General features: G+C 38.6%; 3 protein-coding genes across 5 annotated transcripts; 1 reads left to right on the forward strand and 2 right to left on the reverse strand.

Moving 5' to 3' along the window:
* Positions 1–22,777: 22,777 nt before the first annotated feature.
* On the reverse strand, positions 22,778–29,111 carry ddx1 (DEAD (Asp-Glu-Ala-Asp) box helicase 1). The gene is made up of 26 exons (XM_079475563.1): positions 28,792–29,111; positions 28,633–28,684; positions 28,444–28,507; positions 28,301–28,330; positions 28,081–28,177; positions 27,909–27,956; positions 27,673–27,756; positions 27,504–27,587; positions 27,313–27,389; positions 27,157–27,229; positions 26,881–26,957; positions 26,659–26,773; positions 26,432–26,570; positions 26,288–26,348; positions 26,116–26,214; positions 25,939–26,028; positions 25,666–25,854; positions 25,470–25,521; positions 25,228–25,374; positions 25,035–25,126; positions 24,869–24,941; positions 24,617–24,689; positions 24,459–24,501; positions 24,278–24,373; positions 24,022–24,142; positions 22,778–23,926 (listed from the first exon to the last, which is right to left on the reverse strand). The coding sequence occupies exons 1-26, from the start codon at positions 28,805–28,807 to the stop codon at positions 23,796–23,798; spliced, it is 2,223 nt and encodes a 740-aa protein (XP_079331689.1). The 5' UTR covers positions 28,808–29,111; the 3' UTR covers positions 22,778–23,795.
* nbas (NBAS subunit of NRZ tethering complex) lies at positions 29,090–178,398 on the forward strand. 3 transcript variants are annotated; one of them, XM_079475560.1, is made up of 52 exons: positions 29,090–29,213; positions 29,514–29,565; positions 29,867–29,903; positions 30,431–30,508; positions 31,387–31,434; positions 31,899–31,942; positions 35,451–35,584; positions 37,114–37,247; positions 39,431–39,529; positions 39,914–40,052; positions 41,338–41,403; positions 41,557–41,685; positions 42,831–42,894; positions 43,253–43,446; positions 45,653–45,913; positions 46,169–46,294; positions 46,918–47,069; positions 47,150–47,287; positions 50,365–50,443; positions 51,536–51,640; positions 51,986–52,122; positions 58,644–58,730; positions 58,817–58,970; positions 60,800–60,985; positions 61,428–61,601; positions 62,989–63,122; positions 64,887–64,949; positions 66,415–66,537; positions 66,615–66,717; positions 70,069–70,298; positions 74,109–74,221; positions 77,771–77,884; positions 79,783–79,896; positions 82,681–82,838; positions 84,081–84,152; positions 87,127–87,309; positions 87,850–87,963; positions 88,399–88,522; positions 92,585–92,661; positions 93,531–93,668; positions 99,793–100,025; positions 101,438–101,548; positions 106,879–107,132; positions 110,035–110,369; positions 111,484–111,690; positions 113,319–113,521; positions 116,591–116,680; positions 117,333–117,528; positions 136,253–136,392; positions 137,839–137,983; positions 138,184–138,312; positions 149,554–150,394. In XM_079475560.1, the coding sequence occupies exons 1-52, from the start codon at positions 29,121–29,123 to the stop codon at positions 149,818–149,820; spliced, it is 7,080 nt and encodes a 2,359-aa protein (XP_079331686.1). In that variant the 5' UTR covers positions 29,090–29,120; the 3' UTR covers positions 149,821–150,394. The 3 variants fall into 3 exon arrangements, with proteins under 3 accessions (XP_079331686.1, XP_079331687.1, XP_079331688.1); XM_079475561.1 differs by lacking the exon at positions 149,554–150,394 and adding an exon at positions 178,322–178,398 and having other exon boundaries at positions 29,093–29,213; XM_079475562.1 differs by lacking the exons at positions 137,839–137,983; positions 138,184–138,312; positions 149,554–150,394 and adding an exon at positions 136,735–136,771 and having other exon boundaries at positions 29,093–29,213.
* Positions 171,541–173,591, reverse strand: lratd1 (LRAT domain containing 1). The gene is made up of 2 exons (XM_079475044.1): positions 173,446–173,591; positions 171,541–172,965 (listed from the first exon to the last, which is right to left on the reverse strand). Exon 2 carries the CDS (start codon positions 172,926–172,928, stop codon positions 172,146–172,148), a length of 783 nt encoding a protein of 260 aa, XP_079331170.1. The 5' UTR covers positions 172,929–172,965; positions 173,446–173,591; the 3' UTR covers positions 171,541–172,145.
* Positions 178,399–249,565: the final 71,167 nt, after the last annotated feature.

The following is a 249,565-nucleotide window of genomic DNA, read 5'->3' on the forward strand; positions in this document are numbered from 1 at the left end:
TTTTGAGAAGTTTACCACCATTACATTTCCAGCTGAAGTCATCCCATGCACACCCCCGTGGTTGTTGGCTTGTTTGTGAAACATTTGTGATATTTTACTCCCTTTTTGCCAAATGTGAGCAATGCTATGTCTTTTCATCAGATTCTCAGACACCGTACAAAGAGACACATTCAAATGAGCTAGTGGCATAGGACGGTTAATGGTGTTTCTTGTAGTTAGGAACCGATTAAAGCTTTCAAGATCAAATAATTGTGAACTGACTCTATATAAAGTATACACACTCAGTCATCTCCGAATCTGATATCCCATGGCTGTAGCTGCTCTGTAAACGGCTTTCACCAGCCACCATGTTTGTCTCTTCCCACCAGACTTCTGTTCCATTCTGTCAGCAGTCCGGATCATGTAATGGCGAATAAGTACAAGCCTGATAGCAGCCCTGTCTGTTTCTAAGAGCCGAATTACAGAAGAGCTCATTTGCTCAAGCTTCTAATTATGCCGTCGCACCAAACCGCACAGAGCCGAAGAGATTTTTCTACCAAAGCCGGTAGTGCCATGACTCACTCTCATTGAGTAACACAGTGCTTCTATGTGTGTTTCTGTATGTTTGTGCATATTGTGTTTGTTTGCCAGAATGTAAACTGTGATGCATATCTTCTCGTCTAAGGCTGCCAGATGAAAGGTCTGAATGGTCTGATGAAGGATTTACTCAGTGGGACGTAATGGAGATATGTTTCACACTTGGTAAACATTATGACAACTTACAAAGAACAGGTTTGGGATCTGAGTGTTTTGAAGAACTGTTGTATTGATGACAAAGTGGTATGTTAACAGGCTGATTGATTTCTACCAGGAGATAAATGGCATATACATGCTCTTGATCAATACTCATCATGATCAAGTAATATTGACCTCTGCATGCAGAACCAGCTGATGGTGCTTTTAAAATCAAACCAGTTGTCAGAATGTCCAATTCACTATTTAGGATTGATTGCAACAGCTGTATAACAACTAAATGTATAGTACTGCAATGCACGAAGTGAGCAAACACTGACATACATTTAATATGAATACTTGTTCTACACTGTAAAAAAAAGGTTCATTGAGGAACCATTTGCGGTTCTTCACATTGCCACACAGGTGGAACCCTCATGGGAAATTCAAGGCACCAATTTACAAAGGCTGCTTGAGGAACCCTTTTTGTAAAATTGTCTGGAACCCAATTGGGTGCTTAAAGACACAATTTTATTTTATCCTATTTTTGTTTTGTTTACCCCTGTAGTGTATTGTTTTGCTGTATTGCCATTCACAATATTTTAAAAAGCAGAAATACTAAAACCAAGCAAAAGAGTTTATTGATAAACAACAACAATTTACATTGAATTCATATTCACTGAATAGTCAATATTGCACATTGCGATTCTAAATTCACGAAATCACATGTATAATTAATATTGTGTAGGTAATATTGTTATAAAGTAAACGTTTTTATCTTATCAAAACTGTAAAAAATTGCTTGTTTTAACTTTAAATACAAGTATAGAAACATTTCAGGTACTTTGAAAATGTCCAATTGTAAAAAAGTGGAATTCAAATTTACCACAATATACAATGCAATCAGAAACATTTTCACTTGGACATTGATAATATTTACATGGGAGTCATGGGACTTTTGACATAATATAGAAGATATTATTAGGCAAGGCCTACGGTCCATGGTAACGTTGTAATATGCCAGCAAGAATGTTCATGTACTCAAAGTAAAAAAATATATATAGCACATTTCACAATTTTGCACTGTTGCAATAAATTATTTTCAGATGTATGCCACGGTCACACTAGACTTTTCCCTCCATTGACTTCCATTTATTTAAACTGAAGCGTGATTTGAAACCGTTGCGTTGACATAGTTTGCTCACCTGCAATACGTCTCCGAGACGTCTGAACGTCTATAATACATCTGCTAAAGATCTGCGTTTTGCTGCGTCCAACATCGAGAAGCTGTCTATCTTCACTGAACGCGGCAAAACGCAACGTCCCCTGATAGCACACATACATCTGGCTTACGTCTATTTGACGTCTGCATTTACATCTGCAAGACATCTACAATACATAGTTTGCTCATCTGCAATACGTCTTGGAGATGTCTGCTGTGAGACGTCATATAGACATCTAGAAGATGTCTGTAAGATGTTTATGATTTAGAATGGATGAACAACAGCTCTTTCCAAGATGTTTAGGAGATGTTTTTACTCAGCAGATGTTTCCAGATCTTCAGATCTTTAGCAGACGTATTATAGACGTTCAGACGTCTCTGAGACGTATTGCAGATGAGCAAACTATGTATTGCAGATATCTTGCAGATGTAAATGCAGACGTCAAATAGACATAAACCAGATGGATTGTGCTATCTGGGTGTCTGGTGTGTAACTTACATTCGCGGTCTAAAGGCTGTGCACAAGTATTAAGTTCTCCTTCGTGCATAAACAAGATTATGAAAGAAAGCACGTTTTGTAGAGCATTTTCGTTAGCACAGACTTCAACGTGTTAAATAAAACCTTAAATGAATGCAAAGAGTGGCAAAAAGGGGAGTGGCGTCATCTGCGTAAAGGGACAGCTCTTAAAGGGTCGGCGTTTGACTGCTGTGACTCATGTCAATAATGATAATCAAGAGAACAAAAGAACAGAGGAATTCAATGTGTTTTGCAGCTTTAATGAGTATTTTTCTGTATTTAATTCACAATTTAGCATTAAAGACTGTATTTTTTCAATTTCTGTATATTTCCTACCTGTTAGACATGATAGCACTAAATTATACTTTTGAATGGCTATAATTAATGTTAAAATAGATCAAATAATACATTTAATAGAGACACTAGTTACAATACTAATATAATGATGCTGTTAAAGAAATCTGTTGTTTCTACATTAATTTGAAGATTAAATGTGAAATTATTAGAATGTCAAAGTACATTTTAAAACATTGTTACGTGTGACCAATCACAGAAATGTTTTTGTGATTAATCATGTTAATTTTTTTAATCGATTGACAGCACTAATATATATATATATATATATATATATATATTAAAGCTACAAAACACATTGAATATATATATATATATATACATATAAAATAGATATGTGTGTATGACAAAAAGAAAACTGGAGCTGCGCCTGTTAGCTTTAAGGCCAATATATGGTCCCTCAGTCCGTGTTTGGACGCCGTCTGCATGACGCAATTTTTGTCATCGGAAGGGTCCGCAGTCGTCCGGACACCCTCTCCGTGTAAAGCCCACTTTTGAGACCGCAGGGACGTGACTCGTACAACCGAGTGTGAGCGAAAAAGTGCACTAGTCCACTAGGGGTGAATAAACACTCGAAAAGTGTGCCGCTCAAACCAAGAACAGTAAGCTAAGAAGCATATCCTTCTCTATACTGTTTGGTTGTGGTTCGATGGGCTCGATTCGGAAGGCTGTGTACTCCGGAGGTCTCATTTGAAGCCTGCTACGTCATCGAGCCGGTCTCGCTTCATAAAAGCAGGTAGGACACTCTCTATGCACCCTTCCAATGCGACCTACTTTCATGAGAATTCAGAGGACACATAAGGTGTATCCTGCGTTGTTAGAGATAACCCACAATTCTTTGCGTCGGTCAACGCCTGTTATTTGAAAAAACGGCAGCAGCTGCACCTTCTCTCAATTATGTGTTGTTTAAATGTTAACAGTTTACATATTTGTGTCTCGTTTTTTTTATCTTAGCAGGCAGATGTAGTAAATAGGTTTACAAGTGTTTAGTGATTTTTTCCCTCTGACGGTCTTGTTAGAGGACACATAGTTATTTGCACTTCGCATGTGTCGAAAACGTCTGGGTCTGTTGGCCTTGGGTGTTCCCGGAAATAAGACATGGATCCAAAAAAGAGGGATGACTTAGTTTGTCTTTCTCAGCTCGGAAATATGTAAATGAGAGCCGCTTTTTGCATTTAGATGCATACAAATGCAGCACTTTATGTAACAGTTAAGACAGTAAACGCAAGTACGATTAAGTACGATAACGCAAGCCTCGATGACTGAGTTATCTGTTTTTCCAAATAAACTCTTCATAAAGAGTTGATTTGTTTTTAAAATGTATTTAATGTTGTTTTAAATGTTTATTACAAGCAAGTTTTGTAATAACAATTGAACCGGACCTTGTGACGTTGACAAGAATTCAGATTCAGATAACCTTTGAATGTTAACCTTGAAGAACCCCTGCTCTAGATGCTGTCTTTTACAAGAGAGATTCTCCAGGAACCACTTACATGTTTACGGATCTTACAATAACCATTTATTTTATTTGAGTTCCTTCAATAACCCGCAAAGCACTTTGAGGTCCAAGTGTAGTGAAAAGGTGACCCCAGAACATGGATATCTGGTTATTCAAGAATGTTTTACGTTCCTGGAAGAACCACCAAGACTATAGATGGTTCCAACAATCACCCTATTATGAGAAAAAGAGCTTTTAAGCACATAAAATACAGTTTAAGGTTCTTTGAGTACACAACAGTATTTATATCAACCTATATATTTGTTTTTACAGTAAAGACATCCTTGCAGTTTCGTGCATATAAGTTTACCGTATTCGCCCCTAAAGCCACAACTGAGGCTGTGTGTATATTTATAGTGTGTGTTTGTGTGTACTTGTGTTTGGGAAGACAGTCCATCTGTGTTTTTCTGAACATATAATAAATATCAAACCATTTCTGCAATGTCCCGACACAATTACATCCTAACCACGACCTTCACTGCAATGACATAAGCTCAGATTTGTTGGACTGCCATTCCGATCTTGATCTTTGTCTCTCTCTTACACACACACAAACTTGTGTTTTGGTCTCCCACACAGAGTGAAGTTCTGAGGAATTGGTACGGTCCGGTACAAAACAGCGATTCAGTCCAGAACACATGAGCATTCAGCATTCAGACGCACTATCACTCACAATCTGCGTTGCTAAAGTATTTCATAACCTACATGTCAACCCTGCATCTCATGAATGTGAGAGCTCGCTTCTGTTCGTCTTCTCTTGAGAATTTTTATTCTGAGTTGGCAAAAAAAGTTCAAAAGTGTGGAACTTCTAAGCTCTTGCTACATCAAATCTATACACGCATACAAACAGACCAACCACAAGATTTAAATCTTCACATCATGTCTAGTCGTAGTTCCTCGTCGGGTTTGTCTTCTTCCGCCCAGTAACCTGCAACTCATCATATCCTTCGAAAGAAAGCAGTCCCCATAGGCACAGGAAATGACCTAACGGGTCACAGGAGGTCAGCCAAGGTCAGGCAGCACTGATAGAAGGTTTATGGCAGGTTATTAGACGTTCTAATGATCACTAAACACAGTGTGGCGCCTTTCACAGGGTAGATGAGGACAAATTAACGTTTGCATTTTAGGGCTGGATGGTAGAGCTATCTACTGAGGCAACATTTAAACATATCATAATATTGTTATTTTAAAGATATGTAGTACACTGGTCAAAAGTTTAGGATCATTTATTCATTCATAATTCTTTTTGTCACATTTAATAATGATAGCAAACTCTTCAGAGGAATTATGCTGTGACAACATTGTTAAGTAAAAATTAAAAACTGTTCTCACCCTTTGTGTAAAAAAATAATTTTTGTCATTTTATCAGCCAGCTTCTTGAGGTTTATCTTGAGGATGCCGTTTAACAGTTCCCATCTATTCTTAAGTTACTGTCATTTTTATTTGAATAAATAAAAGAAAATTGGTAATAAAAGAAAATTTAATATTTTTCTCTACAAACATATTTTCAATAATTTAAGCATACGCCTTCACATTTAAACCTTTTTTAAGATAATCAAGCAACCTTTTGACCGGTTATGAAAGTTGTGAAAGTTCATAGACCCAACTCACTTGGTTTTGTAACTATTGATACAGATATGCAAAATTAAGTTACGATTTGTATCTTACTAATGTCTGTGTCAATGGTACTCCCAGTAGCTCATGTCTACGTGAACAACACCTGAAGGTTTAATTTCAATGCAGAGAATGTGATAAGACAAATTTAATGATATTATTTTCAAAATGAGAACAGATGAGAAATGGTCAAATAACCGGAGCTTGTTATAGCAAAAAACCTTTATTAAGACCTTATTTTATTTTTTATTTCTTTTGCTCACCAGGTGATATTTTTGAACATTTCATTGGAATAATGCAAATTGTTAGAAGACAATGCCTTAGAAATAAGAAAAGCAATGCAAGAAATAAGATTGATTTGTGATTGAAAAATGCATATCTAAATACACAAAGATGAATTGAGCACGCTTCTCGACCAAAATGACCTCTCGGTTTTCCTGCACTCGCTAATGCGTTTCTGCACTTTGAAATTACTTTTAGAAACAGCTAAAGCAATTACATAACTGTCCCTTCATAGCACACTGTAGCATTCTGTTATAAAGCAGAAAGCTTCTCTGGAAACGACTCTCGGCTCTGCCACAGATACCGTCTGCCAGCGTACACCTGCAAATAATTTTACTCCGGCTTGTTTATTTAACTTCTGAGCGCTACCAGTGTTTCCTCTGTGCTTGGGTCGTACTGAACTCAGTTCTCCCCAGAGGAGACTAGCTGCAATTAATGTAAACCACAAACAAAAAGCTAACAAATTACACAAGAACACACACACACACACACACATACTTCCAACAGATCAGGGGAAAAAGGTGCATTCTCATTGGTATAATGGAAGAACAATTTGGAAAGGGGGAAATGTGCAGTTATTCGTTGTTTGATGTTCGAGCATTTCAAGAGGATGTTGTTTCCTTCTCTTACAATCTGGTCTTTGTTACAATTTGCCAATACATCACAAACAGATTTTGTCAATTATTCTGCAACTGGAAAAACATTGGTATATTTCGGGATCTATTCTGTGTCTCAGATAAGTTTTCCCTCTGGACCTGATTAATTCTCTGCTACAGTGGATGCACAAATGCCTGCGTTTACCTCCGTGTTTCAAAGCACCCACAGCTAAAACGATTAAACTCTCTAATTTCAGATAAAAGACCTCATTAGCGTGGGCAAAATCATACACACATGCACGCCAATTATCGAACACTCCACCCCGGTCTATCCTAACTGCTTTTTAGGTAAAGAACGCAGTTATAGAGCCATCCTATTAAAATCATTAGACAAACTCCTATTTAAATGATCTTTTCACAGCATATCATTATGTAATGTTATTTACACATAAGTGCTGGTGCATCAGAGAGCAGAAGTACAAAAATCTAAAAGTTCTATCAACATGATTGGATATGTGAAGCAGGATAGTTTTGGTGTGTGCATAACCAGACTGATGGTTAACTGCTCTTCCAGTTCTTGTAAGTTTCCGGTCAAGGTTAAGCTGGTTTGTTTTGCTGGTTTTAGTGAATTTAAAGGGATAGTTCAACCCCCAAATAAAAAGATGTCATACCAAAGACGATATTTTTAAGAATGTTGGTGACCGAACAACATTTGGCATCACCATTGATGAGTAAGTAAATGATGTCAGTACATTTTTGGGTGAACCTTCCCTTTAAAAGCCCTTTCAGATGGACAGGTGAGATGGCTGACCAACTAAAATCCATTGGATCTGCTCGAAAAAAAGAACTAGAATTTTTGTTAAGATTTTAGTATCTTTTTAATTGAGCTGGATGTGAATATTATACATCACATTAGATCATGATGATAGTAACGTGTTTTCTAGTACAGTTCCGGGCAAGATTCAGACGTCTTAAATTTGCATGTCCTCTGAACCGACAGACACCTCCGCATAGTTCCCAGACAAGGTGTAACCTGAGCTTCTGTTCTACCTTACTGCTTTCCAACCGCACACTTACACAGCCACGACCCCCTCTTTTGGAATTTTGATTAGTATAATACCTACGGGACACGGGATTGAGGACAGAAACGGGATCAAGGAGACAAGAGATGAGCGACCAGTGGCCCCTTTTCCACCCAAATCCTGCCTTTCGGAAAAGCCTCCGAATACACAGAGGAAATGAGGCGGAGCGCCACCTCTCACCTCTGAGGTTTTGATGTGGCAAGCTGTTTGGATACTGTGGGCATTTATTTATTTTATAACTGATCCTGGTTCAGCTCCAGCTGGAGAGAATAAAGCAGATGGAATGTTTTCGAGTGTAAACACACTGACACGAAGACTTACACCGGAGGGCGATTTCTACCTCAACATGTCCTGACTGTTAGAGCGATCTGTGATCTGTGGTGAAAGGGGTCAGTGTGGGAAGTGACCCTGTTTCTTTTAAATAAATAACGAGAGAGATGAACTCTGTCAGGGTGAAAAAATGAGGTTTATCATAAGATCAAAAGATTGGATCATAAAGCATCAGTTGTGGAGTCGGTGTATGTTCATGATCTTGGTACATGTTAATTTAGTGTAGCGCTTTGCTTTTAGAGAAGGAGGTGGCGGAACAGACACACATCCCTCTTTGTGTTGTGGTGCTGTTTGTTTATTTAAACATTGTTTTCTAAACAAAGAGAATTAATGAGACGTCCAACTGTGCTCGTGTATATGTGTATTTAAGAGTCATTGGGCTCTGGCACCAAACAGCAATGACTCAAATCTGTTTATTTTTCTGTAGTCTGAATGGCAGAACAAATTATACGTTGTTTGGGAGGAAACATTACATGACAACTCGCGTAAAAAAATGAGACGTTCACTTTGCGGTGAACACTAAACGGCAAGTTTGAAGCATATGAATATTTATGTTAAAGTAGTGCGTTTGTTGCTTCTCTTATGCAACAAACATAAATGTAACATGCCAAAGATGCCAAACTGGCAGCTATTCTCAGTTGTATAAGAAAGTATTTTGGCATCGTGCACCAGATAAATATTACTACACAGACTGAACGAATGGTTCGGATTTGATCAGGTTTGAAAACCAAATCAGATTTGTGTGCAGTGTGAACAAAGCCATAGACTCTTCAAAGCTACAATTAGACTTTTCTTTAGACAAGCAGGAAAATCTAATTTGGAGGCATAACAGACTGACATCCATTTAGTTTTTATAGTATAAACAGCAGAAAGCCTTATGTTTAAAATATGGATGAAATCAGATTTTTGTTTCAGTCTACATGGTCGGATCAGATTTCTTTCGTCATGCAAACTTTGCAATATTGTCTGAAACTTAGAATACACTCTTCTCTCTAAACTGAGACATTCTACTACACAAGTAACAGAGAATGAGTACATACGCAGCAGCAGGACTTCTGTACATTTACATTATTAAACAAAGATTTGCATCCAACGTGACTTCCAGTGCATTCATGGTGTACATATATGTGCATTTTCCTTTTTGGGTGAACTATCACATTAAGAGTTTCGTAAAGATTGAGAAGTCTTAAAGATTGGAATGGAAAACTAAATCAGATCTGCGCACAAAGCGTTGAGATCCTCAATGCTGCAGTTAAAGGCTATAGCTTGTACCAGATATTTAAACTCACTCTGAAATAGTCAAAGTGCTTTTCCACCCAAACACACATACAGTACATGCCAAAAGACGTGCAACAAGAACGTGTGTGCACAGGAGAAAAAAGGTCACTGACAATTTTCCAGTTCCTAACCCTCATTTAAATCAGTAAAATAGCCAGACTCCCATGAGGTGTAAGCGAACAGGAAAGCTAGCATCCTCCTGCTATTGTATGTGTGTGTGTGCTGTAGTTTTTTATATAATTTTACAGTTTGACTTATTTTTTCCTGTTCACATCATCAGCAGAAGTGAGTTAAAGATGCGTTGGACATGAAAACGAGGTGATAAAGGGAGGCGGCGGTCGTGAGTGTGTGTATGTGTGTGAAAGGATGTTGGTTTAAAACTGATATTCCCTCTGAGATTCCTTTACCTTCATAACAATGAGAGGAGTTTCTGACCGCTTCCTTTGAGCTTTTATTGGGCATGAAACATACACACATACACACGCACACAGTGCGACAGGAACAAACTAGAACAGAGAGCCACGCGCTGAAAGACAACATCCACATCTCCATTGAAAAAAAAGAGCGGATACTCTTTTAGGGCTAATTTTGGCCGTGCGCTGCACACACACATCTTGTGAACAATGCTAAATGTTTTATCTGCATTTAAATTCATGTGAGAGAAATTAAGGAAGAAGATACTTCGTGGTTTATCTTCTAAATGTTTGTAGATCCACTGGACATGCAAATTAATTTCGGTTACACTTTATTTTACAGTGTCCATGTTACAGTTTAATTTTGACATTTATATTTAAGTACTGAGAAATAAAAATGAACTACATGTACTTCATATAGTGCAGGTTTTCTGAACTTTATTTTAACCAAAGAGCCATTTTTCCAGTTTTGGCAATTCATTTTTGCAAAGGAGTCATTGCAAAAACGACTATTTGATATTCTATATATAACAGTATACTGCAATACTAATAACTAGATTTTTGTCCACAGACCACAGTCTCACTTATGGTCCCTGTGGGGATCTTTTCCTTCCATAAGTTAACATGTCCAAAACAACTAAAAAGCAGTGAAACAAACGATTTCCATCCCTTAAAATAAATAACTTACAGGTTAACATTAGGCCTCCATTCATAAACTTGCACGTTCATGTACTAGTACTGATACTCACAAAATACTCCATAAGGGTGTGAATTTGCATTAGGTATATTCGACTTCTTGAAATGCTGCAGAGAGATCAGCGAATGTCTGAAATGAGTACCACGAGAACTGTTCGAAAGCACAATGAGCTCCTCTCTCGCGCCACTTTGATGTCATACGCTGACTGGACTGCGCAACTTGCACAACACCTCATGAAAGCGAACATGTAGCTTAGTCGGTACGTGGTCAAAACATTTATATGGCGGCATTGAAACTCAACCTTGATGGATATATGTATGGAAAGACTGCTCACACAGATATGGGGAGTTAAAGGGATACTTCACCCCAAAATTGTAATTCTGTCATGAACTACTCATCTTCTAGTTGTTCCCAACATGTATACATTTCTTTGTTAGGTTGAACACAAAGAGAGATATTTTGAAATAATGTTAGCAACCGAAAGTTCTGAAGCACCGACTGCCATAGTAGGAAAAATGTAAATGGTTGTCAAAAGTTCCCCATAACTGTTTGTTTTTCCCACATTCCCCGAAATATCTTCTTTTGTGTTTAAATGTTCCATTTAAAAGTTTCAGTCATGCAGCACTAAAAGTATTTTTTTGCACAAATCTGTTGAGCAAACAGTACGTAACATAAAATGGAATGATCACAGTTGATTTTTACAGAATTCGGCATTCGCAGTTGAAATGGGAACATTGGACGGACAGTCTCTAAACGTATGCCAGCTTCCTGTCAGAGTAGCTGGACATTTGAAATGTATGAAAGTCGAGTTCTAAATTCACTTTCTCACGCTGAGTCTCTGTGAATGTTACCTTTAACAGTATGGAAACCCCCTTTTCCCTGAGTCTGAGTGTGTGCGTGTGCATTTTTCCGTCCTGCACACACACAATCGTCAAAAAGGCGGAACTAAAGGGCTGGCTCCACCGGACACATGATCAGCAGACAGCGTCATCCATCTACAATGTGTGTGTTTGAATTATATACAGGGAAAAATCCCATCTATACGATGACTTGAAGTGATGCATTGAAAACCTGTTTTTAATGTGAGCGTGTGCATGCACGCGAGTGTGTTGGAATGCCGTGTCTGTCTCCCCAATGCAAACATCATTTCCTTTTAACACATGACCTCTTATTCATCACTTTGCCATAGCTTTCAATGCAGAGCTATGCGCCCAGAAGCTAATTGTATTGTTGTTTATTTAAAGGTTGTTTATTCATAAACCTCAACATTTAGCTGATTGATTTTAACCTCTAATTCTTTTTTTTCTTCTTATTAAAAAATGGTACTAACCTCACTATTCTTAGCTTTGTATACTGTGCTAGGCTTTAATGGACTAGTTTTGATGCACTTATGCACTTTGTTACCAATGTTGTTATATTTGCTTTCAATGTTTCCTCATCTGTAAGTCGCTTAGGATAAAAGCGTCTGCTTAATGACTAAAAGTAAATGTAAATGTAAGTCAGAGTCTTTTCTCAGATTTTGTCAAAATCTTGATCAGTATTAAAACGAATAGACAGGGGTCTCATTTTTCAACAGTGCATAGAAAAGGTTCTATATTTCGTCTTATTAAACGAAATTTAGTACAAAAATATCTGTATTTATCAAACGTACGTACACGGGTTTTACGCACACCACTGAGTAATCATTGTTGATAAATCCCACATGTTCTTAAGCACCGTGCTCGTTCACGTTCATGGTCATTTGCATTTGGAAACCTCCCCAATGAACTATATATGGTGGCGAGACCTCCCTTTATAAACCACGTGAATGTCATCGGCGCTCTCATCATTTTGCTCAATTTGTTTTTTATGGTTCATTTCATAATTATTTATAGGAGATTTATTTTGCATAAATTAAAATGTTCAGAAAAAAAACCCCGAATTTGCAGCTCTTCTTTGGTGAAATTGCTATTTTATTATGATTCGGTAAAGCGATGTAGTAATAGAAAAGCAATAAGACGTTAACATTATTAATTTTTATTTATAAGAAAAACTATTTTCGTCCAATTCAAGTTCCTTTGATTGTTTTTAATTGTATTTTTTTCATATATTGTTCCGTTAAGTGTGTCTTTAACATTTTCAATAAAAGGTTTGCCCAATCATCCAGCAAAGTGAGATCAGCCATGACACTATAACTACATTTCAAATGATTTCCCATCGGTAGCTTCTCACACCAATTATGCAAATGTCTTGAACTATGAATTTACTGAGACTGCAGTTAAAGTACACAGGTTGCACTTTCTTTTTGTAGTACCGCTGTTCTACCACTAGATTATCTGCGTAAGAATGCTCAGATGTGCGTGTTTATTTACGCACATTTCTACATATAGGTACAAATTGGTAAATCACACACTTTGCAACTGTGAAACTGTTCTTACGCACTGACTACAGACACATTTGTGCGTACGCACTGTTTATAAATAATGCCCCAGATTATTTCTTTAAAATGTATTTGATATCTTGGCAAATCTGAGCACAACGTGAGACAATATTTTTTTATTAAAAAAAGCAAACGTCTCTAATACTCTCTTTTGAATCTCATGCTGTCGAGCAGAAACAAATGAGACGTCAAGGAGATCGCGTTCGTGATTTGTCTTTCCTGGGTGTGTCTGTGTGCGTTCACCCACCGTGCTTCTTGAACGGTAGTTTTGTTAGATGTCAGCTTTTCATTCATCACATCAGCGTGTGTGTGTTTGTGTATGATGATGATCTTGCCTGCGCAGAGAACCTCTCAGTGTCTGTGAGAAATGACTGATATGTTGGTCTGATTGTCTTCATGGTTCAGAGAAGGTGTTTTGTGCTTGCACTCTTCCCTAAATCAACAAGTTCTTACAACACTTACGGGGTCTGAACCTCACACACAGTCTGAGACGAACAAACAGCTGTCTTTCTAGCACCCCCAGTGATACATAATCTGGGGCTGCTTTGAGGAACGGTGACATTTTCATGGATGTTAAAATGGCATTCCAGTAATTTCCATGGATCATAAAGACCTACAGCTAGCAGCATGAGGCATGAACCACCATATGATCTAAGGCACAGATGTGAGGATGTAACACAAATACACACACTCTGTCACACACACAAATGAAGCGGCAGTCTGTTAGAATGGAGGGGGCAGATAAAAAGGAGAAAGAGACAGATGCCGATTGGCAGGAAAGAGGGAGGAAAACAGCTGAGACGGTTTTTTTAGATGCAAGTATTTTTTGTCTGTGGAGTCTCTCTCTCTATTTCTCTCTCTCTTCCTTTCCGCCAACAGCCTTGTTAAATGTGATGATGAAAACATTTCCACATGTGCTACTGGTTTGGCCTGCTCCTAACGCACACAAAAGCCTTGTTTCTCTATTACAACATACCCTGATAAAGCACGCTTGACTTTTAAAACGTTGTTCTCTGTTTGACGCACTTGATTTAAAGTGAGATGTAGCCTGATATTGTTTCATTATTCGGAGTAATAGGAAAGTATATCGGGAGATCTCCAAGTCTGTCAGGACACTTACAGACTGTGTTTAATAATGTTTATTGTGTAAAGTTTTTAAGAAATGACTCTCTGTAAAGGCACAACTATTAATCACATTGATATGATGTATATGGTAATGAAGACCTTTGGAGACAGGTAAACTCTTCAACTCCAGAATGCGCTGGTTCATCTAAAAGAACACATAATATAGACGTACATTGTTTTAATACAAAGATAATTATACAAACCCACCCATCTCAAAATGGATTTAGTCAGGTTCAGCTTAATTTTAAGGTCTATTTTGTCCTCAGAAAAGAGGTGCACTCTCTAAAATAAGGGTGCTTCACGAAGCCATAGAAGAACCTTTTTTTGTTTATCTGGTTCCAGGAAGAACCTTTCAAAGAATCCAAAGAAACTTCTTTGTGGCAAAAAAAGGTTCTAAATTATAAATAGGTAAGAAAGAGAAGAGAATCTTTGACTGAATGGTTCTATGTGGAAACAAAAATGGTTCTTATATGGCATCACTGTGAAGAACCCTTCAAGCACCCTTATATTTAAGAGTGTAAGTGCGTTTACTACGCACACCGTGTCCTGTATTTTTTCCCCGAGAGTGTTGAAATATTTCAGACAGCGACAGAATGTCGTCATGCCACTGAAGTTCATTCTTATTGTGTACTATACAATGAATCTGTGCAGTACCAAGCCCATTATAGAGTAATTAAGTAATTACTTCTTCTGTCATTACAGCTGAGAACCTCTGAACCAATCAGCACAGGGGATGGTGCCCCTGGATTGACCCTCAAGACAATGATTCCCTCTTTCTATCATCCGCTCCAACTTTCCTCTTTCTTCCCGCATACCTCCCCTCTCTCTCAATGTCTCTCTTTCTCTTCATCCCTGTATTGGGCTACCACATATACAGCCGGGGGGGAAATAATAGACGATTTTCAGTTTTGCTGAATTTACTATTCAACTACTAACCACATCTCTCTCGAATTTCAAATAAAGATATTGTTTTATTTGCAACTATTTGTAGAACAAAAAAAAAAGATGCTCTGTAAAGAAAACAAGTTCATGTTCACCTTTAAGCAATACAAAAGTAAATCAGTGGTGCATTATTTAAAATACATATGTGTTAATCTTCATTTTTGTCATGCTGTCAGACTTCATGTCACACTGAAGTTTGAATTTGTTGAAATTGAACAGACACTGGACTGGAATGACCACAACACATCTAGAATGATTACATGAACATTTGGATTGGTCTATCATTGTTTCCATGGCTGTATATACAGTATATATACTGATTTGTATATGTTGATATACAGCTGTCAAAAAATAGGAAACCACTCCAGTTTTGCCTTTAATCAGTATTTCTGCATGTGTTCTGGCAATTGCAGTCCAGTGTCTGTTGAACTTAAATAGAAACAAACCTCAAAAATAACTTTAAAACAGGTCGGTCCATCATATATTTATTTTTGACTGTTCCAAAATACATGTAGCACCCATATATAGTAAATTCAAACAACTGAAAATAGTTGTCTCTTTTTCCACGGCTGTGTATTGATTTCTTAGATTTGATAGCTATGCACAATTTATAATGTAGGCTATATATGTATTTAAATAAAAATATACAAACACGCTCTTACATATATGCATACAAATGCATTATATTTATGTTGAATCACGACCCACCAGATGAGAACGCCTGTTCTCAAAATCTTTAATCAGAATACTGTCTCTCTTATTCTAGAGAGCCATATAAACAAGTTTTGTTTCTCTCTTATGTTACAGGCGGTGATAGACTGGATCAATACACAGAAGAATGCCTTTGAACACTGATCTGTTGGTTTGTTTATTGTGTGATTGAGTGTGTGAGTGTCTTTTGGAACACTGTCTGCTGTTTGATAAGGGTGTGATAGTGTTAAAGTGTTATTCTGCCACGCAATACCACACAAACCACAGGATGCCAGAAGTCAAACATCATCCTTCAAATGTTTGGTTTATTCAAAGATCTAAAGCTCTCTTCAGTCAGGGTGGCAGGTAAGCTCTCCTGAGATTGTGTGCTGGGCTGCACAGTGTACTGTGTTTGCACTAAGGAACGAAATGGTTTGAGGCAACAAAAAACCCTTTTGTAACTAAAAGAACTGGAGTCTCTGATGCACGCACAAATGATGATACTGTGTTAGTGAGGACATCTCTTGGACTTTCATGAAATATTGTGTCCGACTGGATCAAAAATGTTCTGATATTGAAGTTTTAACATATTTCATTATATAGTGTTTGTGAATACATTTTGTTGGCCTTTAGAAGTACAGCCAACCTGTATACACGCACACCTACACACACACATTGTCTCTCTTTCTCTTTCTTTGTTTCGCTCTGCATGAATGAGGCCTGTACTGGCGGCATCAACTAATCCTGATGGAATGCACCAGGAATGTGAAAGATGAGTCAGGGATTGAAAAATAGGGATTATACAGGTAGCATATCAGGAATTATCTAATGGCCCTTTCTCTTGGAGACGTACATGACCACCATGTAGAAAATGTAGTGTTTTTGTGTTGTAGGTGAATCTTTTTTTGTCATAGGTGTGGCATCAAACAAACGTTTTAAGGCTTTTTGAATTGATTGTGTACTTGGGGGTTTCTGCAACTATGGGCACTTTTGACTCTCCAAAATAAAATAAAAAACCCATGTGAATTTAAATTCAGATTTATGGTCTGTAATACATAAACAGTCAACAAAATACCATGGAGTCATTAAGATTTTAATATTTGTAATTGAATATACTGTAAACATCGAAAACGTTCTGCGGAAATGTTTGCTAAAATCACAGCTAACTGACAGCTAGCAAGGTCTACTACATCGGTTTTGACTCTTAGCATTTATCATGAGTTAAACAGTAATATACATTTATTTGGAAAATGTAGTTCAAAGTACAGAATTACTAAACTGTATGGTAAGGACACACAATAAATACTGACACAGATAAGATGATATTTTGGGAGTGACGTTGTGAGGCGGCCTTAGCCGTCAGCAATGTGCTTATGGTGTAATTTCTGATTCTATAGAAACTAGACTTGTTTTTCTTTGAGAAATATCATAATAAAAGCCATTTTTACTGTTGCGGTACATGTGTGGGACGGGCATATTTTCTTGAAAAAAATCATAACAATGATCAGTAAATAATCCAAAGAAATATATAAATAATGTCAAATTGCAATTCAATTAACTTATTTTAAGTATTTTAACATTGTGACCAGAGTTGTGGGACATGAACAAAAATGATGTTTGGACCTATAAATGCTTTATAATTTTATATTAAATCACATTAATCATTAATTCTATTTTTCTTGTGACTATATTTATAAAGCATCATGACACATATTGACATAAATCTAAAATGTCACTGCTGGGACTCAAAAGCATGGCCTTAGTTGCAGAAACACCCATTTATGGTTTAAGTAAGTCTGAGACCTCTGCTCTTGGTTCAGTAAATCTACACTCCAGTCACAACGGTTCGCTGTGTCAGTCAACGACCGAGGAGAGCTTATGTTGTCTGCAACTTCCAACGGCTTTTCCCACGAGTTTGGGTCTGTCTCCACACCTGGGTGGTTCGTTTCATTCCTTTTCCTCATGAAACCCCGTCTCTGTGGGATATGAGACGTGTTTTATCAGGACCCGTTTTCATTGACGGTTGGAATATTTCGTACGGTTTTAGTCCCAGCAAACCTGCTTGTCTGCACTTGTCTTTGGATTGTATTGGATTTTTTTCATCTTGAAATCAGGACTAACCAGACGATGTGCGTGATTTACTGTAACTGCCCGGAGGGCCTCTTTTTTTCCTTATGAGCTCTTGGGCCTGGATGTCTGTCTGAATGCTCGGGTATATATTGATATAATGCATTATAAACTTGTAACTTTTTTAGATACTTGTAATATGTAATATTCAATATGTAATGTAATCTTCAATGATATACTTTCTTTGATGTCACTATAGAGGGGTGTCACCACCAGTGTCAGTTTGGGGCTTTGGGTAGTGGGTTGGACATCAATTAGGTCCTACACGCACACATATACACATACAATGTGTCTAATGTCTGATGGCCCCCTGAAGGATGATAAAAACGACAAATCGCTGTAGGGGGAACTTCCGTCAATTCAGCTACCCCCCTTAACACACACGTAAATCAAAGGACGGACATACGTGTAGATTCAAGCATGTGTCAGTGTTTTATAATGTGTGTGTGTCTGACTGGTAGTGACAGTAATGGCTTTGTAGAGCTGATGAGGGAGATCATTTTCAGTTTCTTTTGTTGCGCTGTGGAGTTTGAATTAATATACAGTAGAAAGTGTAATGAAATGACCATTCAAAGTCTTATTCACAAGTGGTAAATTCAGCGTTGCCCATGTTTTGAAGTTGTGACATTTGTAAAAGGGCATATCCATTTGAAAAGTGGCATAATGCGACGGTGCATTTGATGGTGGAGAAGGATTCTGAAATCTTTTTATAATTGAAAATGAGTACTTAATACATTAATGTAGAGTTAATGACTCATCTGTTGAGAATTGCTTTATGCAGAACTATGATTTATTTTGTTTGGTATCATGCATTAATCATAAAGGTAGAGTAAACGGGATGCAGGTGTACTTCTTTATGCACACGTACTTATACAATACACAAAAATGCTGTTCATTCGCATATTAAGCAAACTATTTTATCCCCAAAATCTTTGAATGCATTCAGACCATGTTTGATCAGTACGACATTTCCATGGAAATCAAATCCATCACCTTTATAGCACAATTCTCTACTTGAGCTACAATCAGGCTCATCATTTACTTGTACGTTCATTGTTCAAGTCATATAATGACAGCTTAGCCCGGAAGTGGGGGATTCTCAGGTTCACTCAAAGGCAAGGTACCATCTCCCCATCTGTATCACCCCCCAAAACGAAGTGCCCGAGAGTATCAGTTAACCCCAGTGGGCGTTAGGGGGATCTTATCGTTAGCGCTAACGGCTAGCTGCAGTGAGTGAGATATAGGGGCTGTCGCACAGGTCCAGCTCCTGCGGTTAATGAGCACGGGGGCCGTTAGCTGCAGACACAGCTGCTCTGATTTAGGCGCCAGCCCTCTCTCTTTCCCACTACTGACAGATGCAGTGGTGGAGCAATATGTTATGGGTGAAATCAGAGACAAGGTATTGAGTTGTCTAGGTGTGTATGTGGGTGGGTTGTGCAACGTGCTTTAACAGACATTTTGTGTTTCATTTGCCGTTGTATGGTATCATATGGGTGCTACACACGTGACAAGAATGGCACTATATCGCACTTAATAATAGTAATTCTTTGCTCGTAATCATAGGGGAACTTTGTGCTATATAGCACCCTATCTTGGGGATTCAGTGGTTCCTCAGAGGTATTTGTGGGGTGACTGAGGTGCTATATAGAACCTGTTAAGCCCCTGTATGGTTTCTATATAGCACCTCAGTCATCCCAAAGAACCACGGAAGCACCAAAATATGGTTCCTGTTATGATTACCACTTTTAGTGTGATATAGCACTATTTTATTTTAGAGTGCAGAATAAATAAAATGGACGGGTTGCAACGGAAACACAAAATAAAAACTGAAAAAAATAAGTATGTAATACATGAATATAAATATATGCCAAATCTGTTTATATCATATAGAATTACATATTTTGTACAGTTTATATTTTATATAATTTAATAATTTGCCTAATCTTTTTTTAACCATCAACACACAAAATATATTATGCAAAGAAATCAAATTACCACTACATACCCCATTTAAGTTTAATTTATAGAAATTATCTAAGTATCTTTTATCGATAAATTTTGGCTGAATGGGCGGCATACACTACAAAACACATAATGTTTTTGTCTTGTTTTCCAGTAAAAATGTCTACAAATTCTTAAATCAGGATACATTTAGATATTTAGTCCTATATATAAAAGTTAAATAAGTTTATTCTTAAAACAAGCACTCTGACGATGGGATAAAAATATAAACAAGTTTATTTTCTCAACTAACAAAGTTTTAAACTTTTTTTGGATGAATGGTTCCACAAAGAACCTAAAGAATGACATCACAGCACCTTTTATTTTCAGAGTGTACTAATAAACGGTTTCTGATCCTTTCTAAAGGTTCTGATCCAAACAGAACCGAACAAAATAGTCGTGAAAAATTACCACAGGCCGGATACTTTTTTACCAAACTATAAATCATAAAGTCATAAGCCAACTAGCTACCCAAACAAGCAGAGTGAAATAAGAGGCATAGATTGAGTCAGAGGATGCAAACAAAAGAAAGAACAAATGAATGAGACGGGAGGTCAATGAAAGAGTGAGTGCAGCATTGACAGAGTGTCACAGAGAAGGAATCCATAGGCTGATGGATGAGAACTGGCCTGTGAGAAGAGACAGAACAACAGAGAGTTGAGCGGAGAAATAGACATGGGTGCAGCAACAGACAGATCTCTAGACGGATGAGCGTGAGGTCTCTCTAATGACCGGTCGCAGTCCTAAGCGGGTCGCCCCGGGTCAGAGTTCATGCTGGGTTTAGGGTCATCTTCACCGATATAGAGTGATGAGTCAGGATAGAGAGCAATGTTCTTCATGTACTACATCAACATTTTCACAAACTTTCACAAACGTTGTCAACCTAGACAGGTAATATAAATGGGTCGATAATATTGGTTACCTGTTCTACTCTGTTCTGGTGTTAATCGACAAGTTGAAACCGGTCTGGTCTATTGATCGTAATACATGATACACTGATGGACACTGATTTAGATTTTTCAATATTGCATGATTCATATTCAGATAGTCAAGTATATTTAAAGTATCACCTGTCTGTCTGTCAGGTGGTTTTATGGTTCTGATGCAGTTTACCGAGACCCCTGAGGGATCTGGAGTTTAAAAGGCTTACAGTAACTGAAATCCATCTACTCCTCCCCCTCATCATTCACTCTCTTTCCCTTCTGCTTCTTCCCAGTGTGTGCTTTGTGCTGTCTGGCAACAGATCAAAGCACGTTTGTGAATTTCACCCATGGGTATGGAAAAGAGAGAAGATATAAAGTGAAGTGAGATAAACCGTTCATTAGTGACTAACTAAACTCCGACCATTTTGTTTAATGTGGGCACGGTTGAAGATTTGGGCATTTACGAGTATTCCCGCCCCTTCTCCTCCCGCTTCCTTCCTCCTCTGTCATCAAGTGATGCTAAATCAAAAGAAATGCTATTTTTTGGAGTGTGATTATGTAATTCATTAATCCATCTGATTTTTATTGGTGCATATATTAATCCCTGGGGTTAAAGTGATAGTTCACCCGAAACACAAAAGAAGATATTTTGAATATTTGGTACTCTTGCTAACATTTTGTATGATATCTGTATGATGCCGTGCACCTTTGTTTTATCCTATGTGGCTCTCAAACTGGTGGGCCCCAAGATGGATCCAGGGGGACACAGATTTTGTGGCATTTTATGAAATATATACAATATGAAATTTATCATGGATTTTATGTAACCAAACATCAGAATAAAAGACCATCAACCAAAAGAACGGATGTTCCAGCAATGTATATAACTGAATACGTTTTTGTTTCAATTAAAATTCTAAATTTAAGATTATTAGTCTTTTTTTGGGGTGCTGGAAAGCAATGCACTCTATAGGGGTCTTACAACGAAAAAGTTTAAGAACCACTGTCATTGTACACGCACACACCTTTTGCAGTTAAGGCTCGTAGTTTAAGATTATAGACGTAAAATCATGATAATTCCCTTTAGATTACAGAACTTCCTCTTTGCAGTAGCCCAATGTGTCCTTTATCTGCTCTACCTGTATCTCTTTTCTCCAGAACTTCATTTATGTGTGAAAAAACAGCTCTGATTGGTTAAGACACATTTACATCATCAAGGCATGTTGTAACTCAGATACATTACAGTGAAAATGGGCAGGATTATCATAACCAAAACATGAATCACATTGTGTCTATATGCAGCAAGTGTTTGCTCTAAAAGCTAAAGTGGAAGTGGGGGAATTAGTAGATTTATACCCCACAAATCCAATTTGATTTTCTGTTGAAGATCTTCATACCAGACCCTGTAACCTGACAGAGGCATTGTAGTAACAGCACTCGCTCTTCCTCTCAACTCTGTGTTACCTGCCACAGGGACATTTCTCATTACCAGGTGCAGAGTAAATGCCCTGGGCCTGGTGGGCAGGACTTCCTGTCCCTTATTTTCAAACCGTAATCCGTCGCTCATACATAAATCCCTCACAACAGTCAAATCTGTGAGGAAAAGGAAGGTGGAGGCTTTACAGGTACCTGTAAGAGCTTCCTGGAATGTGACTGAACTTACATACCCCCTGTTTGACTCAGTACTTTAACCCACATCTTGTCGCGGGCCCCTGGTTAAAATGTTACTCCGTCTAATCTTTGTTCTGTCCGCACCTTTTAGCATTTATGTGATGATAATTGTGCTCAGACATAAGAAAATATTCAGAAATGTGTCATTAGTCTGTCGAGTAGCATGTTGAACGGGTTAAAATTGAGACAGCAAGGCTTAGGAAAAGAGCAAAAGGCCAATGTGTGTGTGAAGGCATTTAAATGTATGTAGTGTCATTGTTAGCGCTGGAAATAAAGACACACTTGGACAGCTGGAAATCATTTAGTCTCAAAGATGCTTAGAAGTGTGCATGGAAACACACATGCACACAAACGGAGCTACTGCAGTTACATAACATGAAAAGAAAGCTGGAAACGTGAAGAAAAAAGAAATCCCTCAAATATGTTAGTGTATTGATTATTTTAACAGCTACCTGTAAAAGTGTAGCAGCCCGATATAAAATTCCAAGAGAATTTTGCAGATTTTCCAAACAAATGTGAGCAGAAACTGAGAAAGTTCACAGATTCAGTCTGGGCCCAATTATGACTCAGGAAACTCAGGATTTGTTTAGATTGTACATTGGCAAGCTCCATTATGTCTCATCTTTTGTGTGGATCTACGTATATTCTGTTATATAATCAGATTAAGGGCAAGAATCCAAGAAAAGGTACGTGTGGTCTCGTGTGTGGATTAGTTTAAAACGCAAGCGGTGCTGTTAGTTTGGGTGTAATTACAGAGAGACGTCCTGTGTGTGATCTGAGTTTAAACGGTAGTCTCTAAAAGCACAGGCTTGCCGGGTGACTATATACAGTTGTCCTTTTTGGATTATTAAGGACTTTTAACTTAATTGCTCTCTTCTAGACTGATCTCTGCTGTAATAAAGAGAAAAACTCTCCAGACACAAATCATAAAAGGTGCGTTACGTAGGCCTCCTGGCGGTCAGTCTCTCTCCATCAAGACAAGTGCGCCTCCTAGTGTCAATAACGGTCGAGTATTTAAACTCAAAGGAATTCATTTTCAAAAAAAACTAGTACTTAGTCGGATTGGTGTTAGTCATCTGAATACACTCAATTAAAATAGTCAAAATTCTATATTTTGAGATATAAAAAGAAATTGAATAAAATACTCAAAATGTTATGCCCTTTCAATGTATTTAATCAAATAAAAATTTCTTTGCATGTCAAACCATGCGAAAACAACAAAATGAAATGCTTTTTTGTAAGGTTAGTGATACATGTTTTTACATTTACATGTCTTTGAGTGCTAGTTTGCGTGCCGGTAGCTTCAGAAGGCTTTGAAGAGCTGGTTGGGTAGATAGCAGAGATGAAGGAAGGACGTCTGTGCCTCTCTCTCCAGGTTGGCTAGTTCCCGTACAGTTGGGGCCAATATATCCACATGGCCCTTATAAAGACCACCTGGTGTGCGTGAGGGAAATAGGTAATAGAAACAGGCAATAAATAGAGTGAAGAGAGGCATACAGGACACAAGGAAGACATATTAACACACTCACCCCCTGTGGCCCTGCGCTGCCCGTAAGTCACTTTTCCATCAAACTCATCGACAGGTACTTTGATGTCAGGTTCACATTGAGTGATAGTGCATTTTAGATGTTCCTCTATTTCAGACAACAACTATACAAAATAATTGAAATAAACATGACTGTCAGAGTTGCTTGGATTTGCATTTAGTTCAAAGTTTACAATTGTGTCCCTTGTGTTCTCTTTTGCTGCAAAAAAATACAGAATGTCGCAACAGAGTGTTCTCACCTCTTTTTCATTATACCAGATAGTGCATCCTCCGTTTTCCTTGAGTCTGGTATTATTGCAGCTTTTTCCTCTGCTGGGACAACTGTGATACCACACCTGTGTGTAATCCCCCCACACAAACACTGCATTAGCACACACACACACACACAAATTCTTATTAAAAAAATTCCTTCCTACTTGCCTTCTCCTTCTCCATAGCAACCAGTGATATAGCCAGACCCATCCTGTGGTGACATCACACACATCCATGAATGACTCAATGTAATCGTAAATGCACAGGCATGCTTATCTTCGCATAACCAAGAAAGAGTGTCGGTATGAAAGCATGTTAGACGTCACCTGTCTGCTCTGCCGACTCTTCCAATGCGATGAACGTAGTTCTGCTTTTCATCTGGTAGAGTCACATTTATCACTGCAGAAGAGAAGAGAATATTGCAATTGTGAGCAGAGTTAGAAAAGCAATGAGGTATTTTTCACCAGCCTATGATATCACAGAATCCTGTGCATGTGGTTCAGCAAACACTTGACACTTAGGTTTTTGGTCATTTCAGACATATAAGAAACATAGAAATACCGGCCCTTCATTCTTACCGTAAGGGACACCGCGGATATCTATTCCTCTAGCAGCCACATCAGTACAAATCAGAAACTTCACTTCCTGTTTCTAAAGCATAGACGACAGAAAAATGCATGTGACTCTGATTATTAGGCAAGCTATTCAACGCTTCAACTTACTTTATATTTTCCACTTTTTTACCTTGAATCTCTCCAAGTTATATTTGCGCTCATTTGGTTTCCGGTCACCGTGAAGACAAACACAAGATAACTGGTGTCCTTTCTTGTCTGGGCCTGTAGGAAACAATTTGACAAATCGTCACACAATTCAAATGTTTGCATGCAGACCTGATGGCACATAATGGCTGTTAGATAAGAGTGTTTAATGGGCTAACCTCCTCCTTGTCTGATAAAATACTCCTCCAAATTGTCACAGTCAATCTTTGTTCTGCAAAAGATGATGGCCTGATCCATTTTATGCTCTTTTATGGCTCTCACTGTATATTCTCCTTTCAGAATCTTGATGGCCTCTGACCACATCTCTGATATAAAACCGTATAAGTGGATTTAGCTACAAGCACATTTTATATCAGATCCTTTTAAAGGTTTATAACTGATCATGAAAGATGATTTTCACCTGGGCTGTTGGCTCCAGGTCGTGTGTCATCTTTGGCATGAACTTCATCAGTCTGTAAAGCACAACAGGGTTTTAGCTCCAACAGGGTTAACACACAGCTTCAAACATTCGATGCGGAGGAAATACAGGACTGATATGCCAATAAACATCTAGCTATGTTTTTTGTAACTTGGACTGAGATCTTAAAATTGTGTACCCTGATGTGGTTCTTGCCCGGCATCTCCCACAACTTGTCGGTTTTGGGTTTAACTGGCACCACCACGTGATGGACGGTTTCCGGCACAGAATCTTCTCCTTTCAGATCCACCCAAGTGGGGAAATGCATGATCTTCTCTGAGAGCTTCTTTACATCGAACGAGTGCAGCGTGGCAGAGCAAACTATCACCTGCAACATAAGAGGTCCTCCAATGAAGAACTGTACCCAACACACTCAGGTAAAGTAAATCTAAGTACATAAAGCTTCAATCACCTGTAGTCTCTTGCCATCTGAGGTGACTTGGGGGATCTGATTGTAGATCCTCATAATGAAGTCAGTGTAACCAGCTGTGAGAAGTCCATCCTGGAAACAAATTAAGGTAGGTTTGTTTATAAAATCTACTTTTCACATCCAACAGATAAACAAGTATGCTAAAGGTGTTTTACATACACACTCATCCAGCACCAGGAAGCGGACTTGGGATAAATCCAGTTTCTTTGTGGATATGAGATCATCCAGTCTGCCAGGGGTCCCAACTACAATATCAACCTTAAAGAACACATTTTGTTTTTAAAAAATCCTGTTTTAAATTTCTAAGAGTCTAAGAGATTTGGGCACTTACCCCACTTTCCAAAACGGAGAGCTGTTCTTTAGCAGCCACTCCTCCGATAATGAGAAGATCCCTGTGGTGTTGACATATTTAGATCCGAACACTTCACTACACACCAAATTAACAAAACTGAAACTCTTCAGTCACTCATCTCACCTTAGTTTGGGGTTCTCAACATATTTCTTGAAATGGTTGACATTGTTGAGAGTTTGTTCAGCTAGCTCTTTAGACGGTTCAATGATTAGGGCTCTAGGGGCATTGGAACCGGATTTGACCTCGGTCACTTTAGCACTCCCTGAGGACGAAAGCAAATGACCGGTGGAAACATAAATCAAATACATTCGCTGCAGGCATAAATCAATCAAATCTGATTTGAAGCTCACCTGTCTGGGCGGATTTGACCACATGGCCATCTGGAGCCTGGCTCAGGGCAGAATAGCCATCTTTAGGTTGGTTTTTGAATGGTTCATCACCGAAGTTGAATTTCAGTTCAGCGTTCTTTTAAGGGCACAAATATGCATGTTAAAAGAAGGTGGCATATATGAGAATGTTCAAAATTTTTGCAAAAAGTGTGAACTGGAAGCAAAAACTTTGTTGTTGTATACCTTTAAAACACAGGAAGCATAGAAGGGCTGGGTTTTTAACTGTGTAGGGATCTCAAATGCCAGACCCAGATCATTACCTGTGATAGCCAATCAGGAATCAGTTACAGCAACTTCCGTGTGTATTCAACGTATCATTTGAAAGTACTATTTATGTCTTCAGAAATATTTTTAAATCTGAATAATAATTTTAGTGCCTTATGTGAAATACAGTCACAATACCTAAAAAAACATCTCTAAGAACAGAAAAAAAAATAATAATAATTAAAAACATCTTACCATTTTTGGAAAATGACATATGACCTTTGTCCATATCTAGGTAGCAACCGATGACATCATGCATAGTGAACTCCTGGAAAACACAAACAGTAAATAACATCTACCGCTTCTTAAGGTTGAAACAGCATCAGATCCAAAACTCCCATCACGCCGTACCTCTCCATAACTATCAAACTGCTTATTGTGAGATTTCTTCCCAGTTCCCCCAAAGCCAAATCCATCCTTGTCCGTCCCTAAAAAAAGTGAAACCGTAAAACAAACATCGCTTTGAAACCGTAAAACAAACATCATATTATGACATCGCTAGATCAGTAACAAAGTCAGACCGGAAGGCATAACAAACATACCCAAGTCTAGTGATGCCTGGCTAGTGGACCAGCCCACCCTGCACAACCCTTGATCGTGACAGGACACCTCATAATAATGTTTCCCTAGACAAAAAGGAGGTGAATGTATCTTCCAGGGATCCTTCTGGTTTTGAAAACAAACTAAAACACAATAAGGACGTTCTCTAACCTTTTGTGACCGCTTTGGTGGAACGGCAGCCATGCCACTCTTTAAATTCTCTGCTCTGGCAACACATGCCATCAGGACCAATAGCTGGAGAAACAAAAGGTGTGCGCTATAAAAATAACTACTTGCTGAATCACAATCTTCTAAAGAGAGAAGAGAAGAATGGAGTACTGGATGTTTTCTAATGAGCCTATTTACATGTAACACATATGATGTATTAAATGATGGAACACACTTACCAAATGCAGGACTTCGGTCATAGGGGTTCATCTGCCATCTATTGAAAACTGAGGAGGGCAATGACAAACCAAACAACAACAACAACAACATTTAACCAAACAATGGAGACCATCGAGATCTACTTTATTTGCAATAGGATCATCCAGGTCATTTATGGAAGGTGTATAATACCTGCTCCTCCTGTCTTTACAGCACTGCGTCCCTTCTTTCCCTCCTGCAGGTCTTTAATGGTCTCATAGACTATTTGGATGACTGGAATACTAAAGGCCTAAAACCACATTGACTTCATTTTTGCATTTCATCATTACCATTTTCTTTTTTTATATTTATTAACATAGAAACTGTTGTGTTAATTATAAACATTTACGAACGCAAAATGTTTAAACCTTACTCCAGTTTTTCCACTTCCAGTCTCAGCTGCCTGTAAACAAAACAGAGGCAATGCTATAACACTCATACACTTGAGAAGCTATATATTTGTGAGGACTCCCATAGAGGCACAGATTCTGCACTGGAAGTCGATTAGCATCTCACCATGAGCACGTCTCCTCCACCCAGAATCAGTGGGATAGATTCGGCCTGAATGTCTGTTGGCAACCTTAGGGGATCAAATCAACATTCACCTCATCAAATGGATAATCGGGTCATTTATTTATAAACAAATAACGTATGTGAGACGTGAGACGTTAGCGTAAGAGAACCAAATAAGATCGTGTAACTCACAGCCAGTCCATTTCTTCCACTGCCTGAGCAATTTCAGCCATCACTCCCATTTCTGGAAGATAAAACGAACAGATTTACACATTGTAACGTTAAACACACGAATCGTAGTTAAACACGTTTTAAGATACTACTCCTGTCATAATGACAAGTCAATATTACCAGAGAACGCAGCCATACTGTCAAGCTCCTGCGATGATCTCTACCGGAAGTAACGTGGAATAGCGTTTGACAGAGTGTTACATGGAAAACCTTCCCGGTATGTCTTGCTTACTTTTTGTTCCTCTGTTTTTATTTAAAAAATATACACAAAGGCTAATTTACTCTCTTCAACTAATTACTATTAGCAATTAAACGTTTCTGTAATATCCACGTTTTGGAAATCATTTTTAATTGTCAGTCACGGTATTTACAAGATAAAGCTAATACCTATAAGTGTACTTCGCAGGCTGCCGTAGTGTGACGTTGGCGCTGGACAATTCATTGAAAACATGGCAGGTGATATTAAACTAGAAGACGAAGAGGAGAATATTTTATACGACTTACTTATTAACACCGAATGGCCACCCGAAACAGACACTCAGGTTTGTCAGTATTCGTTCGCTTATTCTGAAACCAATGCACGTTTACTTGACTTTGAGATATATATGGAGATTTAATGACAACTGTGCAAGTTGGGTTAAGCCACGTATCCAAGTTCATAATCATGGCAGTGTTTATAAGTTTCAATGACTGCGCTTTATCATGATGAAGATTGACAGTGCTTGTGTTGTAATGCGGTGGTAAAAGTACAAACTGTATTCATACAGGGGGCTGTAGACATACGCTAAACTCATTGATTCAATATTGTCAGAATTGCACATGTTGTCTTGTTTTATTTTCAGCTGCGTGGACTTAAAGAACGCAACTCCTCACTCGTTGGCAAGGCAGTTACAGGTAACTAGAATTGAATGAATGAGTACAGGTCTGTTCTTCAGTTATGTATATACAGTCATTTAAAATGAATTAAAGAGGGCTGCATTTAGACAGTGCGTTTGGACGTGACTACAATACACATAAGTGCTGTCTAGGTAGGCAGGTCACTTTAGGGTTGGAGACACAGCCCGTATGTATTGTTTTAGTGACATCTGGTTTTTCTATTATTTACCTTTTGTCATTGAAATATGTATCATTACAGTTACACCGAACATATTCCACATTCACTGGATAATTATTTGACAAATATTTTGTCTTACAGGGCCTTTCAGGTTTATTCTTCATTATCTTTGGTACAGGTGAGATATTGTGCTTTATACCCTTGTTAAAGGAAAGCCCCCCCTTTGTATTTAGCGCCGATAACAGTAGAACGTTTATACTACATTAGATGGTTATTTAAATGCTGAAAGATTTGGATATTGCTAGCACATGTAGTTTTATACAATTTCATACGAGTAGTTCACAAATAAATGTGTAGATGTGTCCTGTGAGCCTTTGTTTTAAAAAACGAAATAATAATAAATAACTAACAACTAAATAACAATAAAGAATACTACTAATTATTGAATAATAAAAATACTTACAGTTTTACATGTAGGGTATATTTTTGTATATATTACTACCCATATTTACTTAAGTGTTCAGTAGCTCATTACAGCACAAGGTCAAGTATTTATTTTTAATTATTTTAATTGGCATCTGGACATTTTTGAAGTGGCCCAAGCCTCTCCCCAACACCCGGCCCTGATTCTAAGCATCCGTTTGTTTGGGTGACACTTCAATGCTATTTGGCTCCTCACACTAAAAGCTTGTTTCTGTGTTTTAGCCCATCCAGCTCAACTCTGCCACCCGGGCTGGTGCGCCTAGCAACCAAACAAGTGAACTGGCAACTGGTGCTGGCAAGGTGATGTCACCCGCTTTTCAGAGAATCTGACCAGTTTAGATTTTGTTGGGTCTGGTGTTGATTTAGGTTCATCATTCTTTTTGTAGTTGTCAGTAAATCATTACTTTGTTCTTAAGTTTTTTAAGCATTTAAAGGGATAGTTCATCCAAAGATGAAAAGTCTGTCATCATTTATTTCCCCTCAGGTTCTTTTAAACCTGTACAAATGTATTTGTTCCAATTATCACAGAGAAAGATATTTGTAAGAATGTTAGCAATTTTCAGTTATGGGACATTATCCACTACCATAGTACGAAGAAAATATTGTATTTATTGGTTATGTTGAACACATAATTGGATATTTAAAGAATTAGGAAAACAAAGAGTTCTCGGGCACCTTTGACTATCATAGTAGGAAGAATGGTTAAATGGTAGTCAATGAAGTCCCAGAACTGGATATGACTAACCTTCTTCCAAATATCTTTCTTTGTGTTCATCGGAACGAAGTCATTTAAACAGGTATGAAATTACATCAGCGTGAGCAAATGATGACAGAATTTTCATTTTTGGACGAACTATCCCTTTAATGATGTGTTGTTCACACAACAGCTTATTTAGCTTCTTATGATGTGTCTTTATTTTAATTAAACTTCTCTTTGTGGTTGCAAACCATGTAATCTCAGTCCATGTAATCTCTGCTGTTTTCCTTCCTCCTGCCAGTTATCTAGTAATGCAAAACAGGGAAATATCGGCTAAGGCTGCCAGCTTTAATTAGCTATTGATCTGCAGATAGAAGACAAGGTTCTTTGTGATAGAAATGTTTAATTTTTGTGTGTTTTATGTCCTGTGTTTGCTTACCCATTCTGTTGCTTTTTTCTCATTTTGTTATTTTCCATGCAGTAATGGGAAACTTCTGGCTGTGGTTCAAGACCAATGTGTGGAAATTAGGTAATTCTGCACATTTATTGGAAATGTTGGCTCTTTCTATAATTGGTTAATTTTTCACCCTCTTGTCTCACGTTTTGTACGGTTAAGCAGTGGTACTTCTGAGATTGATTATGTTGCGCACATGATGTATTTTCAAATATACAGTATATGTGTATGTGTGTTCTCATGTAGAGTTTGGTTTCAGAAGGTGTGATTTATTACGTTTAGCATTAGCTAATCCACACTCGAAAATGAAAGTCACGCTTGAGGGCACGAGGGAGCTTTTTCTTGTAATTTGGAGCCTGGTGTTTGAAAAAAGCATCAAATTGCTTCGCCATAAGATGTATAGTTCCACTATGTGAATACATTCTCCTTTGTTTACCTTGTATAGTTATTGTAAACTCGAAACTCTTAACTACTTATTGTTGTAATTGCTGTAATTGCTGTTATCAACACACTTCTAATGGGCTTTTACTTTCTTTCAGGTCAGCTAGAGATGATTTTGGATCAGTCATAGGGAAATGCCAAGGTATAGTGAAAGTTTTTACTTTTTTACTATTTTGCAGCTAGTTCTCCAAAAATAAGAATTAAAATTGGCATTATATTTACTCACCTTTGTGTTCAAACGTTCTATGGCTTTCTTGGATCTTTGGAAACATTGTGCCTTTGTTTTTAAAGTGTTGCATTGGGTTGTCTGGGTACAATCTAAAGCTTCAAGAGAACAGAAAAACTTAAAATAAAATAACTCCAGACGACTCGTGTGTATATTTTAAGTGTCGTGAAAGCATAATCATAGGTTTGGTGGTGAAAAATAAAATACAATTCTTCAATTAAATAAGTTTTAAGCTCTGTTTGTTCATTGCATCCACACACGTGGATGTCTATGGCAGCATAGCAATGGACCATGTCAACACGACACAGTGAGCGTCCACTGTGGACGAAATTTTAATTTAAATGCACTGTTATCCGTCTCTAATGTCTTTTGTAGCACCGGTCGCATCCGTTGTAGACAGGGTGAGAGACATTAAGATAAAAAAAACCTTCATAAAATAATGCATTATGTTTAATTTCATTTTTCTACACCAAACCAATGTGTTTGCTTTCAGGACACTTGAAATCTACAGGACGAGTTATGGAGTTATCGTTATAATTTTTTTGTGTCCTCTAGAAGCTTATGAACAGGCCCCCATTCACTCCCATTGAAACTTCAAAACCTCAACACACTTTTTATTGAAAAATCTGTACTTTGATCCAAAGACAGCCATATAGGATCTGAACGACATGAGAGTGAGTAAACAATAACAAAATGTAAAATTTTTTTTGGTGAACTACCCCTTTAACCTTATTCAACCTTAGTTTTTGGTCATCAACATCAGTGGCCATTAAAGGCTCTATTTGTAGTTCTCTTCCCTGCTCTACAGCCTAAAGAGCATTCCATTTCCATTGAATATTTTATGAGCAATATCATTCAGAGTGTGCTTTCAATTCACTTTTATTCCTCAACTGTCTTAGTTCATTTCATTTAATTTCATGGATATATGCTTTCAGCCAATATCTTTGGTAAAGGCAGAATTTGCAGAAGTGTGAACTATGTAATGAAGGTGCTGGATTAATTCTGCTTAGTCTCATGCGCTCTGCTATACAACCAGGTTTTTACTCGCTGTACGGAATGCAACGTTTTTTTTTCCGGATAAATGCGTGTTCTGTGCCGCAACCCTGATGGGCTTGTCTTTCCCTCTGTGACAGAACGTAAGATATTTAACACATGTAACCTTCTTTCATTTAAAATGAATCCATGTGTAAATAAAACTCTTCTATCTGTGAAGAAAATGCAGTGTGAATCCTGAAGGAGATAAATGTAATAAGCTGTATTTTTATGTCACATAGGGTGTATGCAAGAGGTCTCGGAAGTGCTGAGGTGCAGTAAATGAAATATGATTTACTACAAGTGCGTCTTCAAAGTTTAATATCTGTTAAAACCATATGAAATCCCATCACGTGCAAAGTTTTATCCTTTTTGGATTCGGGTGACTTTCAAGTGGTATTATTATAGGAGCGAACTGTACACAATATTTTGGTCAGAAGAGACAACATGATACAATTTAAATTTGTCTGTTTGTTCATGCTTAATTTATGTCTATGTTTAGAAGTACATACATCACCTCAAAGCGATCCCATACTGAAAGTCCCAATTTGATTACAATGAATAGCTATTCTATGTTGCGTTTAAATGCATTAATTCTTGTTTGTGAGTCCCTTAGGTTGTTTTTATTTACAGGGAGCCCAAAATGACTCAGCAGTCTTTGCGCTTTCATTCTGAGGATGATGTTTTTATAGCGTGTCCACACTCAAGCAGTTGACATCGCTGACTGTGCATTTTTCCTTCGTAAAACACCCTCAATTTTTTTCCGTGGTACACTGCACACATGGAGTTTTATTTAAATTAGATTTACGATGTGCGAATCTTGCCATATACGGTGCGCTCATCTCACAAATTCAGGCATATTGGCCCTAGCGTTCATCTTCGATTAATTAGCTTTTAACAGCTGAGGGGTGATTTATGGACCCTGCTTAAGCGTTTCCCCTACCGATCTTTATCTTGCTAAGTGCCATCATTCATTGTAAAATACTGCCCCCCAACCAATATTTCTGAAATTTTTTTACTTTAATAGAAATCGCCAGCTTGCGTTTCTAACAACACAGGGGTCGGATTGATACGATTGTTGCTATGGTAACATTCGGCTTTGATGCACAGTGCTGCTATCGCTTGTGTCTGATCTCGGTGGTACCACTCAGACCAAAGGCAAACATTTTTAAGTGAATATCTGTTTGATTAACCCTGTCTTGTCTTATGAATTTCCAAAGCACAGGCTTTGAAGCATACCGTCTGCGCGGCGCTGCGGCTTATTGAGATGAGCTGTGATTAAACAGTTTTTGGATCAGATTTTTACACCGCGGATGTTGGACTGAAGTTTAAGTGATATAACTGTACTGCTATTATCAAGCTGTGTTTTGAAGCTTGAAAATTGAGAAAGCCTTGAGCCTTTTCACACAACGAATCAGATATGTGCTCAGTGTGGTTGCACTTCAGTACCTTTTGATATTTGATTGTTCTTTTTGTCACCGTCGACCGCAGCGGTCGTCACGAGAGAATGGATCTCGATCGCACAGGTGATGCTACATTGACAGTGCTCTTTAAAATGGGCCCATATTTGTATTGATTGTTTGGCAGACAGGCAGGATGAATCAGAAAATTGGATTGGAGAATGTCACAGTAAAAGTGAAATGATTACGTTTTGATCAATTGCGAACAGATGTGGATTTATGGTTGTTTAAAGTCCCCTTGGCTTTGGGGGTTGATAGTTTTAATTGTTATTGACAACCCTTAAAAAAGCAATGTAATTAAAGCTAAAGCGTGTATTTTTAGTGCCATTGACACAATAGAATAATTATAATGCTTGTTTTCAAACAGGTTTCCAAGCCAAGCTATTTCTGTACTTGTACATACGTCTTGCAATATGAATGAAGGATTATCAGCGCAATTCCAGCGATTTCAAAAACTATAAATTCTTAGAATTTGTGTTTATTGCCATTTATATTAAACCATCTGATATATGTAATAAGACCAGATATAATGTATGCGTTATGATTGTGACACAAAATCTGCAAACCAGAAGCAGTAATGGAGAAATGGCTCTTCTAGGCCACAAAATAGTCATTTTTTTCCAGATACAATTTTCATGTGGCCATTTATGAGGAATATGGAATGTTATGGATACGACATACTTGACTAGGGAAAACTAATCTTTAAAAAACAAAAATGCTTTAAATTCTAATACAGACTTTAAAACCACCAATATAAACATTTGATGATAACTTTTTTCATCTCCAGGTTGACTTTTTTATGGAATTGCCCATCTCTGAATGCTATATTGGGATAGTAAAACATATTTTAACATCAGAAAAAATGAAACGCTTCAGCTTTAAAGTATAATGCACTTATACGTATTTGTCTTTTGTCGTCTGCCCTCCTGCAGTGCCCAAGGACCCGAACTCTCACTGGCGTAAGGTTGCATGGAGTCATGATTGTGCCCTGCTGGCGTATGCTGACAGCACCGGCACGGTCCGAGTCTTCGACCTGATGGGCAGCGAGCTCTTCATTATACCTCCTGTACGTCAACCTTCCACTCCACTCGTCTGTCTATATTTCTCACCTCCTGTCAATTCATTCTCATTTCGTTTTAGCTTTTTCGCAGTACGCCACCCTGCCTCCTCCCTCTGTTGACGTCTCGCTTAAGGTGCACAGCATCAGTTCTGTTTCATCTGCTGAACTGTCCTCTTGCTCTCTACGTGTGATGGTTATAATGACTGCACCCTAATGAGTGGGTGTAGTTTGCCCTCTGGCTCATTGCTCAGCATCACATATGACCAACATAGTTGTTGAAACATTTATGAAGATCGACTAACATACACTTAAGTGTAGGGATGAGTCTTGTGGGTATACGATTTGGTAGACGATCATCCGATAACTAACAAATGTTTATCATTTATTTTTAGGCGAGATATTTTTAGCAGCAGTGAATTAAAGGTCCAATGTATGTGCAATTCTTTGGAGGATCTATTGACAGAAATGCAATATAATGTACATAACTATATCTTCAGAGGTGTTATGAAAGACCTCACGCAAGGAAGCGTTATGTTTTTAGGACCTTAGAATGAGCTATTTCTATCTACACACTCCGCGGGTCCGCTTGCATGGAATTCACCATGTTGTTTCTACAGTAGCCCTAAACTGACAAACTGCTCTACAGAGCGCGGTTCGTAAATATGTTATCTCCTTCAGGAAAGAAGCGAAAACATGACGACATTGTTGTCCTGTGTCAGCCACAGCAGTGCTTCAACTGAATGGGTGCAATTCACAACCTCACCTCTAAATGCAGCAAGATTTCATACACTGAACCTTTCATTTTTCATGCCATGCATTAGCTGTTGTGTAAAACCCTTTGAGAAAAGAGAGGTACTATCATATAACTTCAGACCAACTGGTAATTAAAAAACACTTAAGGCTCATATCCAATTCAAGGATTAAGATATTCAAATACACACATTGTTTTTTTGTACTTTGGTGAACTTTATAATCGGGGTAATTTTGTGTGGTTTTAGCTTTTGATTTATTAAAGTGCTTTTAAAAGTAAAGTTTCTTTCTTCCACTCTCTCTACATTCAATATATTACAGTATATTACTTTTGACCGGCTGCTTTGACTGGCTAGGCCCTCCCGCCTGCCTCTCTCAAGAGAGGGCTTTTCCCCACTCCGTTGCCCATGCAAAGAACACATTTTCTGGCTCCCTTCAGCTATAAGCCCCCTGATGCCCCCGACGGACATTTTCAGAGTTTTTATATCATAAAGAGCACGGTCTTGACCGCTTTTGCCACTTTCAAATCCCCACATTTCTCCCTCTGCGAACCTTTTGATCGCTCCGATCGCCCCCTCTCTCTCTCTTTCCCTGGTCCTCTCCTGCATTGCTCCACAGACTTCCATCTTTCTGTTGGAGACTATTAGTTTAGTCTCTCTCTCCATTGCGGAGTCTTCGTGCGTAATGACCTGTACAACTCTATATAGTTTTGTCACTTTGTAACTCAACTTCTGTCTCTCTACCACGCTTGTTTGATGTCTTTCTTGTTGTCCTAATCTCTCTAGGCTGTGAGCTTCCCTGGAGATTTTAGTTATGCAGCAGCCGGTCTGATGTTTTTGGAGTACACCGCTGGTGCCCAGTGGTCAGCCGAGCTGCTGGTTATCACCTACAGTGGGCAGCTCAAGAGTTTTCTGGTTAGGTAAGCAGAAAGGAGCCTCAGGTGGAGATAGAAGTTTCATAGAAAATGATGTCACCTAGAGACGCTAATGTTCACAAAAACACAAATAAGCTGTATAAAGATGTATTATCATTTAAATAATAGATCCCTGAGCACATTATGCTTTGTGTTTTAAGTTATGTTTACTTTCAGAGTGTCCGGCACTTAAACCATAAAGTTGATGTTCTCCTTGCAGAATCTAAAATATTTAATATTTACAAAAAGACCATCTTAAAAATAAGACCATCAAAATGGTTATTAATACCCCGAAGAGGATGCAAAATCAGCTTTTCAACATTAATAACTACACCCAAATCATCCTGTTTAAAGGTTCAATGTGTAATTTTTTGGAGGATCTATTGAAACAATATTATATACATTACTGCTGTTTTCTGAGGTGTATAAAGACCTTACATAATGAAGCTTTATGTTTTTATTTCCTAAGAATAAAATATTCTTGGTTCCCCTGCATGGAACTTGCCATGTTGTTTCTAAAGTATCCCTAAACGGACAAACTGCTCTACATGCTGCGGTTTGTAAATGCGGGAAAGAAGCAAAAGGGACTTCTTTGTTCTGTGTCAGCCACCATAGTGCTTCGAAAGGGTGGGGGGACAAAGTCGCAATTCGCAACCTGACCACTAAATGCCGCTGAATTTAATACACATAACCTTTAAAAGATTATAGTCGTAGCTATAGTGTGTTGCTTCTCTAACCTTGAATGAAGCCTTTGTGTTGGATGTCAACATCATATTGTCACTGTGGGTGGAATGAAAATGTGTAGAGCATGCTGGGGATCAAAGAATACACAGTCCCTGAAGTATATTTGTCAAGAACAGTGGGTTGCTTTTCAGCTCCGAACAAACCAGGGACTCGCATCTCAAAAGACTACATTGTCATTCATGCTTGAAAAGACAACACCCAATATTATAAACCAAGGGTACGCAAAAAAGGATAGTGAATATTCAGTTAACAAAAGAGTGCTGTGTTGCTTTTTTTTTGGAAGAGACACAAAAAAATCTGTGGTTATTGGACATAAACTTTGACTCATCAGTGGCTATCATAATCTAAAAAAAGCAATGTTTCCAGTTGGAACAGATCCCGCTTAACATGAGGCAATACATGAATCATACATCAAGGAGGATTATAGAACAGGTTTACTAGGGATGATTCTGATTCTGCTTCCTGCTGGCAAATGTTAAACGTCTGGAACCAGCGCCAGATGTTCCACATCTACATCCAAAATCCAGTGTGTTGTTTTTTATCTCAGTAGTACTATGAGGGGGGGATTTTTAGCTCTTGAGTATTAATGAAATTCCCTGCAGTTCCTAATTTATAATTCTTTATATAATCAGCTCAAAGTTCTTCAAACCATCATTAAACTGTTTTCAGTAATGGCAGATAAATATAGAAAATTGTTTAGTCTTCTCCGTAACTTTTTTTGAGCTTTAAAAACCTACAGCAAAGTATTTTCACATTTCATTATTTTTTTATTATGTTTCTTATAGGAAAGTATTCGTGATTGTATTACTTTAAGGACATTTTGGAAAGGGATGAAATGTTGTTGAAAGAACCACTCTCACTTTCTCCTAATCTCTTTCCTCTCACTCTTAGAAATTGTTGAAACTTGAAAATTTTCTTTAAGTAACAGCGTAAAGGACTTGCAAATACCAAGCTATAAATGTCTGTTCTGAGTGAATTGTGTACATTAATACGTAATTGTTGTTTATGGTGTGAAACAGTGGCTAAACAAAATTATTATATTTATCGAGCATCCTGCAAAGTTTAGGGACCAGTTCACCCCAAAATGAAAATTCTGTCTTTATTTACTCCACTTAAAGGCGGGGTGTCCGATTTGTCTTAGCCGTTGTTGATATTCAAATCAAACACACCCCATCTTTCGCTTTCTTCAGCGCTTGGCTCGACTAATGTGCACTGTGCACCTTACTGCTGATTGGCTACAAGGTTGTTTTGGTAATCGGCCCGACTTTGTCTAAACAAGTGTAATTCTGAAATCGGACACACCACCTTAAGTTGTTCCTAATCAGTATTTATTTCTTTTTTATGATGAACACCGAGAAAGATATTTGGAAAAGGGACAGGTCACCAAAAACTGAAAATTCTGTCATAATGTAATGTTAATAATTGATTTTCTGTTTCTCCCCTAGTGTTGGAACCAATCAGGGCTTTCAGGAGAATCACAGCTTTAGTTTCTCCACCCACTATTCCAATGGGATCACCACAGCTATATATCATCCAAGCCACAGGTGGGTCCCATCCTGAAGTCGCTGTATATTTGTTTGTGAAACAGAATCACCCTTAGGATGAGAATCCCAAATGTCTTTACTGCTTGAATTGGCAGTTCAATTGTATTTGCAATTTTGTTACATTCAGAGTTCTTTTATGAGAAAGGACATTAGCTGCCACATGGGGGCACTGTTAATGTATTGTGTAAAAGCGTGCAAGTTTGTGGGTGTGTTTGTATGTGAATTTGAATGTGCTGTTCACATTTGTTAGATGTCTAAATCAGATCCTATTCATCTGCCCCTCACGGACCACTTCACTCTGATATAACCAGGTTAAGGTGCTCCGTGTGTTTGGCTGTCTCTTTCCTCTGTCTCGCGCAATTGATGTGTTTGTCTGTTTCTCAGGTTGCTGCTGGTGGGTGGGTGTGAGTCCCATGACAGTGATGCTTCCCGGGCGAGCCGTTTTGGGATCACAGCGTGGAGGGTGTTATCAGGATTACCACACTATAAACAGGTCACCAGCTATGAAGATGACATTAGTGCGGTGAGTCTGTCCACACATGTGTGGAAATGTTTATGGAACGGTACTGCATTCATGATTTGCACAAATTGATTTTTGGGTGTCTTAGAATTTATTTATTTTTTATTGCTCGAACCAACAATCTTCTTTTTGAAGTTCTTGTCTGTGTAAAAATGCGATATTGCAATTCTGGTTGCCATGGGGTGTCTTAGTAGCCTGTTGCTAGGGTGTTGCTTGGGCGTCGTTTTACTGGCCCAAATCAAAAGCGCATAACTTCCAGTCTGATATCAGTTAAAGATACTATGGATTTCTTCTTTATTGTACATCTGTGGAATATTTCTTTTTTTTGATGCAGGAATGATAATAGCACACCTCCCTTAAAGGAACAGTTCACCCAAAAAGGACTCGCCCTCAAGTACAATCAAATTCAGTTTGATACATTATTTATTCCCAAAGGGCAATTCACAACATCACACAGAGTTACATTAACACTATATATCAAGCATCACACATAAATAGCACAAAATGCTATATAATAAAATAACAACAAAGAGTTGCTCCAAATCTTTGTTCTTGTGAACACAGAAAAATGTATTTGGAAGAATAATTGTAACCAAACCAGAACTGTGTGAGCTTAACAAGAGCTTTAGTTCTCAAGATTCCTTCTTCCAACTTTGTGGCTTTAAATACATGTTGTTTGGAGAAGATTCTCGGATGTTCTGATTGAAATTCTTCACGTTTTTATTATTCATTTAATATTCAATGATTTATTTATGGATTTGGCTTTTGGCTTGACATAGTGTAATGTTATTGAATGCGAGTGTGAACAATGTGTTTTCAAAACGAAAACTCTGCAAGCACAGTTTCATTGCCAGGAGGTCTGTGAAAGGAGCATGGCATTCTATTTTGAAAGTGCATGTTTGTATGTAAACATCTAATAAATAACATCTAATGAAGAGCGCAGATTCACATACATGCGTGATTGGGGTACATTTAAATTTATGCATTTGGCAGACGCTTTTATCTAAAGTGACATACACAGCATTGTGCTTTACATTTTGTTTGTGCAATCCCTGAGATCAAACCCACAACCTTGGCATTGCTAGTGCCATGCTCTTACCACTGAGCTACAGGAAAGCTGGGTTTCATCTCATTGCTGTGCCATTCGAAACTCGCCCACTGATAATAGCTGTTTAAAGGCATACATCTGTGAGAATATTGCAATGGGTGTAATGATGGGTGTAAATGCACCCGTGGTATTCATAAGATGTTAAGAAGTTATTACTCATCATTTCTTCTTCCTGTTTAGTCTCAGAGGCGTGGATTCCTCAGGATGCCCAGCTTTCTGCTTTTCTCCAAGCGTAACAAGGAACAGGTGACTCACCTTGGTTAGCTTCTTCTAGCTTAATGTTCTGTTTTGCTGTCTCTCCGGGGTAGTGAGACAGCATATAAAAAGCTCAAGCTCATTCTGCTAAGGACTCGAAATGAAAAGTGTAATGCCTAATTGAATGTGTGTGTTTTAACTCAGGACGGCGTGTTCAGAATGAGTTTGTCTCCTGATGGCACTGTTTTGGCTGTGATCCACTTCTCTGGAAGTCTGAGTCTCTGGGATATTCCATCATTCAAACTGAGAGGCAGCTGGAAACAAGAGGAACAAGTAAGATAATCATTGTGTGTGTGTGAGGAGATTTAAAGGCACAGTGAGTCATTTCTGCCATTTGTGTTTTCAAATGAAATTGTAAAAATTTGCTCACATTTAAAACAAATATCCGTCACGATGAACACATTATATAGTTAAGTTCTTTATCTGGCAAGCTCTAATCTGATAGGGTTGGTTTTACGCAACATTGGGGAGGAAGCGCGCACTGAATTTTTTATTGATTGATAGATACAATAATCACCTTAACATGACATAATCAACAGATTCGCCAACGTTTGCCAGCTTAAAGGTGTCAAATCCTTTATATTCCTGACAGTTTTGTTTGAGATACTTTAAAGGTCCAGTACAATTAAATTTAGCGTCATCCAGTGGTGAAGTTGCGGATTGCAACCAACTGCTTACTTCACCCCTCGCTCCCTTTTAAAGCACTACGGTGGCTGACACAGGACTAAGATGTCATCACTTTTTCCCTTCTTTGCCGTAGGGGATTTCTGTAAAAATAATATCTCCTAAGGCAGTTTGTCCATTTAGGGCTACTGTAGAAACAACATGCTGGAATTCCATGCAAGGGGAGCCACCGTGTATGTAGATAGAAATAGCTCATTCTAAGGTAATAAAAACAATGCTTCATTATGTAAGGTCTTCAAACACCTCTGAAGACGTATAGTAGTTATGTTTATTATATTGCATTTCTGTCCAAAGATCCTACGAAAAATTACAAGTAAGTAAGCTCAATATCCATGAGCAGAACTGTACAATCCGAGCACATTTTGGTTTTCGAGATATATCTGTGAAATATAGTACTTATTACTTTTGCACGAGCAGAAATTCTGATCGCAGAACACTGTGTAAAAGAAGCTGGAATGGGAAAAGGTTTTTTAATATCACTTCAGCTTTAATATCCCTCGCTGGGGCACAGTTAGACACGATCACGCATTTCCCAATATGTTGTAGGAGTATTTGTTTGTTGTTTGCCTGCCTGCATGTTTGTTTGTCTTTTGCTTCGTGCGCCAGACGAAGTTCAGACTCCAGATGTCACGCTGTTCTGCCTGACTGATTTGCCCACCGTGATTTTTGCCTCTCTTCAGAAACCCCCCCAGCAATCCTCTTTTACACTCTCTGACTCTCTCTCTTTCGTTTAGCCTGGATTTGACGAGATCAACCCGGAGTGGAAGACCTCACTGGAGAAAAGGAAAAAGATAAGAGGTAGACGGTCCTTTAACCTCAGGTGTTTGTCCACTTATCTTGTGCTATTAATTATATAGTGAGTGCAGACCCTGTCGGGGAGAGCGAGAAGAATGCTTTAATGAAGCCCGGTTTGTTGTGCCTTCACTCTGAGGCGTTAAATTCACACAATGATGTTTTGATTGTGGGTTTAGATAACTCGATTTCATAAAGCTTGTCTGTTCACGTGTCCTTTGTTCAAACTTTTTTTTCTATTTCTAATTTGAAAATAAGTTTCTGAATATGTTTCTCGTTTAGGCACGGAACGCTGACTTTGAAAGTCTGTGAAATGTTTATTTATGATATTAAGATCTCTGCTGTGCTTCTCTCTCTTGTTAAGATAAGGAGCAGTATCAGTGTCTGCTAGATGTGAGCTGGTGGAGTGAGACGGCACTGATTTTAGCTCGCTGTTCTGGGGCCCTCACGGTGTCCTCTGTGCAGACCCTTAAAAATCTGCTGGGCAAATCCTGCGAGTGGTTTGAACCCTCACCACGAGTCACCTCGGCCCATGATACCGGGTTCCTTAGTCTGGAGGTGTGTGTGCACGAGTTTAATGTGTTGCTAATGTATATACAGCTGAAGAAATAATTATGTTTTTTATATATATATATATATATATATAAATAAAATCCAGACACATTGTTTCTACAGGCCTATTATCATAAAAGTGGTTTAAAGGAAATGTTCACATTCAACATACATTTTCATGATAATTTGCTCAGCCCTGTTGTCATCCAAGATGTATATGTTTTTTTTCTTTAGTCGAAAAGAAATTAAGGTTTTTGATGAAAACATTCCAGGATTATTCTCTATATAGTTGGCTTCAATGGACTCCAAACGGTTGAAGGTAAAAATTACAGTTTCACTGCAGCTTCAAAGGGCTTTAAACGATACCAGACGATGAATAAGGGTCCTATCTAGCAAAACGATTGGTCATTTTACAGTTACTTCGGTGGAAGTACCGAGTCAGTGTTTGCAAATGTGGAGAGGGAGGACTGTTAAAAAAAATTTATATCAATGACGCATATTCAATTGTCTTTTGTGTCAGTTTTTTGTTTAAAATTTTCATTTTGTGTGCGTATCCTGGATTCCGCCTACGTCAACCTTTTCAATGTAATCACGTAATACGTGAAGTCGTGAACGCGCTTCGCAGAACAGAGCAATGCAAGCATTTGTGTTTTTAAAGCAAATTATTGATCGTTTCGCTAGATAGGACCCTTATTCATTGTCCGGTATTGTTTAAAACCCTTTGAAGCTGCACTGAAACTGTAATGTTGACCTTCAACAGTTTGGAGTCCATTGAAGTCCACTATATGGAGTATAATCCTGGAATGTTTTCATCAAAGACCTTAATTTTTTTTCGACTAAAGAAAAAATACATAAACATCTTGGACGACTACAGGGTGAGTAAATATCATGAAAATGTATGTTGAAAGTGAACAATTCCTTTAAAGTTCCTCATTCCCAGATAAGATAAAACCTCATCTAATCCATCTCCAATACATTGTTCCTTTGGCTTTTTTCCACCGATGTTGAATAGAAATGTGAACCTCGAGGGAAGTAAAAAGGAATGAAACGCAAGAAGAAGAGAAAATGATGTGGCTTTTTATTCTAGTTGTATGGTTGACGTGCTGCCGGGTCGAGTGTGTGAAGTTTATTTGATCGATTTTTCATTATGTGTGAGAATGAAGTGGCACGTCAGGTATTGCCAGGAAAAAGAAAATGTGATGTGTGTTTGAGTTCAGTGGAAACGGAAGATTCTGGCTGTCAGTAATCAGTCAATAATCAAAACAATCTAAACATACGTTTACAAAATAGTCCAAATATGTCTGCCTTGATTTTTGATTGTACTGTAGTCAGATGACAAATACCTCTAACAAATAAGCTTGGTAGTAACTAGAGAAAGCAGTCTTTTAGTATTCACATTTGTGTTAATGGCAGTTCTCCCGGAAGGGCACAATTTAAATTGTACTCTTTGCTAATGGGCTCTCATTTTGACAGTCAGGTTTTGTGGAGCCAATCACCTGAGCCGTAAATGCCTTGTGACTGATTGCTCTAGAGCTGATTGGCTAATGGTGCCAAAAGGACAATTAATGTCCAGTAGACTGAATTGTAACACCAACAACAGCAGGCCAGAAAAATTAAGGATTTCATGGTTTTAGGTCCAAAAATGTGCACAGGCAAAACATTTCGAATATATGCTATAAAATACTATATTGTATTATATCATCAAATATTGAGTGGACATGAATGGAGAAATATGCTTATTTAAATCACAGTTGGTGTAGTTACAGTCTCCATCAAACCTTAAGGGATAGTTCACTCAAAAAAATAAAACATTTGTCATAATTTATTCACATACGAGTTGTTCCAAATCTGTATAAAAAATATATTTTAAAGAATGTAGGACAGCAAACAGTACAGTTCTAGGGGACTTTGCCATAGTATGAAAAACTACCATGGTTGTCAAGTCAATGTGGTCCAAGAACTGTTTGGTGAGCATTTGACCAAATATCTTTCTCTGCCTTCAGCCAAACAAAGAAATTTAGGTTTGCAACAACTAGACAGTGAGTAATTCATGACAGATTTGTTTTAAATTTTTGGGTGAACTATCCCTTTAAAGTTACTGTCAATGGGGCCAATTTTTTTTAGTTGATAGTTCGAAATACAGTATCTTCTTTTGTGTTCTGGAGAAGAAGGGAAGTCAGAAATGTTGACATTTTCTTGAAAATGTTCTCAGTGTGAGGTCAAGTTGGCCCAAAAACGCTCTCGTATGGAGAGCAGCATGCTAGGTGAGGAGGACGATGGAGAGGAGGACTCGGACTCTGACGAAGAGTCCTCAGCCAAGGCGCGCTATTTCGGCTACGTCAAGCAGGGCCTGTACTACGTGACCGAGATGGAACGTTTCGCCCCTCCCAGAAAACGCCCTCGAACCGTCATTAAGAACTACCGACTCGTCAGCCTGAGGTCTACCACACCAGAGGAGCTCTATCAGAGAAAGGTGGGTTACTACAATTTCCACATCTTTTGAAACCATCTGACATTTAAGTCAGGATGTTGGAGAAAATTGGACGGAGACCTTTAAAATGGCATATTAGAAACGTCTGCCTGAAAATGTAAGAAAACCTTTAGCGAGACACTTCTGTTCCAGATAGATTCAGGTTATTGATGTAATATTAAGAGATGATAATAGAGCATTAATAAGACTGAGAGCTGTCGGTATGTTTACCTTCTATGTGTGTGTGTGTGCTGACAGATTGATAATGAGGAGTATGGAGAAGCTCTTTCTCTAGCTCAAGCATATGATCTGGATTCTGATCTCGTCTACCAGAGACAGTGGAGGAAATCGACAGTCAGCATCGCATCCATTCAGGACTACCTGGTAAGAACATTCTAAAAACCCCACAGTGTTTGTCATCCAAGCGTTTTGAATGATCAACCATGATTTTTTTACATGGAGTGTGACACCACTTTTCACTGCATACCAAATTGTACTCTGTAAATTGTACTCAAAGCTAACACGAGCCATAAATGCTAAGTGACAAATCATTCTGCCCTTCACTAGTGATTATTCTGAACTGTGTCATCAAAGCTAACAAAATATAAGTCAGTTTCATGCTTTCGAGAATCTGCAAAAAATAAGTCCTTGGCAAAGTTGTGCGGAAATTTAACAAAATGTTTAAACAACAAAAAAGGATTTGCTCCAGAACATTTTCTTACAGGTGTCATGTAAGTGTGATAGAGTGCTGCTTCTAAAGCCAATCAATGGGAAAATATGCTTTTTCCCCCTTAAAGAGCGTAGTTACAACATCGATTACCAGCAAAACATGGATTTTTCTGGTTTTGGATCATGTAAAAACACAGATAATACTGATCTGGAATTTGTCATGAGTAATATAAATGTATCAAAACGCAATGCAAGCTAATGTTATTTTTCACAACTGAATGAATGTCTCCACATGTGTTTACTGCAAAATTGCTTAAACTCTCTTTCTTCTTTAACAGAGTAAGATAAAGAAGAGATCATGGGTACTGCATGAATGTTTGGAGAGGGTTCCAGAGAACGTGGATGCTGCCAAAGAACTTCTGCAGTACGGCCTGAAAGGAACCGATCTTGAAGCTTTGATCGCCATCGGTAGCGGAGAAGACCGGGGCCGGTGCGTAATGTCAAATTCTCACAGGACCCGGTCTACTTTCATGCTACAGTATGTTATAACCAGGATGTCACCATCTCCAGATTCATCCTGCCTGGTGATGTGGACCTGGATGATACTCCATATGAAGAATTTCAATCCACAGGGGAAGAGATGGAGCACAGGAAAGAGAGGGAGGAGAAGAGGAGGCAGGAGCTTCTCAACAAAGTGGAGTTTAGCAAGTAAGACCTTTCACATGCTCCGTTCCATTTTTCTAAATAAATATCGTTTCTGTGAAATGATGTTGTTTCTATGGAGGATGTGGATGCGTGTGACTTGCATTGGTGCCTTAAAGGTTTACCCAGAAATAAAAAACACCTAAGGTGAGAATAATTTTGTCCTTACAATAGAAGTCAATGGAGACAATGTTGTTTGGTTATCAGCATTCTTCAAAATATCTTCTTTTGTGTTCGACAGAACAAAATACATATTTAGAATGACATGAAGGTTAGTAAATAATGAAAGATTTTTAGGTAAACTTCTATCACTTCAGGGGATTTTACTGTGTCTAACATGTAAAATGCAGGATGTCGCTAATTTATTTCCTGCTAACAATAACAAAAAAATATATATATAGATCAGCTAGTTAACCTCATTAATCAGTTAGTCAGTTGTTGGTCCACCAGTCTGCCATTGTGACTAATGCCTGGTAGATGTTCTCATTAAGCTCATCAGGAAGTCAAATTGAGAGATAGAGATCTTAGAGCGAGCACAGATGGGACGAGAAGAAAAAGAACGAGACGGATAAAGGGAAGCGAGAGGAAGAGGTGGAGGATAAAATTAAAACCGTTTATAGATTTATTTTTAATCTGCATAGGTAATTTATGCCTCTGTTGTGTTTTGCCTAGGAGGCCCTAATGAAAGATCCCTCTGTGAGAGCAAATTATGAATGCGCACACACATGGTGTGGGGTGAGAGAGAGAGAGAGAGTGTGTGTGTGTGTGTGTTGGGGGTGTCGGTGAAAATGTCACAGATTGGCTAACATTAGCTGTAAACACTGCACTAATCAAAACACACTTGTTTATACACAAACAGAATTGCTTAATTTTTCATCGCCAACTTGTTAAACACATACGCAGTCTCTCTGCATGCATATTACACAGTACTGTATCTAATTTACACTTAATTGCTGTATGTCTCCGGCAGCGGTCCGGCATCAGAGCCTGCGATTGCGTCTCCGCTCCTCGGGCTGTTTGTTTGTACGCAGGCAGCATATGTATCGCGCGTGATTATGCAACTTTCATGCGCGTCTGTCTGTATGTATAATGCATGACATCCTCTTTACTGCATCTGATGGAGTAAGAGGCAGCTGGGAGATAATGTAAATAAATAAACGGAGAGATGGAAAGTAAGACGGAAACAAAAGCATTTAGGGAAAGAAAGACAAGACACAGATGAGGTGACAGTGGATGAGGGGGGGGGGGGGGGGCTCTAATGGTGTGTACTGCAATTTCTCTTGACGGTTGGCTGTACTAATGCAGTGGCAAAAAAGACAATCATCATTCTGTTAATTTCTTTTTAACTGCGCCATCATTATAACAACGGGACAATATCGATCAGACCTAAAGGTGTGTGTGCGTGTGTGTGTGATATCAGGCACATTGAGCTGTTTTTTGCATTCCTCATCACAGCAACACTGCATATTTTGATAGTGATTCGGCTTAACTATGTCTGCATGTCACTCAGTATATACAGCATACATGTGTGAATAAAGCCTGTATATTCTCACAGTTTGTAATTACACCAGATACAATTTATTTTGCAGCAAGCGTTTAACAAAGTGCAAAATGATCTTTCTTGGATTTGATGCTTGTCAAGATGTTTTTCTTTGTTGCACATTAATGTGTGTTTCTTGATTCATAAGGATTTTGAAACCCATGTTTTCAGTGTGCCTTCATTGTAAATTTTATTGTTAAATTCATTGTTAAATTCATTATTAAATTCCATTCCACATCATCCATATTCACAGCACGCTACGCAACCGCAACTTTTATTAAAGTTTTTTATAAATTAAAGTTTTATTTAAAAAAATACTCATTTTTATAAAATGAATAATAAAACCATTATCCTGGAGATTTTTATAATGTGTTTTTGTATGTTCGTCTGTTCAAGATGAATGTGCAGATTGCACACAGAGTTGTGACGCTGCTTCGATTTACCTTCTGAATTGTAATTGGTCTTTCGTGCTTCAAATTGCACACAAAATTGTAATTCTGCAGAGCTGCTTCTGCAGTCAGGTCATCTATAAACACTTTACACAGCACTGACTGATTTAGTTTTTATTAAAACCAGTAAGTCTGAAACGAAATCGCCCTAGTGTGCAGATATTTATGGATGTTGGTGGAAAGAGTCGCGTGTATAGTTTTTATTATTTGCCAGGTTGACCGGTTATATGGTAAATATGATGTTTTAATGTAATTATTCTTAGTTTCCGCTGTGACACCTTTCATTTTTAAATGAAACATTTTCAGGTGTCTAGCCACACCGTGTCAAGTTTAAAATCACCCCTCTAGCTGTATGTAAAAAAAAGCATCTTGGGTGAAGCACGTTCTTGCAAAAGCGATCGGGTAAAGGTGAACCCAACAATTATTCATAGATTACCTCAACCATGATTTTCAAAATAGTTTTGCTCCTCAAGTTTATTCATAGACAATTCTTTCAATCTTCTGTTATCAAGTTTACTGTGATAACATCTAGCAGTTCAACATCTCCTCCCATCCAATAATCACAGCCCAGCGTGTGCGTTTGGTCTCATTCACACACAATTGAATGCACTGGTATCCACAGTAATGCTGGGAGAACGAGATGAGATTGTTATTGCCTCGTGTGGATTCTCACACTGACCGATACACACACGCACGCATGCACGCGCACACGCTCACATGGGCTTCCAGGCAATCAGGCAGCGGTCGTCTCACATTAGCCTGTCTTTGATGACCTAATCTGGGTCTATAATGGCTCACTGGTCTTTCAGTACGGCTCTCGCGCAATTTCATCCCCGCTTTGCTTTTTTTCTACTCGATTGTAAATCGTCTTGCTCCCTAGATCATCCATATTTCCCTGTAATGCATTTCATTATATCTGAAGGTGTCGGAGTATGTGTGTTTGTTTGAACGTCTGTCATCACAACCCGGCGCGTGAAGCTTGATTTCATTACACCATTTTCATGGGTATTAGCGGCAGCTTTTTAAAGTGGTTGCACGCTGATAATATCCAGATTAAAACAGCACTGTGTGTGTCTACTTGTCGTTTCTTTCAGATTGACTCTGGAGCAGAAGGAGCTCTGTAGAAGCAGATTGAAGCTTCTTTGCTATCTGGACCGTTTGGCCACTTATGAGGTAAACTCGTCAAAAAATCATTTTGTGTATGTAGATATTGTCCACGTGGACCTCCCTCAGAAATCCTATACATTACACATTTATGTTTACGTTTTAGCAGACGCTTTATTTTCGAACAATTTAAAGGGGTCATATGGCATGAATACGTGTTTTTATGTGTCTTTGGTGTGTTATAAGTTGCCCATGCATGTATTAGACACGTAAAATTGCTAAAATTTAAGTGGGGGAAACAAAAGATGCATCCTATCTCAAAACGAATGCTCACCCAGACCTGCCTCAAATGCCTCGTGTAACCACACTCCCATAAATCCATGTCAGTTCGTGGAATGATTTGACCTAAGACCGCCCAAATGTATACGCAAGTAAGGTGATGTTCCAAATATGGTAAGAGGCGTTACATTTCCGTCACACGCCTACAGTATTCTACCAATCACTACGCACTGGTTAACTGGTTTAGGACACCTAGGACACACCTGTGAGTGTCAGGGGAGTGTAAATAATGTTCACGTTAAACTACATTACGACTAGTTTATTTCACAAGTTCTCTGCAGGGAAAATAAAATTGTACGATTGCAGTCACTGCAAATACATCTGTGTGTCTGTAGTTGTCATGAAAATGAACTTTTCATATCTTTTCAGCCCAGTGTTTTATTAATGAAATGATTAATGCTTTTCCGACTTGATATCGCAGCGCTTTGTCTCAATCGAAAAGTCATTAGCAGGCTTGTGTCGTCGTTTCATCCTATAGCAAAGCTAATGTCCTGTCCATGTCATGATGAATGGTCTTTGTCAGGGTCTTCATGTGTAATTGATTTCTATGGGAATAGTTCTGAATGTAACCAGACCTCGGAGACATTAAACACACACATGCACACACATATACTGACCGGCCCTGTAGACTTAAAGGGCGTAATTGTAAATGTCAAAACGATAAATGTCAGCCGTGCAGACTGGGAGGATTTACCTCGGGCATACAAGCGCGAGACCCTCGCTTGAACTTTCCGTTTGCTTTTCTCTCTTTTATTTCTCTGTTTTATTCCTCCTCATTCGCTACTTTCCTCGCCTCATCACTCCTGTATTTTTCTCCTGCAGGAGATTCTGGGAGGACCACATGCCGCGGAGCGGAGATTTGACGGCGAGTTTTTCAAGAAGTTCCGCAATCAGAATATTGTTCTGTCAGCAAGAACTTACGCAAGGGTAAATCTCTCTTCCTTTGTTCTCTGTCTGTGATGCGTGAGTGCATGAACGTCTGTAACAGGGTCCTGCGGCGTGAATTATAGTGACTATTTCACAGTTTGGTGGCTGAGTGTGTGTGGGCCCTCGGCGTAAAATATGGATTCCCCTGTTTTCAGTGAGTGTTTTTAAGCGTAGATGTCTGAAATACAGTTACCTGCTCGCTGCACAGGCTTCTGGGGGTTTGTAATGTGGAAAATGTTGCCGCAGAGCATAAAAATGTCCGTGGTTACTTCGCACCCATAAATCGTCTATTAATTATTTATCTCTATCAATATTCTTTCTCTGTTCTTGTTTCATTTTTCTCAGGAGAGCAACGTGCTGGCTCTGGACATTCTCTTTACTCATCACGGCTCTGAGCTTCTCCTGCACCGTCTCGCGGTACTGTGCAATTTCCCAGAAACCACCTCTCCTCACGAGTACGCCGACCTTCTGCCTAAGGCTGGGTAAGAATTACTGATTAGAGGATACCAATCTCCCATGAACGGTATAAACAAAACCCGCATAAATCTTTTTGAAAGAGCCCGACGGGAAAAGGTCATTTTCAGATGACGGGTCTACTGAAGGAGGTTATTGGGTGTTGTCTGCCGTGTGACCAAATGAGTTGAAGGGGGTAATTTAGAGCAGGTTGCTTATGTAAATGAGACATTTTGCCGTGCACTTTTTCAGCACGCATCCAAGTCCTCTGCAGACCTTAAGATTATGAAGTAGCTTGAGGTTACCTGCAGGCTTTTAGGGAAAAATAGCTCTAGTCCTGAGAGAAGAAAAGATCACGAATGAGCGGGTTCCAAATCTAAAGGCCTCAATATACTTTGAGCTAATTTTTTTGGGTTCTTGACTAGGTAAAAACAGACCTCCTGGCAATAAAATAAACACTTTTCAAAGATGGTGGAGCCCCAGAACACCCTCCATTATATAATGCCTTTGGTGGATCTAAGGTGCCTACGAGCCATACCGAACTTTGCTTTTAGTTGGTTTTGTCTCCAATTTGGCCAGATTTTGTTTGAAATTACGTCTTGTTTGATTTTTCTCTAAGTATATTGAGGCACCAAGCCTACATCATCATTAAGCGAGGGTCATTACCCATCCGTGTAAGATTAACATTTTTAGGTGACGATTCATTTTGGCAAAAGATAAGGTTTATTTATTAATATCTGTTTGTTGTGCATTCTGGGATTTAACTTCTCCACATGGGATTACATGAGATGTACTTTCTAACCGGACTTCTGAGGAGGCATCATATTGTTTCTCCGATACATAGCCCCTGTATAAATTAGCCTGTAGGTCAAACACTTCTGACAAGTGACCACATGCGAGTTTACTCTAAAAACCAGTGATATTTGAATAGTGTGAAACGGAAGAGTGATCACGTTCTATGCACATCTTAAATGTCAAACTTCAGGTATATTTCCACCGAGATTGAATCACTGATCACTCTGTTACCGGCAACAACCTGAGTGAGTGTCAGCTCCACAAATTCCTTCTGACACTTCAGTGTTGCTGTTTCACTGTAGTTTTGAGATTTCCAAATGTCATTTATGCTCCTTTTAAGAAGGGGAGGTTTGGTATTCTTCAGGAAATTTAACCGTAGCTTTATTAGAGTAAAAATGTAGTAATCATGTTTGTGGCTGGTTACCATTTGTATAACCATAGTTTTACTACAAATACCATGGTCAAACACAAAGTAAATTTGTGGTTACTGTGGTTTTAATCAAACTATTTGTACCTTAGTTAACACTATATAATATTCATGTGGGCTGATTTACATAGAAACTCAATTTAGCTTGAGATGTTTTAAAGCAGAAGTTAATTAGAAGTGGCAGACATCTGTACGTAGCATCCGAGGCATCTCATGAATGATTTGTCATAATTACTTTCATTGGCCTCTTTTGGCAAACATCTTAAAAATACTTTAGTTATCGGTTTTAACACAGTTGAGGTATAAAAACTGAGATTTTGCAGATTTGAGGCGTTTATAGCGAACGTCGCCGTGGTGTTACCTTGCATGAAGTCCTGAGGGATTTGGCACAGATCCAACTCTGTGATGACACGCTCACTAAAAGCACAGCATCTCCTCTGACGCCCTCAGAAGTCGACATGAAAGAGTGATGTAATTGCTCGCTCTAAATTTATACATGAAAACAGACTCAAAGTCTCAATAGCTTCCACACCTATTTACCTTTTCGCTTTCTGCTTGCTTTGTCTGACATCAAGTCTGTAGGAAACCTCGGATGGTTAAACTAAGGTTACATTATACACACTTGAGCGTGTGTGTGTGTGCAGGTTGAATGCTGATTTACTAGACCGGTTTTGGTGTGCTGTGAGAGAGCCATACATAGTTTGGGCATTCGCAACCCCCCCCGTGATGTTCCAGTAATGGGGTGACAGAATATATTTAGTGTATTGGATTCGGTCACCCGCCTTCCGCCCATTCTCTGTTATGGAGGTCAGCTGCCTCTGCAGTGCACATCCATCACAGCTCAGCAGCTGGAGGCCAGTTTCCAGCTCTCCCCAGTTCACCAGCGCTAACAGCTCTGCTGCAGGACTCTCTGCAATCCGCCGGTCTCTTGCCATCTGCCGCCTCTGTTGGATAGAAACACAGCCGAATTAAGTTTTCTTTTGGTATATTTCCTCATGCTGACTCCAATATAGAGGATGTAGAGTTGTTTTTATGTGTGAGACATTATGATGGGTTTGTACCGTACGTCTGCCAGGTTTATGCATGTACCCTCATAGCCCATCTTCATCGCCACCAAACCAGATATGTGTTCTTTCTGGTATAATTTAGCAATATCGTAAATGTTATTAAAATGGCCATTATTGCAATGATGCAATCGTGGGGAAATCGGAGAAAGAGCTTTTTGATTTAGCCCAAAATGAAAATCTATTTTTTCGCCCTTGATTTGTTCCAAACCTGTTGACTTTGAGCAGAAATGGAAGAATATTGACAGCTTTTTCTATGCGACGATAGTGAATAGTTTCTAACATTTTAAGGAGAATGTTCTTCGGAATTGATTCTCTTCAATAAATAACTTATTTATAAGGTTTTTTATTGGAGCAATTTATTATAAAGCCATACAATAACAATATTTAGATAATCAAAGATAATTACATCTACATTTTCAGATTTATGCATTTGGCATAAATGCATAAATCTTTTATCCAAAGCGATTTACATTGCATTTTCCCTATACATTTGTATCTAACAATGTGCAATCCCCTGGGATCGAACGTCCAGTTGATGTCATTTTAATCAAATTCAAGCATTTAAAGCAGTTTGTTCATGGTGTGTGCGGCAGCAACGATGCACAAGTATATGGGTCATCTAATACATTTTGAATGTTGTATGAAGTTTTGACAAGCTTCGTATACGCACCTCTTAAAATCCCTCACAGTTCCCAGGCACATAACAAATCCCAATTTAACCCCTGGTTCTATAGATGTTTATAGTCTTGTCACATCCTCTCTGGAGCAAACCAAGCTGTGGAAGATTGCATGAAGCATAAGCAGAATAATTCCAGCCTTTGTGTTTTGGGAAAGGCGTTTTAGTTTCATGCTCGCACACACAAACACATTTGTTTGCAATAAGTTACATTTGCTTTTTTGTAATAAGCAGCTTTACCTCAGCAACTTGACGGGGAAATGAAATGAAAATAAACCAAATCTTCTCCCATACCTCACGTTTACAAATTAATTTGGCATTTATTTATTAAAATATTCAGAAGGTTCAACTGCAGTATCACAATCCTCAGGGTGCTGAAGGACGTTTATCTTTCGATGGATTTTAGACTTCTTTAGGATGGACTATGTGAAGGTCAGATGGAGTGTAAGTCCTTATTAGTTGCGGATAAATATAGAAGTCATGTGACCTTGACTTTTGGCCGTGCGGGTTGTGCTTTGGACAGTAATCATTTATTTTGTGTGTGATCTTGACCTTGCTTTTTTCTGTCCAATCTGAGTGTGGAAAGTGTGTATATGGGTGTGGTTGAGAATTGTGTGGTTTATTACACTTTGTTATATTTATACTGTTAATTGTCTGTAAATTAGTAATATCAGCATCACATTGACTTTTGCTTGGGGTTAGTAATTTAAGGCTGCAATTTTGGTTACAAATAAATAAATAAAGCCAGTTTTGAGCAAGTACATAAAAATACAGCTCTCAAAATTGTATCCTTATCTGACCACAATTTGCAATGGTAAGCTTGAAATAACTTAAATTGGGCTCTCATTTTTCTGGAAATGTCAGTTTGACATAATTTGAACCCACGTTAAAATAAGTAGTTAAAGTCACTGCAATTTTATGTGTCAAACAGAGATGGCGATATAAATCCAAAAGTAACAGATGGCATTTTTCCTTTCTAAGTAAAAAACTAAGATCCCCAGCCTACTATAACGTCATGGCTACATTTTCTTCAGCTTTTTTACCCTTGACTGCTTTCAGCTTTTAAAATGACCGAAAGGATATATTTAATTTGGTTGTTAACATGTTTTTCAGGTTGTGGTTTGTCCTATTTTCACCTTGAAATTGCAGTATTTTCTCATCATCCAGTTTCTGAGTATTTTATGCCAGTCTAACAGAGGCCTGTCAGCTACAGTAGAGGTAGACATTATACCGGATCACTGTGCAACTCATTGCTGAAACGTACCTTTTTGGTCACCTTAGACCAGGGGTCTCCAACCGTGGTGCCCGTGGGCACCTGGTAGCCCGCATGAACTCTGTAAGGTGCCCGCTAAACACAGGGCTCACCAATAATGCTCAAGACAGCTGACAAATCTGTGACTATACCGATCAGCCAAGTGCTATATCGTCATGAAAGGTTATTATCAGCAAGTGTTATAAGCTTTAATATCTGAAAGAAAACTGAATTTGGTTCTGTGAGCATATAAATAAGGCATCACATGTTGAAAGTTTGAATGTATGTTATCAACAAGTAGCCCTCTAGAGGATTTTAGATATTTCGGTAGCCCTCGCTTACAAAAAGGTTGGAGACCCCTGCCTTAGACTAACTAAGGGTTCACACCACAAAATCGCTCTGGTGGCAATGACAACAACGCTGTGGAAAGATTCGTGGACGTTCCGACGTAGATTCTTTATCTTGTATTTAAAGCGGCCCAAAGAAAAAAAGCTTGTTGATCTTGTGCAAACTGACCATAAGGTAAGGAATTGATCGGTGGAAAGAAGTTAATTGTTGTCAAACGTTTGTTAACCAAATAAACCAATTAAAAGCCATTTGGGTGGTGTGGCTTTTGTGTTCATGGTTAAGTGCTCTTCTAATTTCAATATAAGAGACATTTACTAGACTTGGTCTTTAATTAACATTTATTTGTGATCAACCTACTTTACGGACTCTCCTGGTAGATGTTTAGCTTTTATGCAATTGGTCAAATTTGTGTTATTTTGAGCAAATTAATTGCATTCCCGATGTAAATCAGGCAAAAAGCATTTTTAAAATTTATGTCCCTGTTAACACTAAGGGACCACCCACTGGTCCAATGACGGTATCCAGAGGCATGGCAAAGGCTTCACACGCGTTCTTATCTTTCCTTTGTTTAGTGAAACAATTTATGAGTGAAAAACATATTTTATTTGACTACCTCTATTTTGTCTGACTCAAAATAATTGTATTTCTCATACGGTTACATTTTATTTTTATCGTTTGCAATTGTGATATTAGGATACATGTTTGATTCTCCTGCTTTATTCGAAACTATATTCACTCATCCGATTCTCATCGCATACAGTCTCGTGACTGCTGTCTATATGCGGATCACACGGTCACAAACTCGCCAGTCTTGGTCACTGACAGAGTAAGCTGCTCCCCTGCAACTCATTGCTGAAACTTACCTTTTTCAACACCTCTTAGACTATTAACAATTATTTCTAACAGAGGTCCACAGAGATAGACCAATCTTACTTCCTCCAAGTACACTTAGCTAGAACAATAATCAGAGTCTGAGGCTTATCCTATTTAGATTGAACGGACAACACATTTGTTCTTCTAAATGAGAAATTCCCTTTTCAGCCTCTAAGGTCTAAGTACACTTAAACTAATGGCAAGTTGTTAGCCGGATCTCTAAAATTCTCAGCTGGTGTGTTTCTGTGCTCCACCTAGACATGATTCTAAGGTGTCTCCCACTGTACTGATAGATGTTCTCTGTCCTTTCCCCGAGAAGATGATCTTTGATCAGGAGTGAGTACGTTGTTTTTCCAGGAAGGGGCTCCCTTCCTGAAGAAGAATGTCCCTGGTCAGGACATATTGGCACCGACCTTACAACTGAGACCATTTTAGTGTCGAAAATGTGTTTTTTCCTCAGAAAATGTGGTGTCTGGTTTGCTGGTCTTAGCTTTAGGTCGGTCGAGCTTCTCTCCCAGTCTGATTTAGCTAAATGAAGCTACTTTAGATTGGGCTCACATCTCCATCTCTCAGTCTGACCTGAAAGTAAACCCCAGAAACCTGTCAAAGCACCAATCTCACTGTGCTGTAAGGCTGACTACAAGTTTAAAACACACACGGTCTGAATAAACTAATAACACAAAAACAGTTTTGATGTTTTATTAAGCAGGTTTAGGGCTTTGTATTCTGCAGTTGTAACTTCTGGATGACTCTGTAGGTTATTTCTGTGAATTACTTTCTTGTGCCATGTTGAATATGTTTTGTTAGAACTGGCTTTTTATCTCTTTGAAGTTCAAAAAGTCTTTGGCAGGGCACTAAGAAATGTGGAAAAGTTGTATCTTCTTTCTGAACATGAAATAGCTAATAGCATGAGGGTTCCTTAGTCACATGTTAAAATCTTTCTGTCTTTCCCCCTTTCTTTCTTTCTTTCTTTCTTTCTTTCTTATAATAAAAATAATCATATTTTGATGTGGTATGTTTGGAATAAAATAGTGTCTTTTTACAGGATGTTTTAATAAAGTGTGTGTTTAAAAGTCATCAAGTCATCTCTCCTGCTCTCTTTTTCTTTTTAGTGCGGATAAGAAGGGTAATTTGGTTTTGATTCCCTTGGAGGAAAGTAGGCACAGAGAACTGGATTGGTGTGAGCTTCCTGAGTGCAGGTAAGAGCACATTAATGCTTACGGTGCTTGGATCTGCTATTGAAATAAACCGTATTACTGATAACCGTCTTCTTACTTTCCTTCAGAGGAGTGGTGGAGCCCAACCCAGCGGACGACTGCCACTTCCTGTACGAAGAACAGCCGGAGTTGGAGAAATTCTGCAGCGCTGAACCCCCCGTCACGCTGTTGACAGAGTGGTACCTGACCAGAGCTCAGGAGATAGAGAGCAATTCTCGCCAGGTGAATGAACACGTACTGACAGAAGCCCTATCAAAACATGCAGTTCTCTTTTTTTAATTCCTTTACTTGACTGACACCTTTCATAAGGACACTGTGCAGTATTTGTCTGCTGTGGATGCTCTTAAAGGAACAGTTCACCCAAAAATATCCTTTACTCGCCCTCAAGTTGATCCAAATCTGTATAAATGTCAGAAGAAATCTGTATAATACAGAAGAGTTATATTATAACCAAACAGTTCTTTGTTTATAACCATTGACTACCATAGTAGGAAAAAAATCTTTATAAATGTATGTTTGTTCTATAAATATAAATGTAAATATTTAGAAGAATATAGGAAAGCAACATTTCTGGGGCAGTGTTGACCAACAATATTCTTTTTCTTTCTTTAAATCTGTCAAACTCCTAAGACCTTCCACTTGTCTCCAAACTTAAATTGGAGTTGAATCCCAGATTTTCTCAGTGCTCTTCAGATTTTTGGATCTCACTGCACATGTCTAGTCTATGACAACAATAACACTGAAATGTACTGTAGGTACAGGCTGTTTTAGGAGCACCTGCATTGCAGAAAACTCATCACTCCAACCTCCAGAAAGGTTACAGGAAGGAGAATGGGCTGGCCTGAGACAGCTTGACATGTGAAGCAAGGAGAGAGGGTGGGCGGTCTTACAAAAAAAGAAATCGGCTGTAATAAAAGGGTGTGAGATCTGTTTATCTGAGGGTTGCTTGCCGGTTTGGACCTTGAGGAGAGAGGAGGGACGGCAGGGAACAGTGCTAAAAACACTAACCAAAGCCAGTTGTGCATGTAGTAGTTTGGCCGTATGGATCCTTTGTTTGGGAGGCTAATGCTGTTTGTTCTTCATTTAGTTTCTGTCTAACTCCACATTATGACTCCGTGTTAAATAGTGTGGCTTGTAATGGGGTGTTGTGTTGTATAGGCAACATGCTTTAGATGTGTTAACGCCGATGTCAAAGGTTTTGGTTCTTACCAGGTGGGAAAGCAGCAGCAATCATTCTCTTTACGAAGGCATCCACAATCGATTGGTTTCATGTGCCGCCTGTCAGCTGGCACAGTCGCAAGTTCATGATGTGAACTGTATTGATGAAGTGCTGAGGCGGGTGGGTTTTTATCCATCTATTTACACGAGAAGATTCTTGCATTATTTGGCGTCTTTGTATTTCTATTAGATAGGAAGTTTATTGTAGTAGATCATAAAACAGGGTCGGTTACTCTTAAAAGTGTAAACATAGTGGCTATTCGGTGCTATCAGAACATTGTTCTTAATCTCTTTATCATGATAAGAGGAGATGCTTTTAATAGTTATTATTAGATTTTATTTCACTTTATATCTGATGTTCTGACCGAAATGGTGACATAGAGGGAAAAGTTACAGATTGCAGTATTAAAGGTATTAAAAAAAGAAAACGCGGTCTTCTTTATTTGCCCTCAGATTGTTCTAAACCTATATCAATTTCTTTGATCTGTTGAACACTGAGGAAGATATTTGGAACAATGTCATCCCCAATTTACTGCCAAACTGTTTGGTTACAAGCATTCGTCTAAATATCTTTCTCTGTTTTCAACCAAACAAAGAAATACAGATTTGGAACAACTAGAGAGAGAGTAATTCATGACAGAAGAAATCTGACCAGTCCTAACCATTGGTTAGTCTTTTAGGGTGGGACTGTGTGTTTTGTCCAGCCTATGACAAATAGAGGAGTGTTTCGAAAGGTTGCGATTAAGTGTCATTCATTTGAACTCACACAAAAATCCATTCAGTATCACATTACCTCTAATAACTTGTCCATGTTTTCTGATTTGTCTGCACAGGTTGATTGTTCCCTGTCTCTGGTGCGTCTTGGAAAAGAGCAGAACATTCCTGGGCTGGAGGTACTGTGCGACGACCTGGTTACCATGGAGACACTGGTGTACGAGACATCATATGACCTGAGTCTCACGCTAAAGGAGCTCCAGCAGCTCAGGGACATTGACAAACTCCGCCTCCTCATGAAAAATGTATGTCTGTCCTCTCCCTGTTGACTATCTACAGTCTCCTTCAAGCTTTTTATTGACATGTCACTTTTATCACTGTAGTCCGTGTGGAGACGCAGGACGGTGTTTAGTGTCTAGTGGCCACATATATACAATGTGTTCACATACTTGTATTGTTTCAATCACCTCTTGCGCTTTCAATATCCAAACATTTAGTCAGTCAGGTCTTTACATTGAGGATCTCTGTGTGCAGATTTGTGTAGACTGTGTTGGTTTTATTAAGACTGCTGTAAGCATATCCAGTGGGCACGTTTGGATTTAATGCTTTCATTAAAATTATATAAAAGAAAATGCTTTGCATGTTTGCACATGGCAGCTTGAGAATTGTTGTGAGGTGTTTCTAGGTAAAACATTTAAGGCAATCAGTAAACATGTCATTTACTGGACACCTTTGTCTCTGTTTTAGTCTAGTGAGGATCGATTTGTTAGGAATTTATTCCAGTGGGTAGTCCCGTTTCTGCACCGCTGTGAGGGACAGCGGTCTGGCTCGTCCTCCAGCCTGCTCAGAGAGTACCTGGTCACTCTCGCCAAAGACGATCTCAGACTTCCTCTCAAAATCTTCCAGGACTCAAAGCCAGACGTAAGTCAACCATATACAAAACAAACACTTGTAAAAATACAAAACAATATAACAAACCTCAACTCTGCCTAAGATTATCAATACAACGTGGTGAAATAAAACATCATGATGTCATTTTTTTTGTTCTGTTCTCATCTGATACACTGAGTGTTGGATCACTGCTAATAATATTGGCTCCTTTATAATAAATTGTTTGTAATACGCTTTGGGTAAAAGCAGCTGCTACATGATTTGCAGTGACTGCAGTGTCATGTCACATGCCCACATTGTGTGGGCACTCAAAGGATGGGCGTGTTGAAATCTTAAGAGTAAGTTATGTTCGTATCCTCCCTGTGTGTGATCACGCAGCAACGCCTGAAGACCTTCAGAGACACACACACACACACACACACACACACACACACACACACACACACACACACACACACACACACAGTTTCATGCGGCCAAATTTATAGCCTACTTGCACGTCTGTGGAATCAATTTCCCTCCTAGGAAATTTAAAAAAGCGGTTGGAGAGAAATCACGTCTATGAGATTGTTGATGTCTGTTTGTGTTTCATTTTGTATTTGTGTCGTTGAATCAACCTTGCACATTTAATGTTGTGTGAAATTAAATCCAGTGTAATCCACACTAACATGATTTTAGTGAGCTTTTGTCCGCGGCTATGTATTTGTAAAACAGCCCTGTATTAACACACACGAAGGTCATTTATGCAAAGTTATACGTCATTATTTATTCTTATAGTTGTTGGCTGTGCTCAAAATTGGACTAAACAGCATTTTTAAGCGTCAATAGTGAGACTTTCGAACGTGCCAGTGATGCACAAAAATGCCGTTTAGGTGCAATTAAAGTCAATGCATTTGATTTCTGCACTTGGGGCATTTTCTAAGTGAAGTGACATTTGACATGAAAAAAGATTGGGCGGGGCTTCGTTTTATCCATTAGGAATTTGCTTGGAGCTGAAAAGAAGTCAGAAACTAAGCTTACAGAACTACTAGACTTTGGTTAACATTTTCCAAATAGCATGAACCGAAAACAATAGCAAATTATTATATTTTGTTTTTGTTACTCAGCCAATGTTTGCTGGTATTGTGAACCTACATTATTATCTGTTTTAGACAGCCATAGAAATGTTTACTTTGCTGCTTTTAATTTACAGCATGTTTGGTTAATATTTGCAGTTTATCTCTGTTAAATCACATTGATGGTTCTATTTATGTGTTGTTATTAATATAAAAGAAATCTCGATGATATGGGGTGTTTATTTCGAGTTTAAAAAACAATCACATCATTACCAGAGAACTTAACACCAAACAAGGGTTGAAAAAACAGAATGCTAATCTTTGCGCCTAATTTGTAAGTCTTTGTTTGTGTTTACCTTTAGTGTCATCCAAAGGTGATAGGAGACTCTGACCAGCTCATGTCTGTGGCATTAGAGTGTATCTACAGCTGTGAGAGGGACGATCAGCTGGCGCTCTGCTATGATATACTTGAATGTCTTCCTCAGAGAGGATACGGGTAAGTCGCATCCTCACTTGCATGTACACCATTCACCACCAACACGCAACAGAGCTTGCGCCCCCCCCCCCCCCCCCGCTTTTTAATCGACATCTAAAAGTAGTTCACTTTTCAGCTTTTATCTTTTATCTTGACGGCGGTGAAATTAATGCTGTCAATCAAGCAGATGAGCAGCTTTTTCAGTTTATTTTTCAATTTCAATTGATAAACAAATTCGCATCCAAATAGAAAAATACAAAACTGAGACTTTCGTTAGTTGGCTGAGATGTTTGCCATTGCGATATTTATTAAAAATAGACTAATCAGTCACGAAAAAAACATTCAATCAAGCTTAAGGCCGATCTGATAATAAATATTCATTAACCGAGTCACTGTTATTGTGTCAAAGCTAGCCACTGCAGCCCCCTCTCCCACTTCAAATCTTATGACACAGTTCCTGTCCAGTGCACACACAATTAACATATGTGCGGAGTTTTCCGTAGGCCCCGATCAGCCTATTATAACACAGCGTGTGTCCTACCGCCTTCAAAGTGTGAACCCTGAAATTCTCACAGCGTTCCTTTATTGTACTCCTGTTGTCTTCAGACGTCTGAGCGACGGAGAGGTCTGTCACTCTCCTGTCCAGACGGTATATATTGAAATTAAATGCATATTCCCGTCGGCTTCGGAATACAGGTGAAGTGCTTTAGCAAGTGAATAGGATTGTTTTTTTAAGCACTTTATTCTCTCTTGGGGCGTAACAAAGATGAGATTTTCCTCGCTATGGGATATTTGGTGTCAGTGTATCCAGAGGGTCCAGCATTATTATAATAAAAGCAATATTGATACGTTGTACGAACTACAAATGCTGTATGTCTTGTTTTCATTCTCACCATCACTCGCTCCTCTGTTGATAGAATATCGCGCTGTACCTTTGCAAGACCCTTATGTGTTTTTACACTTCTATTTTTGTCCAGGGATCAATGCTTTAGGGCTGTTTCAGAGCTGTAGCTATTATCTCCGGCTGCTACTAAGAGAGAGAGTGCGTTTTGTACGTATGTGAGCTGTAAATAAATGAGATTGAGTCCTGAATTAGATTTCTGGGGGCCAAAGCACAAATACAAAAATAGTTTAGGAAATCTAGGTACTGTATTATACAGTCATATTAAGTTTGTTTAGTCCTAAATGTCAATTTGAGTTGCCCACGAATGGGTTTCCGTTATTTGTCAGATTTTGTTTTTGGCAATTTGTTGAAATTCTGACGTTATTTCCATAGCAACCTGTCTCTCAAAATGCAACGGGGAACATTGCACATTTCTACTCGGGTTCAGATAAGGGGCACAAAATATCAAACACACAAACTTAAAAGGCCACCAAACAAATATGTCCGTGCACAGCTCATATTATTTTGTATTTATAAAAACATACACACATGCATACATTTAAGAAAAAGTATAAAATATACATATGAATAAACATTTTTATAGCATTTTAATTATTGAGAAATGTAAATAAATACATGTAAATGTTTCCTTAATATGTATACATGTATCTGTATGGTTTATAAATACAAAATGAATATGCACAGTACACAGACATATATTATGCACTATTCCCTACTTGATATCGTCGTAATAAAATACCCACAATTTATACTTGCTTGGGAATATCAGGGACTATTATCAGTTAACGGAAACGTTGGACATTATTGACTTTATGTTGGTTAATGCACTCTATATATATATGTTTAAAAGCTCTAATCTTATTTGTTTTTCTGTTCATCAGAGCAAAGACAGATGCCACAAAAGCCTTGCATGACCAAGTGGACACTCTAGAGAAACACTTGAGGTGAGATGAGACAGAATGAGAAACCAAGAGACTGTTTCTTCAGTTTTCGTATACGCTCTGATGTTCACGAGGATCTCGGACACGTTGCTATTTATTCACACCTATTGTATGATCAGCTGCTTGATTGCATTATGGGTTGTGTCATGATGTCTGTTGTGTTTGTATAGTGTGTGGCTAAACAAACTTCTACAATAGATGAACTACTTAATCTTGACTACTTTAAGATGCGTTTGGATGACGGGTCGACCATCTGTCCCATCTCTTATGTTTGTTGCATGCTTCGTGTTGTTTGTGTGTGTCCTTGTTTGCGTCAGTCTCCGCTCAGGTGATGTGATCAGTCTGTTATGGCTCCGTCGAGACAAATTCCTTCAGATCCATTAAAATTCCATCTGAGGAAAGGATGATGAAAGTCGCTCTTTCAGAAATATATGACCGGCCTGGGAGGGCTCAGTCATTCCAGCATTAATTTCTTTCTTTTTCTCTTGTTTACTGTTATTTATCATTCTATAACCTTCCTCATTGTCTAAAAATTTAGCTGCTTTTTTTCTCTTTGTATCTGAAACGTGTCGTTTCAAATCACCCTCCTGTACTCTGTGCTGTGCTTTAATATCAAATGGGGGCATATCATGGAAAACAGGATTTTCATTGCTCTTTTGAAAAAAGATTGGTATATACTAAACGGTCAGAGAGAGGATAGAGAATGGTTGGGTAGATCAAATAGTTTTTTGTAGCAGGAGAGTTGGCTTGAGTTGCCAAAAAATGTAGATACATAAGTGGGCACTGTGGCTCCTTTAAAGGGACAGTTCATCCAGAATCTTCAAATTTGTCATCATTTACTCAAACTCATGTCATTCTAAACAAACATGTTGATATCCAAACAACACACTAACCAATGAAACATTTCTCAAAATATCTTATTTTTCCATGCATTGAACGTAAAATGATGCTCACAGGTTGTACAAAATTCCTGCAATATAAAAATAGGAAAATGAATGACAAAATCTCATTTGCATTTTCAACCAGTGCAGCCATTTCAGGAGCAGGTCATGAAGACTGAATGACAGACAGATTCTGTCCCCAGCAGATTGTAGGGAAAGAAAAAGACATGAGATGTAAGATGAAAAGAAAGGACGGAAACAGAAAACATCTGTGCTATATGCTCCCGAGAGACAGTACATCCTCATTCATTGAGGGCATCTCATAGAGACGTGGCCGCAGTTCGGCTCACCGAGGTTGAAACAGACACCTCTGAGATGTGCCGTGATGTGCTGTATTATATGTATTATGTGTTTGTGTGTGTGTGTGTGTGTGTGACAGTAAGGAAGCACTTCATCTGAAAATGAGCCGGAAGGAGAACCTTTTGAGGAGTCTTGGCATTGTTATTTCTATACAACAACAATTCATTGTGACCAGAAAGAAAAATCAACACCACAGATCAAAATCAATAATGTTTTTCTGTCTCCAGTGTTTGTGAGGTGTTGGAGAAGCAAGGCCTTCAGAAGCCCATTTCATTTGTGAAGAACAGTCAGAACAGCAAAGAGGAAGCTCACCAGCTGATGGTCCGACTCACCCGTCACACAGGACGCAAGTATGATACACACGGCCGCTCTTATTGTTTCCCAGAGCCCTCGTGTATGCTTGTCTGACTGTCTGTGGTTTGTTTAGAAACCCTCCTGTGAGTGAGACGGTTTGGAAAGGTTTACTACAAGATCTCCTGGACATGCAGCAGAATGTGTATACATGTCTAGAGCCAGAGACATGCCATCAGGTACATATATATTATTACTCAAGAATAATATTTGTTATTTGTTTTTATTGAACTTGGAAAACCAGACATAAACAGTGGATGTAATGCATTCCCCAACATTCCATGTATCAGTCTATAACAATAATAATAATAATCTGTATACAAAAATGACATACGACATACTAATTATATACTATCCTAACTTCTAAGTCTCCCTCGTGCTGGTTTATAATATAAATATAAGTATTCGTTACGGCTGTCATTCATTCTGGATGTGATTCACCACTATTAATCATTTATGTTTACATAATACTGTATGTCTGTGAACTGTGCATATTCATTTTGTATTTATAAAACCAGAAACATACATGTATAAATATTTAACAATAATTTAAATTATTTATAAAAAGTTATATTTTTTAATATATGAACATGTATTAATAAGCCCTAATATAAAACAATATTTTTAAAAGTTTGTTTTGTACATTTTTGAAGGTCTCATGAACGGCATATATATATATATATACCTGTATATATTTGTCAACTGCCCGCACTATCCTAAGTTAAATACAATCCTGTACATTACTGTACAATACCATACCATGCCATTTACTTTATATCATATACTACACTATACAGTAAACTATTCTATACTACTTTAATTCATATTCTGTGCTGTAATGTACTATACTACATTCTATATACAATGCTAAACTCGGCTGTATTTTACTATTCAGTACTGCATTACACTATGTGTCTTTCATATAATGAATAGTATCTTTCTTCAGCATTTTTGTCATTTGAGTGTTAACTAACCTTTCTGCTCTTCTCTTACTTTTCATCCTGTCTCCAAACTCGCACATTATCCCACCTCTCATCACCTTCTTCTTTTAATCAGTCTGGTTTTCATCTGTATATCTGTGCATTTGTATGCGCCTCTGAAGGTTTCAGACCGAGCATTAATCCAGTGGCAATGGTGGGTTTTGTATGGCTGATGGTGTGTAATTTAGCGCTATTCTCTAACGAGGCCGCGTTTCCTTCACTATTGATTTCTTCATCACAATCAAGACCAGAACAGCCGTGTTGAACTCGCTCTCTGAAGTTCATCTCCAACTCTCCACCACTCAGAGAGAAAAAACAACAAAGGAGAAGTTTCCATCAGACATTACTTTTTCAAATCGCTCGTACTCCATTCCTGTCAGTAAGGGCAATGGCACTACATTTTTTTCACACCACCGAAAGACATCTTAGACAAATAGCGAATTGAAAGTTCTGCGAGGAAAATGAAAGAACTTAGATGTCGTTTTATGGAATTGGCATTCTCGCTATTTTCTTTTTTGTTCTAGGTCCATTTGACAGCGTACAGGAGAATTGCATTGAAATCTTTTCAATTGCCAAACAGCTAATGAACTTACACAAACCTCAGCAACCAGCTGTAAACTCTGCTTTACCTTTGTGGGCTGTGCATTAAGAATGGCTCATTTGCTGGCAGACCGAGCAGAGGTGGATATTTCATTTGTGCGGTGTTGGGAGTAAAACGTGTTAGGTGGAATGTGCGCTGCAGATATTGGGTTTTGTGATGCAGACGGAGTAAGATTATGTTTTCAAAGACCCTGCGAAACTCCAAGGTCTCCGGTAAATGAAATTCACGCTAAGCAACACAGACAAATAAACATCCACTTTTATTGTGCAATTATGCTAACAGTGTTGTGGTGTGTTAAGTGATTCGTTGACACTGGCTTTATTCTGTTCTTTTCTTATTAGCTTCGGATTCACAAATTTTATGGAAATGTTATTTGAATTGCTAGAGATTAAGGTGTTGAGTTCTTTTGGCAGGAAAGTTTGATTTGTTTGTTAGCGTGAAGCTTTTTTCCAAACTCAAGCAAATTAAAGTATACTTAACATAGTCGTCAGTTCATGTCGACGTCAACGCAGTTCGAAATAGAACTTTCATGTAATATCGTGAATTCCTAAGCCAACCCGAACGTCTGACTCGCTTTGGGTTCCCACTGGTTGAAGACGTAGCTTACCACTGTCCTCGTAGCAATAGCAACAAAAGGTTTAAAATTTCATGTTTAAAGATCCAGTTTGTGAAATTTAGTGGCATCTAGGGCTGGGGCTGGGGTTGGGGTTGGGAATTCCAACCAACAACTCACTCCACCGCTCACCCCTCCCTTTCAAAGCACTACGGTTGCTGACACAGGACAAAAAGTTTTTTCCAAATTTGCCAAAGGAGATAATGTATTAATGAAACTCTCTCTGTAGAGCAGTTTGTTTGTTTAGGGCTACTGTAGAAACATCATGCTGAATTCCATGTAGAGGGACCGGCGTGATGTGTATAGAAAGAGCTGATTACAATTCTGGGTTTGGACCAAACGCGAATTAAGAAAAATGCTAAGACGCGAATAGATGTTATGCGGCGGGCGATGCGAATGATGTGAATCGGGCGGCGAGAAATTTGCGCAGAGAGATCATTGATACCTACTGGTTGACGTACCTACTGGTGGTCGCATGATGTTTTTCGCGTCATTTACTTGAAACTAACAAACATTTCCCTTGAGCATTAAATAGCACGGAACGCGATTGCTCTTCTTTGGTGTGAACAAGGTATTAAAAACATAACGCTTCATGATGTAAGTTCTTTATACACCTCTGAAGACATAGTTATGTATATTATATTGCATTTCTATCAGTAGATCCTCTAAAATAAATACACACCAGAGTAGAAATTGTGGATGTTAGATTTGTCTGTTCTGAATATAGTCTTTGTTAAAATACCATCTCACATTTCTCCTGCAACGAATCTGGAATGTATGGACCAGACCAGATTTGATTTGAGGTGTGGGTTATTTTGACATGGGCTATTAAGCAACCCCCTAGCAACCGCAAAGATGACCTTAGCAACCAGCATCAGCTTAGTCCATGCATATCAATAATCTAGCAACCATGTCCTTATTAACACATTATCATCAAAGGACCGTGCAAATATCCTTAATAAATGTAAAAATCGCTTTAATCTTTTTCTTTTGTTTGATGATGTCTTAATAATGTAACTTTATTCACAAATCTGTAAAACACACACGTGTTACAGCACAAAGTTTGATATCTTACTCCTCCTAAATATGTACCTGACGGCAGCATTGAAATTACCCAGGACACCACAGCTGTTCTGCGGAGATGCTCATGAGAGCGTGCTGTCATTGACAGAGCAGTTTTTGATATTTCTCCTGTAGTGATTCTGTCTCTCGCCAGCAATTTACTAAAGACAGTTGATTAATTGCCACACCTGGTCACGGTCTCCCTGCGGGTCAGTGGTACACAAAACTAATCTCTTTCTCTCTGTTTTTCTGTCCATCTCTCTCTCTCACCCAGGTGTTTGTGGAGAGTTTGTTATGTTCAGGCCGAGAGGAGAATATTCGTCTGGCCGGTCAGCTCGTACACTGCAGTGCCGTGTCAGAGGACACTCCAGTGAGCGTGGCATTCCGTGGAAAAGCTCATGCCCGTGTAGCTTATAACCGCAGCGTGGAGCTGGTGCTGGATGCTGGCCGTGAATACTTCAACTCCTCGGCCACTCTGAGTGACCCTTGCATGAACCTGGCACGGTATGATGCCTAGTTATCTTCTTGTCTGTTTTTGTGTATAGTTAAGATCGGACCACATCAACCGTCAAACGTGATGTGTTTAGCATATTTATATGTACGCATTTGATAACTTATTAAAATAGAGCTTTTTATGCAGAGTGTAATGTCGGGGTTTGCTTGGTTGGCATGAAATAAATGTTTGTAGTGTACTTGACTTCAGTCAAGTTTGTTATTAGTATGAAAGCAATCCGAAAGAAAATTGGCGGAAATGGTTTACTCTGGTTGGCAGAATGGAAATTAATACTAAACCGTAGCATGAGTTGACCAAAACAATTGAATTCCTACAGTCTCCTAGTTTACAAATACAATATAAAAATAAATCAAGGATGTGTATATTTGAACTCTTGTTGCAACCAGCCAATCATTGTAAGAAAATAGCCTAAAACTACATCAGCCTCTTCAAACACCAAGGTCGCGTGAGGAATTTATGATGAAAGAGGAAGAAACATTGCAGGAACCATCTGACGTCGCTCTCGTCCCTCATGAGCCCGGCCCCAAACAATCTCTATTAGTATTATAGTAATTGGTTGCTGTAATAAGACATCGGCTCCATCAGAGAAGGCACTTTTGACTTCCACCCAGAAGCTTTAGGTTAATGTGTTTTTAGTCTCCGCTGTCTTTCGGTCTATTTTTGTTGTGTTGGGCTGAAGCTGCTGGGGTGACAGACTGCGGCCCCTGAGCGATGGGCAGTGCTGTAAAGTGGGTCAGTAATTAGGCCGTCGTCTGTTCATGGGGTGTAAGCCGGAGAGGCCGCCACTCCGTACGAGTTCACACCCATCTCACGTCAGTGTCGCTCTCTCCCACAGGCAGACAGACAGGAAAGTTAGATGGATGGTAATTACAAGGCTAATGTTAAGTTAAATTAAAGGAGCTTTCTGGATATGCTGAGAGAAGCTGTGAGTGACTGAAAACAAAATGGAGAGAGAATATGTCGGTGAGGGATTCTGGGTAAGAAAGAGAAGCTGGTACTGTAATGAGTGCCTGATTTTATGTTTGTTACTTTTGTTTTAGAGATGTTGTCTGTTGAGGGAGTTTTTGTGTTAAAAAAATTAGACGATTGAAAAAAAACAACAATCTCAAAACTTGTTATGCAATGGAAGTTAATGGGGGCCAATGTTGTTTGGTTTCCAACATTCTTCGAAATATCTTCTTTTGTGTAGGAGAAATCATACAGGTTTGAAATGATCACAGGGTAAATGCTGACAGAATTTTATGAACTACCACTTTAACTCTGAGTTTGGACATTGACTTGCCAACTCTTTAAAGAGGTTTAGAAAATAAACATCTGTTGTGAATTGCATTATAAAGTGCAAAAAATAGTTTTTATGAACAGACTAAATCATACAGATGCCCTGGATCGGTAAAATAATCTCTCTTCTGTTCCTGTTAAACCGTCCCTGTCTGACAGTTCTTTTGCAGTAAATTACTACTTTACTGTTTGTAGGGAGGATCATCCAAACTAAATGGATTATTGGAAAAATAATTTCAAAATTTTTTCCGAATCCACATACTTTTTTTCGAAAAGTTATGAAAAATGTAAAACATCTACAATAACCTAAAATACACTTTAGATGTTACAAAAGTCTGCTGGTGTTGGAAGTGGTAAATGTGTCTGTGCCTTATTCTAAAGGGATTTTTTTTCAAATGTCACTGCAAAAATCTGTGTCTCGGCCGTGATACCAGTTGTTTTGTGCGTGCGGTCCTGAGGGAACTAGCGAGTCGGACTTGCAAACCAAGTGCTCATAATCATTAACTTATTGAAGCTTGTCAGAGGCCTGCCATACAAAGACCATTGGAAGAAGGGGGTTCAGAGGCTTTTTGTTGTTGAATGGGTTTTAGAGGGATTTTGAAGAATGCCAGTGCTTTGGCATAAATTTTATATTCAAGCTGTTGTCTTGGAAACTGCTTGAAACTGTTTGGTGCGTTCTGACATGCCGGTAAGTGTTTTTAAAGTGCTCGGTGGAGAGGCAGTGGTTAAAAAAAACACGAGGGTGTTTGTCTGTCTGAGCTTCACAAATGTGTTGTGGTGAAGTTTCTCCAGAGCTTTATAATACAATTTTGCATTAGTTGCTCTAGGTTTCAATCGGTTTTCTGGTCTCATTGGGCGGTTTCCTGGACAGGGATGAGCATAAAGCAGGACTAGGCAGGAGTTAAATTTGGATATTTAAGTTGTTTTAAAAAAAAAAGTTACAAAAAACATTACTGGTGTGCATCTTGAGACAAAACAATCGTACTGATATATTTTCAGATTTGCTAGTCCAAGTTGTTTGTTATCGAGATGCTTCTAACATTAATATTGGTCTGGGACTAGTTTTAAACCCTGTCTGGGTTTTTAACTGCTTCGGAGTTAATGATGATCATCAAATTGAGTTATTGAGATTAAAGGCTTAATAACTTCTGCATATACTGCAGGCCCGGTAAGGCCAGGCTCGACAAGGGTTGGCCAGATATACTGTATATTCAAAGTTCATTTTTCTTTGATTTAACTGACATATCATTATTTATTATGAATTATTTTAATTGTCAGCTGAATAATTTCGGAGGGGCTCAAGAAACATCTGAGGGGCAGTGGCCTCCCAGACCTGTTATACAAATGTATGTGTGTGCATTTATAAATACATATAAATATACACACCTCACACATATACTATATAATACTTTTATTATACAGATTACAGATTGATAGGGATTAATCAATTACTTCCCTGATATTCAGAAATCAGAAAATTTAGTCAGTGTAATGAAGTGCACCTTTGTGTGTGTAATCTATTGGTACCATTAGTTTTTTATATTTTGTATCGATGTAATACTATAGTATTTTTATACTGTGTGGCTTATGTACTTTTTTGGGGCAGTTCAGTAACAGTAACTAGTCTATAACTTAATGGTAAAGTTGTGATAGTTTGAAATGCAACCTTTTGGTCACTTAACAGAACTTGAACCACTAAGCCACGCCACTATGATTAATCTGCGCCATATTCACGAGAAACTGCAGCGTAAGCTCTTTGAGCTGTTTGAAAGGTAGCATCATTTTTTGTCCTGTAGTTGTATGAAACCTAGTAAATCTAATGCAAAGCAGAGTTGGAAATGTGTCTTCTTGGTCCGGTTTCCGTGTCGTAGAGAATAACCGCCATGTTAAATACACAGACTGTAGAGGAAACTACTTTAAAAATATTGCTACGTTTGTTGTTGCTTTTTCATCTTTTTGACTTGGGCTTTTAAAGTGAGTTATTATTTGTGCCCGGTTCTCCATGAGTACTGACTTGGCTCAGTGGTGCACAGCTAGCTTTTCTATGTCCAGCTCTCTCGGCCAAACTATATTGGAAACTGACAACGGAGCTGGCCTGGGATCAGTGCATTTATTTGTTTTTTCGGTATCTCCCTGTTCTCCTATGAAGCACATTTATAGCGCCACAGATGTGGAGCCGACACAGACCTCTGCAAGGCTCAGATAACGGTATGAAAGCAATGTGATTTTAGTGTCTCGGTCTGTAATAAGGCACTCTGAAGAATCAAATCTCAGTTGAAGCGAGTGCTGCCTCTTTTTCCAAAAAACATATCCAAAACATAATTGCATATTAGTGATAGATTTCAGGCAGGTTTTACATACTGAAATTTCAGACAGTATTATGAAAACTGTCCCGTCCGCCATTGTGAGCACAGATTCAACATCACACTCTTAGTTAAGCTTTGTCAGGCTGGTTGGTTATTCTTTACTCTGGTTAACTAGGACGAGTTTTTTAAATTTCTATATTTCGTGTCCATTGACAGGTCATGTCTGCTGTTGATCACGGATCGTCCTCCTCTTATTCAGGAGGAATTGGACCTCATAAGCGCCCTCTCTAAGCTGGAGGAGTTCGGGGTGAAGGTTCTTCCCTTACAAGGTGAGGCAACACTAACCCATTACTCCTTCCATTTCCTTCAGCAGATTGGTGCTCAAGCTAAATCACCAAATTCGAGCACTGGGAAATAAGACTCTGATGCCCCTGTTTGTGACTGTGTTATTGTTTGGTTTGGTGGAAAAGAATCTGAGGAAAATAGTCCAAAATGGGCTGGGCAACATTTCAGTCGATATATAGCTTGTGATTTAACTGTCTGCTCTGAAATAGCAGTGACATTGGCTGCTTTTATGATATTAAGCCATTTTGTTCTGGTCTATATTTTTTATTTCTGTACACGTCACGGCATGAGAGATACATGTCATATATACCCTTTTGCAAGATGTAAACAACCCTAAAGCACTTCTAAAGTTTCAGTTTTTAGTATTTCTTTTATTTTAAACAAACAAGTCTTGAGTATATGTTTGTTCCACATTTCACAGCAGTTCTGAGTGTTTTGTTGGTTGTATTTTGTTCCAGCGTTCGTGTCTGAAGACGCAAACAGGGCATGTCCAGATGAACGTTACGTTATGATTTTACACTACAAAACCACTTGAACAAAATTCAACCAACAGAACATTTATAACTGCAACAAAATGTTAGATGAATATCTTAGATTGCATTATATATGTACGATTAAAATTGCATTATTATATAAATAAAAACTGAAACCGGAAGGTCTTCTGGGCCAGTTAGATCTTGGAAGTGGTCTATACTGTAGATATTTTTCAATTCTCATGTAAGGGGACCATAATTCATATATCAGACATTGGTAATGGATAACAAAGTTAACAAAACAACAAAAAAAGTGATCTAAAGTTGGAAACCGTTAAGCGGTCTGTATTAATGTTTATGCTCGTGGTAAGCTTTTGTTCCGAACAGGTGGATACAAATAACAGGTGTCTTTAAAAATAAAACGTAAGTCAAAGTAGTCATATTTATGAGAATTGCAGAAGGGATTTTTTATGTCGCTGTGTTGCTCTCATTGCCCTCTTGGTAAGAAGTGAATAGAAGCGTTTTATCAAGTCGAGGCAAAGCCAGGAGCTCAACTTTCACTCCCAAACGTATAAAAGATGTCTGAATACATCAAGTGGAAACTCTCCTTGAGCTTATTCGCTTTTCCTAACCAAGTGACCCTGCGGCTGTCGCTTGTGTCTTTTTCCCAGCAGGCAAAGCTACACACGCTGCTGTCAGCCAGCAGGGAGCTATGGCCTGTGTCAAAGCCTGAGTTCCGCTCTCCTCCGCTTAATTTATCTGCATATTTTCTGTCCACTGTCCACTTCTCTCAAACATTTACATCGTTTGACTTTCTTTATTAATATAAGAGTTACAGATAAATGGCTTTGATGAAAAAGCTGGACAAGTAATGGTTCTCATGTCAATTCAAATCACTTAGTGCCACTCACACAGACACGCATGCACAGAGGAGAAGATGTTATTGGAAGCAGGTTAATGGTTTTGGCAGGTGCTTCTGATGGCTGGCCGGTCTGTGTGTGTGGTTCAGGTGCTGCCCCTGTGGTGCGTCTGTGGAAGATGGAGCTGTTTCACCCCCGCAGGCCTGTAACTCACAGCCCCCCTGCCTGCTCCAGACCAGCGTGACCTCTAGCACAGACCTCACCCAGCTCAATATTTGAATCTGTGCTCAGTCAGACAGCTGAGACATGCTTTGTGTCCATCCAATTATCACGCATCCCTGTTATGACAAGACATAAGGTGTGAAATCTGTTGCTGCCTCTATTTATACTATGGCCTAAAAGTGTGTCCTGTTTTTTTGTTAGGGAAAAGTTTATTTTTACGTTTTAGTGCGTAGCGAAACAGTACACACGCACTGGGACATAATAATGCAAAATCCTAGAAAACATTCTTAAAGGGATAGTTCTGTCTATTTGAAAGTAAAAGTTCCGTCATCATTTACTCACCCTCTTTTCATTTAAAGTATTCATTTCTGTATTACTTTCGTTCTTCTGACATTGTTCACCATTGACCATACAATAGAAGTCATTGGGGATCAGCGTATTTTGTAGTGAGGTAGGCGGGACGAGAGCCGGGATACGAGCACCGGTCTCGTATCACGGAGGAGATTGGGAGCATAAGAAGAGGAGCGACCAGACCGTCAGTGAGAGAGGACCAGTCCTGGACTTTATGTTATGGTTTGTGTGTGTCGCACAGGGGGCTGCCGGCGGTCTGTTTACGTTTCATTTTATTAATTAAAAGTCTATTTTATGTTCGCCGGTTCCCGTCTCCTTCCTTCCCTTTTATTGAACATGTTTCGATTGTATTTTGTGTTTTGCAGAAGTCATACAGGTTTATAAAGTCAGGAGGGTGAGTAAATGATGACAGAACTTTAGTTTTTTGGTGAACTATCCCTTTAAGAATCACAATGTTAGGCAAGAATGGCCACTTTCCTTTAGCATTATTATGTCCTAGTACGTGAATACTGTGTTGATGTTTACTATACTCTATACTTTTCAATAATAAAAACGAGGGTTTCCATAACAAAAACTTTTAGGCCATAGTATAAGTTGGACGAATTCGGACACACCAACAGATTTTAACAGTCCGAACATCAGAATACAGCTTTTCTTTCCGTTGAAATTATTTATTCATTGACAATTTTTAAATAATGTTAACTGTCTATTTACATTTGTCAATTCAAGTAGCGTCTCATATTTAATTGTATTAACGCAGTGTAGCGTCACTAAGCTCCACCCTCACTCTTTTGGGGAATATCAGTCGTTTGAGTGTGCATGTAAGTGCCCTTTTAACCAGAAACCATTTCAATAAACTGTGACATACTAATTCTAATTTTGAATACTATTTAGAACGATTAGTATGCAAACTAGGAGGCAGGGTGTGTTTTTCTTAAGCAATCTTTTTACATTTACATAGATATGACCATGCTGAGATGTTCACTGTGTTCTGCATGGAATATTCATATTCTGCTTGCTGCACACTTCACAGTATATTAAACCATTTGTTAGCAAAAACGGAAACACTGTGTTACATTTTTTGTTGTGCATTCCGATAAATCAAAGTGCAGATCAAGTAGTAATAACTCGAAGAATAGAGCTAACTAACACAATAAAACAATAAAGACATGATTTTTGAAATCTCTTTGTAAATGAATACTGCCTTGATACATTTACCGTAGATGGAATTATGTGAAGCAGTGAGCACTAAGCAGTGATTGACTTTTCAAAGCAGTGGAGTCATGTTTTGATGGTATAGTGACGGAATGTGTGTATAAGATCAAATAAACGCTGGGTTGAAGCAAACAGAAAGTGAAATGTGTTCACAAGAAATAAGCCGTTTCTGTTTCTTCTTTGAATTGAAGGTGCCAGAATGTTCTGAGCTGTTTTAAAAAAATGTAACCTTTGATAGTAGCATATACAGTATATGGTTTTCCACACAATGTGCTTTGAAACTATTTCTTTTTCATATAGAAAATGCTACATAATGAATTAGCTACCACGTTAGTTGAATGCTTTCCAAAGAGTGTTTTATCTGCATGGATACGTCTTTATTTCGTCTCTCTCACTTCCTCTCTCTCTGCAGTGCGTTTGCGGGCAGATCGTCTATCATTGGTAAAGCAATGCATCTCCCAGTGCCCTACTGCATACAAGCAGTCCACGATTCTGCTCAGCCTGGCCAAACTGCTGCGTGTTGCAGGTAAACATGAAAAATGATTCTTTAACGTCAGGCTGATGTTCCATTTACGTTTGTCTGTCAAATAAAAAAAAATTTAAAGATTTACCAGTGCTGTCACATCAGTCACAACCAGTTCTTGGCATCAAAAAGAGAAACCCTTAGGCTATGCAGCCTTGTATTTTATTACATACATACATATTTTCATAACGTTCCAGTGTGACTAGACACAAAACAAACGTTTGGTTACAGCGTTGTGACAGAATAAAGGCAGCGCATCCTTACAGCAACTTTCTTATAGATTAAACGTTGCTAATCTTTAAGCTAGTAGGCATTTCATCTTGATCTGCGGAGTCAGCGCCGTTCTCTCTACAGATGAATAAATAGATGAATACGCACAGGTGAGGGATTGAATGAATAAGCAGTCATTTCTTTGAAGGAAGCTTTGCTCAGAGGTTAATGATTAATATTGCATCAGACAGCCCAAAAAGATGCGCATCAGGACGTGACCTCATGAATCAGCAATCCGTTAGTATCATGAATCAGCATGAATTGCTGGATTAATAAAGTGAACAGATTAAATGAGATCGGTAGTGTTGCATTATTTCTTTTTGTTATTTTAATAATTTATCTAATTTGTCGCAGATTTGGAAGGTCAGCAAATGTTTTAACCATATTTTACACGGGATGGACCCTGATAGCTTATTTATATTTAATTTGAACATAATAAATGATCATGAAAGAGCATCCCTTTAGTCTCGGTCTTCGGTCTACAGGAAGTTTAAATTGGTTAAGCTTTCATCTGCGTCTCGTTCAGACACTTATTTTGTAAGCCAGCGTGGGTGCCGCTTGTCTTCTTTTAGGGAAAGCGATCAGGGCTTGTGTTCAGGCGTTAAAAGGGTGATCGCAGACCTCTCAATGTATTTGCACACTGTGTTGTTTCTGTAGATGTCAGCCGGTTCAGTATGCAGGACATCAGAAGCTCTTTTGCTGTCTTATATAGTGGAATTGATTAGCTCTGTGAAGTGACTCTGTGGATGCTGCGCTGGTGTTTGATGTATTCACCTTGACTTACCCTCGAATAATGCCTGTAGGGCTGTTTTCATTGTGTGTCATTTGCACCTGCGCCTGTACTTGTGTTTACACTTAATGTACATGGATGGATAGATGGATGGATAGATAGATAGATTATACTCCCTTGCCAAATAATGACATAAATGCACTCACAAGTGTGCACACATAATCTCACTCTTCTGCTTGCACCGTGCAGTGTTATTGCCTGCCTGGCCTTTGATGTCCGACACACACTTTAATATAAAAAGGCATCACCTATCACAGTTTTGATCAGGCTTTCTGGTGATCTTCATTTGATTTATTCGGGACAGAGATCCGAGCTACACAAGAGGCCGGTGCTGATATGCGATTGTGATATTTGTACACATCTAAGAGACCATCCAAGAATTTATCAGAAAAAACATCAGAGAAAATGCATTTACTGCTACTTCACATTCCGGACCTTTGCTCTTCCTTCCGGTCGAAAATATTTGAAGGCTACAGGGCTGTTTTATGGCACTTTATTAATACATGATAATGATCAGGGCCTGATAGAAGTTGAGAGGTTTATTACTGAACTCCGAACCCACACATAGATGGGATTGATTCTAATTCATCTAAACTGAAATTAAATAAGCCGATGATAAGAATAAGAATCTTTACCATACTTTAAATGAGTGGTTCTTAATTGCTAGCTTATAAGACATGTTAGATGTAGTTGTGTATGCAACTGAAACAAAAAAATCATGTTATTTCCTCCTCTCTGCTGTTGAGTTTGTACCCAAAGCGTTTATCGGTTAACTCCTAAAGAAATGTTCATTGCCAGAAGTTGTCTGATGTAATTGCTGTGTGTAATTCTTGTGCTGAAGGTGATGATGAGGCCAGGAGGAAGGGCCAGGTTCTTACTCTGTTGGCAGAACAGGCTCTGCACTGTCAGGATTTCAAGGCCTCGCATATTCACTGCCAGGATCTGATGGCTGCAGGTAAGACAACGCTGCTTGATTCTAGCTCAGACTTCTCTTTCGTACTGTGGTATTGATCCGAATGAGCATTATAGCGCATTTATCTGCATTTCATATTTCATTTATCTCCGTGCTTCGTTTGTCTTGTATATTCAAGGATCCGATTGGTTTTATTATAGATTATTGGGACTTTGGTTTCTTACAAATGTTTGTTATTTGTAATGTTTGTTACTTAAAATTAGGATCTTCAAAAAACATCATATCACGATTTTCATAACAAAGAATCTCGATCCATTATCTGAATAGAAATAAAGGGTTGTACATTAGGTTTTTTGCACGTAGCACTGGTGCTACAGAGGTTTGAAAACGTCTGTTATCATCTTTAAGAAACACAAACACACAGATCATCACATAGATAGACTGGTTAATACTGTAGTAGCCTATATCCTAGATAATATAGTGTGTTTGAACCTTACTATAGTCAATTTTAAAGTATCTTTCCATTACTACAGTTGATCAATTAACAACAAGAATACCACAATTTGCTATATCGAATACTATAGAACACTACAGTATTTTTTCCTTTGAGCGTTTAGGTTAACCTGTGTTTTATTTTGACCGGGCCGTCGTGAAGACGCTCCTTCAATAGGCACTTGACATTCAGTGTAAGTAGTTCACTGACTAGTGAAAACAGTTAAATGCACCTGAAATAAACTCCAAGGGCAACTCTGGACATGATGTTCATGTGTTTATTTCCTCATACAGTGAGACACACACAAATCCATGAGCGTTAAACTGTGCAACACATTCACTCATACACGCAGAACCAGCACACAAACAAGCCGCCCTGTCTAATGCACTTGCGAGACCTGGCAGTTTGGCAAAAGTGATCCGAAAGCATGCAAAGCTTTTTGCTCTCACGGTGCTTCATTGTCATACGGCAATAGGTCTGTGCAGCCCTGAATGTTGGCGAACACACCTCTAGTTTTAGACGACAGACAAGAACACGCTCATCCCGATTCCGTTGAAAAGTGGATTGAGGACGCCTGCAAGATCGATCTCGATTTAAGATCGTCAGATGACCCACCCCTACTTAAAATAGATTTTAGATATTAACTTTGCGTTAGTGTAGTAAACAGTATACATTAAACATTATAAATATCAATAATTCAGCTATAATGTCACAAGTTGCTCAAATGCCTCTAGACAGACGAGAAGTATTCAAGGAAGGATTAGCTTCATAACCTCATATTTTAAAGTCGACTCCTGTAAAGTGGACATTTCAAATGTCTAAGTCTCCAAATTTCTTAACATGTCCCAAAACACTCACACTTTGCATTACTTATAAGTTAACAATATGCAGTAAACTATATAATTATACAATATAAACAAAATACAGCAAATGCTAAGGAAAGTCCATGCTTGGAAAGCAAGGCTCTTGAAACAGCAAACAAAAATACATTTTTATTCCGAATACATTGTTTTCTAGTTATGCTCAGCTGTACAATATTTAATTGGCTAGAAATGTGTGTGTGCGCAATCTCTATCCATAATGCTGTAATCACGACTGACTGGAAACATGACATTTTATTAAGGGATGAAGAATAGGAACACTGGGACTGCTGCAGCATCACACTTTGTTTGCAGAAAGTCGCTAAGGTTTAAGTAGCAAAGTGTTCAACACCAACATCTTTATCATACCAGTCAGATACATCTTTACTCAAAGCTGATAGGTGTATGTGTGTGTGTGGGGGTGTTCAGTAAACGCAGTATCAGATATTGGAGAGAGAACAGTGTTGGGAATGTGTGTGCTTGCTTCAGGCTGGGGTAGATGAATGCAGGCTTGAGAACAGAGGATGTGCTAATCTCTGATGGCTATCGCCAGCAGTCTCGCGCTATCGTTGGTGTGGAAAACAGGTTACAGGCTTTCTCCTGTTTGAGTGAGTAGTTATTCAGGGTGAATGAGGGGTTTGAGATGAAGTACATGATGCAATGAGAGCTGTGGATAAAGAAAACAGAGAATCTTATAACTATGGAAACACAGCGTAGTATATAAGGGCTAGTGCTTGAGCAGGTGATTGTGGGATTTGCTTTTTTGTTGTTGCTAGGCAGATGTAATAGACGGGATTAAAGTAGCGTTGGGCAATTTTTTTAATTTAGTTGTTTTGTTTAATTATTTTTTTATTTTTGTAAATGATTTAATTTGCTTTATTTAATGTGTGAATTAAACAGCCATTTTCATTTTTTCTGAATTTACTGTGTGAAGTAAAATTAATAGTTTAGTTTTTTTCTGGGGACTACCGACAATATTTCTCCCAAATTCTGAAAGAAAAATATATGCATTTATTTGCACAAAATGAAAACAAGTGAAATGGGTCAAAATAATAGAAAAGATGCTCTGTATTTTTTCAGACCTCGGAAAAATAAATGTTCCTTAAAAAGTTCATATTACATTTTTAATACAACAGTGGTATTTGTACATGTATTTAGGAAACGTTTTTAAGAATAGTAAAGAATTATATTTATTTAAGAATATTTTTAACACAGTTTTCATGTGTCTTTCTGCGCTGTCAGTCATTCATTGCTGTTGATTGACTGTCATCTTTATCTCTCTCTCTCTGTGTCTCTCTCTCTGTGTCTCTCTCTCTCTCTCTCTCTCTCTCTCTCTCTCTCTCTCTCTCTCTCTCTCTCTCTCTCTCTCTCACAATAATTTTCGATTTCATTTTAAGCGTGCTTTAGTAACAAAACAAAGCCTGTAGTGAAATGTCTAACATGGAAATAAAATGTGTCCTTTTCTTTGTCTAGGCTACAGTGATGGCTGGGAGGTTTGTGCTCAGCTGGGCCAGTGTGAGATGTACTCACAGCTCTCTGCCCGTCACGATCTGATGGCCTTCTCCCTTACACACTGCCCTCCCACCAGCATCCAGAAACTTCTAGCAGCATCCAGTTCCCTTCAGACACAGGTGCATCTGCATGCCTATTCTCCTGCTGATGGAAGTTTTGTACGTGCCTCGTGTCAGGGCTTTGTCACAATCGTCTTTGACCTCAAAGTTAAAAGCTCTGCGGAACGAAGGCTGAGAGGTAGCAAGCCAAGAAATCTTTTTGAGGATTTTTGCAGTTTGACAGTGATCGAATCAGATTAAAGGAGACAAAAGCTCTGAGTTTTCTCTGATTTATTTTAGGGCTTTCAATGTTAACACATTGACGCATGCAATTCATCAGCCAATAAACAGCCTTTAAACCATTTCAGCACGATTTTAAACAGTTGCTTTGACAGCTTTCACAGAAACATAGACAGCATCGGGTTGTCCCGATTCTCTTAATGAGTAATGGGTGTTTTTTGGGCGTAACGTACAATTAACCAATCAGAGTGTCATCTTCCATACCCTTTAAGAGCCAGTTGCGCTCACGCCATGGCGGATTTGCTATTTACACAGCGGAATTCGGAAGAGCAGACTGGAAAAGCATCTGCTCATGTGAGAGGTTAAAGGGCACTAGTAGACCACCTACAGGACACGCCGGATATTTATCTTTATGGCCACAATAATAATATTTTACATTGTAATTCATTTTTATAAATATTTGGTATTATTGTGTTTTTCTGCGCGTCCCTCGTTGTGTAATAACCACAATGTACGACCGCTACGCACCCGGCTATGGACGCATATTCCTAATGTGCTCTTTAAATAACGAAAAAATATAGTACGTTAGGGCCCTAAAATTTTAAATGTGAAATTATTAGAATGTGAAAGTATATTTTAAAACATTAATGCTACGTCTGATTAATCGCGATTGACTGCGCTAATTTATTTACACATTTTATGAAGCTTTGTGTGTCCAAAACACAAGAACAGTTTGACAAACTCTAGCTTTTAACATTTAAAGCACACACATTATAGTATGACCAGAACAGATATTATTTCTCCTGCTCAGGTTTTTCTTCTCCCGTGTTGACTGCTTTGGTATCAGGCTGTTTTCAGGAAAGACGCAAAGAAGATTTATGCCAAGACCCCTCATTGAAACACTCAGATGAAAAAAAATTATTGCGGAATGAAACCGTAATTCAAACGGAGTTTTACTGCCAGGCCAAAAGTGTAAATACTGCCAGAACGATTTAACATTTAAGAGCAAAGAAGAATAAAAAGAGAAGTATTACGCTAAAGGCTATGAAAAAGTTAATGCTTTGCTGTCTTTTCTTGTCTCAGGTTCTGTACCAGGCTGTGAATTATAAGATTGATCCCTCTCATGGCCGGAGAGCAGGCGGTGAGATATCGGAGGTAAAGAACATCTCTTCTACATACTCATCACATCAGAGGTGTTGCTGTATTGTAACCCTACAGTATCAATATCATAAATGTTTGTGTGATGAATCGTCACCCAGCCTGTAAAAACATCATATTTGTGATTTACTGTTTTCGACATAATAAAGAAACAATCTGTGATAATATAACCCTAATAACTTTAATATTGACTTGGGAAGACCACGTGAAAGAGTGGAATCACAGCGAAATTAATGGTTGAAATCAAACTATGATGCTTGTTAACTCATAATCTCTTTATGAGTTTTTTTTCTTTTTTTTCTATAAAACATTGAGCTTTATGGTATTCTTTAGTCAATTGTATGTTCTCGCATATAATTGTAAGAATTGTATTAACACAATACAGATATTCAATTGTATAATGCAGCCATTGAGCTCAGTATAATAATTTTCAATTGTTCAACAGTCTAATCATAGATATAAAACAATGTGGTATGGCACAGTGTAGTATAGTGATACTACAGTCTTTATAGTTTCCATAGCTATTTATAGAACTACTGTTTAGAAACAGTTGAATACATGGTAACTAGTGTGTAGAGGTACATGTTAAAGTGGTGATGACAGCAGTCTAAGACCTAAGGACGACTAATCAATAGCCTTTGAAGTGTTAGCCAATCAAATTCAATAATTTGGTCGTGCTGCACTATTAAAGGTGTCATGAAAATCTTTACTGTAAAAAATGGTATCCTGAAGGTGTTACTTTAAGGAACCGATCGAACTTTTACTCTAAAGGGATAGTTCAACCAAAAATATAAATTCTGTCATCATTTACTCACCATTGTGTCCATGACTTTTTCTTGGTGCTGAAGAACACAGATGAAGCTATTTTGAGAAACGTTGGTAAACAAACAACATTGGCTTTTGACTTTCACTATGGATACAAAACCATTAAACATTTCTCAAAATATCTTCTTTTGTATTTTACAGAAGAACGAGTCGTAGACCGGTTTTGATAGACATGAGGGTGAAGATAGTTTATTAATAAACATTCATTTAGGTATTACTGTAACAAGTTGTTTTAGATTTTACTTGCAGAAAGTTATTATGACTGAACTGAGTACAATATCACCTGTAAAAAAATATTGCATTGTTATATATGGGCCATTCTACAGAATTGGTGCTGTCCCGCATAAAAAATACACATTTAAAAAGCATATTCATAAGTATTCATATTTTTGTTTATATCATCTATTGAAACCCACAATAATATTTATAATATCAGTAATCTTCATGTATATAAAATTACCATTTGTTAGGTACTTTCAATTGGGAGAACCCAAACCCCTAAATTTCAACTTATCTAAATGATATTTCATTTGTTTAAAATGTTTTGCATTATTGTTTTTATTGATAATAATTATATTAAAAAAATGTCACTACCAAAATAAAAACCTAATTTTTCAAGATGTTTCCAACTCTGATTTTGCACCAATACTATAGAATAGCCCATATATATTGCTTTAGAGTTTATTTACTTTGCTCATTCTGTAGAAAGAAAGAACTGACTCGACCTCCTCACGAGACCAAAGAGGTGTTTAAAGATTCATGTGCACACAAAAATACATCAGTGCAAATATGCGTGTGCGCAGCTGACCCTTTTGTTTGTCAGCTAAAGATTTTTAAACGGAATTAAGTATTAAAGAGGTCAAATACTAGAATTTGCTCTGAATTCACAGTCGACCAGAGGAGCGTATTGCGTTCAACTCTTGCGAGTCTGACATTTTTGAAAAGTTCACCTAACATCGCAATAACGTGTTTCAGTTTTTGTTGTGTTGATACGGAGAGCTAATGGCGCTGTGCTCGGGGTTCCCGCTCAGCAGTCGATTTACGTCTCTGCGCCCATACGTTCATTTATAATGCATGTGGAGTTTAGCACAATGGAATTGACTGTAGTAGCGGTTTTGCTCCGTTTCATAGGATAAATGGAAAGCTCAGTCCATGCTGGGATCTCCTTAGTCTGTTGTATCTTCATTTTCCCTGGTTTGTAGTACTTGCCATAAGCCTTGGTTTCATTTGCATATTTTCCTAATTGCAATACGATAGTTTTTAATAACCTTTGATGAATGATTAATCACATTTACTGAATGTGTTCGGTTATATATAATCATGTTGTTGCCAAAGCTACTTAAGTTTTATTGTTAATCAAAGCATGACTACATTTATATTTGGGGGCTTCGTGGTTTGATTTGGCATGGCGTTGAACCCCTCATGTTATTCCAAGCCTGTGAAAATGTTTTTGTTGTGCTGAACACAAGGAAAGAATGAAAGAATGTTTGTAACCAAACAGTTTGTGGCCACCATTGACTTCCATAGTCGGAAAAAGTACGATAGTAGTCAGTGAACTGTTTGGTTTCCCACATTCTTCGAAATTTCTCCATTTGTTTTCAACAGAACAAAGACATTTATGCGGGTTTGGAGCAACGTCAGGGTGAGTAAAGCGGGTTTTTTGTTTTAGATGAACTATCCCTTTAACTGTTTTCGAATCCCTTTTTTAACTACTTAATTCTCATTGAATGTCCCGTTTTATGACAAAATGTTTGCGCGTTTTGAAAGCTCAATTGGATGCAAACAGCATTTCATTGTGGCTTTATAGAGCCCCCTTTATACACCATAGATTACAGTCTCAGTTTATTTACTGATATACTTGATCTGTCATGTGGTATTGCTTCCATCATTATAAATGCATGCAGTGAAATATTTCAGCCAATCATGTGCTTTTGATTTTATTGCGCATTAAATTACAACCTTATGGTCTTGATATGTCAAGGCTGCTTTGTTTATACAGTACTTTGTACATAACATATAGTTTCAAAGCAGCTTTACAGAAAATACTGCTTTAATACCCCCAGTGAACGAGCCAGTAGCCGCTGGCTGCAGTATAGCTAAAAACTACTATGGCATATGTGTAACCTTTCTTGACTTCCCGCAACAGACAGGAGCCGCTGTTTCAGGATCAACCTCTGGCTCGATTAACCCCACCGACCTGCTGCACAGAACCACGGCCCGCACGATAGAGGTCCTGACCAACACCACCACGACCACCAGAGCTGTGCTGACCGCTGTCAGTGACTCCCATTGGTGGAAGGAGTCCCTTAGTTTGCTCCGCCCACTGCATGTAAGCCACACCCACACTCTGTTTATTTAAATTCAAGTTTTCATCATTCTGTAGGTGTAAGTGTAAGCACGCACCTCACTCCATTATGCATTTCACCCCTTTAAAACACTCGAATGGTTCATGCATTCAGGCACACACACAGATGCCAGAAACAGGTTGGACGGAGCTCAACAGCTTTTTTTTGGCTGAATCCGTGAGGCCATTAAAACCTGGCATGATTAAATGAACTCTCCTTGGCTGTGTCTCTTTGTGGAGCGGTTTGTTTGCGACTTCCCGTTACCGCATCCCCATCTGCGAGATTCCTGCCGAATCCTCCTGCGAGATGGTCGATGACAAACAGAGGCTCTGCATTTCTAATGGCCTTTCATAGTGACTATCTCTCAAGGCCAGAGTCAAAAAGCTCTCCGTCCTTGGCAGAATTCTCTGGCGCCCTACGAGCGTTTATGAGCACAGCTGAAACATTAATGGCTCCTGCATGCATGTCTGTGAATGTTTTATGAATATTCTATGAAAGTTTAATGAACGTTTATCTCCTTTCAGGGACAGGGCTTGGATAGAAGCCGTTCCGTAGTGGCCAATGAGAACGCAGATCTGGAAAGGCAAGGATGTAATCCTTTCTACGCGGAGCTGTTCGATGATCCTTATGTCAATACGGTAAGTTTCGCTGCATCACCTTGCCCTAGGATCTTTTGTGTTTATACTTTTCTTCTGAAATTTGTTTCTCTTTCTTATTTTCACGTACATTTAGTGCTTATAGTCCAAGTTAAGCAGTTATTTGTTTTAGTTCACAACCTGTAAAACTTTTTCTCTTTAATTAAACACAAAGTTGTTTACAGTATAACCTTGCCAGTAATACATCTGTGAGACATTTGAATCATAAAATAGTAAGTAATATTAAGATTTATATAAGTTTTATTTTTTAAATTAAATGTATTTTTATTCCGAGTTTTTGAAATGTGTTTGTGGAATTCCCAAAATTGATCTCAATAATTTGTGAACAAATTAGAGTGAATTTGTTCCTGTATTCAGTAATGCAATATAAAACCATAAAGTGTCACAACCTTCCCTTCTCTCTAATTTATATTTCAGACTGAAGATGTGTATTCATCTTACAACTACACCCCTCACGAAGACTTTGCGGAAGTTTTACTGCGGACTGGCAAACTGGCCGAAACCAACAGCGAGGGACAGAATCTTTTTCCTGCAACAGAGGGTAATGCCGCCATGTAAACAAATCCAGAAACTTTTCCGACTATTGCTACTTAATCCCAAAAATATATTTGTTTGTTTCTTTTTTGTCTGACTTAATAGTTTATCTTATTTCTTACAGTTCTCAAAAAGTGACACTCATTCCTTTAGTTCTTTAAAATAAATTCACAAGGCAACAAAGTGTCCCATATTTGCAGGTCCGTTTTTCATCCGATCCTTTCTCATCCGTGTCCCAGTTCAGGGGCGTCATGCACCATACCTGTACTTACAAATTCATACATTTAAAGCAATCTTATAGAGAATATCTCTTAAGCTTTTTCAAAACATTGCACAAGTCATTGCGAGAATTAAATTACAACCCTATCTGATTGAATCTTCTTCCCAGTTAAAAAGAATTATCTACATTTTTTAGGTAAATGCATAAGTCTGGTGTATTTTGCGAACAAATATCTTGCATACAGTTGTGTGCTAGTATTCAAAGAGTCATTGTTTGCAAACAAATGAACAGAGAGCGCACTTCCTTCACTTATGAAACAAGAATATAAAATGCAATATAATACTTAATACAATAATTTAAGGGCATCTTTTACTTAATATATGAAAAGTTATCTATGTATTTCCAAATCTATATAAAATTGATTTAATATATTATTGATCGTTAATGTAGAGGAAAATATATTTTCTTGAAGACTGTTGTCAGTCTTAAAACCCTGAAATTAAACTTAAACAAAAAAGTTATTCACTTTAACAATGCTACCTGTATGCCAACTGGTAAGAGGTGTGTTCGACTGCGCAGACTATACCAACGTATCTACGCAAGAGCCATTTGAAAGCATAAGGAGCAATCTGTTCTCACAGTAGTTTGTGACATATACGGATAGGTCTTTGAGTTTGGTCGTGGGGAAAGTGGGTGACAAATGCTTTTTCCTAAACGACGGCGCATAGAACGAGTCTGAAAGTCTTGTTTCGGGAACGCGGGTGTTTCCGTGAGCCGAGCTCCCGACCGCGCGAGACGCTGATTACATCATTAGCCAGCGCTGTTGCTTCTGTCGCCAGATTGATAAATGTTAAGCTCCTGTACGTGTTCCAAATAGCGAAAATCTCCAAAAGAGGACGAGGGTGCAGCTCACAACTGATATAGTGTCTTTCTATAGTATTGTGCAACTCATTAATAGATGCCTAACTCGTCATTTGGAGGTTGCATGTAAAACTGACTGTTCAAAAATCTGTTTGAATGGGCATGACGCCTCTGTCCCAGTTTACCATCCCTTCAAAGTTCCGTCATCAATCGTCTTTCATCAGCCTCTTGTTAACTGCAGTGTCCTTGTTAGGAAAGCTGTAATCTCACGGCCCCGGGGCAGCTCCTCGGGTACCGTCCTCTGCCTCGTCTCATCCCTCCCTGATGTATTGCTACTAGCTGGCTACATGTCCGGAAGAATAGCGTCATATTGATTAATTAATGTGTACTCACCGCAAGCAGACAGCAGTAAATAATGCGCACCCTCTCAATACAAGAGAGATAGCGGCTAGTCAAAATATCAAGTCCTCTTGCTTCAAGATGGATGAGCCGAATGGGAAAATCAATGCGGGATGATGGGAGGGGTCCGGGAACTTTGGTGGAAAAATGCAAATTGCGATTCTTCTTTTACCTTTTTCCGTTGTTTTATCCTCTCTTTTAATTCCGACGTTGTCACTGTCATTCAAGTACGCACAGCGAGCATAAAGTCACCTTCACCTGGGAGAACGTGAGATGAACGTGAAGTGTTCCGTTGGGCTGATAACGCTAAATTAATGACCTGTGCGTTCAAATGTATGCTGACTTGAGAACGGTCTTGGGGCTTTGCTGTTGTTTCGATATTGCACAAGTGTCCTCTCTAATCTTTGTGTGATAGGCTTAAAGATTATTTATTTAGTATTTTTTCTCATTTAACTTTAGCTACTGATATCATTTTTTGGTCTAGTCATAATATATCTGACTCTCTCTCTCTCGCTCTCTCTCTCTCTTTTTCCTCAAAGCATTCTGGGTATTAAAATTAACGTAATTCTTTTTATCGCTCTCACATACGTGTATTGCACACAGTAGGCTACAATAGAATATATTAGAACACAAGTTTTTTAATACATGACAGCCTCCATCTTTGATCAGCACCCGTTGTCACTACACGAAGCCACACCTCCCTAGATTTCAAGGTTAAGGGGATTTCGAGGAAGAATGTGTCATAAGAAGCCATCACACAGCTGAGAAGTTAAAACACTTCACGCGGACTAAAATAAGCTATCGCTTTTGTCATTTCAGCACACGCAAGACTCCCTCCGCTCCAGCTGGTTTAGATTAGATTGTCTCGACAAGAATTCTTTGACACACAAAATCCGTTTGATACCAACACGGGGCCGGAATAGAAAAATAAAAACACGTACCGTATTGCAGGTCTGCAGGAAATGGGAACTGATGGGCTTGTCTGAAAAATTACACTCGTGTTACCTGTTAATTTTATTTGAGCGTCTGGCGGAGCGTCTGGCACTGCAGTGCGCCTCTGTTTCTAAGAGTAGAATTTCCCTATGAAAGTTTAGATTTATCCCACGGGCTGTTTGAGGTCCGATTGTAATTGATCAGATTTATCCACAAGCTATATACAGTAAAGTAAGGATTTTGTTCACGGCTAAATGAGGTCAAACTTTGCTTGCAAGGTTATATAAACATGCAACAGTCAAGTATGAAAACGATCCTGAAGAATGTTGTGTTCGGCATAGAGTTATTACTGTATAGCTTATTCTTAATTGTAATGCAAGGTTACTTCAAATTTGTTAAAGAAGTTTCTTCTGCCTTTTGTTAATGGTGAACTCCCAGAAACTCACATTGTTTTACCTGGTTTACTACGGACTTCATTAATGATGAATCAGAATGCTTTTTTAACTTCCATTAAATCTGTTCACAAAGTTCCATACTATGGACATTACTATAAAAATCATTCTAAATTGAAAAGAATAGCACACCTTAAAACCCACGTCTCCACAGACATCATTCATGAATCAACTAGAAGCTGTTTGGCTGTATGTTTTATCATTCAATAGCTGGAAAAAACGCTTAAAAAAGTGATCCCAATGACGGATCTTTGTTTATTTATCAATGCACAGTTACTGTGGTGTGAACTCTGCTGTTCTTTTAAATTTGTAATGATTGTTAAAACTTATAGTTATAGTTAGCTGTCGATACTGACCCTAGTGTGAACATCCCTTTATTAATAATATAACAATAACTATACTAGAGTCTACACCAAAGTACAACAGAGTTTACTTTGTAGTTTTACATTTTATATTGAATACATTATCATTGGCTCTCAATATTGTATCGTGCATCAGCTTTAAAACAATAATCTGATATTGATCTGGATGGTTTCAGCGACAACGTTATGTGGCCCAAATTTAGACCACCCCAAATAATCAATAACTGTTGAGTAGTTTTAAATTATTTAAATACAGTTAATATACAATACAATGAAATATTTATATAAATTTTATAATATTTCAAGCCAGACCAATAACCAAACACCTTTATCGAGTAAGAACATAAAAACATAACTCCTTACCTTTCCCTGGTTTGTAACTGTAAGCTTATAATAATGTTAGGGCACTCGGGTACAATTTCACAGAAAACGGTTTGACGTCACGTGCTTCAATCAACGTACAGGGAAGGGAAATAAACGCTTGTCGTTTTATTGCATCGTGTCCCGGTAAGAACACGATGTAATGCGCAGTCTGTTGCTGTTGAAGGTAGTTCTGGTGATTTGTTGAAGTTGAGAATGTTCGGATGTGGTATCTGAAACGCACTTTGTATTTCTGTCACACTCACATTTTAAGTTGAAGCAGTGACATTGAGATCTGTACTGGTTCATTTTCCTCACTTACCTATCCAGCTCTCTCTCTCTCTCTCTCTCTCTCTCTCTCTCTCTCTCTCTCTCTCTCTGGCCCATCATGTTAAAGTTCAGCAAGGATGTGCTTCTCTGCAGTAATAACTCTGAAATATTCATCCATCTTTTTTCTCTCCATCTCCGCTGTCATTTCACAGTGCTTCTTCAGCTGGCCAGTGATGCCTTTCCCAAAGAAATGACACTTGCCCTGGCCTATTTACTGGCTTTACCTCAGGTGAGTCGGACTGCTCTATTTGCAGAGCTCTGTGTGTGTGTGAGGGCATCCTTATGCACTGGTGCTTCCCATTATGGTTTTCTTTTACACATTTCTCTCTGTCTCCACAGTATTGAAAGATACATTTAGCACTGACTAAAAAGCCAATCTAATATTCGTTCGCTAGTCCAGGTTCAGTGCCACGGTACAAGCTTCCATATGTCGTTTTGTTATGTTTACCTGATGCAGATTGGTTCCTAACCTAATGAAATCATCTGAAAATGATCTTGATGGGCTTGCAATTGATTGGATGTCCCACGCGGTGCCTCTCGGTTTATTATCAAAGGAAGTTGGGTCGAAATTGATGTGGCTACTATTGTCGTCCTCCTAATAATTTTGCCTCGATTGTCCTCACGGGTCGAGTTTATGAGACATTCAGTCACTCAAAGCACTCATCCGGCTCATGAGGGACATTAGCCGTGAGTTTCAAACGTCCTTGTGTCCCTGTTCTTTTTGTCATTGTATGGGTAATGTGCCATTCGCGCATGCAGAGATTTTGTCCCTGGAGGTCGCAGAGTTGCTAGATGTCCTGATGTTATTGGCCGTAGCAACTGAAAACCGGCTCACAAGTGTGACATATTGCTGATGACAATAAAATGGCATTCTTATTTGCCAAATATATACAGTACATATACAGTGTACATCACATCATCAACACGATGAATGACATATCGCTGGAAGTGGCCAATGTTTACAGATATGCATGTCGCCAAAAATGTCCAATTGTCATGAAAATAAATGACTTTGAGTTGCCTTTGTTGTTGCAAATCACTTCCTGTGTAAACGTGAAATCCGTGAAATCTCGCATGTCTTTTGTTTTTCTGTTGCAGGTGTTGGATGCTAACGCTTGTTTTGAGAAGCAGCCCCCCTCAGCCCTGTCTCTCCAGTTGGCTGCGTATTACTACTCTCTTCAGATCTACTCTCGCCTCGCACCATGCTTTAAAGACAAGTGCAGCCCACTTTACCGGGTAAGAAAACACAGCGCGAGTCTGTTTAGACATGGCGGTTGATGTTTAAACCACACCAACTATCTCCGTTCAAAAATAGCTGTGGATATCAACATTATGCAATATTTCGTAATTGTAATTTTTGAGGAATTGTAAAAGAATGAAACGGACTTTGAGATAAATTGAAATGGCAACAGTTTTCTCCAGGTTTCGTGAGAATAACAAATTTCTGTGTCACCATGCCTTCTGCAGTCCTTCATCTTTATCTTGCTTTTTTGCTACATTGCAAACACTTACACGAGTTTCATTAGCGACACAATAAAAGTTCTCACCTCGAAAAGGGCCGATAATCTCCCCTTCCTCTCGGCGTTCTACCCCCGTCTCTTTCTCGCCTCTCCTGCGGTGATATTCCATTCCCCTTTTCTTGTAATATTTCAGGTTTATCTGTATTACACATGACAGAGCTTCACTGCTTGCCTGCAATTTTTGCACCTTCTCTCCGAGCGCCTCTTTTCTCATTTTTCCCGCCCTCTCTGCCTCGGTTCCATTATCATAATTCCATCTTTCATTTTTACCGTCCGTTGCACCACAGCATCTCTTTCTGCAGTTCCTCTCGCACGTCTCTCTATCTCTCTCTCTCTCTCTCTCTCTCATAATGATGCATGCTACTCTCGGTTCACTCTGAGAGCCGATGGTTAGCGAGGTGGAAGGTCCCTCACAGGGTTGCTGCTTCCTCTCACTTTACCTCACGGCGAGTTCATCCTGACCATCGGACCTCAGCGCGAAGGTCGACATTTACGTGTTTATCAAGCGTAAAGTATAAACTGTGGGAAGCAAAAAAACGGGTCTTGAACTTTCCTTGCAGTTTCACGATGCAAGTCGTTGGGTTATCGTAGCATCAGGCGTCACGACTAAAGGTTAAGTGTGTCTGATTAGAGATTCATAAAGCTATCCAGAAGGAATCCAGAAGTCATTAACATTATTTTGTCCCTAATTTCACTATTATTCCAAAGGAAAATATCTCACAAAGACCCAGAAGATGAGTTTTCATGTGATAAATCTGTCTCTTCACCTTGAGGAAAAAAGTTCATCATTTGTTTGCATATCCACTGTTTTCATCCAATGCATTTATATTTAAACATCGTCATTTATTTTGTGCATTTATACTGTAGTGAACAAAATTGATGTCCGAAGGGAATTGCAAAAATAAGATTTGCTTTTAATGACCCCTCAGGTTAGATTAAACCATAAAAATATGAGACCCATGATTCAACATGAAGAAAATACAACTTGGTTAGGGTATTTATTTGAAATAAATATTGTCAAATAAGACGAACTACAGAACGTTATGGATTTTATTTAAATTAATACTGTTAAACCGATTAATCTATTACATAATGAATGTTTGTGTTTATAAAAAATATGTGTGTGCCATGTTTATTTGGATTTATATAATAATATGTATATAAATATATATACGTTTATATTTAAATATAATTTACGTTATGTAAACGAAATTATATATACTACTCATATTTTTTTTATATAAAAACGCATGTGTGTATATATATGCATACACAAATATACAAACCACACACATGTATATTATATAAACACAACTTTTATTTTGGAATTTTGTTATAATTTGACAGCCCTAATTGTAATACTGTGTATTAAAATAGTAAAGTAAAACAAAAAGTAAAAATAAAATAAAGTGAGACTACAGTTGATTTAATCATTTCATATGTTTTTGATCGTCTCTTATGTTGGATGACAGTCATTCTCCTGGGTCTTCCCTCAACAAGCTTTACTCGTGTGTTGTTTGTTATTTTTCCCCCAAGCCTCCTTAAATTCCTCTCAAAGCCGAGCTTGGGTTTATGCTGTAAGCACGAGTTTGCAACACACAAACAAAATGTATTCTACATCTTTAATCATTTATATGAATAAAAAGCATCGACAACTATTTTCTAAAGTGTATATATAGTTAAAGAAAGAAGGAAGCTCATTAATCAGGCCAACGTCTAGTGAAGAGTTTTGCCTCCGCTGACACGACTTTGGCAGTTGGAAGATATTTCGTTTTAATGAACTAGATCTGCGAGCTAATTCTGTGAACAGAAGTCATTAAACTTCGTTCTCTTGCGAGCGTCTGTGTTTGTTTCAGTGCGGAGAGACAGAACGTTCACAGTTCTTATGTCTGAGAGCTGTCACTTAGTTATCAGCTCTCTGCTTAGCCACAGGCGGAGCAGTTTGAAAGACCAGAAAAAAAGAAAAGCAAGGAAATGTTCTTGTAATTATATTGCAGTGTGAAGAATAAAAAGCAGTGCTGCGACTTTGTAACACCTTCGCAAAAATCACAGAAACCGAAACTTGTGTCCCAGTTTCCAGGAACATCAAATGTGGCAAAAGTGGCGTTTATTTTAAATCCAGTCTTTCATCGTAGGAAACAGTTGTTGTTGTTTCAAATCAGGTACATTGAAAATAATGTGTTGTCTTTGAAAACTAATGTGTGCCATTTTCAAAGTACGCTCCTTTCGCCAAACAAACTGTCAGCTTAATTTTTTTTCATTTTATGTGCTTTTAGCAATGTTCCGATTTTGACTTGACTGGAAATACAATAATGAAAGCCCTTCAGGTTAACCACTTGTTCTTGGAACATTTCCTTTTTAATACGCTTCACATCCATTTCCTCGCTGAAACTTTGAATGGCCGGGTCCATAAAAAGGCATAGAAAGGTCATGGAAGGGAATGATTGTTTTGTTGATGTTTTGAAGGTTACAGTACACCGGCCACATGCTGCTCACAGGTGCACTCACAGTGCTATTTCAAGGAACCCTGAGGTAAAAATTGGCCTGTGTTTACTGTACACCACATAGTCATTCGCTGGTCCACATAACGCGCTTCTCTTAATGGCTTGTAATGTACCTTTATGTGGCTTTGGTTAAATGTTTGGAAAAATCCATTACCTCTGATAGAAGAAAAGGACGCAATATTCGTTTTCTATTCTGACATTTGCTTTAGGTTGGATAACATTTGGACGAGCTGTAAAGTGAGCTTCAAACACCCGCATTATTTGTACCTCTTTAAATTCTGATCTTTTTATCCATCTGTCTCTTCATTTGCTTATTTCTCTCCTTTCTCTCTTCAGTTCATAACTCATCTCTTTCACGGTAATCCATTTATCCTTATTTCTCTTCATTTAAACCCGCTCTCGGTGTCATAACGCATAATCTTTCTTTGAAGACATCTCTCTCTCTCTCGCCTGTCATCCCTCTCTCCGGCTATATTCTGTGCCGATCCCCTTCAGACATTACACTATCACAGGCGGCACATGTACGTGTTGTTATTGAAAGTAAGTAGGTCTGTAAGAACATGTAGCTGGGCCCGTGGATGAATTCCGCCTCATCTTAACAGCATGCCGCTTTTGCATTGCAAATGAACCCCAACAAGATGTTTCTTTCAAATCTAAGTGCATAATTATGTTTTTGGTGTAGGAATGAGACCATGATCCTGTTGTACTGTGACGCCCGACAAACAGCGAGCAAGTGTTTCTTCTACAACCAGCGGCAGTTTTTATTCTGTTGATATGGAAATCGCTGCAAACGTGTTGCAAGGTCTGAACATACAACCTCCTTTTATCAGGCGATGTTTTAACGACAGGGCTCATCTGTTCTCTTGTGTAAAATAACTGACAGCGCTCCCAACGTGTTGATTCTAAAAAGACGTGACTGCTAAAAGACTGTCTTCCGACTTCCACCTACAAAGATATTGTTGCTTTTATAGGTACATTTATAAATATTGACGTATTTATACCTCATGCAGTGTCTGTCATACACAAAGTGAGCTTGTAATTTAATATTGCATTCTGCGTAACAGCAAGGATGCGTTGATTAGTCATCCGCCTTTTATTTGATGTTGATAGATGTTCCTTTTAACAAACCGTGCGTGCGTTTGTTGTTTTCTTTCGGTGCATTAGGGATCAGTGGGAGATTCTTTAATCCTTTTAAACAGATTTCTTGTTTTGTAGTTAACCCCTTATTCGGATGGATACGTCGCATCTTCGGTTCTCCATTGGCTGCGGCGATGCCGGAGCAGGTTGTTGGCTGTATGCTCTGCACGTTGCATTATAGGAGCTGAATCAAAACCCTGCTTTGCATAATTGTCGTGCTGACGGCGATTGAGAATCGCACCCAACCATTCATGATAGCCTACAGAAAACACACATCTATACGACGCATTCAACCCACCCACCCACGCATCATTTAGATAGGTGTTTGTGAGCACAATACTTACCGTTTTGATTCGCAATCTCATAAAGTTGTCATATTTGAGTGGGAATTCGGAGATGCGTCATCCGGAGGGTTGCCACCTTTGCACTCTTGACCGCACACCTGCGGAATAAAGCGCGCGGAGAGGGACGTGCGTACTCAGAAAATGCGATAAGCCTGTAATTTCTCGGCCTGAACGCATGTAAATATGCTGGGAGCAGTGTGCATTAACCTCTTGAAAAAGGTCTTTTAACATCATTAGCGTTAATTACCATCCAAAGCCCGTCTGAATCCCTGAGCGTCTCATCCGCAGATTTATTTATCGCAGCTGTGTGCATGTGAAGCCGAGGGCAGGTGCGAACAGCTAAAGGCGTCTGGCGAGATTGACGGATTGATGGAAATTGACAGTTAAGCTACAGGGTGAGTCTTGCTTGAGGTTGGACTGTCACTCGCTAAAGACAAAGTAGGGGAGAGAGCCAAAGAGAGTAGCTGGATAAAGATGTTTCATCGTGATAGAGCTTGTCTTAGAGATGGTGTTCCAACGCACGCACGCACGCCACATCCATCATGTCTCCTCTGCACATATTTCAGAGATGCAGCTTGTGTCCTTTTAACGCCCCATCTCTCCCATCCTTCTGATCCCCCCCGTGCTTTATCTTCCTTAACACGCCTCTCCGTTGCCGTGCTTGATTTCATTTAATGTTTTTGTTTTCTTGTGCCTTGTTTTCGAATTCATTCAAACATTTAAATTTGTCATTTAGTCATCCTCCTGTCATTCCAAGACCTGAGACTTTGTTTTTTTGAATTGCATTTTCTAAAGTGCATCTCAAGTAAATTTTCTTATATGAAAGGGAATGGGGCTGACAAGCGACTTACAAAGAGTTCGGGGAGCAATAAGAGATACGTCACAAGAGAGCAATAGTACATTAGGTGCTAATACAAAGTTACTAGTTTCAACAAAGTTTATTAGTGTTGATATAATCGGTCTGACGCCAATCGGTGTGGTGTCATTTCCCTCGCCATAGTAGGGAAATCGACCAATCTCTAACAAAGATTGACGTTTGCACACGCACCGTTACACTTCGATCGATCTGCATGTTTTTAACTGATGAAGTGAAGTTGACACCATTGTTATTATTTACTGCTAAAAGCCTAAACTTATGAATACATGTGCACTGAGGGGGGGCCCACCAATCACAACAGCCTGAGAAGCGGAAGTGTGGTGATATGGTATTGGTGGGACATCTTTAGACACATGGTCTTAGCAGGGAACCAATCACAACAGACCTGGTCAGCTTTACCAATCGGAGCATTTCAAGGGGAGGGACTTTATACACACTGGAAAAAATCGGATTGTTTTGTGAGAAGAGGGACAGCGGTGGACAATAGACTTGAAATGTGTGAAATTTAAAGCGCTTTTGAAACTAGAAACATGAACATCCACTGTTAAACACAGAAAAAACAACAAAGCTTCGAAAACTTTTTTTTTCTTGTCACATTGCCAGAAGATGAACCTCGTAATGGTCAAAGTTCAGCAATACACAATCCCACACAGCCTTCCATTATCATAGTCGGTTACAACATTCATGACATGCCGTTGTAATAATTTCCATATAGATTAGTGTATAATCATTTCATATTCTCTTCCTCTGTCAAGGCTCTTAACCTGTTCTTTTGCTGGGAACTGAATTGCTCTGAATTCATTTTTTTTAAGTTTATCATAATGATTTCAACGTGAAGTTTGGCTATACAGAGATCACAGACAATGCAGTTTGGTCTAAACATCCTAGGTTTCAGGTTCTTTTAAATCCGCAAAAACTGATATTGCATGCTAGATTATCGTGTTGTTTTTACTTAAGTGATATCTTGTTTCCATGCAGGCCGATCCCAGAGAGCTGATTCGTCTTGTGACCAAACATGTGACCGACCATGCTGGACGTGATTGGGTGAACGAGGAACTGGAGGCTTTGTTTGGTCAGTTGCAACTTTACAGTGAGAGATTGACAGACTTCACTCAAGCTCAGGTGCTGCAGGGTCTTGGCCGTGGGGTCGATGTCCAGAGATTTAGCAATGACAACCAGTACAAGAAAGAGACCATTCTTGGCTTGGCTGAGTAAGTACTGAGTACTGGTACAAATTCAGGGTGAATTTTATCTTGTATTATTTTTTGTATTATCGAGTCAAAGCAATCTGGTATGAAGGGGAGAGGAAATCTGTAAAATGATGCAACATGGATTCAAAGTTTTCAAACCCACACATACACTACTTTTCAGGCCTTATCTCTGACCGATTCATATCTTTAATAACATTCCATCTCTCTAGAATATGGGCTAAAATGTTTATGAGTTCTTCATAATGTTTTATTGTCTGTCGTTTTCGAACGTTCATTATTTTCAAACGTTCAATTCGCAGTCACATTGTACTTGAAATGTCTGTACTGTTCTGGGATGCGGTTCTTATCAGCTGAATTAAACCGCTCTGTGTATTTCCTCACCGGAAATTAATGGATGTGGAAATCGGCGATTAAAACAGTGCATAATTTATCTCTGATTTAATCAATCTTTTTTCCCACACAGATATCTTTAGACTCTGCTTTCTGTGTCAGTTTTTTATATCCTCACAAGGGCGACTGGGAAATTGGTCAGCATATGCAGTTTAGAGGGAGAATGAGTTCTGATTCATCATTCTTGGAAAGCTTTTTCTTATCATGGTTATGTCTTGTTACTTTGCCCTTGGAAAAATGTGTCCGAAGTTGAGTGAAAAGAGACCGGTCCATTCCTCCTTTTAATCTGTAGTCATGTTTCAGGATTGACCCATTGATCAAAACCAGACCTCTGGCTTTAAGGAACATGAGACATAGTTTTTAAGGATAAGACTCACATGATTGGGGTGACTGAGGTCTGGGAAGATTAAAGATTGACTTGGAGTACTTACTGTTGAGGCTATAGAGGCTAAATGAAGTTTTACCAATTTGGAAGACCACCCAGAAAAAGGATTAAATCTCTTTTTAGAACAACACTACTCGAGAATTTTACTCAAGAGTTACACATGGCCTATAAAACGATAGTTCACTCAAGAATGAAAATTCAGTCGTCATACACACCCTCTTGTCATTTCAAACCTGTATGACTTTCTTTCTTTCTGCAAAACACAAAAGAAGATAATTTTCAAAATGTTGGTACCCGAACAACAGCGGTACCTATTCACTTCTATTGTACAGACACAAAACCAATGCCAATCAATGGGTACCACCGCTGTTTGGTTACCAACATTCCTCAAAATGTATTTATCAAGCCCAGAGGGTGTGTAAATGATGACAGAATTTTCACTTTGGGTGAACTGTTCATTTAAAAGCTGCGATATTTGCCAAGAATTGAGACAAAAATGCTGGGAAAAATGCTGAATTTGAGTCTTGCACTGTGAATGTTTTTTTTCACAAGACAACCAACATTTTTGTGATTTTTGGGGTGCTAGAGGCATAAACACATTCAAAGTGTTTACCATTTCTCTCCCCCGTCTGTCCAGGACATTGGATGAAAGTGTTTATGGAATCTCTCGCTCGTTGGCTCAGCGGTACAGCATTCCTCTTTGGGAAGTGCACATGACCCACCTTGAGTTTCTCTTTACTGATAGCGGGTAAGACACACAAACACACACATCAAACACACTGAAGATTCCTTTGCTCACTCTTCACCTTCAGAAAAATGATTTGAGGCTTCCACATTTAATTTTATCTTCTCAGTGAGAGGAAACGCAGCAGGTCATAAACCTGAATGCACAGCGAACAAAGACTGCGCGGATCGATCACAGATCGGTCTGTTTGATTTGCAGGACTCGCAGCCTAGTAGAAAAGCAATCTCTCTGTTTTAAAATACTTGCCTTTTAGGGGGCTTTGATAATCCACAAACAAACCGCAAACCCCATCCGATCCTTACTGCATGGTAAATTTGCCACTGAATCATTGTTCAAAGCTTGGTCTAATCAACTCGCACTCCATCTCTCACTGGATTTAATCACCCTGAATCTCTCTCTCTCTCTTTTTCCCTCTTACACTCCACAAAAGCATGCACTTGTTTGACTTGGCTTATTTAGTACAGATTGCTTTGGTAAAAGTGATTTAGTGCAAATGTGATTTTTCTTTTTCAAATCGGATGCAAATGTGATATTTTCCCCCACTGAGGATCCTTCCGTGCTCATTAGCATCCCTAAGGCTTTTTTATTGACTGACTTGGACTTTTTTTATTGTAATTGTCTTAACCCCCCCCCCCTTCAAAGATGTTATCGAAAGAGAAACAGGCACCAAAGGGAGTTAGGCAACTTTGCAAATTACTCAAAAGTTTTGTTGTGTTATGGTTTGCTAATTTGTCAGACTTTTGACGACTTGTAAACACAAATATTTAGCATCGTTTATGTTATTTACTCAGTTTACAAGAGTTGCATAAGAAAATGTGCCTGTAGACGGGTTCAAAGCAACTACATAAACAAATGTACCTTTGCATGCACGCTTTTGTGGCCCAAACTTCCGGTACACATCCGCAAAGAATAGAGTCTTAAGGAAATAAGTATACACCTGTATAAATGAATGGTAGCAATTTTCAATTTTGTGACATCATTGACTGCCATAGTAGGAAAAATTAAATGGTAGTCAAAAGTGCCCCAGAACTGTTTGTTTTCCAATAATTCATTAAAATATCTCACTTTGTGTTCAACAGAACAAGAAAATATACAATATTGTTTTCCTACTATGGTAGTGGATGATGTCACAGAACTGGAAATTGCTAACATTCTTGCAAATAGCTTTCTTTGTGTTTAGCAGATCAAAGAAATGTATATAGGTTTGAAACATCCTGAGGGTTAGTAAATGATGACAGAATTTTCATTTTTGAGTGAACTATCCCTTTAATACAATTATTAAACAATATAAATGAATATTATCATAAAATGAAAAACATATCAATATTATTAGCCACTAGCCAGACTGATAAATAAACACAGACCGAAAGTTAACTTCAGTCCAGACGCGTGCGTCCAATGAGACGTCTATATAATGCATTTTTAAAAGCATAGATTGGAAGGGGGTCTGTTTTTTCCTCTTGGTTTGTTTGGTTTATTATGCATCGAGCCGTTCTGTAAATTGATTCAATTTCAATTTGACAAATTTTTATATCGAGCAGTGATTCGACCTATTAAACATCTGGCCGGTTTGGGGCAGATTTATTGGTAAAGCACGTATAGTGTCTGGAATAAGTATGATCATGAATAACTTTAATTGGGCTGCATGGAAGTATTTGCTCATTTTGGCATGGTTGCAATTTCCAGTAGTGATATGACTCAATTAGGCTTTGATGTAGTAAAATTCCATTCCAGTTCAATCAATCCGTTCCATTCTGCTCCAATTTATCAAAATGTGCTTTATTGACTTGATAGAAAGTACGTACTATAAAAGCATTTGCAAAGACATTTACATTTATGCATTTGGCAAACGCTTTTATCCAAAGCAACTTGCATTACATTATAATTAAAAACTAAATTTGTTTCCGAGTACGTGCATTCCTGGAACCGAACCCATGACCTTGGCATTGCTAGCTCCATGCTCTAACCACGGAGATACAGGAAAGGCAGCAAAACGCGAAAAACAGAAGGCATTTGATATTAATATTAAAATACTGATATATTTGCTGCAAAGTCACAACAGATAGATTAAAAGTACAGTGTTACTATATCTCCTTGGCTACAGTGCAAGCTCATCTCTCTGTCTCTCTATTTGTCTCTCCCTTTGTCTCTTTGTCTTTCTCTCTTCTCTGGGCAAATGGCTTGGCCTATATCTACCCGGCCAGGCTGTGATTGCTCAGCCTGTAGCGCGTATCAGTGTTTATTTTAACTCTGTGTTTACGTTTACTGTGGTCAGGTATTCCGCTGTCATGTCTGTTCTGTTCGGGTCTAAATAACATTGTAGGTGATTTGGTTTTTGCTTTGTTTCAGTTTCCGTGCATGGATGATTCGATTAGGGCTAATAGTTGTATCAGTCATATTAGTCATACTTGTTTTTGGAGCCTCTGGTCCCGCCGAATGAAGAATTCATAATTTCATGTTTTTAAGGGCTTGATAATTACTATTTCTACTCTTTTTAGCTGAAATGGACACTTAAAAACTCTGTATGCATGGCTTCATTCAGGTTTTTGTCCCATTTTCAAATTCATGATTTAGGGATCCCCTCTTTATAACAATGACACTGTTACACTGGACCATAAAACCAGTAATAAGTAGCACAGGTATTTTTGTAGCAACAGCCAACAATACATTGTATGGGTCAGTCTTTTACTCCAAAAATCATTAGGATGTTAAGTAAAGATCATGTTCCAGGAAGATATATTATGCATTTCCTACCAGAAATATATAATAATGTTATTTTTGTGAGTGGATGTCACAAAATCACGAACAAAAATGGCTGTAAACACAGCTACAAACTTCTCTCGCTACTGCCCGCTTTTTGGCAATTACCCACTCAAGTTTGTTATCTACTGCATGCTTAGAAAAACTTAGAATTGTCCCTTATCTACCATCCACAGCGTCATTACAGCCATAAGCTAATAGAGAGCGTTAAAACAAACCTATTTCTTAGCAACGGCTTGCTACAGCACCACTGATGGACAACTTTAAAGACGATTTTCTGCACCATTAGATTCTACATTTTCCAATAGTTTAAATAATTGTGTGTAAATATTGTCATATCCTAACAAATCGGAAAGCTGGTTTCAGATGATGTATAAATCTCAATTTGAAAACCAATTGACCCTTATGACTCGTTTTGTGGTCCAGGTTATATAATCTTATTATGGCATATTTTTAGTTGGTCCAAATTGTAAGAAAAAAATGTAATGCCACAGAAGACCCTTCTTTTTTTCTCGTACAGTTTATTCATGGCCAAGCTTAGGTTTGCACCGATTTCAACTCATGTAAAGATATGTAAAGTGTGTAGCATGTTCAATTTTGATCACGCCAAGGGTGAAATTGGATCTCCTTCCATAACATCCCTTAAAATTCAGATTTTTTTGTATCTCTTATCAGAGTTAATAGTCACAACCCAGGCCATTTTGCAAGAGATTCGACTGTAGGTTCTTCTTTTCTGTTGGAAATGGAAGAAAACAAACTATTGTTGAGTCATACAATGCATTTAACTTTTAGTTTTGAACAGGCGGAGATATACAACTATGTAAATCGAGCGACTCTTGTCTTTTGGAAACTAAAAAGTCATTTGGCTCCTCAAATGGTTTCTACCAGGAGCCAATGGTTCCCCAGTCATTGTTTTAGTCTGGAGCCCTGCCTGTGCTTCTCACTCTCCAACACACACACACCCTCTGTTCATGGGTTTGTAATTGCGGCAGCGTGCAGGATTAATGGCTGCTGTGTTTAGTGAAGTATTGATCCTGTTAAAAGCAGTTATTCTGTGTTAATAAGCAGACTGCAGTCAGTGGCTCCCCTTTCCTTCTCCTTATCTCTCCCCTGCTGCGTTTCCTTCCCGTACTTTATTTCTTCCCTGTTTTGTCTCTGTCATCTCTATCTTTTCCTTTCTTGTTCTTCCCTGTTGTTATTTTCTTCCCTGTTCTGTGTCTCTCCCCATCTCTCTTTCTGGCCTGGGGACATTATGCCTCCAGCCATTACAGTTGTATCCATTAAACATGAGGTTGAGGTCCACAGGGGTTACATTCTCAAGACAATGGATAGGTTTTGGGTTTTGTCCAAATGGGCCCATGCAGCTTGTAGCTTCCTAATTTAACAGTAATGTCGGATTAAATGTGAATACGATTATCTGTCGCACAAGAGCACATGCAGGAGCCATGTTTACAGACACAAATGGTGTGACACAGAGACCTCTGCGTGTGCTATACATGTTATATAAAATATAATATAAAAATATATATACTCAGAATCGTTTAAGTGGACCAAAATATAAAATAGTATTGTCCCTGGACTTTTAAATTAGTTTCTTATTCTTTAATCTTATAGAAAAAGAAGCTGATCATATCATAATTTTGCATTTATCTTTGTGCCATCACCTGTAACCACCAACATCTTCACGCAAATATTAAGATAAAGCAACCCTGGTGTGCTTTACATTCAACATGCATTTTACAAGTGAATCGCTTTGATGCAAATTATACTCTTAAGTCTGATACATAATAATTTTTATGTATATCTCAAAGTTCACGCAAACCGTTGACAAGTCAGCATGCTTTTTTCTTTTCCTTTTTCAGTCTATTTTCCTTCTATCTCACACACATGCCCGATTCTCAAATACAGAATCAGCAGACCTGCAGGATAAATGGACTTGGCAGTCATTGAAGGTTCACAATGTAATTTATTGATAACCCAACTCTATAAAACATTTCCATGCATCAGAATAGCTATGGGATATTTCTGCGGTGCAGTAAAGCTGTTTATCTTTACTGAAAAGCCATTCAATTAAAGCGAGGTGGAGGGCCGGTCCACGTTACTGCTTATGAAGTCACTGCGGAGATAAATTATGGAAATCAGGGTAGCTTTAACTTAAAACATGACAACCACAGAATCCCAACCTAACATCTGATTTATGGTGGTTCGGTAAACGCTTGCCACCGGCTTTAATTCGTCGCTTAAAATTTTTATTTCAAGTTTGTCTCGGGACGGCGTAAAGTGGTCAAACCACGGTGAATTAGGTTTAACGGACTTCAGGTAGTTTAAAGAACTACTTTCAGATTAAACAGATCAATTCAATGGCGCTAGTTGACAGTCGCAGCATATTAACGCAACCTTAATATACTTCGTCTGATTTGGGGACAAATGGGGATAGAAATGGCGGTGCATTTCCTTAATTGACCTTCTAAAAGCAATTTACAAAGATTGATTGATCAATGCTTCACAGGACCTTGTTTACGACTTGTCACATTTCTCCATCTTTCAATCTCCCGTCTCGTTTCTCTCATCAGCCTCTCCACTAAAGACATCGAGAGCCGAACCGAGACCCTGGGCCTTCTGCAGACTCTGAAGGCCGACCCAGAGGCGTTCTACACGCACATGACTAAATATGTTTACCGCAGCATAGCCGGAACCGATCAACTGCGACTCCTCTACTACTTCACCCTCCTGGAAAACTGCGGCTGCACGGACTGCTTCCCTCCGTCTGCAATGAAGCCCGACACGCATCTCAAATTGCTGAAGAAACTCAAAGCCGTCGCAGTCGGTGAGTGGCAGCCTGTGCCGCCAGCGTAGACCAAGCTATGGTGGCAGAGTGGGGTAAAACAGCTGTAAAATCATTTTGGAAAAATGCAAGATTTAATCGATGGCTGCATGGTAACGCAAATGAAGCAGTAGATCAGCTTGTGCTTGCTAGAATGTCAATCAACACCATAACCAGAAATTTCCCATGTAATCGTACGCATCTCTCTCCAGCTGAGTCAGGAATTGGGTCACTGAGCGTTGAGGGCACGCATGAACGCAATGGATGAATGTTAATTTGCCTGCACACAATGCATTATTGTGCTTTTCTGATAAATTGAGAGAGATTTTCGTATAGGACAAAGTGGAGATGGTTTGAATGAGCACATTAGATAATTGTCCCTCTCTGTCTTCTTTGTTTCTATGTTAATGGAAAAGTGTATGCTTACTGTATGGTATAATTCCAAACTCAATGCATCTCATTCACTATTAATTGCTTGCAAGTTGCAGATTTTTCTACGCTGAAAGAGTTCTCACAGTAATTTCACAATAGGTCCCTAAGTACAGACATTTTTTATATCCAGTTCAGTTCATACATTTTTATTTCTCTAAACAAGTGTGTTAATCCAAATGTTTGTTTTTATCATAAAAGACCCCCTAACCACATCCATGAAAGGGCTTTCCAATTCAGTCTGTTCTATCTGCAAACGTATCCTAACAGACTCAATCTTGCCACAGATCATGTGCAGCAAATGTGTCATTGTCAGAACCAGTTTAAAAAAAAATTAAAGTTCACACGCAGATTTTTCGTCTATGGATTATTGACTATGTTTACATACGCATCAATATTGCGATTATTTCCAATAATCCTTAATCGCAGTAACAGGGTTACATGACACGAGAACACTTCAGATACAGTAGGTGTGTGTTATTGGCTATAGTTTTAATATATTCACGTCAAATGCCAAACACCGTTATGTGGATGTATTTCTGGGCCGTGATGAATATAGAAATATGATGGAAAGTGCCTCCGCAACGGTGATGCACGCTGTCAACGCGTTCCTGATGTTTCTGTATGAAGATAAGGAGCAGAGACTGCTGACAGCAAGTCATTTTTACCATGATTTTGCGCTTAAGGTGCGTGACAGAAGCACATGCGCATCTTGATCAGAGCAGCATAAATGCGATTAAGGGGTTTACATGCCTTCATATTGCGATTAAATCCGGCGCACACAACATATGTTACTTAGATTCTGCTTGCATGCGATTATGATCACCTTATTTAAGACGAATAATTGCATTTACATGAAGTAAAGTGTAATCCCAGTATTGCCCAAACCCTATTATAATCGCATTATGAGGGTGTATGTAAACATAGTCAATGACGTATAATAAATAATAAATATTGCAGTTATTCAACCACAAGAATGTGTTGTACAAATAAATGCAGATTAATATGTTAAATGACGTGATTTTAACAGTAACTAATATTTCAGTGACCCAAATATTTGTGTACATACAATTGGTAAATGGGACCAGGTGGCCATAACCTCAGTGTATCAAGAATTATTGTTTACACCCATGTTCTTTTCATAGCACACAAGCACACACCATGCACACAAACTATTCACGTGTTGACTACTGGAATGGATTCTCTTTAATATGCAGCATCCATCTTTCATCCATTATGCATAACCTTAGACTAAAATATTATGAGTTGCCCTACGCCATCACCTATCGAAATATCTTAAGGGTATAAATTGCACCAGCCTGACTTTTGACCCACTGTAGTTTCAAACAAAGCCTGGTTGCAAAAACGAATTAATGAAGCTAGTACCCAAATTAATACGAAACACTCCGATGTGTCACAGTTTTTTGAGTGCTTGAGAGGTCAGGGAAAGTGTGTCGGAGTTTTCACGCTGTCTCGACTGATACTTAAACCTTCACACTTAGTAGGAACTGAAAACACACTCTTGCATGCATGCCCCCACACACAGCACCGTTAAGAGTGTTCCAAGCATCTGCCTTAGCCCAAGGGACAGAGACAGCACCATTTTGTTCACACCTCTGTGTCTTGGTGTGTTTGCATGTGGGATGCCCTACTGGCCTCTGTCGTGAGACAGGATTGTTCTCAGAGGCAGGTGTATAAATAATGAATGCTCTGATGAGGCTTTGTGTGTCAGTGTAATGTGTCTGTCGGACTTGATATGTCTTGGAGGCATACCAAGTCTACACTTATTCACATTCCGTGGGACGTTTAATATAGAGGTGACTGGGGCTAGTTTTCACAATGGCTGTTTCTTAGTAGCTTAAAGGGATGGTTTACCCCAAAATTTAAATTCTTTAATCATTTACTCATCCTCATGTCATTTTAAACCTGTGTGTCTGACCTTCTTCTACGCAATAGAAAGATGATATTCTGGGGAACATTGGTGCTCCAACAACACCGACTTCCATTGTACAAAACTACTGAGATATTTCTCAAATTATCTTCTTTTGTGTTTGACAGAATAAAGAGTCATATATAGATTTTTAATGACATGAGGGTGAATAAATGATGACAAAATGTTCATTTTTGGGTTAACTATCCCTTGAAGGTTTTGGGTTTACAGTCAATTAATTTGTGTCTTGGATTCAAAGGTTGTTTTAAAGGTTTTTCAGTTCCTCCCAAAAAGTAATTTGTGTGAATTTCGTCCTTTAAACCAACATTCAAATATGTTCGCTGTAGCTGGGAGTCATTAAAGTGATTAAAATAGATTTTACTCAAATAGTTTAATTGTTCTCATACAGGTTTTCTTAAGACATTTTGTGGAGTCTTTGTTTAAGAACCGGTTGTATAACACCCGTCGTGACTGTTTACCCCATTGGTGTGACAACATGCCCCTGTTTGCATTGGGTGTATTAAGCAAACTGTGTGTTTTTTATAGGACTGGACTACAAAAAGCTGATAGGTGAGGACTCAGACCCTCTGAATGCTTTGGAGCCTGTTTTGACCAGTCAGAACGTCCTGTCGATCTCCAAACTGGCCCCCCGAATCCTGCAGCGGGGAGGTGACGCGCTTACCTCCAGCACAGTCCACGCTACCTGGCTACATAAACTCTTCTGGGAGGGGGATCAGCATGTGCTGAAAAAAGCTCCTCAGAGTGATCAAGACTTCCTTAATGCCTATGACACCTGTGCCAAATACTTTGACCGACTGCTGCCCTCAGATGCTGTTAACTTTCTGGATGCAATCACCTTTTCCCCTGCAGCAGCCAATGAGGTGAGCGTAATGCAGGTGGATGTGGGTCTGGGTCAAATACTGGCTGGTGGATGATTCAGGGATAGATGCCACTCATCAAATTTTAAATCTATATATTTTATAACGCTAAACCATGGACTTACTAAATGGACATAATTCATTTACTAGTCACTCGGGAAGTCCGTCCCAGTAAGAAGCACATGCATTCCTATACAAATCACCTACCAATATAAGTAAATACAATTACATTTTAAACCAATTCAACATTATTGGCTCTCAATAGTCACCTTGGAGGTAACCTCATAAAAAGATACCCATACATAAAACTCATCTTAGATTTAAATCTGCAATGGTAATGGTTTGTTTTCAAACCACATTTCCTGAGCCTCTAAGTCTTATAATCCCCAGTCGTCTGATGTCACATCATTTGGTTTCATCTACATTCATCTCAGTGCAAACACTTTATACTCCACATCCCTGGATACATTTTACACTGTTTACCTCAAACGCTCTCCACCCACGCCCGCTGTCACTTCCAGGCTTGCACAGGCGAACGCTAACTGTATTTACTCACAGTTCACACATAATCTATTGCAGTGCCATGGCAGATGACATTGGTTCCCTCTCCCTGTGGTATTCTTGAGTCCCAGATCAATGCAGCTCTTACTTTAATGGTGAGAGTGGGTGTGGGCTTATGGGAACGAGTGTTAGCAACTTGCTTTGCATCGACTCTAATCATTATAACATTATATCAACATAACAATCATTACAATAACATCATTGGAGCTCTCCAGGTGCCGGCGAGCATTAGCATTTGGTCTTTTGATCACAGGAGGTCATTGAGGTTGTACGCCATCGGGCATTAACACGAGAGTGTGTTTCTTTGTGTATTTTGAAATGTATTCATTTGTAGCAGACGCTTTTAGCAAAAGCGGGTTAGCCGTGTTTTGTTGATGTTCTGACAGATTGAATAGAAATGAAGCCATCTGTGTGAAGCAAAACCCTGGTACAGTACTCCTATTCCTGTGTGTGCTCCTATTCTTGTGTTACATGCGAATCGGACATTAGCAGGATCATTTGTTTGTTCGGTAAATAAATGTTTTGTTTAATGTTTATGATTTGTGTGTTCGTTTAGCTGTCTGTAGGGGTCAGGCTGGAGATCACAAAGCGTGCACAGAAGGCTTTGAAAGGCATTAGCAACAAGGCTAAGAAAAAGGGAAATAATGACCAAGGAGAAAGCCCCACCTCCATTGACTCCGCCCTCACTCATCTGGACCATTCTCTAGCACATCTGGAAACGTTAAGCCACGCCTTCTTCCTGTCACTCCAAACAAGCCAAGAGGTACAGTGAGCATCAACATACAAAAGTCACACCCGAAAATGATAATTCTGTCATTGTTTACTCGTCCTCTTGTCTTTTCCAAGCTGTATGACTTCTTTTCTTCCAAACACAAATGAAGATATTTTGAAGAATGCTGGTAACCGGGCAACGGCGATACCCATTGGCTTGATTTGCACTGGTTTTGTGTCCGTACAATAGGAGTGAATGGGGGCCACTGTTGTCCGGTTACCAACATTCTTCAAAATATATTATTTTGTGTTCTGCAGGAAGAAAGGCAAACAGGTTTGAAATGACAAGAGGGTGAGTAAATGATCTCTTTAAAAGGATCTCTTTAAAATGAGACATTATGTATCAGTATATGGGTTCTTTCAACCCACTGTCTTTAACAGTTGAGCTAAAGGAACAATAACTCCTTAGTATCATCTATTTCTTTCTCTCTCATTCTCTCTTTCTTGCTCATTTCCTCCTTTTCCTTTCACATATGACATTCCTTTCCTCCCCTGTGTGACATGATTGACAGGTTGATCGTAGCCCATGTCCGGTCTGCAGGAGAGCATTAGGCAGTTCATGTCAACCTGTGGTTTATTGAACACGTGCACGTCGCTCCATTTGTATATGGAAATATATGGATTCATTTTTTTCAGCACATACTTAGGGAACAGATTCTGCTGTATATCATTACCGGCAGACCTTCACCGTGTCGCACTACATACTCCCATTGGGACACACAAAATCTGGGTAACCCGAGTGCGCTGCCTCACTGAATAGATGGGCAGCAGCTGTCTGAGAATGCAAACTAAACTTTACGTGACCGATTTGGAAGGCGCTACTGTACATAGTCAGCAGAACACGGCACATGTTTTGTGTCATTGTTACAAAGAACACTTTTTATTCATATTTTTCACCAGTGCGTGAAATTCAAATGTGTTGAGAATAAACATTTCAACTTTCACATCTTGGAGGATTTTTACTCTCTATAAAGAATGAATGCGATGCATACTTTAAAAGTGGGCAAAATTAGGGACTTATGGGATATTTATGTGTACCTAATGTGTACATTGAGTCGGTGTCTGTTTCCAGTCGTTTAGATTGTTCTGGTGTTTTTTATTTCTCAGTTGTGCAGGTATACTATGCTACTGTAAATGGCTCAAATTATTTAGTGCTTCAAACAACTGTTTGCTGATGTCTCACAACACATTATTTACCAATTTTTGCCAGAGGAAGGGAAAGATTCTGTGCTAGTGTACAGCCACGGGAAAGAGACCATTCCTAATTTTCATTCAGTCAGCATTTCTAGATGTGTTGTGGTCATTCCAGTCCACTGTCTGTTGAATTTCAACAAAATCAAACCTAAGGAGTGACATAAAGTGTATTGCTTAAAAGGGAATATGAACTTTTATCTTTTCAGTATTTGCGGTCTGAAAAAATACAGAGCATCTGTTCTGTTCTTTGACCTGTTTCTCCAGTTTTCATTTTCTGCAAATAAATGCCAATAGAAACTTGGAAATTTGGGAGAAATATTGTTAGAAGGAAACAAAATTACAAATTTAAACAAACACATACAGCACCTTAATTGTTTCTGCGGCTGTATCTCTCTTTTTTCACCTCATTTTTTTTCCACGTTCCAGGAGCTCTTGCAGAAGTACAGTCGCATTTACGACCTGTCCCGGTCCGAGCCATCCAAGGTGCACCATCTGGGCATCACAATGGCCATGGATGGACAGCCTCTCGAACGAATCGAGCAGCTGCTTGCGGTCGCCGTGGGAACGAGCAACCTGTCAATGAAGAGTGTCGTGCAGGACGCAGTGGAGCAAATCATAACCGCTCTCAGGTACGACTGAGCTGCGGTTCGTACACGTTGCCGATGTCTTTTCTTAATGTCATCCTCATTTTCACCCTGTCTATTTTATCCCCTAGCTCGTTTGCTTTAATGCATTCCTCGTATCCTTTGTCTCTCTCTTCCTCGCTGTCTTTATGGCCTATTCCTCAATTAACCTGTGTCAGGTTGGATGTGTTTTTGCTTGATTGAGTTAAACACAGTGCTGTCCTGGTCTTTGACCTCTGGTCTCTCTCCTTTACATCCAACTTTCTCTCTTTTTTTACCTATAATTTCCTGCTTTTAAGAGGTCACTCCACTCCCCTGGCTGACTCTTAAAAACATTGTTGCTGATAATGGTAGGCAGCAATTGAGATATACAGAATAAGGCCTCTGTAGATGTTTGAATTTCAGATTTTTGCAATACATTCTTTAAAGGGATAGTTTACCCAAAAAAACCATTATGAAGTTATTTACCAGTCTTCATGTCATTCCAAACCTGAATGACTTTATTTCTTCTGCAGAACACAAAATAAGATATTTTGAAGAATGTTGGTAATAAAACAACATTAGCCCTCACTGACTTTCACTGTATGGACGCAAAACCACGTTTCTCAAAATATCTTCTTTTTTATTTACACACGAGAATGAGATTTCTTCCGGTTATGAATGACATTGGCATGAATAAACTGTGACATATTTTATTTTTTGGTGAGCTATCTGTTTAAAGGTGACGTCTGTGATTTTCTCCTATTCTATCTTAAAGGATTACTTCACCAAAAATTAAAAATCTCCTCACCCGCATGCCATGTATATGACTACCTTTTTTCAGTTGAACAATATGATTTTTTAATAAGAATATCCAAACATCCATCATCCATCCCATAACACTGAAGCTCAAAAAGGTGATTATATCATGAATCATAAAAAGTAATCCAAACTATTCCTCAATTAATAAATGTTCAAGAATAGTGTTAATAAATGTATTTATTAATTAATAAATGTAATTACAGGTATGGATGAGAAAACTATTCATATTTTGATACAAAAGAAGTGCTAATTTCAAATATGGTGGGATGTAACTTCATGTGCTTTTGGTATTTAGGTCTCATGGCATCTATATGTGTCACCATATTTGAATTTATAGAACCAATTGCAATTGTTTGGGACAGGACTATCCGTTCCACAGACCAATGGTAGATGAGAGTCTGTTTTTATAGGATTTTTAACACCAAACACAGCCTCCCGAAAAACTAAGGTGATTGTATTTTTTTTTATTTGATTTTTAAATTTGGACTGCATATGTTTTAGCACATTTCAAGTATTGATTGATGGTTGAGCTTTAGTTAGCAGGACCCCTTTATCTGCACCTCATGAAGAATCAGCCGAAATCAAGCAGGACTAGTGAAGCTCTCCTGAATCAGAAAACGATGGTCAGAAAAATGAAGATTGATGACACATTTAGAAACATATGCTTTCATTTAAACGCATCCACCACCTCGGCCTAGCCTCTGTCCCTCCGCAGAAGTGATTTATATTCTGTTCAACTGATGAAAAACTAAAACATGTTCCTGAATCCTGCTGCTAATTACGGATTCCCAGAGTCGTGCAAATGAAACATTAGCAATGAAATCACTTGAGCTTTGCTACTTTTCGAACATTTCAAATGTTTTTTGTAGTTTTTAAGGACATATGAAAGCTCCTGTCTACCGAGCTGCTAATTATTTATATTTATAGTAGAAGATTATTGTCACAGTGAATGTATAAATGATCCTTTAGCATCATGTCGTGTCTCAGTTGAAGGGTACTGTGTATGTGTGTCTGTGAGTATTTGCATTTAGTGGCGCAGTGGACTGAGTTGGAAATAAGGGGAGTACGGGTGTAAATCCAAAGCAAGGTTTTTAAGAGTTTGGCTTTTGCGTCATAATATCGATGATGCTAAATTTGTAGAGAATTATTAAAGGAATGCTGAAATATGTGCAAAACATCTTTTGGAAATCACGGCTTGAAGGTTATATTTGCTTTATTGTTCCTACAATTTGTAGGAGGGAGTGACTTGTAGTAACATGTAGACTCGCACTAAAAAAGGAAACAATTAAGGCTCTTCAATTGATTCAAGTCCATTGATTCTGCTCAAACCGTGGTAAAGTGCCTTTGCTGCAGTTCAGACTTTAACTTGGAAGATTGCGAAACATCAACTGAAGAGATGCTGATTTTCTCACGTGATCCATTTTAATCCATACGCTAAATTGCTAATGATTGATGCTTATAGTGGAAGATTATTGTTACAGGTAACTTAATTACCAGAGTGCCAGAAGAGTGTCTAAACCAAAATGAACACCATATGAACATTTTTATGGTGTAGCAATAACATGGACTTCAGTGTCTTTTAACCGAGGCAAAGCCAAAAAAGACTAGCGTTGTGTCAATGAAGTGCTACAGAATTTACTGCAATCGAGAAAATATAAAGACCCTTTATCGCAAGGAAGCGTAAAAGGTGTGGAAACTAGTTCTTATCTGTCTTTTGTAATATACAGAAACGTGAATGTTTTGAAAGCAACCTAAAGAAGGCTTTTATCCTTGCAGAAGCATTGCTTGTATCGCATTACCTGTGATACCTCCAAAACAAAGCTTGAAGGGAAAGTATAACACAAGAACAAGCAAACAACACCAGAGTTTTGTTAATATCATAAAAAAATAGCAACGCACACGTACAAGATTTCTGGAGATATCAAATCATTTAACAGCAGATAGACAAACTATTTTCTGCAGCAAGAACCAACAAACAGGAGGACGTTAGCGTAGAAATGCAAAGTAATAATTAAGAAAAAGATAATTATGTGGCGAGCTTGTGTACGAGCGTACCTTTAATGGGGGCGGACAGGCATGGCCAGAAGAGACTAGATGCGCCCCGCAGCGACAACATCAGCAGAGGACATTAAGATTGCTCAGTGTGAAAATCCATTCCTTTGGTGTCTGCACACACACATAAACACAAAGTTCACAGCCATAAAGCTGCTCAGGAGCCTCGAGACATTGAATCAAAACTCAAGCTCTACGTTTGTGTGTCTGTGTGTGTTTTAGTGGTGACAAGGACGCTCTGAAAGATTATGCAGACCCCTTGAAGGTACTGGAAGGAATTGTGGAAGCGGTGCACACTAATGTACAGAGCGGGTGAGTGTTTCCTTTGTTCCCGGCTCCCCATTTATGAAGCTACTGAAGCAAAATGCTTTGTGTTTGACCTCAGAAAAGGTCAACAGATGGCTTTAATGCGTAATCAGTGTCTAGATATGAATAAAAATAAGGGTAGCAGTTTTATTTTACAGTCCTGTTTTACATGTATATGAAAACCCAAATTAAAGGGGTAGTTCACCTAAAAATGAAAATTCTGTCATCATTTAATCACCCTCTTTTCTTTTTAAACCTGTGTGTCTTTCTTTCTTTTGCAAAAAACAAAAGAAGATATTTTGAAGAATATCGGTTACCGATGTACAACTTGTGTTGTATGGACACCAAACCAATGCAAGTCAATGGGGACAGACAGTTTTCTTAAATCTTTCTTCAAAATATCTTCTTTTGTGTTCTGCAGAAGAAAGCCATACAACTTTTAAGATGTCGAGAGGCCGTGCATAAAATGACAGAATTTGAATTCATGGGTAGCCATCCGTTTAAATGCAGAATTGTGTTCGGTTACTTTAAAAGCGAAAAATGCAACCAGAATAACATAAGATTGTGATATTACGGTGCACAATTGTATAAAAGAACCAACATACAAACCTACTTCAAAAACATCTTATTTAAAGGCTATTTTATGTACTTTGTACAGTGGTAATATGGTCACTTCCGAGGACATGCTGGAGTGGTTACGGCCGTTTTGCGGAGACGACTCCAAACCGGTGCGACCCCGAATTGAGGTTCTTCAGATTCTTGAACATTCTTTCAGCCTCGGTGATCAGGACATCCATCTACTGGTGTTCTTCAGGAGCCAAGCGGTTGTTAAAGCCTGCTGGCCAAACAGAAAGGTAAAAAACCCACACACGATTTTCATTTCACAAGTAAATATTATGGTGTTTCTTCATCTCCGACTCAGTACTAGCCTATTTATTCTGTATGGTACTGTGAATGTAATCTCATTTTACAACGCAGCCCTTTGTGAGTTACTATTTGCTTATAGCAACTGCTTAACCGTTCTCACCCGTACTGTGTGTGTGTGAATGAGTGAGATTTATTTTCGCGACTGCCTACTCGGCCACGCTCTTTGTCCTCACCCTGCGCTGCTTCGGGGACGTGAGCGTGTCATGCTGCCATGTTCTCTGTTGTTCGCTGTCCATCTGTATGTAGGGTTACGGCTGAAGTTGACGCAGGAACCAGAGAGGGAAATAATATATAGAACAACTCTGAAAGTTTTCATAGCTGTCTGGGCTTTCCTCAGGAGAATGACCCTCTGAATGTAGAAATGAAAGAGGGGCGATCAGAGTGCTTTATGCTCTGCCAGCTAAACTACAAGACATTCAGTTGAGTTACAAGATGGGTAGATGAAAGACAGCATTGCCATGATTAAAGGGATGAAAATGAAAATTCTGTCATCATTTACTCACCCTCTTGTCATTTCCAACCTGCCTGAGTTTCTTACTTCTGCAGAACACAAAAGAAGATATCGTGAACAATGTTGGTAACCAAAACAGCAGCGGTATCCATTCACTTCAATTGTACAGTATGGAACCAAAACCAATGCAAGTCAATGGGTACCACCGTTGTTTGGTTCCCAACATTCTTCAAAATGACTTATTTTGTGTTCTTCAGCATCAGACATGATTTTTGGGTGAACTATCTCTTTAAGTATTACAAAAGCATAATTATTTAGCCTACTTCTCAGTAGTTGGGGAATTCTCTGACATAAAAAAGCATTATCTTAATACACATGATGAAAACTCGTGCCGTTAATCCATTTCCCGGCGAATCGCATAATACATTTTTCGCTAAACTTTAATCATGCAAATGAGTTTTTATGTAAGCAAACCCTATCAGATGTTTGGTTTCCCATTAAGAGGATTATTCAACGAATTGTTTAATAGAAAAATTAAATGCAACATTCGATCTTTGTGGGTTTAAAACAACAGCCCTCAAGATTTCCCTCAGCAGATTCAGTTTTCCATCAAACCTTGATTAGCATTGTTTTGTGGTAAACAACAACACATCAAACTGGTAATGGGTTCGGGGCAATTGAGAGTAAACTGTAAAAAGCTCTTATTTATAGCAAGTCATGCTTGATTTTGAACACTTCAGACAAGCCGAACATTTATTATGAAGTCTGAACTTTTAATCCTACGGGCTATCGGCGTATCAATTTTCTCTACGTCGTGTCCTACATTGTGTCCCCGGTGTTGCCAGTTGCTTTGTTTTCCCTGATGAAATGAATTATTCTGCGATTCGAGAAATGAAGGGAGTTATAATGAGAAGTCATGCCCTAAAGGAGGAGGAGTAATTAAAATGGACATATTGAAGGAGAGGAAGGGTATTGGCTTCTTGTCACCGAGGCGCTTCGTCCTTGAACGGATGGCCACATACTCCGATGCCTAAATCCTGATTGGGAGCGATGAGCCGGGCCTTTTCGCCGTGCGCAGTGGGCATTGAAAGTTTGGCTCACCGTGTCTGCCTGAGGAATAGCAGGCACTGGTTTATGTCATCAGCATCTGATAGCACCAAGTGTGTTTGTTTGTCTTTATTTTTGTCTTACATTCACAGGATGGCGTGTTTGTCTGCGTGTTAAATTAAGGAACAGTTCACCCAAAAAGGAAAATTCTGTCTTGATTTACTCATCCTCAAGTTTTTACAAATCTGTATAGATTGCTTCGTTCTGATGAACACAGAGAAAGATATTTGGAACTATACTTGTAACCGAACTGTACTTGGCCTCCATTGACTACCATAGTAGAAAAAATTACTTTCTTTTTGTGTTCTGTTGAACACAAAAGAAGACATGTTGAAGAACGTGGGAAAGCAAACAGTTCTGGGGCACTTTTGACTACCACTGTCATTTGTGGTACAACTATCTTTCTCTGTGTTCATCGGAACGGAGACATTTATACAGATTTGGGACTCGAGGGTGAGTAAATGATGATCATTTTTTTATTTTTGGGTGAACTGTCCCTTTAACACGTCTACCCAGTATCCACAACAATATAAAATCACACGCTGGACCATTCTGGTACACACTGCTATAACAACCACGACTACACTGTTGCCGAGCAAAGATGCGCTTCAGATCTGGTGTTTGTTTGTTTGGTTGCATCTCCTGTTGCTGTGTGTTTACTGTTGTTGTTTACTTCAGCTCTTGTGCAGTTGATGAAAAAGTGTCGTTGAGGTTTATCAAAGCCGAGTAGAGTCTTTTAAGATCTACGAAAGGAAACATGTCTGCGCACGTAAAGAAAAAGATCAATGTGTGTGTGCAATTGAATCGATTTTTGCAGTTGTCTGATTAAGACGAATCATTTTGATCAGAGAATGTGCATCACTTATAATATAATGCGCACTCTGTACTTTCTCTATACATCGAAGGCTGTCTAGTGTTTATGTTTAGCTAACATTTAAATAGATTTTTCTAGGATTGGATTATAGGTAAATAATTCAATTCATATTTGTAAGGTCTTCAAAACTGAAAATTCCAAAGTCGACACGTGGCATCATTTTGGGAAAGCATTTCCTACCTGCTACCTTCGAGAGTTGGTTTATTTTCAACTGCACGTTTCTGTGAAAAGTAGACCATTGTGTTTCTTTTAGTCCACTAGCTGTAATCACATTCTTTTAAACGTAGTACTCATGCTACTTGTTTTACAAAACAGCACGGAGTTGTGCAGAAGCACGAGAAACGGAGAAACTCCAAAGTCTAAGCGCAATGTGATAAATCGTTCTTACAATTACATTCATCAGGTGTGAATGCTGACTGCTTTCACTCTAAAATCCCACACACGTACCCTCGGCACAAATCAGCCTAGCTGGAAAGCTATTCTGTAGGGCAGCGTGTTCTTGCTGCTGTGTTGAGCTTGCACTTTTTCCATAGTTATCACAAATTGCCCTGACAGTCGACTCAAAGGCTTGTTCTCCACCTGGAGCAGGTCGCCGGTGTACATGTCTTAATTGAAGGAATCCCTAAATCAATTGACTGTCAATTTTGTAAATCACAAAAACCTACAGACAAACAGTCAATTCAAAGGAATGAACTCCAGTTGGGAATTTGACCTTGGAATTATAAAGTTTTTGTCAAAATCGAGTTAGTCACATAATAACTTATTTACATAATGTGATGGTTAATTTACAATGGAATGCAAAAAATGAAATTATCCACAGTTAGAAAGGTTTTATATGCGCATTCATTTTGTATTTATAAAAACATACGCATACATGCAACTATTTATTAAACATTTACACATTATAAAAATTATTGGTAAATATAAATAAATACATGTAAACATTTCATATATATATATATGTACTGTATGTATGTGTTTGTGTTTATAAATACAAAATAAATATACACAGTACACAGACATGTGTTATGTAAACACAAAGTTTTATTCTGGATGGGATTAATCGCTGGTTAATAGTTTGACAGCCCTATTCAAACCACAATGCAAAATACTTTTTACGTTCAAATATTTTTGATGTATTTACTTTTATCTTATAAATATATTTTATCGTTTTCGCCTTTTTGGCGAAGTTGATAACGTCTTTACAAAACATGCTCTGTAAAGCACTTTGTCTGTTTAGGGCTACTGTAGTTTATTTAGGGACTGGCAGTTTATGTAGATAGAAATAGCTCAATTTAAGATAATAAATACATTATGCTTCCTTATGTAAGGTCTTTATACACCTCTGAAGACATAGTTATCTAAATTATATTGCATTTTTGTCAAGAGATCCTCCAAAAATTGACACACTGGACCTTTAAAATGATAAAATTCAATTACCATTTTAATGGCATCCAATCTACTGTCTGAATTCTGAAATTACAGCAGCTGTCATTGGTCAAGGATGTTTCAGGTTTTGGTGTTCACTGTGGCAATGATATTATTTCATGATTGAATGATGTTTAATTTGTGTTTAATAAGGTACTATCAAATGACCTGTTTATATAATTATAAACTCAATTCAGCTCATTAATGTTAGTATCACGGTTTAACCAGAAAATTGATTTGAATTTATCCAAAAGATCATCATGAGAAATATCATTTGATTGAACCTTGTTTCGGATTATCTTTTGTAGGTATTATTTTGCAGTGCATTACAAGGTACACATTTTATGAGTGTGTGTATTAGTTGAACCTGTGACCTTTGTTAATAATTTTTTGTAAATAATTTGTACTTTTTTGATTGGTTAGCTTTCATTTACATTTTCAGCTGGGATTGTTGTTCCTTCTGGCATCGCATTGAGTTTCGTTCACATCCTTTTTCCAATGGCATCGGGGCATGAATTCCTTCGACTCAATTTTGGCCATCTATCGTAGCCTTACTCTGACAAAATGTCACGGTTCCTTTGAGCGTTGACTCTTCGTTTGGCAACGGACAGCAATTTTGTCGGACTGAATTGAGAATCTTCATTTGGCAGCTGTTTGTGTCCCAGTGTCCCTTGTTTACTTGTACCCTGAAGTACTTATTGATGTAATGACTCGAAATGAATATAAGGACTAAGTGGTGCATGCATGTGTGTGTGTGTGTGTGTGTGTGTGTGTGTGCACGCACAAGTGTTTTTTTTTGGGATCAGACATTAGGGTATTACCGTTGCCATGGTCTCTTGACTTGATAATCTGGGCTCATTTGTCATGATATGAAGCTGTCAGTGTTTAGATTAAACAGTAGGGTGTGTGTTTGTGTGTGTGTTAAACCGCATACAAGCTTAATGACTTGGGGTTAATGTGGTCATTAAAACAAGGTCTCAGTTCCCCTTTAGCAGTGCTGTTTTAATGTCTTCATTCAGATGTGTGTGTGTGTGGGTTTGTGTGTGTGTGTGTGTGTGTGTGTGTGTATACTTGGCTGCTTGTTGATTACAAAGGAATGGCTAAATACTCCTCACGGCTGGCATTGGTGCCCCTGTTGGAATTGTTCCTGTTTGTTAACATCTGGTTCAGTGTTTGATGGTACCAGTCTGTGTCTTCCTTCTACAAACTGTACTTAAAGAAGCACAACAGCTAGACACAGAATAATGACTTCTGCACACACACACACACATACACACACTCTTGATTGTCTTCCAAATGTCACCGTGATGTAACATCAGAACCAGTGGCATTATGTCAGGACTGGACTGTCAGGAGCACTTGTCTTTCACATGTGTCATGGTCTCTGTCTTTAGCCCCACCTCCCTGACAGAGCCTCGGGCCATGCTTACATCATCAGCCCATGTCACACACTTCAAGTGTCTGTAAGTTTCACTTGCAGTACTCTCCGGTATTAACTTCCTAAGGTCTTACTGATCTCCATGCGTCAGGATAAAGAGACGAACCCTAAATTATTTAAGTCGCTGACCAGTTTCTAGTCCTCTGTTTACTTTTCGGATGACATTGTGTTGGATTGCAGACAGACACAGTGTTGTGGCTGTAAATTTGATTTTTATAATATATAAGGATGCATAATAGGAACGTGCAATTGGGGGATAATAATAAGGGTCCAAGGGATGAATGGACTTGGATGAATATGATTCATTCCTGTTCAGTCATAGCTGTAATCCTGCAGTCCTGCTGTCCTGGTGACTTATGACTTTTGCATGCCATTATAGAGTGAGTTCATTTATGATTTCTTATTGCAGCTCATATATACATCTAGCTCGGCAACATTTGGGACTAAGAAAGGTTGTTCTAGAAAAAAGAAGAAAAACCCCTAACATAAGGACATTCATTGGTCAATATGAAAGTTATTTCTGACCTTATTATAACCTTTGCCTGCCCATATCTCAGAGCTCTGATTGGTAGATAGGAATTTAGTTTAGACCCTAAAGGGATAATGCATGAATGAATTTTTTAGATTATCAGTAAATTGTGGATATAGCCCATATCCTGTATATATACTGTACTTTAACATAATACTTTTGATGCTTTACAAAGCAGTCAAGCTTCACTTTATTTATGGAGAAGAATACCCATTTTTCAGTTTTCTGTGAACATAAAGGCCTAAAATTATATGGTGTTATATGGTATTATATGGTATTAATAATGTTGTTCCAGGACTTATCAATGATTTTGAAGCAGGTCTGCGATCAGGTTTCTAGAGGTTTGAGATCTGGTGGTCAGTTTACTAGTGACTCAGCTTTGATAATTTGTTCTCAGCCATTGAGAAGATCTGTGACAGATTTATGCCAGCGATGCGAATATACTGCGGGCTTCATGTGGGACACATAGACAGCCATGATCCATCAGAGGCCTCTGTCCTTGCCCTAGAGGTCCATTAACACAGGGCTGTGAGGAAAGCCAAAGACAAAATGTTCAATGAGAGACATTTTCTCCATCAGCATAAATAGAAAGATTACACTTTATTTCTGAAAACCTGTTTACTTCAATGAAATGATAAAAGTCAGTGGAACATAGATTGGAGCTAAACTCCACATGACTGTGGGCCTTAAAGGGACAGCGTTTACAAATCTATGTTAATGTCTTTGTTCTTATGAACACATAGAAATATATTAAGTAGAATGTCAGGCTGCTATTGACTACCATAGTAGGAAGGATGTTTTTATAAATGTCTTTGTTCTGTTGATCACACAAGAAGATATTTTGAGGAATTTAAGAAAAGCAAACCGTTCTGGGGCACTTTTGACTGCCATTGTCATTTTTCCTGCTATGGTAGTCAATGGTGGCCAAGAACTGTTTGGTTTCAAGCATTCTTCCAAATATTTTTCTCTGTGTCCATCGTAACAATGACATTTGTTAAGATTTACACTCAAGGTAAATAAATGAAGACTGAATTTTTATTTGTGGGTGACCTGTCTCTTTAACATTTGGACATTCTTCATTTACAATTTCATTCAGTTTTCCTTCTTTAATTAACGTAGACCTCCTTTTTCCCATCCAAGCTGTCGCTGTGAGTCTGTATCCGTCTCTGCAGTTTTCTTAATATCAGTCTTTTCGGCACATGATCGGAATACCAACATTCAGCGCTGGCCAGGGCTGAGATTTGAAGCGGTGGTATATTCAGAGTGCAGGATAATCTCTGGCTTTTGGCCCTGCATAAATCACCGAGCTGATTTAATATTTAATTACGCTCCAGGTGTATATGTCTGTGTTCTTCATTGCTCATTCTTTCTATCTCTTTTTCTGAAGAGGAGCCGAGTCTGGCTTAGAAAGGCTCTGCCTGAACTTCTAATCTCAAACAATGATTCCAACAGCAGCGAGGTGTCACCGCTTTAAGGGGTTAAGTGCCGTCTTTCATCTAAGGCGTCATGGTTTGGCTTGATAGTGTGGCCCACTTGGCCCCTGCTGGTAGATGGTAGTTTTGAACTGCAATACATACAGTAATCTGGCTGTAAAAACATCTGTGCTGTCCATGCGAAAATAGCCACCTATTCTAGGGAAGTTCAGTTTTTCGCAAGCGGGTATGAAATCACACATGCTTCATTATGTTAATGTATATGGTTTTCCACTTACAGATTTTTTCTTGACAGTGTGAAATTGACTTTGCTGTGTTTTGCTGACTGCTGACTTTAATGCCGTCACTTTCTTGCTCCAATGCAATTAGTCACATAACATTTACGGTTCTGGTTTAGCCAACCAGCAATGAATGAATCCTTGTTTTTTTTAGAAAAAAGCATACAGGTGTGGGCACCGGTGGTCACTTGACCTCTGGATGTGTTGGAGCCGTGGTGCACTCCCAGGTGATCCAAGTGTGTTGCCCGGATCACTAGTCGCCTGACCTGTAGCATTGTCATGTGTGACCATTCAGGACAGACGAAAAAGTGCACAGCTGTTATTTTAAAGAAATACATCATATACTCACCCTCTTATCATTTCAAACTTGTATGAGTTTCTTTCGTCTGCAGAACACAACAATAGAAGTGAATGGGGGTCGTTGCTGTTCGGTTACCACCTTTCTTAAAAAATATCTTATTTTGTGTTCTGCCATTTTTTTTATGAGCCATCACTTTAAGTAAGTTTTATGTACAACATATGTACATGAGGTTGTGCTTTCTCTGAATAGATCTCTATCTCTCTTATATACAGTAGTGTTATGGAATTGTGATTGTATCATTTTCCAGTTAAGTGGTGCATAGCAATAAGGGTCAAGAGGCTGATCTGTCTCAGAAAGAAAGAAAAAGAAATAGATGGAGATTGCTGGTGTTCTCGGTGACGAAAGCAAGCCGTTGACTTTTAATTTGGCTTTTTTCCCCCAGCATTGACTCTCTGTCTTAAACTCTTGCAGCATTTCTGCTGATGGCGAAACACGGTTTGCAGTTTAAAGCATTGATCCGTTCAGGCCATTGGGAAATGATTATAGTGTTTGTGCGTGCGTGCGTGCGTGTTGATTTGAAAGCTCTGCATCATGTCCGTATGGCATATTATGTTCCTGGTTTGTGATCAAGATGCTTTTCAACCTTTCCGACGCACTGCCACGCTCTCTATGACCTTTGCCGCCTCAAGGGTTAGCGCAATGAGTTTGCCGTCAATACTTTCTTGCTGCGCATGAATGACTGTTTGAATGCTCTTAATAACATTTGAGGATGGTTCTTAACAACATCGCAGAATAGTTTCTCACTCCACTGAGCCATGCAGTGCATTAGTCCCATATTGAGTTTGAAGTAAGTAGGCTAGTCCAACACATGTTTTTGGTTTCCTCAGTTAAATCGATGCAAATGGCCCTTCTTTTGTTGCACATTGAAAGGAAAATAGGAAGGTTAAATGGATGTTTGAGTGGCGATACGTTCCTCACCAGACCTGAAGAGCATTTGAATTATTGTAGTCTTTGCATAATTGCCCTAATCTGCTTCGTTGAGCTGAAATGCAGACTTTCTTGAGAGACACGGAGGAAGTATTGGAGAGAAGTGGCATTTTCCATTGCCTTTCACAAATCACCTTGAGTCGAATCGTGAGTCATTTTAAGTTCTTTCAATGTTACATTAACACTAGGAGCTGTCAATCGATCACATTTTTACCGAATTAATGAATTCGGGTAACACATTAAAAATAGTGGAAAAATAGTAAATAGTGGCTGAGAAAGATTTAGGAAAATCGTGACAAACCACCGGCACATTCAATAGACATTGTTATTTCAATCCTGAATGACTTTCTTTCTTTCTGCAGAACACAAAAGAAGATATTTTGAGGAACGTTGGTAACCAAACAACAGCAGTACCCATTGACTTGCAGAATGGTGTAGTTTGGTTACAAACATCCCTTAAAATATCTTCTTTAGTTTTTTGCAGAAGAAAGATTAAATTTTTAGGTGAACTATATCACTTTAAAGGTAAAGGTTTAAAGGTATGTTGATTAAGTTTATGTAAAGTCTGTCATTGGACTTTTGTCCACAGTAATATATGTCTGCAGATTCCGTTTCCACCTCTTTTCCCCGGTGTGGTTTTGGTGCTCAGAAACTGATAATCTCTAGAGATTTTCCCACCACGTGAAGTGTTGGCAGATTGGCAGATCTGTGGCAACTGAAAATAGCCACCAGTTTCAATAGTGTGATCCATAACACCAAACGCAATGAGATTTTTGAGATAAGCAATTTGTCCGTCCATACCTAACACGAAAAAAGGGGCGGGACGCGATAATCAATCACAAAACACAGCCAATAGTTTTTTTCTCTGTCCACGCAGCCTCTCTCGCTGAAACTGAATAGTGCACATGCAGAGAGATGCATTTCATTTCATTTATTTATTAAGCACTTTTACACAACTGGTAATTGAACAAAGTGCTGTACAAAATTAAAAATAATACCACACAGACCGCCATAAAAACACACAACATTAACACCACAGTTAACAGCAAGATAAACCCCATGCATCCTGTTCTCAGGACTTCAGTGATGCCTCACCAGATGCTATGCTATAATTTCAGCATCTAAACGTATGTAATCAAATGTATATAGCCTGTCATCATACATATTCGGCGAGTAATATTCATGAGGTTCAGAACTTTCATCGAATGAGATCGTTGTGTGGGCGGAGCTGCGATGTTGCAGAAATAGAAACCATTTCTAAAATAGAACCGGCCGTGGCTCGTCGCACAGCCTTGTTGCGGCTGGTTAGGACAAAACCTCTGATTAACCTGGAAAAGATACATTTTATCGCGTCTCACAGCATCAAATCGCGTTTGGTTAGGACACGGTGTAAGTAGATCCATGAAGTGGATGAGATTTGCGTTTGAAAGACTCCAAATGAACTATTTTTAGAACATTTTATGTTTATGTGCATTCCACACAAATTGAACTCATGACCTTTGCATTGCTCTAGCAGTTGAGCTACGGGAAAGAGATAATACACCACAGCAGATTCCACTGTGTTCAGCTGTTGTATACAGATGGCAGGGTCAGAACTTGGCATAAACAGCATGAATCCATGGATCCATCCTGCTTCGTGTTAATGATGATGGTGATGGTAGTGTAATGATGTGAGGAATATTTCTGATCGTTTAATAAAAATTGAGTATCATTTAATGTCACAGCCTACCTGAGTGTTGCTGCTGACCATGTGCTGTGCTCTTTATCAGCAAAATTAGTGCCAGGTTCTTCAGGCACAATTGAGCACCATTGGGATGCGATAGAACAGCATGAATGTGCAGCCGACAAATCTGCCACGTCTGCATGATGCTGTTATCTCAACATGGAACAAAGTCTCAAAACAAAAGTAGATTTTTGGACCAATTAGTTTTTATGGTGGGCGAGGCTTTTACCCAGAAAGGCACCCTATAAAGTGGCTAGTGAGGGTACATATTTATTTTCTCTTTTGGCGTTAAACACTGAGGTTGTGATGATCCCCCTACTGTGTTCATCGGCAATTTAATTACTGTCAGTATGCAGAACACCCACAAATGCTTTTTCACACGAACGCTCAACCTTGTAGTGCACACACGTCTCTCTCCTCTGAATATTCATTAGCTCCTCCCTTATGCATGTGTAATTCATTAAATATGTGGAAGAGATGGAAATCTCAACACAAATGGCTTTTATTATTCAAATATTGAAATATTAAATGACATTTTGCATGTTTTCCAGATGGCAGCATGTCATGAATACTCTGGAGTGTAGTTCTTTAAGCATATGCGGTCAAAGTAGAGTTCTAAAATTCATAGTTGAACAAATGTGTAGTTTAAAAGTGTACATACACAGCAATGTATCACACAGATGACATGGACATCGAGATATGTTGATAAGAGTCTTGTCCCTAGATGTGGCATACTGTAGATTAACATTTAAAAGTTTAGGGTCAGTTTAGTCTTATCTGTATTTTCTACCACATTTTAATAATAGTTCATCAAAAAATGGAATGAAATGTAGCTATGAAATTAATGCTGAAAATTATCAAGTCAAACTGTTACTTTAGCTCAAAGTGGCCACCCGTGCCTAGAATTTAGTTTTTTATCAACTAGTTAAACCTGGCGTTTGATCTATCTTTAAAATGGAAAATGTTTTTTAGAATTAAAGGAATTCATATCTTGGTAAAATTATGTTTTGGTTTGCGAAATAATGCCACTTATTCCATGCAACACCAGGCACCCAAGTTCATGAAAAACATTTTATTGAATACATTTTTTTAAACAGTTTAGGGTTTATATCAGTTTAAAATAAGAAACCAATCCAAATTTGTATTTATTAAGATATATCTTTTAAATATCAAAAGATTTTTTTTTACTTTTCTTAAATACATATTTAAATATGACTGTTGTATTGCTTAAAAGTGAATATGAACTCTGAAAAAACACAGAGCATCTTTTCTGTTATTTTGACATGTTTCTCCAGTGTTCATTTCTGCAAATAGAAAAAAATCTAATTTGGTAGAAATATTGTTAGTAGTTTATAGAATGACATAAAAGTTTCATTTTAACTAAACACATAGATATCATTTTGAAATTGTCTCTTATTTCTTTCCGCGGCTGTATATGTATATATAAATTATTGCACAGTTTCTGTATATAAATAGTTTATTGTACTATGCAAAGGCCGAACCAAAAAAATCAAAAATGTTTATGCTTTTGCTTTAGTGTGTCAATTGGACACATTATTTGCGCCTATAATGCGTATTTATTTGTGTGTGGTGGCCAAATAGTTTTCATGCTAAAAAAGTGCCTTAACCTATCACATACCCAGATCAGCCAGACAGATAACAACTGCTGTTCTCGCCACTCTTTAAAGTTTCAGAATCAAAGCCAAAACTGAGCCACAGACGTCAAATCCCTCTGGATTTGACATGCGGTCACACACCTCTGCACCAATACACACTCCCGCATTCACTAACACAACATGCAATGCCATGCAAGAGCGCCCACCCCGGTCTGCTGAAGAGGTACTGAGATTATGCCCTGAAGTATCATTCTTGGGAAACTGAAGGGCCCTTTATACCATGAGCTGCAGTCTTTGTGGGCAGACAAAGGGATTTGTGTGTGCAGGACTACTGGTCTTACCTATGTTACAGAGCTTGACCTGTTCTTATGCAGTTTTCTTAAATTGGCTCTGACTGGTTTCTCAGTGTTCTCCTCCCCATGGTCTCCTCTTCTGTCTTTTTAAACAGAACGACCTCTATCGCTTTATTCGGTAGACCGGACACAGGGGAAGCTGGGGAAGTTAGGCAGTAGGTCAATGAATATTAATAAGACATTTTTACACTCCTTTCAAAGGCCAGGCACGACACTTCTTCACTTTCCCAGTCCTCCTTCTCTTTTCCAACTATCGCTTACCTTTTCCACACGGCCCTTCATTCTCTCTTGCGATATCACTCTGTCCAAAATGATGAAAGAAAAGAATGAGTTCCACTCACCTTACACTGACCTTATTCACCGCTTGAGCCCACAGAACTGAGGGATTTGCCTAATAGCAGTGTTTTGAAATGCCACTTTTCTGTCAAAGATGTGCACATGCTCAGAGGCGGACGCAACTTGGCAAGTCAACTTTGAGTCATTTTAATTGAAATAATACCAAAATTAACTTGCTTATTAAATAATTAAATAGTGCAAAATGAATCATATAAATGCTGTTTCACATTATTCAGCAGTGCCCTGAGTGCGGGTCACTTATAATGTGAATTGAGAACTCAAAGCATGCCCGGTTCCCCTGTTTTCACATTTGCATAATTGAAAGAAATTAAGGATAGAGGTGTAGAGCATTTTACCATATTTGAAAGGAGAACCTTAAAAGCCTTCCTTCAGGTTTCTGCCCAAATAAAAGCTAGAGGGTTTAATGCATGACAATGAAAAATACAGAAATGGATTACTATTGTACTGTAAAATAAAATAAAAAAGCTAAGGGAAACACAGAGACAGATTCAATTTAAGCCTTGAATGCACTTTAAGTTGCTTTGAATAGAAGCGTCTGCCAAATGCATAAATGTACTGTAAATGTAAAATAGGCTAGCATGCATATTCAGGTTTAGGAATTGTCTATGAACAACCTGCTGCATGAACAATTTTAGGAATAAGAGCTGTCATCACATGGTGCTGCCTTTCTCTGAACTTCACGCCTAACTGTGTCCATCCTTTTCCTGACTTTTTCACCCAAGTCCATGACCTACCAGAGGAGACTAGATCTACAGACTCCCTCCGTTTGATATATAGAAAAAAAAGATGTTAGTTATAGATGAATCTCCGTTAAGGTCTCTCCTCCTCCCTGCACTGAGCTCAGGGTGGTCTTCATTATTCATTATGCATAAGTAGTTAATTGTACATTTTGGTCCATTCTGTCTGGACAAACTCTTCATCTTCCTCAGATTTTTTATACATATCACTCTTTGAGATGTATATTTGAGCAGTTCTTTTTTGTTTTTTCTTACCCGACTGCACTGGTCTCAGAGAGCTGTAATTGGTAATGGCAGGGTTGGATCTGTTAAACCTTAGAATTAATTTTGATCTACTGTAATCTCATCAAGATCTACATGTAAGTGCAGTGTAAGTGCGTGTCATCGCTGTCGGGTAGAAGTCTCTTTATCTTTTTTATAAATCATTACTCACTGTCACTTATGTTTGTCTGTGGTTTTTGCTTATATTTAACTAATGAAAAGTATTACAAATATGCACGATTTGCACTTGGGTCATGTGCAGTAAGATTTAATTTTCGTTGCTGTTCTTCCAAAACCTTGTATGTCCAAATTCCCTATTATTCAGGAAATAAGGAAAAACTGCTTTTTACATCATTTTAAACTGTGTTGTCAAAGTTGACAAGTACTTTTTAATACTTTTTATTGGTTATACATCCAGTGACAAACATAAAGGGTGACTAACAATAATGATATATGCCTTAAAATAAAAATCACAAAATATGAAGAGACAAGGTTTCCAAATGATTTATTTATTCATTTAGCAGACGCTTTTATACAAGGCGTCTTACAATGCAAAATAACATGCACCGTAGTCAAAGAACAAGACCATCCACTGGAATGCTTTATTGACCGATCAGCACCCACGTTTAGCAATATCCAGCATAAGCCAAAGGTCACACAAAATTCCTTTAAATTTCACAATAAATATCAGCAACAGGAAAAATAATTCTTATCCTAGGGCCTCTGATGATGAAATATCCCTTCCACAACACTGTCTGCCACGCAGCTTTGAAGTTTGTTTTCTTTGCAAAGACTCTATGGGTCAATCTTTGATGTTTAAATCCTGCACTGGTGATGCATCTTTTTGTTATGCAGATTCGCAGGTCAAAGTTTACCAAGCAACTTTGGTTTGCTGTGAAGCTGCTTGATTCTCGCATGCGTGTGAATGGAAATGAATGGAGCGTGAAGTCTAGCGATAACAGCGTAACTTGGGAGGCGTGTGCTAGGGTCTTAATTTCTCTCTCGGTTGCAGAACAGCCACATCTGGGCCCATCTCCTTCAGCTGTAGCATCTCTGATAGAGAGATTCACTCTGCTGCTTCTACTTTTAGAAGAAGAGAGGCAGTGTTTATGCCCGGGGAGTTATTTTCTTTTTCGCCCACCTTTTTCCATCTCTTTTCTCTTTGCCTCGATGAATGGCTGTCTCTTGCTTCTCAGATCAATTTGCCCGTCAGCAGCTTGGGATATTAAGACGTTTTGAGTGTGTGTCCACTTTTCTGTGCTTATGCATTGATTTGTAAAGCTATTCATGCATCTGCATGAATATTTCCACTACAGTAGCTATAGCATGTACTGTATAAATATAAATAAAATCAATGTTTTTATCTCTATGTGCTTGTTTGTCTAGTTTTATTGGCAATGTGCCTGTAACAGAGTGTTTTCTGTATTGGTAATATGGTTTATTGACTGACTGTTGTTAATGTCCCATGTGAGCTGGGTAGGATGTGTTTCAGTTCTGTCATCTTTTACTTTTTGATTCAGAGATGTTGTTTAAACCTGAGTCTATCCAAATGGAACTGAAGCTATGAGAGATACTGATTCAATTATGGCCGTTTTTATCGTTTGGGATGAATCCCCTAACTGCTGTCCTATATAGACCGTTTCATAATATAGTATTGTAGGAAATATAGTATATAGAAAGTGCAACCACAATGCCTGTATTGGGAACAAAGGATCTACGTTTTCTTTCTCAACCATGCTGAAAAAACAATATAACCATGCTGAAAACTTTAATGGATTTTAAGGTTATAATAGGAATTGTAATGGTTTTAATGAAAAAAACCTAATGGTTCATAATGGTATCTTTAAAAGAAACCATTAGAATTGTTGTGATGGTTTCTATAGTTTTTTTTCAGCAGGGTGAAGTACTTCCTCTTCCCAGTTCTTGAAAAATTCGATGCATTGTAGCCATTAAAGTCCAAGTGTGCCATAAAACAAAGGCACCCGCTTCTGGACTGTCCAGTAAAAGGTGTGTAAATCCGAATTTCTGAAGTTTACAACATACAGAGAGCCACAACTGTCAATGCCTACCCTCAAACCGGCTGCTTTCTGCGGTTAGATGGATGAAGCTACTACAACTCAAGGACCCATTTGTATTTCCTTAAAGATGTTTCACACAGGTAGCCTTTTCCTATTTTGTGCTATTTAACTAAAAGCCCTTCGCAGCTGGAGTGGCATGTTTGTGCATTTGGGTAAGCAACCATTACCTTTCACAGGTGTGAGATGAACCCCAGCCGAGTTAAAAGAAAGCAACTTCCTCCAGTTCTGCAGTTTGTGTATATGAGAATTTGCACACTGATGGACACGTATGCCAAACTTAACTAAGCCTTAAAGGAGCAATTTTTGTGAGTCTCGATGCGGCTGATGGGGCGGTGGGAGATTTCCTGTAGGTGGGGAAGCGTCGGAGCAGGCGGATGCCATGAAGTGCGTCGCGGTCGCACTTGATGCCAACGTCGTAAACTCGTTCATTTTGTCTAAGGTTCCCCTACGCAAATACGCACACAGATTGTCTTTTGGTGGCGTGGGCTGACGCTCTGAAGCAGAGAGAATGGTTGCACCAGTGGAGTCTCTCTTTTCCTCCCTCGGGGTCTTTTTTAATGGCTGATGGGATATTGGAGGGCGGTGGATGTTTTGTATTATTTTATTCTCATCTTTTTCCTCATGCCCTTGCATTGATGTGCGTAGACGGAGTTCACTCAATTTTTTTTCTGCATATTGTCCTTTTCTAACCTGCCGGTCTCATTCTTTTTCTCTCAGAAGCGTGTGTGTAGGTGATTATTGCGTGGATCTGTCTGGCTGTGCTTTTAGCACGCACACTTAGTCACCAATGTGGTGTTGCTTCTAGTTTACCCTTGTCTTCTGTTAAGTGCACATTTAATAGAGTCCCTATGGGACTTTGATGGTGAAGAAGGCCACCAAAACCCTCCAACCTCCCATTTTACTTTGTCACTGATTAGCTTATGAGTTTGTCAACCCCAAAAATGCAGAGATATTTGTCAAGGACTTTGTTTCAATCTTGGCAGGCGATTAGCCAGTTAAAGCAGCACCTCAGATAGGCAGAGTGCTCTCGGCTATAACCCCTGCCGTCTCGTTTTTTCTGTCAGTATTTCACGTACAAAAAGCAATTTGGCTCAAAAAGTATGCATTTGTTTTGATGGCCAACCAAAACCCTCCAACAGACAACCGTATAGTCTCAGAGGGCCGTGAACTGATGCGCCAAGTTCCGCTTGCCAACTCATTTTTTTACTAATTGAGAAGGAGACTGATAGGTCTAGGGATTGCTAGTTCTTATTAGATATGGATGTGTTCTACTAAGTTTTACAACAAAGTGTCTAAATAATTTTACATTTTACTACAGGGGTTTATTGACAGTGTGTAGCAACCACAGTATTTACAGTTTCAATTTAGTTGCCTTATAACTGTTGATGGCTTGCATTCTTCCAAATATCATTCTTTGTGGTCAGCTGAACAAAGAAATGTATATAGGTTTGGACAACTCGAGGGTGAGTAATTCATGACCGAATTTTCATTTATAAGTGAACTATCCCTTTAAAGGCATAGATCACCCCAAAATTACAATTTTTCCTCATTTACTCACCCGCATGTCGTACCAGACTCTGATGACTTTATAGCTTCTGCAAATCAGGAATAACAATATTTTGAATGATGTTGGTAATCAAACAAAATTGGCCCCGATTGACTCATTTTATGGCACAAAACTATTAAGACATTTCTTTAAATATCTTCTTTTGTGTTTCATAGAAGAAAAATAGTCATAGGTTTGGAATAACATATAAAACAACTTTACTTTTAACTTTTTTGTGTGTTAGTAAGTATTTTGCACACAAGTTAATTTAAAAAAAAGAAGTAAAAGGTCCTTAAGGAAGTAAAACTCAACACAAAAAATGTATTGAATCCTTTGGTTGTTTTTTACTGTGTATTATTACATTTATCGCCTCATGTCTAAATTCAAATGTATGAATTCAAAAATGTTTCTGTGTGGGTTGGGTTTGGGTGTATAGTTAGCAGACAAAAATAATATACACTCCGTATTAAAACAAAACATTGGAAGTCTTTAAAAAAGTGTGTTTGCGTGGGTGCGTGTTTTATGATCGACAATAAAGTGCCACTAAAATAGCAAACCAAATCAATTGCCATTTTCTGTAACTCATATTAAATATTGAGTTTTTTCCTCTTTCTCATATTTAACTTTTTTCAGCAATTTTCTGTCATTTCTTGGAGCTTGTGCTAGCCTATAAAATTTGCGCTCCAGTTGCACTGACGGGAAATTAATTACTTTCTCCCTCCGCCTCCCTTTTATGGTGGAGAACAAGAATAAGACTCACCACAGGGGAGACTTCTTTCTCCATACGTCTCCATAGAAGTCATTCCATTTGGTGCGTGTGTGCCAGTCTGGCCATTTCAAGTCCTTTCTCCTCCATCTCGCTTTCTTTGTCTTTTCACGTTTAGCCCTTCTGCTGTAAATGAGATCTCCTGCCAACTCCTCCATCTGTACACCTGTCTTACCGTCTAGTACTTTCGCCTGCGAGATGCTCGCGCAGGTTCAATCCCAGCGTATGATTAGTTAAATATAAAAATATGCATATTTACTCCTCATTCTTGTAATGTGTACTCCGTGTTTAAGTTTAAGAAGATGTTTTAATTGTGGAATTTGGCATTTCTTCCACAAGTTTCAAGTCGTAGAGATAAAACTATCTTTCTTTCTGTCTATCTTTTTAGTCTGAGATGAAAGACGTCGAGAACGAAGAAAGCCGAAACTCCTTGTTTCTGGAACTGTTGGAGCGTAGCAGTAAATGGGAGGAGTTTCAACATCTCATGCTCCTCCTACAGGCGTGGCCACCAATCACTGACAAGTACAGGTGAGGTTGTGTTCTTCACCTTAAAAAAGCTCAATTCCTAATTATACAATTTCACTGGTATTGGATTATGGAGGGGATGATGCCGGTCATTGCAAAATAAAACCAAAACAAACATGCATCATTTATATGTATATAGATGAACGCAAAATCAAATCATTTGTTATTATAAATCTCCTTTGTTTTCCATTTTCTTTTTCTCTGCACTTTTTTTAATTCAACACCGTTTTCCCAATAGATATATAAACCAAACCGTTTTCTCATCAGATGTCTTGAATTGAAGTGGTATTAGACCATTAAGTGCGATTGGAGGTTTGATGAGGTAAATTGTTGTGTATTATATAGCTGAATGAGTTTTTCAGGCTGAAGTTGAGGCTGCCGGAATACATGCTGATGATTGGAGAGCTGTTTCATATCCAGATGAGTACACAGAAACACAATATAAGCTGGCTGATTATGCATTGTGCCACGCTGTGGAATAGCTCGAGGCTTTTTTGTTTTCATGAAGAGTTTAAATTAAGATTCACTCTGAAAAAGACAGAAGGTTTGCGTATGCTAATGTCTCTTCGCCGTAAAACAAAAGGTTTGAGAAGGAGTTAAATGTACAGAGAGGGTCATACATATATTTATATGATGTTCACATGTGGCCGTTTGCGCTGGTTGCGATCCCACAATGTATGGGGGGGGGGGGGTGTATCTGCACTTAAGATTCACTTTGCACGTTTGCTAGCTCCTGAACAGCTGTCATGGCGGTCCTCATTCTGTCTCGCGTTGGTAAGTCTCGGGAAAGGCAGTCTGGGTGGAAATCTGTTTGAATCGGCACACTGCAGAGCTCACGCTTTGTGACACACAATGACACTCCTAAACTATATGGAAGATCTCATTGTTAGAAGACTTATTTTGACCATTTAAATAAAGGTCTCACTTCATTTCTTTATAAAAAAGTGAAGATTGAGGTAATGTGCTTTTTTTGTCAAAGTAATTTTAGCCACTCACACATATTTATTACCAACCATAACATTACATTTTTCAGGCTTACCAAGTATCAAGTGTGTTGTGTCTACGATAAGTGTGGAAAGCTTTTTGTGTAAAAAGAGCCCAACATAAGTTGCAAAAAGATGTCTGAAGTATGTGTGTGTGTGTGTGCAATTACATTTGGTTTTGAGTCTGTGTTATCTCTGTCAGCAGTGGCGTTTTGTTAGAAAGCTCCTCTCATCTCCAATAAGAAGTGAAGAGATAAGCATATGCGCTCTTTTATAGCTGCACGCGTGTAATATACCATGATAATTGTGATTGGATTTCTTTTTCATTATATAGAAGGGGTTTCATTAAAAGTTTCACGCCGCCAAGCAAAGTTTCCAGATTTTGGTTTCATCTTAGTTTATCATTAGCACCGCGTGTGTGTGTGTGTTCTTGAAAGTGTTCTTGTCTTTGTCTTTTCTTACACAGGCTTGAGACAGAACAGAACCCCTGGGTGTGTCTCACATCAGCCCTGCTCACACACTCCTCCAGCTTCTCCGAAATCAACGTTGGGAATGAGATTCTTACAATGTGCCGCTCGCTCTACCCAACCAAACACAAACTCACACCACAGGTAAGAGCCGGAGCGCGTGTCATTATCACCGAACGATAAAGGCGGCAACAGAAATGTGCCAAAATGGTTTGATTGTCACCGCTCATGTAATATGTCTTTGCGCTTTTCCTGTATGTATGTGTTATTGCGCCCTATATGTGCGTATGAGTGCGGTGTCGATTGTAGTGTGACATCTGCAATGAACTTTTTTTCTCATGTAGTGCATCGGGCGCATTTCCTCGCTGCTCTTGAACGCCGGGTTGAAGCTACCCGCTCTGAAGTTGATGACCGAGAACGGCGATGAGCATCTGCACAAACGGACCCTGGATCGGATCAAAGACATCACGGATGTAAGATTCCTCTGACCTGTTTTCTACCTCTGATCCCAGTTCAGTGAAAACCAGGGAATTATACTCATTGCACTTTAAACTGAGGATGGTCTTGTATTGATAGCGTTTTGAGAACAAATGAATATGACTTTCACTTGGTTATTTTATTCAGTGGCACTGAAGCAATTTGAGCATGTATTACAAAAAAGCAACATCAACCGCGACCCAAATCTATTGGTCAAAGGTACTTTCTTGTCGGCTAGCCACCACTGTCGGTAGTAATGTGGATTCAATTAAACTAAACTGACTGTTGACACCAGAAGTGACTGGGAATCAGATAGGAGCTATCAGAGCAAGCGTGCCGCTGACTGTAACCTCTATCTCACACTGACTGCAGGTCAGATAAAGGCAAAGCCATCACTTAATTTATCCTCTCAGGACTGCTAGAAGGCCAGATGGATGTTGTGGGAATGTCCACGCACTAAAACCAAACACGTAGACTCTTTCCAGAGGCTTTCGGAAACATGATATGATTCATTTCAGTTTTGGACGTGCTTTTAATGGAAAGCGATTAACACGCATTAATTGCTGAGGTAATTCCCTGTGAGCAGCAAGGGGTTAAATGCTTTGCTCAAGGGCACGGCGCTTTCAGAATTCTCTCTGTATCTCACCACGTCACGGGTAGACTCGAAACTAATCGGCACATTTTCGGTTCATTTCAGATTTTGTGCTTATTCTGGGACAAATTTGGGTTTGAATGTATTAAAATGTGTTGAGTTGAGCCAGGGGTACTCCACTCGTAGTGATACATGTATAGCACGATACAATAAAATATTACATTCTGGACCTTATTTCACACAGCGATGTCCTGAGAAATAACATCTTTTGAAGATAAAAGGGTTTGATGTAGTCTATGAGCATTCTTGAACTTTCAGAACTCCAAAATTTTCAAAACCTCAAACAGATCAGCACTTTACTGACCATGTAGAAGTGTTGTTGATGTTTTTATTGGGTGATTAAAAATTTTCCCCACCCAGTCAAGGTAATGTAATAAAAAACATAATGATTCTCTTGTTCCTACATATAATATGATTTAAAAATACAAGAATGAATGTGTGCACTATATAAAACTGAATATATAACAGTATGTCAATATTCCATTAACATTCACATTTATGCATTTAGTGCAAAGAAAATGCTGATTCAGGTTTCATACAGTATGTTGTTTACCCAAAAATGAAAATTCTGTCATTATTTTCTCTTGTCATTTCAAACCTGTGTGACTCTTCCACAAAACACCCAAAAATTAATTTTAAAGTGTCCATTGACTTTCCTGTGGCTCAGTGGTTAGAGCACGGTGCTATCTAGTTGAAACTAGTAACTTTGTATTAGCACCTATTGTACTATTGCTCTTTTATGACATATCGCTTATTGGTCCCCGAACTCTTTGTAAGTTGCTTTTGATAAAAGCGTCTGCTAAATGACTACATGCAAATGTAAATATAAACACCAAGGGCATGGGTTCGATCCCACGGGATTGCACAAAATCAGAAACAAAGGTGTTGTACAATGCAATGTAAGTCGCTTTGAATAAAAGCGTCTGCCAAATGCATAAATGTAAATGACTTGCACAGGTTTTTTGTCCATACTATAGAAGTGAATGGGTACCGACGTTGTTCAGTTACGGACATTCTTCAAAATATCTTCTTTTGTGTTCTTCATTTTTGCGTGAACTATCACTATAACAGAGCTTAAATCTGCAGTCTTCAAGCAGCAGCCCACAACCTAAACCACGGCACTACCTCGACCGCTCACCTTAATACCGGTTAGGGTTCACTGAAAATTCATCACAGACGAAACTGACTAGTGAACTGACTGGATAAGCAGTGTCTCAGAAGGATCAATTAGAGGCCACAGCCTCCCTGATTCAAGATCAGATAAAGTCATGAAGCCGAAAAAGAGCTCTCTTAAAATGAGAGTAATCTTCTCCCGGGACAAGGGGGATGTGCTTTCATCTCCAGCGTGATGGAGGGGTGGAGATAAAGCTGGGCGCGGGATGTTGTGATTTGTTGTGGGGCAAGATTCTGACATCGGCACAATTTGGAATCTGTGAGGTTTTGTCGGTGGTGTTTGTTAAGGCTTGTATTTCTTGCGTCTGAACGCCACTCGGTTTTCTAGTAAATGTATCATGTTGTAATCTATCGGTTCAATCTGAATGTAGTTGTAAAGGGAGTGTTCTTCTCAAGGTCACTCCCCTCTGAATGCATAAGACATTGATTTATTTAGTAACCTCCCCACCGTACTCCAGACTCAACACACACACAGATATAGTTCCTCTGCTCGTGTCCTCATTTCCCCTTCCAAACTGTTGCTTACCGAAAGCTTGACATTTTGCTGCATTCTCGGAAGAGCTGTTCCAAGCTGTCATTATGTTTGAAAGATTTCTCTTTACAGTAGTTGTTGCTGCTCTGACAAGCTTAAAACACCAGCAGGATATTTACCTTTGGACCACGTTACTGTCACTGAATAATTCATTCCAAACATCACATTTCTCTTCGACCCCGCCGTCCCACTCGAAATTCGTGTGGGGTAATCATGTTCGAAACTGTGATGTCATTCCATCACGGGTTGTGAATGAGATGCATGCGTCGTCTTCTCAAAAGTAATCAAGTATCATTCATCTTTGACTCTGGTCTTCTGTAAGCGTTTTCGGTCAGATCTCACCTCCGGTTCTTGTTTCACATCTGTTTTCTTGACGATTATCTCTGAATAGACTCATCAGCGCCGTTGAATTGGCCTGCCGTACCGGATGGCGAGAGCAATTATGCTTCGCTCGCTCCATCTCCGTTTATATTGGATGATCTGATATGCATTGTACCTGCTTATAATAAGCTTATGTTTTATAATGGAATTATTGCCAGGGAATGTGAATGTGTTGAATTGGCATGCGTCTTTATTCTTTGCGATGGGTTGTTTTTGTTTGAGATTAGGATGTTTAATTAGGGACAACAATAAAAAAATGGGGAGAATTATTTGAACGACTGTGAAGGTTATTGTGTTCCTTTATTTGATTTGTTTTTTCAGTGTTGGGTGGCCTGTATTTGTTTGTGACGGCATTGTCAATCTTTTAAAGCATTGGTACAGGCGATGTGGAAATACTTAAATTATAGTGTTCAGAGAAAATTGGATCACAGATTTATATGTGAAGATATCAGAATGCGTCTACTCTAGCACGGTTGCGGCGGTATGTAGTGCGGATGTCAAAACTTGAAGATGAAAAGGGTGAAGATTTGACCCAACAGCAATAAACAATCAACCTCCCGTTTTCTTCTCAGTGCTGTATAGTTTGTTAAGGGTCGTGAAGACAAATGACTGGAAATGGGGATAAATGGGCCTGTAATATTAAGTGAAAGAAAAAAACAAGCAGTTGGCCATTTTTGTCTCTCTTTTTTTATATATAGACCATTTTTAAAGTCAGCTTTTCACTTTTTCCATCTCCACGCATGACAACTTCCGGCAATTTTGATGCGACTTCAAATTCTCAGTATATTACCTTCAGTTTCAAGCAATTCCTTTTTTTGAGAAACTTTTGGTGCTATTGATTTAAGGAAAATTTGTCGACTACAGGTGGGTTTTTATAGGTAGCTTTTATAGTTTTCATCTTTAGTTTTTTTCAGCGTTCATTTGTTCTGGATAGTTTTTCCAGACTGTTTCCTTTTATCAGTTTGTCCAATGATCCAGCCTTTTATTTGCGCCTCTCTGCTCTATTGATTGGGTGGATGGTCGTGCCGATTCATGCCCACACGTGAATTACCGTATAGATACAGAGCTAAAAGAATTACATTTTACCGCAGCTTTTTAATTCGCCTGGCTAACATTTTCATTGGCCACGGCAGAAACTATAAAAATCGGTTTTTCAGTAAAGGGGAGGAGAGTTGGATTGATATCTGAATATATATAAATAATAACTTATATTACCCCACACTGATATATTTAACAGATTTTGTTTTTGCTGCTGGCTTACATGGTAATTTTATTTTACAAAAATCTGACTTTTTATGCATTCAGCTTTGATGGTAATGAATTCTGCCATACAACAGAATGTAAATTAATACTTTTGTTAACCTTTCCACTTGAGTTTGATTAATAGATAAATTACAGAATGAAATGTTATAATGTCACGTTGTGCAAACATTAAATGATTCTCAGCCATTTTGTTTCACATCACACTACCTGAGCTTTGCTGATTGCCGGGTACAGAACCGCAATGTTGTTTTAGTGCCGGTGCACCAAGCAACACTAAAGACATCAACATTATCATGAATAATAGCTCTTGCAATTACGGCGTCGATAAACGCCTGTTGAACTAACCGAATAAGATGACGGTCCAGGTTCAAGAAATGTAATCTTATACACTCAACAGCAAATCAGCTTGTCTGCACGTGGCTTTATTTACTTCCTCTGTTCCCTCAACCCTATTGTCTTTTCCCACCTTCTCTGATTTGCATTTAATGAGATTGTTGCTGAACTCCAACATGTGGGCGTGCTGATATATACAATAACATGTGGTTATATACTTATCACCACCTCTCTCTCTGTTGTCTGTAATAATAAAATGGTGAGCCGTCTGCAGACCGCGCCGCTCTGAAACCAAGACTGCAGAGACCCAGTAGCGGACTCGTTCTCCGTCCTGCTTTCCCTCTCTCCAAAACAGATTTATGATTTAAATGATAAAAGAAAAGCCATGCATGCATCATTTATGAGACGGCAAACACCCTCAGTCATTCCAATTAAACCCACGCTGCAACTGAGAACCAAAAAAACAGAAGGAGATTGAGTAAAATAAAACATACATTTTTAATGTGCTCTTCCTGCATTCCACGTGTGCACCAGCAGAGATTAGTAAACATTATGGAGATTTGTAAATAGACTGTGTTAGTGCGGATTGCTGTTATATTTGTGTGTGGGTGTTGGGGAGGGTTGGACGGTTTAGCAATGGACCAAATTTCCCCACAAGGGTAGTAAAGTCTGAATCAGCTACAATGTAGTGCCTGGCCAATGGTTCCCACAAGGAAAATTCCTTAATCAACATTCTTAATGGAAATTAAAAAATGGAGATGGAAACTATTACTAGCTCGATATAAAAGCAATAGAAGTAAATGGAAATTTCAATCATCATACTGTATGTAAAAATAAAGGTGTGTGTGGGTTTATGCACACATTTTATGCTTTGTATTTAGTGCTACACATACTGTAGATACAGTGCCACTCATCTACATTGCAGGCACATAAACACGCACACGCTTGAATGTAAGAACCCCTGGAGAGCAGGGGGCATTTTATTCTGTATAGATGCGTTTACTTTTATTCTGAATTTTATACGATTACGATCTGAAATATTTATGGTTGTGGTGTGTGTCTGTGTGCATGTTTTAGAGTTGCAGTGTGATCAAAGGTGCTTCATTAACCTCACCGCTTTGCTCTTTAAATGACATTTCTCCATTCAAAAAAAACATTTTAGTTTGAGTTGTTGCCAGGCATTGATCTTTTGGCCCACAGGTTGTTGAAGGCAGTATATTCAGCCACAATCAAATATTGTTTGTTCAGCTTAGCAAGTCAATTTCAGGCATTTTCTCTCTCTCCCTTCCCGTTTCTGTCTCTGCGCGCACACACATACAGTATAGACAGTGGAAGTTACTATCTTTATCATATATGGATATGTTGCAGGATGAGCGGAGACAGATACACTTGGTGTGGTTGTCAAAGTTTGTGGAGTTTGTTTATTTTTTATTCTAAAGTGTTCAGTGGGGTATTGTGCTTTAACTAAGGGTTCTCAACAGGTGGTCTACAGTGGTACTCAAGGGGGTCTTCCAATTATTATTTGAATTGAGGAAGGAAAAACACCTATTAAAAAAACTGTGATAAGTTGAACCAAAGTTTAAAGTCCCATTGAAATGAAAAATTACAATGCCCATTTTTTTCATAAGATATTGCAGCGTTTATTGTAAATAGTTTTCAATGTGGGTAATTCTCTTTTGAAAATTCATGTGCACTCATAATCTTCCGTTAAAATCTGAAAATTCACTTCCTTTCCTGTAATGACAATCCATTTTAGTTGACGTATGTAAGACGGCTTGGGCGGGGCATCCGTTAACTCCTCCCCTTCAACTGTTAGTCTGATGCCAGTTCCATTTCAAAATGCAAAAGGCTGTTTTTATACTCCAATGAAATAACAGAGAAAGACTATTTTTCTGTTTCGAAATTCCTTTTCACTTGGAAATGCGTCAAAATACAGAAGTAAAAACAATCGCAACTTCCGGTTCACAGGGACTTTAAATGCTAAAGTGGCCAAATCCGAAAAAGACACATAATTGCAGCACTCGCCTTGTCCAGCTGTGCAATCGCAGTTGGCTCCTAACACAACCCAATCGTGTCTGACCATCACCCATGGCGTCATTAGAGAGTCATTTAGTTTTTTTGGGAATGTTTAACCTGTAAGATTAGTGATATACTGTAGCTATGCTGGCTACAAACAAGAACAGCTAGGGTCGATTACATTAGCTAACAACACAGTTGACTTACCCTTTCAATGACGAAAAATGAGGTTAAAGCCGGCAGACTCCAAAGTTGAATATCCATTACAAAATTTACGTACATTTTTACCACTCCAGTCTACGGAGTAGGATGATGAAAAGTTGATGATGTAGTTGTAGATATTAGAATCCTGCAGGTCAGGAAAGCTATCCGTTTCTTTATTGATACAAGTTAAAAGCACCCCGAGGGCATTATTGGGATCTGTTATGGTAAATCGATTAAGTTTTGCTATTCACAGGTCTCTGTCTTTTTGAATTGAAGTGCGCAGTGAACTCTGTTGCCTTGAAACTCATGCTGGCACCATTCATTTCGTATCCACTCCTGGCTGTTCTTGCCTGCCAACATGGCGGTGTAAACAGAAGTCACGTGACTGCCGGAGCTCTATATGCAATATAGCCATAGAATTAAATGCCTTCCAAAATTGGCTCCCCGTCAAATATTTTCCTGTGTATAATTTGTACATTTTGTACGATGTACATTTTAGAATAATATTAAACTCACCAAAATTAGGAAGTAAAACAAAGGTAACTCTGGAATTGTGGTTGTAGCTAAATACATAAAACATATTTTAGGATCTTCAGTTTAGTCACCTTTTGCCTAGAGTTTGCAGAAATAATTTCTTGTCATTTTGTCACTTAGCTTCTTGAGGTCTCATCCTGAGATGCTTTTTAAACAACATTAACACAGTTCTTTCATCCATCTGTTCTCATATTGCGATCCCTGAGTTCGTATTGGCTGCTTGTTCTTCATTATTTAGTCGAAGACATCCACCAACATATTTGCTAAATTATATTTTTTTATAAAAAATACATTTTAGACATTTAAGCAAACACTTTCAGATTTTTATATGATAATGCGAAACTTTTTACTCAAATGTTCCAAATGTTTTTGACTGGTAGTGTATATAGAGTATAGTAGTGAATAACTCAGTAGATAATGTCTTTACAAAGTGTTTTATAGGAAGGTTATACTTGTATTTATGCTTATGTCATATTTTATATGTACCGTCTATGTTTGTTGGCCCGTAGCTCGGCATGGCCAATGAAGACTAAACTCCATTGCCATCATGTCATTCACTGCAACCTTCTCCAAATTGGCAGCAGTTTAGAAGAACATGTCATGAAGCATCACCAAGACCTTCACTGTTCTCGTCAAGATAATGATTCTGATAAAGTGCTTTCAGTAATGGAACACAAAGTATTTGAAAAATTACCATCAATGAGGGTTCATATATATCACCTGTCATCCCTTCACACACCTGTAGCTGAATATCGCAGAACTTTAGGGGTTCTGTGTCATCTGTATGCGTTTTTATTCTTCATTTTCTTTTTTTCCTCTTTATCTCTCTGTGCTATGCTGTCCATCAGCCAAGAGGAATTTCATATATCTGCTCTCTGTCTAACACACACACTCATTGTTATGCCAAGAACTCACAGCTGGCCTTTATTCCATACATCCGTTGCCTTTCTCTCTCTCTCTCTCTCTCTCTCTCTCTCTCTCTCTCTCTTCTTTCTTTAGGGTGCATAGACCTGAACAAGTAGTCATCAAAAAGGTGATGAGATCTAACACAAGTGTTTTTGAGTATATCTGTGCAAATGTCAGTGGGCTTCTTAAACCGTACATATACGAGGAGATCAGTGAAGTGAATTCCATTTGCATCTATTCTCTATCTCTCTCATTTAAATGCTTCTCTCTGGAATGATCAGAAATGGAGTTTCAATCAGGAGAATGATGGCTCTCAGCTTTCTGGTGAATGGAGGTGATGAGCCGTATATCTTAAAAGCATCTTATCGCTCTTTCATATTCACATCTTTATCCAGTGAAATGAAGAAAAAATGAAACAATTGTCGTTTTTTATCATCGGCGTGCATTGAGGCATTACAAGACCTGTGCCAACCCTCTGTCTCTATCTTTCACTTTGTTTCAGTTTAAAGAGGCTTTTTTGTGACGACAAACGATATTTGTGCATTTATTCATTTATTTCTCTCTCTCTCTCCCCCCCCCCCCCCCTTAAGCTGTTTTTCTTTCTCTTTGTTTTTCTTTCTCCTTATGAAGTGGTTTCTACAGTTGGCCGATCTTTCTTCACAGTTCAGCGCTCGACATTTTTGCTCTGACTGTCTTCATGCTTCTCCATTTCTCCATCATCTTCTTTTTTGTCCCCCTCCTCTGTCGATTTCTCTGACACGCTCTTTTCCTTTCTTTTCACACACTCTCTTTCTCACATCACACTTGCTGTTCCTCTACCCGTTCACTCCGTCTGAACTCTTTAAAGACTCTCCAGAAAAAATAAAGAGAGAACAATATCTCGGGGGTTTGGGCTGGAAAGTAACTCTTGCGTTATAATTGAAATAAAGAAGAATGATTTTTGGTTTCGTGACATCGACAAATGAGATGATTGATGTTTTTCTTATTGCTGTGCTCGCAGCATGTACCAATGGCACAGGTACATGCTAGGTACAGTGCAGCTTTGAGTCTGAATGAACAGTGTTAGTGTATTTGAGTTTCATCAGATGCTGTTAATTTTACACCGAGATAAATGTTTTCTCTTTCTTAAGATGAAGCGATTAAAATGGGCACTAATAATATCTCAAGAACGACCCTCTTTTGTTTCAGACCTAGTTTCTATTAACCATTTCATGCATACATTATTCAACAGAATTTTTATTTTATTTTACAAACATTTAAAACATGGTGATTTCACTATGTGTGGCTTCAAACACATTTTGATGTCATACAGTAAACTATAAAACTGCACACTATTTGCATAAAGATTTGCGGTCTTGCCTTCAGCAGAGTATGATTAGAAAATTTTGACCTTATGAAAAAATACTACAGTATAGAACTATATTGAAATGTAGTATACAAATTGTATTATTAAACCTTATATTATCTACTTTAATCAGGTTCAAAAACACTGTAGTATCTAGGAATTTTACCACAGTTTACTATAGTAAATGCTATAGTATACCATAGTAAATACTGTATATACTACGGTAAAGTATAATGTACTGAAGTAATTTGATCAACCTTGATGTTTTTTATATTCATTAGTAGTCAAGTTCGAAAACACTATAGTATCTATTCATTTTACCACAGTTTACCTATATTAAAAACTGTATATACAACATTTATTTGTACGTGAGAGTCGACATAACAGACATGAACCCATTACAAACTAAATGGACAACAACTAATGAGTTTTTAAATGGCAGTTATAGATATATGAAAGGGGATTAAAATGAATTATCCATGTTGATTTAGAGAACTCATTAGACTTTCAAAGATCTGTCCACTGACATCATGTTTCAAAGGGTAATGACCAAGGTTGACTGTTTTCTCGCAGAATCTGTCATGTGACGGATGATAAGTCTTGAATACATGAAGGATCTCAGATCATTGATATACATAATGGTACACCCATTATACCTCAGAGAGCTTCAATTACCCATCTTCCGTCTTTCTTATACTTTTATCCTAAATAAACAATTTTTTTTAGAAGATGAAATTGTTGGCAAGATTAGAATGAATTGGTATCAGATGTGTTTGTGTCAAGGCCATAACCATCATATATCCTTACAGCGTGTGCTGTGTATGAGTGCGTTTGTGTAGACACGTACAGAACAGATTTTTTTTCACAGGCTTTAGAAGCGAGTGCGCGGTCAATACAGTATATATAAACTCAGTTTGGGTGTTTTATATCAGCTATTAACTTCGCGTCACATTTAATACAAGAACACGCGCAGGCACAGTCGAAGGGCATCATATGTCCTGGCGTGGGCTCGGTTTTAATCAAATTTAGCACATAATTGATTTTACACTGTGCTGACTGCTACAGTACCTCGCCTCTGTGTTCTTCACCTCTAAAGCCAGCAGATGAATAATTTATTGTGAAAAGAAGAGAGCGTTGCCGGGGAGACAAGGTGCTCCCGGTCCCTCCGAGCAGGCCGGGGGTCACAGAAGGCTGGGACAGCTCTGTGTCCGGGCTCATTTATATTGTACGTGACCTCTTTCAGACATGCAAGTGCAACACGGCCACTAAATAAAACACACGCTGATAAACAGATGAACGGAATACGGAGGGCCCAGGGGAAAATCAGCCGTGTTCTGGCGGAGGCGATGAGATTCAGTTTGTTTATTAGTGTAATAGCTGCTCTTACTGCGGGCTTATTGGTTTATAGGAACTGTTTACAACAGGTGTGACACAGTCATGAACGCACGGAGCTAAATACAGGTGTATGTGGGGTTCAGAAGGCTTTGTGATCACACTGGGAGAGTAAACCAGTGCCTGATGCATCCTTGTCTCTCAATTTCTTAGCTGTCAATCAAATTTGTAAAGCGACGTAATGTTTCTGTAATGTATCTGGTTGAGTATTGCGGTAGCCTGATGGGTTCGATCCTCTGGGAACACGCATACTTATAAAAAATGTATATCTTAAATGCACTGTAAGTCGCTTTGGATAAAAGCATCTGCCAAATGCATAAATATGAATGTACTGTACAGTATGTGGCGGTGAAATGTGAACACAAGATATTCCAGGCTCGCCATTTATACTCAGATCATGTGACCAATTTATAAAAATTCAAGAAATTCAGTTTAAATTGGAAGGTTTGTTTACACATTTACCAGAGCATTTATTGAAATGCTATTGATTTTTTCTTTCTGTGTAGGTGACTGAAGATGTGTGTGACCCTGAGCTTCTGTCCCTGCTGTTGAATGCCGGGATGTTGATCTGTTGTGTGGACACAGCTCTGTATTCTCCTCTGATCTCTCACATGCTAGCTCGGGGGGATTGGGATGTGGAGAAGGCTGCCCGAGAGCTCCACCAGGCCGGCCACAGCACTCAGGCCGGCTCCTTGCTCCTGTCCTACCGCGGATCTCACCCAGGGCTGTTCACCTTCAACAGCGCCCTCGCCGTCGTTCGAAAATGGCTCTGAGGGAAGCATGTGGGTACACAATGATACAGAGGGATTGTGTGTGACTTTGAGACTGGCGTTCTGTGCGAGTAGGATTTAGTTAGATATTATTGGGACGTTGGCACGAAATGCCAAAGTCAGTCATAATTAACCTGAGCTTTAACATATCAGACTTTGCACTGGACTTCCTGTTGGCAAAGGATTCAATTCACTTTCTTTTTTCTTCTCTCTCTCCTGAATGAAGCCTGGTGACACGGGTGTAATTACATTACTTTGGCTGTTTGGTCACGCTAGCCCGCGCTAATAATCATTACAGGCTAGAGTCAGAATTGAAAACGCCGCATGTGTGCTGACGGTGGGTTCGGGCGTGTATGCGCCACTTCACAGATGGCCGTTCCGTGCACAGCTTTTGCTCTTTTGTAAGGTTATTCATTATTTTTTGGGCCTTCGGGCAGCTTCATACACATGATTCTTTAAACACGCGCCTACGGATGCACTACAAACTGTGGGGTCATTCAGCAGTAATGTGACTTATCTGTGCATTTTAGGTGAATTTGTCATCAGTATTCAATAAATGTATCACATTTAAAACGTGTGGATACGTGTCTTGCTTTAATCACTGGTGGTTTAAATATTTTCCTGAACTTTCCTGTAATACCTTACCTCAAATGCTGTACTGGACGAAGAAAATATGCTAAAGTAAAAAAAACGACTTGCATTTATTAAGAAGGAATATAAATATAAGCAGTAAAAGTATTAAACTCAGAACATAATTCATCTCACACCACTTCACTGCAGACGTGAATGGTGCTTCAAATCGTGCCATAAATCGTGCGAAGCATGTACATTCAAACACGCATGTCAAGTGACATGTCAAGCACAATGCTCTTTATCAGACCTCAGATCATTCCTGAGAAGATATTCCAAAGAGCCATTACATTTCTAGGCGACCACACATATGATTTTACCTGCTGGATGATGAAGCACTGAAAAACAAAATGATAAAAATCCCACAGACTTCGTATTGGAGGACATGAGCCACATATAGATGATCTACTGTATATATTGACTTTGTTACCTCCTAGCAACAACAGCACCGACAAACTGCATTCACCTTTCTTGTTAAAATGTAGTCAAAGCTGCTACTGCTGAATTTTGAAAACAACTTCCGTGTGTTTTGCTTTCTTAGCAAGCTGTAAATTAAAGTCTCGGCTCTCAAGAGATTCTCTGTCAAGGGAGAAAGATGCAACACATGTCCTGATTAGCAAATGCATAATAGTACAAACATCAGCAAAGTCATTATCTCTTCTTATTGTGACTCATAATTATAACTGATATTGTTTCTGTAATGCCGCCGTCTTTGAGTTCTAGCTCAGAGTAATTGCCTGTACCAAATGTGCGGGACGACATTGGCGCAATGTGTTGGCATCTGTGCCGTGGGGAGGTTGAAGCGGGAAACGTTTGCCAAGGGTATATTTTAAACACAAAGAACATTCATGTCAATAGATGCATGCCTGCTGTTCCACAATGACCACTATATTAGAAACCTTTTATTTATAGCATGCACCGTTTCTGTGTTTGTTAGACATCATGTTTTTGTAAATCATGTTCAAGTACCCATCAACTGCTATGGCTGTTTGTCTTCAAGAAACCAGCTTGCAGTACACCTCAATCATTCTTAAAGATTTTTAGGAACACTAGCTGCAAAACCCATTCGAAAAAGGCCTCAGTTTCACTGAACCCTTGAACTCCTCTGACTGCATAATCCTATCCTCAGTGCATCTACAGTAGATCCACACACGCTGCCCTGTGGACCCTATTACGCAAATAAAAACCACGGAGGGAGAACCGAGGCTGTGATTGTATCCTTCAGAATAGATTTTGACGTCATCGTTCTCTACGGCGTTCTTTTGGAGACAATAATTACACCAGCTTACAGGTAGACGGTACCTCATCATTAGGTGGCTGTCAACCTTCTCGACAGCAAGAGGCAGCGTTCATTAATTTGGCACACTTATGCGGCGCACAATGATAATAACAGACGATGAAGCTGACAGCCATGTTTTGCATAAATATGAGATTCCGCGTGACCTAAAGTCCCAACAGAAGTGATTGAATAATAAGCTACAATTGAAAGCGTTTGCTCGCTTTTTTGTTTATGAGGGCTATGAAGAAGACAGTTTATGAATGCTAGTTTTTGCGAGTTTTTTATCTTTTGGTTCTATAGTATCTGCCGTTGATTAATAGGCTTAGTGATGTAATAAAATATGATGTTATAAAATACTTGTGTTTTTCTGTCCGCACTAAATGAGATGAAATTGTTTCATCTCGTATGAGGATTATTTGCGATGAAACAAAACAAGTTAAAATCAAATGACAGTATCTAGCAACAGCGTTGTTTTTACAAAGTGTCTCCTGACAGATTCATGAAGATAAAATTTAACGTTTTAACTTGACCTGCTTTATTCTTTTGATGTTAAAATCTGTCAAATTCACTCTTTGATGCTTCAGACTTGAGGAACAAACCTTCTTCAGGTGCTTATGTCTTTCAAATGTAAATGCAGACATCCAATAGACATCTGTCAGATGTCTGTGTGCTATCAGGGTAGTCACGTCCGAGATGAGCAGGAAGATTTTCAGAAAGAGAAAAGCCAAGAATGTTCCTTATGTGACAGGCCAGTGGAAAGGTTATCTCTCTTTCTCAAACAAGCCATTTAACACGTTCACTACAGGCCTGCGCGCAGTGCGTTTAACAAGAAAAGAATGTGACAGCAATTAAAGAGAAAGGGACAACACAAATTTAACAGATTCAATTTTTGTTTACTCCGATGCCCCCGCGTAAGTCACCGCAGGGGTAAGTCCTTCCTACAAAGATGCGTGTCTACATCCCTGTCTACACACATTTGCTATCAGGCTGTTGACCCCCTCCAGAGAGAAAGAAGAGTGAAATGAAAGATTGAATGTTGTTGTACGAGAACAGGGAAAGAGAGATGAGAGAGACCAAGATAAGGGTGAGCGCGAGAGAGCGAGAAAGGACTCAGGGATGAGAGGGAAACCACTTGACAAGACATGAAACAGTGGAGATTAGAGAGGCTGAGAGACAGAGCACAGCAGGTCTTCAAAAACTATACACACACATACATACAGAACTTTACACAAGCGCCGCTCGGTGAGATACCTTTGCTTGTATCATTCCGAAGGCTTTCTTGGCAAACATTTCACAGCAGACGTTTAAGAGTCTTATACATAAATCTATACAAATGTTTTATCCAAAATAATTGTAAAACATTTTATTAATGTGTCTCACTAATATCCGTTGAAATCATCAATAACGTTACAGTTCGAATGACAACACAACTGTCTCATGACGTCATGGAATTCTTTAGTGAAGATCAAGTGTCACGGCGGTCTTGTTGTCCGAATGCCTGGTATGAAAACAAATTTCAGACTTTTTTTATTGGACTTTATTTCCCGCATGCGGGACTTCATCATGGTCAACCCAGAAAGAAAGGACACTTTTTGGAGTATTGTATGCAGGCCAGCAGTAATGTAAGACAGTTATTTCTTTATTTGAGATTGTAGTTGATAGGTCTGCAGTCAGAATGTGTACAAGTTGATTTCTATGTGCTGTTGCCATGCAGCCTGCAGTTGTGTTAAATCGCGTGCCCATGGTTTATTATAAGTCGATGTTTGGGAGGTTAAGCTGCCGACGCGTAAAACAGATTGTGCTTGGGCTAAATGCATACCCATTACACGGCTCGTGTGAATGCTTGATTCTGATTGGCCAGCCGCGACATTTGCTGGTTTGTTATTTCCAGATAACAACCTCTCAAAACCAATAACACACGGTAATACGGAGGCAGCAAATAACTTTGACAGTTTTTTTTATTTACAAATGATTAAACCAAATTGCCTGTTCGTTACAAAACTGAAAATAAACGGCTTTTCCTCCTGTAAATATTTCATGTGGCAAGTAGCCGTGTAATAAGTGGGATAATGTACAAGCAGCCGGCTGTTATCATGAAATAAGCCCCTTCGTTGAGATGTCAGGGCTTATTTCTGCGATAATGACCGGCTGCCTGTACATTATCCCTTACATATAACATGCGCTTACTGTATGTGTTTTGTTTTTATGCCGTATCTAATAATCACACTGGCATCCTTAATTTTTGATTCCCTTATTTATGAACATTAATTGTAAACACCGGAATCTTATTATGCCACAGTCAGACTAGACTTTGAGCATGCAAAATTTGTTCAGACGGTGTTGCGAGAATGGGCAGGGGCTATTCCTCCAGCCTGGCACACCCCCTGCTCGTGATTACATTCCTGCTGCTATGACGTGAACGTTCGTTAATCAAAATGATTAATTGACATGAATAGGAACTTGAAGATTATGCTGGAATAGACGTGAAGTTGCTTTCAGTTTTATTCCATTTATTATAGTTTCATTGTTGTATTCTTTTAGCACTTTTTAATTAAATTATATATTCTATATTGTATATAATATTTCCTTTCAATGAGCAGAAATGTTCTGTGTCATTTGACAGATTTTTTTAAGTGCAGTAAAAAACCTGGAAATGTACAAGTTTGGTTTAAAACATCATGATCTAAAAATCAGATGGAATATTACAGTTGGATTTGTTTAACCGTGCATAACTAAAGCTTTTGGCTTCTTCTTATGTTTGTGTTAAGATACACATGCACTGTGAAAAAAACTTAAATTAACAGAATTTTTGATATTTCATGTATAATCTCAAAACATTTTTTATTTAAATTAAAATATGGTCATAACCCATCAAATTACTGAAAAATACTGCAAATGTACAAAACTTGTGATTTTACAGGAAACTAATATTTTACGGTAGCCTATATTGTATTTCTTGCACCCCAGCTGCCAGTAAATCTTCGTTTTTTATTGTATTTTTTGGGGGCATTGTAAAGACAAGACTAAACCGTGCAATATTAAAAAGAGCTCACAACCTCTTTCTCTCCAGCAATGTGTGTCTGTGTCAACATGAGACAGGCATGTTTAGTGTAACTTTTTACTGCTTTTCAAGCTGGCCAGGTACAGTACTTACAGCTATAGCTGAATCTCTGATCAGTTGCCATGGCTACACAATTTTTTTAACTGCGAGTGCCAGTTCGAGAGATGCGAAGTGATTCCCAGTCCTGCCATTAGAGTGACCAGTTGGAGTTGCGGTATGTGTGAGCATGTTTTTATGTATTCTGGTTTGTGTCCGTGCGTACCAGGTTTCTATGGCAGCAAAAGCAGGTGTCATCTTGTTATCACAGCTCCACCGTATCCCTGATGACCTAGAGGCTGCGAGAAACAGCGAGGTATCCAAATCTACTTGTCGAAATATACAAAAGTGTCCATCGTCTCAAGCTGTAGCCATATGCACAACACCAGCATGTGAGGTAGAGAAGGAAAAATGGCCCAAATGAGGAGAGGTTTTGTAACAACAAAAGAGAAATGTATATGTCAAATTAAGAGAGATGTTGCTAGAGTTTGGGCTTCTGGCTTTAATGCAAAGTTTTGAGAGCGTAGGGTAATTAAAGCTGTGGGGAAAGTGGCAGAGAGATGAAAGAGTGGGATAGGATCTCTGAATGTGTAAGTAAGTGAACCTGGGGTGAGCTTATTTAGTTAACTTCTGCCCTACTACTGGGTGACACTCACAAACAGAAGCAAGCTCTTTTATGTAGAAGGGTTTGGCGTTGTCAGTCTATTTCTATCAGTCTGTTGAGTTCACAACCTCGCCCTCGCCCTCACACCCGCTGATGTACATTGGTTTGTCTTGTAATGTCAGAGCGATGATAAATTGAAACCTAGAAAAAACAAGATTCACTTGTTCATGACATCGGAGTCATTTTCCAAATGCTGTTATCCAAATAAAAATGATACAAACACAGACAATTAATCATAAGGTGACAAGTACAGTTTCACAATTATAAGAACTACAGTTTTGCTAGACACATATAGAAGCAATTACTTGCACTTGTTTAATGTGTGTGTGCGTGAGAGATTGAAAAACATTAGGGAATTGCTGTCTTGGAGATGCGTGGCATTGTGAGTCTGTGCATGTGTGTTTGTATTCTTGCACCGATTAACTGCTAAAACCAGTGACTCTTAAAACAGTGAGAAAAATATTTCACACTCCAGTCAGCCCTCCCTTACACCTTTCTCTCTCTCTCTCTCTCTCTCTCTCTCTCCTCTCTCTCTCCTCTCTCTCTATTGTGCATGTTCTCATCTATAAATCAGATATAAACAGTGTGCTAGAATGGCTTTATCCTAAGGCACCTGTACAGTTATGTTACAAAAGATCTTAAAAGCAGTCTCAGGGAGTGTTACACAGTATACGGATAACCATATACTTGCGTTCAGATGAATAGTATATTTGCTGATATTTAGTGCAAGGGCAATCTTACTCGTGTTTTGTTGCTTAGTTAACTGAGGCACTTAAACAGCAGATTTGAAAATTAGCCCTCTATTGCCTCAGGGTAACAAACCCATTTCCATCACTTTCCATTTTAAGCACATTATGCATATAGAATGGTAATGAAATAGGTCATGTTGAAAGGATGACTTTGAAACAATAATTTAGTCATTTACAGTAAACATAATTATGGTGTGATACACTGTATGGAGGTCATATATGTTTGATATGCAATTAATGTAACTAGAATATATTACAGTCATATGTTTGATTTATATCTATTTGATTGATTTGTGTGTTTAATAACGCAATGTTTACTCTAAAACTCCCCCCTATTGTTATTTTAAACCTGTGTGACTTCACTTCTTCTGCAGAACACAAAAGAAGATATCTATTCGCGTTTATTTTATGGATACAAAACTGATGCAAGTTAATGGGTACATCCGTTGTTCGGTTACAAAAATTCTTCAAAATATCTTCTTTTTGGTTCTGCAGAAGAAAGAAAGTCACACAGGTTTGAAATGACAAGGGGCTAAATTTTCATTTTGGGTGTGAACTATACCTTTAATTAGTTTGAATCCAATAAGGTCAATCCAAAATTGTTGATTCAAGAAGGAAGCCATAGATGTTGTGCTCCCACTTTTGCATCGGAAGCATTCATAAACACAAACAAATTAAAGCCGTTCACCATTCACTCATTTTTATTGTGACTCAAAAGTTACCGGGAGATTTCCGCTGACTCAGAGTGGCCTTACAGATTGAATTAAGCAGCCACTAGATATGTGCTGACGGACGCTTTATTTGTGTTTGTTTGGGAGAAACAGTTTTCTGCATGTTTGCCTCCGTTAATGTCATGTGAGATAATATTTACCTCAGAATTAGTTGGGGATTGTCTGCGGGGATTCCGCCGGTATGGAAACTGACTGACTAATATAAAAGCTATTTCTCACTCCCGGTCCAGATTTCACGCAGAGTGCCTGTGTTCAGGGCCAAATTGGCTTTTTGATTAATTGCAGCAGGAAACTCTGAGCAGATAATTATCCGCATCTGAAATGTAAAGCGGCGAAAAGGTTCCTGAAAGTTGCACGTGGAATAATGGCTTTAATGTATTTCAAAGAAGGTAAACATGCAGATTAAACTGTAGCCCTTAATATGGAATGCCTTACGAACGTTTGAATGCCTTAACTGTAAAGAGATGTAATCATCAAGGCCGAGAGAGAGAGAAGAGAGAGAGAGAGAGAGAGAGAGAGAGAGAGAGAGAGAGAGTGAGAGAGACCGAGAGCGGGAGAGAGAGACCGAGAGCGGGAGAGAGAGACCGAGAGCGGGGGAGAGAGACCGAGAGCGGGAGAGAGAGACCGAGAGCGGGAGAGAGAGACCGAGAGCGGGAGAGAGCGACCGAGAGAGACAGAGAGAGACAGAGAGAGACAGAGAGAGACCGAGAGAGACAGAGAGAGACAGAGAGAGACCGAGAGAGGCCGAGAGAGACCGAGAGAGGCCGAGAGAGACCGAGAGAGACCGAGAGAGACCGAGAGAGACCGAGAGAGACCGAGAGAGACCGAGAGAGACCGAGAGAGACCGCGAGAGACCGCGAGAGAGAGAGAGAAAGAGAGACCGCGAGAGAGAGAGAGAGAGAGAGAGAGAGAGAGAGAGAGAGAGAGAGAAAGAGAGACCGCGAGAGAGAGAGAGAGAGAGAGAGAGAGAGAGAGAGACGAGAGAGAGAGAGAGAGAGAGAGAGACGGGATGCCACCCCTGGCTGTCAGTTGACCTTCTTGTGAAGACCTGTTGAGGATTGTGGAAATCATGCCTGGAAGTAATCAAAGCTTGCATTAGACACAATGACAGAAATGCAAAGGGGACCCGTGACATTTCTGTTTGCACATGAAGTAATTGTTCAGCGATGGTAAGCGAAACACTGACATTATATTGAGGAAAGGTCTGAGGTGATGGAAAAGCTGTGATATTTATCCAGTTATATTGCTTTTGCGATGATGCTTTTAATGTGTTTGCGCATTTAGGAGCGTGTCACTTATTAGATGTGGCGATTAACTTTTGCTAATGCCATTGCATATTTACATTTAATAAGAGATTCTACTCAAGTAATTGTCGAGCATCCAGCTCTTTAAATGCCTTGCAGTGTGTACAAACGCAAGACCTCGGTCTCTCACAATTGTTAGAGATGTGGCACTGAAAGCACTTGCTGAGCTAATGTAGTGAAATTATTCCAGGGGTTAAACCCTGTAACCATTGTTTATGGCTACTTCTGCAAGCGGGTCGTACATTATGTCCAAACTGTCCCCACAAAGCATCTCAAACATTCAGTCACTTCCTAGCAAGAATCTCCTCAGATGTCCAGACCGGAAGGATGGGACAGGCAAGGGGTTGTCAATGAATGGCAACGGACTGGACTCGGGGGAGAGCGAAAGACGAAGACTTGAGGGTTGGATTGTTTCCCTTTTCAAGTGCCCAATTGAATCCTTACTTCAAGTGGATAATTGAACCCTTGCCCAGTATCAGTATGTAGCCCAGTTCACACACTTCACACTGGGCTTCTCTCCCGGTGTGTGTGTGTGCATGCTGTAGTGATGGGAAACTTGATAAATGGCATTAGCCCTGCTTGCCGGGTTTCATATAGAAAACTCAAGAGATATTTCACCTTGAAACGTCTCCTGAGAGAGGTAAATAATTATGCTATACGATCTTCCTAAAGTCGGTTTGTGTGTTGGGTGACTCATGACAGGTTTGTGCATTCTGTGGGTCTCATTCACTAACTATGGATCGTTCTAAATAGGAAAGGGTTTACCCGCAGATCATTTGTATAGTATGCACCAAAACCTTATCCGTGTGGCCTTCCTGCACAAACACTTTTTCCAAACATATTTGAATGCTTTTAAAAGACGCAGCCTATAAAGTTCATCCTAAATCTTAAAGGTCATTGTGCTTCAAAAGTAGAGCCATTGGTTACAATTCACAACTTCACCACTAGATGCCGCCATATTTCATACACTGGAGCTTTTGGAATTAAAAATAAAAAAAGAAACTTATTTCAACATCATTATTTCTATGTGACAAAAAAAATACTTTTTAATGAACATGAAAACTGATGTGATTCAGGTCACATCAACACAACGCATTCAAGACACGCACGCATTTAGACAAACACACGTTGGCTTTCTCAAACAGACGAGTCATGACAAAAGATTTTTTGGAAAAACAACCATGTCCTTGTTGCTTTCTAACTCTTCCACTTTCTCTCCGTCTAGCTCTCTCACTCTCGGGCCGTCAGTGAGGTTAAAGGCCCAGCTAATTAAAGTTTTTAATGAATTAATTGGTCTTGTAAGGTTCATGAGTCCCTCCTGCTGTGTTGAGAGAAGTGTTGTGTTTGGTTTGTCAGCATAATGAGGTTCTGCAATGGTTTTTAGATTCAGCAGAAAGAAATAATTTATCAGTGAAAGTTTTTTGTATACAGTACTTTTATTGGCTATGTGTTCTTTATATAAAGTTGTTTATGCTTAGTGTGACATCAAATTGATATTAATCATTCCACTGAACTAGAGAACACAAAGTTCTCTGTGAAGGTTCCCCTATGAGGCTGTAAAATCTGCAATGCTTCTAATTGCTATTTTATTTTAAAGTGTGTTAAAAATAAAAATGTAAGACTGAGCAGTCTTTACATTTTTTCTTTGACCAAATTGTCCCATCGGAGCACATCGGAGTGTTGTTTGATGGTGGGACCTGTAAAAATCATGGTGCATTATGATATTGTTGCCCTCGTGAACTTTTTATTGCTGTCGAAAATGTGAAGGTTTGCAGTTCTGTATGCAAATTTGTTTCAGCAGGGGAGAGATTGATGATTCAGCGGCAGCCGGTTGTAGTCATAGCGACCTCGACACCTCGACATCTTTCCCATCGGAAGCAACATCAAACAATAAGGAACCCTCAGTGACAAGTTGCTAATGGAAACAGTGACATGGTCAGCGAGGTGGGCTGAGCTCATGGCACCTTCCGGGCAGGCTTATACACACAAACACAAATACAATTACACACTGATTAGTCTCGGATGGTTTATTTACCCATAGCACACAATTACTCAAGATCAGGTCAGATGAGCCTTCTCTTTTCCTGGGACCTGTATCAAAAATATTTTTGTTTTCATTGCTGAATAAGACATTTGCCATTTAATGAGACTGACACTGTTCACAATGTTTTTACTTTTCCAGCTTTTAAATGTTTTCTCTGTCTGTATGTCTTTATTCTTTTAAAGGTCCAGTGTATGAAATTTAGCGGCATCTCATGGTGAGGTTGCGAATAACAGCCAACGGCTCTCCAACCTCCCTTTAGAAGGACTGCGGTGTCCTGACACAGATCTAAGATTTTTGCCTCTTTGCCGAAGGAGATGACATATTTATGAAACGTGCTCTGTAGAGCAGTTTGTCTGTAAAGGGCAGGGGTCAGCAACCTTTGTGACAAAAATAGCCATTTTGGGCCCTCTCCCACCAAATAAAATGTTTGTGTTTTTGCGGCATTAAATGAACAGCCACAAGAGACCTCCTACTTCAATGATGGACATCATTACAATTATGAGTAGTGCACTAGCCAGACAGAATATAAACTATGCTGGCTAAAGAACTAAAAGTTTGGTTTAAAGACGAAAAATGGAAATTCCGTAAATGGAAGAAGTTTCATCAGGACTCTTCCTAGAGCTTGCCACCCGGCCAAACTGAGCAATCGGGTAAGAGGGCCTTATCAGGGAGGTGATCAAGAACCCAATGGGGAACCTTCCAGAAGAACAACCATCTCTGCAGCACTCCGCCAATCAGGCCTGTATGGCAGAGTGGCCAGACGGAAGCCACTCCTCAGTAAAAGGCACATGACAGCCCGCTTGGAGTTTGCCAAAGAGCACCTAAAGGACAAAATTCTCTGGTCTGATGAAACAAAGATTGAACTCTTTGGCCTGAATGGCAACCGTCATGTCTGGAGGAAACCAGGCACCGCTCATCACCTGGCCAATACCATCCCTACAGTGAAGCATGGTGGTGGCAGCATCATGCTGTGGGGATGTTTATCAGCGGCAGGAACTGGGAGACTAGTCAGGATCGAGGGAAAGATGAATGCAGCAATTTACAGAGACATCCTCAATGAAAACCTGCTCCAGTGCGCTCTGGACCTCAGACTGGGGCGAAGGTTCATCTTCCAACAGGACAATGACCCTAAGCACAGAGCCAAGATAACAACAGAGCTACAGGGCTACTCTTTGAATGTTCTTGAGTGGCCCAGCCAGAGCCCAGACTTGAACCCGATTGAACATCTCTGGAGAGATCTGAAAATGGCTGTGCACCGACGCTCCCCATCCAACCTGATGGAGCTTGAGAGATCTTGCAAAGATGGGAGAAACTGCCCACAAATAGCTGTGACAAGCTTGTAGCATCATACTCAAAAAGATCTGAGGTTGTAATTTGTGTCAAGGGTGCTTCAAACAAGTATTGAGCAAGGCTGTGAATAGTTATGTACATGTGTTTTTTTTCATTTTTTATAAATTTGCAAAGATTTCAGACAAAATTTCTTTCACATTGTCATTATAGGGTATTGTTTATAGAATTGAGGAAAATAATTAATTGAATCATTTTGGAATAAGGCTGTAACATGACAAAATGTGGAAAAAGTGAAGCGCTGTGAATACTTTCCGGATGCACTGTATGTATTTTTTTTCCTTTCCTCCAAAAAATTACACACTGGACCTTTAAATCTATTGTAGATTCAAATGCATCACTGCAGTCATTGACCGATCGCTAAGCCCCTCCCCTCAAATGGAGATGAGCCAATGGCAGCTGAGTATCACTTTAGGTTTAAGCAGCACAGAGAAGCATTGTTAAATCGAAGCTCCCATCGTTTTTTACAATATTTATGCTACAAAAATGGTAAAACGGAATGCCTGGGGTACTTGTAACACTGATTCCAGGTATCTTGAGAGGATGGGGAATGTAATTTACTGCTAAACCTAAGGCAAAATGTGGGTGCAGTAGCTGGTTCAACCCCAATCCCAAAGAAAACGGTTGTCATTACTCTCATTATTAACATTTATGATTTCCATGTGCTTAAGCAGATCATTAATGTCATCATGTGCTTCAGCAAGGTATCACTGGCTAAAAACGGTTAAGTTTGCGACTCCATGCTCCTAAATAGCTGTTCTCACGTCATATTCATCGCAGGTCAAAAACACATTATTTACATTATATGATGTTTTATAATGTTGTTTACATTTTGGGAGTTTTTTTATAAAACAAAAAGGGTTTTCCTGCAAAGTCAAAAGGTTTAAAACTTGTCATATCTGCTCAGATAGAACCTTATTACTCCAAGGAAATTATTTGTTTATTTATTTCTCCTATGCTACCTCTTGAGCATTTTCCTCTGGAAAAACATATCAAGTGTCATGTGCAGTCAAATGATGCGTCCCCCCCCTCAAACAAATCTTAAAATTTGCAAACCAACTGGTATCTAGGTAATTTTGTTGGATATGTGAAGTTTGTTCCCTCAGCAGTTCGCACAGCGTGTTCTTTCTAACTAATAGCATGAAATGTTGTTATATAATGCAAAGAAATTCATCTATATTTAACTGAACTATGCCTAGTGCTAAGATCCCCTAAGAGCCACTGCATGTATACACACTCTTAAATCGAGTGTACTTATTTCTCTCCTTTATTACACCTCCTATAATAGTTAGTTCGCTGTACCATGCCCTAATGACTGGCCATTTCAAAAGCAACAACTTAAAGCAAGTGCACTTGGCCTGCAATTTCAAAAAGTATTTACATTGTATTTGCAACAGGCATTATGTGCACAGAGATTTTGGGGTAATAATTCATTCTTAAGATGCGTGTCGTAAAATCAACAGACAGAGATCACCCTCTGGGTTATTGTTGCAGCTATAGAGCGGCTGGGTTCGGAGGATGTAACTGACAGACTGACAGCTTAGAGGAGATGAATTGATCCTTTAGTTGTCTGGCCGTGTATACAGCAGATGTTTTATCTTAGTGTCCCCTTTGAGAGTGTTAATTATGGTTGTAAATGAGCTGCTTTAAAGAGACAGAATGAGATGTAATCAATGCTTAAGTGAGCTGTTTGTGTGCAAAGACAGAGACAGAAGGTGCTGTATGCAAAACCAAAAGATTTTACGCTGGTCTCCGGGCGGCCATGCTACCTGTCGTGAAATATTGGCCTCTCACAAACAGATACAAGAAATTTTTTAATTTTTCTGCTGCATGTGCTTTTCATCTTTATCAGTAGTAATGTTTGAAAGACATAATACAATATTAGAGTTTCACACACAAGAATTAAATATGTGGCCTGTCTTCACCCTCTTTATATGCCTGGTTTGATTAGACAAAGCATATACAGTCTTAAGCTGAGCTGTTTGTGTTATGTCCTGGTGTTTATGATGTTTGCCGTGTGTCTGAAATATATTTTATGATGGTCCATGACAAAATAATTCAGCTACCTGCGGACGATTTCACGGTCCTCCTGCCAGCATCACATCTTCTAATAAAACCTGTGTGAGATGAGGGTTTGATTTGAACGTACCCTTTGTTAAGCTCTGCCTCCCGTGGTTAAAGTTGCTCTCTTAGACAAGATTTACAGAACTGAATGGTTTGGAGATTACCATGTACACCGTGATTCGGTAAACTTTGCTTATAAAAATGATTGTTTAAAATTGCTATAATGGATTGGAATGAAGTGTGGAATTGCAAAGCATTTTTATCTGCCATTTTCTTTGAAAGAAAATCTTAATATTACGCAGTAACGTGACAACATCACAGTTGACTAGAAAGAGAAAAGCCCCATTAAGAGCGATTAAAATGGACAAAAATGTTCTTAACATTTATGGAGCACATTATAGGTACTGGGAGCACTGAAAAGACATGCGCCTGTATAATGACCTGAATTGATCCATATATGTAACATTAAGTTGCAAACCTAAATTAAAATGTGGGTACATTACTGGTGCAACGGCTACTTGTTCATGTGGGAATCATGGCTGTAATATAAAACATGATTTTAAGATTTGGAAAAGAAACAAACGCGATAGTTATCCTCTTATTGGACAAATTGTAATGGTTTCACATTTTCTACGAAATGATGTAGGACTTTCTTAATTTTGCAAAGCAATGGCTTGTCTGTTAACATGAAGGATGGCAACTGTTAAGGTAGGATAATCTATGAAGGCATGACCTCAAACAATTACAAAACATCTTTTCACATGCATGGGCATACAAGCACAGTCCTTCAAGGCTGGTATTTTCTTAGATTTTGTGTGCATGAGATACATGTAACCTCACTCCTGATCCACTCTTAATGCAACAGTTTTCAGTGAAATGATGCACTGACCACTCTTTATGCTTTTAAATTCCATTTATTCCTTGTGTTGTCTTTTAACCTCTCATCTTTGAGAACAGGCAGCATGGAAGGGAGAGGTACTGTGACGTTGCTATGGTGATCCTCTTGTCTTTATCATAGGAAATTCGATACGCTTGGTGTAATGTGTCGACGTGCTGTGTGCATGTGTGAGAGAGACCACGAGTGTGGTTTGTGTTTGTGTATAAGGAGAGCTTGTGTGCATGTGATGTAGTAGGCAGTGATGAAAGGTACGTACATGCTCAAAGAGAATGATTTGGGTTTTGTTTTTTTCACTCTGAGACTAAAACAACACTGCCATTCACAATAATAGATGTTGTCTTTGTATTACAAATGTATGAAATAACCTTTCGCAGTTTATACAATAAACCATTTCTAAGTCATATGGTTTAAAATGAAGTTCACAAATGTTTGAATATATATTTATCAACTCTATTACCATATTCAGAAGCAGACTGTTAATGTACAGGAGACACAACCACAAGAGGGCCAACAAGGCGTTATTTTGATTCAGCTGTGTTGTTTCTCTATATAGCCCATCGCTTACAAAATGTATGATGGCTGTGTTTTAAAACTTGTAACAAAACATGCTGCAAGTCACTCTCCATTCTCAAGAACACTGTTGTGCTGTGTCTCATGTAAAAACACTCTCTAATGGTTTTATTTTTGGGTTTCAATTATTATTATTATTTGTACATCAAAACAATTAAGCATCACTTTTGGCAACATTCTGTTTCTTACATGCAAGACAATTAAAAATAAGTTGAATTTTCTCTACAAAAATGTATTGTACCCATCCATTTACAACTTAATGTCAATGTCATGGCTTGCCAAACATACAGTACCGTTTGTGCATACATTTGAGAGTATGTGCACGGGACTGCCTGTGTGACTATGTACATTCAGGTCCTTTCAGTCTTACAACCATGTATAATTCAAAGCAGGGCTCTTCGTTACATCAATTCCTCCAGCAGCTCTGCAACCAGACTCCCTGGTGCTTCCTTTGAAAACAAACCATGAAGTAGCCCATATACACTTAATGTTAGACCTAATAATATGAAATCACCTCTTGCGTGGAAGTCACCCCACAGTCCCACCGTCCAGCTCACAGCAATCTACAACACTAACATAATGGAGGCAATTTTACAAAAAACCTCAGCACACAAAAGGGCACCTGAAGACTTTCACTAATTTTACCCCTCTTTTGTTCACTTTGTGAAACGGAATTTACTTTCAATCGTTGCTATTGCTTAAGGCACCGAATCAACTGGTGAGCCATGCACCAATAATGGGTTGTCAATGTTTTTTTGATAGGGTTGCAGACAGGATGATAAGGTTAATGTTAGAATACACAAATTAAAACGTATCAACTTTCTTGGAGTAACAATGAAGAAATAAAGTTTGAATCCACTCACAACAAATTTCAAAACCATAACCAACAAGCGTAAAATCATAGGTGGATAAGACCAGTCTATGAGCCCCTAAAGCCAAACCATAACATCATAGCCTTAAATCAGGATTGGCTTTTGTTTCAGGACCAGCAAGGACATTTTTGGAACAAGTGGAACTTAAAATCAGGTTCACCAGCACCAGAAAATATAAAAACTAAGCTGCAAAGCCCATGCTCTTTCTGTCTCTCTGCCCATTTCAAGTCAAGCTCTGACATTCTTTTGACATTCTGTGACATTGACTTTGGTGTTTTTTGTGCCGTGAGAAGGACAGAGGGGGTGACACCTATAGGGTGTGTTATCGCTGTTACAGAGGAACAACTGATCAAATTCTGGGAAGAAAGTTTTTGTGGTCAGATGAGGGTCAAGCTGAGAAATAAATACAGTGCTTAACCGAGGAGAAGAGAGAATGGGGTAAGAGAGGTAACGAATGAGGTTGAGCATGTGATGAGGTGTGAGAAACCAACAGCAGCGAGAGTAGAGAAAAAAAACGGAGAATGAGAGAAAGAGCTAAGCAGACAAATGCGCTATGTGAGATGTTTGTGCAAGCCAGGCATGAGATATGTGTTAAATCACAATGCTGAGTGTGATTGGCCTTAGCAGGAAGAAAAAGGGCCTGGGGATGTGTGCATGGAGAAATAAAAACGCAAAGAGGGGAGAGAAAACCAAACACAGAGGGCAGGGCCAAATAATGGTTGTGTTTATACCCATCGGAAAGAATTAAATATGGGAATTGTTTCTCCTAGAAACCAATAGGGTTAAATGGAGTATAAACAGAGACTGTTGTTTCTTCCTGACATACTGTATATAGAGTTTCAAGATCCACAGTTACAAAGATACTCAAGTGCTCAATACAAGATATCATATTTCAATATTAAACTTAAACAAGTTCTTCCAAGAGCTATGCTTTTCACATACAGCAATGTACATGTTATTAGTTCAGAATCTTTCTTTATTGAAATCTCAGATAGCTTAGATATGTTTATTTTATTCTTTTTAAAGACATCTAGGATTGAATCTGAAGCAAAGTGAATGTATAAAGAGATTGTACCCACAAAAATTCTGTAAACATTTACTTATCCTCTTGTCATTCAAACCGGTTTGACTTTCTTTCTTCTGCAGAACACAAGATATTTTAAATAATATTGGTAACCGAACAACGGTGGTACCCATTGACTAGCATTGGCTTTGTGTCCATGCAATAGGAGTGAAAGGGTACCAACGTTGTTTAGTTCCCACATTCTTTAAAATATGTTATACATAACAAAAAGTGCTTTAACAGTGATGAAATTAAAGATATCTTTTCTGAGAGAGTTCTACTGTTATTAAAATATCTGAAAGCTACAGATAAAAGAATAATAGCTGTTGGCAAGCTAGACGATTAGTCAACCATCATAACGTCCCTTGTTCTCATTATTATTAAGTTTAGGCATCGACTGTCTCTCAAATCTTCTATAGAAAATGAAAATAAATGAGACTAATGTTGACATATACGGTAGTAAGATAACAGCAGTAATTAATGTGAATGTCTCAGATAATATATTTCGAAATCTGACAGACCTGAGATCTTTAATCTCTGTAGAATATCGTTATACCACCATTGACTACCATAGTAGGAAAAATTGCTACATAAATCTCTTTGTTCTGTTACACAAAAAAAAGATATTTTGAAGAATGTAAGAAAGCAAATAGTTCTGGGGCACTTTTGACCTTTGTAATGTTTCCTACTATGGTTGTCGATGGTGGCCAAGAACCTTCTGGTTTTTTCTGCATTTTTCCAAACATCTTTCTCCGTGTTCATCAGAACAAAGAATTTACACACACCTTGAGTAAATGAATACATTTTTGGTGGAACTGTACCTTTAAATGTTTGTTAACTGTTAACTTTGTTAACACACCATTTAATCATTTAAAAAATATTTTTCCATTTCCTGAATGACAGAATTTTTATTTTTGGGTAAACTGTCCCTTTAATACTTGTATAGGTTAGATATTTGCAAAGCCCAGTGACAAACATAAAGGGTGACTAATAATAATAATTTATGGCAAAAAATGTAAACCACAACATATTTAAATAATTGGTTTCAGAAGGACAGCAGAGATATGAGATTGTGTTTTCTATTTAATGTCTGCAGTCTTGAAAAAAACAATTCGGATATCACAGAAATAATATTTATGAATTGTCTTTCCTAGGTCTACTTTCCCATCCTCTCCCTGCTAAAAAAAATTAACCCTTCCATCATTCCCAAACCTCACTAGCACCTGTGAAATATCCACCTCAATGTCGCTTCTTCCCTGCAACTACACAGAGCACTCGGAGCTTACATCATAAAAAACAGACTTTTGATCCTAACCTTAGAGAGATTTCTGAGAGATTGCTCCACTTTTCGAAGGAGACCGGTCATTTTTCATGAGGCGAGTTGTTTTTCCCCTGCCATCACTGCCCATGTTCACCGCACGTTTCAGAGGGAGACAAGAAGAGCAAACACTTCGTCTGTAATTGGGTACACAGCTAAGTCTTGCCGTGGCCCGGTGTTATCGGGTAATAGTGGAGCAAATATAGAAGTAGGTCTACTGCTAAGCTAACAGGGTAGACCTGAAGGGTGCACGTTGGGATCAGACAAGAACCTTAAAAACACAAAGCATTAGCATAATGAGGCTGTCATGGGTTGTGTAAACAGTCTAGCTCATTGTTCTACAGGTGCCACAACATCTCCAAGTACGTCTAGCTCACAGCGGCTGACTCCACGGTCTAAGAGCCTCTATTCATTCTATACAGGTCTGTGTGCACACTGACGCCATGATCGATAGGACAAAATAACGTTTTCTGCATTTAAAGTGCAAGTCTTAGCCGGCTGCTTGCCTTACACACTACATGTTGACTTTGTTGAGTCATTGTAGATGGTTTCAAGAACTCAGTTTGAATTTTCATCAGACAGACCTATTTTACAGCCCGCAGCCGTCTCTCACTCAAAACTGTGAAGTGTTAGTTGCGTTATTCTGCAATGTGAAAGACTGTGTTTGTTGCATCATAAGATATGAGCTAATACACGCTTTAAAGGAATATTCACCCAAATTCTTCATTTACTCATCATGATGTCATTCCAATCCTGTGTGAATTTCTTTTATCTGCAGTACATATTTTGAAGAATGATGTGACCAAACAACATTGACTCTCATTGAATTCCATAGTATAAACACAACCACAGAGTCATTTCTCAAAATATCTTCTTTTGTGTTTTACAGAAGAAAGTCATAAACCGGTTTTGAATGACACAAGGGTGAATAAATGCTAAAAACATTTTTTACACTGCTTCGAAATGTAATTGACAAAATAAAAAATAAGCACAAAAGAGCCTCATCGGCCAAATTCCTCCTCTCTTCCTCAGACCACAAAACCAGCTAGCCCGCTGGTTTAAATGAGAACCCGACTGAAGCCGAAAGGGAGGCAGGATTTCTGTGGAGCACAGATGCTGTGCATAATTCTCCCACAGCAGCAGCAGCAAATGTGTTATTCTAAGTGGTTTAATCAACCCAAAAAACAACAAGCTCTCCGTTTAAGAAGTTGGATATCCATTCATTCTCTCCCCAGGTTTTGAGTAAAACAATATATTCAGTAGGCACATCTAAATGACTGGCTTAGGTTGACAGTAACAGGTTACGAAGCGTGACAAAAAGACATACGCAAAGACAAGGGAAGCACACATATGGCATACCAGTGAGAGCCGGACTTCTTGTTCATGCTAAAGATATTCTCCTCATCTTATGATGGCAACATCTACTCCCATTGCGCTTTCCTTTTTGTCCTCATTATCCACATAGCCTGCTGGCCTACTATCCTAAAATCTCATTGCAAATAGAAATTAGTACAGGTGACGGATTGTATTTTTCACGGATGCATGGCAGTGCAAGTGGGAACTATGCGATTCTTTACAAATGAGAGAAATGTCCAGGAAGAGGGTACCAAAAAGGTTTTGATGAACTTGATATAATTTGGCGGAGATTGAATGGTGACGACGTATTATGGACCAGGACAATACATTTGTGTGAAAGTCCGGTATTTCTCAACAGCACTTGTCAGTACTGTCTCAAATTGCACACTAACATGGCCAAACCTGTAACTTCAATGGAACACATCTGACAGTTGGTGTGTAATCTTTCCCATGCCTTTAGAAACCTGCTCCACTTGTTTGCCATCATCCACTTTTCATATTAACGGCTCAAACTGGCACACCTGACACAACGTGTTGTGTATGACAAGGACTCATTATAGATCAATTATATGCATCTAATTATAATTAAATGGTTAAAGAAAACTCTTTGCAGTTTTATAATCAAATAAAAAATGTATAATCAAATTTATTTAAACAAAATAACATCTCAGATGTCCACATAGGACAATTTTGTTGAATTGGTCCCCAAAGGACCCCCCCACCACACCACAAAGAAAAAGACATGTGTGCGATGTACATGAAATGAATACAAATAGCACCAATTACAAAATGAGGTTATTTTTGCAGAATCTCAAAAATATGTGAAATTTTTTTAGTCACCAGTTTAGGCAGAATATTAAAAACGCGCTTCAATGTGTAGAACCACACAGCTGATAATTACAACACACATTTAACCTGCAGTTCTAATAAAGCACAAAAGTAAACATGAACAGCCTTTCGTTAGGTGTACAATGATTTTCAGTGTTACATGTTATTGTTGGCAAGCAGGAGCTCTGTAAAGGGTCCAGCCACATGGACCTGCGGGCCAATCAAGCCCCATTGAACATGAAGCATAACTGATCCCAGCTGCAGTCTACAGCCCGTAATAGAAAAACAAACAGAGCATGACCATATTTACTGGTGCCGGAGAGTGTCTATGTGCACAGACACGCACAGCTCTCCCATTACCTAATGCAAAACCTTGCAGCCAAAAAAATATAATATCAAGACTGCAGTTCATTTGGATGTATGATTTTTGGACCACAAGCAGTGCAGTTAGAAATTGGACATGTGCTATGTATATATATATATATATATATATATATATATATATATATATATATATATATATATATATATATATATATATATATATATATATATATATATATAAAATGAAATGTCTTTGACTCCGCGGGTTTTTCAACAATCACGACTTAATAAGGTTAGAAGGCACCAATCAACAATAGCCAGCGTCAAAAGCACCGTGTCTCCATGCATCAACAACTGCCCATAGGGTATGCACCAACGTTAACAAATGACCTCCCTGCCGGCATAAATAAATCCACCTGAATGAAAAAAGGGAATGGTCGATGCTGTGGACAGCACAGTGAGTTAATACGTGAATCATAATGCATCATTTAGGAACTTGCATGAGGCTGGCTTTGCAAGCACGTGCTCGCGTCTGGCATTTTACGCAAAACAATACAATGAGCTCGAGACCAAAACAAAGATTTTCATAGGGCAATCTACGTTTATTTAAATAGAAACAATTTTTTGAAGGAACTAACTGAAATACAAAAATATGGACTCCAAAAACAAAAGCATGTTTGCCGCGTTTGTTGGTAATAGAATGAAAACAGAATGGCTCGTGTGTTGCCGCCAGTAGACGTTCGGAGTGTCTGGATCGGTTTAGAGCAACTAATGTAGCTGGACAGATGCGCAATAACGGAGCTCCACGGCTCGCGTTTATTATTAAAGCTCTGGAGTTCAGTAAAAGACAAGACATGTAATGCATCCTGGCTTCTTACGCACCATCTGCCGCAGCGCGCACCAAGGTCTATAGGGCTCGGGTGCGAATTCAGGGGAGCGGTCACGGGCGATCTGTGGTGAGGGCTCACCTCTTTGTAATTTATAATCTTTTTCCTTTCAAAGGTACAGGATGACTGAAGTGGGACGGTCGGTTCTCACGCCATACCCAGACGGGGCGTTGTCTTTGCCAAAATGTTCCACATTGCCACACGAATACGCACAGCCCTCTCAAGTCTTGACATAAGGTACGCAGCCCTTGTATAAGGCATGCAGAGTCCCATTCGGTCCACGTCGAGACCACGAAATCCCCCTCATTCCTTTCCGTTCACCAACGACAGCTCCGTCAGAATCCCACTGGCGTCCACCCCCCGTCTCTCTCGTATCATCTCCTCGAGGCTGCGAAACATGAGCGTGTGCACGGTGCTCTCGGACAGGTGCACCTTCAGAAAGTAACGCTGCTCGACCGAGTGCGCCTCCCCGCCCGCTTTAAACTCCCGTTTGCCGAAACGGCACCAGGCAGCGAAACTTTCCGAGTTCGTCCAGCAAATCTCGCCGCTGCTGAGCCCCAGGTGCCCGCTCGCGTTCTGCATCACCAAATCGGAAGGCAGCGGCCGGTACCGGTACCGATTGTTTACTATCCTGCCCTGCCGACCGCAGCTGATCTCAAACAAGCTGTCTTTGCGGATCTCCCCCTTGTGCAGGTGTATAACCTGGTCCTCCCCTTCAAATATCGCCCAGTGCGGGGCTTGCGCGTTGGCCACTAACTCCAATAGATCTCCGGGTTTGCACATGGTTAGTAAAGTTTTCACCGAATAAACATTCAGGTCCTCGTTCTCTCGCAGTTTGGAGTAGATACATTCCTGGCAGCAGAACGCCGAGTACTCGATCTCATTGAGCACTACCGGACCGTCTTTGCTCGGACTGTTGTTGTCTTTAAAGCTATCCGTCTGGGATCTATCGTCCAGTTCTTCCTCCTCATCTGAAAAGAAATATGCCACGCCAACACGCAACTCGTCCTTCTCGATTCCGGATGGATCCCCGGTGGGTAGCTCGCTGTAGTTCAGGTGTGTGATCCGGTCCAGTTGGTTTCCCATCAATAACAGGGCAAAGGAGAGACATGGAATACTGCTTCTGAAATATAATGGGGGTAACGTGAGACTTCTAGGCTGCCAGGAAACCAGACGAGTTGCCCACCTAGACAGCATTTTGAGAATCGTTTGGAATCGGCATGCAGCCAGTAAAGATGCACGATCTTATAAAAACCCAACATGCTGGTTATGTAGGCATCTCACTAGATTTTAACGTAATAGACCACTCAAAAAATAAACATTAACTGAAGCCATGCGCACCTGCATGCATAAACAACTGTATCTTCCTGAGCGCAGCACAAAGAGCAGAAAGGGCGAGTCAATGTTTAACAGCTCCAGTTTAACATATTTGATCAAATAGTCACACATCTTACAGTGCTGATAAAACAAACAGGCTTTGAAGAAAAAAAATAAGATCTTCATCTGTCGTTGCCTATACACACCAACAAAATATCCTTTAAGTTCAACTACAGATGTGCTACTATCTGAACCTCTAACAACACAAAGATATGGATAAACGTACCTGCGTATTTCCCCAGGACTATTAGCTAATGGTCCTTTCGCTCCATCGGTGCTCGTGCTGTGTGTCTCCCGCAAGGTTTCCACACAAACCCGTTACCCCTCGCGCACGACCTCCCCAATGCGTTTCCTCCAAGGTACACTGAATTCTCTTACATTACGCACCGCCTCACTTTAAATAGTCAAGAAAACTCCGCCCCGATCAGCAAAACCTCCCCTCATGATGGCGATTGGTCCAGAACCCTCATGGAAAACTTATACCTTTGCTTATAATGTTACAGCTGTTTGTGATGTTCACAGCGTACGAGACCCAAACGGTGCGAAAAATATTCTAGTTGTAAATATGTAGGCTGTAAATAGAATAGAATATGCACTTATAGATTTTTAACCAAAATATAATTTATTGTATTAATAATAGTATTTCATTAGTGTTTATAATTAAACGTTTTTATAATTTATAAGTATGAGCAAACCGTTGGAAGATATGCTGGGATTTAGATATACAGATGTGAGATGTCTGTTTTCCTTCTTTCATTTAGTTGAGGTCATAATCCTTCACTTTCTCTCCCCCCACACACAAGCACGCACATATATAACACACAGGTTTAGCCATCATGAGGCTCGGACACTCAAGTGACTTAGTAATTCCTTGCGGCATCGTCCAGCCACTCATAATCAAGAGAGCTGAAATGAAATTCCAGCACACGTGCAAAATATTTACATTATTTGAGAAAGATTTTCTCGCGCAAAACTAATATGCCAAAATGCCACATATGGGCGTGCATATTCCCACACAAATAGTGCACTTGAGTGTGTGTGGCAGGCTTGAAGTTGAAATGATTTAGTTTATAATTATTCGGCCGAGACAGATCCAATTATCCTCCTATGAAATTGATTGCCCTCGTGTCTCAGTAATACACCCATTTGTGGTTATGTCTGGCCTCATGTTTACAGTAATATGTATAGATGCTCTGCATATGTGTGTGACGGAGAGAGAGAAATTGTCTATTTGAAAGGCAGATGTAGAGTAGAGAACCCTTTAAAATCCAGAATTTGGCAACGCAAATACAACATATACTCCTAAATATATACACGCTCGTGGCATGAGACTTAGCCAGGTGTCAAGTGTATGTATGCTGTCAGTGCATGTGCATACAGAATCAGAATGAAACGGATTAGATGGATGTGAGGAAAACAAAAGGGACAATCCACCCTATCCATCGGAATTCTTTTTTCTGAAATACACAGAGATATAAATATTTGCAAACATGCACTTTGTAATCATGTTAAGAACACCAGGGAAAACAAGTCAAGTGCAAACAAAGGAAATGAGGAAAGAGGAATGAGACGAGTGAAGGAAAACGAGGAAATTGGGAGAATAGCAGGAGAAAAATGGCTTGTTGTAACAATGACCATGTGACAAATTTACATTCACTCACATTAGATTTACTTTAGGCTTAGAAACTGAATTTCCATGGGCTTCATATAAAATAAAACTAAAATGTAATGTTATGAGTTTGGATATTGCATGTGTGTGTGAATACTTTGTCAGCCAACATTTTCTTTGGCAGATAACGAGTCTGAGGCATGAAAGACTTGCAGTTAATATAAAAAAACGATATTGTCATTATTCAAGATCACTGGATGAAATTCAAAAATTGTAATATATAGCCTACAGTGGAGGCCAAAATTAAATTCAGGACTTTTTCTGTTTAAACCAAGAGTGTATTAGAAGATTATTGAAATTTTGAAATGTAAAACTTACAATTATGAGGATAATTTATTTTACATCCTGCACCATCGGTAGGTCACCCATTCATTGTAAGAACATTTGTGACATTGACCAAGCAAACTCTAACTCCACTTACCTTTGTACAAAAGGTCTAATTTTTATGCCTCACAAATTACACAAGTACACATAATGTTCTCTGGTAAATCATGCTTGGATAACAGAGATCATTAAATCCATGGCAACTCGAGTGGATGCTTTCAATAAAGGCAGGCAAATACACATACCAAGTATTTTACTTAAATATTTATGTTGATAATTACATTTGTAATAGAAAAATAAAATAAATCAGATGCAGGCATTTTTGCAATAGTTGAATCAGATTTTGGATCCCACTGTTGTTACTGTATAGAAAGAGATGCAAATAGCATCAATATGGCTGCAGAGGATTTTGATGACACAGTATGTAAATGTCAAACAGCATATTCATTCCTGCCAGTGGCCTTCAACACACAATAGTACCAGGGAGCTTTATTTTCTGTGCACACACATGGCAACAGCACACTGTGATGCTTTCATACATCATCCAAGTCTTTAGTTCAACCGCTAAACAAGTGGTTTCTCAAAAGATTTCTAGGAATATTAATTAGGATGCAACTAGAGTACTCCTCTACTACTCTTATTCCAAGAAAATGTCAACTTCAGACATCTAAGACGGAATGTATCTGATTTATCTGCCCTGACCTAAAAATATCCCCCAGTCTTAAAATGCATCTCTCTCTCCACCTCTGTCTCTCAGCAATAATGCTCTCTAGTCTTTCAGAGTGAGTCATAAGCTATGAGTGCAGTGGGTGAGCGTTCCAAACCATGTCTGTGGTTTAAGGGCACTGACCCTGCTTTAGAGCACAGAGCAAGTTCAGCTTCCATGTCAAAGTGACAATTTAATCCTTATTCTCACGGGGGACCACAGATACTTTTTTTAGACCCCCAAGAAATAGCTGTACTTCTAAGATAGCTTTAAAGATTTTGTTCCCTCATCGGAGAGAGAGAGAGAGAGAGAGGGAGTATTGACAATTCTTTCACACATTTCCCTCATGGCCATTTTTTAGAGCTCCAACAACACAACCCTATTGACGGAACAGCTCAGTGACACTTCATTCCCTTTCTCCACCGCTTTCAGCGCTGTTATCCTTATTCACCCCTTCTTTTTTTTTGCACCTCGATACTATTAGTAGGCTCCGGCTCTAGTCTTTATCTGAGATGAGTTCACTCTGAGCCCCAACACCCAAACCATCCACCAGGTCTTTCCATTTTGTTGTAGACCATCACTGGACAAATAACTATTATCAGGGCCAGTTTCCTGTTATGGCCGGACTGCTGTAGCATTTCATATGAAATTTCTCTTAACATTACTGAAACCTTATAGGGGCACCTGTCATATCCTGTCCTGCTGTGCGTGTAACACAGGGTTGTGTTCTTATCTGCCACTGGGCCCATTAGAAAGCCTGGGGAGAAGCTAATGAAAAAAGAGTTTGAAATGACTGGTGAATCATGGAAAATGAGCTAATAACTAGCTGTCAGACACAAGGGTTAATGCAGAAGGTGAGGTGGTGTGAAGCAGGTTTTGCAGACAGCCATTTTCTTCCGAGACGCTTAAAGTATGTCAGAGAATTAATAGAGGCTGTTAAATTATAAGCTTTGGTTTTGAGGCCTGTCTAATGAAAAAATACATTTACGTGTCATCCACCAAATGGAAACTGTCTGGGGAAAACGACGGCATTTTAACCGATCCAGCTGAGCTGGGGCTTTTTTCTTGTCAGTGAGTGAACAAGTTTGAATAATCACTGACAAGATACTGAGAATTCGTTGTGTTCTGGTTTGCCTTTTCGTAAATAATTACAATGCCATTTGTCGGTCAATGCCCTTGTATACTTTGGTTCACAGGACCACGCTGACACCTGCCTGGACTTTTTAACACGGCACGTTACAAGCTCTGGGAAGACATTTCCATTTTAGACTGACGAAAGACCGGTTTCTTCCATAAAGCTTGACCTTAATTATTATTCAAGAGTCCCTCATCTCACCAAAGGCCGTGTTTTCCTGAACGTTTATTCCCATCTGTGTGTTAAAATGAACAGCACAGACTTTTTTTAGACAAGGGTGAGATTTTGTTGTCATCCTAACACACGGGAGGAAACGCGGGTAGATCGGCACATTCCATTTCTTCTGACAACATAACAGCCCTCTTCCTCCCCACCTCATCCTTCAAAACCAGTTTGCTTGTGTTGTTTATTCTTCCATGGCCCCTGACAGACGCACTGATCCCTCTTCTCAGATCAGAGAGCCTCAATGCTACTCTCTCTGGGGGGGAAGCTGTTAGCGTGTGTTGAATTGTCAGCTTCGTGACAGGCTCGAAGACAAACAAAGTTAACAATTAAATGCCGCTGTGTGCCATTCTTTGTAATTCTGAGTTCATTTGTAGCACGCGCGCGCATTCCAGAATGAGTTAATGCTTAACTTGTGACAGGTTAAACAAAAAGCTGCCCGTGTTTAACGTTTAGTATAGCATCAGCACCTGTGAAGTTTGATTTACGGCTTTGCTGTTTCATAACAGCCAAACTACAGGTTGATGTTATTATGATATAATTCCATTTTTTAGAGGTAGCAAGAACTAAGTCTAAGAGAACACAGCAAGACATATCATTGCTTGTTTAACCCTTAAAGAAATGTCAGTCAATTTGTTTAAAGCATTTAAATTAAGATCCATGTATTATCACCTTATGTGTTATATTTTTACTATTTGACCCCTAAAATATGATCTCCAGTGAGATGGCGAGGGGAGAAAACTGATATTGTAACTTTTTTTTACAGAATGTCCCGGAGTACCTTTCAAGGTTGGTATAGCCTCTGGAGATTTGCTGTTTCCTGCTCTCTTATATTCCTTATTGCTTCCTCTTTTTCACTGAAATATTCTGTACAGCATGTGACTATTGTTCATAAATGTAACAAAACATACAAAGTCTGTTCTTTCTAAACAGGGGCCCATGTGTGCCTGTTTATAAAAAATGGAAAATATGTCTAGATCAATGTCCTTCTTCATAAATAGGTTTGTCATACACACTCTGGCCCTTTCCTTCTTTGTGGTTATTAGCATTGGACCAAAGCTGGTTATCAGAAGAGAAGAGAGAAATAATTCAGAGAGAGAAAAGGAACTATGGTCATGCGGAGGTCAGTCATGCAGGGAGAAGACTTTTGCTCCTACAAACAAAACATTGGCTCAAACTTCAAACAGTACAATATGTATCTTGCTGTGACTGAATTCACAGCAGCAAGCATTTGCTGCAGCCAGATAACCCAAGGAAAAGCTATGGCTCATCCATGGTTTCATGGAATTTCACTGAGCAGAAGTGGATTTAAAACTGCAATAAGTCAATCTCTGAAAATAAATATGTAAATAAAACGTATGTTCTCTCATGTGAGATGAAGGCTCAAATGATATCAGTGGTCGTCTAATAAAAGATGTGTTATTTTAAATCGAATGGGTTGCGTTATGGGGGATGACATGTAGTCACATGACAAAACGAATACTGCTCACCAGGGTCGGAAATTAGCTGGGTCTTGTGACAAAGTATAAAATGTGACAGAAATTCCCTCCATATAATGTAAGGAGTAAAATGTCGAAGGCTATGTATTGGTTATTCAGAACTGTATTGGTTTTAATGGAAACTATAATGGTGTCTGCTGGTATGTGATAGATTCTATTGGTGGGGTCTATGTATACAAAACATAGACATACGAAAAATGTGTGTTGTAATGGTTTTAATAGATAAAGCTAATGGTTCATGGGGTATTTTATTGGAAACCATTAGAATTTCTGTGATGGTTTATTTTGGGTTTCCTCAACAGTGATCTTTGAAAAAGGCTTCTTACTTTATCTCTGTAATCGTATTGGACACTTCTGAACTATTTTTGTTTTGTTGTAGGTAAAATTTGGTCAATTGTTAATGTGTCTAAAAGTGATTTTTGCCAATTACCAACACAAAACTTAAATTTTGACTTAAATGAACTCTTTAAACCTTCCAGGCATTAAAAATGGCTAGAAGCTTTGCACGTGTATTTCAGTTTGAAATGATGATAATGTACAGTTCTTCCAAATCTGAGGTGAAATAAAACACGGTTAGCCTTGCAACGCTTTTTTTCACGGTGAGCAAAATATATGCATATTCCATCTGATACACTCTTAAAAATAAAGGTTCTTCACAATCCCATAGACAAACCCTTTTGTCTAAATGGTTCCATAAAGAACTTTTACATCCAAAGAAGCTTTGTTTTGGGTTCTTTAGATTATAAAAAAGGAATGGTTCTTTGAAGAATCTCCAACTAAATGGTTCTTTGTGGAACCAGAAATGGTTCTTCTATGGCATCGCTGTGAAGAACCTTTTAAGCACCTTAATTTTTAAGTGTAGGAGTAATGTCTAATGAAAAATAATCTTGCTTTAATTACAACGGAATGCAATTAAGCTACCATATGTTTGAAGTCGATGATGAATCACTCTGCAAGATAACTAAGAGTTCTTTATGAAGTGTTTTTGTAAATATCCTGGATGGGTGGTTAAAGGTGGTTTGAAAAATACCCATTGCACATCTGTCATAAATGCAGATTCATTACTATGTGAAGGATGTGCAGTAGTCTGAGTCTTACCACATATTCCCAACATGGAGGTTATTGTGATTTTATTGTAGCAACGGGGCAAGGGACCAAGAGTGGCCTCTAGTGGTTTACACCGGAAAGGGCCTAGTTTTAGAATTTAATCCAATTTTCTTTGAATAGTCGACTACGCCACCTCACAACCATGTGATGAATTAAAGTATGGATTTTCAGGCCAGATACGTGGGTGTTAATGTACAAAAATGCTTTATTAAATAAATGTTAAAATCAGCTGCTTACTTGCCAAAACTATACACACAAAGAATATACAAAATATTATTTCCAACACTCAGGGGACTGGAGCGATTAGCTAGTTGCAAACTTACAATAAATGGCAAACCACACCCTTCACACATGCACACAAGATTAAGTACAAGCAATGATAGCACAGCACTCAGTGTAAACACCACATGATAAGCTAGAACACAACATACAGCTTCTCCCCTCCAGGCACCCCAATATATAGAAATAAAACTAAATATTAAACACATGCAGAAAATAGAGCAAACGAATAACAGCAAGTCTTTACTTAAATAAATAATCGTATCAATAGAAAAGTTAACAAAAACTTAAATCTTACCTCACGATGCTAGTAACATCTGGCTTTCCCCGCACCAATGGTACGAAACAAAGAATGCACAGCTACACACCTCAACCCAAGCGGGGCATGATAATAACACCAAGCAATGTGAGGCAAGAACATAAAGGAAAACAAAAAGACTACAAAGTAGCCAATCAGCAGCCGTTTATTAACCCCGCTCACTCTCCTTCACAACTCCATTCTGGTGGAACATTCTTCCTAACTCGGTCCGGTCAACCACATCTCTCACAACCTTAAAAACTACTTAAAACCCAGCTCATTTGTGAATACTTGACAGACAAATGAAAAAGAAATGTACACTAAACCCCTCTCTTTCTCCCAACAGGCAGTTGTCTATCTTTTGTTGAAACCAGTAACTTTGTATTAGCACCTACTGTATTATTGCTCCTGTATGACATATCGCTTATTGCTCCCTGAACTCTTTGTTAGTCGCTTTGGATAAAAGCTCCAGCTAAATGACTAAATGTAAATGTAAACCCCAGAAAGTGCCAACACAGACTGCGAAGCGACAGGCTTCACTCTGTTACATTATCATAGAATTCCATGCTGCTGCATGAAATATTGCCTCATGTTGTGAATAAAACTGTAGCTTGAACTTGCAACTGTATGTTTCCCAGATTTTCACCCCCCAAAAAAATCTCTCAGTGCTTTCCTTTCCCCCGGTTTGCTCTTATACTCTATAGCAGAAATACTCTTGGTAGAGCATGAAAATACATAAACTAGAAGTAAACCAAATCAGTTCCTTTAGATTTACAGTAAATACGTGCACGAGGTTGGAGGCGAAGCAGGCTGTGAAAATGGCCATTCTCAGATATGTCTTCTTGACTTCTGAAAATTCTCGATATAACAATAAATGTGTTTTGAGGAACAATTTCCCAGTTGATTTATTTTTAATACAGTCGCATTTACTTGCCAAAAAATATGTAATCTGCGGTAGCGTAAACATTTTCTGTAAACAGGGCTGTGTCTCGGTGGCTAAAATAAATGAGAAAATAAATATATCAGACAGTAGTGTCTAGTTTCTTTTAGAGCTGGCAGAAACTTGCTGATGACATCCAAAATAATTATGTGTTTTGATTTTACGATTTTAAGAGAGAGGAATGGAGCTATAAAGTAAAACAAAACATCTAATTCTCCAAAACATTTTCACTTATATTACATTTCCGTCATGACAACTCTCGAGGGTTTAGCGTGGTAGTGTACATGACACATAAATGTATTTGGTCTAGGTGGAATAGATCTGCTACGGTGCTGCTACGGCGGAGAAAGTACGAAGACTTGCTTCTGCCAAAACATCCAAAATCCATGCTGCTGTGTGAATATACGGAATGCTGCTGCTGCACATAAAACATATATGAATAAACCCTGCATAGCTAACATGATCAACTTGTAACAGAACTATACAGGTGGAGCTGGGGAAGGAGGAGTGTTTCTTGAAATGCGCTGCACTGCTACAACAATCACTAGCCAAGAATTAAACGTGGAGCAGCAAGTTCATTGGCTGCTGATACGTTGGAACAAATCGGTTGCACCGTGTGGAAAAGATATTACGTCAGATTGCTTTAGAGTTTAGGACTGCGCCATCTAGAGTTTCATGCCAGTACTTTCTCTGTCATGTATATCTTCACTTATTGAGAAATAGATTGAGACTGAAAGCCACTAAGTAAATTATTCATAGATTTTTTGCCTCCATTTGCCAAAACACAGGTCGGTAACTTATACAAAATTAAAGTGATTAAGAATGATATGATTAAAGGCATAAATAATACCATTACTGTATGAGCGGAAAGTGTTCCTGTTTTAGTAAGCAGGGCACTTTTTTCTTGATACAGCTCATTTGTCTGCAAATTTCAATTAAGCTGTCACTTTCGTTCCAAAAGGTCTTCGCCGTTTCAGATTCCCTTTACTTTTAAAAGCTCTAGTCAACTTAAAGTTTCCTCTCTAAGCGATCATGTTTCAGTTTCTGTCAGTTTAAAGTCTATAGTTAAAATAAGCACTTAACCTTTCGCCTCATCAGGTGTCTAAAAAGCTGAAATTACTGTGATTGGTCTGTTAATGCTGTTATTTGTATTTTTACCATTTGTTACAGTTTTGTGATATTAAAAAGCTTTTCGATTATGATCGATTTTTTGGGGTTTTTGATCCATAAAAAAATCTACTCCAAAGCTCATTTACCTTTAGTAATTCTGTCCCTCAACTCATCTGGAAAGGTCTTGAAAATGCTGCCTCTGTATTTTACCACCTCCCTGTTCAGTCTTCCTCAAGCTGTTTTCACACAAAGCCTGCAGGACGCAATCTCCCTCATTAAGAGGCGATGCCAAGGGCCTCCATGCTGTTGCTTATCTCATTTAAGCGAATCCCCTTCTCAATTCATCTCTTCGTGGGAAGCCCCCTGCCTCCACCCATCTGCTAAACAGGGCTCTTGATTAGGGGCAGAGGAGAGTGAAAAGCATGTGACGTCCCTGCATTCTTACCATGTGGTCTGAATGATTCATTCTGAAGTGAGTGACTCTGATCTAATCAGCAACTTCTCCTGTTTCTGTCATGGTGAGAAGAGAGTTGGCCGTGCATGTCCAAATCGGAAATGCAAGAGTTTAAAACAAATTGTTAGAGGACAAAAGTATTATTATTACCCATTCAAATCTTAAGCGGTCTAGCAATGGACTGCAGTTGTCCTGCCTGACACTGGAGTTGTGTATCTGGGCATTGATGCAGAGACTATGAAATATGAAAATTTCTGCTTTGTGTTCCCTCCCTCTGCTCTCTAAAATGCTAATGCCAGGGCCTTGAGGTGATGTAGAGGGGTCAGGGACAGGGCAGATTACCACTGTAGATTTTTATAGAAGCAGTGGGATGCTGGAGCCATTGTGAGCCACCCTGTTATTTAACTGAATAATATAAGGACAGGAAGATGAAAATAGTCAGAAAGTGGAAAAGCAAGGTTATTGATATTTAGAATGAGACTCCCAGCTCTGTTGAAGTAGCAGGTGGATATTAGGTTATGGTGGTGAGCATCATTTGCAATAAGAACCTACTGAGGAAGTCTGACCTGCGCAGCTAAATAGATATTAGACATATTTTAACCTTTTCAGCATATAGCAAGTATAAAATGCACCACAGAAGAAAAGGCGTATAGTGATTGCTCACTTTTTCTAAGCAATTATCCTATACTGTTATCCCATCCTACAAAATTTTATTTACATACAAAATTTTAATAATTTGTGTTTTACTTGATAAAAACTAAATACGGATACAAAATGTTTTACAATCAATTTTGTCTGTTATCAATCATTGACTAGTAGGAAATCTTCCGAAGACCCCAGACCAGTGAGTAGAATATTTAGTAGAAATATTAGTTTTTTAATGCCAGTACCAATGTCAAGCTTGTAATTTGATTGTTTGTCAAATATTACGATGACCAGACAAACTGATAAAAAACAACCTTCATTCTTAACAAATGCTTACAGGATAGAACAGAACTGTAATGACATGGAAAACCTTTCTTGGAGGCATGCCAAGGTAAGGGAAACCTTTTTTTCATTTTACAAGGATATTTTCTGGTTGTTGCGTATATGTTCTGTTGAAGTATTATTAATTAGTATTTGCTGTATTCAGTATATATTCACACGAAATATGTATGCGAAAATCAGTATGTAAAAAACGCATCATATTACATTCAAATTTTATGCATTCGGTGCATCATAGGTAAACAAACATACAGGTTATATGACAATGAAACAACAGTCGTCAGCACTGTTTTGACACTGTTGAACATTGGCTTCTCAAGATCCCAAATCCTCTAAAGTAATTTGAAATTCTTACTTATTTAGAGTTCAAATTATGAGTCTGTACACTTAAGAGTTGAGAATTTCCATATAGGCCATAGCCTACCACTTCCCTCTGGAGAACAGGACGGGGGTGGGGGGGGGTGTTCTAAGTATATGTGTGTGTGAGGTCAGCAGGGCAGGGTAAAGCCGAGTTCCTTGAATCCATTGCCAGGGTGAAGAGAGTTTATTTCTGAGGCTGATTGAAAATTCCAAGTTACTGTCGCTAGTCTCAGGAGCTCTGTTTAAATGCCAGAGCTGCTCGCAGTTCATGAGAATCGTAGTGATTTCCCCGGGCAACACTCTTTTACAAGTGCACACTCACCCTAAAAGTCCTTCGCCAGGAGCCCTGAGTGCGAGGTCTATAGAAATGCCATGTAGTCTTTAGGTTGTGTTTTAGTTCTTGAATTAGACTACTAGCAGCATGAACACTTGGATTAAGGCCACATTGTGACATTTTGTGGAATTGCCAAAATTCAGTTTGTTGAAGTGAGTGTTGATGGAAGTACAGTAGCATGTCCATACAATTAATGCCATGACCTTAATGTGACATTACGGTTTAGGTGTTTAGCCGCGATGTTTGTATGTGTGTGTGTGCACGTCAGTGTTCTGTTATCTACACTGCTCCAAAAAACTAAGGGAACACTTAATCATCACACCAAGTCAGTTAACCTTAAGGAATATCAATTAATCCGGAAAGGAGGCAAAGGTGATTGCAAACCATTTTCACTTGTTTTGGTGCAATAAAAACAAGAGAGGCACCAGCAATGGTGGTCTTGGGAGGACCATCCTTAGAGGGTCCCACAGACCTCCATGCGCTATGAAGTATGGGGATAGAATCCTGAGATCTAATGTAAGATCTTATGCTGGTGCAGTGCAGAGCTCTCCTGGTGCATGATAGTGCCCGACCTCATGTGACCAGAGTCTGTAGGCAGTTTCTGGACAATAAAGGCATTGATGCCATTGACTGGCCCATATGTTCCCCAGACCTAAATCCAGCCGAGAACCTCTGGGATCCTCATGTATTCAAAGCCGTCAAGTAGCACCATAGACTGTCCAGTTAGCTCACAGATGTTCTGATCCAGGTCTGGGAGGAGATCCCACAGGACACCATGTGCCATCATCAGCCAATATTTTTCTTTTTTTACAGTGTTTTTCCTGCCCTGAAAGTGTTTTATGATTTTTGCTTTCATTGACTATTGTCACATTATTTTTTTCTCACAACATTATGCAAAGTATATAAGTGAAGAGTTTTAACCTGGATATTTAGTTCATTGAGATCTAATTTAGTGTGATTTAGGTGTTCCCTTAATTGTTTTGGGCAGTGTATATGTTGTCTCTTTAAGATGCCTTTGGGGCAGCCTCCTCCACAGGCCTTTTATATACATCAGTGCACACCTACATACAACATGCAAACCCTCAGTAATGCACTCAAAGCGTCTCGGCTTCTTACAAATCCCATTTTCCCCTTTTGACATTTGCAGTCAGTAATCTGGAGATAACCCTGTGCTTTGAATCACAAAGCAGCACTGTCATCCATTTTCTAATGTGTCTCGCTCTTGCCATCTCTCTGACTCTGTCTTAGCATCTCTTGTACTTTCATATCGTTCTCCTCCTTTTGCTAATCCTTTCAATTAGTTGAAATGTGCTGGAGGATATGTGAAATAATGAGATGCTTTGCTGTAAAAGGTGAAAAATGTTCCTGTAGGCAGAAGTGGAAAGTTCAACTTGTATAGACTGAACAAATTAAACCAAACTGTTCAAAGGCAGAACGCAGGCCACACATGAAAATGCTGAAGGATTCTGCGTATGCTGTCAATAAATGTTCATTCATCATAAATGTGGGGTTGTAATAACAAAGTTTCGATTTCTTGTGCAATAGAATGTCTAACAACATTAAATTAACATGCTATTAATAGGATGCATGCTTTAACTGTAGGAACAAAGAATGTTAAAGACGCAGTAAGACAAAGAAAAGACAAGTAAGCCCTTGTCTTGCAAGAAAACACACATACAGTATAGAAGTTAAAGTATTGAGTTGTTGTGGGTACAGTCTGTTCTGTTTAGTTGAAGGATTACGTTTGGCCTATTTGCCTTCTATCTTAAGACAGTGAAAGTTAAACAACAGCAAAAAATATTTAAATGCACGCATGAGAGAGAGATTGTTTGTTCATTCAGGCATACGTATTTGAGTAGGGTGTTGAAATTAAAAATGTCTTTCCAAAATACTAAATGACATATAAACCGAATTATAGAAACCTTGAGCACAAGTCGTCTTCTTGTCCTGTCTCTCTTCCTTCCTTTCTTTCCCTCCGGTCTGCTGGTTCACTTTCTCTTCTCCGAAAGAGAGAAAATGAGAAATAATCTTTCCAGCCTAGATCAATGGGCCGAGTCTGCATTAGGCAGGTTTAAAGTTAGACTGAACGGTGACAAACTGTGCGCATTTGCATTTAAATACATCTGACCTGCAAAAGCACCGTTCCCCATCTCAAAAACAAGACAATTACTGCCAATTACCAGTATCCATTTCCCCTTCTCGTTTTCATTTTTGAGCTGTTCATGCATGCAAAAAAGAAAATGTCTGAATGATTTTGTCATTTGTGACAATTACAGATGATCCACTGAGGCGAAACGTCTATCTCCGACTCTGAAATGGTTTAATTTATTTATTTTGGAGTGAAAGCAACAGAGAGGGCTCGCGCAGCATCGGCTTCTGGGGTCTGCGTGAGGGAGCTGAAGGCAAAGTTTGGAACGGTTTTTGAAGCTTTTAACGTCAGTCTGAAGGCTCGCTCATCTGCGTTGTCACGTCTGGAGCGTGTAGATATTGCTCGCTGCTCCTGCCAGTCTCTCAGAACTCACCTTCAGTTAGCGGGGTTTAGGAACCAAACTAGACGAATCTGTTTGCTTATATCAAAAGCAGCCTTATTCAATCATGCTCTGCGACACGCAGCTTTGTGCCGCCATATTTATTTATTTCCTCTATCAAATAATTGACAGCGGTGGCGTAGGATTTTTGGGATGTTTATACGAGGCGAAGAAGGTGATGTTGGCAATCTGGAAGAGACATTCAATAGTCGATCTCACATTTTTGAAATGTAAATCGATTCAGGCAGTGGTAATGTATAGGAGAGAGGCATTATAAAGGGATCAAGGATGAAAAACAGGCTTTAAATACTTCAAACAGGTCCCCTCCCATCACCGCCATCACCACCCGTCAGCCGCCTCTGCTCGTGGAACCGTCGGCTGGAGTTCTTGTACAGACCAAAAGGGATTTGCACGTCTTCTAGTAATCCATTTCATTCCAATGTTCTGTGGTGACTGGATATTTGTCATGTGAGAGTTTGCACAGTGTTACCGTGTGTTCTAGTGGGGTGTGTTGCAAATTGGATTTCTCTCTCCAATCCTCCCCGTCCATTCCTTTGGTATTGTATCCAACAGACTCTCAACCTCTAATTCCATCCTTTTTTCTAGGTCAAGTTGTTAAGGCAACATTATCCCACTTTATATTCATAGTTTTCTCATAATTGTTTAGGAATCCCCTCTTTTTTCCATCTTTAACTCCATGCATCCCTTATTCTTGTATACTCAGGAGTTAGGGACCTCAGGGTCATTTGTTCTTTTTAGTGCTCCTGTCCTGAAAACGTATTGTATAGTAGTGGATCTGTTTGTTTGAGTAGTGTTGTCCATTTCTGGTATGTCTCCATGAGATGCTATAGTTATGATGTAGGTGTCAGCATGATGTAAGCTGACTTCGGCAACAACTCAGAACAGCAGAGTGTAAAAAGAGCAGATGACAATTTGTGTGCACCGCGGCATGAATGATATCACATGCGGGAGAGTGCCGCAGGTAACCGCAGCTGTGATGATTGTCAGTACAACCGCACGTTCATGAGTGTCATATTGCTAGCAAGAAGGTTTTAAAGAGTAACTTACATTTTAGTGACAGTAGTCATTCTGCCATCTGCTTGCATGATTACTGAATAGATTTCTGTTTAGTTAAAGCTAAATGGATTTAATTATTAATAATCAATATTGATTTATTGTTAACGACTCGACTCGATACACTTGACAGATTTTTTGCTTAAGGCCAAACTGATAATATATCAGGGATTCAACCTTATTCATTTTGTAGAGAACCGCTGTTTAACTTTAATATATGGTAACTTATATTATATATATTATTACTTTAAAATATGTGTTCTTCTGCGGTCTTGTGTCCTCGTGTTCTCTCTCTACGTCATCAATAACCGTCAAAGTCCGTTTCCAATACTCAAGAACACAAGAATAGAGAACGCATGAAAGTACCCGAATATGTTCTCGATATCAAGGATGCATCGTTTGCAGCCTTGCGCGCCTACGGAATCCGCTTGAAGTCCCAGAAGTCACTGCGGAGCCTCCATCCAGGTTTGTTCTTCCGAGGCTGCCTCGAAAGACCGGTCTCCACAAGTCCGTTCTTTGCGTTCTTGGAATTGAGAAATGTCGCCTATAATTAATAAATTAATCAAACTCCTCAGGATTATTAATGTCACAGGCGGTATGTTTCATTTGAATTGGAGTGAATAACTATTTGACATTATTAACTGCCCTTTTAAAATTACTAGAATTAGTAGCATTTATGCCCAAAAGTCCTCTGACTGGAATCATTCTTTCTTCTGTTAATTGGCGAAAGAGTGTTTATTTGCCCAGAGAGAGACTATTAGGAGTAATTTTGAATGTGGTGTAGTGTGAACGAATGTGCACTCATTACTTACAGATGAAGAGGCAAAAACAGAGACTCGCAGTTGAAGGAAGATGGCGGGGAAGAAGAGGAAGAGAGAGAGATTAACAGATACCAGAAACCTTTCAGAAGGTTTGGTAGATAGAATACTGTTAGAACAGTCTATGTATTCAAATATTTTTAGGTTTGTTCCGTTTTTACAAAGCACCGTGATGATAATACTATAGTAGGCTATACTTGACTATAGTTCACTGTAAAGAATTTAATTGACAACATTTTGCTTCTCTTTTAACAAAGTAAAGTTCCTATTCAATGATCACTATTGTATGTGTGTTGAGTGTTGCAGGTGGTCACATGAGTCAGTAATGCCTTGCACTCTTTAGAGTTCCCACTTCAGAGTGTTTACTTCAGAGGTGTTGTGATGCACACTTTAAAATGGAATCAGTCCTTTGGTTTCTACCTCTCTCTTATTGTCTTTGATGGCGTGTGTTGAAAAGTTAAGTTTTCATTGTATTTTGTCATTAAAATTGTTTTCAGTGAACTCTTTTTTTTTGACACGTTGACAAAAATATCCCTTGACTGTATTTTTTAATTGAATTAAATTGAACGAATAGCTATTCGTTCACCGGGTCTACAATTTTTTATTATTATCGGTTCATTTGCTTGTAATGGGTTTAGTTTAACTAAAGTTGGATTGATTTTACGGAAGCCAACTGCTTGACATTAAGTAATGAGCTAACATTTTCTTTTTACAGTTTTTGTGAGCATAATTTCCATTTCCAGTCATAGCCTGTCAGTTGAATCTTACTCATATATTTAAAGTCCATCTGTGGTAAAAATCAAGTTTTTAATGTTGTTAACATGTCTATGTCTGATCAGGCCCAGACGTGTGCATCCAATGAAACCGTCTATATAAAAACAAAATTTGTGCTTGTGTGCTATACTGTAGATTCATTTTCTTCTTGAGAATTGCTCAAATTTATGCAAAGGATAAGCAACTTTTGGGAGAGAAATAGCAATAGGACCAACAGAAATGGTTATACATGCTTTTGTTTTATCTCGCCTTGATTATTGTAATGCTCTTTTTATTGGTTTACCTGCCAAATTGCAGTACATTCCAAACTCTGCTGCATGGATATTCACCCGCACCAAAGGTTCTCGCCATATCACACCAATTTAAGTCGACCTGCACTGGCCAGTGGCATATCGTATTCAATTTAAAATTCTCCTGTTAACTTTTAAATGTCTTCATGGTTTGGCTCCTCGGTATCTCATCGACTTGCTCCTCCCATATACTCTGTCTCCCTCACTTCGGTCGGCTGACTCGACTCCTCGGATACATCAGTATCGTCTTTCTTTCTTGGGGGGCAAGTCTTTTATTTAGTATCGTTGCTCCCAAATTATGAAATTCCATTCCAAGATCACGATGCTTTGCACATAATTTGTCTGAATTCAAAACATACTAAAAACTCTTTTCAGATTGTAATTTCTCATGAGCTGTGCTGTTGTTTTCTGTTGCTCTGATGTCTGTGTTTTTTGTTCTTTTTGTATTGCTGTTTGCCTTTATTGTAATGCATCCTTGAGCTCTGGAAAGGCGCTACATAAACAAAGCATATTATTATTATTATAACTGTAACTAGAGCAGCCAAAGCTAGGAACACTTTCTAACCGCTTTAGTCTGAATACTCCTGAATACTAATAAGACCACGTCACAGCTGTACATCAGCATTCAAAACATATGCTTGTGGCCAGCATGTTTGTTAGAAACAATGCTTTCATGGAGATTGATATATTAAACAGAAATTGCTGTTTGTTGTAAAATTTTCATTGCTCAATAATATTGTCGTACTGTCGGTTTGATTGAGTGTCCAAGACTCCTTCTGCAGTAAGTGTTTAGGCAGAGATATGCACTTTCTTTAATATGCTATGTGCAACTTATGTACAATTTAGCAATAAGTAAACTTTCATATTTGTTGAGGCGAAACCCCCGAGGGAGCAACAAGATGCATTGCATACAACTTTTTGAGGCTCTCCAACCTTCTGATAAGTTGCTTACGCTTTTCGAAAATTAGGTTCAAGGCCCTAAAACGCATAAGGTCTGCTGTTCTTATTCCCTTTTCCAAAGGGAGTACTTTCATGCAAATCTATTAATCTCTGAGTTATTCCTTCCACTTGTGCTAGTTCCTTTTTTGGTCACCGAAAATTCACCACGAGTCATTTCTTCTCTTGAATATTTTCAGTGCTGTACTCTGTTCTTTAAAGATGCATTCATGCTCCATTTGACTCGAATACATGAATATGAGTTAATTCCGGTCTAAGATGGCTCGGGTCGTGACTAAATGACCTAGCAATGCTATCTTTGCGCTAGTAGCACAGCGCAGCTGCCTTGGATGACACAGCAGGGAGATAAGCACTAAAATATACACTTTTTCTTCTTCTTATTGCGATTTTAGATTCAGAACCCGAGTCCTCTGGCTTTATGGGCATCATCCATCCGAGGTCCCTGTCCTCCACTGAGCTATTCTGGGAGGGGTGGGTAAAGTATTTATGAGGTACGGAGGAAAACCAGCTTCATTCCAGGCGGAGGTAATGGAGGCAAGCGAGGGTGGCCGCAGACGTTAGCGTCTGACCTTTTGGCACAAAGACGCAACGTGAATTCTTCATTACTGCTCTGTGGTGACTAGCATCTCATTTTTGAATGTAATGCCTTCCAAAGAGACCAATTAGCATTGATCATTGTGTTGTATTAGTGTAGTTATGGGGATGTTGTGTGCATATTGATACCGCTGCCAATCCTTTAGCCTGAATGAGGAGCCCTTGTTTCGAGTACTGTGGGACTGCATTTGGACTCGCATTAAACATTGGTTTATATGATCTTGAAGAACTAATAGATAGGATAGTTCTCCCAAAAATAAAAATGCTGTCATCATTTACTCACTGTCGTGTCATTTCAAACCTGTATGGCTTTCTTTCTTCCGCAGAACACAAAAGAAGATATTTTGAAGAATGTTGTTAAATGGCCTCCATTAACTTGCATTGGTTTTGTGTCAGAAGTGAATGTAGGCCAGTGCTCTTTGGTTACCAACTTTCTTCAAAATATCTTCTTTTGTGCTATGTGGAAGAAAGAAAGTCATAAAGGTTTGAAATGACAAGAGGGTGAGCAAATTATGTGAACAAGCTAATTAAATTATGACAGAAATTTGGGGTGAACTATCACTTTAAGTGGTGATGCCTGCAGTGATAAAATCTAAGATAAAATCTAAATGTGTTCACGAGTGGTATGTTTGTCAATATTTGACCTTCCTGGCCATTCATAACGTATGTTAATACAAAGTGTAAACTGGGCCATTGTTATCTGTCTATACTATTGTAAGATTTGCCACATAAACAATAGAAATGTAAGTTACTAATCTAGTATTTGATATGTGTACAATGCATACTGTGACCATGTAAATGTCTGTAGTGTTGTGTAAGTTTAAATCCTTTGTTCTCTCTCTCTCTCTCTCTCTCTCTCTCTCTCTCTCTCTCTCTCTCTCTCTCTCTCTCTCTCTCTCTCTCTCTCTCTCTCTTTCATATACATACAGTACTGTACAAGCTCACACCTCTCAGAAGACCAGATATTTGTGTATTAATGAGCCATCATAGCAGTGATTACAATATTGTAGGTGTTTCATTAAGACATGCGTCGTGTTTAATCCCAGATAAAATACAGACCCATCTTAGCACCCCACATAGTAATTATACACGCAGTGCTGTTTTAATTACTGTCTGACTATATGAAGGATCATGGAAAGGGATCTCCATTAGCAGCATCCCAATGTTATTTTGGTTGCACTAATTATAATGGGTGCAGCATTTTAGTGGACTTGCTAATGTTAGTGTGTCTACAGAGAAAGATGAAACACTTGTTGTCGCATGTCTTAACACCGAAAAGCCATTAGGGCAGGAGTGAATGAAGAGGGCTGAATATGTGCTTTTGGCTCAATTTCTCTAAGTGTAACACCTCATTCTTCAGCTCGTGTCGAAAAGCTCGCCTTTCCAGATCTGCCTGCTCGCTCACCAATTCTCTTTTCTCCTTCTTCTTATTCTTGGTTTATCTTCACATTCCAAACCTTCGCTTTGTTGAGTCTGTCAATGTGTGCCGAGGCTCAAAGTCATAAGTCTCTCTCTTTTTTTCTCCTGGTTCGGTAACGATAAAGTGTTTTTGTCATGATTGACAATTTATTAGTCCTTAAATTGTACCATGCATATAGACAACACAAAAAAATAAAAAGGTAAATAAAGAAACACACACAAAAACACAGGCAGGCTGCCCACTGTACAGTCACACTTCATGCTGAATTTACGTCTGACAAGAGGAAACAAAATCATTAAAGACAGCAATAAAACAAGAACAGGGTGTAGAGAAATCTCCATAGAACAGGGACATGGGAAGGGCAATGTTCAGCAAGAGGTTGTATTTTAAAGGTGGACGTCAAACATAGTCATTATAGTGATTACTTTCTGTGTGTGGATGGGAGGTCACAGCAGTATAAGTGAGAAAAATCTAGACAGCTTCTCTGCAGAAGGACTTTGTGAGCACATAATTCTAAGCTTAGACCCCCATCAAGGAGCTATTATAAACAGGCTGTCCTTGAAGTCTTACCGATCTATAGTGAAAAATCACTTTCTTGCGATTGGAATAATCCTCTTGCCATGTTTTTATTTTTCTCTGATTCTACCCAGTAATGTACTCCTAAAGATATACACAAATATATTTAGCTCAGTAACAACATAATTCTTTGGCGTCCTTCGAGAGAATCCAGTTTGGAAATAAAAATGTTTGTTTCAATTTGACCAGTCGGGCATGATGATTCCGGGTAATGTCAGTTTGAAAATACATCAAAAATAATTGCAATAACTTTTGACTTTTTTGTGTCAGACGGAGATGGCGATATAGAAGCAAAAGTTGTTTTGGTTAATCTGCTGCTTTCAACTATTAGTAAGAGAAAACTTTATTTAGCTCTATGTTTTAGTATATTTAACCAAATTTAAACCCATTCTGCCACATTTCTCTAAAATCATTGTACAAAATGAACAAAACTCTGCAGATTGTGTCTGGGTCTGATTAATGGGTTTAAAGCAATGTTTCAAAACCATGTAATCTTTAAAAACAAACAAATAAAATGAATGTTTTAAAGAAAGCATGATTACAAGTTTTATTAGGATACAAAGTAATTCTTAAGAAACTCAGAATTCTTCTGTGAGTTCTTGGGTTGTCGTAGTCACAGAAAACTTCTAATCTGCTTTCTGTGAAGCTTCACCTATTCTGTATGTATGTGGAAAATATGAGAAGATATAGATGTATTGAATCACTGTATCTTTCTGTTGTCTAACATCATTCCCAAATGGAGTTTAATCAGAGGAACAGAAAACAGGAACAGAAAATTGAGTTTTCCTCTAAGTTTAACGTTTTATGATTAAAGTGGAGGCTAATTGTGACGTCGGTGAAATGGCTGGCATACAGAAAGCTATTTTTTATTGTTTTTAATGTTTTATCACAGGGTCAGGCAATGATAAGACTACTTTGAGGTTCTCTTTTTCAAACCGCCGCTTACCTCTTTATTAGGAGATACCAGAAGCACTGGAGTCATAATTAATATTTCATATTAGTTACTTTTTAAATCTAACTTCATCCCAGCCGCAGGACAGCGCTTTTTAAGTTTCCATGCTGATACCAAAGGCTATGATTTAATAAAGTCTCCTCTCTTGTGTTGTGTCCAGAGGTATTTTATTACAATGATTTAATTAGCCAGGAAAAGGCTCAACATCTCATTTGCCCTGAGCTAGTGTTGTCCAATATCTCTCTCTCCTTCCTATTCTTCCTCTCCTAAGGGAAGAGGAAGGATTTTTAAGACATAACACTTTAGTAGCTTGAAGATGGATGGATATTTTTGGATGGTTGTCGAGTTTTAGACAGACATGTGACCCTGTGTGAGGGGTTGTGTTTTTGGACTGATTATTTTAGGTTAGTGTACAGCTAGCAGATAAGCATGGTGTATTCCCACACCAATGGGAAAGATGTATCAAGATGGACCACATCTCTCACAACCTTCAAAAAACTACTTAAAATCCATCGCTTCTGTGACTACTTGACAGACAAATGAAACTTTCTCTCAACTGGTAGTGGTCTAGCTTTTGTTGAAACCTGTAACTTTGTATTAGCACCTACTGTATTATTGCTCCTGGAACTCTTTGTTAGTCGCTTTGGATAAAAGCACATGCTAATGACTAAATGTAAATGTATCAATGACTGACAGTCCTCTTCTCTAGACATTGCACCAGTTTTAGTTGGGAGAGAATCTTTCAGGACAAATACTTTTGCACTGTTTGTGTGAGTTTGGCCTTGTTTTTATATCCTGGTGGGGACCTAAACCTGAATACACATGATGCGTGTCACCGTGGGGACCAAAATTGAGGTCCCCTCGGGCAAAGAAGCGTATAAATTGTACAGAATGTCTTTTTCTTTTTTAAATGCAAAAAGTTTTCTATGATCTTTAGGGGTAGGAGATACAATATACAGTTTGTATAGTATAAAAATAATTACGCCTATAGATTGTCCCCGCGGAGATTATAATGTATGTGTTCGTTCGAGCGTGTGTGTTTTATATTTTGCAATGCAGCGTGATGCAATGCAGTAAGGTTCTTATTCACTAATCTTGGCATTGAGAACCTACAGGGCCTTCATAGTCATTGAAGTTATAGTGGTGGATGTTTGAAAGTCAAGGACAAGGTAAACCTAAAAAAGTTAACTGGAACAAGAAGACATTGGGGGGAAATGGGTTTTATACAGTGGTGTGTGTTAGGGGCTGGTGAGAGGCAGAGCAAAATTAAGTAGAATTTAGAAAAAAGGCAGTTTTAGACTGTAATAAAATATTAAAAGACTTCACCAAAAATCCAACCCGGGTTGCAAACTCCCGAGTTTTCTCGCGGAATTGGGCTGCTTTTAAATGGATTCTGTTGGTTGTTTTTATTCAGCAGGTGGAAGATTTGATTAATTTTTAAATTGACTGAATGAGCACATTTTTGTAAAGGAGGGTTGACTAGTTTTCGTTTCCTATGCGCGTCTCGTCATCATTGTTTCTAGTAAATAATAAAAAGATTAAATTATTATATTAATATACACTGATTTTTATTGAAAAATAACTGCATTACAGTGACTTTGAAATGTGTGGTTTAGGTACAAGTGTGATATATTTTCATGTTAAGTTGTGGTGTGAGCTAAGATGTTTCCATGCCTAAGGTTTAGTTTGATTTGGCCATTGGGCTAGTCTAAAATCTTTAAACATTCTGCAGAAACAGTTAACATTCTCTGAATAAACCAAATCAATTCCTTTTTATAAATGTTTGTATGTATTTTGTATGATTAAATAGATAATATTTGCAATTACTTCGTTTTAAATCAAATTGAAAAGCTATAGATAAAGCAAAGATAAAGCATCAAGAGAGATCCTTAAGAGAGGCATTTATACAGTAGATGCCAAAATTGTGAATTAAGAAAACTTTAAGTGAAAGTTCACCCAAAAATGAAAATTATGTCATCATTTACTCATTCTCAGATTGTCCCAAACCTGTATACATTTCTTTGTTCTGCTTATCACAAAGGAAGATATTTGGTAGAATGTCTGTAACCGATCTCGTCCCCCATTTACTGCCATAGTTGGGGAAATAAATGCTCATGGGAGTCAATGGGAGACGAGAGCTGCTCAGTTAATCACATTCATCCAAATATCTTCCTTTGTGTTTAGCAGAACAGAGAAATTGATACAGGTTTGGAACAATCTGATGGTGAGTAAATGATGACATTATTTAGATTTTGGGGTGAACTTCCCCTTTAAAACATATAAAACAAACAAACAAATTGACAAAAATATTTTTGCATTCCAGTCTCGTGTAAATTGTGGTGTTAATTTCTTTATTAATATTTGAATGCCACTCAAGCAAGGCTGATTGCTATTCCCAGTGCATGAGCAATTTACTATTAGATACGTGCAGTCAAATCACCAAATCACCATGTGCTTCAGTTCCATCTTTATAAAACCTAAATAAGCATGTACCATTTGCCTTAATCATTACCGATAGAATGCTATTGCTGTTACTCCAAGAATTACGAGAGCATCTTCCTCGGCTCTCTGTATTTTAGTCTCTTCACACGATTGCGAATTCAAATGTCCTTCTTGCAATGTGTTTGCGAGCCTCCTCGCACTCTCTAAGCAACACACGTTCCTGAAGGGGACTGCAGACATGCAGAAATGGATTCTGCTTTACTCAATGCATTTTCAATGACATAAATCCTCTGTGCGCTGTAGAAACAGAGAAGGAAAAAGCAAGGGAAAAAAGAAAGAGAGAGGTCTGTAATCAAAGGTCTGCTGACAGAAACCACATGTGGTAGCATTTGATGGATGCTGGATGCAGAAGAGATGGATGGATGGATGGATAGATAGGAAAACTGCGCCGGTGAAGGAACAAAGCTGATAATTTCGGGTCAGGCACGCCATGACTTCAGTTCTCAATGGAATGGGTTACAGATATATTGGCCCATTTCTTCATTGCTCTCTGGATGAATACTGTAATTCATGGGTTGTACTTTAGATGGGTTTCAAATTGTAATGAAGGCTTAAAATCAATGGCTTTTTAGAGTGCTGAGAAAGGAGTGCTGAATTTTGGTGTTTCAGTGTGTTCTGTTGGGTCTAATTCACCTCAAGTGTCTTTTTATATGCTTTGTGAAGTCTTAGATGGAAATGAATTTGCTGCCTTTCTTCATCTGGTGGTTCTGAGTAAAAGAATACAAGAGCAGACAATTGGGGTAAGGCAGGGTAATACGGCTGCATGATAAAATATTTTTAAATAGTCTTTAAGAGCACCAGCAAAAGCTTTTTGCACAAATGTTTCCTTAAGTCTCAATTTAAGATAAGGCTAAACCTTTTGTTGATGGGTTGGTATTAAAAATGTATAAGTTCAAGTCACAATGACTTATGGTGAACCTGATTTTGTCAAACACATAATGTCACGGTTCAAACTTTTTCTATGACAGTATTGTTTCAGACCCAAGAACATGCCTTTTTAAGATAAATCAGAATATGTGACAGCATTTTAATCTTTTCATTATTTTCTCAGACTTTGTAAGGCATGTATTAATGTGTTTACATCCTAATTGTCATTGACATTATTTTTCTGACACAAAATCTGATCCCCAAAAATTCGGAAAGATTTTGTGTGTTGTGAGTTATGCCAGCCAGCACCTTGCGTGAAAGCTGCTGAACAGAGATTGGATGAATTTACGTTTTGGGCTATAGAGTTTGAAGAGATTTGTGTGTTGGAGAAAGCATGCTTAGGTGTGTGTACGTCTGTGTTGAAAAGCAATTTGGTTTTAAATGACGTTTCCATGCCTAAGGTTTAATTTATAGCCTCTATACCTACACCTCACTGTGTTTTGCAGAGTGAGCACTTTCCACAGCTTCAATTCAGCGGGGAAACGAGTTTGTCTTTTAGCTTCTGTTGAGGTGTGCATGTGTATTAGTGGTATTGGGTTGGTATTGGTGATTGCATTTGAGCAGTATAACTAGTCAGTGGCTCATTGCATGCTTTAGATTTATCATTTCAAACAGCTGATATCAGCGCTCGCTGTCTCTCTCACCCATACACTATCACGGATGTTTGGGGAAGTATTACAGACTTCTATTGTATTATATTTAAAGGGGTCATATTTAACTGTCACTTACATTTAAAATAAAAGAAGCGTTCATAATACAGCAACGCATTGTCGAGAAAGGGCAAACAGCATATACAGGGCTCGACATTAACGCTTGTCTGCTTGTCCGGGACAAGTGAATGTTTTGTATGGGCAAGTGAAAGATAATTTAACTTACCCGACCAGACAAGTAACTTGAAAAAAAAACAGTGCAACATATGTCGATTAATAAGAAGTTATGCATTAGATAGAAGAACATGTTTGTGTGAAGTGCGTTTGTCATGGTTTTGCTTGTTTGTGTGTGACAATAATCAATGGTGCACCGCATTGAGTCTATATAACTAGATGCATACGCGGAATCATGTTAAATATATCTGGCTGTTCTGCGTGTCTGAATGAATTATGTGCACAGTTTAACATACAACACGAGTGATGATGGTCGAGGATTTATCTGACGTGCTTAATGCGTGAAAATACAGTGTTTTTTAACCTTAAATCTAAGTAGACATTTAATTTCAACTAAAACAAATTTAGTTTTAGCCGTGTCATATGACCCCTTTAATATAAAGCTTATTTAAGTTATTTTATACAGTCTCTAACCTTACCTAAAACTTTTTTTCCATTATTTATGAATACTTATGAAATTCCAATTGACAACGAAAATTGGATTCTCAAAGGGAGTTTTTTTCAGACTTTACTCATCCAAGCGTATACACACCCACACACACGTACAATGCATAATAATATAAAATGAAAAGTCGTGCAAATGTGTTTGTCTGTTTTGTAGCAACAGACAACAACACGTTATCCAAGAAGGACCTGAATACAGCGAAAGTAGAGATTAAGAAACCGGAGGAGGATTATTGCCATTACAGCCCTGGCTTCCATGCTGAGTGTCCCCACCATTACCAGCTTTAACCCCTCATTTACCCACAATGCTGAGCAGCGGGGTAGCGTAGGCTTCACTTCGCCCCGTAAAAGACAATTTAAGGAAAAGCATCAATACACACACATACACACACATGGAAATGCACACCAGTGAGCATCCAAACAACTACTATAACTTCAAGATAGACTTGAAAACATGCGCACAGATACGCAGCATACAGTCACTCACAAACCCACGCACACGAACACATACAGCATCATTACACAAAGCCATCATCTCCCACTCTGCCTCCATACTTTATAGGCTTCACTTAATCGAGAGAGACGGGAAGAAAGCACATTCGAAACAAAACGATGCAGAGACTAGATTGACACTTTGGAGCTTTGATGAAGATGTGATCCTCCATTTACCCTGTGTGTACCTCCTGTGTGTATGTATTTATATGCATGCAGATGACTAAATTCACAGCTGCAGAGGTCATTTCCTGACATTTCGTTTCTGCCGAGCTCTTTGTGCTTCGACGGAATGATTTAAAAGAAAAATATCAGAATCAACAAAAACTGCAATTAAAATAGCTCTCAATGATTTCGGTATTTTTTCGGTAGATTTAGTTTATTTGGTGTGGGAGAAAAAAACCCTGGGTGTTATTTTGGAAAGATGTGGATACTTTTTGAAATGAAGCATAAATAGAAGTTTCTTACGGACTGGGATAACCTTGTGCTTGAATGTGTAAAACCCATTTTTATTATTATAACTTATTCATATTTTTGCATTATATATTTTTACACTCTGTTATGCTCTGTTGCTCGGCAAATCTGCTTCAAGATAATATCTATGAAGTTACACAACCTCCTGAGTTATACATTTGTTGTACATCTTCTACAACACTCCGACAAAAAAGGATTTCATGTGGTGCTCACAAAATAGCCAAGCAATAATATACACATCTCAATGAAAAGATATTGAATGTTACATTACGTTTATAATGGACACTATTTTTGTTAAATAATGATAAACCATAACAACCTAAACAAGGTGAGTAGGGGAATTATTAAACAAAAAATCTGCAGTAAATGATCATTTCATTCTGACTCCTCCAAAGCAGAAATATCCCCTAGTGGCATTTGCATTGACTGGCGCTTCTTTGTTTAATTTTCCACATGACTAAAGCCGAATAAGAGAGACTGTCATGTCGGTCGTTTTCAGCTCTCTGTATCAAGCAGCCATCTTGCCATCGGCACATTAAATTGTGCTTATATTTCACTACTGCGGGCTGCTTATTGCATTTAGATTGCTCTGATCTTTGGTTCTACTTTTTATGTTTTTTAATGAAATGGTCATGTGTATAGAACACCGCTGCAAAACAACAAAGGATGCTCACTTCAAAGTGCAGTTGATGTTAAGATCTTCATTAATGAGAATTTATTTTCATGATACGTCTGTTTTAAATCAAGATTATTACATTTTGTGTTTAGAGGAAACTGCAGGGCACATAACTATGCATGTGCTATGAAGGGAGTTCACCCAAAAATGAAAATTCTGTCATCACATACTTTAAGGTTATACATTTCTTTGTTCTGCTAAACACAAAGGAAGATATTTGAAAGAGTGTCAGTGAGCAAACAGATCTCGTCCCACATTTACTGCCATAGTAGGGAAAGTAAATAAAACCCGATTCCCAAAAAGTTTGGACTCTGTTCAAATTGTGAATAAAAACAGAATGCAATGATGTGGAAGTTTCAAATGTCCTAATTTAATTCAGAACACAACATAGATGAGATATCAAATGTTTAAACTGAGAAAATGTCTCATTTTAAGGAATCAATAAGTTGATTTTGAATTTTATGGCATCAACACATCTCAAAAAAGTTGGGACAGGACCCATGTTTACCACTGTGTGGTATCCCCTCTTCTTTTCATAACGGTCTGCAAACATCTGGGGACTGAGGAGACAAGTTGCTCAAGATTAGGAATAGGAATGTTCTCCCATTCTTGTCTAATACAGGCTTCCAGTTGCTCAGCTGTCTTAGGTCTTCTTTGTCGCATCTTCCTCTTTATGATGCGCCAAATGTTTGCTATGGGTGAAATATCTGGACTGCAGGCTGGCCATTTCAGTACCCAGATCCTTCTTCTACGCAGACATGATGTTGTAATTGATGCAGTATGTGGTCTGGCATTGTCATGTTGGAAAATGCAAGGTCTTCCCTGAAAGAGACGACCTCTGGATGGGAGTATATGTTGTTCTAGAACTTGGATATACCTTTCAGCGTTGATGGTGCCTTTCCAGATGTGTAAGCTGCCCATGCCACACGCACTCATGCAACCCTATACCATCAGAGATACTGGCTTCTGAACTAAGCGCTGGTAACAACTTGGGTTGTCCTTGTCCTCTTTAGTCCGGATGACACTTCCCAGTTTTCCAAAAATAACTTTTATTCGTCTGACCAATGAACAGTTTTCCACTTTGCCACAGTCCATTTTAAATGAGCCTTGGCCCAGAGAAAACGCCTGAGCTTCTGGATCATGTTTAGATATTGCTTATTTTTTGACCTATAGAGTTTTAGCCGGCAACGGCGAATGGCACGGTGGATTGTGTTCACCGACAATGTTTTCAGGAAGTATTCCTGAGCCCATGTTGTGATTCCATTACAGTAGCATTCCTGTATGTGATGAAGTGCTGTCTAAGGGCCAGAAGATCACGGCTGTCCAGTATGGTTTTCCAGCCTTGACCCTTACGCACAAAGATTGTTCCAGATTCTCTGAATCTTTGGATGATATTATGCACTGTAGATGATGATAACTTTAAACTCTTTGCAATTTTTTTCTGAGAAACTACTTTCTGATATTGCTCCACTGTTGTTTGCCGCAGCATTGTGGGAATTGGTGATCCTCTGCCCATCTTCACTTCTGAGAGACACTTCCACTCTGAGAGGCTCTTTTTATACCCACTCATGTTGCCAACTGACCTAATAAGTTGCAAATCCAGCTGTTCCATATATGTATATTTAACTTTTCCGGCCTCTTATTGCTACCTGTCCAAACTTTTTTGGAATGTGTAGCTCTCACGAAATCCAAAATGAGCTAATATATGGCATGACATTTCAAAATGTCTCACTTTCAACATTTGATATGTTATCTATATTCTATTGTGAATCAAATATACGTTTATGAGATTTGTAAATTATTCCATTCCTTTTTTATTCTCAATTTTTACAGTGTCCCAACTTTTTTGGAATCGGGTTTGCAATATAGGAGTCAATGGGTGATGAGACCTGTTTCGTTACTGACATTTTGCCAAATATCTTCCTATGTGTTTAGCATAACAAAGACATTTATAGGCCTACAGGTGATACACTTGAGGGTGAGTAATCTTTGGAGAAAATGTCACTTTAATTTAGACTCCCTGCAAGGCTGTTTGACCACATTAAAACGGTATTGAAAAGCCGTTTTCTGACACCGTCAGTGGAAAAAGTATCAAATGAGTTTTATACCTTCCCTAAAGGAGGATATAATCTTTCCATTTAAATTTGAACATCATCTTCTGCAGATTGGAGATCCAATTATTTATTTAAGGCTAATCCCGCCCCTGTAATTTGACTCTTTTATTATTCTGCTAAATTGCTGTAGGGCACGCAGGGCCCTCTGCTTCTCTGTTGGCGAAGGAACACCAATAGAGACTACAATATTTCTTTTTGAAATCATTCGCTTGTCTGTTTTTTCTGTAGCTGTGCAACTGTATAATGTTGGCTTTGAAGGAAAATGATTTAGGTTTTATATTAAAGACTCAGATCCCAGAAAGTATTTTATACACAAATCATGCAGGATGTCCTCAGTTTAGCAATATCTGAAAACAGCTTTATCATTTGTTAATGAATCATTTACCAGTTAAAAATGGCTTTGAAAACATGAGCAGTCACATGAGCAGCGAGAGTTTTTAAACATTTTGTTGTTGCATTCCCACTAATGGCTTGCCGCTTACACCTTTAAAATCCTCAAATGGGTTTGCTGACATGACTGCCAAGATATCTCAAGAAAACAGAGTAATCCCTCTCTAGGGGGAGCCATTTAATATGACAGAATATGACATAAGAAAAACACTGCGTAGTTTTCTGAAGCTCCAATTCAACCATGTTCACCCATCCTGATGCTGCTTTCAAAATGCAATGTAAAATGTTTGTAATTTAATTGAAAAAGAATGTAACAAATGCTAAAGTAAAAAACAACATTACTGTACAAGACATCAATTTATATGACAGTAAAAACATTTAAAATATATTTTTTTGTTTGTAAGTTAACAATACAAATCACCATAACATTTACTTTCCGGTAATTCCAACACAATCTCACTGCAAAAACTATTTTACGAAGTGGCTAATTCGTTTGATTTCGCACAATCTCACTTGTGCATTTGAGTATAATTTGCTTTCGCACCAGTGATGTTAGGGGTGGGTCTTCTCTTCAGTATTGTTTTTTGTATTGTTTTGATTCACAACGTACGAATTCATACGAACTAGCAACCTCATAAAATAGTTACGAATTCCAGTGAGATCAGGTTGATAATTCCCTGTGTGACATTTCAAGTTTGAAAATATATTATTGTACATTATGGTGTTTTGTTACATTATACGTTGTTTAGTTCATATTTAAACACAAAGGTAGATATTTGGAAGAATGTCAGTAACCAAACAAATCTCATCCCTCATTGACCTCATTGACTCCCATAGTATTTATTTTACCTACAATGGCAGTAAATGGGGTGATATCTGTTTGTTTGGAAAATGTGTCAGTTTTCTTCTAAACAATAAGTTCTAAATAACATTTTAGTATTGCTGTTTCCTTATTTTCTGTAGCAATCTGGACTGCCAGTATTAAATGAATACGCAATAGTGCATTAATAGTGTTCTTCTGAATCATGCAGGTGAAGACACGTGCATTGTTGATTTTATTGTGAAATTCTATCTCTGTGTAATTTAAAAAGCTCTATAGAAATGAACTTGAATTGAAAATACCTGGTAATGCAGTAACTGTGACCCTCTGCAACCTTTTTTAACATTGCGTCGGGGCATTTACGGGAAAACCATGTGCAAGCAAATAGCTAAAGAATAATCAATAAACTGCTAATCTGCTGTCATGTTTGATGAGTGTGAAGGGGATAAGGAGGCAATGGCAATCAATACTTTTCAGACAGACACAACTATTTTGCTAACTTTTTATTTAATTTTTATTCTGTCAATGACAACAGTTCCAAAAGTTGCTACAGCAAAGTCAAGCATTGAAATTCAGTGAAGCAAACACAGACAAAAGGAGCGATGTGAACAGTGAGATGTTCTGCAGCAGAGATTCGTGAAAGATTTTTCATGAATAAATGAAATTCACTCGCACAAATAAAATCCACTGGCTCACAGCCATTACATTGAGTAATCTTGATAGCAGCTGTCATTATGTTTTGAAAAACTTTATGATTTCCGTATGTTGCATTATTTCGTGCGCATATGGCGTATTATTTTCCACTCATTGATGTTCAGGTGGTCTTATAGTAGAGGACTTTAAATGGGGTTGCAGATTGGTGCAGTGAAGCTTTGCGAAACACATTGCGGCTATAGGTTTAACTCATGGGCCCTTCAACATTCCACAGCATAAATGTTAAAAGTCTTGATTTTTTTCCAAAGGAGACATGACTGCAACGGTGAACACTCAGTCAGAATGAATAAAAAAACAAGTTCAGTTTCAGTCATTCTTCACAGTAGCATCTTCATAACTGGATTTACTCGTCCAAAATTTCCCTGTGAATTTCAGACTCTGACAGCTACTTGCAAACCATCTGAGCAACTTAACACTCCATTGTTAGGCCGCTGCAGTAGCAGAACCTCCCTCATAATTCATTGCATCCCATGTTTTGCTTTGGATGTTATTCCGGTGTGACAGCAAATGAGATCAGACAAGCTGAGCTGAAAGTTCACCTCCAGGCTTTCCAGTGCGAGTTTCACACTCACATCTTAAACTGCTGTCCCTGAAAAAATGTGAGGGGAAATTCTGCTGCGTGCTCGTGCGAGACGAGTTTAAACATCTGATCTGGTCAATGCTTCTTTTTTTCAATTTCCGCTTAAGTAGATAATCAGTCAAAATGTCTTCTAAAGGGTTTAATATCAAATACTTTATTTTGTATTCCGGCAGGGTTTACTAGTCGCAGAACATTTTTATTAACTGGAAACTTCCACAATTTCACAGCGACGTAACCCCAGATTCACTATTAAAGCTGGCTCGTGACATATTCCGCTTGTCGCCGTGCTGTTAATTCGTACCCTCCTGTAAATTCAGCCCTGGGAAAGGAAATCAGCTTTTCCTCTCGTGGAGCTGGCAAATTAACAGTTTAATTTCTAGTAAACGTGTGCTGGAGAGAAATGAGGCGCTTTGTATGTTGGAGAGAAAGCGAAAGATACACGCATGACAGCTGGCAGCTCGCGACAGTTAGATGCTCAGCACTTTTGAGGTAATGTATTAACATAAAAATACCAGGGAAAATCTGGTGTGCATACAGATATTGCATTGCATACTGATAAGAAAGTCTCGCTTTGGTTATTCTAGATTTTGTGTTTTTGGAAGATAATGTGAGTCGCTAACATTAGAAAACACAGTACTGTTGGGGTCCAGACATCTAAAAAATGTTTCAATATAGAACGTCATTTTATTCTGTAAATAAATGGAAGGACCTGTATAAAGGAAAGATTTTCAAATGAGGCACTATAGCATCCGGTGAAGAGTCCATGGCAGCTGGTGCATGCTGTTGTTAAAGTGTAAAGATGATTATTATGGTGATAATATTCTTTGCAATGAAACATGTAAAAACTACAAAACCATTTCATTATGTTCACTACTTCATTTAATAGCACAATATATATCTAGAGGCAAATTTCAGCAACTTCAACTGTGTTTGATTCGTTGTGTTAACTACAAAAATTAATCGCATCCCGAATAAAGGGTTGTGATTACATAATATATGTCTATGTACTGTGCATATTCATTTTGTGTTTATTAAAACAATCATGCATATATTTAAGAAAAATATAAAAAATTAAATTATTTTATAATCTAAATTACTGGTAATTATAAATAAAAACATGCAAATGTTTCCCGAATATATACATGTATGTGTTTACAGACATATACATGTTAATTGTTCGACAGCCCTAGTTTTTACCATAATGTTTTATATGATCCATCGTGATTGAAACATAGACTTAATTCGGTTTTCTGTGGCTTAGAAAAAAAGCTGTTTTATTCTAAAAGGAGTGGGTCATCAGCACCTATGAGGGCCCATGTCTGCAAGTCTAATCCGAGTGAGTTTAAGGCCGCACACACATACTTAAAATAATTTTACACAGACAACAAAACCATTGTCTGAAGTAAAATAATTTCACAATCGTTTAATTTCTTTTTGTACACGCACGCTGACACGCTAACAAAGAATTAAATTACTGTAATCAGATTTCGAACATAACTAATTAGGGGAAAAACATATTGACACTTTAATACCAAGTGTGATAACAGTCAATGCCCCTTTTATTGAGGTAAGGTGTGATGGAGAACAATCCAAATCACCAGAACAATCTCTGCAACACAAATTGGAGTGTCACAGTTTGTTTATGAAAATGTAATTGAGTTTTTGCTTGTATTCAAGGGGCTGCTTCAGTTCAGTAACATTCAGTTTTAATTAAGAGAACCGTGCAGAGTTAAATCAAGCATGTATGACTGCCAACATTACGGCACTTTTTTAGAGCGCATCACAGTGTATTTGTTTAGAGCTCCTTTTAGAGATTGCGTCAACAAAAGTTTCAGTACCTGCATGATCGGCTAACAGAAAAGGAGCAAAGATGATGGAGCCAAGCAGATACCATTTGGGTTTAAGACTGTATTATCCAGACGTCATAGCATATGCCCCTTATGAGCATACAGCCTGTCCTCCAATGAAAAGAGTTCACGTTTTAAATTGAAGTGCAATTGTTATGAAAATAACCCCATATGCCGTTTTGTGAAGTCAGATAAAAACGCATTTATTTTTGCATTTTTAAAACTATTAATTGTTTAATAAATGTTTATGGATTCAAAGATATTTTAAGAGCACCTAACCCCAATCCCACCCATTAACCTAGACCTAACCACTTGTCAACCATAAAATACAACATACGAGTAAAAGTACAGTAACATGTATTTATTCCATAAAATTATTAAAACAGTTTAAACATATTACAAACAAGTCGCGTTGCAAACCGTCTGAACTGAAGCCATACGATATTTTTTTACAAGAAACTCCGGGAACGGACATCAACACATCTTCAAACGAACCGGGTTGGAGGATATGTTGCACAGCAGAGGACTTTGTTCATTTCAATATGTTTTTATTCTCTTATTTGGAACTCATAAGCATATCTTTAAAGGAAGGCTGGTGGTACATTCTGGCTTGGCAAAGAGACAAAGCAAAGCGGTTAAAATGGCCGACTCGAAGTCTCTTTCAAATTGCTGACATTTAATCAGTCCTTTTGAAAAAATTAGTTTGCAGTGGTTATTGAAGCAATCACAGTAAGTTGCACTTCAAGAAACTTTCTATAAGCAACCTTTCAGCAGCATGCCAATAGAAGTGCTGGGGGTATTTATCAAAATATATGTAAGATTATGGTTTGGTTAAATTGCTCCCTTATTTCAATGCCAGTTTCTTGGAAACGTATGTTTATCCATTCAAAGATTTAATGAGGACAATATTGCTTTGAATAAACTGACATTGAATGATATGGTGGCAACAAAAATTCATAATGAGAAAATACTTGATAATTTTTCCTTGTGCTATGTGCTATGTGTGCGCTGTGCTATGCAGCGGCGGTTCTACATTGAATTGCACCCCGGGCGAGAACATCTTTGAGCGCCCCCCCCCTCGAAAAAACTAAATTATGTCATATTTTTCTTGACCTAAACTACAGTGGTACAAATTTAATTTGTCATTAAAATGTAATTGTACCACTGTAGTTGAGGTCAAGAAAAGTATACATGACATTGTTATAAAACAATTTGACAGAGTATTAACACTTAATGATATTTTACTGACATTCAATTTGTACCACTGGAAAAAAGGTGGTCAGAAAAAGATTCCTGACAGTTATAATGGCCTCATGACAGCCAATGTCAAAACCGATATGACAGTTAACCCAGCTGTAGTGGCCTTAATTCATTTATCTTCTTATTGGTTATTTGTAATCACGTGTTTTGTTGTGTTCACTTCCGTTTCCTTTATATCCGGTGTGTTATATTGTTTGTCGTGGTTGGTAGGGGGTGAGCGATGGGATGGCCAACTTTCTGTTGACCGTACAAGTAAAATGTTTGTTCTGTCAAATAAAACAACTGTGACGCGTACAGAAGTGTCCCCGTTTCTCAGTCTCTAAGGCAATATGGTTAGATGCCGAAACACCAGCTAAGAAGTGTCTTACATTCAATTATTAATCTGCTATGTCATGTTTTTATGACAATTATGACAGGTTAAGATGTATTGGTTAATGTAAAGTTGTCAACAAAGAACTCAAACAAACAATATTTGCATTAAAAATGTCATAATTGAGCGAATGACACTTAATGACAGTTGTCATAAACATGCATAAAACCTTCATATTCATGACATGTGTGATGTAGCAAATAAATAGCAAAGGTTATGTTCGTCTTAGAAACTAGCTACAGATTGGAAAATTCTGTTTGCTCATTACGGGACCTTACATTAACCCAACTGATGGAAATAAATAATAATAACTGAACTTGTAACAGTTTTGTAGCAAAGCACAATATTATGGTGAAATTAGATCTCGTGTTTTTGACTTAAAACCAAATTTGTTGTATAAGTGGTGTCGGTTCTACCTGCCCTGCGCGGGCCTCAAACCGGCGTCTGTCCAAATGAGAGTCGGGCGCTCTAACGACTAGGCTAAACACCGCAGCGTCTTTTCACACTGAAAACTGAAAAAAATTAGCCCTTCAGATGACAACATGGATACAGTAATCATAACACAGAGAGAACATTATAGTTGCATACCTTTATCTTTTCAGCATGCAGGGGTGCCAATTTGCCAATTCCCCACACAATGAATGAATAGATAATAGATAACCGATTTGCGGCGGCCCAGAGTTTTTTGTACTGCTCGTGCCGGTGCCGCCCCCCACATGACATGAAAAAATGCCGCCCCGGGCGACTGCCCGGTTCGCCCGTGCCTAAAACCGCCACTGGTGCTATGTGTACATTAGTGTTCTCCCTGTACTTTGTTTTTTAAAATGTTATTTTTGTTTGAAATGTGTTAATCTTCTACTTCCCTATGAGGGTATGAGGTTTGTATGCTTGTAACCAAACATTTCTTAGACCCAATTGACTACCATAGTAGGAAAAATTACAATGGTAGTCAAAAATGCTGGCATACATTCTTCAAAATACTTTCACATAATCTTTTTGGAACAATTTTTTTTTCTACTATAGTAGTCGATTGGGTCCTTAAACTGGTTGGTTATTAGCATTCTTCCAAATATCTATCTCTGTGTTAATCAGAATAAAGAAATTTATACCGATTTGGATGTGATTAAATGATGACAGAATTTGTATTTTTGGGTAAACTATCCCTTTAATGTTTTTTTCTGTTAAACTCAGTTGAATTTGTTACCAATAGAAGTTTAAATACAGAATAAACATTTAATATTTTAACTATATCAATTAGATTAGAGTAATAAAAAAAGTATTATTTTATTTAAAAACTATGGAAGGGACACATGGCCTTTCATGTATTTACTTGTCTACTATGTCCCTCCAGTATTTTAGATCTGAAATGTTAAAAGTGGTGAAAGTTCATGGAAGTGATGAAAGTTCAGCAATAATATTTTCAAAGTAAATGATGTCATATCAAAAATGGAAAACATTTCTGGAAAAAATGTTCAAGAAAAAACAGCTCAGTTTTCTGATAATAGACCCTTATGTGGCATGCTGATTTCCATCAGCAGTCAGACACAGAGAGAGAGAGAGAGAGAGAGAGAGAGAGAGAGAGAGCTGTCTTATTCTGATGAGAATTCAGACAGTTTACCCATGAACAGCTCTCCCATGTAAAAGTGTGCAAAGTCCATCAAAATCTAAGTTACACTATGATACTATATCAGTACGATGCCAAACGTCTCTGCATTAAGTCAAGTCTCATCTCCATCCTTTTAAGGCATGCTGACAGGATCCAAATTAAATCTTGTGTCAGATGTTCATTAAATGTTCCATCTTTTTATCCTCTGCAGTACAGACGGACCATGTGCGTGCCTGTGGGAGTGTGTGGGTTAATGTGAAGTGTATGTGCACATATAGTTTAGACAAGTCACTTGGCAGCCTACAATTATTATTAATCATATCACCTTACTTTCACCGAAGAAACACTTTCATGTTGGTGAATAATGACTTATATTCTGAACTTTCCATATATATTTTATTGGGTGCCAAGAGTGGAAAGAAGTAAATGGTGAATTAGAAAAGATTCAGAAACTGACTTTTTACATTAAGCAGTTTGAGTTTTGCTGAATCCCCATCAGGATGCCAATTATGTGGTGGATACGTTTTCTCAAGAAAAAATAACTACAGTTATTGGCCTGCCAAAGTTGTCCAGGTATGTAATTGGACTGAATTGTGTGTGGCACAGGTTTATTGCCAATGTTTGGAAAATATCCCCACAAATATCTCCAACATTTCAGGTGGTCCCCACTAGTAAATCAGCCAAATCGTATTTTACTTTCAATCTAATAAGATCAACAGCTTTGTGAGAGGCTTGGGCGGAATAAAAATACGATTAGCCTGTTATGAAAACAACAGAGGTCTATGAGATGTCCTCACTCATATAGTGAAACAAACCTGCCTGCTTGAATGCCTACACCGAGTGCCATTTTTATATAAAAAGAACAATTTAGCTGCTCTCCTCAAAAGCCCCTGATTTCTATCGCTCAATGAATTGGCATTGATTACATTAATATTAAACTATCAATTTAATAATCACCCTGCATTGTAATGTGATGATTGTTTTTGTTCATCTGATAATGCATTGATGCTGCTGATGAAAGTGCAGGCGGATGAAATGATATTACAATGAGACATGCGAGCGCTCACTCTGTCATATAGAGACAGTGACTTGTGCTAAGCCTCAGTGGGCATTAGGAAGTTAGTAATTATCCTGACAACAACTCAAATAGAGGAACAATCTGTCTCTTGTTCGCTATTCAAAAGCACGACCAGTACAGCACATTCACATCTCCTTTATTTACCCTTGATAATGATCGTATCACTCCACCTTTATTGATTTCATTTAACAGATTCCCTTCATTTGTCTTGAGCTATGATTTTGCATTTCTATATTTGCTCTGCTGGCTGATCCATTAGTGAAAGCAAGCCGGCTTGTTAGGTTATCTGTCAAAGAGAACATTCATTTTTACCGGTTAGATCTTGGTTGTATTTAATTAGCTTCAAGTATGCAGATTCTTCAACAGACGTTTCTGTTTCCCTGGTTGGCTGAATTGAAACCAGTTTCTGGAGTTACAAAAGTTGGTTTGTTTTCGTTTTCACTTTTTCAGATATTTTTGGCGGGTAGATTGGTTTGTTCTTTAAAAGGCCTACAAATCCTTTTGGCCGCAGTCACTTATTTTTTCTGAAAATTTTGATTAGTTTATGACAACAGATTAAATAAAGGTGTTTAAAAATGACATTAGATATAAATACAGAAACACAGCTCGACCTATTCAAACATGAATACTGAAGTCACATTTATCTGTGTGTCATTATACTCAGGCAAACGTGAGTGTCTTAAATATTGTATGTGCTTGTACAGGACATAGATGACCCTGTGTCTCTGGCAGAAATCTACATAACCACCCCAAAGGTAAGCCAGAGCACATTATTATCGAGCAAAAACAGGAGTTATGTTGTTATAGCACATAATCGTGCGCACCTGGTATAACAACCAAAGGGACGACTTGGCACGTCAGGTGCTCTGTCTGATATTTATAGTAGATAATGCAGACACATTCTGCATAGACACTTAAAGATGCACATACATACTATTTTGTTTATGTAGAGTGAATGGTTTAATGACGTTGGACATCTTCGTGATATTTGATTATTCTGCTATATTTTTGTATACAGAGTTTCGTAAGATTATTCCATTACCCAATGTACACTACCAGGCTTGAAAAGAGTATGAAAACACTTAGGCCTTACTTATATTAGTAAACTAATCAAAACTATGGTATAGCAGGTTAAGAGGGATAAACAATATATTTTAGCATCTTCAAAGTTGTCACCCTTTAACTAGATTTTGCTAAATGATTCTATTGGCATCTTACCAGTCAACCTGAACCTGAATATTGAAGGGTTTCCATTTTTTCAGGGCTCATGCTGGCTTTTCCTCATCATTTGGTCATCATTTAAAAAACATTTCATTCAAATTCAAATCAAACCTTTAATCATGAACCTTGAGATTTTTAAGGTTATTTTAGTCAAGAATTTAAACGTTTCAACATTCACCTTTCTTCTCTTGTGTTCCAGAGGATAAATAACGTAGTATGGGTTTGAAACAACATCGTTGAACTGTCCCTTTAATAACAGCTTTACAAAAGCTTTTACCCGAAAGCATATCTGTGTACTTTTAAAAATGAATGATAGCTTTGTTATTTCTGTGGAGACTTCATTTCCTCAATAGTTTAATGACAACCTTACGAATGGATAAACAACGTTGTCTAAATGAAGACAAATTGAAATGCGATTGTGAGCGGACCGCAGCAAGCGTACTTTTAAGAAACGGTAAGAGTCCAAGCGGTAGCACAAAAACAAAAAAAAGAAATGATGAATGCATTAGGAGATCGAGAGCTCCAATTTTCCACTGTCTGCATTTCTGCTCATCCAATTAATTTGCTTTGCCTTTCTTTTTGGGCGAGTGCCTCAAGGAGACACACCGAATCAGAAGACAGCGTCCCCTGCTCTTGGCTTGAGTCATTAATAAGAGCAAAGCACTGTATTGAAAAACATTGTGCCTAATGCAATTTATGAAGCAAAAAACACAACCAAAATGAAAATGAAAAGAGACGGGCTTTATCGTTGTGTATTTCAGCTCTGTAAGGATGTCTCATATGCTATGTCTGCATTGTGAAGGCGATGTCTTTTGTGTGTCTTTGTTGGCCACATAAAGAATCAACGACGTGGCATCTGTTATTTTTGCAGTTGGCACGATGTGTATTTTGTCATGCTCTGAAATGTCAATGGCCTGCCTGTCTTTGTTCCATTGACTGCTTCCTTGTATCTGGTGCCTAGAGACATTAAACAATTGTGCATTGCTTTGACTAATCACAGGGAATGTTTTCACTGATGCTGTTCTCTGAAAGCCAGACAGAACAGAGAGCGTTCACTAGTAACTTTGCCTCTTATTAATGTTGTGCGAAATGAAAACATCAACAAGTTCTATGCCTGAATAAGTACAAGAAGAACTCGCTCATTACCGTGAACACAATATATCATGGGAGTGTTGGGAGGAATTATTTATTGAATTATTTATATATTATTTATGACAGTAAATTTAAATGTTTTGGGACATAGTTTCATGCTGTTTTCATTATGCCTGGCATTGATCTACGCAGAATGGTGCAGTATTTCCAAACTGTTTTTATTTTTTGTAATCCATAAGCCCCATCAGTATGATTTAAGTACCACGATTAACACCAAAAAATAAATGCGTTCCAATATTGTAATTTATATTATATATCATTTATTCAGTATTATAGAGGTCTTTATTAAAATGTTTTATATGTTTAGAGAAGCAAAATATAAATCTTACTAAGTGCATTTTGATCTGTTGCCTTAAATGGAACATATTTTACATACTGTCCTTTTAAAAGTAAATTGTATTTGAGCAGAGCTACAGGTTGAAAGAAATAGAATAGTTGTTGCACATGTACTGACCAAGGCCTTGACTTGAAAGAGAAGAAACAACATGTTCATAAGAATGTAAGACAGTAAGAAAGAGGGAAAGATACGAAAAAGCACAGTGCTAATGACGAACGATGGGAGACATAGATGAATGGAGAGAGACACAGGAGGAAGAAGATATATTTTCTGTGTTATCAGGGTCAGGACTTGTGGGGTACTTATTCTATCACAGAGAGCAAGCCTAGTGAATTCTTCAGGAAACAGAACCTAAATTTATCATCGGCCAGATTCAGCATCTACTGTACATACAGGCTTTCGCTCTCTTACAAACACAGACACTCACACACACACACCAAGGCTTGTGGGAGTTGACCATATCCAGAAGCCCCTTCAGAATGGCTATATCAGTTCCCAAACTATATAATTTTCTTTACTTTTAGTAAACTATAATATTCTTGTTTCGCAAAACTTATGTTGATCCTAACCTGTCCTTGTTTCTCCTGTGGCAGTGAATGGGGACTAAAGTTTACAAAAAAGCAGCATTAAAGGGATAGTTCACCCCATAGTTCATAAACAAGATATTTTGAAAAATATTGAAAGAAGAAGAAGAAAAGCGTTGGTCCCCATTTACTTGTTGGTTTTGCCTAAATACAATAGAAGTAAATGGGTACCAACGGTTTTATTTACCAACATTATTACCTAACAAAGTGACAAGATGGTGAGGAACAAAATCTGGTTTAATGTTCAACAGAACAGAAATTTTTAAAACTGTCTCTTTAAAAATAAAACTAAATTCCAAAGAACTCTCATTCATTTTAATTAAATCTTTTCACAAAGCTCCATGAAACCAGATGATAAAATAAAAAATGTCTTCTGAGATAATATGAAAGACTGGAAATCATAAATAATCTACTTTGTATCTCTTCAAATAAAACTACCACAAAACTCATAATTTCTCAAACTACCCCGGTGCTGGAGATAACAGGCGCACAAGTGACAAATCTTACTGACGCAATTTCCCTAAGCAAATATTTTAAGATTATTTTGTTTCCTGCCAGCCTAATCAGGTATCAGCAGCCCTTGGGTGGTGCTTTTCTCCTTAACTAAAACAGCTCAAAGCCAGCCAGAAATCCACCATGGCTGCTGTCAATCATCACTCTTACCCTGTTACCACCCTTGAAGAAACAGCAACTGCATTTAACACACAATCACGTGCATCATTATTATGCAATTTGGACAGGTGCTCTGCCTATGGTGCACAACAATGCACATTAAATGTTGACAAATTCATACACATGCAATGCCGCACTTTACCCCCCGTTCCTCCCGGCAACACAAATTCCCATTCCTCTTCCTTCATTGCTCTTCAAAAGATGGCTTTTTTTTTCAGATCAGGGGGCAAATGCAGCTTATAATTATAAACTTGATTAAAACACAGTTATGCAAATCTAATGTGAGAAGCTCATGTAGCTCTGAGCAAGCTGGTGACACAAACCCGCTCCGACTCCTTCAATCACAATTACCTTCCTGTGATGCCTTCAATACTGATTAGACAAGAACAATAGCTGCGGCATACTTAAACGCAACCAACAGATGCTTTCGAATATTTAAAAAGCAACACAACGCTATTTTCACCTCTGCTCTCTCTGTTTGTCTTTGCGTCGCTCTTTCATTTCAGGTTCATTGTTGCAAGATCGATCCAATTGCCTATCCTGATTAGCATTAGCATGTTTGGCTGTGCTTTGGCATGCTGTGATAATGTTGCTGTTGAGCGGGAAGGGGTTGCCCTTCAAAATAAGTAAAGCTGTTGTTTTATAATTAGCTATAAAAGATGTCACCTTCTGTAGAAATCTATTGATATTCAAGGAAAATGATACATTTTGGCTTGTTTTGTAAAACTGAACGACTTGTCGAATAACTGACCTAATCCCAAATTAAATACTAAATTTTAGTATTCTGGGTAATTTAAGGGAAAAGTCCAAAAAGATAATTACACCAATTTTTATGGATTTTTATAAGTTATAGGGTTAAATAGATTAATGTTCCAGCGTGGATTTACTTACAGAAATGAAATATATAATACATAACTATGTCTTCAGAGGTGTATAAAGTCCTTACATACTGAAGCGTTATATTATTATTACCCTAGAATGAGCTTTTTCCATCTACATACACTGCAGGTCCGCTTACATGGAATTCGCCATGTTGTCTCTACAGCAGCCCTTATCGGACAAACTGCAAGAAGCGTGACGACATCTTGGTTCTGTGTCATCTTGATACTCTGTTGACCCATCAGAATCAAGGACTGGAACTTACCATTTTATAACTGAAAGTAGAAATCTTTGTTATTTTACAGACTTTAACTTGAAGTTATGTGCAAAGACTGTCTTTAGTTCACTGGACTAAAATGTGTGAAAATTAGCAACCATCTCGACAGAAGTCCAAAACCACATAAATATTCTCTCATTAATGTTCTCACGTTCTACATTCAGATATGATTCTTTAAGACTGTAGTGTAAATGGATTTGTCTTTTATCTTCAGCCGATCTGGGATTTGCAGCTGCAAAGGCAGCAAACTAAAAAGTGAGCTTTCGAGAGGAAGACAGCTTTAGAGAAGAATTAGTAATCCTCTTCACTGACACGCTTCAATAGATCTCTAATTCCAAAAAAATATGAAAATGAGGGAGAGAGTAAGCAGATAATGGGTAAAAGCAGTGGAATTAAGTCAAGTCTTACGTGTGATATTTCATAACAGAAGTGAGCACTTTTATTTTGTTATTCATGAGAGGAATAATTACATAGACAGGCTGGCAAATCGATACAAAAGATAAACACTACAGAACTGCTGATGATAAATCTTAAACAATCACTTCTGCATGCTTCAAAAAGAGAATCATTGTCTCCATCCGGACATCCTTCGGGTGTTTACAGTGTGTGTATGCGTGGTGACAATTTTGTCCTATTGCACACTGAAGCATGTCAAATACAAACACCTCATATTTATAGACATGCATTAGCAACAAAGAGAAAAGTACTTCATTTCTATAATGAAAGAATAAAAAAATAACAAGCAAGATGTTTCTTGCCTATCTGCACAGGTCACAAGCTGTGATATATCAAAATTATGTATTCAAATGTGTTAACATTCCTGTAACACAACGAATCGCTTTGCTTGTTGCTTTTACAAGCTCTAAAAGCATCTTTCATGAATGATTTATGATCAAATGATTATAATGCATAATTTATACTCTGTTCTGACACACACATGCAAACAGGATGTCCCCTTTCTGTAGAAACACAATTGTTTGGTTGTAAACCTCACGTAAATGTTTTTTGATGTACACACCATTAGTGCTCCTCTTTCGAGAGAGCTATGATTTATTTTCAAGTATCTGGTCTCTCTTTAAGTTCTCTCTTCATAGATGGAGCTGCAGAGAGGCTTGCTTTCCAATACCAAAGTGAGAAAGCCAAAGGCTTGTCAATAAAGTAATCATTACCACTAAATTGAGTTTGTGCGCCTGGCTGACCAAAGACACTTGGAAGGCGTTGGCTGCTGCGCTCTAGATTCAATATTTTGATGCGGCACATCAGACTATCTGAGGTAGTTTAAGTGATGGGGTAGACTTTAAAACGTGCATCTGTACTTTCAATCTCTTCCGTATCATAGCTCACAGCCTCACATAATTGTTTGACAAAGACATCTTTTTTTGTTTATTTTTCAGAGACGTTTTCGCGAAATTTGTAATTTCATACAGTATACTGTGTCCGTGTAACTATTTATCCTTGTATACACAGATCCTACCGAAATCCTTGCTGTCATTGAGAGGAGTAAATCATCTTCACTACTTGTAAGAGTAAAATTAGCAAAAGTCCAGTTTGGTTCGTAAGAAAGAGGCCAAAGTTACTAAATGACTTGAACCTTTAGAAAGGAAATCATTGAACGTTCTTGTGGGTCTGTCATTAAACATGTATATAGATTTGTACTGTTGTTCATCTGCTTCACTTGAAATGGACATACTGAAAAATAAGAGAGGACTCTTGAATGATCTTTACAGCCTTTAAACAGTGACCAAAGTAAAGATGACCGTTTTCTATTAAAAGAACATTTCACTAATTTGGGAGTGTCTACATGGGGAGTAGAAGATATCATTAGATGTCATTTACATTTAGCAGTTATTTATTTACATTTATTCATTCATTAGGCGCTTCCAGAGATTAGTCAGGTGAAAGTTGAGAGCAGATACATAAACATGTACATAAAAGAAAAACAGATAACTAATTTAACCATTTAAACAAGCCGTTTATCATCTTTAATGTATCACCTTTAATGGAATTTCCATAAACAGACCATTCAGTGATGTTTAAAATAAAAATGATTTATTCAATGCAACGTGATTTTCATGAAATGAGCCCATTTTGCATTTATACATGCAAATAGAAAGCTAATATTCCTCACAGTTTTCACTTCTGCTCTCAGATGCTGGGGATAATGTCATCTTTAAGATCTGTGAACCTGCGTTAAGTAAATGTTATGAATAAATCTGTGTATAATTTATATCACATAATAATAATATGAGCCTGAGTCTGTCTGTAAAGATTATCACCTTGAATCAAAGATATCACCTGTAATGCTCTACACATAAACCTGCGACTATAACGTTTTATTTGAACGTATTTTGAAAGCGTTGTTGTATTTTGACTTAAAATGTTTACAGTTGTCTTCAAATATTTGCTGATCATTAAACTAAATGCAAATGCCTGAAATAGATTTTCGGTTTTGGCTATATGGATTGACAGTTGTCTTCAATTATCTTCTGATCATTAAACCAAATGCCTGAAACTGGGCAAAATGCCTGAAATTGATTTTCGGTTTTGGCTATATAGATTGACAGATGTCTTCAATTATTTACTGATCATTGAACCAAATGCCTGATTTATTTGTTGGTTTGGTGGTTTAGATTGCAGCTAGAATTGGAGAACAGGCAAAAAAGATCAAAGATGCATTTGCTGCCAAACATCTGTTCTGCAAGGGATCCTGTCATATCACTTAAACTCTGACCTTCTCTTTGAACTGCCAGTATTTCCACTTCATTATTTATAAATATAACAAACATACAGCCGCAGAAAAAATTAAGTGACCATTTCAGTTTTTCTGAATTGACTATTTGTGCGTTTGTGTTTAGATAAAATGATCATTTACAGTATGTTTTTCTTCTGTGAACTACAAACAACATTTCTCCCAAACAATATCAGTTTCTTTTTTTAATCTATTTGCAGAAAATGAAAACTGTAGAAATAGGTCAAAATAACAGAAAAGATGCTCTGCAAAGAAAAGTTCATATTTACGTAAGCAATACGACAGTAATAATAATAGTAATTTGTACATGTATTTAGGAAAAGTTCAAAAATAATTTCATGTGTCTTGTCATGCTTTCAGTCTTTCACGTTGCTTTTAGATTAATTTATGTCACTCCTGAGGTTTGATTTTATTGAGATACAATTTACACTGGATTGGAATGGTCGCAATACATCAGGAAATGCTGATTTGAAATAAAAAATGTGAATGGTTTCTTAATACTTTTCCGCGGGTGTATAATTTTAAGAAGTCCAACTGCCTTGCAGATTATAGATTATCCGGGATGTGGTATTTGTTATAGTGATGTCCTCTTTGTCCGTCAAGAATGCCAAAACCACACAATTACGTTCAAGTATGATAATGTAATATACACTTTACCACATATTGAGATTACAATAAAAATTACAATCATTTTAACAGGAAATAAGAAATTAAAAGAGTATATCAGCAAGATAACCGTTACTGTTATGAAGTGAAGGACAACCTGAATTTAGCACCCGGTGTGAAAAAATATGTTTTTTAACTATGTTTTCCTTTCACGCACACATTATCACAATATTCTTATCAGTAAATCTGTGGAGAGGTTGGCATTTGCCATTTAACACACAGCATCACATCTTTTCAATCCATGCCATTGTAAGAAAATGTTTCCATGTTCCACAGGAAATCAATAAACAAACCCAATAAAAGATGGAAAAGCTTTTTTAGATTATTAAAAATCCATAGTGTATGCCACTGGATTATCCACAATATCTAACACTGCAACACTGTTTGTACTGTATTGATTACCGGGATTTATATTTATAACACACTGTCCATTTGACATTTATGCATTTGGTGGACGCATTTATCCAAAGCGATTTACGTTGCATTATACTATACATTTGTTATCGAACCCATGACCTTGGCGTTGCTAGCGCCATGCTCTTATCACCGAGACACAGGAAAGTCAGTAGGTCATGTATTATCCTACTGAAATATGATGCCCGTAGGATTTTTACGCCATAAACCAGGGGTTTAAGCCACAATATTTATTAATTTTGTTATGAAATATCCAAGAAATTACTGTTTTAAACATGCAAAACTGTGTAGCATTACGCTACCAAATCAATTGACAAAGTCCTATTTTATTCGTGGGCTATAACATTACATTCCACGTCTCTTGCAGGCTAATTCATTACGATGACAACGGACCTCGTACGTGAACATGATGGGTGATCTCCATAATTCTCTGGATGGTGAAAACGACATGCTATAATTCCATCCTCCTATATAACGTCCCATATAAAGTGCACCATCTAGCGGTCCAAATGTACGTATTGTGGCTTTAACTGGAGCCATTTAACCCAAGATATTGAGTCAGTATGAGCTACAGTAAGAGACTTGTCTGTCAATCCTGCGCTACTCCTGAATCACTATAGTTAAGTATGCTTTTCATTTTAACGTTGATGTCCCTATACCCAAAAACTCTTTGTCATGTTTCCTTGGCTGTTTTTTGTGTAGGCAAATTAAATTAATAGAGCAGCAGCCATAGTTTAGTCGTAAACGTACACAGTGTCAAACTTGGTGAAGTGAGACACATCCTAAATTCTGTTAGTTAGCCTATGTCTCATAGAGTCTAGAATCATAAATGTAAACCCTCCTGGACAATTACCCTGACAGCATTCTCTCTCGGCACCGTATTTAATCGCTTATGATGATTAACCCATCTGTGAATGTTGGCAAACTTCACTGTGTATTAATGTATCTCGGAACTTGCTGATGCTGTGTGCGTGTAAACTGATTAGTAAGAGTTACTTTACAATGATCTAACCAGTGAGCTTGCCAGTCAGATTACTTGTTTGAGGTCTTTTGGGAACTGGTTTGTAAGTGATGTGATTAGCTCATAGTTATGTTATAAATTAGGATTTATTAGATCACGCTTCTTGTTCAGTTATTACAGCTGATAAATTCAGATTCAGTTACTCACCCATGTGCTTATTATTAATAATGGTGAGGCATTGTTTTTATAAACGTGGTTAAAAATCTTTAGAGACCTCCTCTTTGAAGTCATGGTTGGACTAGTGAGTAAGTTTATAAAAGACTAAGCTGTTTTCCCACTGGCCATCTTTATTGTACGTACGCTTTTCACTTCTGTACTGTTTGTTTCTTCAAACAAATGCAAACAATTGTATTAATGTGTTCAGGCATTTTAGATGCAGTCTATTGTTAATATTCTCTTAAAATACAATATTAATGTTAGTCAGATCTTTCTTTACGTAAGTGATAATGTACATGCAGTCGGTTGTTATCGCAGAAATAAGCCCCGACAGTGTGATCAGGGCCCGACACCAAGAGGAGGGGCTTATTTTTTTAATAACAGCCAGCTGCTTGCTTGATTCTGATTGGCCTGTCGCGACATTCCAAGGGTGGTTATTTTCAAACCCATGACCTTTGAGTGGTGGTTATTTTCAAATAACCACCACTCAAAATTAATAACACCCTGTAACCCGGATGCTGCAAATCATTTTGAGAGGGACAGTTCAATATTACACAAAAATGAATTATAAATATATGTCTTTTAAAAACATATTTGTCAAAAAAACCTTTCAAAATGATTTGCTGCATCAGGGTTACGGTGTGTTATTAGTTTTGAGAGGTTGTTTTCTGGGAATAACAAACTTGCAAATGTCACGACTGGCCAATCAGAAGCAAACATTCCTACGAGCCGTGTTATTAATGAACTTTAGAGTAGCCACCCTTTGTCTAGTACACTTGGCATATCATCCAGCTTTTTGATCTGTGAAGCTTTTTATACAGTAGGCTACTGAAAGAATTTACATCTATGCTAGAGTCTTACCGACTGCTTTTTATTTATTATTTTGGTCCAAAAATAAAATAAAATAATACAAATTATATTAAAATATTCTAACCAAATAAATTAATATGTTACCACGTACATTATTTTTCTACTAAAGTGATTTAAAACATTGAAACACACACCTTCAGATTAATAGATATTTAAAATCATGTGAATCCATTTTTTAAAGTGATCCCAAACTTTTGAGTGCATATCACTTCATTGTTTCCTCATTTTTATAAGTGGCTTTAGAAAAAAGCGTCTGATTAACGTAAATGCCTAAATGTAGATTTCTTGCAAAGTTTTACATCATTGTAAAAAGACTAGCTGTAAAGCATACCAAATTTGAAATACAGAGTCAGTCTCCTCTGTCTACCAGTCATAAAATTGGATTTCAGTTCGTAACCTTAATCTTAGGGGCAGGCTTGTCTACATGGAGTTGTTTATCGGCCCGTGAGACTATGATATTAATGATTTCATCAGTTATGTCAATGGTGACCTGCGCGCTGACCTTGTCAATTATCTCACCTTTTGGTTTCATTAGCGGCTTTATTGATTGACTTGTCTTTGACCTCATTTGTTTACCTCATTGACAGGTAAGTCTGCACACAACCGTGCACATGTATTCAACTAATAGATCTTTATTAAAAATAGAAAATAATGTTGTTTACATTTAGTAAATTTTATAGACTATTTAAAGCAACAATTCAATTTATCTATTAAATATTATGCTTTTTTTGAACCATGTTGGGTGGCGCTAGTGTATGTTCTACCACTTGAGCTGCAGGGACATGGTATTAAAGAACCCATCGAACCCAGGACCTTACTTCAACTAGAAGCAAGCCTAACCAGTCTGTGTAGAAGTATGTGATAAAAGTAGAAGAATTGGTGACTGGTTTCGACTGGAACAAACAGGTGCATCCTTTAACAAAGGCAGTTTACACAAATGCCTCTACTAAGGGATCATCAAGGTTGTAGTCCATTACCATTAGCTAATGCAGACAGCGAGCAGCGGTTGATGGCCACATTGGAAATCATGATTACCAAGTTTGCATTATCCATGTATAGTGAGCTTCATAATAATCTTGGAATAACTTTAACCAGTCTATTCTGCCAAGGTCATGTGTGAAGCATCATTGATGATCCTTTATCCCACCATCAGACATTAAAGGAAAATTCTGTGATCATTTACTTACCCTTAAGTTGTCCCAAACCTGTTTAAATATCTTTGTTCTGCTAAACACAAAGGATGATATTTGGAAGTGTCAGTGAGCAAACAGATCTCATCCCCCATTTACTGCCAAAGTACGGAAAATAAATACTATGGGAGTCAATGGGTGATGAGATTTGTTTGGTTACAAACATTCTTCCCAATATCTTCCTTTGTTTTAAGCAGAACAATAACATTTATACAGGTCTGAAACAACCTGAGGGTGAATAAATGAAGACTGAGTTTTCATTTTGGGGCGAACTATCCCTTTAAAAGCTACACCATTTTAATACCTGCAGCTTTTATATTCATCACCAGAGGTCATTGTTTCCCAGACACTTTCATTTAATTAAACTCAATTGAATTACTGTCCCAATTTCTCACAGCTTTGCCTTTTTCATTATGTGGAGTGTGTAAATATAATGCTATATTGATTTATCCTAATATTATAATTATCCTATACGGTCCTTAAATCTTAGAACAACTTTTTATCTTTATTTGGTAGTAAGTTTAAACCTATGGAATAGCCCTAAAATAAAAGTGTGGTTAATACCTTGTGAAAATTAAACATAGTTTAATAGTTAAACCATAGTAACCACAAATTGACTGTGCACTCACCACAATAATCGTAGTTTAACTATGTTATTTGTAGTTAAACTGTGGTAATACACATGAATCTACTTTTCCTTCAGGGGAAAGAAAACTGTCTTCATCCTGGTGGCTTGTCGATATTGATTCTACTGTTAGGTGTTAAATTCTGACAAAATGTATTCTAGACATGTGTTCATTATAAAAAGATAATCTTAATATGTTATTGACAATAACATGAATTAAAAAACATCATTTAAAAAAATTATATCAGATCTTTCTCTTTCTGTTTTCTCGCTTTCTGTTTTTTACCTTTCTTTTGTTCATGGTAAACTAACCCAACTAATTTGCATGTCAAGTCATACGAGAGCGGAGTATTGTTTAAGTTTAAAACTATTCTACGTGGAGGGTTGTTACAAAGGCGGCCATTTTGTTATTTGACACTCTAATTACCGCCAGAAGATTCGGCAGTGTTATTATAGCCTTCTGCTTTCAGTGATTTTATTTAATTTTTTCACTGTAAGTGTGAAGGTTAAGTAAGAGATTATGCTGTACAGGCTGAAAACACATAACAGTAGGATTAAAAAACATAATTTATAAAAATAAAACCGTTTAGTGCTTAAAATAAAGGGATGTTTTAATTCATCCTGCATTGTAATGCATTCGTTGCAGTGAAATATCTGCTTTATGAGGCACTATCAGCGTTTCTTTATAATAAAGTCATTGAGAGGTAAAGAATATTAAAACAACCAGATTGGATGAGAATTAAATTGGCATATGTAAAAAAACAACTAGTAGGATTTACTTTTTAATTTTGGTGTTTATTTAAAGTAAATTTCCTTTTTTGTAAACATTTTTGGACAAAGTTGTTTAAAATGTACACTCGTAAAAATAAAACCTGCACAAATAACACACAAAAAAAGTATATTCTACTTGTTGTTTTTACAGTGCAGTAACTGAGAACTTTTTTAATAAGAAAATATGAAATTAATAATAAAATAATAATGTTCTATAAATACGACACTCAAAGATAATAATTAATAATAACTGTGATTTTGAAATGTTGGATTTTAAAGGATCCAATGTTATTGTGTTATGTTTATTTTTCCAGGTGAGAAGTAAAGAACGACGGTTTCCCTTTAAGAAACCCATTACCCGTTTGTCCGCTGTGGCAAGGTAATGGAGTGAGTGCATTATAGCAATTGCTCACATACCCAAGCACCAGATGTCAGGAAACCCCTCAAGCACAGCCTATCATCCCCCCCAGACAAAGTACCTTAAAAACTTTCTCCGACAGGCCAGACCCAACTGGATATATTTATATGTTTTATTAATGAGTATAGATGTGAGTGTTATGTGAGTTTATATTGAATTCCAAATGTGCCATTTCCCAGCGAGGTAGACAGGTGGCATATGTTGCAGCCTTTTTCCCACCCATCGAGCTAGAAACTTCTCTGCGTTCTGAGGTTTTGCTTTGGTGCGTGTGGGCCGCCAGGACTATGCATATAGTCACAATTCCCATTCTGTCCTGTGTTTGTCTCCATTCTCATCAGGGAGGTTGGAATGGCATGGAGAGGTAATAGGGTGTGAGGAGAGGGGGAAATGCACCTCATCTCACATGCTCTATGAAGGGAAGACAGGATTTATCCATCTGCTTCTAGACGGCTGTCACATAAGGGTCTATTTTCCTTGTCTTCGGCTAAATAGTGCAGGATTGAGGCAAGGCATCTAATGATGGGTTTTTCACACCACTCTGGATTTAGAGGGAATATTCTTTCATCATTTACTCATCTTTGATTCAAAGAATACATTTATGTTTTTGGCAAGTGCATTAAAGGATCTTAAACCCATGACATTTGTGCCGCTAACAAAATGCTCTACGAGTTAAGCAACAGCAAAAATGCTCGCCAGTAAAAGTGCATCGTCATATATTATTTATAACTCTTCATATTCCAGATGAGTAAGAGTAAAAATGTCACAAATACAATGTAAAAGTAATTCAAGTAATTATTACAGATATTTATGAATTTTTTAAATATGGTCAAAAACAAGAAAAACATTTTACGGGGAAAACTTTTACAATGTGAGAGGAAATGATGACAGAATTGTTTATTTAAATATAATGAGTATGACAGCCATATTGAACTAATCGTTTCAGTAAATAACATTGTCAAGCAAAACATCTGACCACTTTTAGACATTTTGGCTTGATATAAGGTGGTCCGAGCTATTGACAGCTTTGTTTCTTGCAAAGCTTGCAGATATAAGCATGACAAATATAAAAGAAAGGGGAAAAATTTTCCCAGTTTTGCAGCATCTCAGCCTCATCTGCCAGTGAGTGATAAATGTGATATCCAGAGGCTACGCTAGGCCAACGCCTTTTGCAACCATACAAGATTAATCATTTTGGAATTGAAAAGGAGCAGTACTGAAACCATATCATGTTGACAAGATCACTGCTGAGATTGTTTTCATCCCTATTGAAAAATATGTATACAACTGAAGCCCTTTTTGTTAGTCGCTCTGGATAAAACAGACGCTAAATACCTTGAATGTAAATGTCTGTATATTTATCCCCCTTAGCCATGCTCCCTATTTAGGGAACGCTATGCAATGATTATCACACGTATGGCTGCTTTTACTATAATCTACCTGTCCTGCTACACTCACACACAAACCAGGGTGCAAAGATCAAAATGCCTCTAAAGGCAAGAGGAACAGATAACATGACAAATGTGTGTTGAGATGGAATGAATAATAAACAGACAGAGATAGCAAAACCCTTCCCCCAGGGTTTCCATGTCCTGCAGTTGTTTTCTGCCTGTCTCTGGAACATGATACAGTATTTGGAGAATATGAGAATCATGGGAATTTCTTGACAGAGATATGCTCTGCAGGGAATGCTGTTTTTGTCGTGCGGTTATTGCTGGAGGTGTCTAATGCATTTGAGTGATGGACATTTTCCATTTGGGGAACAATACAACGTTTTTACTTAAACTTAGCTATATTTGTTTGTCACCATGCATGTTTGGGCGCACATTACTTGCCTTAAACTTTACTGTCAAAATAGTTTTAACTCTGAACTCTGTTATCAAATTGATATCACCCTCAAACATCATTGTTGACGGGACAATGAAGTGACAGGTGCTGAAGACACGTGGGTTATTTTTGGATGATTGATATATTATGACTCAATCAAGCATCGGCTAGTCTCTCCCTCACAGCACAGATTAAATACTTGAAAAAGGAGTAAGAGAGTGAGGTGTGGATGAAATGAGGGGCCATATATGATGAGAGCTAGCACTGAGTAATGGAGATGTATTACTTTGGGTGATATGAAGAATTGCTTTTTATCCACGTTGATTGAATTCTAGGCAGGGAGATATTGATCAAATGAGCCATCTCGTTCTTTTCCTCTCATATTAGACTTTCGCTTTATTTTCTTTGTTTTTCTGAAAAGAGACACTACGGATATTTTGATTCATGTAATTAAAACAACGCTGACCTACAGCGGCGTCTTGGAGAAAAATTGCTTTGTTCCAGTTTCATTGCATTACAGTAACTCAAGTTTGACGTTTCCACTGAGACGAAAGTCAATAAAACTTTTTGCTTTTTATGAAAGAAAGAAAGCCTCTAGTTATTTACAGATTTCCCCCTCAGGCTCCTTTAAGATGGGCATTCTGAAGAATTAACCTATGGATTCTAAACTGCAATGGGTTGATAAAGTATCACACACATTATAAAATGTGTTTATTAAATATTGACTAAATGAAACCCAGCACCAGTGAGTGCCAGGGCTCTTAGTTTATTTCCATAGAGTTGAGAGTTTTAATAGAGCATGCTGAAAGCTAATTTTGTGTAACAAAACATTACAAATGAGACCTTTCCTCCACCTTGGATTAATTTTACTGAGCCTGTTGCAGTGCATTCTGGGATTGCAGTCTCGGCAAAGGGTACAATTTTGTTGCTACCCTAGAACAGGGTTAAGTAAGGTAACTTGGAAGAAAAATTAAGATAATTTTAAAGGACCGCCTCTGTAGGATGTTGACCATACCAAAGCAAGCAATGTTTGCTTCAAGATGGCGTCCTTTATTGGTAATAATGTACCTTTTTAAACAAAAACGCATTCATCTCTTAGTGATCTATGTCTCATCTTGCTGTTTGCTGAATATAGAATCTGTGTATCCGTCCTAGTGCAGTGAAGAATCAAAGTGCTTGAAAACTATGCTATTCATCTCTCTCAGTCTTGGCATCCCTTCACTCATCTTTCTCCCATTACACCCTAATTAAAACAAAAGAGAGGTCTCAGGCCAGTGAGACACATTACACTGCTCACTGACTAACCTATCAGTGCATAACAATGAACTGACCTGGGATTACAGCACTCTGAATGTAATGAGAAAGTGCAGCTGTCCGTTGATACGCAACAATCACCACAGCACACTCGCAGGAGTTACGTAAGACCGTTCATTGGAAATGTAGAACAACTTTACAATTAAGAAACGGTCAATGCAACATTTTAATAATATTTAAAACGTTATTTAAGGCCCTAAACGTTTACACAGATAAAAGGGATACATGTAAACGCAGTAAACTAAGTAAAGCGAAGGCTTTAGCTAATGAGTGACTGAGTTTGTCAGTTTAGTTGGATGTGTGTCAGTAGGGAATGGAAATGTTTAAGAACGCAAATTTAATGTGAAATCACTACAAATATAAAAGAGTTGTTGTCAGGAAGATACTATCCCAGATTACAAGGCTAATTGATTTAATCTTGAATCAATATTGAGAAAAAAAAAATGTCAACATTAAAATTATTATCTTAACTATTTGAGTGATTATGTGTATTATTGCGAGTGAAATGAATCTATAAAGAATTACCATAAAATCAGTGAAATTCCAACCTGATCTCATGGAAATTCATAACTATTTTACGAGCTGACTAATTGTTATGTTTTCGAACATTGTGAATCGTATAAAAGCATACAATTAGCTACTAGAAAAAGCAATACTGAATCCCCGCCCCTAAAACTAACGTCACTGGCGCAGAAGCAAATCGTACTAACATGTATGAATGAGATCGTACAAATTTCTTTGAATAAGCCAAAATTAGCCACATAGTAAAATAGTAAAACTTTTGTGTTGGAAATTCCTAACGTAATGAGATTCACCAATACATAAAACTACCGTTTAAGTCATCACATTGTCTGTGTTTTGTGGTCATTCTGCTGTGTGATATGTACCATATAGTTTTTAAAAATGGAAGTGTAGCCTTCGGAAAATATGTCTGAACCTATGGACTCATAAACACACACAATCGTCCAGGAGATCTCTGTGTCTTTTTTCCTGCCTCTAACAAGTTTGTTTTCCAATATTTCTGAGGTATTACTTAAATTTTTTCTCTCTTGTTCGCTTTCTGTTGAGCGGTGCATCCTGTCGGTACCTCCTCTAGGGTGAATCTCTGGAGAAAGAGTGTGGAGTCTCTGAGTGGCAGAGATAAGCCAGCATCAATGCTACAGGTTTAACCACAGCCAGACGCGAACAAGAGGGACACAACCGCAGGGCAAACAAATGATTCGGCCCGACATGTTTGACAGCGAGACGCCCGCTCTGGTTTCATTCCTCTTACTTTGAAGTGCAAATGACATTGACAGATGAACAGACGTGTTCTGGGTTTACTTTATTTGTGTATTTGGACTTGGGCTGAGGAATGGGGCCTGATGTTCGGGGGTGATAAGGTGGTTGAAGGGCGAGTTGTAGATTTGGCTTTCTGCGGCTACTAGCTCTGTTAAGATCAGGCAATTTGCATGGCAGTGGAGGAATATGAAAAGCCCTTTGAAAGGTGCCCGGAAGCTTGGTCCCCCTGACAGATCGAGTCCTTTTATCCCGTTAAACACGAGTCGCTCATACAGTAGGAAATGCTTAGCATATACGATAAAGGTAAAGCGTGTAATTTCAGGCTTTGCTGTCACCTCTGCTGTCAAGTGTTTTTGTAGCAATTTTATTGACAGGTTTCCTGAAACCCGATTCGCAACGATAAGTTTAAAACAATGCTTAATGTTGAGTGGTCGGCAATGATTTTGAAGGAATTTATATTTCGCTTTATATCAGTTTATTTCAACCCATGTAAAGATATACGTCAGCAAACAAGCTATTTTATGTTTCAAACAGAGATTGTGATGGTGGAGCTTTCACTGTAGGTAAATTAAAACCTTTCCCTGCACTGTACTACATCAATGACAGTGTACTATTTGTTGTTTGTTATAGAGGACACGTTGTATTTATTAAGAGAGGCTACATGTGTGATCATGTTTATGTGTGTAAAATAAGACACAAGGTTTCAAAGGTTATTTTAGTTTAGGAGTTTGCTCATCAAAGTTGGGTTTTCCTCTCGCTAATGAAATAATGAAGCCCTGGCTTCTGTGGTGAGAGATAAGTGCTAGAGGGAAAGTTCTAGCATATTAATTAGCAATGATTTAGTATCCGCTCGAGCTCCAATAAAGACCTGAAATCAATCGCCCCTCGCAGAGGACATACTCCCCTTTCCTTGGACCATCGCTTGAATGTAATTTTGCCCAACCTCTTCATGTTGTTTTTCAACCATACATCTCAATTAATGCTCCTGAGTTTATAACTGTTGAAAAAACATTCAAGAGTATCTCTATAAATACATTGGAGAGCCCATTTAGAATAAGGCTTCTCCCCAAATAGCAACGTTTTAGATTTGCATGTTGTGAATGGCGCGTACATTTCTGATTCAGTTCTGATTGTCTGAGAGCACTAAGGTTGAAGCACAATGGCCCCCACTGTTACCGCTTTTCACTGAGACTTATTGGGCTCTTTTGACTCATGGCTCATGAAACTTCATGAGTCGAATTATCTCTGCGCACACTGTGCAGCCTGCACAAGTGTCAGCTTCCTAGATAAAATGGTCCAGGGGGACACAGCAAGGAGTTTTGCACAATTTAGGGCTAGTTTTTGTGTTAACCCTGAATTCTCTCCAATTATCCCTAATCATGGAGTCAGAGGGAGCCCTGCGTTTGCCATGGTAATGAATCTAAAAAAACATCCCGCTGATGTGCTGCTTGAGTCATGCACTGACCTCACTTTATCTTTCTGAAAATTGCATTGATTGTTTTCCATATCGCTCATTCTCTCCACTTTTATACTTTATGGCAGTCTGCTCTGCTACACCCGCATTGGAAATATTTTATTGCTCAGCGGCGCTTTTGTATCCTGGAAGACTTAATAGGCTTCTTGTTTGTATAAGTTTCAGTCTTGTTTTATTTCTCCTATTTTTCTTTGTAAGTGAAATTAAATACTGCTGTGTACTGTTTGTTATAAACCGGTATTTGGCTTTGAAAAATTCTTGTGAAAAATATTTTTCTTTTGTATTTCATAGAAGAAAGTCATACAGATAAAGTCAATATCAAGGTGATTAAATGATGACAGGCATTTTATTTTGGGTGAACTACCCCTCTTATTTAGTTATTATCTAGTATTTATCTAGTGGTGAGGTTTTGAAATTTTTTGAAACGGCTCACTCTACCTCTCACTTGTGCGTTCACACCAGACGCGAATGAAACATTAAGCGCGTGTGATTTACATGGTAAGTCAATGCAAAGACGCGATAGACATTCTGTTAACCAATCAGGAGCTTGCTGTAGTAGCGACGTGATTATGACGTAGCTAGTGGAGGCAGATATCCGAAGCAACAACGGAGGACTGTGCCCCCCGAAGGATCTGATGGACCCAGACACAGCGCCGAACCAGTCTACGCCGTTTTCAGCCTTCCATAGCACATAAAGCACAGCTACCTTCTCAACAAAATACATGTCAGTCATTTTGCAATGAGACTGGAGCTGCCTGGCAGAAGCCCCTCCCATGACGCGAATTCACGTCTGTTGTGAAGTGAATTTCAGGCGCGAATGAAGCGAATTTCATGGGCGAATGCAGCGAGTAAACTCAAAATGTTCAAGCATCCAAATTCGCACGAATAGCGTGATTTACTGCGTTTGGTGTAAACGCTCTATATGGGCTAAGATGTCATCACATTTTAGCTTCTTGCAGTAGGAGATAACGTATCAAGGAAACGTGTTAAGGGCTACTGTACTGTAGAAACAACATGTTGAATTCCATGTAAGGGGAACCGCAGTCGGTGTTTGTAGATAGAAATAGCTCATTCTAAGGTAATAAAAACATAACGCTTCATTATGTGAGGTCTTTATACACCTCTGAAGACATAGTTATCTGTATTATATTGCATTTCTGTTCATAGATCGTCCAAACAATTACACATTAGACCTTTATTCCCCATTCTAAGAGATTGAGATTTTAAAGAGATCACGTCTGTGATTTGTCTTTCCTGTGGGCCCTCTCTTAATTTGAAATTTCCATGCTGTTTTTCTGGAACCCACATTTCTCATCAGTCTTTCTCGCTTGCCTGCTCTCTCACTTTACAAAACCATCTCTCTCTCTCTCTCTCTCTCTCTCGGAACTGTCGTCTCTCTCTGTCTCCAAACACCCTGATACTGTTCCCAGTATGTTTCCTCAAGCCCATTACACAAACCGCTCATGCTTATGTGTGTGCGCAAATGATTTCATGGCGCACTGGAAAGATTTGATAGTTGAATTCTGTTGCTCTGTTTTGAAGGTCTAACAGCTGAGACGGCCATTTAGGAAGGGTGATGAGAGCTAACTGGTGTTCATAAGATGCGGCTGTCAGGCGAGATGTTGATGAATGAGTGTCTACAATAGGTGTCTGAGAAGGATGAGCTTTAGGCAGTTGATAAGGGAATGTTTGATGGTTGCGGGCGATGAAGTGCGGTTGTTTCAAGCTGTATGTGGATTGGGGTGGGCTGATATGACTCACAGAGAAAGAGTTTGAGGAGAGAAGGGCCTGGCAAAATTATTTGTAGTATATGGCTAGTACGCATTTAGTGGGTGCAAAAGGCAATATATGTGCAATTGTGATATTTGTAGTATCTGTCTGGGATTCTATTGCTTCTAGAATGATGATACAACATGATTGGAAAAAGGGTGCTTGATGATGCCATAGAATAACCATTTTTGACTTAATGGTTCTATGAAGAACCTTTAAAGGGGTCATTTGATGCTGCTAAAACGAATATTATTGTTTGCTTTAGATGTAATACAATGTGTATACGCGATTTAAGGTTTAAAAACTCTATATTTTCTACATAACGAGCATGTTTGTATCTCCTTTTTGCTCCACCTCTCTGAAACGCGCTGATATTTTATTAAGCTCATCACTCTGAATAGCGAGGTGTGCTATGATTGGCCAGTTCACTAGTGCGTAGTGATTAATCGAATACTGCACGGAAATGTAACGCCTCTTTACAAACAAATACATCATACAAAGTTTGTGTGAGATAAAAACAAGCTTGCATTACAGCAGGGAATGCTAACATAATAAATACCGCGAGTGCTTCATGCCTTCTTGATCAACCAGTGTTACGCCATGTCTCGTTGCGACGAAGACAATAAACCCCATTATAAACACGACATTTGTTGCCTCCAGTTGGAAAATTATTACTGATTATTAGGATTTTTCCACGTTGCGCGCATGTTTGAATTTGCAGATCACACAAAGAAACAACAACATCAAACTCAACTCACGTTAGTCCGTAACAAAGTCTTTTACAATGAAAATATACTTACAGGCTGCGAATCTGAAGCGCCAGACAGTCTTGCAGAGTTTTAACTGTTGGAATTGCTACACTTTTTAACAAAATCTTCTGTGCATAGCTGGTCTTGATCTCTCCCAGATTCGTGAAGCAATCGTTGGTGAAATGCTCTGCACAAACCTGAACATTTGCATTGTACTTCACTGGAACAGTGTTGAATATAAAATGTAACCATTCGTTTTTTGTTTTGTATCGTCTTTTGGCAGGGCAAACAAAGAGGATTTTTTTTCAACACGTAAAACACATCATCTCCGCGACATGGCTGCACCGGGCGACGGTACATGGATTTACAAGACCGAAGAGTCAAATCGTGTTAGGAACTGACGTAGATTCACCGGGGTGTGGTTACACGAGGCTTTTCAGGCAAGTCTGGGTGAGCATTTGGTTCTAGATAAAATATATCTTTTGTTCCGACACTTACATTTTTGCAATTTTACGTGTCTAATACATGCATGGGCAACTTATAACACACTAAAGACAAAGAAAAACACGTATTTCCGGCGAATCACCCCTTTGAAGAGATAGTTCACCTAAGAATTTACTCACCCATTTCAAACCTTTATGACTTTCTTCTGCAGAACACAAAATAAATTACTTGGTTGGTAACCAAACGGCGGCTGTAGCCCTTCACTTACATTTTCAGAGTAAATTATGACAGAATTTTGGGTGAACTATCCTTTTAACATCTGAAGGACCTTTCGCTTTCACAAAAGGTTGTTAAAAGAAAGTAATGGGTCTTCTTTAAGTATATGGGAACCAAAACTTTTATAGAACCACTGTAAGCGTTGCCAGGTCTAGTTAAATGTAGCGTTTTTGACTTTGTTTTCTCTTCCACACTTTAGGAATTTAGTTGTTTCTGTTAATTTTGGCCTTTTTTGTTTGTTTGTTTGTTTTTTAAGATCTATTAAACATAAGGAACCAGTGATGGCTGTATTTCAAGGCTGCAATTACAGACAAAAGAAACTAAACCACTCTAACTAGCTGGTTACAAATTGTGTTGTCTTTCACATTTGTAAAATCGAGAGAAACTGAGAGAAATAAGAACCACTTATAGCTGATTATATCTTTAGGGTTAAACTTAGTGAGTGCACAATAGACAGCACACATTAGTAGCCACTGTATGCCAGCCTAGCACATTTTTCACAGCTGGCGTATCAAGGGCCTTTTAAGCTGTCAAGGCACTTTTTGTTGCCAGTAGCACAAATCTGCAGAAAGGCTGAATTCTAACCTCGGTTTGACACTGTCCAGTGTGCTAAAAGAGATTTAAAACTGCCCCATTGGCCCTATGGCCTCTCTCAAACATACAATGAAACGCAGTTTCCGAGCACCGAAATATGCCAGCACTTGCTTCATCTAGACATTTTCCCATCAAATGCTTATTTGGTAGCATGGAGTTACTCAAAGCGTCTCAGTGGTGTGGGCACACACTCATACGCGACTGGGTCCACGTGTTCTTTTGAAGTATCGTGTCTTGTAAATTTATAAAAGATGTGTGAGAGGGTGGTGAAGATTTTTAACAGGGCCATGTGTAAAAAGGAACGGTGCTCCAGAGAGACACTTGGCAGGGAATCAGGAGTCACTGGTGTAAGCGAGATGCCACAATGATTTGGCCACAAATGAAAGCGCACGCATGCACACGTACAAAAGTGCATCTCAATATCCAAAAAACGTCACTGTGATATACCACACTTGAATTCCCATCTCAGTCAATGGTTCTTAGCTCAGGAGACTGCTTATCTTTGGGTACAAACATAAATTTGACCCATTATTGTGTCAGGGTGCGGTATATTAATCTTGAAGGAGGCATACAGTTCAAGCTTTTTCATACCTTATTTAAAAGCAACATCTCATTACCATTGTTACCGCCGTGTCATCAATATATTGCTGTGTGTCTAGTCGCCAAATGCTCGTACTGTTTATAGTAACCCCATGTTCTTGCTCCTGTCATATTCTTAGTAGTAATTGATATAATTCAAAATTGATCTGACGATATAGAGTTAGGGAACAGGATCTTTTAAAGTTGTCCCAGCAGTACGCCAACAGACATCCAGGGCTCTTTCTCACAGCTGGTGCAATGCGGCGCGTTTTCATTTTCAGGTACTGCGTGTCAGGTACTCCATGTTGATGAAATGGCAAATGCATTTGCAACCATGGGCATGCTGGTCTGAAAATCAAGTGTATTCAGGCGCATTGTTGGATTACAATGTAGAAGATTATAATTGTGTACATAAAGAAACATAATCCAGTTTGTGCTGTAGATGGTGTGTTTCCTCTCTGGAAAAGCGTCCAGTCTTTGCTCTTGCAAATTCCGCAGTGTAAATAGCGACTCTGCCATGGCGCTATTGCAACTTGCTTTTAAAGGAAATGAGAGATGAGACTCTGATTGATTTACTGCATGTTTTGTCCAAAACACACCCATGACTCATTAGGAGAATAGGGACAACCATTTATGATAAAGCGCCTGGCACGCAGACTAACAAAAGTGGAGTCGGGCACGCCCTAAGTGTACTTGCGCCCTGTGCTTGAGAACATGAACTTAGACCGTTAAAATACAGTCCGCAGTCTTGAAGAAAATAAAATGGGAGACTTTTTTAAACTCCAGCTCATTGAAAACAATTAAAAGCATGGCATTTCACACACACATCCATTTTTGAATAAAGGAGAAAATATCTGGTCTTAGGGGGCCAAAAAGTCATTTGTCTTAAAAACTCTTGTTGTAATTTGCATAAAATGAAGTCATACAAAATACCTCATTTTTTAACAAATTTAAGCAGCACTCGTCTTCTAAAAGACACAATCCCTGACATAACAGAATGTTGCAGTACAACAGAAGAACAGTTTGTTGTGGGTGCTGAGCAGTGATATGGTAAACGTGTCTCAGTTTTACAGTATCAGTGGTGCATTCTAGCATAGGTATTGTAAGTGTCTAGCCTGCAATTTTTCCTGGGGCGACATGACAGGGTGCTGCTTCTCCTCCACACAACTCTTAAGATGCACATTTAACTATTGCCTAGGGCACCAAGTAAGCCAAAACCGCCACTGGCTGTATTTGAAATATATCCGCTCACATGCAAAACTGTAAAGAATCCATCATGCAGTGATCAAAAAAATTATTTAAAAAAATGTTCATATGGCTCAACATTTACTTGGGTCACAACCACCCTGCACCATCCCTAAAACAATTTCCAAGCAGCACACGTCATTCTTTCTGATGATGTCTTTAATCATATCAGGGCTGTGCAATTAATCAAAATTAATCATAATTGCAATTTTGGCCTTCATCAATTACAAAAACACAATCGAGGTAAGCGATTATTGTGCTGCATTCCATTTTGCAAGGATCGTCTCTTTTCTTGTAGTATAAATCCAGAGCCCAAACATTTTCTTTACAGTGGTTCAGCAGTGCTATTTCTTTACATTTATTTTTTAGTTAAATTCAGAGTTTAAGAGCCAAGTTTTTTATATTTTCTATGTTGTTTTAAAGATTAATGAGTAATCGTGTTAAATAATCGAGATCTCAATATTGGCGATTATGATTTGTGTCATAATCGAGCAGCCCTAAATCACATGTACATTTGAAGCTGAAAATTATACATTTGACAGCGAAGACGCTTTTAGGCTTCAGTGTAAAGTTCCTCTAAGTTTCTCACAGACTCTTGGAATACTAATTCTCCAGCTTGGAATTCTTGGGGTTGTTTCGTCCACGGATCCCAAACTCCCAGCTCAGGGACCGGCTGTTGGGAATTAAGTGAGGCCTATCTCAGCCACCAACACTGAGCAGTACTCCCCCAGGCACAGGAGCAAAATTGGGGGCTGAGAAATTGTACCTGTCATTCTCGCACATGTAGAACAATTCTTTTTTGGCATTTCAATTAAGCTGGAGATGAGGAATCTCACCTAAGCTGTCGGTGTGATCGTTGCTTGGCACCATCGCAGTTGTAGGACATTTCTCAGCAGACTTCATTATTGAACTGCTGCTCTGTGGCTTACAGTCAGATCATATACATAATGACAACCCATAGCTGAATCTTTACCCTCTGTAGAGTTGGTATTAAAATGTCATATCTGTTTGATGAAATGATGGCAGAATCATATTTTAAAACCTGTTACACTGATAGACTTGGCTTTGTTCCCTGTGTAGCTAGTGAGATTGATGTGGAAAACTGTTAAAATAGCAGCAGACGGTCTGCTATTATTAATTTTAAAGGGTATAAACAGTGTGGCCCAAAAGAGACCACTAATTACAATGCTTATATGTTTGTGTTTGTATAATAACAAGCTGAATTGAAATAAAAAGGGATAGTTCACCCAAAAATTTAAATTCATGTCATTAAAAATCATAAAAAGAAGATGTTTTGAGAAATGTCTCAGATTGTGTCCCCATGCATTTTTTATTCTGCATGTAAGGAGAACCTTTTGGTTCCATGAAGAACATTTGAAGACCCTTTCTCTTTCACAAAAGGTTTTTTGTGATGCAAAAAGGTTATAAAATTTCAGATTATAAAAAAGTAAGAAAGAGATGCTTCTTTGTTTCATTTTTGACTGAAATGGCTTTTAATTTTAAGAGTGTAGAGGTTTAAAATGACGTGACAGTGACAGTTCTTTATTCTTTATTGCCTTAATTTTTTCTAGTATAATTAAATTATTGCCTAAATTATTAAATGATGAAGTCATTTGAAGTTACTTTTTATATTATGGCTAGTTATAAGTAAGCTGTAATATTTAAAAACAAGTTGAAATGCATCAACCGACAGTTCATGTTGCCATGACTTATTGGTTAAAAAAGTTTCAGTGCATTAATACAGACATACGTATGTACATATTTATATATATATATGTATTCAGTTATGTTCAAAATAATAGCAGTTCTACATCACTTACCAGACCAGTTACTGTTTTGGATAGAATTATATTTTATATGGCAAATATGTTACTAGCAGGTGTATAGAGTAATAGAAAACCAACAGACCCAACAGTCATGACATGCATGCTGCTAATTCATTAATTGAAAGGGGCTTGTTCAAAATAATTGCAGTGTGGAGTTTAAATAAAGAGGTAAAATTATATCAAATGCTTTAAAATGGCAAACAAAACCAGAAAGACGTGGAAGAAAACGGAAAACAACCATTCGATTGAATCGAAGAATAGCCAACTTGGCAAAGACTGATGATCAATGATCAGCTCTAGGGGGATCAAAGAAAGTATGATGTTACCTGTGTGTATTGTAACAATTAGACGACGCCTATGTGAAGCCAAGCTATCGGCAAGAAGCCCCCGCAAAGTCCCATTGTTGAAAAAACAACATGTGCTGAAGAAGTTACAATTTGCCAAAGAACACATTGACTGACTTAAAGAGAAAGGGACTGATTTTGTGGACTGATAAAAGTAAGATTGTTCTTTTTGGGTCCAGGGGTCACAGACAGTTTGTCAGACGACCCAAAAAAACACTGAATTCAAGCCACAGTACACTGTGAAGATGGTGAAGCATTGTGGGCGCAAGCATCATATGGGGATGTTTATCATACTATGGTGTTGGGCCTATTTATCTTTGTAAAGAAAAATGCAGACACAGCTATTTTTTTAAACAGCCTAACATTCCTATTTCTTCACTTTCTGTAGAGTTATAACAAATTTGATACGTTTTTTCTTTATGTTTTGATTAAGAATAGAATGTGCAGTGTTCCCAACGCATTTGTGTATTGAAATAAAAGTTATAATAAGGATTTTGAGCATTACTGACTTTTTGTAAACACACTGCTATTATTTTGAACACAACAGTAAAGTTTTACATTGATGTAGAGAGACAACTTAGTCATAAATCCATATCTAATAAACCTGCATAAACTTTACATCTTGGTTAAATCTAAATTGTATTGCTTCAATGCCTTATAGATGTACGGCCAGATTTATGCCATGTAACGATTAAAGACCATTGATCTACACAAGTACATTTAATTGTACTTTATCAATGTAGCGGTCTTTTGTTTGAAGACTCCCCTTACCCAAACATCAAATTTTACTGCAGAGCCTAGTTTTTTATTTCCATATGTACTGGTGAGAAGATTTGCTGTTTTTCTCAAATAGATGAGACGTGAACGTGTGGGTGCAGCTTTAATGTAATGTTAATGTTCGAGATGCAAACTGTTAGACTGACAGTCTGCCAGTCAAACCCTGCTAGCATCATCATTTCGTCACTGCACTGCTCGACAGACAGCCCAGCTTCATGCCAAATCTGAAGGAACAAACACTCACAAGTTCCTTTCCTCCAATCGGCTTCTTTACGCTCGGCTTCGCCAGTCATCCATTTATAAACATGTCTCGATTTAGTTATGTTTCTGTCTTTTGGTCTTTGGTGAATGTTATGAACAAAAGAAATACCAGGCTTTGGTAGAAAAAAATGCATGTGCACATGCAATCATTGGGAGAGATATATTTAGAGGTGTAACGGTTCAAATTACTCACGGTTCGGTTTGTGTCACGGTTTCTGTTCGGTATGTGCTATGTTCAGGGAAAATGGACTACTGACAAATAAAAATAAGAACAAATAATCAAGCAAAAAGTAACAACACCAATAAACAACAGAGCAAAGCAGAAAATAAAATAACAAACTGTATATATATACCTTTTAAGGTATAGAAATGGATTTAAGTAATCAAATATAACATAACATTGCATATGTACAAATTAAATAATTAAATAAAGAATCATAATTGAAGTTACAGAAGCCATTTCCTTGACTTTTAACAGGTTTACGAGGAATGCAACAGATCCAGTACTGAAACTGTACACATGCGTTGTTGCACATGCTGAATCTGTTTTATGCATTATAATTTTTAACAAACCATATTATAAATACGTCGTCAGATTTAAGATGAACCGTGGTCCAAGCGCGTGCCGAACCGTTGGTGGTTCAGTTTTTTACAGAGAACCATTACACCCCTATTCATAATGGACCTTAATAGACGAGTGAAAATGAATTAATGGAGCAGCACTTCTTTACAAACAAAAGTGCAGAAAGCACAATATGTTAGTATGTAGTATGTACATTAATACAAATCTATGTAGCCTAACTAGATGTATTACCATAAACATGTTCACTTTTTTAGCTTATTTTTATGGTTTCATTTATTTGTGACTCCACTTAGTCAACGGCTCATCTGGATTTTATTTTATTTTTCGTTTTCTTTATATTCCTATAAATACATTTAATAATATTTAATTTAATACAATTTTAACTTATTTTATGTTTTATCTTTTGAAGAACATAACACTGTTAACCAAACAACACTGGCAATTAACTCCCTTTGAATCAACACAAAACCATTGAGACGTTTCATAAAATATCTTCTTTTGTGTTCCACAGAAGATAATGGTTGTCTGTCACTTTTAAAGGAATGTAAAACAAACACAATAAAGACAATAAAAAACACATTAAAAATAATGTATTCCTTTTCATTCCATAATGCGAAAGGGAAGTCTTTCGAAATATTTCCGAATAAAATGATTACTCAGACAAGCTGGATCTAGAGGAAACCCAGGCCATGACACATTTGACTCTCCGTCTGTCAAGTCTAATAAGCTACTTCCTCATTTCTGATACGCTAATGTTCCCACATTGAAAAGCATCTCCAGAAGTATTCTACTTGAACTCCAAGCTAATGGTGTTGAATGAGATTGAACCGTAGCACTAAGCCAAATGAGAGCTCATTGTGGTAGTCACGCAGAGACAAACAGATGTGTTGAAGGAATGGCTCACCCCCAAAATAAAATTCTGTCATTATTTACTCACTTTTTAAGTCATTCTAAACTCACATGCTGTTTTTTGTGGAACAATAAAGGAGATATCAAAAGATTCTTCAAAAAGGATTTCTTCCTATAAAATGTCAGGCATTTTTTTTAAATCAGTAATAGTCTTTTGTGCAATTCTTGCAGAGTATGAAGACTTCAGAGGCCTTGCAGTGGCTTTGTACAGTATGAAGAATAGAGGGCAATTTAAGTCATTTTTCACCGACAATCTTCACTGCAGCTATCAAAAATGGCACATATTTTTGACACTTATGTTATGTAGGTCTGACATTTGACGTTACCGACACCCAGCATGTGCCACAGGCGCCATGTTTGATGTGAGAGCTGCAGAGTGGAAGTGAGATATGACTGAATATTTACTTATAAAAAAGCTGTCCGTTTTTTCACAAACTACTGTATGGAGCGTCACACATATGAGCAAATTGTATGTTGCTTTTACAATCCATTTTGTCCTTTTAGTACTCAGAGAATATTCCACTGTTGCTTTACATAACAAAATCAAAACAGATTTTTTAGTTAACTTTAATGCATTTGGTAAATGCTTTTCTCCAAAGTGGCTTGCTGTGAATTCATGCTGTACGTTTTGGGTATTCATTGAGAATGGAACCCATGAGCTTGGCGTTGCTAATACTTTGCTCTAACATCCAAGCTTCTGTAAAGTACTGTTTATGGGTGAGCAATTCCTTTGATGTCTTTTTTTTCCTTTATCAAGTTAATTTAGTTTTCTTTGGTAATTTATTTTTAAAGAGCAGCCGATGGTGAGTTGACTACTGACTAGTTTGATCAATTAACTCTATCAAATCAACACTTGGCTTGCCTGCAATAAAGTCCAAAGATGTTTTTAAATAAAGAAAAAAACTCAACAATTTAAACATAAAACAATGTTTTATTATCACAGTAAAATGGCACTTTATTTATAAAGTGAGGTGCTCTGCTACTTCCAACGCTGAACAACGTGCTGAAAACAAACAACGTGTAAAATCGAAACAATTTAAAATAATAACATGCAGATTGTCAACCTTACACTTAGGCACCAATTACGAATGAAAAAAGTCTAATCACAAAAAGAAAACGAGACAGCTGTTACGGACACAAGACACGGAGATCATCAGATGCAAGTATTGGTGGTTTATTAAGAAGATACTTAAATATTGGAGAGCTGTATGAAGTAATGCTGGCTTCTCGGAGACAAGAGACAATGGAAACGGGATATACGCTAGTTTCGGGTAGCAGATAAGTAACATCAGAGAGTCCTTGAGGCTTGTGTAATAAAAACGAGACCGGACAGTGACTGAGTGTTTGCTTGGGGTATAAGTAGAGGTGGTGACGAGGTGATGATGATCTGGAGGTGTGGATGATTAATACTCCGGTGAAGTAGTGCGTGGTGCTTGTGAGTGGGTGGAGACTGGCGTGCTTGTGACATTACCCCCCCCCTCCAAGGCCCGCTCCTGAGGGCCGAGGACGTGGTCGACCTCTACCTCGGGGTGCGGGTCGATCCGGACATGCAGCATGGAATTCCTCCAGCAGATTGGGGTCAAGTATGTCATCTCTAGGTACCCATGAGCGTTCTTCGGGACCGTAACCCTCCCAATCCACCAAGTACTCTAGTCGGCCACCACATCGCCGGGAGTCTAAGATCTCCTTGACCAGATAGGCAGTGCCGTCTTCTAGGATGAGTGGAAGGGGGGGGCTCCTGGGTTGTGTCACACTCTGGGGAAACAGAAACAGAAGGATGGTGAGGTTTTAATAGAGACACATGAAAAGTTGGGTGAATCCGGTAGTGTGGTGGGAGTTGTAGTTTGTAGGTAACAGGATTGATCTGCTGGACGATGGGAAACGGGCCAATGAACCTGGGACTCAGCTTTTTACAGGACTGACGCAAGCGGATGTCCCGGGTGGACAGCCAGACCTTCTGTCCTACTTGGAAAGATGGAGATTCTGATCGGTGAAGGTCCGCTGTCGTCTTCCGTCGGCGAAAGTGCACGTTGTAGTTGTTGGTGAGCTGAGTCCCAGACCCTCTCACTCTCCCGGAACCAGTAATCGACAGCTGGTACATCAGATGTCTCTCCATACCAGGGGAATAATGGAGGTCGGTACCCAAGTATGCACTGGAATGGAGTAAGCCCAGTGGTAGGTTGACGAAGGGAATTCTGTGCATACTCGGCCCATCCGAGAAACTGGTTCCAGGAGTTCTGGTGGCCATGACAGAATGTGCGAAGGAAACGACTGATTTCTTGGATCTTTCTTTCCGTCTGCCCGTTCGATTGGGGATGATACCCAGATGATAGGCTGACGGTCACACCTAGGAGTTGAAGAAAGGCCTTCCAAACTCTAGAAATGAATTGAGGACTCCGATCCGAGACGATGTCTTCCGGGATCCCGAAGTACCAGAAGACGTGGTTGAACATTATCTCTGCTGATTCCATGGCTGTGGGTAAGCCCTTTAAAGGGATAAGACGGCATGACTTCGAGAAGCGATCGACCACTACCAGGATGCATGTGTGACCATCGGAGATTGGGAGGTTCGTTATGAAGTCTACTCCTAGGTGTGACCAGGGTCGGTTGGGAATGGGCAGAGGATGGAGTTTGCCGGAGGGAAGATGGCGAGGGCTCTTAGATACGGCACATTCCTTGCATCCTTGCACATACCTGCGTACGTCGGATGACATGCGTGGCCACCAGAAGCGCTCTTTCAGCAGCGAGAGGGTTTAATTGACCCCCGGGTGGCCAGTGCCCAAGGAGGAATGTGAAGAGTGAATGAGAGTCTTGCGATGGGTGCGGGTGACATTGTAATCCTTCGGGGCAGCCCAGCGGGGTTCTGGTGGAGTCATTGGATGATGGTAGGGTCTCTTCGGACCAGACGATGGGGCTTACGAGCACTCGGTTGGGAAGGATAGCTTCTGCTTCCTCCGTTCTCTCCTCTGGACTGTGGATCCTGGATAAAGCGTCTGCCTTGATGTTTTTAGGCCCTGGACGATAGGAGATTGAGAAGTGAAATCGGGTGAAGAATAGTGCCCATCGAGCCTGGCATGGATTTAACAGTCTTGCTTCCCGGAGATAGCCCAGATTCTTGTGGTCAGTCAGTACGAGGAAAGGATGTTTGGCACCCTCTAACCATTGTCTCCATTCCTCCAGTGCCAACTTGATAGCCAGAAGTTCTCGGTTTCCGATGTCATAGTTTACCTCCGCCGCGCTGAGTTTGTGAGAGAAGGCACATGGATGGAGTCTACTAGGGTTCCCCTGCTGCTGTGATAGCACTGCTCCCACTCCGGTGGTCGAGGTATCGACCTCCACTACGAAAGGAACCTCTGGGTTGGGGTGAGCAAGGAGGGGAGCAGTTGTAAAGGAGGTCTTGATTGTTTCGAATGCCTTTGTGGCTTCTGGGGACCAAGGCAGAGATTTAAGCTGTTTTCGAAGTAGATGAGTGAGTGGGCTGGCGATGGAGCTGTAATTCTGGATGAACCTACGATAAAAATTTGCGAAACCGAGGAATCTTTGTAGCTGCTTAATGTTTGTGGGAACGGGCCAGGACCTAATGGCTTCCACCTTTCTCTCGTCCATCCGGATGCCACTGTGGTCGATGACGTAACCTAGAAATTGCACCGAGGGTTGATGGAACGAACATTTTTCCGCCTTGAGGAAGAGATGAAAACTCCTTAGGCGTTGGAGGACCTCCGCAACGTGACTCTGATGATCGGCCAGGTTGCGGGAGTAAATGAGGATGTCGTCGATGTACACTAATACAGGCTTGTGAAGAAACTCCCGGAGTACCTCATGAATGAAGTCCTGAAATACGGAGGGGGCGTTGGCCAATCCGAATGGCATTACCAGGTATTCGTAGTGGCCAGTAGGTGTCACGAATGCGGTCTTCCATTCGTCCCCCTCACGTATCCGGATGAGGTTATACGCGCTGCGTAGGTCCAGCTTGGTGAACACAGTGGCACCACGGAGATGTTCCAATGCTGCAGGCACGAGTGGAAGGGGATAACGGAACTTCACTGTGATGTTGTTGAGGGCTTGGTAGTCTATGCAGGGTCTTAAACCTCAGTCCTTTTTGGCCACAAAGAAAAAACTGGATGCAGCAGGAGAAGTAGATGGACGGATGTACCTTGGTCTAGCGCCTCCTTGATATATTCCACCATGGCCTTCTCCTCTGGACGGGATAGTGGATATATTCTTCCCCGGGGCACTGGCTCACCTGGCAGCAGAACAATGGCACAGTCCCATGGCCGGTGTGGAGGCAGCTTGGAGGCACGTGTGGGGCAGAAGACGTCACTGAAGGGGGCGTAGCATGCTAGAATATCCACTGAGCGTTTCTCAACGGGGCTTTCGATGGACGTGGAGTTGAGGGACAGGTTTTCAGGAGATGAGGTCTTGGGAACAGGAAGTATGGGAAAACAGTCCGGTAAGCAATCGTCGCCCCACTTCAGGATTTCTCCTGTCTTCCACGAAATGATGGGATTGTGCTGCTCCAACCACGGGCGCCCTAAAACTATGTCCGCGGTGGACTCCTCCAGAACCAACAGATGTTGCTCCTCTTCATGCAGAAGACCCACCCGGAGTAGTAAGGGACCCACGGATTTGCACACTTGACAGCGACTGAGAGGTTTTCCAGTTATGGAGTGGACCTGGTAGATTGACGGAGTGGCGGTCGCCTTGAGCTTGAGCTGGCAGCAGAGGGTTCCCGAGATGAAGTTCCCGGCTGACCCAGAGTCGAGGTGGGTGTTAACTGGAAGAGAAACACCAGCCGCAGTAAGAATGATTTTGGTAGTGAGTGGTTTCATCTGGTTAAGAGATGGAATGATGGTACTCACCAATGGACCAGGACGATGGATGGGGCATTCTGAAATGACATGCCCTGGTGTTCCACAGAAAAAACACAGATACTGGGTCAGCCTTCTTTGCCGCTCTGCCATGGTTAATCATGAACTGTCCACTTGCATGGGTTCGTGAGGAGGTTCTGGAGGGCTGACATTCTCTGGTTGGCGGGGAAACGGATAGTTGAACAGTCGTGTTCTTCCATACAAGACTGCATACGAGTGGCGAAGCGGATGGAAAGTTGGATAAAGCGTTCTAGCCCAATGGAATCCTCGTATGCAGCGAGATGCAACCGCACCCGAGGATCCAAACCCTGTCGGTAGGTGGTTAATAGGGACTGTTCATTCCACCCACTGGAAGCGGCCAGAGTACGAAATTGGATAGCGTATTCGGTGATGGACTTGGTGCCTTGTTTCAGGTGATACAGTTGTTCTCCGATTGCTGAATCCCATGAAGGTTTTCCGAACACGTCTTTGAAGTGGGTGATGAAGTTAGAGAGAGAGTGAGTAAGCGGGTTATCTTGGGACCAGAGGGGTTCCGCCCACCGGAGGGCCTGGTCAGACAGCTGAGATATAATAAAGGCCACCTTGGATCGCTCTGTGGGATATAGGTGCGGTTGCATCTCCAGGACCAGCGAGCATTGAAGCAAGAATCCATTGCAATCCTCCGCCGAACCAGAGAAGGGCACCGGCTTGGCCATGGGACTGGCGTTCACCGGAGGTGACGGAGACGTAGCAGAGTTGCTTGCAGTGCTCGATGGTGCTGGTGCAGGAGAAGTGGTGGTTAGGGTCCGACGGAGGGCATCTACAAACTCCTGGAAAGGATCCAGGCACTCATGTCGGAACTCTGTTTTTAAGGTCCGGTCTTCTGTTACGGACACAAGACACGGAGATCATCAGATGCAAGTATTGGTGGTTTATTAAGAAGATACTTAAATATTGGAGAGCTGTATGAAGTAATGCTGGCTTCTCGGAGACAATGGAGACAGACGACAATGAACACTGGAGACAATGGAGACTGGAGCCTGGAGCCTGGAGCCTGGAGACTGGAGCCTGGAGACTGGAAACTGGAAACTGGAAACTGGAAACTGGAAACTGGAAACTGGAAACTGGAAACTGGAAACTGGAAACTATGGATACGGTATATATGCTAGTTTCGGGTAGCAGGTAAGTAACATCAGCGAGACCTTGAGGCTTGTGTAATACAAATGAGACCAGACAGTGACTGAGTGTTTGCTTGGGGTATAGGTAGAGGTGGGGACGAGTTGATGATGATCTGCAGGTGTGGACGATTAATACTCCGGTGAAGTAGTGCGTGGTGCTTGTGAGTGGGTGGAGACTGGCGTGCTTGTGACAACAGCCACAGGAACAATCTCTTAAAGAACATCGTGTAGACAAAGTACAGCATCCACAGTGGAAGGTTTTAGTCCAGTCCTCCTTTCTTCTATAACTCGTCCTGCTGCGCTGAATGAACATTCACTGCTACTGCTGCTGGCGGGGACACTAAACACCGTGCAAGCCAGTCTTGGCTTTCGCCGTAGCATGGTCTGTTTTTCTGTGTTCGCCGTTTGCGATTTTTCTCTTTATGTTCTCCATTGCACGTGAGAGGTGAATAGTAGACAAGGAAACCCTGTACGAACAATTGTCCCGAAGCCCGGCTAAAGGGGCGTAAATTCATCGGGGCCCATTGGCCCGGGATGAAATGCTGCAGCTGCATCAAGTTACTATAATAAGGCACAGAAATAGTGTTATTATTTCTTTATATCCCAATAGTTGTCCGGCCCACATTGAGCATTATAAGACTATTCGCCTATTGTTAACATTAGCCTTTAACCGGCATCAGCTAAAAATGTTCACATCACATAACTATACATATACACTTTCATAGTGATAACGAAGCCACTGTAATAATGACCGATTTGAAAAGCGTGTTTAAAGGGGCTTTTGAAAAAACCTTCGTGGCTTGAGCCCCAAAAGCCTCCGCTCCGCCTCTGCGTGGCTAAGCACTTTTTCACGCCAAAGACTGCTTTTATAAATATGAACGTTGCTGGGAATTTTTGCATATGCACACTCAATATCAAATCTGTGCTACCCACGTTTTATAAGGCCCTATACTTGTTTTTCGATTCAGAAACACGTGGCTGTACATGTACTTTATTTGGCAATGCCCTTTCATTGTGTGATGTTTTCTCTTCAAAGGGCTCCTTGAGCCTTGAGAAGCTTTGTGTGCCTATCCTCTTGTACAATCCTCAATCATTTCAGTGCATCTGTATTCTTAGGACACTTCTGTTTCAAAAAAGAATTAAGTGAAAGAACGGTCTGGTTTTTCGTTTTGTTTTTCGTAATATTTGTCTGTGGGTTATTTGACTCTTTATTTCATTAAACCTAAAAATAAAATGATAAAAAAGAACACAAACAATTACAAGTAATGTAATTCGAAAACATTTAAATGGTAATATTGTACAATAAATGATATAATCATAACACAAAATGTGATTTTTTTTTGTTGATTTCTAGTATTTAGTATATTTCAGCAGTCATTATTATGCTTTATCAAACATATAAGGGGGTTTAAAGAGTGAATTAAGAGAGTTTAACATATGGCACATTTAAGATACAACAGTGCCACCTAGACGCAGATGACAGTCAA

The sequence above is a fragment of the Barbatula barbatula genome, assembly GCF_947034865.1.
Source record: "Barbatula barbatula genome assembly, chromosome: 15".
In the NCBI taxonomy this organism is placed as follows: domain Eukaryota; kingdom Metazoa; phylum Chordata; class Actinopteri; order Cypriniformes; family Nemacheilidae; genus Barbatula; species Barbatula barbatula.

Excerpts from the sequence above, each read along its gene's own strand:
- ddx1 (XM_079475563.1), bottom strand. Across the intron at positions 26,958-27,156 it reads TATGTCATTTTCCAAAAATG|GTAATGATCTGGGTCTGGCA; the intron begins GTAAGATGTTTT and ends TGGCTATCACAG. Across the intron at positions 24,502-24,616 it reads AGAGTCGGCAGAGCAGACAG|GATGGGTCTGGCTATATCAC; the intron begins GTGACGTCTAAC and ends ATGTCACCACAG.
- lratd1 (XM_079475044.1), bottom strand. The coding sequence starts at position 172,928 with ATGGGAAACCAACTGGACCGGATCACACACCTGAACTACAGCGAGCTA.
- nbas (XM_079475560.1), top strand. The coding sequence starts at position 29,121 with ATGGCAGGTGATATTAAACTAGAAGACGAAGAGGAGAATATTTTATAC. Across the intron at positions 39,530-39,913 it reads ATATATCATCCAAGCCACAG|GTTGCTGCTGGTGGGTGGGT; the intron begins GTGGGTCCCATC and ends TCTGTTTCTCAG. Across the intron at positions 87,310-87,849 it reads GTTTGCTCCGCCCACTGCAT|GGACAGGGCTTGGATAGAAG; the intron begins GTAAGCCACACC and ends ATCTCCTTTCAG.